Raw genomic sequence first — 280943 nt, forward strand, 5'->3', positions numbered from 1 at the left:
AAAGTAAGAGGTTGTCTGGAAAAGATTTTCAAAAAGATTTTTGGATGGCAGCTATTATGCTCTGCAGCTTCTCAGCATATGTACAGCACTTGTCGTTTTCCCCCCAATAATATTCTTTTAGTGTAAGATATGCCATCACATGTAAGAGCAGTAAGAAGCTATTTTCTAGGCAGAAATGTGTCTGTGAGTGGTGGGCAGAAGGCGGTGTCTCAAAAGGGATGTGCTGGTCTGTGAGTTCGTGATGGCTGCTCCCTTGAGCCTGGTGTCCTGGGACTTTGCACTTCTCTTCGGAAGGTGACTTTAACATATGGCTATGGGTTGGGGTAGGGATGCTGCTCTTTGGGAAGTTGGGGTGGATGTAATTTCTATCCCTCCCACCACCCTTGGACCCTCTCCTTTTCTGCCCCAATGGGTGATGTTATTTCTTTGAGATGGAGGGGGGTGGAGGTAGCCAAACATCTGGGGAAGCCAGGCTGGAAAGCAGCATAGCTTCTCCCAGGAGTTTGTCAGCCATAAACATGTCAGCCATAAATAGACTCTTTACTTTTTTTTTTTTTTCCTGTTTGTTTTTCATCTTTGGCTGTCAGATGAGAGCATCACAACTCTGAATTCTGGAAGGGACCTTGGCACTGAGTCAATGCAACCTCATTCATTCTCTCTCTCTCTCTCTCTCTCTCTCTCTCTCTGTCTCTTTCTCTCTCACACACACTTCTGCCCATTCAAAAGGCACTGGAGTCCTTGGAATCATATGCCAGTAGTCTCCTCGAGATCCTATTCCCACATCCACCCTCATTTTACAAAGTGGAAATTGAGATCCCAAAAGAGAATTGTGCAGTTCAAGGTTACACAGCAAATTAGTGGCAGAACCAGGCCTAGAAACCACATCTACAGATGCCCCCAGTCTTGTGCTCTGGGCACGCCGCAGGCTTTCTGATGGGCAGTGAGGTGCAAGGGGGAATCTTATCCAGCTTTCTTAACCAGTCCCTGGACTTTTCACACTCCCATACCGCTCCCTCAAAACCCCAGGGCGGTGAAAATGCTTCCATTTCTGCCTCCTCTGAAGTGGGACCAGCAAAGGTCGGCGGCCCCAGAGGTGGGGCTGCGTGGCTCAGTGTGTGTGACTCTCAACTCCCTCCCCCGCCCCGCGGGACCCCTCAGCTGGCGGACTGAGGGGGGCCTTCCAGGCGCCCGGGATTCCTCAGGGCCTGGAAGGTCTCAGCCCCCTGCCCTGGGTTGCAGGCATTTACAATGAAATATAAACAATCAAACCACGCGCAGAGGACAGAAACGTGGGGCGCGGGGCCGGGGCCAGGGCCGGGTCGCCCGCCGGTGGGGAGGGGCGCGGGCGGGCTCTAGTAGGCGTTCTCCAGCTCAGCCTGATTGGCTTTGGCCCCCCGGGCGCGGGGCCGCGGCTTCCGGCCCTTCTGCGGCCGAGCGGCCTCGGGACCGAAGTCCTTGAGCTCCGACTGGTTGTGGAAGCGGGTGAGGCGCTTGCACTTGCACGAGGCCACCAGGCGCACCTTGCGCGCGCGCGGCGCGGCACCACCGGGACACAGCAGCTGCACACGCTGCGCGCGGTAGCGGTCGGGGATGCAGCGAAAGTCGGGCCCACTCGGGCGCCACCACTTGCCGCGGCCGATGGCGTTGGGCAGCAGGCGTGCCGGGCCGCACTGGCCGGAGCACACCAACTCGGTGACTGGCTTGGCGCTGCGGCACTGCCCGTCGGTCACGTAGCGGGTGAAGTGCAGCTCTCGGCAGCTGTACTCGGACACGTCTGAGGAGAGAGGCGCGCGTGAGGGTGGCCGCCCGCCTGGCCACCCCTGCCCTGGCCCGGCCCGACTCCCTCCACCCCAGCCCTGCTTTTGCCAAGCCTGTCTCCAGAGGCTTTTTCCCCTGAACACCTATTGCAGGAAGGTCCCAGATGCTCTAGAGCTCGTGGAAAGCTCTCCTGCGCACCCTGTCCCCTCGGAGCCAAATGACTGTTGGGGTTCAAACACCAGGGCTCCATCGCTCACTGCTGGTGTCATCTTGGGCAAGTTCCTTAATCTCTCTCTTCTTCCAGTCTGTAAAATGGGCCGCCCCAAGCACTGTGAGTTAATCCATTCCACACGCAATGCAGAGAATACCATTTGGCAGATATAGCTGAAAGCGTCGGCTGTTATATATTACTATTATCATTTCTCTCCTGGGGTCCTCTTATGATTTAAGCCACACTTGTGCCACAGGGTCCCTGGCCTGGGCAGGGTAAGTGCTCGGCACACCTTCTGCCTGGCTCTGGCTTCTCCCAAATTCCTTTTCCAGCCACTTGGGAGGGGTGAACAGGAGATGGAGAAAGGAGTAGAGGTTAATTGAAGGTAATAAATCAGGGCAGCTGCTGTGGTGGCGAGGGACTGAAGGGGAGGTGATCAGGACAGGAATTCATTAGACTTGAAAGGAATCAAAGGCAGTGTGTCCAACCCCCTCATTATCAATGAGAATACTGAGGCCCCGCCAGAGAAAAGAACTTGCCCAAAAGACTGGGCTGCATCTCCAGACTCCACTTCCCTGGGGTCCCAGCACCTTTTGGCTCCCACAAGAGTGGAGGCTCTGTGTTCGAGCACCCATGGGAGGCTGGGCTGGGGGATGGAGCCGAGGGCTGTTTTTCACTCTAGTTACTTTCCTACCATAGGGGGACTGAGCTCTGACCCAAAATCTACAGGTTCAGCTGCCACAAACATTTACCTGGCTCTCTGCTGGGCACATTTCTTGTTCTGTGTTATCTGAATGGGCACCTCGTGGTGATACTCCCTGGGCAGGCAGAGATGGGGCTCCCAGGCCTGGCCTGATCCCCTGCACACACCTTGACCATGTCTCCTATGGTGGACTTAGATGGGTGGGAGCTTTTTAAATAGATGGTCGTGTGAGTACCAGTCCACCCCGCAAAGGTTTCATGGGGATAGTTCCAATGTGACACGAAAGAATGAAAAATAGTCTTAAGACCAAACCAGAGAGGGGACAGTGAAGGCTGCTCCCCACCCCCACTCTGGAGAGCAAGCACAGCAGGAGAGATGTGGCCACTGCCATTGTCTGGGGCTGCTTTCTGGTTTGTGGTCTGGTTTGCATCCTCACCTCTGCAGAGCTGGGGTGTGTGTGTGGTCGGGGGGACATTTGCCCAGGGAAGGGGGCATTTTGGGGCTTTCCAAGAATAGTGCCCCAAGTCAGGCACTTCCTCTGCAGACTGTGACTTTGTTTTGAGCACGTGGCTTCCTTGGGGGCTGTGGCCTCTCATGGGAGTCCAGCAGGGTGGACATTTTGTGTTTGGGTTCCTTACAGCCCTTCAGGAGGTCACGGGAGCCCAGCTGACCTTGCCTAGAAGGGGAGCTGTGGGAGGAGGCACCCTTGTCCTCCATTTGGAAGACACAGGGTCCTGGCTGGCCTCCCATACAGTTGCCCTTTTTAGCACCCCATAGCCCCAACAGGTTATGAGGCAGGGAGGGCTGGGGTCCAGGAGCCTGGGCAGTGGACTTCTCTGCCACCTGGATAATGGCCAGAGGGCAGGGAAGCCCTCAGTCTGAAGTGTCATTCCAGCCCCCACCCACGGCCTCGTGATTCCTGCCAACCATACAGCCAGATGCACACTGTCACCTGGGCTTCTCTGTGCAGGCCTGACCAGGAACCCAGGGTCCCTCTTCCTTCTCCCTCCCCTGGAATGAGGCAAGGCTGGGAATGGGGTGGCCACTGAGGACGGATGTGCCTACTCCTGCGCAGAGGATGCTGTCTTCCCCTCCAGGGCCTGAACTCAGCTGCACCCATGTCAGGGGCTAAAACTGCGGAAAACTCTCATTCCTTCAAGTGCCAGCTCCCTGGGCAGGCCATGGGCAATGCACACTGCAGGGGTGCCTCTCTGGCCTTCCTCTCCCACTACTTTGTGGAGATCTATCCCCAACACCCCCCCCCACACACCAGGGCTATCTTGCAGTTGATCAAACCAGATTCAAACCTCAGCTCTTCTCCTCACTACCAAGTTACTGAGTGCGTGGAGCCTGTTTCTTCCCCTTCAAGCTGGGGGTTCACCTCCTGGGGCTTCCATGACATGGGTCTGTGTCATGGAGACAGCCACCGCCAGCATAGAGTGTCTGGCACCCTGCAGGTGCTGTTCTGTGGATGGGAGGCTCCCTTACCTTGTTCCCTCCCCAATGGTACCAGCAGCTGGACGTGGCTCCTATGTTCCCAGCAGGAGATTCTTTGAAACCTTTTCTTTTCTGAGCCCCGGAGCCTGTTCTGATAACCTGATGCCATACCCTCACCACCCCAGCCTCCTCCCTGCCCTGGGCTCTCACCAGTGTCTGTTGCCTCATGCCCCTGCACCTGAATTAGAAGGCTGCACCAGTGAGCCATCCTTCCCCCATCTCCAGGCAAGACTGTTCCTTGACCAGTGCTGGCAGAGGCCAACAATCTTCACTGGGTCTACCCAGTCTTCCCAAAGCCTCCCAAAGAGAAGTTTCTAAAACCTCCCCAGGACCTTTTACTGAGAATTCTCTCCACCACCCCATACCTTTGGTCTCAAAGGGGTGGTGGGGAGGCCGCCCTCCGTTCTCCGCCCGGTTCATGGTCTTGTTGTTCTCCAGCTCCGGTGGAGGCTCGGGGTACTCTCCGAGCTCAGGGATGATTTCCGTGGCATCATTCTTGAAGGCCTGCCACCCCTGGCCCTCCACTACACGGAAGGCTGCGTGTACCAGCAGGCAGACAAGACACAGGGCTAGTGGGAGCTGCATGGTGCCAGCCAGAGGAGGGCACGCAGCCTTCCAGTAGCACAGGCTCTGGTCTCCAGCGGACACGGTCGCCTTTTTAAAGCCCCCCTCTGCCTCATGCCAGCCAATGAGGACAGGCTGGGGCAGGGCTGGTCCCATGTTTCCCTCAGCCCCCCCGGGGGGGAGGGAAAGGGGTGTGCTCAGAGCAAACCCTCGCCAAAGACTTCTCCTCTAGCTCAGCAAACTTCCAAATTGCTGCTGGCACTCCCAGGTGACCCAGAGAGAGGGGGCGTGTGAGGCAGGGCCCAAGCCTGCTCTCCGGCACCTCCCACGTGCTGGCGGCTGTGGTTTTCAGATATCAAAATGAGCTCCGGCTTTTAATTGTCTGTCTCCCTGGGCCCTCAGGCATTCTCAAAACAAACTGTGGACCCGCTCAACAAAGAGAATGTGCAGTTCCGAGTGCTTCGTGGGGCTGAGCCCAGCCTACTCCATTTCTCAGGCCAAGTTCATTTGTCACCCCACCAACAAATGGCCCAAGGGGTGTCTGACCTCCATAGACCCAGCTAGAGGCAAAATGATGCTTTTAAAGAAATCCCATCCGTCCTAACTTCACAAGTCTCAGCATTGATTGACCTAAGAAAGCCTCTCTTGGCATTCTCCGGAAGGCAAGAGAGAGAACTAGAGGGCCAGAGCAAGGGTGCCCACTTGGGAGATGGGGCAGGATTCTGGTTACAAACCGAGGATGCGCTGGTCACTCAGGCTCCTGTGATGGAGAGCACAGAGGAAATCCCAGCTCATGCTCCTCGGGGATCCTGTGCACCGTGACAGGCACTTCCGAGCCAGGGCACTCACTGTGGCTCGCAGGGTGATATACTGAAGACAGTCATTTCCCCAACCAGGCTGTGCGTGCAAGCAGACAACACCAAATTCCTTTCCTTAGCAAAAGCCACAGCCAGCGTTTTTAGTGCTGACATTTTATTTTCTTGTCTTCCAGCTGGTTACATTTTTCAAAAACATTTTTGAGTCCTGTATGGAGAGCTTCATTGGTGCACACCACAGGATGTGTTCCATGAAGCCATCCCAGGACCGACTGGTCACAAAGAAGCTAGAAGAAATTGCCTTATTGGCCCTGCATATAATAAGCGGCACAGGGCCGGGGCGGCAGGGAGGGGAGGGCCGGTAGAGGCATGGGGGAGAAAGGTTCACACCTGAGGTGCCAGAAGAGAAAGGAGGGCCAGAGGAAGCTTTCATTGAAGACAGATTGTTTGAGGACAAGCAGCTCCTGCGAACAGGCTGCCCATATCTTCCTGGTATTTTAACTGGGTAATGAATCAGTATGCCCCACCTGCAGAGCCTCTGCAAGCCCTTTGCCACCTGCCTCAACTTGCAAGTCGCTGTGTCCATCTGCAGCCCACTGTCCTCCTTTCTATCATCCATCATCTGACACATGAATGCAGCTGCTCTGACAGTTTTACAAGCCAGACAGAAGCCCCCTCAGGAAGGGCCCTCTCTGATACCTGCTTCCTAAGTCAGTTTCCTTCAGGGCAGATGAAAACAGCTGTGGCCATTGTTGGGGGTGATCTATCTCTCCCAGCAGAGCCGGTAGTGTTGTGAGAAGCTGGCCCTCCGCGCCCCCTCCCCTTGTCTATGACCCTCCAGCCTCCTTTTCCCTCGATCTGGAATGTGGACTGTTAACCCTCTCATGGCCAGACGACTGCCTTCTCACAGTGGACTTGGGAGAGAGCAGTTCTGATGCCTGGGTTCCTTGAGCAGGTAGGATGGATGCTTATAGCCCCACCTGCTGTTGGGAGCAGCTGGACCATCTGCATTGAAGAGGCAGCAGGGTTCATCCCTGGAACACGTCTGCCACCTGCGGGTGACTGCAGGAAGGCAAGGCTCAGGACCAGACGTGATTTCCTGTCCTTTCCTTATTTGGAAGTGAAGTAATATTAAATGGAAAAAGAAGAATCCAGTGGACTTGAACCTCTAAATGATCTCCACCCCTCCCAATGGCTCAGTGAGAACCTGCTGTGACATCTGCCATTTCATTTAATGTTAAGTCATTGAAAGCTCTTTATTTTTACTCAGTCCACAAACTTGTCATTGTTCACAGTATTCCCTGGAATTAAACCCCCAGGGTTTTAGCTGACTCCTATTGTGAGTAGTTTAGGTTATTTCCAGTTTTTTTCCTATTTTCAGCGAGGCTGCTATGAACATCCTTGTACGACTGAATTTTTTTTTTTTTTTTTTTTTTTCAGAGTCTCTCTGTGGCCCAGGCTAGAGTGCAGTGGCACAATCTTGGCTCAATACAATCTCCACCTCCCAGGTTCAAGTAATTCTCCTGCCTCAGCCTCCTGAGTAGCTGGGATTACAGGCATGCACCACCACACCCGGCTAATTTTGTATTTTTAGTAGAGACGGGTTTCTCCATGTTAGTCAGGCTGGTCTCAAACTTCTGACCTCAGGTGATCTGCCCAACTCAGCCTCCCAAGGTGCTGGGATTAGAGGCTTGAGCCACCACACCTGGCCTCAGAGTAATTTTTTAAATTAAAATTTTTAAATTAGGATATAATTATAAATTTAAATATACTTATAAGAAATAAATAAAAGCCTGGGCAACATGATGAGACCTAGTCTCTATAAAAAATTTAAAAATTAGCTGGGCATATGGTGTCGCACGCCTGTGGTCTCAGCTACTCGGGAGGCTAAGGTGGGAGGATCACTTGAGGTTGAGGTTGAGGCTGCAGTGAGCCATACTTGTGCCACTGCACTCCAGCCTGGATGACGGAGTGAGACCCTGTCTCAAAAAATTAAAAAAAAAAAAAAAATACAGACTCCATGTATCCTTTATCCAGTTTCCCCCAACAGTAATACCTTGAGAAACTATAAGACAATAGCACAACTAGGATATTGATATTGGCACAATTTACCAATCTTACCCACATCTCCCGTGGTTTAACCTGTACTCTCTGTGGGCACACACATTCACGTGTGTGTATACTTAGTTCTGTGCAATCTTGTCACGTGTAAATTTGGGGATCCACCACAGTCAAGATAAAGCACAGCTCTGTGATCACAAGTCTTTCTCCTGTTGCCCACCTCCTTCCCTCCTTTGCCCTCCCTCCCACAACTAACCCCTGGCAACTACTCATCTAATCTCCATTTCTGTCTTTCTTTTTTTTTTCACTTCAAAATTGTCACATAAATGCAGCCAGGTGCAGTGACTCACTCATGTAATCCCAGCACTTTGGGAGGCCGAGGCAGGCAGATCACTTGAGGTTAGGAGTTCGAGACCAGCCTGACCAACATGGCAAAACCCTGTCTCTACTAAAAATACAAAAATTAGCTGGGCATGGTGGCACACACCTGTAATCCCAGCTACTTGGGAAGCTAAGGCAAGAGAATCGCTTGAACCCAGGAGGTGGAAGTTGCAATGAGCCGAGATCGCACCACTGTGCTCCAGCCTGGGTGACAGAGTGAGACTGTCTCAAAAAAAAAAAAAAAGTTATATAAATGGAATCAATTAGTTTTTAGCCTTTGGGGATTTTTCTTTTTTCACTCAGCATTATTTCCATTATCAAAGTTGTACGTATCAGTAACGTGTTCCTTTTTTTCTTTTTTTTTTTTTTGGCTGAGTAGTATTCTACAAAGTTAAAAAAAAAAAAAAAAAAACAGAGTTATTTCTGGAAGTGAATGCTGTGTCTGAGGGAGTGTGAAGAGTTTGGTGGGTCTGATGAGGATATTACACGGCTGTTTTCCAGAAAACCCAGCCTGGTCCCTGCCCTCACCCACAAAATAGAGGCTCTCATAGACGGCACTTTGCTGAGGCTGCCGTAACTGAGTACCACAAACTGGGTGGCATAAACAACAGAAGTCGTCTCACAGCGCTGGAGGTTAGGAGTGCAAGTTCAAGACGCTGGCAAAGTTGGTTCCTTCGAGGACAGTGACAAAGGCCTTTTACCTGCCTTCTGCTGACTGCTGACAAGCTTTGGCATTCACTGGCTTGCAGAAGCGTCACCCCCAATCCCTGCCTTTATCTTCACATGATGTTCTCTCTGTGTTCGAGTTTTCCCCTTTTCCTGAGGATGTCAGGCATATTAGATTAGGCCCTGCCTAATGATCTCATCTTAACGAATTGCATCTGTAATAGCCCTATTTCCAAATAAGGTCACATTCTCAGGTACTGCAACTTTGGACTTCAATATACGCATTTGGGAGAAATGCAGTTCAACCCATAAACAAGATCGTCGACACTGGGTTTGGGCTGTTGATTTTTTCTTTTTTTTAGACAGAGTCTTGCTCTGTTGCCCAGGTGGGAGTGCAGTGGCGCGATCTCAGCTCATGTAACCTCCATCTCCTGGGTTCAAGCAATTCTCCTGCCTCAGCCTCCCAAGTAGCTGGGACTACAGGCTCCAGCCACCACACCCAGCTAATTTTTTTGTTTTGTTTTTGTTTTTTTGGTAGAGATGGGGTTTCGCCATGTTGGCCAGGCCGGTCTTGAACTCCTGACCTCAGGTGTTCCCACAATCCCACTAAGTGCTGGGATTGCAGGCGGGAGCCACCAGTGGCACCCAGCCGATTTTTTAAAAAATTGAATTTAATAGTTGAACCTTAATTTCTAGAAAAACTGTTTTTCCATGTGATGATTTACTAGCTTTTGTTTCTGTCGAGTTGCTTCTTCCAATGTTCACTTGCCAAACGTTTAATAAAGCAAGGAGGACATGCACTCCCTCTCCAGGAGCTTGCATACCATGGAAGAAATAATTTCTGCATCCAGACAACTCCACCACCAGATGGAAGGTGGTCAGTGCCACTGAAAAAAAGTTTGGGTGCTTTTTTCTAAAAAAAAGACTTTATTTTTTTTTCTGGAGCAGTTTTAGGTTCACAGCAAAACTGAGTGGATGGCACAGAGATTTATCACGTGCCTCCTGTGCCCACACATGTACAGCCGCCCCCGTTATCAACATCCCGCCACCAGAGTAGTGCATTTGCTATGATTGATGAGCCTACATGACACATCATTATTACCTGAAGTCTATGGTTTACATCACAGCATTAGTGTTGTACATCCTGCGGCTTTGGACAAATGTATAATGACATACATCTACCATTATAATATCACATAGATTAGCAGTATTTTCATCGTCCAAAAAAACTATGTGCTCTGCCTATTCATCCCTCCCCAACTTTCCCCAACCCCTGGCAATGACTGATCTTTTTACTGTACCTTTATTTTTGCCTTTTCCAGGATGTCCTGTAGAGTTGGAATATACCCATACATAGTCTTTTCAGATTGGCTTCTTTCACTTATTTCACAAATATTCATTTGGGGTTCCTCCATGTTTTGTTTTGTTTTGTTTTGTTTTTGCCCAGGCTAGAGTGCAATGACACGATCTCAGCTCACCACAACCTCCACCTCCCAGGTTCAAGCAATTCTCCTGCCTCAGCCTCCCGAGTAGCTGGGATTACAGGCATGCATCACCATGCCTGGCTAATTTTTTTTTTTTTTTTTTTTTTCTTTTAGTGGAGACGGGGTTTCTTCATGTTGGTCAGGCTGGGCACAAACTCCTGACCTCAGGTGATCCACCCACCTCGGCCTCCCAAAGTGCTGGGATTACAGGCATGAGCCACCGCACCCGGCCCTCCATGTCTTTCCATGGCATGAACAGCTTATTTCTTTTTAGCACTGAGTAATACTCCATCGTCTTGATTTACCACGGTTTATCTAGTCTCCTATTGTCACCTACTGAAGGACATCTTGGTTGCTTTCAAGTTCTGGCAATTATTAATAAAGGTGGTATTAATATTTTGTACAGGTTTTTTGTTTTAAGACGGAGTCTCACTCTGTCTCCCAGGCTGGAGGACAGTGCCGTGATCTCAGCTCACTGCAATCTCCGCCTCCTGAGTTCAAGTGATTCTCCTGCCTCAGCCTCCCGAGTAGGTGGGATTACAGGTGAGCACCACCGCACCTGGCTAATTTTTGTATTTTTAGTAGAGAAGGGGTTTCCCCACGTTGGCCTGAGTGTTCTCAAACTCCTAACCTCAAGTAATCTGCCACCTCAGCCTCCCAAAGTGCTGGGATTACAGGCATGAGCCACCACATGCAGCTGTGTGCAGGTTTTTATATGAACATAAGTTTTCAAATCATTTGAATAAATACCAAGGAGCATGACTGCTGGATTGTGCAATAAAAGTATGTGTAGTTTTGCAGGAAACTAAACTGCAAACCGTCCTCCAAAGTGGCTGTACCATTTTGCATTCCCCATTGAAACAAAGAGTTCCTGTTGCTTCACATCCTCACCAGATGCATTTTTTTAAAAGGACAATTTTCTTATGGGCCTTCAAAGGAGAGAACAATCTCTTTCCCCTGGGGAGGGTCTGGGATACTTATGGTAAGATGTGACATTTGGGCCGGGCGTGGTGGCTCAAGCCTGTAATCCCAGCACTTTGGGAGGCCGAGACGGGCGGATCACGAGGTCAGGAGATTGAGACCATCCTGGCTAACCCGGTGAAACCCTGTCTCTACTAAAAAATACAAAAAACTAGCCAGGTGAGGTGGTGGGCACCTGTAGTCCCAGCTACTCAGGAGACTGAGGCAGGAGAATGGCGTAAACCCCGGAGGCAGAGCTTGCAGTGAGCTGAGATCCGGCCACTGCACTCCAGCCTGGGCGACAGAGCGAGACTCCGTCTAAAAAAAAAAAAAAAAAAAAAAAAAAAATTGTGACATTTGGACCAGACTTTGAATGACAGGCCAAATTTGGAAAGTATATTACGTTCCTTTGACTCCTTGGGATCATAGAATCTTTGATCTGGAAGGAATCTCAAAGGTCATCTTGTTTAATTCTCTACTTGGTTCTGGAGGAGGCCCCTATCTCTAATTAATAGAAACTGAGGATTCTCCTTATCGGCTGCATTTTAAGACAGATTTTGCTCCCACTGGTAGGTGGTAAAAAGGAAGTATCTGGATTGGGAGGGAAAACTTCTGCCTTTAGGCAGTAGCCTGCATTGAGGGATGTCCAGATCACCTTGTCTTTATTTGCACATCCATACACAATGGAGGCCATGTAGCTGTTAAGATGAATGGGGTAGAACGATAAAAACAATAACTAAAATGTAAGCTAAGCAAAACAAACAACAAAGCAGAGATATCTCTGTATATACACATGTGTGCACATGTGTGTGCTTATATATGCTTGAGATTTTCCTGTAAGGATATGCTTATGGGGAGAGAAATTGAAGGAGCAAGTGACTCACTTTTCCACATAAGCCTTTTGCATTGTTTAAGTGTATTACTATATACATATCATATTATTTTTAATGAAAAATTTTTAAAATTATACTTAAAAACACTTTTACCTGTTTTATATTTTAGTGCTCTGCCTTTAGATTTTGTGTAGAACCATAAAGATTATGTTGTCAGAGTTTTGACAAATAGTGAACGAGTCCAATTGCTTCATATGATAGAGGCAACAGGAACCTCAAGGGGCTTTCTCTGCCCAGACTTCTGTCTGGGAGAAAAGGCACCCACTTTCTCTAAGGTTTTTTATTCAAAGGAACATAACACCAATAGTGGAATTTAAGGCATCTGGGGGAAGGGGATATGTTTAGGGACTGTTCATTTGCAGGATCACTCAAATCCCAAAATGCCACCCAGTCATCACGTGAGGCTACCTTGAGATGAACACCCTAGTCCCCTACTGTCTTAGGAGTACAAATCTTACCTCCTTCATCCAGGTGGGCCATTCTACCTAAGAATATTCCTAACAGAACATTTCTGGTACTGGAGAGATGTTCATCAATATCTACTGCATAAACAGGACCATCATGGAACCTATAACTAGCTCAGAACAGCTATGTTTTAAAGATGATTATTTTTAAAAAGTTAGAAAAAGCAAATATAAAAGCTAAGCCCTCATGAAAAAAGCTAAGCATAAAAACATAAAAGAAAATCAACTGTGATAAGAAGGACAAAAAAAAAAACAATACCTTTGTAATGTAAGACATTTATTTTGGCTACAGTTTTGGTGTTTTAACACTGATTTGTGATACAATGGACATTAAACTTCCTTTAAAAAATAAAAAAACAATTTGGTAGCTCTCCCTTTTCTGTCCAGAAAATTCACTCTTTCACAATCAAATTACCCTAAAATCTGGCGGAGTTAAGAGGCAACAAAATTTAAGCTTCCAACCAATCTGTTCTCTCAACCTGAAATGTCTTCTATTTCCAATCAGGTTAAAACCTTGACTTGGAAGGACCATCACTGTTAGCCCTTCAGTGATTCCTGACACCAGTTCTGTGAAAAAGAAAATTTCCTGCGAGAAAAGCTCATGTCTTCAAATTGAAGATCAGTGCTTTATTTATTTTTATTAAAACAGTAGCATCTTAACTTGTGGCACAAAAGGCCCCAACATTCCCTTTCCGAACCATCCATCACCATGGGTGGAAGGCAGCGCCACCTGCTGGCCATCACATTATGACTCACATACCCATAATTTCCTTGCGGTGCTTAATTCCAAGTGGGGATTATTAGAGACCCCTCAGAGCCAAAAGGGACCTTAGAGGTCTTCTAGATGAGTCCCCTCATTTGTAGGTGGTGGTTTCTGGATAACTCAGAGTGGCAGGGACACAGACCAGCCTGTGGAACGGTATACTGCTTTAAGATTGAGAAGAAAACCATTTGGCGCTCTAATTTTGCCTGGATGGTGCTCTGTCAAAGAAAGGGATCAGGTCTGGGGAGGGGGTAAGGGCACCCTGAGTTCCTGTTCCAACACTTCCCAGGCGGTAGAAGGCTGTCCAGGAACAGCTCCCATCCACAACTGGGCATGTGTTGGCTCTTACACAAGAGACTTTTATTTTACTTGAAGAACTAGGAGCTAAATCTCGTTAAGTAAATACGGGGTTTTGGGGGTGAAGGACTATCAAGAAATCCCAAGTTATCAGCATAAAAGTAGTTCCAAAGTAAAGGCAGTGATTCTCCCAGTGGCCTTTTCTCCCTCATGCCCCCACAGAGGCTTTCGAGAGGTCCTAGTTAGCCAGCCACACCAACCTGCTGTGTTCACGTAAGTAGCTGTGCCTGTCCCATGGGGTGACCACTTCCTGGGCATGGGAGGGGAGCCCCAGCCCCAGCTCCCTAGCCTCTTCCAGGAGCAGAGCAGAAAGCTCTACTTAGGGGTACTACATCCCACCTGGAGAAAGAGCTGCACATTCTAGCCTATGAGGGACCCACCCTTTTTACTTGCTTCTCCGGAGCTGGATCAAGGGCATGTGCAGTACACCTGGAAATCCCAGGGAGCCCTTTTCTTGCAAAAGAGTATCATATGAAAGAATCCAGCTTCAGGGAGCAGCAAACCCAAAATCTTACCCAGCTCCACCTTATAGAGCTGGACAACCCTGGGGGCCATGCCCTTAATCATTCTGAACCTCAATTCCTTTTTTAATAAAGGCCACAATACAAGAACAAGCTCTACTAACTTTACAGGGTTATTGTGAGGCTCAAGTTAGATTAAGTTGGAAGGCTACCTGGAAGCTGTGCAGTGAGGTACCCAGTTTAGAGGATGGCCATTTCACTTAGGTGGGTTTATCTGGACACCTTTTTCACTATCTGGAGAAGAAGACACATCCTAGTTGTTCAGGGCTGCTGTGGTCACAGAGAAAAGTGGACAGCAAATGACCAGGCTGGGCAGGACTGCTCCTGTGTGATCAGAGACCTTCATAGCCGGGAGTGAGGCCTTACACCACACCTGCTTCTCCGTGTCCCAGCCAGGAGCTCCTGGCCAACTCTGAAAAAGGCACATTCCCCACCTTGGCATATTAACACTGCCTGAATTTAAATGTAAAACTGAGTTGTAAATAGTCAACAAAAGTCCCTGATATTTCATTTTAGGTAAGATACCTTCACAAGGCCTTGCAAGTGATCCTACCATGAATTCAGGCTTCTGGGAGCGTGAAACACCCACCAGAACAATGCCCTATGTATATTTGGTGCTCAAAAAGCATTTAATTTCTTAAACTTTTATCAGACAACTATGTGCAAGGTGCTGGGGGCATGGCTGAGGACCTTCTCTTTGCCCAGAGTGACCCTGAAGATAAATAGCATCACAATCACTTTCCATAATAATAATAATGTAAAATCCTAACAAGACTGTGTTTAAAACAAAACTCTTATATTCTGGCAAATGTGCATACACATGTGAGGGGTAGTGCATTCCAATATCATCCTTAGAAAGTCTTTTGAAAGGCTGACTGCGTTTGGGTTTTTTTGCTCTACCACCAGTAAAGGATCCATTTGGATACTCCGCCATGTCTTGTGTCTGCCTGGCTGAGTCACTTCAGGAATCCCATGCTGGCACCAGAGAGCTCTAAGAGCCACCTGCAATGGGCAGGGTGTGTGCCTGGGACTTTTCACTTCCCTGCTGTCTTCTGGCCGCATTTCTGAGAGGCACCCCCCACACACACCCATGCACACATGCTGTAATTGGCCAACTTCCTCCTTCTGTTCTTGGAATAGCAACCAAGACAAAAAGCAGTTAGCACGAGTGGCTTGGGCTTGCCAGCGCTGTAATTCAGGACAAAACCCTTGTAATTCTCCAAATGGTGGGGTTTTTAAATAGGTTGGACTTCAACACCCTGTTTTCTAAAAGAGAGAGAAAAAAAAAGAAAGCATGCCCAAGGCATCGCTCTTCTCAAAAATGAAGTGACTGAGATAAGGTCAAAGCGAAATATTCCAGAGCAGCAGATTCTGAACTCAAGGCTTCCAAAGATTCACATTTTGAAAACTCTATGGATTTAGGAGGGTTCTCCAGGTTTGCCCACACAAGGCCTCTTTGTGTAGGGACCATTCTTCCTAAGGAAATCATTCAATGCAGCCTTGCTATGGGAATCTCCATCCACTAATGACTGACAGACACCCCTGCCCCAGCTCCGGACCTCAAGACGTGAGAGCTCTGCCTATGTACAGGGTGTGGAAGGCTGTGGGGACAGTGGGGGGCACAGACGTGGCGGGGAGAGTGGCCTGCATTTGCATAGTTCCTTTACTAGAGCTCAAGGTGTTGAGGTCCCCACTCAAGAGAGGATTTGGGAGTAGGGGAAGGGAGGTCATGAGGGACCTCTATGAGCATCCTAGGCCTTACGCTTCCACACACCTCCTGCCCTGGGCCATCGGGAAGCATGCAGGCCACAGGCCTTCCCCCTCTGAGCCCCCATCCTAGGGAAAAGACATCGAAAGTTACAGAAACAGGACAACTGGGGAGCGAGGACGCCCCCCTTGGCAAGCTTCTTTGTGTACTCCCCAGGGTGGGGAAAGTGGCCCAGGACTGTGTTGAGACAGACTTGTAGACAAGTGCCTTGTGATGTTGGGAGCAGGGTACAGTGTGTTTCCTAAACATGGCAGCTCGGGACATCGTTGCCCACGGCCTCCCCCGTAGACCTCTAAGCAGAGGCAGCGGGGATGCCCTAGGGTTTCAACTTCCCCTCCTTGGCTAGTCTGTCATTGAGCTGGCACAGCTGGGCCAGGAAGCCATCGTTGGGGCCAATCTCACGGTTCTGCCTCACGATGCTCAGGGCAGACTTGACATCCATCTTCTGCCGCATCATGAGGTAGGCAATAACTAGCGTTGGAGAGCGGCTGTAACCTTCCCGGCAGTGGACGAGCACCCGGCCTGTAAGAAACAGGGGAGACGCGGTGAGCTGGGGGCGTCCCATCACACCATGGCATCGGTCAAGACTCTTCCGTGAAGTGCCACTTAAAACCACAATGTCACGCCACTGTGTGCCCGCCAGAATGGCTAAAATGAAAAGGATGGAAAACCCAAAGTGCTGGTGAAGATACGGGGCAACTGGAGCTCTTCTGCATGGCTGGGGGAGGTGGGGTGTGAATTGGAACAACCACTTTGGAAAGTTGTGTGGCAAGGCGGCATCTCCTCAAACTGAACACGTGCATCCCCTCTGGCCCAGCAATCCCACTCCCAGGCCCAGGTCCAATAGAGATATGCATTCACTTTCACAAACATGGGTCAGAATGTTCATAGGCAGCACTGTACATCATGGACCCCAGCTAGAAACCCCCAAAGGCCCATCCACAGTAGAAAGATAAATACAAAGAATGACCAGCCCACCACTTAGCAGAAGCAACATGGAGGCAGCACACAGATATGAGGTGGACGAGCCCACAGAGTAGGAAAGTGGGTGAAACCCATCTGTGCTGTCAGAAGCCTGCAAGGGGCCGGGTGCGGTGGCTTATGCCTGTAATCCCAGCACTTTGGGAGGCCGAGGCAAGTGGATCACGAGGTCAGGAGTTCGAGACCAACCTGGCCAACATAGCGAAACCCCATCTCTACTAAAGATACAAAAAAATTAGCCAGGCATGGTGGCGTGCGCCTGTAATCCCAGCTACTCGGAAGGATGAGGCAGGATAATTGCTTGAACCCAGGAGGCGGAGGTTGCAGTGAACTCAGATTGAGCCATTGCACTCCAGCCTGGGTGACAGGGCGAGACTCCGTCTCAAAAAAAAAAAAAAAAAAGGCCAGGCGTGGTGGCTCACGCCTGTAATCCCAACACTTTGGGAGGCTGAGGCAGGCGGATTGCCTGAACTCAGGAGTTCACGACCAGCCTAGGCAACACGGTGAAACCCCATCTTTACTGAAATACAAAAAATTGGCCAGGCATGGCAGCGTGCGCCTGTAGTCCCAGCTACTTGGGAGGCTGAGGCAGGAGAATTGCTTTAACCCAGGAGGCGGAGGTTGAGGTGAGCCGAGATCGCACCACTGCACTCCAGCCTGGGCAACAGAGTGAGACTCTGTCTCAAAAAAAAAAAAAGAAAAAAGAAAAAAACCCCACATTGTTGAAGCCATATGAACCCAGGTTTAAATTTGACTGACTGATTGTAATGGTAAAATGCATCCATTTGGCTAATGCACAATGCCCAGTCACTTGATCAAACACTCATCTAGATATTGCTGTGAAGGTATTCTGTAGCTGTAATTAGCATCTACAGACAGTTGACTTTAAGTAAAAGGGGACCACCCTTGATAATGTGGGTGGGCCTCATCAAAACAGTTGAAGACCTAATGGACAAAGATTGAGGTTTCCTGGAGAAGACATATTACACCTCGACTGTTACACAGAAATCCTGCCAAAGTTTCCAGCCTGCTAGCTTGCCTCACTTCAGACTTCCCAGCTCTGAGAAGCATATGAGTCAATCCCTTAAAATAAATCATATATGTATATATAAATCAATATAATAAATATATATAAAATAATATATGGCCAGGTGCGGTGGCTCACACCTGTAATCCCAATGCTTTGGGAGGCAGAGGCTGGAGAATCACTTGAGGCCAGGAGTTCAAGACAAACCTGGTCAACATAGTAAGATGCCATCTCTCAAAAAAAAAAAAAAAAGAAATAGCCAGGGTGGTGACGCATGCTTGTAGTCCCAGCTACCTGGAGGCCAAGGCAGGAGGATCCCTTGAGCCTGGGAGGTCAAGGCTGCAGTGAGCCAAGATTGCGCCACTACATTCCAGCCTGGGTGACAGAGCAAGACTCTGTCTTAAAAAAAATATATTAATATACATATAAACTATATATTATGTAAATATATGTAATATATAGAGACTACATATAACATATATCTTATATGTAAATATAAAACACATAACTATATAATATAATTATATAATTATATATTATATTATATAAAATTATGAATGATAAAATTATATCATATATTAGATATAATTATATTAAATAAAATATTTAATATAATTATATATTTATATTATATAAAATATATTAATATTATATACAATTAAATTTAAATTTAAAACATAATTATGTAAAATAGATTACATATAATTATGTATTTATATATTTATAATATATATTATATATTATGTATTTATATACAGGTTTATTTTTATTAAAAAATATATATAACATATTTTAATATTGTGTGTGTGTGTGTGTGTGTGTGTATATATATATATATATATATATATATATATATATAAAAAATAGACACCATCTGTCAATATCCACAGGGGAGATTGGTTCCAGGACCTCCTGCAGATATCCAAATCCACAGATGCTCAAGTTCCTGATTATAAAATGACATCATATATGCAAATAACCTCTGCACATCCTCCCCTATACTTTAAATCATCTCCAGATGACTTATGATACCCAAGACAATGTAAACAGTTATTAGACTATATCATCTAGAGAATAACAAGGAAAAAAGTCTGTACATGTTCAGTACAGACATAACTTTTTTTATGTTGTTTTTAATATTTTCAGTCTGCGGTTGGTTGAATCCACAGATGTGGAACCCACATACACTGTGCACATACACTGCAAGTGTGTGTGTGCCCTTTTACCTGTTCTTTGTTTTGTGGTGTGTGTGTGGTGTAAGCGTGGTGTTTTGTCTCGAAGAAGCATGGGTCAGGCACAAATAAGCCCACCCTGCTAGGAACTATGTTGAAAATTTTCAAGACAGGATTTAAGGGAGACTATGGAGTACTCTGACGCCAGGAAAACTTAAAACTTTGTGTAAAATAGACTGGCCAGCATTAAGGGTGGGTTGGCCATCAGAAGGCCCTTGTTTCACACGTATGGCACAAGGTAACCTGTAAAGCCACAGCACCCAGACCAGTTCCCATACATAGATGCGGAGGACCACTGTATATTCTATTGGTCCTGTTTTTTCTAGAGAATCCTGACCAATACACTGGTTATTAACTCATGATCTACCTACCTCAAGGTGCCTCGGTTTTCTTATCTGGCCAATAGTACCCATTGCACAAGGTGGTTAGAAGATTAAAGGAGATGACACATGAATCCTCTAGGTTAGCACCTGGCATCCATGAGCACTCAATAAATGTTACCCAATACTGGGCATCCTCTGGTGGCACCTGGTACACCCTCAGCTACAGCAGCCCTGGTCCCGTGTCATTGCCAGACATGCGCAGATCGACTTTCTCTCCCAGAGGACGAATTCCTTAACAGCAAGAAATGGCTGGGTACGGTGGCTCACACCTGTAATCCCAGCACTTTGGGAGGCCGAGGTGGGTGGATCACCTGAGGTCAGGAGTTCGAGACCATCCTGGCCAACAAGGCAAAACCCCGTCTCTACTAAAAATACAAAAATTAGCTGGGCGTGGTGGCACATGCCTGTAATCCCAGTCACTCAGGAGGCTGAGGCAGGAGAATCACTTGAACCTGGGAGGTGGAGGTTGCAGTGAGCTTAGATTGCGCCACTGCACTCCAGCCTGGGTGACAAGAGCCAGACTCCATCTCAAAAAAAAAAAAAAAAAAAACAAAGGCAAGAAATGTGGGGCATTGATTTTTGGATGTGTTACAATCTCTAGCATACACCTTATGCTCAATAAATATTTCCTGACTAGCTGAGTGAATTATTACCTACTAACACCTCTATAAGGGCATTGTTTGGCAAGGAATCTGCTAGCCCAGAGTCCAACAGAGTCTCTTCTGCTCCCATCACCCTACCTGCAAAACACCACTCTATTTTCTCAATGCCTTCCAAATCAGGAAGCAGGAGTCCTCCACTTTCTTGCCCATTCACCCTCTGGCCTGTATGCCCAAAATATTCAGAATGGGGCTTCCCCTGCCCCACCCTAGGAATGAGACCCTCTGCAGAGCAGCCACCTCACCATCTAGAACATACTTTGCATGCCCAGTGCACACAGAGCCTACTGGAAAAGGGGCCAGTTCAACCTCCCATTCCTCTAAGCCCAGCCCAGATGCCACCTCCTCCATGAAGCCTCCCTTGGTTTTCCCAGCTGGAAGTGACTGCTCCCTCTTGAGCATCCTCAGCCATCCCACCTAGCTCTCAGTGATGGGTCCCTGGACCCCACTCCCTGTCGGAGGCCAGCATGTTTCTGTTGACTCACTTAGCCACTCATTCTTGGAAGCATTTATACTTGGCATTAGAGCCCATGGAATTCTTCATCACTTGCTCATTAATCATTTGTGGTGTACCTACTATGTGCTAAGGAGACGGACAAGGAACAAAGTGGACCCAGCCTGTGGGCAGGCTTCATGGAAGAGAGGACACCATGCCAAGGACGAGGTGGAGTTTGCCAGAGGACCGGGTAGGGAGAGGCATAGAGAACTTTTCAGACTGAAGACCCAGCACACCTGGACTGAGACAGGAGGTCAAAAAAAGAGAATGTTCCTAGGTTTTGGGAAGTGGAAACAAAGTCAGAGAGCTTGAAATTCCCTGAATGAATGACCAATTGATATTACATGAGAACAACAAAATCCTTCCCCTTCACTCAGCCTATGTCTACACAGGGTGAGGAGCTCAGTACAGCTGGAGTGGAGGGCGTGGGCAGGGTGGGGGGTGACAGTGACCGGCAAGGACCATGAGGGGCCTGTCAGCAAAGTCTGCAGATACTCCCACAGTAAAGCTTCTCTCTGAGCCCTGAGCGTGCACTGTCCAGTGGTCTAGAAAATTGTGTTTACTGGAAATAATTCAGACGGTGAGGTTGCTGGGCCCAAGAATCATCAGAGTAGTAGAGCCAAGGCTGATCACACCTCATGGGGGTCCCCTCCGCTGGGAGGGTTTGGGGTGGGGAGGGAGGAAGAGGCTAAGGGAGGAGCTGAGAGAAATAGCTAAAAGCAGAAAGGGAGAAAGGGCGAGTGGCCCAGCCTGCTCAGCTGATGTCTGCTTTGTGGCCTTCTAGGGTTTCTTGCTGTAACGCCTTGGTGACTGCCAGCACCTTGGTAGTTCTCCTTCAGTCTTACCTTACCTTTGGGGGCTGCAGAAAGTGTTTTTTAAGTGGCTGGAAGATTTGGCTGGGGGGGCTGTGGTTTGCTGACTGCCAACCTAAGCCGACCACAGCTACCCCTTTTCCCCTTGCCAGGCAGTCACATGAATCTCTAGCCAATGAGATGTGAGGGGAATTTCTGGGAAATGTTTTACTTGTTCTTAAAAAAAGAGAGAGACCAGGCATGGTGGCATGGGCTTGTAGTCCCAGCTATTCAGGAGGCTGAGGTGAGAGGATTGCTTGAGGCCAGGAGTTGGAGACCAGTCTAGAAAATGTAGCAAGACCCTGTCTCTTTAAAAAAGAGAGAGTGGCTGGGTGCGGTGGCTCATGCCTGTAATCCCAGCACTTTGGGAGGCCGAGGCCGAGGTGGGCGGATCATCTGAGGTCAGGAGTTCGAGACCAGCCTGATCAACATGGTGAAACCCAATCTCTACTACAAATACAAAATTAGCCAGGCGTGGTGGCACATGCCTGTAATCCCAGCTACTCAAGAGGCTGAGGCAGGAGAATCACTTGAACCCAGGAGGTGGAGGTTGCGGTGAGCCGAGATCGCGCCATTGCACTCCAGCCTGGGCAACAAGAGTGTGACTCCGTCTCAGAAAAAAGAGAGAGAGAGAGAGAGAGAAAAGGTGGGAAGAGATAGCTGCAGTGTCTCATCTGCTGTACTTTGTCCTGCTTGGATGTGGTGACCGGATCCCATCTTGGGACCAGGACGGGAGCACCCAACACTGAGGTGGCAGAAGAGAGAAAGGGAAAGGGCCTGGTCCAGATGCTACCACGGAACTGCTGAATCAACCAGCCCCTATGCTCTTTCACCTCAGGACTTCCTGCCATGCACATGAACACATGAACACGTCTTCCTCATCGTTACAGCTGTTCGAATGGGGGATGTGTAAGCAACTGGAAACCAACCTCCAGCCAAAGTGCAATCAAATGCAAGGACCCTGGGGCTGCCACGGTGTGAATGAGTTGCACATCCTGTGACACATGGGGCCACTTGACAGGCAGCCAGGTGAGCAGAGAGAGACCTACAGCTCTGTCATTCACCCCAGAAGATGGGAAACAAGGAGGTTTCCAAGAAGACACCTGTTGTGGGCCTGTTTTCCAGAGGGATAGTCTAGTCAAAGCTGCCTCCCATCTTTTCCTGGCGGGAGGTCGCTTACCATTCTTTTGAGCCAAAGCCTGGTCGATGAAGTCAGCAGCCCTTTCAAAGTAAGCGCTGAGGTTGAACTCCTGTGTGTCATTGGCCTTGATGCCCAGGTAGGTGATGCCGGAGTCCTTGTAGAAGTTGGCATTGGTGTTGACGTGCATGAAGGACCTGCCCTCAGCCGCGTTCAGAACATGGGTGATGCCTAGTTTCTGCAGCTTGGGGATATCCTGAGCCACAGACCTGGACGGGAGACAATGGTGGGGATGATTAACCAACCAAATGGCAGCCCCAGGGGGAGGAAGATGAAGGAGGATTTAAACCTCTTGGCAAAGCAAGGAACCCCTCCATGCTCTGGCCCCTGCCGGCTTCTCCTGCCTCAACTTATGACCTCCTCCCTGACTCTGGCCATATCGAATTGCCAGCAGCTTCCCCAAATAGACTGGTGGTTTCATAGCCATGCTGTTCCCTCTGGAATGCTCTTTCCCACCTTTTCTGGAGAAATGCGCCCTCTCATCTTTCACACCCTCTGCAGTGTTTGTCTCCCCTCCATTCCATTTGGCCCCATGCTCCCTAAGCTGTGGTGGGGGTGTACATAGCCAACTGGTTACAAATGGGCTCTGGAACCAGACTAACTGGGTCTGCACCCAGCCCAGGTACTAGCCAGGCAACCTTAAGAAGCCATTTAACCTTTCTGTGCCTCAGTTTCCCTCTCTGTAAAATGGGGATAACAGTGCCTTCTCCCTGAGGTTCTTATGAGCATTAAATGGGCTATTCCGTTGACAGAGCCGGACATGGTAGTGAGCACTACAATTCTAATGCTTGATTGTGCTTCTGTGTTTAGACATCCAGGCTTTGAGCTCCTTGAGAGAGGAACCATGTCTGCTTTAAGTCTGTTTCCCCACCACCTGCTATAGTACCTGCCACATAGTAGGTGCTGAATAAATAAGTGGTGAATGAGTGTAGAAAAATAAATTTGTCACGCGCCAGGCAGCCCCCTCCCTGCCCCCTAGAGGGATCCTACCTACCACCTTCCACTAGCTACATTTCCAAAGCTCTTTTGGGTGATTTAGTACTTGGGGAGTAAGTGGCCCCAACAGAACTATGGGAGGTTACAAAATAATTGATCTAAGGCTGGGTGCAGTGGCTCACACTTGTAATCCCAGCACTCTGGGAGGCCGAGGCATGTGGATCACCTGAGGTCGGGAGTTCGGGACCAGCCTGGCCAACATGGTGAAACCCCGTTTCTACTAAAAATACACAAATTAGCCAGGTGTGGTGGTACAGGCCTGTAATCCCAGCTACTCGGGAGGCTGAGACAAGAGAATCACTTGAACCCGGGAGTTGGAGGTTGCAGTGAGCCGAGATTATGCTATTGCACTCTAGCCTGGGTGACAGAGTAAGACTCTGTCTTGAAAAATAAAATAAAATAAAATAAAATAAAAATAAAAATCATAATTGGTTTGAATGGTGAAAAGGCCCTTTTATTTCATCTCACAAAACATCCCAGCCCAAATGGCAGTTTATACTTTATAAAATGTTACCTCCTATGTGATCTTGTTTGCTTACTGCGAGCAGCCCTGTGAGGAACAAGGATGGCAATATCCCCGCTTAACAGAGCTTGAACTCAGGGCCAACAGGATGAGCAGAGGGATAAGCACAGGCCCCATGTGCTGCCGGTGGCAGAGCTGGGGGAAGATCTCCTTTCTCCCGACATCCAGCCCTGCTCTATCTTACACCTCACTCTGCCTCTCATGCCCACATCTGCTGCAAAACCCCCAAGGCCTGGCAAATGTGGCTCACACAGGCTCTGTCTCTGCCTTGTGAGGACATGGCTGCAGCCCTGATTTTGTTAAGGGGATGGAGCCCAAGTCCTCTTGGTGCTTGGTGCTCACTGATCCTTCCTGTTGAGGAACCTCCACACCCCTGGCCAAGTCAAAGTCAGATGTGCTTAGAGGGCAAGGGATGTATTTTCTACAGGGGCCATCAGCAATTGCCACTCTGGCTACACCAGACGTGCACAACCTTGGTTTCCACTTGGGAAGTGATGACAGCTGAATGGCCAAGCTGCCCAAGCAAGCGGCGTTCCTGAGGCTAACAAGGCCTGCTTGCTGCTTGGGGCAAGAGGAAGGGTGTCTCTAGAGCTTTGCAATTCCTGAAGCCTTTGGCTGACACTGTGGGACTCTGTTTATTCCTGCTTAGGACACTGCACAAGACTGTAAAGCAGTGGCTGATAGAAAAAAATCCTTTGAAGAGTCACTCCCATTCATCTAATACTTTTTTTTTTTTAGATGGAGTTTCACTCTTGTTGCCCGGCTGGAGTGCAATGGCACGATCTCGGCTCACTGCAACCTCACCTCCCGGGTTCAAACGATTCTCCTGCCTCAGCCTCCCAAGTAGCTGGGACTACAGGCGTCGGCCACCACGCCCAGCTAATTTTTGTATTTTCAGTAGAGACAGGGTTTCACCATGTTGGTCAGGCTGGTCTTGAACTGCTGACCTCAGGTGATCCGCCTGCCTCAGCCTCCCAAAGTGCTGGGATCACAGGTGTGAGCCACCGCGCCAGGCCTCTAATACTATTAATAATTCAATATTCAAAAAATTTACCATTATCATTATTACTATCTCTACTATGAATGAACATTGTACAGTGCCTGACATAAAGTAGGCGCTCAGACTGGTGAATGAATGATGGAATGGATGAGAACTGTCCCCATGAGGCTAGGGCCTGATGGACCCCTTCTAGTTCCACGATGAACCCCATTTCTGTGGCAGTCCTTGGCAGGCTGAACAGCAGGTCCTAGCAGAGGTCAGGAAATACATACATGAACAAGACATTGACCCTGTCCTTGTAGTCCCTCACACACTCTGAGCCACCATTTCCTCCTCTGTAAAATGGGAGGAGGGTTAGTTTTGAATTTTCAACATGCCATCCTTGGGCTGAGCCATGGAGCTTAGGATTTTGGTAACTGGGTCCTCAGAGTCTCATGAAAATCCAACCTGAGCCTTTCCAAGGCTGTACAGGCATGCTAATCTATTCTTTCTTGTGGCTCCTATTTCACATCTCAGAATTCTAACACTGGTTCTCTTCTGCTGATTAGACATTCTTACTATAAAAAATTTTAAAATTTAAATTAAAAAAAAAATTCTTACTGGCCAGGCGCAGTGGCTAACGCCTGTAATCCCAGCACTTTTGGAGGCCGACGCGGGCAGGAGTTTGAGACCAGCCTGGCCAAGAGACCAGCCTGACCAATATGGCAAAACCCCATCTCTACTAAAAATACAAAAATTAGCCAGGCATGGTGGTGGGCACCTGTAATCCCAGCTACTCGGGAGGCTGAGGCAGGAGAATTGCTTGAACCCAGGAGGCAGAGGTTGCAGTGAGCCGAGATCGCGCCCTCCAGCCAGGGTGACAGAGCCTGGGAGTGAAAGGTCAAGAGCCTTTTCTAGGTAATGGCTCAGGTCCTTAGGGGGATTATCAGTGGACCGTTCTAGAATCTCCTGTAAATCAAACCACATCTGGAAGGTGGGGGCCTGGAAATCCCGGCCCAGCTCCCCGGACTCGCTCGTTTGGGGTGTTTAGGTTCCCTGATCCGGGACTGCCGGGCCAGGAAAATTCCATGCCCGAATTGTGACGTCGGCCCGTTGCCATGGCGGCGAAGGCAGACATTCCGCGGTGACCTCACTGCAGAACCAGGCAGCTGTCACATGACGCGCTGGCAGGAGACCGGCCGGGCGACCGAGGGCCACCTGTTAAGTGAACATGGTAGCCCCGACCCCGCCCAAGGCCAAGCCCCAAGGGGGTGGCGGCTGAGGACCCAGGCAGGCGCCCCCCGGGCTCCGTGCACCCCGCGACGGGGAATGGCCGCGCCCGGCCAGGCAGGGTTCCAGTTCCTTGGCCCCACGCGCTGGGGTAGGCGTCGACTCCAGCCACCTCCCAAGCCCCCGCTGTGGCTCCCGGAGGGGCGATCGCGCCCGGGCTCCCCCAACCCAAGACTCGCGACACCCCGACCCCGGCCTCGAGTGGGCGGGGCGTCCCGAGAGGGACGGCGGGGCCGGGCTCACTGGGGGGACTCACGCGTTGCCCACGTAGATCCGCGGGGTGACCTCGTTGCAGGGTTGGCTCGGGAGGCTGTAGCAGCCGCTGCCGTCCGAGAGCAGGTCGTTGAGATCCTGCACCGAGAGCTCGAACGAGCCGGACATGGCGGCGGCGGGGCCCAGCACGCCCGGCAGGAGCAAGCGAGGCGGAGAGCGGCGGGTCAGCTGGGCGGGGGCTCGCTCCGGGAGCCGCCCAGTCCCGCCCCAGGGGCGGGCCCGCAGGGCTCCGGGAGCTGAGGAGCGCGGGCGCCGTGACGCGGGGGCCCAGCGCGCCACTCCTGGGCGCGTCCCCGGGGGGAGACGCCACCGCCCTCGAGTCTCGGGAATCCTCGCCCCATCCCGGTCCAGGCCGTTTGTGTATCTTTGTGTATCTTTGTAAACTGGGAAGCGCGGTAACTTCCTTCCCTGAATTAAATGCAGGGCCCAATAAACGTTTCTGTGGCGGGGGTACACCTAGAGGTTCCTTCAGTCTTTCAGGATTACAGGGACCGCGGGGTTCGGCTCGTGAGCGGCTCCCTGCTGTGGAGGCATCACCCGGGCGCTTGACAGAATCAAGCGCCCAGGTGATTGCTGGAAGAGTTAAATGTGACATTCAAGGAAGGCACCCAGCACTGCATGGCGAGCACTCAATAAGTGTTGGTCCTTCCTCAACAAATGCGTTGAGCACCCAGTGGGTGCTACACCCTGTGCTGGGGTGGAGATCAATCAGACTCCTGCAGCCCTTCCTGGAGCAGATGCCAGCCCACCATAAGCCACTCAGCATTTCCTGAACTCCCACTAAGTACAAAAGATAGTCTGTACTGGAGGAAAGCCGCCCTCCCCTACTGCCATGAAAGACTGGCAGTTCCCTTCCTGCAAAGAGCAAATTTGGCCTTGAATTCAGGAACCCCACATCCTGAGCCCAGCCCTGCCACTAATTTGGTTCTTTTTTTTTTTTTTTTTTTTTTTTGAGACGGAGTCTCGCTCTGTCGCCCAGGCTGGAGTGCAGTGGCCTGATCTCAGCTCACTGCAAGCTCCGCCTCCCGGGTTCACGCCATTCTCCTGCCTCAGCCTCCCGAGTAGCTGGGACCACAGGCGCCCGCCAGCTCGCCCGGCTAGTTTTTTGTATTTTTTAGTAGAGACGGGGTTTCACTGTGTTAGCCAGGATGGTCTCGATCTCCTGACTTTGTGATCCACCCGTCTCGGCCTCCCAAAGTGCTGGGATTACAGGCTTGAGCCACCGCGCCCGGCCTAATTTGGTTCTTGAGTAACATTGCTGCTGCTGTGGTCTTCAGTTTCCTCATTTGCAAAAGGAATTGGATCAGATTATCATTAGGGTCAACTTTCTCCTCCCCCAAAACTTGTGGTCTTGCACCTTCAGGCAAGCTATTGCAGTGGAGACTACTTAGCTGATAGCCCAAGATGTGTAACCAAGGCTGGAATTTCTGTACCCCTCACCCCACCCCATCCCTGGCCACCCCTCCCAGCACACCACTCCTTTCCTTCTGGTGTTGGCTGGTAGCATCTGCATTCTAAGCAGGGGAGAACGCTTTCGAGTTCCTTGACTTGAGCCTAGGTTAGCATTAAAAACACAAGCCCAGAGGCAGCCAGCCATGCTCCGCTGCTCCTACTCCCTTCCCGGGACCTGTCCCTGATGTCATAACTGGGTAACTATGACAGCTTGTCATGGGGACAGCTAGGCACCTCACAGAGGAGCCTGGGTACCTCATTTCTGAAGTGAGACTAGGAAGAGAAGATGAACAATTCCCTGGATTATCTGGCCTACCCTGTTATCGTCTCTAATCACAGGCAAAGCACAACCTTCAGAAAGAAACTGGACTTTGGCCACTACATATCTCACAAGAATAGAATACAAATAGGTATGTGGGCACTTTGGGCTGGACACCGCTATCAGGGATTTGGGAATGGTAACCCATAAAGAGATCGACAGTAAACCAGACCAGGTCACAGCTTTGGGATGATATGGCCTTATCTGCTGAATTTGGGCAAGAGGGCATTAGCACCAATAACAAAATGTATCTTCCACAAGGGAGTTCACTGGATGGAAATACTCCCTTCAACTCTTTAAAGCCAAAGTACGTTAGAAAGAGGATAGGACTTCAGAAGCCAATAGACAGGCTAAAAATATTGGAAAAGGATTGGAAGAGAGGCTTTTTCATTGGATTAAAAGGATATTTATCTCTGTAAATTTTACTTTCACTATTCTTTTGTTTCTGCTCAAAAGTCTCCAGAGATGTCCATTTGATAAATTAAACCAAACCAAACTTCCTGAGTCGCATTAAGGTCCTAATTCAAAAGTGTTCATTAGTCAAGGACACTGTCTAGTGCTGGTTTTCTGAGGCCGCTACTGGAATTCCTGTGATGTAACATTGTTCCCTTTTATCCCCCTTCTCTAGTGAAGCCTACTGTTGATACCAAACCTCCAGTGGCGCACACACATCACATTTTAAAATTGAGCAAACTACAGGTATTTGTTCTCGCTGCTTGCAGATGTGCAGATGTATTTTATGGACTTCCAGTCCATTTCCTAAAGAGGTTCAATTTCTCAGAGCCTTCTAAATACCCATCTACTCAAAGATTTGTTAACACTCCTTCCCACACACGTCACCCCTAGTCTTTCCCGCCCCACCCCCCAGGCGGAGTCTCGCTCTATCGCCCAGTCTGGAGTGCAGAGGCATGATTTCAGCTCACTGTAACCTTCGCCTCCCAGATTCCAGCGTTTCTCCTGCCTCAGCCTCCCGAGTAGCTGGGATTACAGGCGCATGCCACCATACCCAGCTAATTTTTCGTATTTTTAGTGGAGACAGGGTTTCACCATGTTGGCCAGGATGGTCTTAGTCTTCTGACCTCGTGATCCGCCTGCCTCGGCCTCCCAAAGTGCTGGGATTACAGGAGTGAGCCACCGCGCCCAGCGTCCCAGTCTTTTAAGTTCTGCTCCCAGTCTCCCCTGTGGCCCTCAATGCACCCCTTTCCCATGATCTCAGAGGAGGGGGACACTAAGTCATTGTGTGTGGGAGCAGTGTACTGATGGTGTCACTACGGTGAGGTGTGGTTTCTTACCAGGGTGAACAAAAGAAAATCAACAAAATCGAGTATGAAAACAAGCAACTGTGTCAGAAAATCGCAAATGCCCATCGTGGCCCTGCCAAGGTGGATTGCTGGAATGAATATTTTTCCAAGAGGTAATGTTCTTTGTCTTCATTTCAGTTTTGAAAAGTCAAAATTGACTTTCCTCTTGGGTTTTAGTGTGAGCTTTTCCCAAGCCACAGGAGTACGTAAGGAAAGTTATCTTGAGGGAGAACCAAACAGACCATGTTACACAGAATGAAAACTTTAAAAATGGGGACCTTTCTCCAGCATTAAAGAGCTTTTATTTCATCTAAGAGACTTTTCAGAGTCCTATTCAGTTTGTCACAAGAATGCACTGCCCACTTTTATAAGATGGTGGCCATGTGTCTTAGTCCATTATAGGGTGTTATAGCAAAATGGTATAAACTGGTGGCTTATAAACAACAAAAATTTATTTCTCATAGTTCTAGAGGCAAGGAAGTCCAAAGATCAAGGTGCCAGTAAATTCGGCATCTGATGAGGGCCTGCTTCACAGACAGCCATCTTTTCACTGTAACCTCATGTGGCAGAAGGAGCAAGGGGTTTCTCTCAGGCGTCTTTCATAAGGACACTAATTCCATTAGGGTGACCTAATCATCTCTCAAAGGCGCACCCCCTAACCATCACCTTAGTGGTTAGGATTTGAACATAAGAATTTTGGGGACACAGACATCTGGACCATAGCACCATGGCTGGGGCTATGATGTGATATTCTTAAAATTGGTTCCAGAAATCTTTCCTAAGCAACTACTATGTGCTAGGCACCAGGAATAACAGAGATGAAATGAGATGTATATTTCCTAACCTCAAAGAACTCAAGGTCTTGTAGGGGAGATATTTATGGAAATAATGACAATGCAGTGTGATTAGGATACAAAAGAAGCACATGCAAGAGAAAGAATTTGGTGTAGGGGGAGGAGATGGTCAAGATGCCATTCCTATATCCTGCTATATTCTGGTATAAGTTGAAAGCTGAGAGGAGCGAGGTGACCCAAAACTTGTCGCCAGGGATTTATCCACAGGGAGACCTTCCCCCAACCAGAAGTTCTCAATCCTGGTTTTACATTATAATCCTTGGGGAATTTTAACAAAATGCCAGTGTGCGTGGTTCACCTCAGATCAATGAAGTAGAATCTTCTCATGGGCAACAGGGTTGGGGACCACTGATATAAACCTCCAAATGCTGTGTACATTTCCCAGAGTGCAGTGCGGATCAACAGGCTGCCCCAGTGGCCTGTGGGCTCAGCAGGACAGGTTACTCCCTGCACTTAGACAGCCTGGCATTTATGATCTCATGACTTCATCTCCCCCACTTGTTAAGATGAGCATTTTCTTCTTCACCCATCTCGGGGTTTTGTGTTTTTCAGCTTAAACAGAGAAACGAGGAACCGCGAGCTAGTGAGAATCACCATGGAAAACCAGGGCATTCTGAAGAGGCTTGTTGATCGCAAACCCCACTATGACCGCAGGGCATCTGAGATAGACTGGCAGGCACGTGGGCACTTATGTTATACTCCCAGACACACACAAGAGTTTGTCCCTGTTCAGCCTAGAGAGAGTCTCAGAAAGATCCCTAAACAGCTAGAGTCAGATCACCTGAAATGTAACAATCATTAAAGGAAAAACCATCCAAAGCAAACAAAACTAACAGGCACAAACCATCAAACAAACAGCTAAAACATCTTGGTAACAAAGCTATTATGTATCAGTTTCATAACATAACAATTATGTGTCAGTTCCAGAAAAATAATCTAGTAGCATCTTCCCTCATCCCTTAATTCATTAAGAAAGGCTGAATGTACAGGGATTAGGGTATAAGAATCAGTCAGTATGTGGTTGGTTTGCTTCATTTGGGAATGACCCTTAAAAAGGTCAGGGGAGGGGAAGCCATCTGTGGTGTTTTAAAAAACCTCCACTTACTGACTTTGGTCTTTAAATCTTTTCTAAGTCATCCCTAGGATTTAGAACTTCAGTAATAGCACCAATGCCCTGGCATTGACATAAACCAATTTTTTTCCTTCAAGAATTCAAGGCGCTATATCAGAAATACTACGAGATATCTTCTCTCCCAAAATGAATAGGTATGTCTCTCTCACTATCAAACATTGTGACCAGAGCTGATACCAAAGCACTGAGAACCCCATAAATGGCGAATGAGGGGCCCAGTTAAGGAGACGGATTTTGCTCTTCTCATATAATATTGACTAGTCATCCATTCAGGAAACATGGGGCTCTCTGACTTTATTTCTTCTCTCCATACAAGAAGGAAATGATATTGCTTTTTGTCATCATCTTTGAGGCTTTGTGGGAGTCTAAGGGGAAGTGATTTGTTCCAATAAGACATAAACTGGAGCACTTGTGGCTTTGAAGTTGTGCCAAAGTTACATTCCAGGTCTCTCAGTATTCAAAAGTACCTGCATGTTGTCATTTTGTATTATTTAACATTATTAGTAATGACTAAATGGACACTCAGGTGTTCCAAAGAATAGTTCTGTGTAATTGATGTGTCTCCTCTCTTCTCCACTGAATACAAGGTTATTCACCATGGAAAAGGTACAAGAGAAGGCCCTGGGATTTCCTGGCTGCTTAGAATCGTAAGACACTCCTGAGTGGCTGAATGCTCAATCTTCAGACGCTTCAATAAAGCTTGGAACATAAAATGTGTAAGTTACATTTAGGGGACCCAAAGGCTTTACGTTCTCATTCCAAAATGGGGCAGGCAGAAGGAAAGATGCAATGAGCATTTTTATTTGGGGCTATGAAAAGAAGTTTTAACGAGAGAAAGAGAGAGAGAAATCAGAGAACTCTTTAAAACATACACCATCATCACCATCCCACGGAAGAAGAAAAGCTGGGGTGAGATCATCCAGCCACAAGTACAGCACTGTCAAAATGGAAAACAAAATCACATGACAACATCAAGGTTCAGAAAACACAAGGAACAAGTGCCGTTAGTTCCTCTGTGAATATACACAATTGGAAAAGAATGCCTCATTGAAGTTTCCATGGACTCTGTTCATTTATAGGGAGCAGCAGCAGTGAAAATGTCTCAAAACATATGGTGTGACAATGTTGCAGGCCTGCTATGACTGGTCGTGCTAGTTTTTAGCCCAATTATATTAGTCAGCATTTTCCAAAGAGACAGACTCAATAGGAGAGGGGGAGAGAGAGAGAGACAGAGAGAGGATTTATTTGGGGAATTGGCTCACAAGATCATGGAAGCTGAAGAAATCCCACCAGAGGCCATCTGCAAGCTGCAGACCCTGATGCAGCAGGGCAGATAACCCCCAAAGTGGGACTTAGCCTGCAAGGGTTCTTGGCTTCACCCAAGAAAGAATTTAGGGGTGAACCAGTGGTAGGGTAGAAGAAGACAGTTTTATTGAAGCAGCAGTGTTACAGCTCCATGACTGCTCCTGCAGAACAGGGCTACCCCATAGGCAGAGAGCTTTGCAGTCATAGTTATACTTACTTTTAATTACATGTAGATTAAGGGGCAGTTTGTGCAGAAATTCTAGGAAAAGGGTAGTTTTTGTTTGTTTGTTTGTTTTTTTGAGATGGAGACTCACTCTGTCGCCTAGGCTGGAGTGCAATGGCACGATCTCAGCTCACTGCAACCTCCACCTCCCGGCTTCAAGCGATTTTCCTGCCTCAGCCTCCCAAGTAGCTGGAACTACAATCACATGCCACCACACCCAGCTAATTTTTGTATTTTTAGTCGAGATGGGGTTTCACCATATTGGTCAGGCTGGTCTCGAACTCCTGACCTCAGGTGATCCACCCCCCCCCCCGCCGGCCTCCCAAAGTGCTGGGATTACAGGCGTAAGCCACCGTGTCCGGCCTATAGGAAGGGGTAGTAATTTTTGGGTCCTTAGATCATTGCCGTGGAAAGAGGTGGCAACTCCTAGGTGTTGCCATGGTAATGGTAAACTGACATGGACACACTAATGGGAGTGTCTTATGGAAAGCTGCTTCCACCCCTTCCCTGTTTTAGCTAGTCCTCAATTGGATCCTGTGTCCAAGCCCCGCCTCTGGAGTCAAGTTCTGCCTCCCACCTCACTGGGATGCTGGTAGCAAGGCTTGGTCCAAGCCGAAAGCCTCAGAACCAAGAAGAAGGTGGTGTAACTTTCAGTTCAAGGTCAAAGGCCTGAGAACCCACCAGGGGGGACAAGGGTACCGGTATGTGTCTTGGAGTCCAAAGGCCAAGGAGCCTGGAGTTGTTGTCCCAGGACAGGAGCGGAAGAGTGTATTCTAGTTCCAGCAGATAGATTGACATATTCACCTCTTGTCTGTTTTTGTTCTCTCTGAACCCACAGCAAGTTGACTGATGCCTCTCCACATTGAGAGTGGATCTTCCCACATAGTTCACTCAGACTTACATGCTAATCTCCCCTGGAAACACTCTCACAGACACACCCAGAAATAATGCTTTACCAGCTTTCTATTCAGTCAAGTTGGCACCTAAAATTAACCATCGCACTGACTTTTTAAACTTTCTATTTTGAAATAATGAAAATTCACAGGTAGTTGAAAATAAAGGAACAGGGAGGCCTCCTGCAACCTTCACCCAGTCTCCACCAATGTTAGCATCTTGCATAACTGGTGTACAATATCAAAACCAGGAAACTGACATTGGGATGATGCACAGAACCTACGCAGGCTTCATCAGTTATACATGCACTCATTTTTGTACATATGTGTATAGCTCTATGCAGTTTTTCTCACATGTATAGCTTTGTGTAACCACAACCACATTTGAGATACTTAAAAGCACTATTATCAAAAGACACTCTTGTGCTACCCTTTAGCCACAGTCACCTCAGACCCTCAAGCCTAACTCTTGGCAATCAGAATCTGTTTTCCACCTCTCTGTTAGTTCATGGTATTACATAAATGGCATCATGCAGTATATGTCCATCCTTTTGAGACTGGCTTTTTTCACTCAGGATAATTTCCTGGATGTTCATCCAAGTTGTGTGTGCCTTTTTATTGCTGAGTAGTTTTCCATGGTATGGACGTACTACAATTTATTTAACCACACATCCATCAAAGGACATTGGGGTAGTTTCTAGATTTTCAAACATCATTATTATTATTATTATTATTATTATTATTATTTTGAGATGGAGTCTCGTTCTGTCGCCCAGGCTGGAGTACAGTGGTGCGATCTCGGCTCACTGCAACCTCCACCACCCAGGCTGAAGCAATTCTCCTGTCTCAGCCTCCCAAGTAGCTGGGACTACAGGCACATGCCACCACACCTGGCTAATTTTTGTATTTTTAGTAGAGAAGGGGTGTCACCATATTTGACAGGCTGGTCTTGAACTCCTGACCTCGTGATCCACCTGTCTCAGCCTCCTAAAGTGCTGGAATTACAGGCGTGAACCACTGTGCCCGGCCTGAATATTATATGTGAAACTGCTGTGAACATTTGTGTGCAAGTTTCTGCACAAAAATATATTTTCTCTGGAATAAATGCCCAAGAGTACAATTGCTGGGTTGTATGGCAAGTCCAATTTTAGTTTTAAAAGGAACTACAAAACAATTTTCCAGAGCAGCTATGATACCATTTTATATTCCCACCAACAATGGATGAGTGATCCAGTTTCTCCACATCCTCATCAACATTTGATGTTATCACTTTTTTTACTTTAGCCATTCTGTGTGTAGTGAAATCTCATCTGTATATCCTCTTCAGTGAAATGTCTGTGCATGTCTTTTGCTCATTTCCTAATCTGATTTTTAAATTTTTTTTTATTTTTTATTTATTTTTTTCGAGACAGAGTCTCGCTCTGTCACCTAGGCTGGAGTGCAGTGGCACGATCTTGGCTCACTGCAACCTCCGCCTCCCGGGTTCAAGCAATTGTCCTGCCTCAGCCTCCTGAGTAGCTGGGATTACAAGCATGTACCACCAAGCCCGGCTAATTTTTATATTTTTGGTAGAGATAGGGTTTCACCATGTTGGCCAGGCTGGTCTCAAATTCCTGACCTCAGGTGATCCACCTGCCTCGGCCTCCCAAAGTGCTGGGATTACAGGCATGAGCCACCACACCTGGCCTGATTTTTTAAATAGCAAATTTTGAAAGTTATTTACATATTCTAGATATAAGTCCTTTGCCTGCTATGCACTTTGCATGTATTTTTCTCCCAGTCTATAATTTGTCTTTTCATCCTCAAGGTCTTTTGATGACATCCAATATATCAGTGATGAAACTGTTCTATATCTTGACTGTATCAATGTCAATATCCTTGTTGTGATACTGTACCATATAGTTTTGCAATATGCTACCACTGGGGGAATCTGGTAAGGAGTTTACAGGATCTCTCTGTATTATTTCCTACATGCATGTGAATCTACAGTTATCTCAAAATAAAAAGCTTTAAAAAAACAACATGTCTAAATACAAATTCATTATTAACTAACAACCATTCTTCTAGACACCCAGGGTAGAAACCTGAGGTCATCTTTTACTTCATTCCTTCTCTTTCCTCCTATCCCCCTCCCTACATATCTTTTCTTTTTTCTTTCTTTTTTTTTTTTTAAGACAGAGTCACTCTGTTGCCCAGGCTATGGTCTAAAAGCTACGAGGCTTATGTCTCAATCTCTATATGAGCTACTGCCCATATTTCAGGCATTTGTGATTTATAACTTGTATTACTAATGCAAAAATATGCCCATATTACTTTCTAGCTTAATGGCTTCAGTGATTTGCCATTCTTGCATAATGGGCTGGAACTTTAAATAGAGTATACAAGGCTTTTCATGATCCAGCCCATTAACTGCTCAGGTTATATTAGTTATAGTTTCAAAGGTTTGGAGATTTTCTGGTTATCTTTCTGTTATTAATTTTTAATTTGATCCCATTATGTCCAGAGAACATACTTCATCATTTCAATTCTTTTAAACTTGTTAAGGTGTTTTGTTTTTTTTTTATCAAGGTGAATATTTTATGGACATTTGAAAAGAATGTGTATTGTGCTGTTAATGGGCGAAGTGTTCTATAAATATCAGTTAGGTCCCGTTGGTTGATGGTGTTCAGTTCTTCTACATCCTGATGATTTTCTATCTAGTAGTTCTATCAGTTGCTAAGGGTAGGTGTTGAAATCCCCAACTGTAATTGTGGATTTGTCTATTTCTGTTTTTAACTCTGTTTTTGCTTCATATATTTCGAAACTCTGGTGTTTGGCACATACACATTAAAGACTGATGTATATTTTTGGTGGATTGAGTTATTGATTTTTTTTTTTTTTTTTTTGGAGACAGGGTCTCACTCTGTCACCCAAGCTGAAGTTCCCAGCGGTGTGATCTCAGTTCACTGCAACTTCCACCTCCTAGGCTCAAGCAATCCTCCCACCTCAGTCTCCTGAGTGGCTGGGACTACAGGCATGCACCACCGTGCCCAGCTCATTTTTGTGTTTTTTGTTAGTAGAGATGGGGTTTCATCATATTGCCAAGGCTGGTCTCGAACTCCTGGGCTCAAGTGATCTGCCCACACTGGCCTCCCAAAGTGCTGAGAGTATAGACATGAGATCTCTTTATTATTATATAATGTCCCTCTTTGTCCCTAGTAATTTTCTTTCTCTGAACTTACTTTATCTGATATTAACATACTCAGTACTGCATTCTTAAAATCAGTGTTTGCATGATATATTACCTTTTATCATTTAACTTTCAGCCTACTTGTGTCATTATGTTTGAAGGAACATATACTTGCAGACAGCAGATACCGACGGTCCCTGACTTACAATGGTTTGACTTAAAATTTTTTATTTTATTTTATTTTTTTTTTTTTTGAGACGGAGTCTCGCTCTGTCGCCCAGGTTGGAGTGCAGTGGCGCGATCTTGGCTCACTGCAACCTCCGCCTCCTGGGTTCATGCCATTCTCCTGCCTCAGCCTCCTGAGTAGCTGGGACTACAGCTGCCCGCCACCACGCTGGCTAATTTTTTGTATTTTCAGTAGAGACGGGGTTTCACCATGTTAGCCAGGATGGTCTTGGTCTCCTGACCTCGTGATCCACCTGCCTCGGCCTCCCAAAGTGCTGGGATTACAGGCGTGAGCCACTGCGCCCAGCATGATTTTTTTTTTTTTAACCTTGTAATGGTTCAAAAGCAATACACATTCAGTAGAAATCATACTTTAAGTACCCATACAACTACTTCTGTTTTTCACTTTCAGTACCGTATTCAACAGATAACATGACATATTCAATATTTCATTATAAAATAGGCTTTATATTAGGGTAATTTTGCCCAACTATAGGCTAATGTAAGTGTTCTGAGCACATTTAAGTTAGGCCTGGCTAAGCTATAATGTTTGACAGGTTAGGTGTATTAAGTGTATTTTCGACTTCAAATGTTTTTCAACTTACCATGGATTTATTGGGAACGTAACCCCATCATAAGTCAAGGAGCATCTGTACTTCTATTTTTATGTATTGTGTTGTTTCTTTCTTTTCCCTCCCTCCTTCTTCCCTTCCCTTCCCTCCCCTCCTCTCCTCCTCCCCCCTCTGTCCCCTCTTCTCCTCTCCCCCCCGCTCCCCTCCACTCCCCTTCCCTTCCTTCTACCTTCTTTCTCTTTCTTAGGTCCCAGCCTCTTTCTGTTAATTTATTTCTGTTTGGAGAGCTTCCTTTAGCCATTTTTAAAGGGTAGGTCTCAACAAACTGTTTCTCTTCATCTGAGAATGTCTTCATTTTTCCCTTTATTCCTGAAGGTTAGTTTCACCTGACACAGGATTCAAGGTTGACGGTTTTGTTTTCAGCACTTGATAAGTGTTGGACCACTTCTAGATGGCCTCTATCATTTCTTTTATAGGTACTGCAAAAATAGTTTGAATTAGCATTCCTTCCTGGTTGTTTCTCTCTGACTGTTTTAAAGATTTCTTTTTTCTTAATCTCCAGTTTTTAGAAGATTAGTTATGATGTGTCAGTATGGCTTTGGACTGTTTTCTCTATTTGGAGCTCAATCAACTTCTTGAATCTGTGTTTGTCTTTCACCAGATTTGGGAAGTTTTCAGCCATTATTTCTCTGAATACTTTTCAGTCTCACACTTTCTCCTTTCCTGCAAAGACTCTGATGATACAAATGTTAGTAGCTCTATCACGGGATCCTTAGGGTGTCACTTCGCCAGCCAGAAACCTCTGTGGCTAGTGGCACCTTCTGCCTGAGTATTGCTTGTGCCCACTGGGCTTGTTCCACCCACTCAGCCCAGCAGGCTGCGCTCGGCTCACACTACAGGCCCAGATCCCACACCTGCCAGGCTGAGCCAGGCATGGAGTGGCAAGGCGTGTGTGGGCAAGTGAGTTCAGGGTCTGGCCACTATGCACAGCCAGGCATGCTGGCTGCTGTGGTGGGGTGGGGAGCTCAGGTGCTGGCACAGGTGCCAGCTCCATGTGAGGCTGTACTGCACACGGCTTCCACTGCAGGCATCCACGTCTGGATGAGGGGAATGCAGTGGCACTCGGAAGATTGGAGATGCCAGAAATTGCAGAGCCCCAAAGAGGGTGTCACAGCCCTAGCTCAGGGAGCTGCAGCCCTTCTCTCCTTCTCATCACCCACAACATGGAGAGCAGGGGTGGTGACGGGGCGGTGTTTCAGCCCTATTTGGGTTACGGCTCTTTTAGCCCTGCCATTTGGCAGACCCCCAAGTTCTTGTCCTGCATCCAGGAAAAACAAGGTACATGCAAGGACAACTGAAAGATGAACAAGACAAAGAGGTGCTTTATTGAGTGGCAGTATAGCTCGCAGGAGACCCGAAGTGGGTAGCTTCTATCTGCAGGCAGGTCGTCCCAATGCCTGCAGCCCTCAGTGGAGAGGAGACCTGGAGTGGGCAGCTCCTATCCATAGGCAGGTCATCCTGCCATATCTATGAGTCTGGCTGAGTCTGGAGATTTTATAGGCTTCAAAAGGGAGGAAGTATGTGCTGATTGGTCCATGGGCAGCCATAGGTGAGCCTGGAAAAAGCACCGTAAGTTCTCACTCTGTGCTGTGGACTCCACCTGGAACTAACAGCCCAGTCCCCATGTTTCAGGCTGTCCCTGGTCTTCAGTGCCCAAGGTCTGGAGGGGGCCAAGGTGGCAGGGGGCTGGCATGTCAGCGCTGCCCCAAGTGTGCTCACACCTGGCTGGGTCACAACACCCAGGCTCAGTCACAACTTTGCTGCAAAATCAGAGCAGGCACTGGAAGTGGGGAGAGGCCAGGCAGTGGGACTCAGCACTTCCAAGCCTGAAGGGGCAGGGGGACCCCGGGCCCCTGAGAGCACAGGGATGCCCGGGTCTGCAGTTGCAGCTGGGCAGCTGGAAAAGCGACACCCTAGGAGCCTGAGACAGATATTTCGTTACTGTCTCACAGGTCTCTGAGGCTCTTTTTAAAAAATCAGTAAGATTGAGTAAATTATATTGATCTGTCCTCAAGTACACCGATTTTACCTTTTATTATCTTCACTCTACTACTGAGTTCATTTGAGCTTTTTCTTTTGCTTATTGTATTTTTCATTCCCATAATTTCCATTTGGTTCTTTTTCATATCTTCTATTTAATTGCTAAGATTTTCCATTTTTAAATTTGTTTCAAAAGAAGTTACAATTAATCATTGAAGCATTGTTATTACAACTACTTTAAAATCCTTGACAGATAAATTCCAGCATCTGAATCACATTGGTATTGCCACCAGCTGACTGTCTTTTCTTGTTTAGACTGTGGTTCTCTATCGCTTCTTGGCCTTTTGCCTTAGATCATGTGTAGACTGTGATTCTTCTGGTTTTTGATATAGTGATTTCCTATTGCATTCCAAATATTTGAGTTATGATGTTATTTTTCCTATTTAAATCTTCTATTTTAGCAAGCAGTAGTCCTGTTAAGGTGCAGTGTGGAGGTTCTTGCCTTTTGTTGTTTTTAGTTCCAATGAAAGTTATTTTCAAAGCCCTCGCAATGCTATTTTGGTCTGCTTTGTTCTTGGGGAGCTGCTGGGACTCCCACCCAATCCCTGCTGATGTCTTCTGCTGATTCAGAAGGTGCTTCCTTGGGGTGCATGGTGTCACTTGGCCACCTTCTGCTGAACCTGGGTCTCCTTTTGCCACTGGGTTGGAGGGTAGAGAGACACAGGATCCCACTGCTGCTACTAATGAATTGAGAAACCTGCTAGTGACCCAGTATGGAGGTAGGGTTGGGAATCCCTATGTGGGTCTCCATTGGGCTTCCTCCTTCCCACCCTTTGGCCAGAGAAAGCAAGCTTGTTTTTTTGCTTTGTTTTGTATGTTGTTTGTTTTTTCTGTCTAGGCCTGTTGGCAGAACCCCCTCCATTGTCCAGTCTGGGGTATACAGAGATAAAGAAAACCCAGCGAACTCACGACATTGCTTTTCCTCAAGTCCTGAGGTCCCCAGTCAGCTCATCATCTTCTTTCCAGCTTTCAGAGTCCTTTTATCATTGTCTGTCGAATAGTTTCCAAGTATTTTGTTGTATTTAGAGGAGAAGAGGAGGAAAAAGTGGTTCTATACCATCTTGTTCTGAAACCATAAGCCTGGCTTTTAAAGGAAGCAGTGGTTGGTGACTGTATTCAAAAGGCAGGAAAAATGGAGTAAGAAACTGATCAGTGGCTAGGCGCGGTGGCCCACACCTGTAATCCCAGCACTTTGGGAGGCCAAAGCAGGTGGATTGCTTGAGGTTAGTGTTCAAGACCAGCCTGACCAACATGGTGAAACCCTGTCTCCACTAAAAATAAAAAAAATTAGCCAGGCATGGTGGCAGGTGCCTGTAATCCTACTGTAGTCCTAGCTACTCAGGAGGCTGAGGCAGGAGAATTGCTTGAACCTGGGAGGCGGAGGTTGCAGTCAGCCGAGATCACGCCATTGCACTCCAGCCTGGGCGACAGACACTCTGTCTCAAAAAAAAAAAAAAAAGAAGAAAGAAATCGATCAATATTAACTCCACTAAATAGAGAAATGCTGCTTATTGGTTCTTAACTATCTGATTAAAAATGGGCTTTGTGCATAATGCTGAACTCTGCAGTTATTAAAGAAATCATCAAGTGTTATTGTCTGGATGCACGGTCCTGTGATTGGTAGCATAAATGATATGATACTGGATAAGTGGATACACAATTTGATTTGCCACATGTTTTAAAGCACGTATTTCAACATACAATTGGGTAATATATCTGAGCACTGCCTGTAAATGACAGATGGTTCTAACTTTCTCAAACCCATTCACAGGGAATGAAGTGGATAGCAGGGAAGGTTACAAATCAGTGGATTGAGAATGGCAAACAGGAATAACTCACTAATTCTGCCCAACTGATACTGAACACTGTCCTGAAAGAGCCAAAGACATTACTAATTGACCACAGCACTCTCCTGTTGAATTAAATTCAACAGGAGAGTGCTGTGATCACAATAGGAGAGTGCTGTGATCAATTAGTAATGTTTTCCACAGGTGCAGGAATGGGCACTGGCTGCACATATGCCACCTATTTAACACTTCTGACCTAGAAAATTCCTCTAGAGAGCACATCCTCTCTGGCTGTAGATACAGGCAGCCAACTTATCTGTTTGAAGACCCAAGGATTAAAAAAGGTCCATCTTGAGGGGTTTGTAATAAGGAGATTTATTAGTGTTGGGCCCAGAGTGATGGACTTTTTCCAAAATTTTGCCCAGGGGCTCAGAACATATGGACTGCTAGTTGAAATGGGGCTTGGAATTACATTTACACACATTCCACCAATAAATATTTGAACACAGGTGCATTTTTTAACAACAGTTTTCCGCATGAACTGCAAAAATGCCTTCCAAATGACCTCTGTCTCTGGGGCCCTACCCTTCCTACTCCCATAAATCTGGTAGCCAACAAACAGCTGTAGACACAGCTTGTCTTGGGGATTAGGGGCTGCCTTGACAGGAAATAAAGCAAGGATCACTTTTTTTTTTTTTTTTTTTTTTTCTTGAGACAAGGTCTCACTTTGTTGCTCAGGCTGGAGTGCAGTGGTGCAATCAGAGCTCACTGAAGCCTCCATTTCCTGGGCTCAAGCAATTCTCCCACCTCAGCTTCCCGAGTAGCTGGGACCACAGGGGCATGGCACCATGCCCAGCTAATTTTTTTTCTTTTTTTAAGTTCCAGGGTACATGTGCACAACATGCAGGTTTGTTACATATGAGTACATGTGCCATGTTGGTATGCTGCACCCGTTAACTCGTCATTTACATTAGGTTTATCTCCTAATGCTATCCCTCCTCCCTCCCCCCACCCCATGACAGGCCCCAGTGTGTGATGTTCCCCACCCTGTGTCCAAGTGTTCTCATTGTTCAGTTCCCACCTATGAGTGAGAACATGCAGTGTTTGGTTTTCTGTCCTTGCGATAGTTTGCTCAGAATGATGATTTCCAGCTTCATCCATGTCTCTACAAAGGACATGAACTCATCCTTTTTTATGGCTGCATAGTATTCCATGGTGTATATGTGCCATATTTTCTTAATCCAGTCTATCATTGATGGACACCTGGGTTGGTTCCAAGTCTCTGCTATTGTGAATAAGTGCCACAATAAACATATGTGTGCATGTGTCTTTATAGCAGCATGATTTATAATCCTTTGGGTATATGCCCAGTAATGGGATGGCTAGGTCAAATGGTATTTCTAGTTCTAGATCCTTGAGGAATCGTCACACTGTCTTCCACAATGGTTGAACTAGTTTACAGTCCCATCAACTGTGTAAATTGTTCCTATTTCTCCACATCCTCTCCAGCACCTGTTGTTTTGTGACTTTTTAATGATCGCCATTCTAACTGGTATGAGATGGTATCTCATTGTGGTTTTGATTTGCATTTCTCTGATGGCCAGTGATGATGAGCATTTTTTCATGTGTCTGTTGGCTGCATAAATGTCTTATTTTGAGAAGTGTCTGTTCATATCCTTTGCCCAGTTTTTGATGTGGTTGTTTGATTTTTTTCTTGTAAATTTGTTTAAGTTCTTTGTAGATTCTGGATATTAGCCCTTTGTCAGATGGGTAGATTGCAAAAATTTTCTCCCATTCTGTAGGTTGCCCATTCACTCCTATGGTAGTTTCCTTTGCTGTGCTCTTTAGTTTAATTAGATCCCATTTGTCAATTTTGGCTTTTGTTGCCAAAACACCACTGCTTTTGGTGTTTTAGTCATGAAGTCCTTGCCCATGCCTATGACCTGAATAGTATTGCCTAGGTTTTCTTCTAGGGTTTGTATGGTTTAAGGTCTAACATTTAAGTCTTTAATCCATCTTGAATTAATTTTTGTATAAGATATAAGGAAGGGATCTAGTTTCAGTTTTCTACATATGGCTAGCCAGTTTTCCCAGCACCATTTATTAAATAGGGAATCCTTTCCCCAATTTTTATTTTTGTCAGGTTTGTCAAGGATCAGATGGTTGTAGGTGTGTGATATTATTTCTGGGGGCTCTATTCTGTTTCATTGGTCTATATCTCTGTTTTGGTACCAGTACCATGCTGTTTTGGTTACTATAGCCTTGTAGTATAGTTCAAAGTCAGGTAGTGTGATGCCTCCAGCTTTGTTCTTTTGGCTTAGGATTGTCTTGGCAATGCGGGCTCTTTTTTGGTTCCATATGAACTTTAAAGTAGCTTTTTCCAATTCTGTGAGGAAAGTCATTGGTAGCTTGATGGGGATGGCATTGAATCTATAAATTACCTTGGGCATTGTGGCCATTTTCACAATATTGATTCTTCCTATCCATGAGCATGGAATGTTTTTCCATTTGTTTGTGTCCTCTTTTATTTCGCTGAGCAGTGGTTTGTAGTTCTCCTTGAAGAGGTCCTTCACATCCCTTGTAAGTTGGATTCCTAGGTATTTTATTCTCTTTGAAGCAATTGTGAATGGGAGTTCACTCATGATTTGGCTCTCTGTCTGTTATTGGTGTATAGGAATGCTTTGTGATTTTTGCACATTGATTTTGTATCCTGAGACTTTGCTGAAGTTGCTTATCAGCTTAAGGAGATTTTGGGCTGAGACAGTGGGGTTTTCTAAATATACAATCATGTCATCTGCAAATGGGGACAATTTGACTTCCTCTTTTCCTAATTGAATACCCTTTATTTCTTTCTCTTGCCTGATTGCCCTGGCCAGAACTTCCAACACCATGTTGAATAGGAGTGGTGAGAGAGGGCATCCTTGTCTTGTTTCAGTTTTCAGAGGGAATGCTTCCAGTTTTTGCCCATTCAGTATGATACTGGCTGTGGGTTTCTCATAAATAGCTCTTATTATTTTGAGATATGCTGCATCAATACCTAATTTATTGAGAGTTTTTGGCATGAAGGGCTGAATTTTGTCAAAGGTCTTTCCTGCATCTATTGAGATAATCATGTGGTTTTTGTCTTTGGTTCTGTTTATATGATGGATTATGTTTATTGATTTGCATATGTTGAATCAGTCTTGCGTCCCAGGGATGAAGCCAACTTGATCGTGGTGGATAAGCTTTTTGATGTGCTGCTGGATTCAGTTTGCCAGTATTTTATTGAGGATTTTTGCATCAATGTTCATCAGGGATACTGATCTAAAATTCTCTTTTTTGTGTGTGTCTCTGTCAGGCTTTGGTATCAGGATGATGTTGGCCTCATAAAATGAATTAGGGAGGATTCCCTCTTTTTCTTTTCTTTTTTTTTTTTTTGAGACGGAGTCTCACTCTGTCACCCAGGCTGGAGTGCAGTGGCCGGATCTCAGCTCACTGCAAGCTCTGACTCCCAGGTTTACGCCATTCTCCTGTCTCAGCCTCCCGAGTAGCTGGGACTACAGGCGCCCGCCACCTCGCCCGGCTAGTTTTTTGTATTTTTTAGTAGAGACGGGGTTTCACCGTGTTAGCCAGGATGGTCTCGATCTCCTGACCTCGTGATCCGCCCGTCTCGGCCTCCCAAAGTGCTGGGATTACAGGCTTGAGCCACCGCGCCCAGCCCCTCTTTTTCTATTGACTGGAATAGTTTCAGAAGGAATGGTACCAGCTCCTCTTTGTACCTCTGGTAGAATTCGGCTATGAATCCGTCTGGTCCTGGATTTTTTTTTGGTTGGTAGGCTATTAATTATTGCCTCAATTTCAGAACCTGTTATTGGTCTATTCAGGGATTCAACTTCCTGGTTTAGTCTTGGGAGGGTGTGTGTCCAGGATTTTATCCATTTCTTCTAGATTTTCTAGTTTATTTGCGTAGAGGTCTTTACAGTATTCTCTGATGGTAGTTTGTATTTCTGTGGGATCGGTGGTGATATCCCCTTTATCATTTTTTATTGCATCTATTTGATTCTTCTCTCTTTTCTTCTTTATTAGTCTTGCTAGCAGTCTATCAATTTTGTTGATCTTTTCAAAGAACCAGCTCCTGGATTCACTGATTTTTTGAATGGTTTTTTGTGTCTCCATCTTCTTCAGTTCTGCTCTGATCTTAGTTATTTCTTGCCTTCTGCTAGCTTTTGAATGTGTTTGCTCTTGCTTCTCTAGTTCTTTTAATTGTGATGTTAGGGTGTCAATTTTAGATCTTTCCTGCTTTCTCTTGTGGGCATTTAGTGCTATAAATTTCCCTCTACACACTGCTTTAAATGTGTCCCAGAGATTCTGGTATGTTGTGTCTTTGTTCTCATTGGTTTCGAAGAACATCTTTATTTCTGCCTTCATTTCATTATGTACCCGGTAGTCATTCAGGAGCAGGTTGTTCAGTTTCCATGTAGTTGAGCGGTTTTGAGTGAGTTTCTTAATCCTGAGTTCTAGTTTGATTGCACTGTGGTTTGAGAGACAGTTTGTTATAATTTCTGTTCTTTTACATTTGCTGAAGAGTGCTTTACTTCCAACTATGTGGTCAATTTTGGAATAAGTGTGATGTGGTGCTGAGAAGAATGTATATTCTGTTGATTTGGGGTGGAGAGTTCTGTAGATGTCTATTAGGTCTGCTTGGTGCAGAGCTGAGTTCAATTCCTGGATATACTTGTTAACTTTTTGTCTTGTTGATCTGTCTAATGTTGACAGTGGGGTGTTAAAGTCTCCCATTATTATTGTGTGGGAGTCTAAGTCTCTTGGTAGGTCTCTAAGGACTTGCTTTATGAATCTGAGTGCTCCTGTATTGGGTGCATATATATTTAGGACAGTTAGCTCTTCTTGTTGAATTGATCCCTTTACCACTATGTAATGGCCTTCTTTGTCTCTTTTGATCTTTGTTGGTTTAAAGTCTGTTTTATCAGAGATGAGAATTGCAACCCCTGCATTTTTTTGTTTTCCATTTGCTTGGTAGATCTTCCTCCATCCCTTTATTTTGAGCCTATGTGTGTCTCTGCATGTGAGATGGGTCTCCTGAATACAGCACACTGATGGGTCTTGACTCTTTATCCAATTTGCCAGTCTGTGTCTTTTAATTGGAGCATTTAGCCTATTTACATTTAAGGTTAATATTGTTATGTGTGAATTTGATCCTGTCATTATGATGTTAGCTGGTTATTTTGCTCGTTAGTTGATGCAGTTTCTTCCTAGCATTGATGGTCTTTACAATTTGGCATGTTTTTGCAGTGGCTAGTACCAGTTGTTCCTTTCCATGTTTAGTGCTTCCTTCCAGAGCTCTTGTAAGGCAGGCCTGGTGGTGACAAAATCTCTCAGCATTTGTTTGTCTGTAAAGGATTTTATTTCTCCTCCATTTATGAAGCTTAGTTTGGCTAGATATGAAATTCTGGTTTAAAAATTCTTTTCTTTAAGAATGTTGAATATTGGCCCCCACTCTCTTCTGGCTTGTAGAGTTTCTGCCAAGAGATCGGCTCTTAGTCTGATGGGCTTCCCTTTGTGGGTAACCTGGCCTTTCTCTCTGGCTGCCCTTAACATTTTTTCCTTCATTTCAACTTTGGTGAATTTGACAATTACGTGTCTTGGAGTTGCTCTTCTCGAGGAGTATCTTTGTGGCGTTCTCTGTATTTCCTGAATTTGAACATTGGCCTGCCTGGCTAGGTTGGGGAAGTTCTCCTGGATAATATCCTGAAGAGTGTTTTCCAACTTGGTTCCATTCTCCCTGTCACTTTCAGGTACACCAATCAGACATAGATTTGGTCTTTTCACATAGTCCCATATTTCTTGGAGGCTTTGTTCATTTCTTTTCACTCTTTTTTCTCTAAACTTCTCTTCTCACTTCATTGCATTCATTTGATCTTCAGTCACTGATACCCTTTCTTCCACTTGATCAAATCGGCTACTGAAGCTTGTGCATGCATCACGTAGTTCTCATGCCATGGTTTTCAGCTCCATCAGTTCATTTAAGAACTTCTCTACACTGTTTATTCTAGTTAGCCATTCATCTAATCTTTTTTCAAGGTTTTTAGCTTCTTTGCAATGGGTTCGAACATCCTCCTTTAGCTCGGAGAAGTTTGTTATTACTGATCGTCTGAAGCCTTCTTTTCTCAACTCGTCAAAGTCATTCTCCATCCAGCTTTGTTCCGTTGCTGGCGAGGAACTGCGTTCCTTTGGAGGAGAAGAGGTGCTCTGATTTTTAGAATTTTCAGCTTTTCTGCTCTGGTTTCTCCCCATCTTTGTGGTTTTATCTACCTTTGATCTTTGATGATGGTGACATACAAATGTGGTTTTGGTGTGGGTGTCCTTTCTGTTCGTTAGTTTTCCTTCTAACAGTCAGGACCGTCAGCTGCAGGTCTGTTGGAGTTTGCTGGAGGTCCATTCCAGACGTTGTTTGCCTGGGTATCACCAGCAGAGGCTGCAGAACAGCAAATATTGCAGAACGGCAAATGTTGCTGTCTGGTCCTTCTTCTGGAAGCCTCTCTCAGAGGGGCACCCGGCTGAGAGGTGTCAGTCGGCCCCTATTGGGAGGTGTCTTCCAGTTAGGCTACTTGGGGGTCAGGGACCCACTTGAGGAGGCAGTCTGTCCGTTCTCAGATCTCAAACTCTGTGCTGGGAAAAGCACTACTCTCTTCAAAGCTGTCAGACAAGGACGTTTAAGTCTGCAGAAGTTTCTGCTGCCTTTTGTTCAGCCATGCTCTGCCCCCAGAGGTGGAGTCTACAGAGGCAGGCAGGCCTCCTTGAGCTGTGGTGGGCTCCACCCGGTTCGAGCTTCCAGGCCGCTTTGTTTACCTACTCAAGCCTCAGCAATGGTGGACGCCCCTCCGCCAGCCTCGCTGCCACCTTGCAGTTCAATCTCAGACTGCTGTGCTACCAGTGAGTGAGGCTCCATGGGCATTGGACCCTCCAAGCCAGGCATGGGATATAAACTTCTGGTGTGCCATTTGCTAAGGCCTTGGAAAAGCGCAGTATTAGGGTGGGAGTGTCTGATTTTCCAGGTACCGTCTGTCACAGCTTCCCTTTGCTAGGAAAGGGAATTCCCTGACCCCTTGTGCTTCCCAGGTGAGGTGATGCCCTGCCCTGCTCCATGGGATGCACCCACTGTCTGACAAGCCCCAGTGAGATGAAGCCAGTACCTCAGTTCGAAATGCAGAAATCACCCATCTTCTGTGTCGCTTATACTGGGAGCTGCAGACTGGAGCTCTTCCTATTCAGCCATCTTGGAACCTCCCCTCTGAGCTAATTTTTAAATTTTTATTTTTATTTTTATTTATTTATTTATTTAAGACAGTCTTGCTCTGTTGCCCAGGTTGGAGTGTAACGGCATGATCTTGGCTCACTGCAACCTCTGTCTCTGAGGTTCAAGCGATTCTTGTGCCTCAGCCTCTTAAGTAGCTGGGATTATAGGCACGTGCCACCATGCCTGGCTAATGTTTGTATTTTTAGTAGAAACAGGGTTTCACCATATTGGCCAGACTGGTCTCAAACTCCTGGCCTCAAGTGATCCACCTGCTTTAGCCTCCCAAAGTGCTGGGATTACAGGCGTGAGCCAATGTTGAGTCAATGCTGCTGGCCCTAATTTTATGTTTAATAGAGACAAGGTCTTGCTATGTTGCCCAGGCTGGTCTTGAACTCCTGAGCCCAAGTGATCCTCCTGCCTCAGCCTCCCAAAGTGCTGGGATTACAGGCATGAGTCACCACACTTGGCTAAGGATCACTTTTTAATACTCTGCTTCATAATACATATAAAGAGAATTACTATCATTTCATCTGACAATTGTGTAAAAATATTATGTAAGCAGCAGAAAACGCCTGTGGAGTGGTATAAAATGCAGAAAGAATGTCATCGGGTGCCCAACCACTGTGTTCCCACACTGGAGGGAAAACCGCCTACATGGGACTTTGAGACTTGATTAGGATCTCCACCATAGTGCCTCCCAAAGGGATCTTCAAAAGTAATTTTTAACGTATGTGGGTTTGTTTTGTTTTTGCCTGTGAGCAGACTTCAGATCTCAGCTCTCCTGCATAACTTTTTTTTTGAGACAGAGTCTCACTTGTCGCCCAGGCTGGAGTGCAGTGGCATGATCTCAGCTCACTGCAACCTCTGCCTCCCAGGTTTAGGTGATTCTCCTGCCTCAGCCTCCCAAGTAGCTGGGATTACAGGTGCCTGCCACCATGCCCAGCTACTTTTTTTTTTTTTAGTAGAGATGGGGTTTCACCATTTTGGCCAGGCTGATCTCGAACTCCTGACCTCAAGTGATACACCCACCTCAGCCTCCCAAAGTGCTAGGATTACAGGCATTATCCTGTATAACAACTTTGCATGTGCTAGTCACACTTCAGGGACAGCTGCCCTCCCTGGCCTAGCTCTCTGTGGATCAGCTCAAGACCAATTTCACTTGATAAGAATCCAATACTCTCTAAGTGCAAAGAAGTCTCCATCTTTTTGCTAGAAAGTTCTGAAGAATGTGATCCTGTTACGTGGACCTACCAGGTTCATGAGCTAGAGAGCTGCAAAGGTATCCTTGTGTAGAAGGTAAAATGGACATTTTTAAATGGGTGGCAAACCTTCTCCCTGGTGTTTCACCTTCAACCTGGCCTCCTTTTCCTTTCATGAGTAACAAAACTTGAAAATGTACACGTGTGTATGTAGCCTTTTCAGTCTTAGAAGTTATGGTCACACTTCATATTATAAATTCTAGCTGTGAACACATTCATCACTTATAAGTGAATTATATTAGTAGCCTCGATTATGGGTCCACAAAAGAATGAGGCAGTATAGTATACGGTTAACAATCATCTCTGGTATTTGGGATATTTAGGCTCAAATACCATAGCTCTGCATTTTTTTATTTTTTATTTTTAAATTTTTTTTGAGGTGGGGTCTCACTCTGTCACCCAGGCTGGAGTGCAGTGGCACAATCATGGCTCACTGCAGCCTTGACCTCGTTCCTCGGCCTCCTGAGTAGCTGGGACTGCAGGCACACATCACCACACCCGGCTAGTTTTTGTATTTTTTTGTAGAAATGGGGTTTCGACACATTGCCCAGACTGATCTCGAACTCCTGAGCTCAAGCAATCCACCCAACTTGGCCTCCCGAAGTGCTAGGATTACAGGCATGCACTACACTGCCTGGCCTGCAATTTTTTTTTTTTTTAAATCTGTGCAAACTTGGGCACATTATTTAAACTGTCTAAGCTTTATTTTTTTTTTCTCATTTGTACAATGAGATAAGAATCCTACCTTATTGGGTTGGTGTATTTATCAGGGTAATGTATGTAAAGGCCTTAGCATAGCATCCAGCACAGAATAAAGACTGTTGTTGGCTATTAATAATAATAAAAAAATTCTCTGAGCGGCTAAGATATATCATGAATCAATCACTTTTGCTCAGAGACAACCCATTAGGCCCACACTCTGGGTCTACATACTTTTATTCTTGACAGAAATGGTTTACAGCGGCATAGCCATAGTTTTGACAGGGAGAGTCATTTGGTTTCCCAAGATCTAGCACAACAGGAACCCCTATGATCTCATGGCAGGGACTGGCTAGGACCAAGGCAACTGTCAGTAACAAAAGGAACAATGGATGGAATAGAACAAATCAAACAAAGCAAGGGCTCGATGTTAGGAATCCGAGGGTATTTAGAAACGGGAAAGGCAACCTTACATTCCTCGAGTCCCTGAAGGCACCACTGTAGTACAGAATAGTACAGTAATTCATGTTGATGGTGAAGTGTGCCTCAGCCTTCCAGAGACAATTTACGTATATTCACTATTTTAAAATAGGCAGAGAACCAATTTTCTATTACCAGGCAAGCACTTCAAAAAAAGGTTAAGATCAACATTTTAGTGCTTGAAGACAGGGGAATTTCAGTTACATGTAAAATCCCCTTGGATAAAACAAGTTAGCTTCCAAAAAAACTACTAAGCGTCACTATGTTTAAAATGCTTAGGCCGGGCGCGGTGGCTCACGCCTGTAATCCCAGCACTTTGGGAGGCCGAGACGGGCGGATCACGAGGTCAGGAGATCGAGACCATCCTGGCTAACACGGTGAAACCCCGTCTCTACTAAAAAATACAAAAAACTAGCCGGGCGAGGTGGCGGGCGCCTGTAGTCCCAGCTACTCGGGAGGCTGAGGCAGGAGAATGGCGTGAACCCGGGAGGTGGAGCTGGCAGTGAGCTGAGATCCGGCCACCACACTCCAGCCTGGGTGACAGAGCGAGACTCCGTCTCAAAAAAAATAAAAAAATAAAAAAAAAAATAAAAAAATAAAAAAAAAATAAAATGCTTAAATTAATTCTGCAAATCAGTACTGTATAAATTAACCACTATCACCTGCAAAAGACAGTGGCTACTTAACTTTGGTACCAAGAATCAGGGTCAGCTTGCCTGTGATACTGTAACGAATGAAATGTGTTGTTTTCTGATATGCCCCTTTCAAATCATGATCCAAAGAGGTGCAGTGAAAAACAACAGACAAAAACCAACAACAAACAAGACTTCCCACTTATACTCTTCTCGACGATGCAGTTTGTGGAGAATTCTCCCCGTCTCTGCGCTCAAGATTCCTTGATGGTAAAATGAGGGAGTCTGGACTAGTTGATCTTCAAGGTCCCATCCAGCTTGGATGTTCTGGGATAAAGTCACCTGACCCAACTAACAGGTACCCAGTGAGTGTCCTTGCTCAGCTTCTCTAAGACCACTTTGAGCTGGCTGTAGGCACCCTGGAGATCCTCCTTCACCAGCACGGCGTCTACCAGGTGCCCGTAATGCTGGTCTATGAAGGCGGCGGAAGCGGCCATCTCTTGCTGCTGCTCATCCTGCAAGGAAAGGGATGGTAAAAGGAGCAACTGGGTTGTTCTCCTATAACAAACCTATAACCTTTGTCTTGAGCAATGTTCCAACCTTTAAGCGATGAGTGGATGACTAGGTCTCACTGATAAACCAACCGTGTACACAAGAACAGAGCGTAGGGACAACATCACGTCAAACTTCAAAGAAAGTTAATGGGCAGTAGACACAATCACTGTTCAGTCACTCACTCACAGGATACCTCCTGAGGACCTATGACCTCAAAGCCATGATAGGAAGTGCATTGGGAATGCTGATTCTATATCCGTGTATATATGTCAATATCACACTTCCTGCCTCAGAAGTACTTCCAAAGAAGTAGTAATATTGTGCTGCATGGCATTTGGTACACAGGTTAAATAATTATAAGAAAGAACTATAAATAATAACTATATAAAAACAGAGCAAACATTTCTGCAATCAACTAGTGGAAGAAGAAATCATTCTAATGCCCTCCTGAAGACTCCTAAATTCATAGTGTAGAACTAAATTCTTTTCATTTCCTCACACCAGAGCCAAACACTAGCACAGCAAAGTGGAGTTATTTAAGAAAGCACTGGACAATTCTAATCAAATTCCCCATGTCCTTAGGGCAGCTGATCTCTTTAATCAGATTGCCTTCCTGACACCTAACATTAAGGTATAGGCAACGACTCCATCTTACCCAATGTGGGCACTGTTTGCATCTCCATTCAAAAGAACCTCTAATAAGTACCAGTTTGGGTGAGTAGTTGTCTGACAAACTGCCTGGTTCTGGAAAACAGGAAAGTGGCAGGCCCTTTCTAAGTAAAACTATAAAATGAAATTTGTTGCTGGCATTCACTCATTCCCCTTTTTAGTCCTCTGTTGCCATCTCCCCTCTGTTTCTAGGGGCTCAGTGTTTTCATGCTGCCACAGGGAAAGGGTGAGTTCTGTTCTCTCCCAAAGAGACGTACATTCCAAAATATTCCCCCGTCTTCTCTCTGCCACCAGTCAAAAGCCAATTCCTACTTTAGTGAGAGCATCTGAAATTTCAGGATTCGAGTCCTCAAGATCTAGGAAAAGGGTGTGGCGTGCTACTTCAAAGACAGTTGAAATGTGCTATCTAAGAAGGCTGAGATAATTTCTTCTCCTTTTCTCCTCCAGGAGGGAAAAAACTGGATTAAATTGGGAGACATTTCTCAATTCTATATTCCATATAGAATATTCTCGCAGGGCTACTTTCATACTCAGAAGCACTTCGCACTATCCCATAACTGCCCCCTGGCTCTTCAACCCCTCCTTCCCCACTCCCTGACACACATCCATCCTATAGACCTGTCTGCTGCTTCCAGTTTCCCCTCCTCCAGGCACCCACATGGTTCATCCTGGAAGCATTTGGCTAGTTAAGAAATTAAAGCAGAAAAAATTTTGCCACAAAGAACCACAATCTTCCTAATAAATATCTGCATCCGGAAAGAACTTAAGTAAATCTCTAATGGAGTAAAAACACGTGATATTTGCTTTGCAATCATAAATCCCCTGAACCCCTTTCCTGGCCTGTAAAGATGGAACTCGCCACCTGTGTCTTCAGCAAGAGTCACAGTCCCGAAGATCACATAGGAAAGATTCCCCCATGCTGTCCATCACCCCCAGGCTGGATTAGCTTTGCTGGGTCAGAAGCCAGAAGCCTCATTAACTTGTGGTCAGCAAGGAAACAGACAGAGGATGTTTTGGGTCCCCTGCCAGGAACTCAGGTGCCAGACAATGGACAGATATTTAACGTTACACAAAACCCATGCCTTTGTGAGGAATTTTTCCAAATGTCATCTGGGGTCTGCCAACATACATCAAAACCACATGAAAGGCTGAGTGTTAAAAACGGAGTGCCTGGGCCCCACTCCAAATCCCCTAGGTCGGAATCTCTGGGAGTAGAACCGGGGACTCTGTGTTGAACAGCCTCACTGTGACCTTGCTGCCTACTCACAGCTGCAGGGTGGTGGAGCACGAACGGACCAGCTGCATTTCATCATCAGCCCACCTGCTTGGAATGCAGTATTCTGGTGGGCAATAAAAGAGATGGGATAGACGACAAAACCGGCCAGGCTGGAAGGACACTGGGAATAGAGTGCAGCTGCTTCTCTTGAAATAACCACCATGGGCCAGGGAGGGTTCTGACTCCTAGAAAGCTGGCACTGCCTGTGGACCTGATTATTTGGCAGAGCTTTCCTTGAGTCCTAGGAAGCTCCCTCTTACTCTCCTAATGAATTCTTGACTCTTGGAAAAATGAGCCATTTCCCCCCGCTTATTCAATCCTGAAATATTTGCAAAACAAAACAAAGCCAATACAGTAAAACGAATGGGCAGATTGATCCTAAAATTCATATGGCAATGCAAAGGACCCAGAATAGCCAAAACAAGCTTGAAAAACCTGACTTCAAAACGTACTACAAAGCTAGTAATCGAAGCAAGACGGTGTGGTGCTGGCCTAACAATAGACATGTAGACCAGTTGAAAGGGACTGAGACTCTGGAAAGAAACCCTTACTTTTCTTGCCAATTGATTCTAGACAAGGGTGTCAAAATAATTAAATGAGAAAATAGTTTTTTCAACCAGTGATGCTGGGGTAACTGGCTATCCACATGCAAAGAATGAAGCTGGACCCCTACTTCACACAATCCACAGAAAATAACACAAAATAGATGACAGATCCAAATGTAACTGCTACAACTATAAATAATTTAAAAGAAAACAAAGGAGTAAATCTTTATGACCTTGGATTCAACAATGATTTATTAGATACGATACCAAAAATATAAGCAACAAAAGAAAAAATACATTGGACTTTATCACATTTAAAAATGTTATGCCTCAAAGGACGCTATCAAGAAAGTAAGGGCCAGGCATGGTGCCTCCCAGCACTTTGGGAGGCCGAGGCAGGCAGATCACCCAAGGTCAGGAGTTTGAGACCAGCCTGGCCAACATGGTGAAACCCCATCTCTACTAAAAATACAAAAAAAAATTAGCCGGGCGTGATGGCATGCGCCTGTAATCCCAGCTACTTGGGGGTTGAGGCAGGAGAATCACTTGAACCTGGGAGGCGGAGGTTTCAGTGAGCCAACACCGCACCATTGCACTCCAGCCTGGGCAACAAGAGCAAAACTCTGTCTCACAAAAAAAAAAAGAAAGTGAAAAGACAACTCACAGAATGGGAAAAAATATTCGCAAATCATGCATCTGACAAAGGACTTGTATCCAAAATAGATAAATTCTTACAACTCAATAATAAGAAATGGACATTTAAAAATGGACAAAGTATTTGAATAGACATTTCTCCAAGAAAGATATAAAAATGGCCAATAAACACATGAAAAGATGTTCAGCTTCACTGATGATTAGAGAAATGCAAATCAAAAGCACAATGAGATACCACTTCACACCTACTAGTAGTGCTATGATTAAAAAGACAGACAATAACAAGGGCTGGTGAGGATGTGGAGAAATGGGAACTCTTGAACGCTGCTGCTGGGAATGTAAAATGGTACAGCTGCCATGGTAGAGTCTGGCAGTTCCCCCAAATGTTAAACATAGAGCTGCCCTATGACCCAGCAATTCCATACCAAGGTATACACCCAAGAGAAATGAAAACATACGTTCACACAAAAACTTGTATATGAATATTCATAACATGATTCATAATAGCTGAAAATCCATAAATGTCCATTAATTGATAAATGGGTAAACAAAATGTGGTACTCTATACAATGGAATATTATTCAGCCATAAAAAAAAAAAGAATGAATTACTGATACATGAATGAACCTTAAAAACATTATACTAAGTGAAAAAAGCCAGATACAAAAGGTCTTATATTGCATGAATCCATTTATATGAAATGTTTAGAATAGACAAATTTATAGTGACCGTAGATTAGCAGTTGCCTGTGGCTAGGAAGGGACTGGAGGAAAACAGATAATGGGAAATTCTAACGGGCTCAAGGTTTCTTTCTGAGGTGATGAAAATGCTCTTAAATTGACTGTGGTAGTTGCAACAACTCTGTGAATACATCATTGAATTGTATGCTTTAAATGGGTGAATTGTACAGTACGTAAATTTTATCTCAATAAAGCTGTTAACTCCCCTTCCAAAAAACACACAGTAAATACACAAAACAAAAATTAGTTAAGAGCCTCAGGGAGAATTGCCTTTAGCATTTTAGTGTATTTTGTGTGTAACACAAAATTAGAATCCTGATTTTTTTATTTTCTGATTTTTTCTTGTATTTAGCTATGTCATCAAATATTCCTCCAACACATGGCTTTTATGTATTTAGTTAGTTAGTTATTATTTTTTTTGAGACAGAGTCTTGCTTTGTTGCCCAGGCTGGAGAATAGTGGCGCGATCTCAGTTCACTGAAAACTCTGCCTCCCAGGTTCAAGTGATTGTCCTGCCTCAGCCTCCCAAGTAGCTGGAATTACAGACGCCTGCCACCACGCCCAGCTAATTTTTGTATTTTTAGTAGAGACGGGGTTTCACCATGTTGGCCAGGCTGATCTCAAACTCCTGACCTCTGGTGATCCACCCACCTAGGCCTCCCAAAGTGCTGGGATTACAGGCGTGAGCCACCACATCCGGCCCCAACATATGGCTTTTAACTGGCTACAATAATATTTCAATACATCCCGTAAGTGTCATGTAATGGAGTATATCGAACTGAGTCCTGATAGTGAACATTTAGGTTGTCTCTGATTTTTTTGTTATGTGATAGGCATACTGTACGTTTCTGTTTTTTGTTTTTGAGATGGAGTTTCACTCTTGTTGCCCAGGCTGGAGTGCAGTGGCGCAATCTTGGCTCATTGCAACCTCTGCCTCCAAGTTCAAGCAATTCTCCTGCCTCAGGCTCGCAAATAGCTGGGATTACAGGCATGTGCCACCATGCCCAGCTAATTTTTTGTATTTAGTAGAGATGGGGTTTCACCGTGTTGGTCAGGTTGGTCTCAAACTCCTGACCTCAGGTGATCCACCCGCCTTGGCCCTCCAAAGTGTTGGGATTACAGGTGTGAGCCATTGCACCCAGTCAATACTGTATGTTTCTAAATGATTCTAAACTTAAGCTGATACTCCCCTTAGAGTTCCTTGTGTGTGTGTTTTTTTTTTTAGACAGAGTCTTGCTCTCTTGCCCAGGCTAGAGTGTGCAGTGGCGTGATTTCGGCTCACTGCAGTCTCTGCCTCCTGGGTTCAAGTGTTTCTCCTGTCTCATCCTCCCGAATAGCTGGGATTACAGGCATGCGCCACCATACCTGGTGTAATATACAAAATAATTTTTGTATTTTTAGTATGAGACGGGGTTTCGCCATTTTGGCCAGGCTGCTCTCAAACTCCTGACCTTAGATAATCCGCCTGCTTTGGCCTCCCAAAGTGCTGGGATTATAGGCGTGAGCCACCATGCCAGCCTCCCCCTTAGAGTTTCTAAAGGAGAAAATTTCTTTTCCTTTTTTTTCTTTTTTGGAGACAGTCTCACTCTGTCATGCAGGCTGAAATGCAGTGGCATGGTCATGGCTCACTGCAGCCTTGACCTATTAGGCTCAAGTGATCCTCCCACTCCCATCTCAGTCTCCTGAGTGGCTAGGACTATAGGTGTGTGCCACCACACCTGGCTAATTTTTGTAATGTTTTTGTAGAGACAGGGTTTCACCAAGTTGCCCACGCTGGTTTTGAATTCCTGGGCTCAAGCAATCTGCCCACCTCAGCCTCCCAAATTGCTGAGATACAGGTGTGAGCCACCGTACCAGGCCAAGGAGAGAATTTCTAATGTTCCTTGTATGTATGCCATTCTAAATAATTTATTGAGACCAGGTATGGTCAGACTTTGGGAAGCTGAGGCAGGAGGATCACTTGAGGCCAGGAGTTTGAGACCACCCTGGGCAGCACAAGACACCCTGTCTCTGTAATTTTTTTTTTTAATTGGCTGGGTGTTGGTGGTACATGCCTGTAGTCCCAGCTACTTAGGAAGCTGAGGAAGGAAGACTGCTTGAGCCCAGGAGTTCAAGGCTGCAGTGAGCCATGATTATACCTCTGCACTCCAGTCTGGGCAATACAGCAAGATCCTGTCCTAAAAAAAATAAAAGGCCAGGCACAGTGGCTTATACCTGTAATCCCAGCACTTTGGGAGGCCAAGGTGGAAGGATCACTCGAGCCCAGGAGTTCAAGACCAGCCTGGACAACATAGTGAGTCCCTGTCTTTAAAAATAAAAAATAAAATAAAAAATCTATCAATGTGGACAGTTAAAACTGAGAATCAGTATGAACTAGGATTGCATCAAAATCTTGACTTGGAGGGAGCTTCCTGACCAAGGGGAAGGATCCGAGAAGGCCTCCTTCAGATGAAACCAGCTATATAGGACAGCAAACAAAGTCTATTCTGGGACTGAGTTGCTTCTGACTGCCCCCACCACCCATAATAACTTCCAGCTCATTCTGCTGACTGACCCTGTTAAGAACCAAAAAAGATGAGTCATCAAGTCCATACCGCCTAGAAGAACTCTGTCAAATATTTAGGTTTGGGTGAGGGTTTCGCCATCCTGACATAGACTGGGCTGAACAAAGAATCTATGACAGTGAAACAGAGGTTCATTTAGGATACATCAGATGAACTCATCCACGAGTTTTAGAAATCCCTTCACTCACTGATGATTCAAACTGGTTTGAAAGCAGTGATAGGCCGGGCGCGGTGGCTCAAGCCTGTAATCCCAGCACTTTGGGAGGCCGAGACGGGTGGATCACGAGGTCAGGAGATCGAGACCATCCTGGCTAACACGGTGAAACCCCGTCTCTACTAAAAAAAAAATACAAAAAACTAGCCGGGCGCGGTGGCGGGCGCCTGTAGTCCCAGCTACTTGGGAGGCTGAGGCAGGAGAATGGCGTGAACCCGGGAGGCGGAGCTTGCAGTGAGCTGAGATCCGGCCACTGCACTCCAGCCTGGGCGGCAGAGCGAGACTCCGTCTCAAAAAAAAAAAAAAAAAAAAAGAAAGCAGGGATAATGACCTTGTTAGTTGGGATTTCAATTAAAAATACTTGGCCGGGCGCGGTGGCTCAAGCCTGTAATCCCAGCACTTTGGGAGGCCGAGACGGGCGGATCACAAGGTCAGGAGATCAAGACCATCCTGGCTAACATGGTGAAACCCCGTCTCTACTAAAAATACAAAAAAACTAGCCTGGCGAGGTGGCGGGCGCCTGTAGTCCCAGCTACTGGGGAGGCTGAGGCAGGAGAATGGCGTAAACCCGGGAGGCGGAGCTTGCAGTGAGCTGAGATCCGGCCACTGCACTCCAGCCTGGGTGACAGAGCGAGACTCTGTCTCAAAAAAAAAAAAAAAAAAAAAAAAAAAAAAAAAAAAATACTTGGGTTTGGCCTAGGAATGTACTTTGATGAGTGTAGTCTGTCACACTCACATGAGGTCCCTGACAGGTGTCATATTTTGGGGGAGGGTGCTTATGTGAGGGAGTGGAGGGGTGTGAGCCCGGGAAAAGCCACCTGCCTGGTTCGGGAGGCACTTCCAGCTGTTCACCTTGAGCCTTCTGGCCATGCAATCATCTTCTCTTAAGTTTTTCAATAGGCAAAATGGAAAGACAATCACGTGCAGAAGGTGCATCCCGCATCCCTCTTCAGCTGCAAGCACCCTGATGCAGCTAGAAGCATTCCTGTAACAGCCTCCCTTAGGCCTTCAGAAAAGAAACAATCCACTTTAAACTTACAAATGGGGCTGCCGTGTCCTCACAAGCTGGGGACATAGGTGGTGTCTTTCTTTTTTCCTGAATTGCAGGCTTTACAAATATAATATAGGGTTTAAATTCTGAGGTCCTCAGTTGTTTCAGTGCCTGAGAAAGAAAGTTCAGGAATATTATATACTTTTGAAGTTTTTTATTGTGAAATATACTTTTGAAAACTCAACGTGCGCTTCAGTCCCATAACCCCAACAGCAAAGGTCCTGGTTACATGGGTCCCATGACAATGGACTTCAATGGGGCAGACCAACTGCTCCTTTTCTCGTCCTTCACTTCGACATTGAACTCAGCGGGGCCCTGAAGTCACACTCACTGCAAATAGAAGGTTCCTAAGCCTCAGCTCAGAGAGAGTTGCTGTCTCTCTTAGCTCTGACCCTTCTGGCTATAATTAACCTTCTTAGGCTCCTCTCCACCTTCCATTTCTGATGGGTGAGGATGCAGGAGTCAGTGTGTATCTATTTAGTCAAATGTCATCAATTGGACTACACTATTACCAAATTTGTGCTATTACATCTCCTCTTGGTATTCAAAGAAGAAACCGTTCGCAAAGCAAATGAGATTACCGAACAGATCACTTAAACTGTAGACTGTAGAAACTGTACTCTTAATTAATGCATTTTATCTAGAATGTAAGGGCTCCACTTGGAAACACTAAATATTAAACTGCTATATGCATTATCTGCACCCTTGATCAATAAAGTGATCAATAAAATTACTTTTCAAAGAAATTTTTGAAACTCAGACTTCTAATTTTGATTACTAACTCCCTGTAAGTCCAAATGAGTGAGCGTTTTCCTTTGTAGGCATAACGTGCTTTTTGGAATATGTTTCAAGCAAACTTCTTTAAAATAAAGCCTACAGTTTATATCATAAAATCAGAGATCTGTTTCTATAGAGGGGAAAAAAATCCCAGATTGAGTTCAAAGCTTGGAAGTTTTTCTAAAAGACAAGGTTAAAGAGATGGTTAAGCCCCTGCTGAGCCCACAGCATGCTGGGTGTGCAGGAGTGGAAATGTTTTTGAAGCACTTCACAGGGCCACGTCTCCCTCCCTCTTTTTCCCCTTTAAACTGCTCTCCTCACTGCCTCCCTGAGTGGTTCTCTAAGCCACTGACTCCACCTGCCTTGGTTGGGGAGAGGGAGGCCTGGCACCGAGAGCTCAGCCCCAGCTTCACCTGGGTACTGACATCCCTAATTCTCTGGCACATTGCAATGGCCAGTCAGCACCACCAACTACAGCATGATCTGTTCCATGCAGGGGTTACTAGCCTGGGTCTGTGGGCCACCAGAGTGTCCACGAGCTCCCTACAATTAATGCAGCATTTGTGGATAGAGGGGCATGTTTTGGGGTACAAGGCTTTCATTTGATTTTCAAAGGAAGACCCAAAGAAATTGAACAGTTAGTGTTCCAGACTAAAAATTCCTTAGGCTGAGGTTAAGTGTTGTATAAAACGTACAATCCCCTAGTTATAAATTCCATTAACCAGAAATGGCCAGCAGGCCCAGGAACTCACTTCCGGCTCCACATCCACCAAACAAACTTTGTTTTTGGCCATAACAGCCTGAATGGCCTCCAGGCTGGTTCCATAGAAATTTTCCTTATATTCACCATGTTCCAGGAACCTAAAACACCACCAAAGGGGAAAAGACCTTTAGTTCCTCAGCTTTCCTAAATTAGCAAAGGAAAGGGGACCTCCCAACATGACTTCTCTCCCGCTTCCCCCATCCTTTCTGGGAGCCCTCCCGGGAGCTCCAGTGGAATACAGGTAGATATAAAAAGATGCAGCTGCCTAGAAGGCCAACTGGCCCATCAAGCAACGTACTTGTTGTGATGTAAGTCGGCCTCAAATGCTTGCTTAGACACAAAGTGATATTCCACTCCTTCCTTCTCATGGCTCTTTCGGGGCCTGGTGGTATCTTTTAAAGAAAGAAGGAAAGCTGGGCAAAGAGATGTCACATCACAGCACGTGGGGATAGCAGCAGGCTTAGGCACTCATTTGGGAGTTGGCTGCTGCTGTGTCTAAACCAAGCACTTCTACCTCATTGCATGTCCCTGTATCAGGCACTGTGCCTTTCCAGGCAGGTGTATCACTGATTCACACAACAACTCTTCCATGTAGGCAAAAGGAGGCTTTTCCTTTTGCAGCTGAGAAAACTGAGGCACAGAGAGGCTCGGTGCTGTGCACAGTGACACACAACCAGTAGAGCACGCAGCCAGAATCGGTCTCTCTGCCAAATGCCCAGCTTAAACCCTTAACCACTCTGCTAACTGACTCCCTGATGCTGTGGCTTTTTTTGTTTTTTTTTTTTGAGACAGAGTTTTGCTCGTTCCCCAGGCTGCAGCGCAATGGCATGATCTCAGCTCACTGCAACCTCTGCCTCCCCAATTCAAGTGATTCTCCTGCCTCAGCCTCCCGAGTAGCTAGGATTACAGACATGCACCACCACACCCGGCTAATTTTGTATTTTTAGTAGAGACGGGGTTTCTCCACGTTGGTCAGGCTGGTCTCAACTCCCAACCTCAGGTGATCCACCCGCCTCGGCCTCCCAAAGTGCTGGGATTATAGGCGTGAGCCACTGTGCCCAGCAGATGCTGTGGCTTTTGAAGAATCACTTAAGAGACCCCTAGGTCCTAACTTTTAATTCTTCAATGTTTTTTCTTTTTTGAGAGCAAAGGAGCCACATATACATTTGACCCTGATGTATGCTTTTAATTCTTTAGTCAATTAGTTCTCATCTCCAGAAGGAGACAGGAAGACAGACCGTCCCTATATGGATTGGATGTGTTTCAGCAAGGCTGGCTCTCAAACAAAAATGTTAAAACACATGGTGTTTTCTCATTGATTTCCATAACAGAATTGGGATGCACACTTCTGAGGAAAATCAGGTCTTCCACAGAACAAGGGCACACACAAAGCCACACACACGGCATTTTCCAAAAGATAAAATGGGATCTTGGGGCGCTGTGTCTTCTGGCCCATGGGAACCATCCAGGGGATGCCCTGTGTTCTATCTGTGGCATCTTAGTCCAACCTCCGGTAGAGCTGCTAGGGTCACTTTTCCAACCACGTCATCCCCCTGCTTAAAAACTTTTATTTATCTGTGCATTACATTCTAAACACCCTAGCTGAATATATGAGACCTGCATGATCTGCACAACCTCTCAGCTCCATTTTCCAGCACATCATCCACACTAATCTCCCCAGTCCCTAACACTGCTCTGTCCCTTCACACATGTTGTTTCCTCAGTACGGAAAACTATTCCTTTCTCTTCTGCCTGGAAAACTCCTATTTACACTTCAAAACCCAGCATAAAAGTCACTGCCTCTGGGAAGGCTTCCTTGACTCCTCCAGTTTCTAAAACCAAGGAGGAAAATCTCCTATCTGTGGAGTGCCTAGAAGCAGGTGGGCCTGACCATCCAGGTACCTCTTCCCCAGGGGATGGATCCAGGGGGTTGGGAACAATCAGTGTGTTAGCAACCTCTGCATGTCCTGTTTCAGTTCCCCTGAAACTTGGAAGGCTGTGGCTCCCTGAAGCCCTCCAGGTTCATCACAGCTGTCCTGCCAGAATGGCCTCCCCAGTGCCATCACCTCCCCCACATCCCTGCCACTTCAGACTGGGCTCTGGAAGACAGCTCTGACAACCCACAGACTAGGTGCTGGGCCCAGGGAGAGCAGTGTGATCAAAGTAAGGCTTCGTGGCTGCTCTGCCCCAGAACACTCTGAGGAGGCCCCACTACCACCACCACAGCACCCCTCTCAGTAGCCACCAGGCATTCATACTGCATCCCTCTGAGGCCAGGGGGACTGAGAGTGAGTCCCAGAAAGGAAAGGGGCAGCCAAGGGCATGAAGTGGCAGGCAGCAGGTGAGAGGCCATTGTGCACCCTCATTAAGAACATGACTGGGGCAGGCTGCCTGGGTTTGAATCTTGGTTCCACCACTTACCAACTGTGTGACATTGGACAGGTTAGTTAACCTCTCTGACCCTCACTGTCTTCCTCTGCCATACAAGATGATGATAATCTCTCTTCTCAGGGGTACTGGGAGGGCTGACCCAGGGGACTGCACATAAAAGCTCTTGGCATATTACCTGGCACCTTCATTCTCCTCCTCCTCATCCTCCTTATCACATTCAGAACCAGGATCCTCTACCCACTGGAGCTTGACATCCCAGGGTGCCCCTAGCAGCAGCAAGCCCCAGGAATTGGCAGGGGAGGCATCACCCAGGAATGTACCCAGCCACCCTGACAAACTGGAATCTGACTATGAGGGAGTGCCAAGAAATACCACTCACAGGGTTCTGTGGCTTCTCTGACCTGCCCTCTCATCCAAGCAGAGGGCAGGGGCCATCGGAGTCAAAATTCACTGTGATGAGGAGGAATGCCCCCTACTGTGGAGGCCCTTTGGTGTCAGGTTGAGGCTGCCACTTTGCCTACAATGTGCTCTGGACTCACCTCCCACCCCAGGCAGGAACCACGCAAGTGGTCCTCCAGCTTCTGCCTCAGAGGGTCTCAGAGGACCACTGAGAGTGGATTTCTTCCCATCAGGCCTTTGTCCCATGATTTGCCAATAGCAGGCAGTGCCTGGTGATCCTTTAAACCCAAAGTAAGGATTTGGATGAATCTGGGAAGTTAAGTCCCCATGAAGTATTTGTGTGTGTGCAGAAAAACACACACCCCCACATGGGCCCTCTTACGTGGAACAGCGACACCAAAGTGCTGTGGGTTCTCGGCCACCACCTTTTGCTTCAGCTCGTGCAGTCGGGCTCCCAGAGACCCTGGGAAACAAGAGGAAGGCTGACCAGGGTCCCTGCTGAGCTCCCTCCCCACCTGCTCCAGGGAGGAAACCAGATCACTTCCTGGAAACCCAGGATGGCACCTACCGATCAGAACCACCAGGCGGGGCCGCTCTCCGGGCTGGTGTTGGTACCTGGCCACCTCCTCGTAAGTCAGCAGCTCTGGAGACTCAGCTCCGGAGGACATCTTCCCTTCCTGGGAGCCCCCCAGTCTCTCCCTACAGCCCAGCCGGAAACTCCTCCGAAGACCAGCTTGGAAGGAGGGGCAGAGGGACACCATGGCATTTGTCTCAGAATCTCCCAGAAGAGACTTTTTCCACCTGGCCAGAGCTGGAGATGGGACTGAGTCCCACTGACCTCTCCCAACCTCCTCCTGCTACTGGAAGAGGTTGTTCGGGAAACACAATGGTAAGATGAAAGGGTGACCCTGCATTCACAAACTAGCGCTCAAGGTCACTGTTTTACTTGGCATGTGACTGACCTTGGACAAGTCCCTTCATCTCTCTGAGCCTCAATTTCCTTATCTGTGAAATTAGGATATGAATCTACAAATACCATGTGTGGTCCTAGATCGGATCCTGGACCAAGGGAAAATGCCATAAAGGACATGATGGGGACAACTGATAACATTTAAATAACAGCATATAATAGATTTGGATGCATTTTAAATTCTCAGAATTTGATCATTGCCCTGAGGAAGTCCTTGGCCTTGGGAAATACATGCTGAGAGATTTAATGGGAAAGCGACATGATGTCTACAACTAAGTCTCATATGACTCAGGAAAAAAAATGCAGAGATGTGGGAAAGGAAATTGAGCAAACATGGCAAAGGAGCAACAACTGGTGAATCTGGCTGTGGAGTATATGGGAGTTCTTTATATAATTCTTACACCTTTCCAGTAAGTTTGAAATTACTTCAAAATAAAAGCTAAGGGGCTGGGTGCAGTGGCTCATGCCTGTATCCCAGCACTTTGGGAGGCCGAGGCAGGTAGGTCACTTGATCCCAGGGGTTCACGACTAGCTGGGCAACATGGTGAAACCCTGTCTCTACAAAAAATACAAAAATTAGCCAGGTGTAGTGGCATGCACCTGTAGTCCCAGCTACTAGGGAGGCTGAGATGGAAGGATCGCTTGAGCCTGGGAGGCTGAGGCTGCAGTGATTTGTGGTCACACCACTGCACTCCAGTGTGGGTAACACAGCAAGACCATTTCTCAAAAAATAATTTAAAAAAAAGTTTAAAAACTTTTTGGAAAGGAGGACTGCTTGAAGCTAGGAGCTTGAAACCAGCTTGGGTAACACAGCGAGACCCCACCTCTACAAAAAAAATATATTTTTAATCAGCTGGGCATGGTGTCAGGTGCCTGCAGTCCCAGCTACTCAGGAGGCTGAGGTGGGAGGATTGTTTGAGTCTAGGATGTTGAGGCTGCTACAAGCTGCAATGTCACTACTGTACTCCAGCGTGAGTGACAGAGCAAGGCCCTGTCTCTAAAAAATAACCAAAAAACAAAAAAAACTTTTTGCCTATCTCTAAGACGTTTGACAAAACTGACGAAAGTAAAAGAAGTGAAAAGGGGCTCTGGAGAGCAGTAAACACCCTCACTGTGTGGTGGTGGTGTTAACACTGAATAAACTCCAATTGCGATGATGGTGATAACAGAATTGGTATTAATGTAGGGGTGTGTGTACCTTTCCCGCCAGGGCATGTGCCCCATGGCTGGGTAAAAGCTGGGTGGGGACTCAATGCCTGGGCAGGCTCAGCTCCTGCTCAGGCTGAGAGAACTGAGGAGAGACGGGGGTCCCACAGGCTCTGCTGCTCCAGAAGGACTCCTGGGGCTCACATCAGCCTGCTTTGACCTCTCCCTGCCTCTGGAGCCTGGGGTGGGGCAGGTTGTGCATGTGGGTGTCAGGGGGAGCTACTTACCCACATACTGCCCTTTGAGGTAGCCCTCACAGTCACAGGCCTCTGGGAAGCAAAAGAGGGAAGGAAGCCAGTGAGTCCCGCCAGACACATCTGGCCCAGGGGACCCAGCCCCTGGATGGCCGGGCAGGAAGAGCCCCCTGGGATGGTGTCTCATGGGGAGCTCAGGGGAAATCCCATGTCCTGGATACCCCAAGAAAGCAAGGTCTTCTGTTTTGCTCAGTTCTCCACGCTTAGGCCCCTAACAGCCTTTCCAGGCCCTGAGGGGGATTCTAGGCCAGCAGGCCTCCCCAGTCCCTGAGTGTGAGCAGCGTGAATAAGGAGGGATTCACTCCTGCCTGCCCTGCCCTCCCACCCCTTGTCTCCTACCCAGCCCCATCACAGCACGGCTGAGTCCTGGAAAGGCTGGGCCCCGCATGTCAGGAGAGCAGGGAAGGGCCCCAAGGCCTTGAACCCTGTCCCCACCAACTCTGCCTGCCTCAAGAAACAGCCCAGTCTGGCTGGCAGAGCAGGAAGAGGTGTGCAGACAGCGGGAGGGGCACAGCTGCCCACATGGGGAAAGAATACGAGTCCCTCAGGCCCCAAACGTTCCATGGAAAAGGGGCCGTGCCTGTGCACAGCGGACAGATACTGGGCCTACCTTTGTCACAAGGCTGATCATCTGCGGTTTGCACAAAAGACAGATGGAACAGCGTTAGTGGAGGGAAGCGGGGACCCTGCGGCTGAGGGCAGCCACGGCCCGGGTGCCTGAGGAGCCCGCCATCTGGCCTCTCTCCCTTTCCTCCAGTGAACCTGTGATCTGAGCTGTGGTACATTATTAAACCCCAAGACCTGCTCTAATTAGTCTTCTTGTGTGTGTCTCATTAGCAGCCCAGAGAAAGCCAGCTCGTCAGTGGCGCAGCAGCCTCAAGGCCACTGCACTCAGTGGCCCTTCTAACCTGACAGCAAGTCTGGAAAAGTGGCCATTGTCAGGGGCCCAGGGAGCAGCTTACTCCAGGATCCTGTAGTGGGAATAGGACCCACTCTCTCTTTTCTGGGGTTGGAGTCTGGCCCTGGAAAACGCAGATGCCTGAGGGTGGAGCGGGGTGGAGCAGAGCCGCAGGCCATCTGTGTTCTGGTCACCTGGCACCTGCTCAGGCCACTCACTCGGTTACAAGTCTGCCCTCTAGTACCGGTGAGACCATGCCCTGGAAAAGCTTCCTCTCTACACGGGGCCCTACCCTGGGGCTCTGATCACAGGCCTTCAGAAAATGTGACCCCACCTCTGCTCACTTCACCTTGTGACCCTACATATTCCCAGCTTAGAAAAGATACCTGACTCTACTGACTTCATAGCGTTCCAAGAAGTAGGTGGACGTGTTTTCTAAAGTGTAAAGGGCTACACGGTGTAGAGTTGCCAGATAAAGTGCAGGATACCCACTTAAACTTGAATTTCAAATAAACAAGAAGTAACTTCTCAGTGTAAGTATGTCCCAAATATTGCACAGGACATACTTCTACTATAATAAAAACTAAATAAAAACATACCTATGCTATAAACCAATCTGTCATCTATCTGAAATTCAAGCTTCAACTGGGCATCCTTTATTTGTATTTGCCCAGTCTGGCAGCCCTACCAGAGGCACCGGGTCACACACGGCCTTCTCCATTCCCTTCCAACGCCACTGCTTCTTCCATTTTCAGGGTCAGAGAGTCCTTGGGAATCTAACGAAAGCTGTAGATCCTCACACGCACATGCATACGTGCGTGAACACACACACATGTCTGCACATCAGTTTGGGAAAGTTGTTAATATATTCCCCAGCATCATCTATGGACTCCAAATATACAAGCTCCTCTCCAGTGACTCCAGCCACCTCCTACTTCCCACTCCCTCCTTCCTCTGGAGTCCATGAGCTCAGACAAGACCCCTGATGCCCCCTCCAGCCCACTGCCTGCTTCTTCCCAGCCTGAATCCTTCCTCATCCTAACCCCGGGCCCTCCCCGGAGTGCCATCCCTGACAATCTACTCACAGGGGGGCTTCTTGAGGCTCTGGGGGCTCGGCAGGGTGCCCGCGGCTCTCCGGTAGCTTAGTCGTCTGCAGGGACACAAGGGGATGGGTGGGCCCGTGAGCTGGGCCAGAGAATCATTTGAAAGGAACTTTCTGGAAAACTTGGGAAACCAAGGCCTGGATCCCACAGGTGGGCACACACTGGACACTCTGAGGGCCTCCTGCTTCGCACTAAGTTCCAACGAAGGGAACACTTTCACAGGGCTCACTGGTTCGCCAGGAGGAAGAAACCGAGTCTCTAAGTCCAGAAATAGCTCATCCAGCTCAAGATGGCCACACAGGGATCCAGCCCAGTGTACGATCCTCAGCTGGTCATTACTCCCCTATGGCCAATTTCCAAGCAGAGGCGGCCCCTTCTCTACTCTCCAGCCTCCCCATCTCTGAGGGAGCTGGGAAATAGCAGAATGACTCCCAGGAGAGGCTGAGGACAGAAGTGACCCTAATTTAACACCCTCCCCTCAGTGGAAGGCTCAGCCCGGGTAGACTGTCCAATGTGGCTGTCAGTGGAGAGGTGAGGCTCTCAGAGGTGTCCAGATTCCCACATTGAAATGCAGCCGAAGGGTTGGGTGTGGCGGCTCACACCTGTAATCTCAGCACTTTGGGAGGCCGAGGTGGCAGGATCACTTGAGGTCAGGAGTTCAAGATCAGCCTGGCCAACATGGTGAAAAAATACAAAAAGTAGCCGGGCATGATGGTGCACGTCTGTAATCCCAGCTCCTCGGGAGGCTAAGGCAGGAGAATCACTTGAACCCAGGAGGCGGAGGTTGCAGTGACCTGAGATCGCACCATTGCACTCCAGCCAAGGGGATAGAGTGAAACTATGCCTCTCAAAAAAAAAAAAAAAAAAAAAAAAAAATTGCAGCTGAAGAGCCCTCCCCCACATCCTCTGGTAAGATGTTGCCAAGACCTGTGAACCCTAAAATGGAGATGGGTCTGGGGTTCCCGAGGGGACAGAGCTTCGTTCTCAGACTTTGGCACCTCAGAATCAGCTGGAACATTTGTTAGAATGTGGGGTTTCTGGGTGGGACCCACGGATTTGCATTTCTAACAAGTTCCCAGGTGATGCTGAAGCCCCTGGCCAGGGGGCCACACCTTGAGGGCCACTAAAATGGGTGAACCCTGAGGTTCTGTCCTTACCACAGTCCACACACCAAAAGATGTGAGGGCTACAACCCACAGAGGAAGTCACAACTGCCACCCTCTGACCCAAGACTGAACTTCTTGGAAGTCTAAAGAAATAATTTGAAATATGAGGAACAGTCTATGTGCAAGGTAAGTATACTGAAGCCTTTTAACAGTGAAGAATTGGGAACAACCTAATAAAAGTGCAGCCACAGGAAAGCAGTGAAATCACTTAGCTAGTTCCTCCGAGAAGCCTTCCCTGCATTCCTGGATGAGGACGCAGCCTCCTAATATGAACTCACAGAGCACCAGGTCCTCCTCCCTTGCACCCATCACATTTGCATAAACTGCTTGTTTGAAGAGTGTCTGACTTTTCCACTGAACTATAAGCTCCTCCAGGGCAGAAACCCCAGGTTCACAGCAGCCTGCAGGATGCTCAGCACAAGGCCAGCTCAATTCATCCTAAGTACCTGCCGCCTAGGAATGAATGGCACAGCTCCTGATGAGTTAGTATATAGCCACTAAAATCACACCACAAAAACGATGTTATAATATGGAAAATACTCATGCCAAAAATGTTAAAAAGAAAAAAAAAAAGGCAAGACCCCAAATTCTGTATGCAACACTCACATAAAAAGCACAGTAAGGAAATAAACTGCTGTTTAGATAGGGGTGAGACGTGGGGAATTTTCTTCCATAGTCTTCCTCTTCTGTATTTTTTTTTTTTTTTTTTTTGAGTCAGGGTCTCACCCTGTTACTCAGGCTGGAGTGCAGTGGTGTTGTAACAGCTCACTGCAGCCTTGACCTTCTTGGACTCAAGCGATGCTCCTACCCCAGCCTCCCAAGGAGCTGGGACTACAGGTGTGTGCCACCATGCCCAGTTAGGTTTTTATTTTTTGTTTAGAGAGAGACAAGGTCTTACCATGTTGCCTAGGCTGGTCTCGAACTCCTGGGCCCAAGGGAACCTTCTGCCTCGGCTTCCCAAAGTGCTGGGATTACAGGCGTGAGCCACCACCATGCCCAGCCTCTCTTCTGTATTTTTATATTTTATTTCTCAGCATTCTCTAAGCATGCATTATAAAATATACATTAACTTAGGCTGGGCCCAGGGGTTCATGCCTGTAATTCCAGCACTTTGGCAGGTCAAGGCAGGTGGATCACTTGAGGCCAGGAGTTTGAGACCAGCCTGGCCAACATGGCAAAACCGTCTCTATTAAAAATACAAAATTAGCCAGGCATGGTGGTGCACGCCTGTAATCTCAGCTACTCAGGAGACTGAGGCAGGAGAATCGCTTGAACCCGGCAGGTGGAGGTTGCAGTGAGCTAAGATTCACCACTGCACTCCAGCCTGGGTGACAGAGTGAGACTCTGTCTCAAAAAAAAAAAAAAAGTGTGTGTGTGTGTATATATATTTGTGTATATACATGTATTTTGTGTGTGTGTGTGTATATATACAGATACACACACACACAATAGATTCCTTTAAATCTCAAATAGCCATCACCACTAGTTATGGGAAAAGACCAAACACAAGTGCAACTGGTACTTACCTTGGGGAAACAACGCTCAGCAGGCCCCTCTGGCTGTGAGGACACAGAGACTTGGGGGCCTGTCATGTACCTGCACCTCTGCCACTTTGGAACCAGCCCTTCACGACACACCCCAGACCCACCTCTCCTGGAACCGCTTGGAGGGGATGAGGCCGGCTCGAAGGTTGGTGTCCCCGACTCGCTTGGCCTGCCACCACGTGGGGTCGTCCTGGCTCACCACTTCCAGGACCTGCCTGCGCTGGAAGGGCAGGCCCGCCTCCTGACAAGGGATGGCCCGGTCCTCGCGAGGGTTGTAGTGGAAGAGGGCGCGCATGAACACCTGCACAAGGAGGGCTCTGGTGAGGCGGCCCTTCCCCATGTGAGCACCGACAGGTCATTGCCACATCAAAGGCCACATGATAACGACCACCCACACTTAGGAGGGCCAAGCGGCCTTTCGAATAGAAAGCTACTTGGAAACACTGCACATACGTTCTTAACTGTTCTTCAACCATTTGGGATGCTATGGTCAGGAATTCCATCAAGAATCAGAAAGTTAATAGACCCCATGACTGAATATCTCTTTCTCACCTAAATATTTCCTTATTTACTTGACCAGCTGTCCTCATAACAGCCTCTTAGCATACACACAGCAACAACTAATCCTGGGAACAAAAAGTAAAGGCAAGCACAATTTCTAACTCAAGTGTTATTTTTGACACGCCAACTGAGCTGACGGAAGGCAGCAGCCATCTGTTATATAAGTAATCTAGATGTTTGGGTAAGAACACAAATATCAACAAAACTACTGTTACTGACTCCTCACCACTTTTCAGTGGGTAATTGACACCCACAGCTCTTACAGCTCAATCCTGCCTCATCTGCCATAGACTCGGCCAAGCCCCAATTCCCCCCTCTACTCTAGAGTCACCCTCTCTGGAGAAGATGGTGTGAGTACACAGCATTTTTCACACTTCCTTATTCTCTTCTATAATTTGGTGGCATGGATTAATTTTATTTATTTCTATTTTCAGACCATTAGGGCCCAATCACTTCAGTGGCAAACAGAAAAAAAAAAAAAAAGGAATCAGGGGTCTTCCTCAGACAGATACAAACTGTATTCCTTTATATGCCAACCAGAAAAGATTCCATCGGACAACAGTAAGAACTTTCTGGCATATGTTGTGGGGACAGATACCCTTAACCAGCCACAGATGTTACCAGGGTCCTAAGCACTCAGAAGAGTGTGATCTTAAGTGGCCAGCCCAAATCAAGCATCTGGATCAAGAAGAAATATTCAAGAAGGATGGGCTGGGGGACAGGCTACTCATTTTGTCCTTTAGGAAAACCAAGTTCTCTTCCTCAAAGAGGGTTCCTCAAGTCAGAACCCTCAAAGTTGCATATGGGGACCACATTCGCTTGCCCTAAAAAGAATCACTTTCCACCAGGTAACAGGAAATATTATGCCCTGGGATTTAACCAAAGAGCACAAATAAGAAACAGCTATATAAAGATTATTTCTTCACTTGCTGCAAAAAACTGTCATTGAAGACATAGTCCATTACAAATCCACATTCTTCGAAGTATCGACTGACATTCCCTCTCTGCCAGATGCTGTAACATCTCTTCTTTCATGCTTTAAGTACTGACAGGCAGGTATGGGAATCAATCTTGAAAAACTGGCATGCTTCCTTCCATTCTCTGCTCAACAGTATGTAATTCATTATGCTATCCTTTTTGCCTTGGCTGCCAGGAAACTCAGATCCAAATGTACTGTGAAATCAAAGTGATGCCCTCCTCTCTATCTCATCAACCACCATCTCACAGTTCAGGTCTTAATAATGTCTCTCCTGGGCTTTTACAAGCGCCTTCTACCAGACCTCCCTGCCTCCAACCTCTACCTCTACCCACTCCACCCTCTCCCTGTGGCTGCCTCAGGGAGCTTTCTAAAACACAAATATAACTATACCACTCCCATCCTAAAAACAAAACAAAACAAAACAAAAAAAACCACACACACACACACACACACACACACACACACACAAACACCTTTAAGAGCTTATTAGAACCTATGGGACTATCTCTTGGGCTGTGGGATGGCTTCCCATATGCCCCAGGGCTGGACCATTCAGTGCAGCCTGGGCTGACTTCCAGCCAGCTGCCAGCACCTGCATCTCTTTGCCTAAGGACTTACTTTCTCTGGCCACTGGAGCCTGCTCTTCTCTAATCCAGCAGGCAGAAGTTGCTAGGAATTAATACCCCAGGTGCAGCCTGGCAGGAGTTGGTGTACAGATCGCCCAGCTCCCAGGGCCCCTGGGTGGGATGATAGAGGCATGTGTTCCACAGGGGAGGAAGTAGTTCCCCAAGTTCCCAGCAGGACTAAGCTCCAGCTGCCCATAGTGGCAACCTGCTTGATAACACACCCTTGGTCAGATCAGCTGTCTTCCCTTTCCCAGTCCCGTACTGGTGTTTCCTGGGGTCACTTCCCAAATAAATCATTTGCATTAAAATCCTTGTCTCAGGGGCAGCTTCTAAGAGGCCCCAAACTAAGCAAGGATTATGCCAAAACCCTTAACAAGGCATTGAGGCCATTCAGAACACAGGCTTAACCCACCTCCCCAGCAAAACCCACCACCATCCTCCCCGCAAAGCCCCAGCACATCGCCCTTAACGTGCTCCTCTCCAGAATGCCAGGGAGCCTCTGTATGGGCAGACCCCGCCAAGGTCCCACTCTTCTTTACCTTCTTCAGGCCTCAGTTCCAACACCCCCACTCTGACACCCTCAAGGGTGACTGTAACTCTTTGTACAGAATCTTGACAAAGCACTTATTACATAGCAAGGAAAGGTTTGCTGCCCTTCTGCACCAGGAACCCTTGAAGCTACCAAGAGTCCTGTCTCCAGCATCTGGCAGAGTGCCTGGCACAGAGGACGTGACCAAATAAGGCAGGCTCAGCAACAATTAAACAAATGGCAGTTACTTAATTGGTTCAGAATTCAGCACACTTGGTACCTTCTCCTCCTCTTCATGGCCCTGAGTTTCTATTTCAATTAAAATAACCTCGTCTTTTATTATTAGTAAGCCACGTCAAATCCTGTTTAGAAAGAGGCAGGGTACAAACAAATGAATCACTTTGTGACGGAATTAAAGTCCTTCAATGGGCACAGATTACTAGGACCAGATCTATGATCTGTTCCCGAATGACTGTTTCAAGAGGCTGGACTGGATCCAGCCCCCAGCCAGCGAGCTGCATCTCTCAAGCTGAGAGAGGGTGCCGCAGGCCCACCTCCCCATACCTTGCTCTCCTTTAAGCGATCTTCCTCCTGGGTGGCTGGGATGATTTTTAGGGTGATGGATCCCTGGGACTGGGCCTGAAACGAGAGAGAACAGAAGCTTCTCGCCTACCAGGTCTAACCCTCCAAGAGCTCAACTTCTACTTCTCAGGCCTAAAAACTGATGTTCAGAAAGTCAGACTTGCAGCCTTCCAAGGCCCACCCTTCTAGGATGGTGCCCTGGTTGAATGAACTAAAGCAAAACTCAGTAACCAAGTAACTGTACCTTTTTGTATTTTTTTGTATTTTTATTATTTTAAAGGCAGTTCAAATTTAGCAGTGGAGGGTTGGTAACTGTATTTTCAAAAGACAAAGGGACGGAAGACTTTCCATGAGAACCCAAGGACTACGTGTTGAATTCCAATCCTCCATCCCTGCTGACCGCTAGGGCCCCAGAGGGCTCCCTTCCTTGCTTTCCTCTTGGGTCATCTGAACAACCCATTTCAGCTTCCTTTGCCTCTTTCCTGACTGATTTGGGGCTGGTCTCTGATTAATACTTCCCTCTTTGCTTCCATCTCCCCAATCTCAGGTCATGCCCAGCTTTCCAGGAGCTCCCTTCACCCTCATCTACAGAGACCCTGCAGCCCAATGCCAGGGGCCCAACAAGGAAGAATGCTCTCGGACCAGGACAGCAGGGCCCAACAGACCACCTCCTGGCCTCTCCACTACCCAGACAGCCCACACCCTTGCTCTGCAGCACAAGGAAGTTGGCACCCAAAGCCACAAAAAAGCAAGCTTGGGCAAAAGGACTGAAGGGCCTGCCTGCGATCTGCATCCTCTACAGAGGGGGCTTTATTTTGTTGGGTTTTTGTTTTGTTTTGTTTTTTGAGATAGAGTTTTGCTCTCATTGCCCAGATTGGAGTGCACTGGCATGATCTCGACTGCCTGCAACCTCCGCCTCCCAGGTTCAAGCTATTCTCCTGCCTCAGCCTCCCAAGCACCTGGGATTACAGGGGCCCACAACCATGCCCAGCTAATTTTTTGTATCTTTAGTAGAGATGGGGTTTCACCATGTTGCCCAGGCTGGTCTCGAACTCCTGACCTCAGGTGATCCACCTGTCTCAGCCTCCCAAAGTGCTGGGATTACAGGTGTGAGCCACTGGGCCCAGCCCAGAGAGGGCTTTAAACAGTGGGCCTCCTCTCTTCCGATCTTATCCTGTTTCTGCCCCCAAAACTATCAGAAGTTAGCAAAGAGTATCAGGTTGGGGGAGGAATCCTGAGGATAAAGGGGACCAAGCTATGATTGGGGCTTTTCACAATTTCAGTTTTGACTTCAACTCCCCAGAATGGACCACGGAGATTTTCAGCCAAGCATTTAATACCTTGAAATCCCCTTACACTTCTGAAGGGCTTTACCCTTTTCCAGATGTTGGCATCCCAATGATAACCACACATTGGTTGAGAAAGAATCCCTATCCCAACGTTAAAGGAAAGGAAATGGAAACTCAGATGATCTGATGGCTTGTCCAAGGTTGCACAGTTGGAAGGAGGCAGAGCCAGGATTCATACCCAGGACCCAGGACCCAGGAGGGACCTTGTGAAAGGGAGCCAGGGGAAGGAAGGAAGGCTGTGCTGAGAAGAGGGTCTAAGAGAGGCAGATGGAAGGGAAGATCCCCTCCTCCTGCCGCCACCCCATACCCCAAGCACACCGTTAGGGGCACACCATAAGGCCACTTTGCCTGCCACCTCCTCAGGACAACAGCAAGGCTAAGCCAGAATCTGCCTTGGCTCCAGAAAGCGCCCCGCTCTGGGTGTCTGAAGACCCAGCACATCCCTAGCAGGCATGTAGCACGGACCAGAATCTGGCTGATCTCGTCGGGCCGCTTGTGCAGGACTGCGATCCCGTTCACTTCTCGGAGCTCGTCTCCAACGTGGACCAGGCCTAGGAGACACAGGGACTGACCATCAGCACAGGAGGAGAGCCTGAGCACCAATCACTTAGAGCTCCAAGCACCACAGGGGCCTGCCTGAGGAGCCCACTGCAGGGCCAACTCGAGGTTTAAAGTTGATGGGTGGGACTCGGGCGAACTAAGCCCCTGAGTGCTGGGCACCTCACTTGGCATGGAGGGCTCAAATCACCCAGTAAAATCTCCATTTTACAAATTGGCACCTGAGACCCAGGAAGATTAAGCAGCTTGCATAAGGCCACATTGCTATGAAATAATGAAGCCAGTATTCAAACACAGTTATTCTGATGTAGAAAGCCTGTGTTCTTTTTGCTATAACCTCTGCTTCTTTAAAATGATCATTAACTCTTCACCTTCCTAGGTTTACAGATATACTCCTAGAATGGCGTCCTTAAGTCTTAACAAGGAAAGACAAAAGCGCCAGTGAAGACATCATTAAGACTGTAAACACAATATGAGCCTCTGCCTGAATGACAAATGTCTTGGCATATTAGGGCCCTATTTGCTACTCAAAGTGGACACTGGCCTGGCTGCATCAGCATCACCTGGAGGCAGGTTAAAAGTGCAGAATCTTCAGCCTAGCTCAGACCTGCTGAATCAGTCTGCATTTTAACAAGATGCTCAGGGAATTTGTGTACTCGTTAATGTTTGCAAAGTGCTGGTCTAGGATTCTCTGCAACAGTGACCCCCCAGACTTTGGGGGTAACATCCCCCTATATCAGGAGGTTTGTCTCCCAGCTTAGTAGCTCTTCCACACACCGGTGATTCTCAACCTTTCTACCCAAATGAATCTGGGGCACAAACACTCTCTTTGTAATAGTGGTTTGACAAGACCTGGAGTGGTGGGGAAGGGTGTCATCCCTGCCCCAGTTAGTAATCCCCCAAGCCCATGCTATATTCTTAACTGTCACAGTCCTTGGACTAAACCAACGCATGAGCTTTTTCTCAATCACCCCAAAGTACTCCATGACTATTTTTTATATATATACGTATATATAAAATACGTATATATAAAATATATACATATATATGTATATATAATTTTTTCTTTTTTTTTTTTTAGAGACAGTCTCACTGCGTCACCTATGCTAGAGTGTAGTGGTGTAATCACAGCCCACTGCAACCTGAAACTCCTGGGCTCAATCTTCCCACCTGGGCCTCCCGAATAGCTAGGACTACAGGTGGGGGCCCCCATGCATGGCCTATATTTTCTTTTTCTCTTTTTTTTTTGAGACGGAGTTTTGCTCTTGTTGCCCAGGCTGGAGTGCAATGGTGTGATCTCGGCTCACCACAACCTCCACCTCCCAGGTTCAAGTGATTCTCCTACCTCAGCCTTCCCAAGTAGCTGTGATTACAGGCATGCGCCACCAATCCTGGCTAATTCTGTATTTTTAGTAGAGACGGGGTTTCTCCGTGTGAGCCAGGCTGGTCTCGAACTCCCGACCTCAGGTGATCTGCCCACTTTGGCCTCCCAAAATGCTGGGATTATAGGTGTCAGCCACAGTGCCCGGTTTTTTTGTTTGTTTGTTTGTTTTGAGACAGAGTCTCACTCTGTTGCCCAGGCTGGAGTGCAGTGGCATGATCTCGGCTCACTGCAACCTCCACCTCCCAGGTTTGTGTGTTTAGTAGAGATGGGGTTTCGCCATGTTGGCTAGGCTGGTCTCCAACTCCTGACCTCAAGTGATCCGCCCACCTCAGCCGCCTAAAGTGCTGGGATTACAGGTGTGAGCCACCACGCCCAGCTGGCCTATATTTTCTATTAAAATTTCTACTGACTTGGGAAGGAGATGAGAATTCCAGCCACAACCCCAGAAAGCAAACCACATCCCAAACAGGTGGTCTGATAGGAGAGAAGTAAGGGGAGCTATGAGCAAAAGTGGAGGGCTCTGGAACAATGGCCATGATCAGGGGTGGGCCAGCTTTGCACGCCGCCACTCACCGCTCCTGTCTGCTGCGCCTCCTCGCATGATCCTGGCCACCACGACAGCCCCTGAGTGCTCGTCCCGCCGGATGGTGGCGCCCTGAACCCGAGACAGAAGAGGCAGGTTCTTAAGCAGCAGCTCCAAATCTCAGACCCCTACTCTCTGGACCCAACACAGCCTCCCCAGTCCCTCCCTCTGACAGTCCTGAGGGCAGATCAGTGGGGACCTTCCCAATGCTGAAGACAAAACAAAACCAACATCTCCCATTAGTACAGCCCTGCACTTTACAGTTTACAAGGCACAATAATGCTGCAACATTTTAGATGAGGGACTGGGGCTCAGAGAAGTTAAATATCCTCAAGGTCACCCAGCTGGTAAAGGGGAAAGCTTTTTGTGATGCCAAATCCAGTACGTTCTCCATCACATCTCTGTCATATCACAGTTCCTACCACTTGCAAAGACATTTAATAATGAGGATGATACGTGCCAGCTAATTCTCACCCTGCCTCTACCCAATCACAGGGTTACCAGGCCTTCTGCTGCTGCTGAGGGAAACCAATTATGCACCCCAGCCAGAGCTTCGGGACCAGGACTTGGCCCATGAAGCACAGCAGAGATGACACTTAGGATGAGAAAGGAACTAACGAGCCCTCGATTTCCTGCACCACAGAGGCTGGACTGCAGCAGGACAGCAGAAAGCTTAAGAGCTAAGCTCTAGGGCTGGACAGCCCTGGGTGTGAACACAGTTCCACCATTTACAAAAAGCATGTGGCCTTAGCAAGGAAATCTCTTATCCTCTTCAAGCCTGTTTCCTGTGAGATGTGGGATAGCATTTAACTCACAGTGTTGTTGCAAGGATTCCATGCAATGCACTTAGTACACAGTAAGCACTCAACATATGTTAACCACTTATTAGTGGCTGTAACTGCAAACACATTTGCACAGTTATTGTTAACATCATCCGTGCCATCTATTTGAAGTACAAAAAATAATTATTACTAGAGAGGCCATCAACTAAGAACCCCAGGACTTCTAGCCTCCCCAGACCTGAGAACTTTCCAGCATTGCTATCTATCATTTACTCAGCTCTGAACTGCCAGCACCCAATACCGCCTGGATAGGAGGGCTCACAACGTGTTTGCTAAATCAATGGATGGCTGCTCCATTTTACAGGTGAGGAAACAGAGGGAGAGGAGAGATCCTCGTCTGCTTGCAGAAGAGGCTCATTGGAGGTCATTTGGGGAAAGCTGGAAATAGAGAATGACAGCTGTGGGATCTTCTGGAGCCAATCTCAATTCTCTGGGCTTCCACCACTTCTGTGCATCTCATAAACAACACTGTCCCTTTGGTCGGTAAATCAATGCTGAACCAGGACCAAAGTGATAGCAATCAGTCTACTGGGGAGAGGAATGCCCCGTGCTTCCTCAATATTCAGAGCAGGCATTCTCACACGTTTTCTGTAAGAGGCCACACGTAAATATTTTAGGCCAGCTACACAGTCTCTGTCACAATGACTCAACTCTGCCATCGCACTATAAAGGCAGTCACAGCCTATCTGTAAGTGAATGGGCCTGGTTGTGCTCCAAAAAAGCTTTATTTTAAAAAATAAGCTGTGGGCTGGGTTTGGCCCTTGGGCTGTAGTTTGTCCATTTCTGGCTTAAAGGATGATCAGGGTCACCCTATACAATTGTGCAGGTTATTTACTGCACAAAGCGGGTTGGCCACAGTTGAGAGGGGCTGTATCCACCCAGAGGAAGGGGTGCCCTGCACACAGAGGCGCCACAGGGACGAGCAGCAGCCCCGGCAAAGCTGCTGTCACTCACTCTGAAGACTTCGGGGAGGGTCTTGTCCCAGTGTTCTGGGTGGGGGTGAGAGGCAGGGGAAGAGTGGGTTAGAGAGAAGCAGGCAGCAGCACCTACCAGGGGTTCCTTGTTCTTCACCAAGCGGACGATCTTCACAGATTCCTCATCAAAATCCTCATCGATATTGTCAGGCAGAGGCGGGAGAACGGGGTCAAAATTCTTCTGGGCAACCGTGTCGTGTACCATGAGCACAGCCTGTCGGGAAAGCAAGAGAAAAGGAGGGCTGGCCCGCCACTCACAGGGTCAGCAGGCCGTGGCTAGGTGGTGGTCTGGAGGGTGGCAGATGCCATGCCAGAGAGACAACTGCCCAGACACTAGTGCTGAGGATCGCTCCCTCAGAAGTCTCCACTCCTCAGCCTCACGAGGAGAGCTCCCTCCACCCCCATCCCAGGAGACACAGAGGCATGGGTGGGCAGGGGCTCTGCGCGACTACCCTCAGGTGCGGGGTGGACAGCAGCTGGAGCAGCTCCTTCTCATCACTGTGCACGGAGGCGGCCTGCAACTCCTCCATCACCTGCAGAGAATGAGACAGGCGCCACCGATGGCTAGAGGTGCCCCTGCCCCACATCTGCTGGGTCCTTCTTCTTTGGGCCACAGACCCAAGGGCCCACCCAGCTGCAGCCCCCAGGGGCTGAGGGGCAGACCCTCAGCCACCCCAGGACGATGATCCCGGGAACATCACACCAGGGGTCAGGAGCAGCTCGACGGGGCCATCCTCCAAGGAGCCACCATTTTAAGCCCTATGTGCTTTCTGCTTTATGTGGATCTTCTCACTGAACCCTGCAACCAACTCGATGCAGAGGGTCTTGTTACTTTGCCATTTTACAGATGAGAATCCTGAGACTCAGAGATTAAACATCTTGCCCGAAGTCACAGAGCTCATATACAGCACAGCTAGGATTTGAACCTGGGCTTACCTGGCTCTCAGATGCTATTTTATGAATGAGGAAATGGGAGCTCAGAGAGGTTGAGTGGCCTACTTAACATCACAGAGCCAGTGGGACAGGCAGCGCTGAGCCTGGGACGGGCAATCTAATGTGCCCCTAATCACATTCCACAGTGGAGAAGGGCCCAGGGCTCTGCATCCACAGGCTGCACCCATCCCTCCCCAGGCCATCTCCTGGGGTTAGGAGAGTTTATTCAGGAGCTGATCTTAGTAATCAACCAGAATGGCTTTTCCCCAACCATACAACACAGACGACTAGGTCCACAAGAAATTAAGAAGCGTTCCTTTAAAAAATGAGAAGCCTGAGCCAGTATGCGGGGACACACTCTAGGTCCCTTGACTTCAGGAAAGCACAGATACAATGTCTAATTGACCTATTCAAATCATCCGTCTTCAGAGCAGTTTGGGAACTGCTCAGCCAATCCAGTGCTCTCATTTACAGCAGAGGAAACAGACTTGCTCCAGAACACACAGAGAGTGGGCAGCCCCATGTCAGTGTCTCCCAACCCAGTCCAAGGCTCACCGGTTCCTCCCTGCCTTTCGGGGAACCCAGAGAGAGGAAGAGAAAGAGGAGGACAAGGGAAGAAAACACCTCTTCACCTTTGGGCTCCTGATTCCTGGTGTCCCCAGACTAAGCAAACGAGGCAAGATGAAGGAACTCTACAGGGTAGGGAGTGGGGCAGACGCTCTAAGGAGAAACCTGGGGCTTACGTCCTCAGCGAGGGCCACAGCGCTGTGCAGAACTGGGGTTGGACTTTGCCTTTCATAATAGCGAAGCTTCTCATGAATCTGCAAAGACAGAGTATTTCAGATGCACCCTGGACACCACACATCCCACCCATGGCTGTGGGGACAACTGAGGCAGCAGACTGGGCCACTGATGGGGCACCGTAAGAGAAAGTCCTGTGCAGTGGGCAAGTGAAGGCCTTCCTGGGGCAGGGAGATGACTAGGATGACCTCAGACAGCCCCAGACAGCTAGAAAGACCTCTAGACACCCTTCCAGGCAGGATGACGTGGGACTTCACCTTCATTAAGTAACTGAGGCTTTTTTCACTGAAAACATCCCTCAGGAAGCCCATCTCCTCCTTGTGGTTGGAGTCAGGTCTCAGCTGGGAGGTCAGCAGGGCCAGGGTTTCATGCAAACCTGGGGAGAGGTGAGAAAAACAAAGGATAGCAAACGCAGTGGGTGCTCCCTGCCCCCAAGGAGCCCGAGTGGGGCCTCAAACAGCACTTCGGTCCTGCCGTGAGGACATTCTCTCCCCAGGTTCTCACTGCCAGGGCCTGGAGGCTGCCAGGCAGGCTCTTGTCTTCAGCCCGGGGGAGGTACTTACCAGAGTCCTCCGACAGCACTGGCATGCTGGTGTTGTCACGTCCTGACCTCTCCCTGCAGATTCTGGGAGAAGGGGGTGGGGGTGGGTATTGAAGCTCCATCAAGCATATTTATTCAACAAACTGACTACACCTCTACTGTGTTCTCTGAGACCAAGCTGTGGACAGAGAAGATGGGAACAAATAACTCTGCTCACTTTTTTCAGAGAGGAAGGAAATAAAGCTAAGATGTGCTGAGTGTTCTCAATGTGCCAAGCATTGTGTGGGGTGATTTCTATGATAAATTTTTTGTCTGCACAAAGTCCTGAGAAAAGACTGTGAATGTTCCCATTTTCTTGATGAAGAAACAGCGGCGTGGAAGGGTTCAGAAAGTTGTGGGTCAAAATCCACATTCAAGCAGGCTCTTCCAGGCTGGCCTTGGAGGTGCCAAGTGACCCTGCCTGACAGTGTCTGCTGTCCTCCGCAGCGCACCCCCTCCACTAGAACCTTGTAAGAGCCCTGGCTCAAGCCCCCGCTGGGACCCACCTTCCACAACTACCTGGCTGGGCCTACAAGCCCCCTCTCCCCGACCCCCCAAGACCCAACCCAAAGGGAGTCTCCAGACTGGAGTGCAGAGAGGAGGGGGAGAAATGGGAGTCGGGCTTCCACTATGCGGGGGGGACCCCTATCTCAGGAGGCCCCCCAAGGTGCTCTGCAGCACGTGGACCTCAAAAAGTCCTCCTTAGGAAGAGGAGAAGGAGAGTCATGATTGATTCATTCCACAAACATGGAGCCAGCCCGCGGCGCCGAGCCCCGGTGCCACTAAGAGGCATAAGAACCGCCCCGGGCCCTCCAGCCCCCGCCTCGCCCCGCCACGCCGGACTCACCCTTGGGCTGCTCCCCGCAGGAGGCCGAGCACCGACTCCCGCTCGCTCTCCGAAGGAACCTGTGGGACGAACAAGGAGCGCGCTGGGCGCAGAAGCGGCGACCCCAGGGGACCTCGGAGGGCGGTCCCGGAGGACGCAGAGCGGCAGGGAGCTGGGGGCGCGCGGCAGGGCGGGCGCGGGAAGAGGGAGGCGGGGGCCGAGGGGCGGGGCTGAGACCCCCGCGGTGGGCTCGGTGGGCCGCGAGGCTGCCTGGGAGCACGAGAGGAGGGTCTCGGCCCGGTCTCCCGCCCCTCCCGCCGCGGCGCCCAGCTCCCTCGTCCGTTGCCCGCGCCGCCTTCTACCTCGTCGCGCCGGGATGTGTGCTCCGCGAACGGGAGCCGCGCGGCTGCTCCGAGCCTGGGCCGCCGCTGGCTCCGCCTTCCTGGGCCCCTCCCTGCGGCTGCCGCGCAGGGCGGGGGTGGCGGAGCCTAAGGAGGCGCGGCGCGGGGAGGAGGCGGGGGAGGAGCAGAGGCCGCCCTCCGCGTCTGGCACCGCCGCCCCCCCGGGCCGGGCTCCGCTAGCCGGCGTCGTACCCCCTCCCGCTCTCCCGCTCTCCCGCTCCCTGAGCCCCCTGCCTGTGTCCCCCCCGCCCTGGCACACAGCCAGCCTTCCCTTCCGGCCGCACAACCCACCCTCCTCGAGTGGAGGGGTGGACACCTGCTCAACAGAGAATTCGATTTTGCAAACATTTATTGAGCACCCTCCAGGTGCCAGGCGCTGTGCCAGGGGCCAGGGCTTCAAAGACGACCAAGGCAGAGATTCTGGGTTTGAAGATCTCCCGAGCTGGGGCTGGGGGCCGGTCGGATGCGAGGGCAACTCGCTGTAACAATGCAACGCGCTGGGAAAGATTTATCAGTGCACGCTGCCCTGAGGGCGCGGAGCAGGGGAGGAGAAGTCAGGCTGGAGAGAAGGGGGACTCCATTCTGCCCGGCTGCAGGGGGGTGAGGCTACATACCAGAGGCCACCAGCATCCAAGGGCTTTACTGGAAAAAGAGCTCTGAAATGGCCATGACAATAACTGACCTCCATTGTGCTGTCTCTACGCCCAGGTACTCCTCAGATCACTGCCCTTCACAGTAGTTCCTGATAGCAAGACCATTATTATTTTGGTTCTGCAATTGAGAAAACTGAGGTTCCAGGTGGAAGAATGTGTATAGGGGAGAGCATAGGAACTGCTGGGCGAGTGAACAGGTGGTTGTGGGTATTAGAAAGTGAGGAGTGGGTGAGTGAGTGGGCCCCCTTCCCTCAATCCCAGCAGCAAAGAACAGCACAGCACATGTCAGGAGAGGTGGACCCAGAGGTCAAGTCTGGAAGTAAATCCTTCCCAGGAACCAGGGAAAATGGGTTGGCAGGCCCCACAGGCTGTAGTGCATGGGGAGGCTGTGAGAGGCAGCAAATGTCATGATGACGTTTCCCCTCATTCCTCAAAAATTATCCTCATTCCTCAAAAAATATCCACACTATTGCCGCTCAAAATGTAACTTGCCTGAGACTCACTAGGGGGTTGTGTAATGCTGGGGTGGTGCCAGATTCTGAATTTCTAACAAGCTCCCAGGTGATGTGATGCTGCTGGTCTGCAGACCACACTTTTTGAGTGGAGAGAGACTGCATGAGACACATTTTTAGCTGCAATGCTTAGTGTTGGAAAGATAACGAGAACCATCTGATATGGGGTCAAATGATTTAGGACAAGAACACCAGGAAGTGATGTTGGAACAAGTAGATATTTATGTGCCTGAAGGGACCCAATCCCTACCTCACACCATATTCAAAACACGATTTAAGAGAGATCACTTGCCTAAATATAAAGCAAATTGATAAAGCTACTAGAAGAAAACAGGAGGGTATCTTTTAAATCTTGGGGTATGGAAAGATTTCCTAGAAAGGATGCAAAAAAGCCAGGCATGGTGGCATGAGCCTGTATCCCACATACTCAGGAGGCTGAGGCAGGAGAATTGCTTGAGCCCAGGAGTTCAAGGCTGCAGTGAACTATGATTGGTCCACTGCACTTCAGCTTGGGTGACAAAGAGACACCATCTCTTAAAAAGGAAAAACTAAAAAAAAAAAAGCATGGACCCTGAAAACAATTGATAAACGGACCTCATCAAAATTTAAAACTCCTGCTCATCAAAAAACACTTGGCCTGGCACAGTGGCTCATGTCTGTAATCCCAGCACTTTGGGAGGCTGAGGAGGGTGGATCACCTGAGGTCAGGAAATTGAGACCATCCTGGCTAACACAGTGAAACCCCATCTCTACTAAAAATACAAAAAATTAGCCAGGCGTGGTGGCACACGCCTGTAGTTCCAGCTACTCAGGAGGCTGAGGCAGGAGAATTGCTTGAACCCTGGAGGTTGCAGTGAGCCAAGATCAGGCCACTGCACTCCAGCCTGGGTGGCAGAGTGAGACTCCATCTCAAAAAAAAAAAAAAGACCGGGCGCTGTGGCTCACGCCTGTAATCCCAGCACTTTGGGAGGCCCAGGCGGGCAGATCACAAGGTCAGGAGATGGAGACCATTCTGGCTAACATGGTTAAACTCCTTCTCTACTAAAAATACAAAAAATTAGCTGGGCATGGTGGCAGATGTTGCAGGGAGTGGAGATCACACCACTGCACTCCAGCCTGGGTGACAGGGTGAGACTCCGTCTCAAAAAAAAAAAAAAAACCTATTAAGAAAATAGGACCAGGGACCAGGTGCAGCGGCCCACACCTGTAATCCCTTCAAGCACTTTAAGAGTTCAAGGCGGGTAAATGGCTTGAGCCCAGGAGTTCCAGACTAGCATGGGCAACACGGCAAAACCCAGCCAGTATCTACTAAAATTACAAAAACTAACAAGGTGTGTTGGCTTGTGCCAGTAGTCCCAGCTGCTCAGGAGACTGAGGCAGGAGGATCACTTGAGCCTGGGAAGCAGAGGTTATAGTGAGCCATGATTGTGCCACTGCACTCCAGGCTGGGCGGCAGAGTAAGACCCTGTCTCAAAAAGAAAAGAAAAGAAAAGAGAAAAGAAAGAAGGAAAGGGAAGGGAGGGGAGGGAAGGGGAGGGGAAGCAAGGGAAGTAAGCCACAGACTGGGAGACTAGGAAGAAATATATCTGACAAAGAAATTGTATCCAGAATAAAGAACTCCTGTAACTCAATAAAAAGACAAACAACCCAATCAAAAAAACAGGCAAAAGAGATGAACACTCACTTCATAAAAGAAGATATACAAATAACCAATAAGCATATGAGAAAGCACTCATCCAACATCATCTGTCATCAAGGAAATGCAAATTAAAACCTGTCATAGTCAGTTTCTGCTGCTATAACAAAATACCACAGTAATTTATAAGTAATACAAATTTATTGCTTACAGTTCTAGAGGCAGGAAAGTCCAAAATCAAGGGGCCAGCCTGTTCAGTGTCTGGTGAGGGCCTGTTCCTCTCTGATGATGGCATTGGATAAGTATCCTCACATGGTGGAAGAGAAAGACGGGCATAAAGGGATGAACACTGTGTCCTCATGTGGCATAAGGGGCCAAAGGGGTTAGGGTGCTCCCTTCAAGTTCTCTTATAAGGGCATTAATCCCATTCAAGTGTCCATCAACAAGTAAATGGATAAATATCCATTCACTTGTGGTATATCCATACAATGGTATATTTACTCACCAATAAAAAGAAACAAACTACAACTCAAAGACTATCCCTACCATGCAACAACATGGATAAACGTCAAAATAGATTGGGCCAGGCACAGTGGCTCACACCTGTAATCCCAGCACTTTGGGAGACTGAGTCAGGCAGATCACTTGAGGTCAGAAGTTCAAGACGAGCCTGGCCTGGCCAACATGGTGAAACCCCATTTCTAGTAAAAAAAAAAAAAAAAAAAAAAAAAATAGCCAGATGTGGTGGTAGGCACCTTTAATTCCAGCTACTCGGGAAGCTGAGACACGAGAATCACTTGAACCTGGGAGGCAGAGGTTGCAATGAGCCAAGATCACACCACTGCACTCCAGCCTGGGCGACAGAACAAGACTCCATCTCAAAAATTAGATAGATAGATAGACTGAATGCAAGAAGGCAAACACAAAAGAAGTACATACTGTATGATTACTGGTGTGTTGTCATCTTGGTGCCATGACTGAGGTCAGAGGCCTTCATTAGGTCAGAAACCCACTTTATTATTTTTAAAAATTACCAAAGCTACCTCAAAAGAAAGATAAAATATTAATAGATCAATGTTACTAGAGTAGAGCTGTCAAGTGCTCCCTCAAAAATCACTAGGTCCTGCTAGTTCTGCAGGATAACTTCACCAAACATTTAAGGAAGAAACACATTTTAATTATTCTAGAAGGTAGAAATAGAGGGAAATCTTCAAAATTCTTTTTGTAATAGCATTGATACTAAAACCTGTCAAAAAAGGCCAAAAAAAAAAACTTGCAAATGAGTCACATTTATAAATATTGGTGCAAAAGTCCTAAAAACTGTGTCAGCTAACAAATTCACCAGAGCATAAAAAGAATAACACCCCATGAGGAAGTAGAGTGTATTCTAAAAATGATTTAATATTTGGAAATTAAATTTTTTAATATTTGGAAAGCTATTACTCTCACTCCATGTAAGACAATCTATCAATAGGATAAAAAGTTAGACAGGGCATAATGACTCACGCCCATACTCCCAACTCTTTGGGAGGCCGAGGCAGGCGGATCACTTGAGGTCAGGAGTTTGAGACCAGCCTGGCCAACATGGTGAAACCCCATCTGTACTAAAAATACAAAAATTAGCTGGGCATGGTGGCACATGCCACCAGAGTTACTTGGGAGGCTGAGGCAAAAGAACTGCTTGAACCCAGGAGGTGAAGGTTGCAGTAAGTAGAGATCATGCCACTGCACTCCAGTCTGGGTGACAGAGCAAGACTCTGTCTCAAAAAAATAATTAAAACAAAAAAGTTGTTCTTATTAAAAGTAAATGGTCTAGGCCAGGTGCAGTGACTCACACGTGTAGGTGAGGCCAAGGCGGGAGGATCACCTGAGATCAGGAGTTCCAGCCTGGGCAATATCATGAGACCTCATCTCTAAAAAAATAATAATAATAAACAAAACTAGCCAGGTGTGGTGGCACTCATCTGTGGTTCCAGCCACTCAGGAGGCTGAGGTGGGAAGATTGCTTGAGCCCTGAGATGGAGGCTGCAATAAGCCATGATCATGCCACTGCACTCCAGCCTGGGCATCGGAGTGAGGCCTCATCTCTAAAAAACAAAAACAAAACAAAAGAAAAAGTAAATGGTCTAAATCCTCCAATTAAAAGGCAAGGATTGTCAGACTACATTAAAAAGCAAGACTTAATGTGCTTTCTAGAATAAACTCACTTGAAAAATAAAGACACAGATATCCTAAAAGAAAATGAATTTTAAAAAGATTTACCATGGAAACACTAATTAATAAGCTGGAATGACTACATGAATATAAGGCAAAGTGAGCCAGGCACAGTGGCTAATGCCTGTAATTTCAGCACTTTCGGAGGCCGAGGCAGGCGGATCAGAAGGTCAGGAGTTTGAGACCAGCCTGACCAATGTGGCGAAACCTCGCCTTTACTAAAGATACAAAAATTAGCTGGGCATGGTGGCGTGCGCCTGTACTCCCAGCTACTTGGGAGGCTGAGGCAGGAGAATCGCTTGAACCTGGGAGGCGGAGGTTGCAGTGAGCCAAGGTTGCGCCATTGCAGTCCAGCCTGGGCGACAGAGCAAGACTCCATCCCCTCCCCCCAAAAAAAAGAAAAGAAAAAGGAAAAAATATATATATATGGCAAAGTAGACCTCAAAACAAGGAATATTACCAGGGATAAAGGGGGATATTTCATGATGATAAGCAATCAGTTGATCAAGAGGACGTATCTTATGTGTATGAATCCTATGAATCTCTAATAATCAAGCCTCAAAGTGCCTACCAATATGAATCATTTAATATCACTCTGAATGTCGGCCAATATCAGCAGATGAGAAAAAGAAACAACAGACATAGATATTAGAAAAAGGTGATAAAAAGGTATACCTTGAAACCCAAAGAAATTGACTGAAAAGCTAGTAGAAATGATGACAAAAATTTAAGATGGCAGAGTATACAATTGATATTAAAAATTTATGACTTTCCAGCCAGGGGCGATGGCTCACGCCTGTAATCCCAACACTTTGGGAGGCTGAGGTGGGCGGATCAAGAGGTCAGGAGATCGAGACCATCCTGGCCAACATAGTGAAACTCCATCTCTACTAAAAATACAAAAATTAGCTGGCTTGGTGGCACGTGCCTGTAATCCCAGCTACTCAGAAGGCTGAGGCAGGAGAATAGCTTGAACCAGGGAGTCAGAGGTTGCAGTGAGCCGAGATTGCACCACTGCACTCCACCCTGGTGACAGAGCAAGACTCTGTCAAAAAAAAAAAATAAAAATTATGACTTTCCTATGAATAAAAATAATTATAAAGTATAATGAAAGAAAAAATCCAAACTAAAATATCAAGAGTAAGATTAAATTCCAAGTTATAAACTTAATAGGAAAAATGAAAGACCTATTGATATTTGAGGGAAAAAACTGGAAAATTCTAGTGAAGGACATAAAAGACAAAATATACCTCAAATGGCTAGGGAAAGAACAGTTCAATAGTGCAATTATATTAATTCATTCTGAAATAATCTTTATACCCAATCCAATTCCAATTAAAATATAAGAATGATTTTTCAAAGGGAATTTATTAAATGCTACCACAATTCATCAGGAAAAATAAACATTGGTGAATAATAGGAAAGTTCCGGGAAAAAAAAGAGTTTTGGGACCAGGGGAGATGGGATGTAAAAATATGAAAACAATTTTTAAAGTTTAGTACTGAGTCTGTAGTCCCAGGACTCTGGGAGGCGAAGCAGGTAGATCATTTGAGCCCAGGAGTTCAAGACCAGCCTGGGCAACATGGCAAAACTCCATCTCTACAAAAAATGCAAAAATTAACTGGGTGTAGTGGTGCTCACCTGTAGTCCCAGATGCTCAGGAGGCTGAAGCAGAATTGCTTGAACCCGGGAGGTTGAGGCTGCAGTGAGCCATGATCGCGCCACTGCACTTAAGCCTGGGTGACACAGCAAGACCCTGTCTCAAAAAAAAAAAAAAATTAATTAATAAAGTTTAGTACTAAAGAGGCAATCAACAGCTAGACAAATAGAACAGAACTGAAAGAACAGAAATAGTCCTCATGTATATTGTGTTTTAATATTTGAGAAAGGTGACATTTAAGTGGAAGGAGAGGAATTTTTTTCTTTTTTTTTAATGTGGGGACAGGCCAGGGAAGTGGCTCACACCTGTAATCACAGCACTTTGGGAGGCTGAGGCGGGAGGATCTCTTGAGCTCAGGAATTCAAGACTAGCTTGGGCAACATAGCAAGACCTAGTCTCTACTAAAAATTAAAAAATTTTAAAAAGATTGATGCATGTGCAAGTAGACTCAGCTGCTCAGGAGGCTGAGGTGGGAGGATCGCTTGAGCCCAGGAGATAAGAGGCTGCAGTGAGCCGTGATCATGCCACTGCACTCCAGCCTGGGCATCAGAGCAAGACCCTGTCTCAAAATAAAATAAAGTATGGCGACAATTACAACCAGCTACTCTTTATGAAAAAAAGAGAGAGAGAGAGAGAGAGAAAAGGCTGGGTGCAGTGGTTCATGCCTGTAATCCCAGCACTTTGGGAGGCGGAGGCGGGCAGATCACCTTCCGTCCTCCGCAAGATTATAAAAATAAATCTACCGAGAAAGTATTTTTATGTGAGAAGTGAGGTAGGGATCCAGCTTTGCTTCGCTTTTGTTTTGAGACGGAGTCTCGCTCTGATGCCAGGCTGGAGTGCAGTGGCGCGCGCTCTGTTCACTGAAAGCTCCGCCTCCCAATTCACGGCATTCTCTTGCCTCAGCCTCCGGAGTAGCTGGGACTACAGGCGCCCGCCACCACGCCCAGCTAATTTTTTGTATTGAGATGGGGTTCCACCGTGTTAGCCAGGATGGTCTCGATCTCCTGACCTCGTGATCCGCCCCCCTCAGCCTCCCAAAGTGCTGGGATTACAGGTGTGAGCTACTGTGCCCAGCCTAATTTTTGTATTTTTAGTAGAGAAGGGGTTTCACCAAGTTGACCAGGATGGTCTCGATCTCTTGACCTCGTGATCCGTCAGCTTCGGCCTCCCAAAGTGCTGGAATTACAGGTGTGAGCCACCACGCCCCGCCGCAGTGAGGGAAACATTTCTAAGTAAATTCCAAGTCCAAATCTATAAAGAAAAATGTGGATATGTCTGACTAAAAAAAGGGTAAACATTTTATAGGTAAAAATATTATTTGCAACATATGATATCATATGCAATATGATAAATTCCTCAATTTAAAAGAGTTTACACAAATAAATGAGAAAAGATGAAAAAATTTAAGTCAAAGAAAATAGTCTAATACCAAAAAAATATAGCCAATAAACACAAAACTGATGCTTGATCTCCCATTTTTTAAAAAGAGGAAAAAAACATCCAAAAGATGCACAACCTCAGTCATAATCAAATAATTCTAAGCCAAAATAGGAAGTGATGTCCCTTGTCACCTATTAAGACAAAAATGTTTATGTCTGTTGACATCCAGTGCTGTCAGGGATGTGGTGAATAAAAAACATTTACACATTTGGAAGGAATATTATTTGGTGCGAACTTTCTGGGACATGATCTGGTAACGTTTGTTAAAATATTATTTGTACATGTCCTTTAGTCCAGAGGATATTTGGGCAAGCAGAATGGAAGAAAAGATAAGCAGAGAGAGATGTCTGAGTGAATGAGAGCTTGGAGCGGGAGTGCTGGGAGATGCTGCATCCTAGGACAGGGCAGGTGCAGCGTGGGCAGAGTTGGACCAGATGGCCGGAAGCCCACGGCAGAAGTCGCCTCACCCAGCCAGGGCTCGGTCAAGGTGCTCGTTTAGAGCAGCTGCAGAGGGAACAGCAAGATGAGCTCAATGCCAGAGGAATGAATGACTTCGGGTCCATCTGGACAGGGAGAAGAGAGTTTACCAAGCATGCTCTGGAAAAAAAAAAAAAGAATGCCAACGATCCTTGAAGAGGTGACAGAGAGAATCTGCTTCAGGCTACAGGTGTGCATTGTCATTGCATTTGGCTTTCAGCCCAGACACCATAGGAAACCAGAAATAATTCCAAGAGGAGCAATGGGCTGGGGCCCAGGCATGAAGCAAGAGGGCAAGTCAGAAGAGAGTGGAGAAAGGGCAGGCTCAGCTCCATTTACTTCTCAATGAGAAGGGAAATTACTGTACTGGGGTTTTGGGGTTTTTTTGTTTTGTTTTGTTTTTTGAGATTTTTTATAACTTTTCCTGCTGTTCGTGGCTTTTGTTACCTATTTCTCTTATTTTTATTTTTATTTTTTGAGACAGAGTCTTGCTCTGTCACCCAGGCTGGAGTGCAATGGTGTGATCTCGGCTCATTGCAACCTCCGCCTCCTGAGTTCAAGCTATCTTCCAGCCTCAGTCTCCCAAGTTGCTGGGACTACAGGCATGCGCCACCATTCCCAGCCAGTCCTAGAATTCTTATGTTGTTCTTTTTTCAAATCTGCTGTCACTTTTTATTCTTTCCAGTTCCCTGCCAAAAATGTCAAGCTTGACTTTTACTTCCTTGAGCACAGTAAGAATAGTTGTGTTAAGGCTGATCCTGCTTTTTACAGTATATGGAGTCCCCACGGGTCTGTTTCGTTGTCTCTGCATATTATTGCTTATTGAGTCTTCTCATAGATTTGGTTATCTTTGATTACATATTAGATGGTATTTGAAAAAACTGTTTGTAAAAATGATCAGCTTAGGCTGATGCTATTTTCCTCCAGAAAGGATTTTTCGCTGTGATACCTTTAAGGTACCCGAGGGTAGGGATGGGGAAGGTGCTGCCAGACAAGAACCACTTTTAATTCAAGTTCAGAGCTTGAAGTTTCCGGGGGCACCTAAATGACAGAAAGTTGGGTGGAAGTCCACGGTGGTCTGGTTTGTATAGCCTTTTGGGGTCCCAGCCTAATGTGACCAAAAATATGCCAGATTCCATTCACCGCCCCCAGAGGGCCCTAGACTCCTAGTTCCTCCTCTCAGCTGCTACTGAGTTTATCTTTCTGGCTTCCTGTCCACTTGCATGCACACTTACGCCTGGGAACCCCCATGCTCTTTTTAGCTTTTTTTTTTTTTTTTTTATAGCTTTTCACTGCTTTTTTTCTTTTTCTTCTTCTTTTTTCTTTCTTTCTTTCTTTTTCTTTTCCTTTTCTTTTCTTTCTTTTTTTTTTTTTTTTGAGACAGTCTTGCTCTGTTACCCAGGCTGGAGTGCAGTGACATGCTTACGGCTGACTGCAGCCTCGGCCTCTCAGGCTCAAGTGATCCTCCCACCTCAGTCTCCCCGGTATACTTTCTTTTTTCTTAACAAACTTTATATTTTAGAATAATTTTAGATTTGCATAAAAGTTGCAAAGATAGTACAGAGAGTTTCTGAACACCTTTCCCCCTGTTTTCTCTAATGTTAACATCCTACATAATCATGATACATTTGTCAAAACTAAGACATGGACACTGGTACGTTATTATTAGGGAAATTCCAGACTTTATTAATCTTTCACTAGTTTTTCCATGAATATCCTTTCTCTGTTCTGGGATCCAGTCCAGGATAATACATTGCAGTTAGCCTTCAAAGTTTCTGAGAAGATTTGAAATTTACCTATCAGTAAATGTGGGAATTTACTGATTCAGCTTCCAAGGCATTACCAGTCTCCCATTACTGCCCTCCTCCATCATATTCCCTGCCATTCCCAGAAGTAATTGGTCAACATAAAAAATTTGAAAGGGGCCGGGTGCGGTGGCTCACACCTGTAATCCCAGCACTTTGGGAGACCGAAGCAGGCAGAACATTTGAGGTCAGGAGTTTGAGACCAGCTTGGTCAACGTGGTGAAGCCCTGTCTCTACTAAAAATACAAGAAAATAAGCTGGCATGGTGGTGCATGCCTGTAATCCCAGCTACTCAAGAAGCTGAGGCACAAGAATCCCTTGGACCCAGGAGGTGGAGGTTGCAGTGAGCCGAGATCGCGCCATTGCACTCCAGCCTAGGTGACAGAGTGAGATCCTGCTGTCTCAAAAAAAAAAAAAAAGAAAAAGAAAAAGAAAAAAAGAAAAAAAAAAAAGAAAGGGAGTTTTCAGATTTGTTTGACAGAGAAAGTTGAAAAATCGAGTTTGCAACCAGCTAGGGTAGGGAAGCTGAGGGGAGACTAGAGGATGAATGTGTGACAGAAAACAGAAAGCATGGTGGTGGTCTACACTGTGCTACAGCAACAAGCAAACTGCAAGATCTCAGTGGCTAAACACAGAAAAGTCTGTCGCTTGCTCACTCCAAGTCTGCCGCACGCTTGGTGGCTGTCCAGGGCAGTTGTCTTCCAAGTGGTAGCTCAGGAATCCAAATTTTCCCATCTTGTGGCTCATTTATCTTTGCTGGGACACATCTTCCCCACTGCTGATGTTTCCTTCCACGAGCAGAGAACCCCACTGGCCCAAAACTCTAGGACTCTCTCCACGCCTCTCTCTATGCCTCTCCATGCCTTTCTCCATGCCTCTGCTGATTTGATTGATGAATGTTGAAGGAGGAACAAGGCATGTGTAACCCAGCCCTCTGATTCCTTTTCTCTGGGGAGCTGGCCCACCTGCAAAAAGTATGTATTCTAAATTGCTACACCACACCTCACCCTGAGTATTACAGGCATGGCCCCAGCTCCACCGAGGGAAGAGGGATGCAGTTTTACCTAATTCTGGGGTTCAGCATTAGGTTCTGCCCACTGTCCTGTTTCCAAAACCTTGTTACTACGCCTACATCAAGCTTATCCCCCCGCGGCCCACGGGCTGCATGCAGCGCAGGATGGCTTTAAATGCTGCCCAAAACAATCATTAGTGTTTCTGTATTTCATGTGTGGTCCAAGACAATTCTTCTTCCATTGTGGCCCAGGGAAGCCAAAAGATGGAACACCCCGACCTACATAAACAATAAACATAACTTATGCAAAAGTACACTTACTTGTCCATAGACTTATTCAACATCTAAGACAGCAGTTCTAACCCAGGATATTTTTACCTCCCAGTGGAATGTTTGACAATGCCCAGAGGCTTTTTTTTTTTTTTTTTTTTTGAGACAAGGTCTCACTCCCATCGCCCAGGCTGGGGTGCAGTGGTGGGATCTTGACTCCCTGCAGCCTTGACCTCCCAGGCCCAGGTGATTCTGTCACCTCAGCCTCCTGAGTAGCTGGGACCACAGGTGCACACTGCCATGCCTGGCTAATTTTCTGTATTTTTTGCAGAGATGGGGTTTTGTCATGTTGCCCAGGCTGGTCTCAAACTCCTGGGCTCAAGCGATCCACTCACCTTGGCCTCCCAAAGTGCTGGGATTATAAGCGTGAGCCACCTCACCCAGCCTGGAGACATTTTTGATCATCACAACTGGGGAGGGACTACTGGCATCTAGGGGGTACAGCTGGAGATGCTGCTAAACATCCTATAATTCACAGGACAGCCTCCCACAACAAAGAATTATCTAACCCAAGATGTCAATAGTACTGAGGTTGGGGAAACCTTGATCTAAGAGAAGCAAGTGACCCTCCTGAAGCAGCTGAAGTGATTTAGCCCAAGTCCAAACTGAAAGGAATTGGACCAGGGTGGCCATCGAAGATCAAGCAGCTCAGTCCCCTCATCCCTGCAATTGCACCTCTTCGGCACACAGAGCCCTTCCTGAGGATGCGATGAGGCTGCCACGAGCCCAGTGATCTGTCCAGGAGCCCTTGTGCCCCGTTGCCTCTCCCAGATGCAGTGATGGTGGGGCACCTCCCCGTGCTTCTGGTGGGAAGCAGGACGAAAGTGTCCTCTCTCCTCAGATCCCCAGCCCACCACGGCGGTCTGCCTGTCGGCCCCTTCTACCCCAGAGTGTGGCCTAAGGGTAGAACTAGGTGCAAGGCTCATGCCAGCACCTCACTTTCACCCTTCTCCCCAGCCCTTGCTCCACTTCCCAGCCTGGTGAATCTGTTTCTAATGGAGTTCTTGAGCCAGCCTCCTGAGCTAGGTGTGGGGCTGGGAAGTGGAGGGGTAGGACCTTCAAATATGCAGGAAGAGGGTAGGGACCCACTCAACACCCTCTTTATATAGATAAACATTTGGTAACACCTCACTTACTCTCTTAAAATGACAATCGTAAATAATATGCCTTCTCATGCACTTACTTTTTTAAAATCACACTCTAGTGCCTGAGCTATACTAGGGAGAAAAAAATAAAAGGAAAGTGATTTATAACCAAATGACATATATTTCAATCTGTCAGTGCTCAGGTCCCATGACACTAGAAAGTGTAATGAAGTGTCAGATACTTATCTTGCATATAATAAATAAGTCTGAATTTAAGAAACGTAGAGGATCAGAAATTATTCTGTGTAAGGACAAAAATAAATAAATAAAGGAGCAAAGATATGCTATCAAATGTTAGAATAAATATTATTTTAAGGCCAGGCATGGTGGCTCGTGCCTGTAATCCCAGCACTTTGGGAGGCCAACGTGGGAGGATTGCTTGAAACCAGGAGTTTGAGACAAGCCTGGACAACCTAACAAGACCCTGTCTCTACTAAAAATAAAAAAATTAGCCAGGCATGGTGGTGTACGCCTGTAGTGCCAGCTACCTGGGAGGCTGAGGTGGGAGCACCACTTGAGTCTGGGAGTTTGAGGCTGCAGTGAGCTGTGATGATGCCACCGCACTCCAGTTTGGGCAACAAGAGTGAGACCCATCTTAAAATAAGTAAATAAATAAACAAATAATTTTTTTTCTTTTTTTAGACAGAGTTTCACTCTTGTTGTCCATGCTGGAGTACAATGGCGTGATCTCAGTTCACTGCAAGCTCCACCTTCTGAGTTCAAGCGATTCTCCTGCCTCAGCCTCCCTGAGTAGCTGAGATTATAGGCATGTGCCACCACGCCTGGCTAATTTTATATTTTTATTGGAGACTGGGTTTCTCCACGTTGGTCAGGCTGGTCTCGAACTCCCGACTTCAGATGATCCGTCCACCTCGGCCTCCCAAAGTGCTGGGATGACAGGCGTGAGCCACCGTGCTGGGCCATAATTTTTTTTTTTTAATTTATTTTTTTGAGACGGAGTCTTACTCTGTAGCCCAGGCTGGAGAGCAGTGGCACCATCTTGACTCACTGCAACCTCTGCCTTCTGGGTCCCGGTTCAAGCAATTCTCCTGCCTCAGTCTCCAGAGTAGCTGGGATTACAGGCACGTGCCACCATGCCCAGCTAATTTTTGTATTTTTTTAAGTAGAGACCGGGTTTCTCCATGTTGGCCAGGATGGTCTTGAACTACTGATCTCGTGATCCACCCGCCTTGGCCTCCCAAAGTGCTGGGATTACAGGCGTGAGCCGCGGCACCCGGCCAAATATTTTTTAATATGTATTTTTTTTTAAACTGCAAAAACAGATCACATTTTGTAGCCTGTACATGTAAAAGGGAGGCAGGGGCTGAGATCATGGTAACAGAGTTTTTACCAACGTGAACAGCTGTCCCTGCCCAGAAATGGCAGCAGTGCTTCGCAGTCATTGTGAAATTAAAACACTTCTCCCCACATTACTAGACTCACACACACACACAATCTCCCCTTCCAGAACCACTGAATTAATGCTTCAAATATTAACCTGACAAGTGAGTAAAATTCCAACTGAACATTTGGAATGATATATGCCAAAATATTAATGATGCTTTTCTAAAGCAGAAGGGGAATTACAAGAAACACTCCTTTTTTTCTTTCTTTCCTTTTTACGTTCTGTATTGTGTAAAATTTTGCTTACAATCTGTATGAACTTTGCAAACAGACCAAAAAAAAAAAAAAGTCATTTTTCAAGCCAGTGTGTCTGGGCTCCCAGTAGTTTGCATGTTTGTTTTGGTCCTTTTAAGGAGGATCCAAGTCCGCGATGGAGAAACCATCAATTCACTTTTTCAAACGCCAAAACAACTCCGCAGGCGTGGGGGAGACCTATCTTGCAGCCCTGCCGGCCCAAGGCTCGGCTCCAGTGAATTCGGCTCACCGCAGCCCTACGGCTTTGCTCAGCCCCGTCTGCACCGCCGCCCCGTGGCCAAGGGCAGTACTGCGCCCTCCAAAAGGCGATGGCGGAGGAGGGGCCCGGGGCCTTGCCCCAGGGACAAGCTTCTTTCTGTACCACTGACCACATGGTAGTCTGCTGAAGTTTATGGACCCCTCTCTCAGTATAATGGCGCGTAAATATATAAATAAAATATATATGTTGAAAAGAAAACTAATACTGGTGAGATGATTCTCAAAACTCTTTATAAATGTGTAATATAATAATAGCCGTTTCATTATGGTTAATAACCAGCTCTAGAGGCAGGTCTCGGAACTCATTATTTTCTAAGCAGTGAGGAGTACACACGAGGTTTCAAGATATCCACAACCTGATGTGCCAGTGTCTGTGATTGTAATTGGTAACAAAGTTACAGGTACTGCTAACAGTACACTGTTAATACGAGGAAAAGCTAAATATTAGAAGTTGATGAAAGTCCATATGTAACTTTTTCCCATGCGAATTCGACTTACAGGCCCCTTAGGGCGCACGGACCACAGGTTAAGGCCCCCTTGAAGGGGCAAGAGTTTGGGAGAAGCGCCAGTGTGGGTTTTCAGTCCTGGGAGGTGAGCCGAGGGGTAGGCACGCATGGGCGCTCAGAAAAGGGAAGGCAGAGGCGCCTCTCCGGCTGGGCCTGCGGAGGGGTGACCCACACGCCCCTCCCCTCGCTTCCTCGGCCTGGTTTCACGCGACTGGAGGAAGTTAAAGACCCGCGTGGCTGAAGAGCAGCTCACAGTTCCCAGCGTCTGCTCCGGCGGTGTCCAGCGCCCAGAATGCGGCTTCTGGTCCTGATATGGGGTTGCCTGGTGCTCCCAGGTGAGATGGGGAGGGGGTCTTGGGAGGGATGTGGGGCTCACCCTTGGGGTCTGCAGGAGAAGGACCTCCTGACTGCCTGATAGCCCACCCCACCTATCCTCAGCCTCCTCAACCCTAGGGGAGCCGGGCGGGGTGGGGGTGGGGTGAGGTGGGGACGGCGCCGGGCCCCACTTGCTGTTTCTGGAACCTAGAGCCAGGTTTTCTCTCAGACCTGTGGGTTTCCCCTCATGGCAATGTGGCTGTGAGAGTTGCTTTGCCTCTCTAATCTTAATTTTTCTACCCTGTGCCAATCCTGGAGGCAGAGAAGACACCCCGTCTGGTTGCTCTGTTAAACTCAGCATATATTTGTTGAATCTCGGCTGTGCCTCTCCCCACAACCCTGAGAGATGAAGAATTACCATGTTTCGTCAATTCTTTTTTTTTTTTTTTTTTTTTTTTGAGACAGAGTCTCGCTCTGTCGCCCAGGCTGGAGTGCAGTGGCGCAATCTCGGCTCACTGCAAGCTCCGCCTCCCGGGTTCACGCCATTCTCCTGCCTCAGCCTCCTGAGTAGCTGGGACTACAGGCGCCCGCCACCGCGCCCGGCTAATTTTTTTTTTTTGTATTTTTAGTAGAAACGGGGTTTCACCGTGGTCTCGATCTCCTGACCTTGTGATCCGCCCGCCTCGGCCTCCCAAAGTGCTGGGATTACAGGCGTGAGCCACCGCGCCCGGCATGTTTCGTCAATTCTTTTGCTTTCTTTTTCTTTACCTTCTAACACAAAATCAGGATGCATCCTACAACTGATGTCAGTTGTTCATTTGGCAATGGTGAGACCCCATCTCTACAAACAAACAAACAAATTAGCCAGGCATGGTGGTGCACACCTGCAGTCCTAGCTAGTGGGAGGCTAAGGTGGGAGGATCGCTTGAGCCCCAGAAGTCAAGGCTACAGTGAGCCATGAGCACCAGTGCCCTCCAGCCTGAGCAACAGAGTGAGATCCTGTCTAAAAACAAAACAAGGCCAGGCGCGGTGGCTCATGCTTGTAATCCCAGCTCTTTGGGAGGCTGAGGCAGGCGAATCACTAGGTCAGGAGATCAAGACCATCCTGGCCAACACAGTGAAACCCTGTCTCTACTAAAAATACAAAAAATTACCCGGGCATGGTAGCACATGGCTGTAGTCCCAGCTACTCAGGAGGCTGAGGCAGGAGAATCGCTTGAACCCGGGAGGTAGAGGTTTCAGTGAGCAGACATCATGCCACTGCACTCCAGCCTGGGCAACAGAGCGAGACTCCATCTCAAAAACAAACAAAACAAAACAAAACAAAACACCCAGAAACCCTGCTGGCTATCTGACTGTCAAATTCCATCTGAACCTAGAACACTCCCCCAGCCCCAATTTCTCAATGGGCCAGGGTTAGGGAAACAGCAACAGCCCTGCCCCAAGTTCGCCCAGAGTAGCAAGGAAGTAATGGCTCTTCCAAGGCTGTCCCCAGAAGGGATGACTGAGAAAAGCCTTCCTTCCTCCTCCTAAAATGGAAGCTCTGGCCTTGACCTTGGTACATGGAGCCTGGTTATTCCAACCTCCACTCCTGCTCTGATTTTAGGTTATGAAGCCCTGGAGGGCCCGAAGGAAATCAGTAGGTTCGAAGGGGACACTGTGTCCCTGCGGTGCACCTATAGGGAAGAGCTGAGGGACCACCGGAAGTACTGGTGCAGGAAGGGTGGGCTCCTCTTCCCTCGCTGCTCTGGCACCATCTATGCGGGAAAAGAAGGCCAGGAGACGACAGAGGGCAGGGTGTCCATCCATGACAACCGCCAGGAGCTCTCGCTAATTGTGACACTGTGGAACCTCACCCTACAAGACGCTGGGAAGTACTGGTGTGGGGTCGAAAAACGGGGCCCCGATGAGTCTTTACTGATATCTCTGTTCGTCTTTCCAGGTAACAAATATCTCTCCTTTCCCAGGCTAGGGACAGGAGCTGCAGAGGGAAGCGGGAGGGGCGGTGGGGCATAATCCTGGTGCAAACCTTAGGGGCACTGAGTCCTTAGGGAGATCATGCAGGTCAAGCGCTGAGCAAGGCTTGGGGTACAGAGGGAGCTGCATGAGTCTTGGCCATTCTTTCACTCTTGCTGCCCACGGTCACACCACTAGTAGATGTCAGAGCAGGACTGGACCCAGATCTGTCCAGGGCTGGACTCGGTGCCTTTCCTTTCTGCCCAGATGTGCTGGAAGGAGATTTCCATAGGCTGGGTACAAGATAGACATATCAGGGGATAAAGAAGACTCCTCGCCTGGTGTCAGAGATATTCCTGAGGCCTCCCGAGGCTGGGCCAACAATTGCTGCATTCCAGACCCAGCCCACAGTGTCACCTCAGCCCTGGTCATGCTGGCCTCACCCTGCATGTGCCCTCACCTCTGCCCTCCTGGCCTCCACCTCCCCAGATATTGAAGTCTAGCCACAGGTGCTAGAGTGCCTGGGAACCAGCCTCTGGGTAGTGTGCCTGAAGGAGAGATTGTTAAATGCAGGGAAACTAGAGGACCAAGGCTGGAGCTGTGGGAACTGGTAGAGGATAGAACACCTCTCTGGGAGCCCAGATCCCCACCTAGACCTGATGAACTAAGGAGAAAGAAGCCAGAGAGGGCCCAGGGGAGTGGGAGCCTTGGTCTGCTGGCCAGTGAGGGCGAAGTATGTCTTTGTATCCCCATTTCACAGATGAGGGACTGAGAGTCCAAGAGACTAAGTGATTTGCCCAAGATCTCACAGCAGGAAGTGGTGGAACCAGGATTAAAACACAAGTCATTTCCAGCTTTGATGTCTGCTTTATTCCTCTTCTAGCCCCATAGCTGGGACCTATCCCAATCCCAGGCCCATCCCTACCACCATATCCCCTAATTTTTTTTTATTCCCTTATCCATGGATCTTTAATTTGGGGAAATAAAAGTAAACTTGCCAAAAAGCAGCAGCATCAAACTACGTTGAATCTGTTCTTCATTATTTACAAGATTCTCTTATCTCTTCCAATTCTTATCAGTGTTCATATGTCATTTCTGCAAGTTATGAGCAAGTTCACCTGTGTTTTAGACTTACCCTCATTTGTAATTCTTTATTTGCGTATGATATGTGTATTGCTATATTATCCTCCTGTATCAGACTTTGTTGGCCTCTCTCTGATGGCAGTTGGGATATTGAAAATGAAGAAGACTCACGACAGTGGTGTGCTGGTAAATGTTGAGCAGGCTGGGGATGCAGATGCTCTCATTTTGTGGTGTTTTCCAATTTCTGTGGTGTCCATTTCTGTGGTCCAATTCCCATGGCCAATTTCCAGCCATCGACAGTTTAACAACGGTCTCACCAATTCCTGAAAAGTTGACAATGAGCTCTTGTGAGCCAGTGCGAGCCATCTCCAGCACACCATTGAATATGGTGAACCATGGGAAGAATTTCTAAGAAAGTCAGAAAAAGACAGATGTACCCACTATCATTTCTTTTCTTTTTATTTATTTATTTATTATTCATTCATTCATTCATTCATTCATTCATTTTTCTGAAATGGGGTCTCACTCTGTCATCCAGACTGGAGTGCAGTGACACAATCTTGGCTCATTACAACCTCTGCCTCCCAGGCTCAAGTAATCCTCCCACCTCAGCCTCCAGAGTAGCTGGGGCCACAGGCACAAGCCACTGTGCCTAGCTACATTTTGTTTTTTGTTTTTTTTAAGATGTGGTTTTGCCATATTGGCCTGTCTGGTCTCAAACTCCTGGACTCAAGCCATCTGCCCACCTCGGCCTCTGAAAGTACTGAGATTGCTGGTATGAGCCACTGCACCTGACCAGCCTACTATCATTTTCTTTTATTCATCTTTGTCTGAAGACCCTAGGCAATGAAATATGCAAGATTAAGAAGTATAAGGCCAGATGTGGTGGCTCACGCCTGTAATCCCACCACTTTGGGAGATCAAGGTGGGTGGATCATGAGATCAAGAGTTCAAGACCAGCCTGGCCAAAATGGTGAAACCCCGTCTCTACTAAAAATACAAAAATTAGCCAGGTATAGTGGCAGGCGCCTGTAATCCCAGCTACTCAGGAGGCTGAGGCAGAGAATTGCTTGAACCCGGGAGGCAGAGGTTGCAGTGAGCCGAGATCACGCCACTGCACTCGCTGGTAGACAGCAAGACTTAGTCTCAAAAAAAAAGGAAGAAGTATAAATGTTGGAAAGGAAAAGATAAATACTCTGCATTTGCAAAAGATTTTATTATCTACTTAGAAAAATCCAAGAATAAACTGACCTAGTGTTACATATTGAGTATCCCTAATCCAAAAATGCAAAATACTCCAAAGTCTGAAACTTTTTGTGTGCCAGCATCACACACACAACGGAAATGCTCATTGGGGCATTTTGGATTTCAGATTTCCAGATTAGGGATGCTGAATCAGCAGATATAATGCAAATATTCCGAAATCTGAAACACTTCTGCTCCCAAGCATTTTGGATAGGGGATACTCAATCCGAAGAAGAGAAGGTGGTGGACAAAGAGGGAGAGTCCAGGATGGCACACAGTCAGCAAGGACTGGGGAGGTGACAGACAGACTTGGGAAAGTGGGGACTGGAGTAGCTCCTGGGGGGTTGGTTGTATCAGGCTTCTGCCCACTGTGCTGGGCACAGAGGATAGGCATTTTGCCCTTAAGGAGTCTCAGCCCAGCAGGGAGACCCAGTACACAAGAAATTGCAGTGTAAGTGAGCATTAGCACCACTGGAGGCATGCACAGGGGACTGTGAGTGCACAAAGGAAAAAAGATTCGCTGCTTCTGGGGAAGACATTTCAGAGGAGTTGACCTTGAGCTTGTGCTGAAGGACAGAACGAAGTGCTTCAGGCAGAGATGGAAACGAAAGCCATCGTACACAGAGGAACAGCATGTCCAAGGCACGGAGGTGGGCGGGAGGCTGGCTTAGTCGGGACTAGAGGACAACTCTATGGCTGGAGCACTGAACAGGGAAAGAGGCGAGGTTGACAAGGTGGTTCAAAGCCTGAGTTTTGTTCTTTGCTTTTTTTTCTTTTTTTTCTTGGAGACAAAATTTTGTTCTTATTGCCCAAGTGTGAGCTGCCACGCCCAGCCTGAAGCCTGAGTTTAAGAGGCCTCAAAAGGCATACTAAAAAGTTGGAACTTCGGCTCACACCTGTAATCTCAGCACTTTGGGAGGCCGATTCGGGCAGATCACCAGGTCAGGAGATCGAGACCATCCTGGCTAACACGGTGAAACCCCGTCTCTACTAAAAATACAAAAAATTAGCCGGGCGTGGCGGCGGGCGCCTGTCGTCCCAGCTACTTGGGAGGCTGAGGCAGGAGAATGGCGTGAGCCCAGGAGGTGGAGCTTGCAGTGGGCTGAGATCCCGCTACTGCACTCCAGCCTGGGCGACGGAGCGAGACTCTGTCTCAAAAAAAAAAAAAGTTTGACCTTCGGCTTATAGGCAATGGAGAGCCACTCACTGTTCTAAGGCAGAGAGGGATGGGATCCAACACAGACTTTTGAGACAAAACTGGCATAATGTGAAGGGTGGCAGGGAAGAAGCAGGCTGAGAGGCAGGTGGGGACAGGGGAAACTGAGGGTCTGAGCTAGGTGAGAGGCCAGAGGGCTGCAGAAGGAGAAGACCAGGGATCTGCTGGAACCCGCCACGTGGCTCCTGGTTGGCTGAGGCGAAAGACAGCAGTGCTCTGTGCTGAGGTTGGGGGTAGGAAAGCTGCCAGCCCCTCCCAAGGAAGGAAAAGGGGTTCAGAGCGGTGCCGCCCCTGAGAGCAGCCTCTCCCTTTCCTCTAGGACCCTGCTGTCCTCCCTCCCCTTCTCCCACCTTCCAGCTTCTGGCTACAACACGCCTGCAGCCCAAGGCAAAAACTCAGCAAACCCAGCCCCCAGGATTGAGTGAGTGAATGGCGATTCCGCCCCATCCCTTGCCACCCTTCTTACAGAAGCAGCCAGTGAGTGCCTGCCTGGTACCAGACACAATACTTTATGACCACTTAGGTGTCCCCACAAGCCTGGGAACTGGGTCGTCCAGCTGTGGAAGTACAGGCTCAGCAGGGTTAGGTCACTCGCTTAGGGTCACACAGGAAGCGCCAGAGCCTGGAAGTGGTCACAGCCTGACCCCAAAGCTCGTGTTCTGTCTGTGCCATCCAGAGTCTCGGGGGCAAGCCAGAAAGGCCGGGCGTTGGGCCCTGACCTCTGGACTCATCCCTGCCACCCTGCCCTTCTTGGTCTCATGGCTGCAGAAGGAAGTCAAGACCTTACTGAGGCACGGGTGGTGGGGAGGGGGCACATGATGGTGAGGCGAGGACCTGCCCTTCTGGTGAGGAAGGAGGTGACAATTGACTGTGACTGTAGAGGGAGGGCAGGAAAGTGGCCACTGAATGGTCACTGGAAAGGGTCATGGAAGCGAGGAAGGGGAGTGCTTATACCTCCCCACAGAGGGAACAGGCTGTGGGCACAGAAAGAGACTAAACATCACACACAGCTGTGGGGTGTGTCTGATCTACGGTCTGCTTCCTCAGAATGGCTTCATCTACATCTGTTTGCTTACTGGGGTATCCTTTAGCTGGGGATGTTCTGAGAAATGGGTCCCAGAGAGGCTAGGGTTCAGGGGTCAAGGGTCAGAGGTCTGGGATGCTGGGATGCAAGGGTCAGGAAGGATGCTGAGGCATTGCTTTTGGACTTGTAGCTTCTCCTGGGCTCTACCCAGCAGGAACCACAGCCAAGCAGGGGAAGACAGGGGCTGAGGCCACTCCATTCCCAGGGACTTCCCGGTACGGGCACAAAAGAACTTCTCAGTACGCAGCAACCTCTCCTCATGCAGCGACCTCTCCTCCTGCAGGGAGCTCCCGCCCCCCAAAGCAGCTGGACTCCACCTCAGCAGAGGATGCCAGTCCAGCTCTCAGCAGCGGCAGCTCTAAGCCCAGGTGAGCCCCAGGTGACCAACATCACCTTTCAGGCCATCACTAAACCATAAGCTGCCTTTGAGCAAATAGGAACCCAGTGGTCTTTCCTCTAAGCAGACACATCCTCGTGTCATGGCCACAGCCTGCAGCACAGAGGGTCCCTCACAGGGACCCTTGAGCAGTAGACAGCTTGCACTATAGGAGCCAGCAGCTCTGCTGCCTGTCCAAGGCGAAGGGTCCACCAGGGTCGCAGTCCCCACCTCTCTCCCTGCCCCAGCCTCAGGGATGGCCCCCCCAGTTCGGGGGCTTTTGCCTATATACTTTGCACTAAGCCCTGTGCCAAGCATGAAAACTCAGAATCCAAAACAAAACAATTTTTTTCCTTACAACTGGAGTCCCAGCCTGAAGGATTGGTTCTTGGGGGTTGTAAATGCACTTGGCTACCGACATCCAGGCAGCTGCTGGCAGGTTCAGATCCTGCTGAAAGTGAATCCTGGGGTTGGCAACGGGAGCAGGGATCCCTCCCACGCCAGACAGGGCTGATGGGACATCGTGGTCCCTAGTGCCCTCTGATCTCCTTGGGAGAGATAAAGGACATGGCTTGACTCACAGTAAGAATGCCAGGATGCCCCACTTGCCTGTGCCAGTGACACCAGCCCAGATAAAGGCCACTGAGAACTTCCCCGCACACCACTGCGTGACCTGGCAAGTCGCTCATTGCTTCAGGTGTCAGTTTCTCCAGTGTGAAATTGAGCCACTCCTACCTAGTTACACAGGGATTGTGGAATTTAACAACTAACACTGACATGGTACCTGGCATGTGTCTGGCACTGAACTATGTGCTTTTCACATCCTGACCCATTTGATCCTCACCACAGCCATTTTACAAAAGAGGAAATTGACACCCTGGGCGGTTCAGTCACTTACCCAAGGTATAGGAAGGTGGTGGAGCTAGAGTTTGAATCCAGACAGCCTGGCTTCAGGGTCTGCACTAATTAAATAATGATTGTCAAGAGCCAATAGCACTAAATATCGCCCTCCCGCACCACACCCCCCACAAGTCTTTGCTGCATTGAATTGAATTCCACACTAGGGATTGGCTTTCTCAGCCTGTACTTGGGACCCCCAAAGGACATAGACTCTGGCTTATCTGGTAACAGCCACTTAGGCTCCTTGTGTCTCATCTCCAGGGTGTCCATCCCAATGGTCCGCATACTGGCCCCAGTCCTGGTGCTGCTGAGCCTTCTGTCAGCCGCAGGCCTGATCGCCTTCAGCAGCCACCTGCTCCTGTGGAGAAAGGAAGGTGAGCAAAGGTGGGTGGCAGGAAGGTGGGAGGCTCACTGGACCAGGGACCTCGCTGAGACCTGCAGCTCCCCGTCTAGCCCCGGAAAGACCCTGTGGGTCTCAGCGTGTCTGTCTGAAATGTGGGCATCAGGAGCTATGGCCTCCCTTCTGAAGGAGCCACAAGGTAATCAACATTAGGAAAGCAATTCACAAGGGGAAATGGGAGAACGAAGGGTTCTCAGCTTCTTGCCTGTCCGAACTGATCAAACACTTCTCTACCTGTTGATCCCAGGGAATTCATGGCCAGCTCCTTGTGTGGGAACCAACTGCCAGGGGCAATGCAGGACCAAGCACTTGAACTTGAGCAGGACAGACACTGTAACCCCACTCCTGCCACTGGGTCTCTAGAGCTGCTCAGTCCCTTCCATAGACTGGGGCTCAAATCCCAGCTCTGCCACTTTTCAGCTGTGTGAGCTCAGGCAAGTCATCTAACTGCCCTAAGCCTCATTTATCTCAAATCACAGATATACATCAAACAGAAATAGAATACAAGTCACAAATGTCATTTAAAACTTTTGAATAGCCACATGAAAAAGAGTAAAAAGAAATGAGTGCAGTTAAGTGTATTTTATTTTATTTTAATTACTTATTTTTTTAGAGATAGGGTCACACTCTGTCGCCCAGGCTGGAGTGCAGTGGTGTGATCATGGCTCACTGCAGCCTTGAACTCCAGGGCTCAAGCGATCCTCCTGCCTCAGCCTCCCGAGTAACTAGAACTACAGGCATGAGCCACTACGCCCAATCTAGTGAAGTTGATTTTAATAATGTACTTTATTTAACCCAATATGTCCAAAACATTCTCATTTTGATACGGAATCAATATGAAAATATCAATGATACATATTCTACTTTCATGTTTTTCATATTGAGCCATCAAAACCCAGTCTAATGTAAAATAGTCACATTTCAGTGCCTGATGGCCATGTGTGGCTTCTGGCTGCTGTGCTGGATGGCAAAGACTAAAAGGATTAACCAAAATCTCAGTAATAAGAGCTACCATGTGCCAGACACTATCCCCAGCTTATCTTGCTTATCCTCTTTAATCTCCTCCACACTGTGGAGTACACCTATTTTCCAGAGGGAGAAACTGAGGCACAGAGTGGTTAAGCAGCTTGCCCTTTGTTTGCATAGCTAGGAAGTGGTGAAGCCAGGAAGATAATCACAATGTCATCCCCGTGGAGGTGGCCATGGGGGAATCCTGGGCCCGCTTTCCATCTCTTCCATGTGGCTCCTAGGAGGAAATGTGGGCTTTGTCCAGGTCCCCTCTGAGGAATCCAGGGTGGGAGCATTCCTGGTCACAACCTCAGAGCCACTTAGCACCTTGCCTCCCAAACTTTGATTGCCAGCTAGCAGCGGTGGCAACCCTTGGTAGCCTGTTAGAAATACAGACCCTGAGACTCTCACCTCAGCCTACTGAATTAAACTCTGCACTGTATGAAAATGTCCAGGGTGTCCTATGTGCACACTAAGGCTTAAGTAGCAGTGACCTTAGCACACAGATTTATTTTCCCAACCAGTTTCTGACCCTCATGAGATCATCTCCATGCACTGATCTCAGAAGACTGGGTCATTCCCAAGGGGCTGAACTGGAAGGGGCTCTTCTGCCCATCTGGCTGCCTCCTGCCTCTGGGAGGCCCCTGCTCCCTTATGCAAGGGGGCCAGTACGCCTTTCTGGGCCGAGCTCCAGGCCATTCCCGGCTACACCTGGCTTCAAGGAGCTCCTGCTTCTACATCTCTTTCAGCTCGACAGGACATGGAGACACAGAGGAATGAGAAGGTCTACCTCTCACACTTGGTAAGGACAGAGGCGTAGGGAAGCCCAAGCTCAGATCCCCTTGGGGCTGCAAGTCAAGATTTCTGGGCTCTGCTTCTGTAACTTCCTACCTGGGCCTGCATGCCTGACCTGGAGGCAGCACTTGCTCCCCACCTTGGAGGAACCTCTGTGAGCCCGAAGACCAGTCCTTCAGGGTGTGAGCCGGACAGAGTGCCCGTGGGGGACTCACAGGTGGGAACCTGATTTCCCGCCAGGTGCCAGGCAGGGTGGGCACCAGGAGCCATGTGAGCATCTTCTCCAGGCGCCTTCTTTCCATGCCTCCTTTTATAATTACAGAACATCGGAGCTAGATCCAGAGGAAGCCTTTGAGATCTCTAGCCCAACCTTTCTCTCGGATTAAAGCAAATCCCCTTTCAGAATGCCCAGGGGTCAGGGAGCTGTTAGAGATGCACTCTCCAGGGCCCCAGCCCCCGCTGAACCCTCCAGGGGTGTGGTCCAGGGACTCTGGCAGTGCTACAGACTCTAGTGTGCTTTTACAAAAGATGAAACTGAGGCCCAGAGAGGGTAAAGGTCTTGCCCATGGTCACACAGCAGGTGGTGGCCCAAATAGAAAACAGGACCCAGATTTCTTGACTCCCTGCCCTTCTCTTTCCAGAACTCCCTGATGTTTTCTCTGAGCCTTCCTTGGATCTGAGACCAAGGTGACATGGCTGCCCTAGGACCCAGGCTGAGGGTGGTGCTCTGGGGACCAGGGGCAAGAGAATAAGGGTCCCTGTGCCCATTATCTGGAGCAGGGAACCTGCCCCAAGGCTACTGCTGCAAGAAGAGACTGTGCCCTCCGAGGCCAGCACTCCAATGGAGGGGGCTGCAGCATTGCACTTCAGGAAACAGAAGCCTCTGGCCCCTCCTCCCTCCGCTGTTTACTGAGATGCCTCCACTCCATTCCTTTAAACACAAGGGCAGGAAAGCAGGGCTACCACTGCCTTCTTTCCTGGCGCCAGTGAGGACAAAAGACTCAGGCCTGATCCCCCAAGGATGGTCTGGGGTGGAAATGGGACTTTGGGCTGTGGCTTAGGAAGCAGCTGTTGCTGTGTCAGGAAGCTCAACAGGGCCAAAGGTAGCGGAGGGGAGTAAGGGAAAAGTCATGGAGACACATGGATGGACGGATGGTGGGTGCCACTGGCCGCCTCCACGTCCGGCCTCCTGGCTCTGTGGCCTGGGGCCTGGGTCTCACCCCACCTAGCTCCAGAAGAGGGGTTGGGGTCCAAGGATGCTGAGAGCACCTGTACCAGCCACAGCCCCCATGCTACTGCCTTCTGGCAACCCTGGGAAGGGCTGCTTTGGGCTTTTTCCTGCCTGAGGCACCTGACCCTGGCTCTGCTGAAGAGGGAGGGGACAGGAAGGGGCACAGGGCCAGCAGGTAGAGGGTCTCTAGGGGCAGCCCCTTGTTGAGGGAAAGATGGAACAGGGCCTCCCAAGAGGGTCAGAGGCAAGAACCTTGTAAATACGATCAGGTGGGAGCTTCTGCTTTTTCTTGATTATTTCCCTTGTGGCTTCTCCATAAGTTTTAGCAGAGTCTGGAGATGGAATTGAAGGGCTTTGGGGTTTTCTTTGCCCACATTCAGGTCAAAGAGGGAGGGGATGCATTACTCATACTCTAAGAGAACCTCACAGGGGTGTGAAAACCCTGAGGGAAGTGTTAGGGGTCAGACCAGCATTTTCTTTCCCAAAGAGATCTTGCTAGAAGGATTGCCATCCATCCATTCATGTCAGGGGCTTTATATATGCCATTGAATCCTCATCATTCCCACACGAGGTAGATTATTATCCGCCTCATTTTGCAGATGAAGAAATACAGGCTCGGCTTTGCAGACGCTGCCGCCGAGGAAAGTCCTGTACTACTAGCCATGATCAACCCTACCGTGTTCTTCGACATTGCCGTCGACGGCGAGCCCTTGGGCCGCGTCTCCTTCGAGCTGTTTGCAGACAAGGTTCCAAAGACAGCAGAAAATTTTCGTGCTCTGAGCACTGGAGAGAAAGGATTTGGTTATAAGGGTTCCTGCTTTCACAGAATTATTCCAGGGTTTATGGGTCAGGGTGGTGACTTCACACGCCATAATGGCACTGGTGGCAAGTCCATCTATGGGGAGAAATTTGAAGATGAGAACTTCATCCTAAAGCATACAGGTCCTGGCATCTTGTCCATGGCAAATGCTGGACCCAACACAAATGGTTCCCAGTTTTTCATCTGCACTGCCAAGACTGAGTGGTTGGATGGCAAGCATGTGGTCTTTGGCAAAGTGAAAGAAGGCATGAATATTGTGGAGGCCATGGAGCGCTTTGGGTCCAGGAATGGCAAGACCAGCAAGAAGATCACCATTGCTGACTGTGGACAACTTGAATAAGTTTGACTTGTGTTTTATCTTAACCACCAGACCATTCCTTCTGTAGCTCAGGAGAGCACCCCTCCACCCCATTTGCTCACAGTATCCTAGAATCTTTGTGCTCTCGTTGCAGTTCCCTTTGGGTTCCATGTTTTCCTTGTTCTCTCCCATGCCTAGCTGGATTGCAGAGTTAAGTTTATGATTATGAAATAAAAACTAAGTAACAAAAAAAAGAAAGAAAAGAAATACAGGCTCAGAGAGAAAAGGGAACTTGCCCACAGTGACCCAGCCTGAAAGAGGCAGAACTGGGGAAACTGACAGGTCTATGGGGCCAGCTGCAGAGCCCTCTGTGTCCTCCACCCTGCTGCACTGAAGTACAAGGGGTTTGAGGAATGAAGCCAAGCTCACAACCCAAGATTCCTCCCCCAGACTCAGGAGAAAGACCCTGGGACAGCTGCAGACCCTCGCTCCTGGAAATGAATAGCCTGCTAAGCTCCCATCAGAACTCAACCCGGCTTCCCAAGACTTCCCTCTTTCTTTACTATGTTTATTACTAGTACCTAGAAACAGGGGCTCTGATCTATATCTTGCATATTTAGCAACCCAGAAAATGCCTCTGTGCTTGCTGGAACAGGGTCGATCGTCCACAGTGGAGGCAGAGGGACAGGGGAGAGATGGAATCACACCAGACTTACAGTAGTGGGCCTGGCTGCTGCCTACTACTGTGTGTGGTTTGGCCTCTGTACTGAGAGGCTCTTTCCTCAAACTCGGTCACCCAGGAACAGGTGACACTTCTGTAGCTGCTGGTGGTCCAGGGTCAGCAGTGGCTGGGTTATAACCAGACTGCAAAGCTGTAAATATGGACTCATGGGTGTGATGTCAGGAGTCCTCTGGAGTAGCCCCAGGTCTGCCCTGCACCAAGGCCTCCTCTGTCTTCACCATGGGCAGGGCTAGGAGGGACAAGAGCCCTGAGTGGCAGCATTTGGGAGTTGCCTTACCCCTCCCAGTGCCCCCATCACCACCCACATTTCCCCCAAGGAACTCAGCTCTAATCCTTGTCTCCAGAAGGCTGAAGATGTCATCCTGTGTTTCTTTCTTTTCTTTAGTTTCTGTTTGTTTGTTTGTTTGTTTGTTTGTTTTCTGTTTTCTGTTTTTGAGACAGAGTCTCGCTCTGTCGCCCAGGCTGGAGTGCAGTGGCGTGATCTCAGCTCACTGCAAGCTCTGCCTCCCATGTTCACGCCATTCTCCTGCCTCAGCCTCCTGAGTAGCTGGGACTACAGGCGCCCGCCACTAAGCCCAGCTAATTTTTTGTATTTTTTAGTAGAGACGGGGTTTCACTGTGTTAGCCAGGTTGGTCTCAATCTCCTGACCTCATGATCTGCCTGCCTTGGCCTCCCAGAGTGTCTTTAGTATATTTTTATCTTTTTAATTTAAATTTTAGAGAAACAGGGTCTCACTATGTTGCCCAGGTTGGTCTCAAATTGCTGGGCTCAAACAGTCCTCCAGCCTCAGCCTCCTAAAGTGCTGGGATTACAGGCGAGAGCCACCACACCCAGCCTTCATCTAGACATTTCTAACAAGAGATGGCTCAAACATCTACCTCTGCCCCCATCCCCAGAAGCTAGGTATTGAGTGAAGCTGGGGCCTGGTTAGTATACCACGAACACCAAGCCCAAGAGAAATGTGTCACACACCCTGCCAGGATGGCAGCAGGGTATAGGGAAAGAGCTTGGGTCTGCAGTCAGACAGTCTCCGGTATGAGTTCCAGCTCAGCCATTTGCCAGCTGTGTGATGTCAAGCAGGTTGCATTACCTTTCTGAGCCCCTATTGCCATAGCTCACATGGTTGTAAATAGAAAAGAGTGAGATGACATACCCCATAGATACCCAAAAAATGGGAGCTTCTTTCTCTAGCATCAGTGCCCATTTGACCATGGGATTCACTGTCCAGGAAACCTCAGGGCAGCCTGTGGCCTTGGGAGTCTTGGCTGGGGACCTTGGCCGGCTCCAGCCTCTGCTCTGCCCACCTGCTAGGGCAAGGGCCGAGATGGATGGGCCTGGCGTTCCTGATCTGAGGACCCATGGGAACAGCCAGGCCCGGGTCAGAATATGGGCCTCCCCACTGATCTTGGACTACCTCTCTCTTCCCTGGGCCGTGGTCTCCTCATCTGATAGATAATGGATTGCTCAGACCCATTATCTCATGTGCCCCTTGTTATTCAATGCATCTTTGGCATGTTCAACTTTGCTTTCTCCTGGCCTGTTACAAAGAACCTGCAGCCTGCATGATCTTTCTGCTTTAAAGGATAGAAAATAATGAAAACAAATCAGTCATTCCAGAAGTTCTCACTGGTTGAGTGGTAGGATGCTATTATGAATATTATAATCCCAAAGGACAAATTCTTACCTAGTTTTACAGCTGAGGAAACTGAGCTTCAGAGAGGTGAGACAGCTCGTCCTTCTTTGGACAAGGCACAAAGGAAGGAAGTGGCAGAGGCACGCAGGAGCTTAATATTCTCCCCTCCCAGCACCTCCCTGCCTTGCCCACCCCTCCCATGTTTCCCTCCTCTTGCTTGGGCTTGGCTGGGCTCGTAGACCATCCCTGCTGCCAAGAACAGGCTGTTCTGACCAAGTCTCTGTTACAGCCACTGGGGAATGGCCGGGACACAGAGGACGCCGTGATCAACATTGCAGGGTCCATGGGGCCTCTCACCATCCCTGAGCCCTCTCCCGGCCTCCACACAGAGATCCAGTATCTAAGCCAGGTATGGACAGAAGGGCCCTGGGAAGGGAGGGGCTGCAGAGCCACCTTGCCTGCCTCCACTCTGACAATTGGAGGAAGTGGAAGAAGGCCTTTTCCTCAGCATCTGCTCCCCAAACCCCACACCCCCGCATTCACCCACCTTCCCCATCACAGCCACAGCCCTAGCCCATTTCACCAGGGAAGCCAGGGCTTTTGACCTCACATCCTCTTTTTTCCGGTCCAGAAAATTCCTGAATAGCTTGTTGGGAGTCACAGCTGACAGTCCTGTGGGCTGGCAGGAGGCCACAACTGTGCCAGAACCCAGCCTGGAGCCTTGAGGGCACCCCGGGGGAGGGATGGATTGGGGTCATGAGAGGCCATGAATCAAAGCCTGGGAGTTCTGGGGAGGAGAAGTTGTTAGGTCGTGTGCCCCTGCAGGTGGATGGAGGGCTGGAATTTGTGGAAAAGGCTGGGTGGACACAGCAGCTACCTGGGGACCACTCCTCACACCCCCTACCCCTTCATTTGGGTTCTGCTCTCCAAACCCCACTGTTGTCTTTACAGACTACAGAGGAAGAGGAAGCCCCTTCCCAGGCCCCCGAGGGGGACGTGATCTCGATGCCTCCCCTCCACACATCTGAGGAGGAGCTGGGTTTCTCGAAGTTTGTCTCAGTGTAGGGCAGGAGGCCCTCCTGGCCAGGCCAGCCGTGAAGCAGTGTGGCTGGCTGGATCAGCACTGATTCGCGAAAGCTTTCCACCTCAGCCTCAGAGTCCAGCTGCCTGGACTCCAGGCTCTCCCAACCCTCCCCAGGCTCTCCTCCTGCATGCTCCAGCCTGACCTAGAAGTGTTTGTCAGCCCCGAAGCCCAGAGCGGTGGCCTTGCCCTTCCAGCTGGAGACTGGGACATCCCTGATAGGTTCACATCCCTAGGCAGGGCACCAGGCTGCTGACCCTCAGCAGGGCCAGGCAAGGCTCAGTGGATCTGTCCTGAGTTTCTATCTGCCACAAACTCTCCTGGGCCTCATGCCCAGTGTCGGACCTGCCTTCCTCCCGCTCCAGACCCCACCTTGTCCTCCCTCCCTGGCGTCCTCAGACTTAGTCCCACGGTCTCCTGCATCAGCTGGTGATGACGAGGAGCATGCTGGGGTGAGACTGGGATTCTGGCTCCTCTTTGAACCCCCTGCATCCCAGCCCTTCAGGAAGCCTGTGAAAAATGTGATTCCTGGGCCAACCAAGACCCACCAAAACCATCTCTGGGACTTGGTGCAGGACTCTGAATTTCTAACAATGCCCAGTGACTGTCGCACTTGAGTTTGAGGACCAGCGGGCCTGATGAACGCTCAGACCCCTCCAGCTTAGAGTCTGCATTTGGGCTGTGATGTCTCCCACCTGCCCCCATAAGATCTGCTCTGTCTGTGACACCATGACCCAGCTGGGCACTCCCCTGAGGCCTGCCTAAGTCCAAGCCTGGATCAGGTCAGGTGCACATTGCAGGGATAAGCCCAGGACCAGCCGAGAGTGGTTGCTTTCCATTCACCCTCCCTGGCCATGCCTTCTTGCCTTTGGAAAAATGATGAAGAAAACCTTGGCTCCTTCCTTGTCTAGAAAGGGCTACTTGCCTATGGGCTCTGGTGGCTAGAGAGAAGAGTAGGAAACCAGAGTGCATGTGGGTGTCTAATACGGAGGAGAGTAGGAACAGAGCGGATACCTGAAGGTGACTCCGAGTCCAGCCCCCTGGAGGAGGGGTCAGGGAGTAGGGGTAAAGTAGCACAACTACTGTTTTTTTTTCTTTTTCTATTATTATTGTTTTTTAAGACAGAATCTCGCTCTGCCACCCAGGCTGGAGTGCAGTGGCACGATCTGCAACTTCCGCCTCCCACGTTCAAGCGATTCTCCTGCCTCAGCCTCCCGAGTAGCTGGGATTACAGGCACGCACCACCACACCTGGCTAATTTTTGTATTTTTAGTAGAGACAGGGTTTCACCATGTTGGCCAGGCTGGTCTCGAACTCCTGACCTCATATGATCCTCCTGCTTCAGTCTCCCAAATTACTGGGATTACAGGCGTGAGCCACCGCGCCTGGCCTTATTTCTTTAAAAAGTGAAATTAAGAGTTGTTCGGTATGCAAAACTTGCAAAGATGGAGAGGAAAAAGAAAAGGAAGAAAACATGTCACCCATTGTCTCACCAGAGACTATCATTATTTCATTTTGTTGTATTTCCTTCCACTCTTTTCTTCTCCACATAATTTGCCGGTGTTCTTTTTACAGAGCAATTATCTTGTATATACAACTTTGTATCCTGCCTTTTCCACTTTATTGTTCCATCACTTTATTCCAGCACTTCTCTGTGTTTTACAGAACTTTTTATAAATAAAATGTTCATCAGCTGCGTATTCCATCCTATCAGTGTGTCTCAGTTTATTTAACCAATTCTTTATCACTCGATATTTTAATTTGCTTCCATTTTCACTATTGTAGATAAGTGTGGGTGAATATTTGCCTGGGGCTTTATCTGCATTGGGAGATTTCTTTCTCTTTTTCTTTCCCTTTTTTTTTTTTTTTTTTGAGACAGAGTGTTGCTCTGTCGCCCAGGCTGGAGTTGAGTGACGCGATCTCAGCTCACTGCAACCTTCATCTCCCTGGCTCAAGCCATTCTCCTGCCTCAACCTCCCAAGTACCTGGGACTACAGGCATCTACCGCCATGCCCCGCTAATTTTTGAATTTTTAGTAGAGACGGGATTTCACCATGTTGGCCAGGTCTTGAACTCCTGACCTCAAGTGATCCGCCTGCCTCGGCCTCCCAAAGTGCTGGAATTACAGGCATGAGCCATTGCACCCGGCCGGGAGATTTCTTAAAAGGATTTGCATGCGTGGTAGTGCCAGGTCATAGGGAGTGAACATTTTTGAAGTGACTGACACCTCTTGCTAAACAGCTTTCTGGAGTGGCAGCACCAATGTCACTCCCGCCAGACCCTTGCAATCAATGTTTCTTGAAGTCCTCTGCACCTGTCCCTGCTGGAAAGGCAGGAGAAACAGTTCAATAATGGCCCTGTGGTCAGAACTTCAAGGGCCTGGGGTACTGGGTGGAGGTGGAACTGGTCTGATGAAGCAAGAACAGCTCACCAGAAGGTGCCAGCCTGTGCCCGAGGCCCCTGCACTGGGGTTGCACCAAATACCTTCTCCTGGTGGAGAGTGAGCTCCCAGGCCCGAGCTCTGTGTGCTGCACCCAGGCTCCAGGCACCGTGTGTACCTACCAAGGTGTTTGGGATATAGGGAGCAGCAAGTTTCAGATGGTCCCAAATCTTCTGCTGGGACCTGGGCACACACACTGTCAGAATGCACCTTAGAAGGGCATCAAAAGCAGGCTTCGCCCATGAAAAATCCCTTGGCTGGGGTTTCCCTGGAAGGAAAGAATCCTCCTGTCCTCTGAATCTCTCCACTGGAGCCAGGGCTTCCTGGGAACCAGAAGGCGGTCAGCTGGGCCATCCCACTCCCATCCCTTGCCCATTCGCAGACTAGGCTAAATAAATTGACATCGTCTGAGAGGCAGAGTTCTCTCCCGGACAACCTAAGATTGCCATCCGTGGAATTCCAAGTTTCAGTGGATTTATGAGACATGCAAATATTACTCAGAGACACTGTCTTATTCTCAAAGTACCACCAAGAGGTCCCAGCTCCCTCCTGACAGGTAGGGGAGAAAGACCACTCCCTTACCAGTTGCCACTTTGAATCCCCCATTTTGATACACCTTGGTTTTATGTTTGTACTCGAAGACTCAGAGCTGCAGTCTTTGGTATTTACGTGAGATTCTATTCATTCCCCCTTAAACAAAAAGAAGCAAAAAGTCACCGCTCACCTATCCTGAGAATGAGAGTTTCCAGTTTGGAGACTTTTCCTGGGAGGTGAAACTTCAGAAAAAAATGGAGGAACATTGAAGAATTGCAAACATTTAGTTTTGCCAAATTAGGACAGTAAATATAACAAAAATAATAAACTATCATTTACCAGTCCAGCTATTTCCTTAAAAGAAACTTTTTTTTTTTTTTTTGAGATGGAGTTTTTGCTGTGTCGCCCAGGCTGGGGTACAATGGCACAATCTCGCTCACTGCAACTTCCACCTCCTGGGTTCAAGCTATTCTCCTGCCTCCCAAGTAGCTGGGACTACAGGTGTGCACCACCATGCCCGGGTAATTTTTGTATTTTTAGTAGAGACAAGGTTTCACCATGTTGACCACGCTGGTCTCAAACTCCTGACATCAGGTGATCTACCCACCTCGGCCTCCCAGAGTTCTGGGATTACAGGTGTGAGCCACCGTACCCGGCCAAAAAGAAACATTTTAACACCAAAATGGATTATTTAAGGCCTCTTTCCCCCTCCCTACTCTTAACAAATAATTGGATCTTATGATTCTAATCGCTTGAGGTCTATTAAGGAGAAATTTGTAAATTCATCCAGGAAGTAGGCAAGGGAGGTGCATCTAGGGGGAAAGAAAACAGAAACAGAGAAGGTGGAAAGCGCCTAAGACATGCAAGGGGCTGTGATGTGCTTTGGGGGAATCTTCCCAGGAGCAGGGAAGAGCTCTCTGCCAGTATCACTTCAAGGTGTGGCAAGCAAGCACCTCAGGCTGACAGCTGGGATGGCACCATGGGGCTGGATGTGAGTGCCGAGGCCCTGAGTCTGATGCAGAGCAGCAGATCTGCCCATCTGCAATGACACACAGGCTGGGACAGAAGAGACAAAGCCAGTGGCCCTTTCCTTATTGTCTTTTTTGCCTTTTTCTGGATTAAGTTCTATTTTTGTTTTCTTATGCCATTCTTTCTCCTTCTACAGTTTGGAGGGTATAGCCTCTATTTTGAATCTTGAACTTTGTATTATACATAGATTTTCAACAAAGACTACAGTTAATATCCTCACAATCCTTAATTTTTCCTTGAATAATATAGGAGTCCCAAACCCTTTAACTCCCATCACTCCCTCCTATCTTGCAGACCATTGTCTTCCAGTTTTTAATTCTGTCCTTTCTCTTTCTTTTTTTTCCCAACAAACTGGACATCATTGTTAATTACTATTTTTAACAGCTTTATTAAGGTATAACTGGGGATGGGCACATTAGGTCATGCCTGTAATCCCAGCACTTTGGGAGACTGAGGCGGGCAGATCACCTGAGGTCAGGAGTTTGAGAGCAGCCTGGCCAACATGGTGAAATCCCGTCTCCACTAAAAATAAAAAATTAGCAGGGCATGGTGGTTCATGCCGGTAATCCCAGTTATTCAGGAGGCTGAGGCAGGAGAATCGCTTGAAACCGGGAAGTGGAGGTTGCAGTGAGCCAAGACCGCACCACTGCACTCCAGCCTGGACAACAAGAGTAAAACTGTCTCAAAAAAAAAAAAAAAAAAAAAGCATAATTGGCATTCAATAAATTGCACGTGTTTAGATTATACTATTGGATAAGTTTTGTATTATGTATATACCTGTGAAACAGTCACCACAATCAAGATAATGAATATATCCATCACCCCTAAAAGTTTTCTTCTGCCCCTTTGTAATCCTGCCTCACTCCCATCCTCATTCACCAGTCGATGGGCATTTGGGTTCTCTCCAGTCTGGGGCTATTACAAATTGAGCTGCTATGAATACTCATGTACAAGTCTCTTTGCGTGCTATCACTTCTCTTGGGTAAATACCTCGGAGTGGAACATCTGGGCCATGTGGTAGGTATCTGCTCATGCTTTCCAAAGTGGTCATAACATTTTGCATTGCCACCAGCCATGTAGGAGAATTCCAGTTCCTCCACTGACACTCGCTACTATCAGCCTTTTTCATTTTAACCATTCTAATAATTGTATAAACTGCACCAAAATTAGAGCTTTAATTTGTATCTCCCTGATAACTAATGACTTTGAGTATCTTTTTGTGTGCTAATTTGCCATCCATTTATCTTCTTTGGTGAAATTTCTGTTCAAATATTTCGTCTATTTTTATTGAGTTTTGAGAGCTCTTCATATATTCTAGAAATAAATCCTTCGTCAACTATGTGATTTACAGATATCTTCTCCCAGTGTGTGACTTGTCTTTTCATTCTCTTAAAAAGGTCTTCTTAGCTTACTGCACTGAAAAAGGGGAAAAAACAATGTCTTTCACAGAGCAGAAGTTTGACATTTTGATGAAGTTCAGTGTGTCAATTTTTTCTTTTATGTATCATGCTTTTTGGTGTTGTATCTAAAAAATCTTTGCCTAACCCAAGGTCACAAAGATTTTCTCCTATGTTTTCTTCTAGAAGTGTTATAGCTTTAGGTTTTACGTTTAGACTTGTGATTGAACTTGAGTTAATTTTCACATATGTGTGAGTATGAGTTAAACAACTTCTTCTTCTTCTTCTTCTTCTTCTTCTTCTTCTTCTTCTTCTCCTTTTCCTTCTCCTCCTCCTCCCCCTCCCCTTCCCCTCCCCTTCCCCCTCCCCCTCCCTCTCTTCCCCCTCCCCCTCCCCCTCTTCCTCCCCCCCCTCCTTCTTCTTCTTCTTTTTCTTCTTCTCTCCTCCTCCTCCTCCTCCTTCTCCTCCTCCTCCTTTCTTCCTTCATCTTCTTCCTTTTTTTGTGTATGGCTATATCCAACTATTCCAGCACCATTTGTTAAAAAGATTACCTTAGGCCGGGCACGGTGGCTCAAGCCTGTAATCCCACCACTTTGGGAGGCCGAGACGGGCAGATCACAAGGTCAGGAGATCGAGACCATCCTGGCTAACATGGTGAAACCCCGTCTCTACTACAAAATACAAAAAACTAGCTGGGCGAGGTGGTGGGCGCCTGTAGTCCCAACTACTCGGGAGGCTGAGGCAGGAGAATGGCGTAAACCCGGGAGGCGGAGCTTGCAGTGAGCTGAGATCCGGCCACTGCACTCCAGCCTGGGCCACAGAGCGAGAGAGACTCCGTCTCAAAAAAAAAAAAAAAAAAAAGACTACCTTGTCCTTCCTTTACTGAATTGATATTGCACTACTTTGAAATCAGTTAAACATATTTGTGTGGGTCTGTTTCTGGCCTTTTCTGTTCTATTGACCTATTTATCTATCTTTATGCCAATAACACATTGTCTTGATTGCTGTAGCTTTATAATATGTCTCAAAATCAAGTAGTATAAATCTTCCAGCTTCGTTCTTTGTCAAAATTGTTTTTGCTCTTTTAGATTTCTAGTATTTCCATGTGGATTTTAGCATCAGCTTATCAATTGGTACCAAAAAAAGCTTGCTAGGATTTTGATTGGGATTACATTGATTACATAGATCAGTTTGGGGAGAATTGACATCTGAACAACATTGATTCCAACCCATGAATATAGTATAACTCTATTTATTTAGGTCTTTATCTTAATTTGGGCTGCTATAACAAAGTGCTATAGTTTTGGTGGCTTCTAACAACAGAAATCTATTTCTCACATTTCTGTAGGCTGTAGGTCCAAGATCAGGGCGCCAGCATGACCAGGCTTTGGTGAAAGCCCTCTTTTGGTGCATTGAATTCTTATGATTTTATGTTGCCTTGGCATCCATTTTACATATAAACTGGACTTTCTCATATCAGAAACAGGGCTTAGTCATCCTTGCCACAGTTTTCAGGTATCTGCCCTCTCGCAGTTCCTCAACATGGTCGATCCCAGTTCCTGCTTTATACAACCACTTCCTGGTGACCACCTCTCTATGAGACAGCTAGATACGACCTATCTGACTTGTACTACTGACCCTCTTACCCCACATGGACTGTGAAAATATGCCACAGTGACTACCTCACAGTCACAGCATGACTCCACGGAACTCGTGCCTGCTTGTTCTAAACCCGTCAATTAGAACTCCCTACGGGAAACTTACTTGAGTAAACTCCTGGACTCCAATAAAGGCTTTGGCCCAAGGTCCGTCACCCTCTCTCTCCTGCTCCCACCCACTGGTTGAGCTCCTTGCCACCTCCAGACTTCCCACTGGGAACCAGTAGACGCCCCTAATGTCTCTGGGAAACTGTAAGTAATAAATTTCTTCTGTTTCATGCATTTGGGTTTAACTTTCTCATTGTGTCTCATCTGACCTACACACTGTAACTTAACTTTCCCCTGATTGGGGCTCTCCTAGAAAATTGCTATCTCAGACTGTGCGCAGTAGCTCACACCTGTGATGCCAGCACTTTGGGAGGCTGAGTCCAATGGATCACTTGAGGCCAGGAGTTTGAGACTAGCCTGACCAATATGGTGACCCGATCTCTACTAAACATATAAAATTAGCCGGGCATGGTGGTGCGTGCCTGTAATCCCAGCTATTCGGGAGGCTGAGGCAGGAGAATCACTTGAACCCAGGAGGTGGCTGCTGCAGTGAGTCAAGATCACGCCACTGCACTCTAGCCTGGGTGACAGCGAGAGACTTGGTCTCAAAAAAAAAAAAAAAAAAGAAAGAAAGAAAAGAAAGAAAGAAAATTGCTGTCTCAGCTTATGGCCACTGTCAAGAGAGACCTCAAGACCAAATTAAAAGAAACCATGGGCCAGCCATGATGGCTGATGCCTGTAATCCCAGAACTTTGGGAGGCCAAGGCGGGAGAGCTGTTTGAGCTCAGGAGTTCAAAACCAGCCTGGGAAGCAAAGCAAGACCCCATCTCAACAAAAAATAAAAAAATTAGCCAGACGCAGTGGCACTTACCCATAGTCCCAACTACTCAAGTAGCTGAGGCAGGAGGTTCGCTTGAGTCAGGAAGGTTGAGGCTGCAGTGAGCCATGATTATACCACTGAATTCCAGCCTAGGTGACAGAGCAAAGACTCTATCTCAGGAAAAAAAAAAAAAAGGACTATTTTCCTCTTCAATGACGTCTATGGAGTCCACTCATTAAAGATAGTGTTGGCTGGGTGCAGTGGCTCACGCTTGTAATCCCAGCACTTTGAGCACTTTGGGAGGCTGAGGTGGGCAGAGCACGAGGTCAGGAGTTTGAGACCAGCCTGGCCAGCATGGTGAAACTCCGTCTCTACTAAAAATACAAAAAATTAGTCAGGCATGGTGGTGCACGCCTATAGTCCCAGCTACTTGGGAGGCTGAGGCAGCAGAATTGCTTGAACCCGGCAGGCGGAGGTTGCAGTGAGCTAAGATTGCACCACTGCACTCCATCCTGGGCAACAGACTCCAACTCAAAAAAAAAAAAAAAGATGAAGTCACAAGATAGAAAGAGGCTAGATCCCTGAATCAATGCTAGTAGCACCACTCAATATACATGAGATGTCATGTGATCAAGAAATGAGTAACAAAGGTATTAAGTTGCTGAGATGTGGTGGTTGTTACAAGGGTTGGCCCCTCCTGAACTTCTGATCTAATTGATGTGGAGAAGGGCCTGGGCAATTGTTTTTTAGCCCCCCAGGTGATCCTAACAGGCAGCGAGAATTGAGAACCACTGGATTGGGACAGAAATACAAGTGCAGAGTTGCTTAGTAGAGAAATACTGAGTTTCCAGGAATGCCCCTAGGAAATGGGAAGAAAGTTGTCCAGAAACGAGAGGAAAAAAAGAGAGGACAGAGAGGACCTAGCAACATGGTGGAGGCAAGTGACCAAAAGAGAAGTTGATCAGAAAGACAGTCTTTGTGCTAGGAACGGTCAGGGGCTCTTTGGAATAGAGGTGTTTAACAATCAATGCCAAATTCCCATCAGAACTATGAGGTGATATGAACCCCCATGGATGCTTTGGGGAAATCATTGCACTTCCCCAAAGGGTGGTTGCTCATCTGGCCATTGCAAGGAGAAGGGAACCGCCAAAGCTCCTGAGAATCCTCAATGATCCCAAAGGAGTGGCACGCAGTTCCGCTGAATAACTCAGGTAGAAAGAAAGCTGACCTCTTAACCCTGAAGGATTTGCCAAATATCGCCCCTGGGTGGTCTTTTGATGTCACCTATGTCCCCTGTTTTTGAGCACCTGGAAGCAATCCTAGTGTTACCACTGGAAGAGTCCATGACACTGTTACAGAAGATGAACCTGAAGCCCAGAGAGGTAAAGGGACCTGCTGGAGGCCGCACAAGTTCCAGGTGGAGCTGAGTGGATTAGCCACAGTGTGTCTGGGTCCTCTAGCCCCATGAATGCTCGCAGACACCCGGGTGCAGGCATTTTTTTTTAAATTTCAGATTTAGGGGGTACATGTACAGGTTTGTTACATAGGCATATTGTGTGATGCTGAGGTTTGGGTTTCTATTGAACCTGTCACCCAAATAGTGTACAGAGAACCCAATATGTCGTCAATATGTCGTTTTTCTTTTTTTCTCTCTTTTTTCTTTTCTTTTTTTTTTTTTTTTTTTTGAGACAGAGTTTTGCTCTGTCCCCTAGGTGGGAGTGCAATGTCACAATCTTGGCTCACTGCAATCTCTGCCTCCTAGGTTCAAGAGATTGTCCTGTCTCAGTCTCCCAAGTAGCTGGGGTTACAAGTGTGTGTCACCACACCTGGCTAATTTTTGTATATTTAGTAGAGGTGGGTTTTCATGTTGGCCAGGCTGGTCTTGAACTCCTGACCTCAGGAGATCCGCCCGCCTCGGCCTCCCAAAATGCTGGGATTACAGGCATGAGCCACTGTGCCCGGCCAATATGTCATTTTTCAACCCTTATCTCCCTCCCTCCCTCCCTCCTCTCATCATCCCCAGTGTCTATTGTTGCCGTCTTTATGTCCATGTGTACCTATAATGTTTAGCTCCCACTCAGAAGTGAGGGCATATGGTATTTGATTTTCTGTTTCTATGTTAATTTGCTTCAGATAATGGCCTCCAGCTGTATTCATGTTACTGCAAAGGACATGATTTCTTTTTTTTTTTTTTTTTTGAGACGGAGTCTCACTCTGTCGCCCAGGCTGGAGTGCAGTGGCATGATCTTGGCTCACTGTGACCTCTGCCTCCCAGATTGCAATACAAGCAATCCTCCTGCCTCAGCCTCCTGAGTGGCTGGGACTACAGGTGTGCACCACCACACCCAGCTAATTTTTGTATTTTTGGCAGCCACAGGGTTTCACTATGTTGGCCAGCCTGGTCTTGAACTCCTGACCTCAGGTGATCCACCTGCCTTTGCCTCCCAAAGTGCTGGGAGTATAGGAGTGAGCCACTACACCCAGCCAATTTCATTATTTTTATGGCTACACTGTATCCCATGGTGTATATGTACCACATTTTCTTTATCCAATCCACCACTGATGGGCACCTAAATTGATTCATTGTCTTTGCTATGGTGAATAGTGCTACGATAAGCATACAAGTGTGTTGGAGGCCGAAAGAATGAGGGTCGTGATCAACTCAGTATACCACTGAAGGCTATATGAGCAAACAGCAAACTGTTCTCATAAATGCAGAATGTTGGCAAAAAACTGACAAACTGCGTCTGCCGCCCAGAAGGAATGCTGAGGGCAGTCACGCCCCAGGCACAGTGTTTGTGATTATCTACAGGCATACCTGAAGCCTGTTAGCAATCATGTGAACCTGTGATAAATCAAGCAGCTGACCAATGGTTACCTGCTCCTCCCTGCTCTTTCTGCCCAATAAATATGGAGGGCTGTGGAAGCTCAGGGCCCTTGCTCACTAGAGGCAAGGAGCCCCCTGACCCCTTCTTTAAAACAGATTCTTTTGTCTTAAGTTTTAATTTCTGCGTTCGTCCTCTTTTGTTCAGTCCCGTAGTAACTGTCACAAGTGGCACCCAAACAGGGATGGACAGGGACAGACAGGGACAGATAGAGACTAGCAGGGACTTGCAGAGATTAGCAGAGACAGACAGGGACATGAACGAGGAACGTCTGCTGGAGCAGAGAAAGTGAAACTGACCAGATGAACGAGAAACCCCAGGACGAGTCTGCCGGCAGTGGATATAAGGTCAGTGACCTAAAGAGGTACTGGGAGTGGGAAGTTTCTGAATCAGGGTAACATGGGCAGAATTTGTTCATTATTTCTGTTTTTTCTGTTTGGAGTTTGGTCTGTACTGTCCTTTTGTCATTATTTCAAAATTTGAAATAATTTTGTGCCCCACCCACAGCACCTATCGAGGGTGGTGAACAGGAGAGGGAGGGTGAAGATTGGCCTGTACCATCTTCTTCTGTGGCTGCAGCAATACTAACTTTAACTTTGGCTTTGAGAAGGCAAACGTGGATTGCAAACATGCACTGGCACCTGTGAGATGTACAAGACGCTTAGGAAATTTTCTCAGAGCTTGTCAAGATGTGGGAAATTGAGCTTCATCGCTCTACAATGTTGGCTCAAGCAGTGGCTAATTTAGTAGCTGATAAACCTAAAAGGAGCCAAGGGTCAAACCCTAAAGTGGAAAAATGTTATAATTGTGGAAAAATTGAACATTTCAAAAAAGAATGCCGTCAGATCTCCAGAAAGAAGGGATCTCATAACACAGTTCCCTCCCCCGCAATAGCAAAAACACCAGGACTTTGCCCTTGTTGCAATAAAGGAAATCATTGGGCTAATCAATGCCATTCAAATTTTCATCAAAACAGCACCCCCCTGTGGGGAAATGACAAGGGGGCCTGAACCCGGGCACCTCAAACAATGAGGGCATCCCCAGTCCAGGACACAACTCCGTTTCAGGGGTGGGTTTCGGAAGGCACACTGATTCCCCCTCCCCAGGAACACCTGGAAGCACAGGATTGGCTCTCCCAGTCAGAGAATGCGTTACGTTAGTTGGAGGAGACAAACCCACCAAGATTCCCACTGGTATTTGTGGACCTTTGCCAACAGAATACATGGGATTAATTTTAGGCAAAAGCTGTCTTAACTTACAGGGCATTACTGTAGTCCCAGGAGTTGTTGATTCAGATTATGAAGAAGAAATTCAAGTAGTGGTAATGTTACAAGATCTTTGGGTTTTCGAACTGGGAGAACATATTGCTCATCTGTTGCTTATCCCCTGCAAATTACACCCTTCTTGACGAAAGAAGAAACAAGGGAATCAAGGATTTGGAAGTATAACTAGGAGGGAAATTTATTCATCACAACCAATAGCATCTAGTAGACCCACTTGTGCAGTGCAAATTAAAGAAAAGAAGTTGTGTGGGCTTATGGATACAGGAACAAGAGACTGGCCTCTTGCAGTAATGGATCTTGGAGATTTTTTTTTCTATACCTTACATGAGAAGGATAAGCCTCAAGTTGTTTTCTGTGCCTTCTGTTGGAGAAAGCCTGTTTTTCATTATCAATGGAAAGTTTTACCCCAAGGCGTGCTCAGCAGTCCTAACGTTATGTCAGCATTTTGTAGGAAAAGAATTAAGGAACCTCAGAATATGTTTCCCACTGCCTATAGATTTATCAACGTGGAGACAAGGGTATGCTTGTGTTTTTACAGGAGATGGACAAACCATGTGGGTGCCCTCAAGGTGTGTGCAGCCATGGAACAGGAGACTGGAGGGAACCATGGATCCCAACCATGGGCCTGGTTCCCCTGGTACGAGCCATGAGTCAGTTGAATCTGAATGTGAAGATGGAATGAGGACTGACCAGAGTCACACTGACATCAACCCCCATAACATGAGGACAGATTTTGTTCAATTAATGTAAAAACAAAAAGGGGGAGATGTTGGAGGCCAAAAGAAGGAGGGTCGTGATCAACTCAGTATACCACTGAAGGCTATATGAGCAAACAGCAAACTGTTCTCATAAATGCAGAATACTGGCAAACTGTGTCTGCTGTCCAGAAGGAATGCTGAGGGCAGTCACGCCCCAGGTGCAGTGTTTGTGATTATCTACAGGCATACCTGAAGCCTGTTAGCAATTATGTGAACCTGTGATAAATCAAGCAGCTGACCAATGGTTACCTGCTCCTCCCTGCTCTTTCTGCCCAATAAATATAGAGGGCTGTGGAAGCTCAGGGCCCTTGCTCACTAGAAGCAAAAGCAATGACTCCTTCTTTAAAGCAGATTCTTTTGTGTTAAGTTTTCATTTCTGTGTTCATCCTCTTTTGTTCAGTCCCATGGTAACTGTCACAAGTGGCGTTCGTCCTACGTTCAGTCCCGTAGTGACAATCACACCAGTGCAGGTATCTTTTTGGTGAAATGATTTCTTCTCCTTTGGGTAGATGCCCAGTGATGGGATTGCTGGAATGAATGGTAGTGCTATGAAAAATCTCCAAACTGCTTTCCACAGGGGCTGAACTAATTTACATTCTCACCAATAGGGTATAAGCACTCCCTCTTGTCTGCAACTTCACCAGCATCTTATTTTTTGACCTTTTAATAATAGCCATTCTGACTGGTGTGAGATGGTAACTCATCATGGTTTTGGTTTGCATTTCTCTGATGATCAGTGACATTAAGCACTTTTTCATACATTGTCACTTGTATGTCTTGTTTTGAGAAATGTCTGTTCATGTCCTTGGGTACGAGCACTTAGAAGGAGCATCTTGGGGAAGGGGAGTGTGCAGGGGCAAGACAGGAAAGGAAGACATTGCAGAAAACAAGACATGTCACTCTGACTTCCATTCTAGAGTCATCTGTGCTGTGCTCCCCAGCTCTCACTTTCTCCCAAAGCCATCCACCAACCCCAACCAAAGACAAGCAGAGCCAGAAGCCTTTGCTTTCACATTTAATCCAAGGAAAAGAAAAAACCAGTGAGAAAACTCAAGAATTGGATGGCTGAGGGAGGGGACAGAGGAAGGGCACTGGGGCTGGGACTGAACATGGACAGTGGATGGTAGGGTCCTCACTCTCCTGAGGTCCCTCAAATATAAGAGTCCACAATGGCAGGGAGGGAGAAGAGTCACAGAGCTAATGTGGTGGGCACACACACCTGTTCCAACCCAGCCCCAGCCCTGTCCCAGGTGAGCCAAGGACTGACAGCCTCTGCTCCCACTTGATAGGTACCTGGGAGGGCTGTGGAGTGGGGCTCAGGCAGGGGAGGTAGGAGGCTGTTCAGAGAGGAAGGACTGAGAAGAGACAGGAGGGAAGGGCTCCAGGCCTGCCCCTTGGCATCACTAGCAGTGAGGGTGCCATGAGGGCCAGGTACCCAACCCATCTCCATCAGAGATGATGGTCATTTGGACCAAGGGGGCAGAGGCAGCTGCAACAACAAATCTTCCCCTGCCTCTACCCTCAAGTCGCCTCTACCCTCAAGTCCCCCAGGGAAGGTAGGAAGTGGCAAGTGACCCCATAGCCTCAAGTCAGCAGGAAAACACCCCATTTCCTTCCCACTCTCTTAGGCTGAGGGTGATGCAAGGGACAGCTGAACTAGGATGAAAGGACACTGATCAAGGGAAAAGAGGAGCAGGAAGATGAGTGCGTAGTATATGCAGAGGCACACCAACGAGATGGGGGCAGGCCTGGCCTTTCCACCCCATGTGTATACTCTATGCAAATGCAAATGAGATTCCTAGTATAAGAAATATATTCTAACATTTGTAATAAATATTCTGTTTATTCTCCTTCCCCTTCCCTAGGAAATGGGCACACAGTGGTTCAGGGGCCAGCTTTGGCTGACGCTGCAGAGAAGACTAGTTAGACACTTGGAAGAACTGGGAGGCACAGGGGTTTGGACTTGGGGTGTCCCAGGTTGTCTCCTCTGAGGACAGGCTCACCCCGGAAGGAATGCAGAGAACAATGAAGGATGAGATGCCCAAATACATCTAGGACAGCATTCTTAAAGGGAGTCTCCTATTTTACAAAACTGCCCTCCCCAAGTTACGGCAGGAGGGCATTTAGGGTAGAGGGACAATAGGACAAGGGAGAAAACATCAGGAAAGGACCAGGGCTTCGGAGTCTGGGATCAGGGTATTATAAGAAATGAGGGCTGATGGGGAACCCCCAGAAAGGGGCCCCAAAGAGAGACCTCCAAAACAAAACAATCCTTTGCTTCCTCGCCAAACTAAACCTGACACACACACACACACACACACACACACACACACGCACGCACATACATATACACACACCCCAGTGCCAGAGGCACAGACAGGCGCCAAGCATGCACATGGAACCACAGGCTGTGCAGACTACAGTGTAAATGGCGCCCCCTGGAGTTGTGTGTGAGGAACCTCCTGGTGGGCAACTGTCCTTCAAGCCCAGGCTCCCAAGGTCCCCTCTGAACTCCTCCTCAGCCCCTCCAACCCGGCAGCCCTGACGCAAGTGGGTTACCTGGACCTGGCTAGAGAAAAAACCAAAATGGACCAAGGTCAAGGACACAGAACCCAGACCTGTGCCTGCTGTGGGCCATGGAGAGCTTGGGGCTCTTCAGTTGGTAGCAGCAGGTTGTCACAGGGCTCAGCCCTCCATCCCGCGCCTACCTGGGCTGAGCCCACTGACCCCTGCCAGCTTGGCCCTGTGGGGAGCAGGGCTGACATGTCAGGACACATTGGAAAAATCTGGAAAAACTTCGGCAGTGAGAAGCTGTGGATGAGGGAGGGACCGAGCAGCATCTGCCCTGTGACCCTGCCCCTTTCTGAGGGAGCTGGGAGCTACAGTGCTCTGCAGCTGTGGCCACTGGCTCTCACTCTGACTCCTCCAGCCTTCAAGATGGCACCAGGCTGGCACCACCACCCAGGCCTGTCTGGCTGCCAGTGGGACATGCATTCCCCTGGCCACATGGAAACAGCCCAAGGCCTGCTCCTGCGACACAGAGGTAAGAGGTGGAAGGAGTCCAGGAATGGGGTGGGTGTGGCCAGTCCAGAGGAGTGTGACTGGGGAGGGGTGGCAAGGGGCAGTGTACCTACTGACCATGTGGTCCCAAAGCAGCTTTTATCTTCTCTGTACTGACCATTATGGAGGTGACTCTGACACATTCTTGGGCATGGCTCGGCCCTCAGAGATATCTGGTGGCCAATGGGCATTGGGAGTGGGCAGCACCTGGGCACAGGGTACCCCATGAATGCCCACCTCCCTGGCAGTGCACGCCTCTGCGCTGAAGCCAGACTTAGGGCCTGCTGGGAGCCATTACCCAAGGAGAGCCAGATATAGGGGCTAAGGATTGTGGCAGGGGGTCACAGGTCAGGAATGGGATGGATTCAGGTTCTGGGTTTCAACACAGAGTGGGCTGAGGACCAGGTGAACAGGCTCAGTACACCCAGCTGACAGGCACCCACTGGGGCTCTGTCCGTAGCTTCTCCATGGCCGCCTGGAGCTCGCGGAAGGTCCTCTCCAGGTTGCTATTGACCAGGCAGAGGTCAAAGTAGTGCCCGTAGCCCCTCTGGATGCGGCTGCTCTCCTCCACTGTCCGTCTCAGGTCCGCCTCCTGCCCAGGCACAAGGGGACCTCCCTACAGTCAGTTCCTACAACTCACCCCCACTGTCAGAAGGAGCTACAGCTCCCCCACACCCCCTCCCCAAAGCCCAACCCTGGTGTGGACTCCCTGGCTAGGGAGGGAGGGGCCCCTCTCTGTTTGCCTCAAAGTGGCTCACCATCGACCACAAACAGATGATGAGTGAAAGGGAGGAAATAAGCTTTAGTAACTGCCAATCACACCCCTAAATGCTTTGCATGCCACATAATCTTCACTACAGCTTTGCAAAGTAGGATTAATTCTTCCCCATTTATAACAGAAAATTAAGGTACAAAAAGGTCACACAGACAGTGGCTAAACAGGGTCTGCCTGACTCTCAAGCCAGTGCTCCCTCAAGTCTGACTAGGCTGCCTTACCTATGCAGCATGACAGGCTGGTACCAGGGCAATCCACAAGTACCCAGGACAACCCCACCCTCGACCCAGTGGAAGCTGGCTGGGCAGAGGTGGGGAAGGGTACTTGACAACTGACTTAAATAAGCTGAAGCTAGCTATATCCCAGCAGCTCCGGTTGGCCACACCTTTTGCCAAGGAGGAGGTGCCCAGAATGGGAATCAGGCAAGGGTCCAGAGCTCCTAAGGGGGTCACTGGCAGAAGGGTGCCAGCCTAGACAGCCTCTTCTGGGCCCCAGCCATGCTAGAGGGTGGGGTTGTCCTGGGTACTTGTGGATTGCCCTGGTACCAGCCTGTCATGCTGCATAGGTAAGGCAGCCTAGTCAGACTTGAGGGAGCACTGACTTGAGAGTCAGGCAGACCCTGTTTAGCCACTGACTGACTGTGTGACCTTTTTGTACCTTTTGTACCCGGGGCCTGAGTGCAGCAGCACCAGGCATGGCCAGCAGAGGGACCCCTGCGCTCAGAGCTCTGCAAACCCTCCACCTCCTGGGAAGGCGCAGCAAGACACAGGGTGGAAGGAGGAAGAGGCCAGAGTCCTGCAATGCAGGCTTGAAGCCTCTCCTCCAGGCACTGCCTGCTCTCTTACACTGACTCACCCCTCCAGCCAGCCTTCCCGCCTCTGCCTTTCTCCTACCTTTCAGCTTCCCCCCAGCTATAAGCAACCCAAGCTCACCTGGCCCACCTCCTGCCCACCTCTTCCACTGGCCCTCTGGAACTCTCTCTGGCCAGCTTTCTGCCCCTGCAGAGTGGGCTGAGCTGGGGGCCTGGAGTCAGAAACACATGTGTCCCAGGCTAGCTGTGTGCCTGGCTCACTCTGAGACTTTGGACTTCCTCTCTCAGACCTCCCGTTCCACATCTACGCAGTAGGGGACCACGTCCTGCCTCACCGATAACTGGAGCAGGCCCCTGTCCCTCCCCAACACCACCTCCTTCTCTCTCTCTGTCAGCTCAGGCCTGTCCCCCACCACCCTAGGCAGCCATTGGACGCCTCCCCCACACCTCAGAGCCCTCACCGTGAGCTGCTTGGTGGACACTCCACTCTCCAGCGCGGCCCTGTTCATGGCCCGCAGGGTCTCGAAGTCTGGGGCCTCGATGAACACCACGTAAGGGACAAACTCGGCCGTTCGTAGCACCTTCACCGCCTGCAGAAGGAGAAGGTAGGGTAGGGAGCATATCCCCATGTCTGTCCTGGGAACCAGAGAAAGGCTGTGAGGGTGACTGGGGTTGGGGTGGGCACTTGGGAGTGGGTGGAAAAGGGTGCCTAGGGGTCTGGGACATGAGTCCTGGGACAAATGACATATAGCTGGCAGGTGACTGGAGGAGACTAGAGGAGGAGTGGGGGCTCTGGAACGCTGAGAAAGGTTCCAGGTAGGCTGGGTTTCAGCAGTAGTTGAGGGCAGAGGGGGTACACGGGTGTGCTCAGGTGACAGGTACCTGGAACTATGGGGGAGCACTGAGGCAGCAGAGAGGACATTAGGCAGGCTGGGAAGGAGCAGAGTGGCAGTACCTGAGGGTTGACATCCAGCACGCACACCTTCCCAGCAGCGACCACGCCCCGGATGGAGTCAATACGTGTGCCATACAGGTTGCCCTCGTATTCGCCATGTTCCAGGTAGCGCCCAGCACGGATGTCAGCCTCCATCTCCCCACGGGACACAAAGCTGTAACCCTGACCTTCCCGCTCTGAGTCTTTGGGCCGCCGGGAGGTGTCTAGGGGGATGGGGGTAGGTTGGGCCGAATGGGCACGGGCAGGTCACAGTGCCTCAGACACATATACGCACACTTACCCAAGCCCCCATTTCCCAGTCTTGGGGGTGCAGTCTGCCCCTCATCTTGCCAGCACTGCTGCCTTTGCACACACCTGCCCCCCACCCTCCCCACTGGCACACACAGAGACATGAGGTGGTAACCTTGGTCTAACCCAGAGCCCACAGATGAGAGGCTGAGGTACAGAAAGGGCAATGTACAGCCCAAAGCCACACAGCAAGAGCCAAGCAGACCAGGGCAGCGCTCTTAGTCCTGCCTCTGGCAGCCAGGAGCTTCCCCCACCCCCCCGCTGGTTCTGCCACTAAGAAGCCCTGTCTTCCACAAGGCTACACATACACAGCTCATAGCCGGTTTCACCCGGGTGCACAGCTGGGCACTCACTTTCTTCACGGCTTTTAGCAAGTGAAACAAGAGAAGGAAAGGGGACGCCAGCCCAGCCCACTAGGCCACCTGTTGGCAGGACACCTCCCTCATCCTTCCTGAGCCTGAAGTTCCCCTACCTACCCACAGAGGGCGTGCACCCCAACCCGTACACCCAAAGGTACCACCTGGCCTGGCGCCCATGAAGATGCCCATTCGGTAGGCTCAGCCCTGGCCCCCAGGGGAGCCCCTGCTCCCTGTCCCCGACTCAGCAGGGCCCAGCTCCCACTCACAGGGCACCGTGGTGCCATAGCGATCTGGATCCCACATGATGAGCTTGTTCTTCAGGCTGCGCCGTCCCACGCCCTGAGCCCCAATCAGCACCAGGGTTTTCCGGCGGAACGGGGGCATGCGGGCCACCTCCTCATAAATGAGCAGCTCATGACGGTCAAACTCTGGACACAGGGAGATGGTGCTGCTCACCAGGCTGCATGGTGAGGGAGGGGCGGAGCTCTCAGGGAGGCTGAGGGCAAGAGGGCTTAGAACAGGGGAGCAAGGGGGAGTCGAGCAGGGCCTAGGGACACGGCTGGCAGCATCTGAGCCAGGCACACATCTTCACGGGTGATGCGTGGGGACAGGGAAAGGCAAGCCATGTTAGAGGAGGACAAAGGGGGGGACACTCTGATACCCACCTGCATTCTTGGTGGTCAAATACATCATTCGCTTCTTTTTCTTTCCTGAAAGGCTGCCGCATAGGGTCCCTGGCCATAGGGAGATGGGTGAGTGAGGCAGACAGGGCCCTGTCGGATCCCAGATTGGAGATGTGGGGTAGGGGGGAACCTCCTACCTGAGTTTGGTGTCAGCTCCAGGTCCCTCTTGACAAATGCTTTCCGCTTCTCCTCCAGCAGCTGGCTGGGGATGAGCCCAGCACTGCCCCCTTCAACATGGCATGCCTGAAACGGACATGAGACCAAGATCTGCCTGAGCAAGAGGACCCCTCCCTGTGCCCTTGCCCTCCCATGTACCACACCTGGAGAGATGCAGGGGTGCCCGGGGCTCACCTGCCACCAGTTGGCATCGTCCTGGTTTACGATCTGGAGCAAGTCCCCAGCGTTGAAGCGCAGGCCTGCTTCCTTGCAGGGGATGAGGCTGTCTCGGGCCGGGTCATAGTCAAAGTGACATTTCACAAATACCTGGGCCCAGGAATCAGCAAAGGGTCGGGGGAAGGGGCAGTAGAAGGCTGCAGGTGGAGGTCTACCCCATGCCCCCTCTTTTCACAAAGACACAAGGGGAAATGGAACTGTCCCCCTGCAGGAGTGATGCCTCCAGGCCTGCCCATGTGCCTCCCTGGTGCCAACCTCCCTTCACATCTAGTACTACAGGATTCAGATCTTAGGACCAAGGATGTGGGACCACCAAGTAGGGGACAGGACCCTGGCATCTAATCCTGGATCCCTCCCTCCACTCACCCTCTACCCTTGGAGAAGGGCTCTGGCAGAGGGCGAGAGAGCCAATAGGAGAGGTAGATAGAGCAGCCAGACCCCCAGAATCCACCAACTAGGAGACAGTTGTCCAGGACATACGACAACGCCACCCACCCTGCGCATGCGCACAAACATGTGAAGAACGCAGACCACGATACAGGCGCTCTCTCATACACTCTGGTACCCCAGGCTGTGGCTGCATGCATAATGCCGGCCAATGCGGGAGCACGTGCAGGTGCAGCAGAGGCAGAGGCCTGTCAGCGGCTGCAGTCAGCTGCCCCTGGGCTGCAGGTCCCACCCTCATCTCCCCTGGAGGAAACCAGTAGGAGAGGAGGGCCTCAGTGAGACTTGCAACCCTGACAGCCAGGAGGCTCGGCCATCCCTTGGGCCTTCTGCTGAGAGAGGGGCTGGTGGAGGGGCCCACCTGGCGGGGCAGATGGGGCTCCTGGTAGCTGGGCAGGATCTTGAGGATGACGCTGCCACTGGCATTGCGCAGGAGCTCCTGCAGTGCACGGGGGTCACTGCCCACTGGCTGCCCGTTCACCTCCTTGATGATGTCACCCACATGCAGCAGGCCTTGCTGAGCCACCATGCCCCCATGCAGAATGCGTGCGATCACCAGCTCGCCGCCCTCCACGCGGAACGTTACACCCTGGAGGTCAGAGGGAGAGTGTAAGATGAGGACCCGATTGCTCCAAGTCAGAATCTTCAAATACTCTTCTAATAGCACCTCCATTCCTGTCCCCACCCACCCACCCCCGCACTCACAAAGTCGTCCTCCATCCTTCTGCCTAAATTCTTCACTTAGAGCAGGTACTAATGGCGGGCGGAAGCGGGCAGACTGGAGAGATGCGGACACAGGTGAGTGTGCAGTGTCTATGGTCTCCTGGGTCTGCATGGGCCCTTCCCTGCACAAAGCTGGCCCCATCTTCATCTTCAGACCACGCTTGGCCTTTTTTTGTCCCCTCATTGGTTATTCTCAATCCCCCACCCTCACCAGCCCCGCCTCTGGCCCTGCCCAGTCCTCACCAGATGTTCTCCGGCTGTCTTTCGGATGCCCACCATGCGCACGGCGTCGGGAGGTACGGGCTGGTTGCTGAATGTAGGGTCCAGGCCAGGGCTGGGGGGTGGTGTCTCATAGGTCTTTGAGGCCACAGAGTCATGCGTCTCCAGGAGGGACTAGGGGGTGGTAGGAAAAGAAGGGACAATGGGGCAGTGCCCCAGGTCTCTTCCCATCCCAGCTCCAACTTCCTGCCGGCCCCTCCAACAGCAGCATGCCCCGGTCCACCCGCCTCCTGCTCCCTCACCCCAGCCCCAGCGGCCAGGAACCTGGAAGTGGGGCTCCTGGAGGATGTGGGCCAGCTCGGCAGCAGTGCTGCTCTGCTCAGCCAGCTGTGCCAGGTCCCGCAGGATCTCCTGCACCAGCTCCAGGTTGTTGTCTCTCACAGCCTCCAGCTTCGTCTCCTCCAGCCTCTCATGGGCCTGGGGATGGAAGCAGAACAGGTGTGGCTAGGAGCTTCCCCAGGAGCCCTGAGACACCAAGCAGGGTCCTCCTCAGTCCCCAGGCATTTTCCCCACCCCACCCCCAGCCCCCAGCTTCAGCTCCTCACTCACTGACACACAATAATACCCACACGTGCACATTCTTTCCTTGCTATCTCCTTTCTTCCCCAAAATGACTCAGACCTACTTTAGGGAAGGAAGAAACCAAAGGACAAACTTTCCTTTCCATCCCCTTGCCACAGAGGGTCATTAGAAGTTACCAAATTGTCCCCAGCTCCCAGGACCCTATATGCATTGGCATTCAAAAATAGCTGCTTCCACCGGACATCATGGTTGGGTGGGGTCTTGAAGACCCTGAAGCCCCGGATGAGGAAGTTAGGGAGGTGGAATAACTTTCCCAGGGTCACTAGGACTTGAACTTGCATCTCCAGGCTCTCAACTCAGTGTTCCCAGTGAATGAGGGGACATGAAATCAGCACATGGTGCCAGAAGCAGGCCCCACACCTATTTGTCGCTCTGCTGGCTCCGGGTTCCATACCAAGGTGCGCTGAAAACGGAAAAGGAATCCTTTGCCAGTGACCAGCCCGGGGGGAGTGTTAGGTTAGGTGGGTCAGGAAGAAAGGAATTCCATTTCAAGAGTATATATGAAGACCTTTTTTTCCCCTCTGAATCTTTGAAAGATCATTGCAGACAACACAAGCCACTTTATCCCAAAGTATTTCAGCATGTATTTCATAGGAACAAAGACATTCTGCTGCATAAACCACAATACCATTATCACCTGCAAGAAATTGCACATTGATTCATTAATATATAAGACAGTCCATATTCAAATGTCTACTCTTGTCCCAAAAGTATCCTTTATAGTTCTATTTTTTTCTGATTCAGGATCCAATTGATGATCATATGTTGTATTTGGTTGACACATCTTTTTATTCTCCTCTAATCTAGAACAGATCCCAAAAACTTTTAGACTTTCAGGACATTTGTTGTTTTGTTTTTTTGTTTCTGTTTTTGTTTTGTAGGGACAGGGTCTCACTATGTTGCCTAGGCTGGTCTCAGACTCTGGGCTTCAAGCGATCCTCCCGCCTCAGGCTCCCAAAGCCTGGGATTACAGGCGTGAGCCACTGCACCCAGCCTAGACATTTTTAGACTCCAGGCCAGTAGTTTTTAGGATGCTTTAGCACTAGATTTAGTTGATTGTTTCCTCATGATTAGACTTACGTTAATCCTTTTGACAAGAGTTCTACGTAGGTGATCTTGTGTCTTTGTGTCTTTCCCATACTTTGAGACTATGTGACTATTCTGTTCCCCCAAAATCCTTCACCAATGGATTCAGCGTCAATTTATGACCCTTGCCTAAATGAATTATTATACTGGAGGTTGCAAAATAGTGATTACCTAATTCCTATCATTCCTTCTACATTTATTGGCACTCTACTATAAGAATGATCTTTTCAGCCAGGCACAGTGGGTCACGCCTGTAATCCCTGCACTTTGGGAGGCCAAGGCAGGTGGATCACCTGAAGTCAGGAGTTTGCAAAACAGCCTGGCCAACATGGTGAAACCCCGTTTCTACTACAAATACAAAAAATTAGCCGGGGGTAGTGCTGGGCACCTGTAATGCCAGCTACTCAGGAGGCTGAGGCAGGAGAATCGCTTGAACCTGGGAGGCGGAGGTTGCAGTGAGCCGAGATCATGCCATTGCACTCCAGCCTGGGCAACAAGAGCAAAACTCTGTCTCAAAAAAAAAAAAAAAAAAATCTCTTCTTTTCTCTCTACCACCCTACTCCTCTTTCTCTCCTTCTCTCTCTCATGATATCACTATGAATTTTTTTTTTATTTCATGTGTTCTAATCCATTACGATCACTATCTTCATTGATGCAGTTTATCCCAAATTTGTTCAGTGGGAGCCCCATTCACACCTCTGTCCTGCTGACATGTTCCCATCAGTCCTTGAGCATCTCCTTCCCTTCTGGCACAGGCTCATTTGATATCTTCCCTACCCCAGGTCTGGAATCAGCAATTTCTCCAAGGAACCCTGATTCCTTTTAGCAGGGGATAGTATTTAGAAACCAAGATGTGGGCACTCAGTACCCACTGTTTCTGGGCATCATTTCTTTGGCAGTCATTAGTAGATACTGATAGCTCCAAATAAAATCAAACTCTAAAGGATTTTTCTCATCTTCCCCCATTCCATATTTGTGTCTCCCTTCTCCTTCAGTGAGAACTTATTTCCCAATAACATCAATATATTTACTTATTTGTTCTGTCCTTCAATATTCAAAGCAGTTTCAGAATTGCTATACAACTGCTACTACCTATCACAAATCTATTAAGTAAAAATCAGCGGAGGTGGGTAGTAGGGGCATAAGGGATAAAAGACAACACACTGAGTACGGTGTACACTACTTGGGTGATGGGTGCATCAAAATCTCAGGAATCACCACTAAAGGCCAAGCAAGGTGGCTCACGCCTGTAATCCCAGTACTTTGCGAGGCCGAGGTAGGAGGATCACCTGAGGTCAGAAGTTCGAGACCAGCCTGACCAACATGGTAAAACCCCATCTCTACCAAAAATACAAAATTAGCCAGGCATGGTGGCACACGCCTGTAATCCCAGCTACTCAGGTGGCTGAGGCACAAGAATCACTTTGACCTGGGAGGCAAAGGTTGCAGGGAGCTGAGATTGCGCCACTGCACTCCAGCCTGGGCAACAGAGCAAGACTCTGTTTCTAAATAAATAAATTGCCCTTTCTTACATAAAACATAGAACACTGTATATACCCTTTGACACCCTGGGGCTTTTGTTTATTTAACTAATTTGGTTTTCTGGCTTTTTATTTAAAAATATGCCATAGAAATCACTCCATGAAACTGCGTAGAGATCTTCCTTTATTATTATTTTTAGTTTGTTTGAGACAGAGTCTTACTTTGTCACCCAGGATGGAGTGCAGTGTCATGGTCTCAGCTCACTGCATCCTCTGCCTCCCGGGTTGGGATTACAGGCGTGAACCACCGTGCCCATCTTATTATTTTAATTACTGCATTTGACTCCATTGCATGACTGGATTCCTGTAATTTATTCAACCAGTCTCCATGGGTATTTAGGTTGTTTCTAATACTTTGCTATTGCAAATAATGTTGCAGTAAATGACTCTGGCATAGTATTCTATATCTGTGGAGATCTTCCATGTAAATTCCTAGAAGTCTTGCTGGGTCAAGTAATATATACATACGTAATTTTCTTAGATATTGACAAATTCCCCTCCATGGGACTTGGGCCAGTTTGCCCTCCTGCTAGCACTGTATGAGGGATATTCTTGAAGCTCACCACCAGAGTGTTGATCAAACATTTGCATGTCTGCCAATCACATGGAGGAGAAATGATCTCTCAGTGGGGCTTACTTTGCATTTTGCTTATTATGAGTGAAGTCAAACATCTCTCCATATGTTTAAGAGCCATCTGTATATACTTTTCTGTGAACTGTCTACTCATGTCTTTCCCAATTTTTCTGTCAGGTCTTGGTTTTTATTCTTTTCCCTATTTTAAAAAATGTTTTCTCTCTATTGGGAAAATTAGTCCTTTGTGATATCTCTTGCAAATCACTTCCCCCAGTTTGCCACTTGTCTTTTGACTCTGCTTGTGGTGTTTTTACAGGCAAAAAAAAAAAAAAAAAATTAGGTCAGGTGCGGTGGTTCACACCTGCAATCCCAGCACTTTGGGAGGTCGAGGAGGGAGGACTGCTTGAACCCAGGAGTTCAAGACCAGCCTGGGTAAGACAGCGAGCCTCTGTTGCTACAAAATATTTTTTAAATGCACCTGAGCATTTTTAATGCTCATTTTAATGCATGGTGGCATGTACCTGAGGTCCCTGCTACTCTTACTTGGGAGGCTGAGGTGGAAGGATCACTTGAACCCAGGAGATTGAGGCTGCAGTGAGCACTGTCTGCACCACTGCACTCCAGCCTGAGTGACAGAGCAAGACCTTGGCTCAAAAAAAAAATTGTTTTTTAATGTGGGTGAATGTAATAATCTTGCATGCATCTGAATTTTTAGGCATAGTTTTTTGTTTTCTTTTTTTGTTTTGTTTTAAGGGAGGGCTTTTCCCATATACAGAGCCTTGTTTTCTTCTAGGATGTGTATGATTTATATTTTCACATAGAGATCTCTGATCTGCTTGGAGTTTATTCTGATATATGATGTGAGGAATAAATATACTTTGATATCTTTCAAAATTGCTATCCAGATGTTCTAATACCATTTATTAAAAATTCATGGCCGGGCACAATGGCTCATACCTGTAATCCCAGCACTTTGGGAGGCCAAGGCAGGAGGATCACTGGAGCCCAGGAATTCAAGACAGTAAGACCCCATCTCTATTTTTAAAAATTTGTTTAATTTAAAAAATTCATAAGAAAACTATTGTTTGATTTTTTTAAGGTGTAAGAATAGTAGTATAACTTTTTAAAAGAATCCTTTTCAGTTGAGCCCAGTAGTTTATGTACACAATGAAACACTTACAGATGCAATCTATTATGGCTGAGATGTACTCCAAAACAATGGAGGAGAGAGGGAAGTGGATGAAGGTATGGATGAAATAAGATTATGCATGACTTATTAAATGTTGAAGTGGGGTGCTAGGTGATAGAGGTTCAGGATATATTTTTAAATTTTTTCATAATAGAACATTTGTTTAGCCATGAGATGGTAAGATTTGAATAGCACCTCACAGGACTGCTGTGAGAATTTGGTGAGATGGACACAGTGCCTGGCACACCACACAGCAGGTGCTCAATAAAGGTTAGATCCTTTCTGCTTTCTCCTTCCCCAAACAGGCCAGGGAACAGCACCCCACATGGCCCCATAGCCTCCTAAACTATCCTCTGGCAGGTGGGCAGCATTTTAGACTGACACCCACAACCTACTGGGGAAACAGACAACTAATGGGGCAAAGGAGTAGCATTTGGGGACAGGAAAAAGCCCCAGAGGGTTGGTCTTCCACAGAACCCTATGTGATTTTCAGTCATTTAGCTGGGCCCAGCCCATGGAGTCCCAGAGTGAGGGAGGCATCCCAGCTCTGGCTCTATCAGCCCGTGCCTAGGACAATGTTGGGAATCAAAGCCCCAACAACTGAGTGTCAAGAATAAACAAAGGCACTCAGGCAGCAACAATCTCACCATGGCAACCCTTGCATGGCTCTTTTGGGTTAACAGGAGCCAGCTCTGGCACAGGTGTCCTGATGTGACCATTAGAGAGGTCGCTCATTTTGACTTTAGCACCGTCTGGTCCATGGATGGAGGACAAGTTTTCCGAGGAGATGTGTTTGATCAAGGGGGAAGCCAGGGTGCCTCCTAAGCTGCTTACCTCTTATCTTTGACTGAATGACATTCCCACCATGGGCTAATCCATTCCTCCTCCTGTGGCCACTCCTGGACATTTTATACCCACAGATATGAAAGCACAGCTCTCCAAGCTCAACCTCACAGCCCTGAGGAAACTTTAAACATTTAATCATTCAAATACAAAACCAACACCTCAGTGGGCTGAATTAAACAATTAATTTTTTTTTTTTTAGACGGAGTCTCACTCTGTAGCCCAAATTGGAGTGCAGTGGCACAATCCTGGCTCACTGCAACCTCTGCTTACCAGGCTCAAGCAATTCTTGTGCTTCAGTCTCCTGAGTAGCTGGGACTACAGGCACACACCACCACCCCCAGCTAATTTTTTATATTTTAGTAGAGATGGGGTTTCACCATGTTGCCCAGGATGGTCACAAACTCCTGAGCTCAGGCAATCTGCCTGTGTCGGCCTCCCAAAGTGCTGGGATTACAGGCATGAGCCACCACACCTGGCCTAAATTAGATTTTTTAAATGATATAACAAGGATCTAAGAAAACCCACCACCCCAACTAAAAAAAAAAGCTCTTGACAATATCGTACATCTAACCACATGCCCCACTCACCCCTCCCACTTGCAGAAAGCACCATCCTTTTTTTTTTTTTTTTTTTTTTTGAGACGGAGTTTTGCTCGTTGCCCAGGCTGGAGTGCAATGATGCAATCTCGGCTCACTGCAACCTCCGCCTCCCGGGTTCAAGCGATTCTCCTGCCTCAGCCTCTCAAGTAGCTGGGATTACAGCATGCTCCAACACACCCACCTAATTTTGTATTTTTAGTAGAGATGGGGTTTCTCCTTGTTGGTCAGGCTGGCCTTGAACTCCTGACCTCAGGTGATTCACCCAGCTCAGCCTCCCAAAGTGCTGGGATTACAGGTGTGAGCCACCGCGCCCAGCTGAAAGCACTATCTTGATTTAGTGTGTTTGTCATTCCTTGGCTTCCCAATTAAAGAGTTTTAATGTGTCTGTATGTATTCTACATACTTCTGAAATGAATATAGTTAATAAAAAGGGAATACTGTCTGTCCAAATGCATTTTCTATGACATAACAAAAGGGGGGAATCATGATTTTATCCATCCCTGGGGCCTGATTTTTTTTCACTTAATATTATTAAGTGAACAATTATTTCCCTTACTACTTTTTTGCTCACTATTATTTTGCTAAGACTTATTCTTCTTTTCCATGTTAGGTGACACATGGCCCAGAACTAGAAGAGTGATTTGAATTTCTGTGGTAGCCATTCATTTCATTCTGCTCTGAAAATCATCCTCAGCAAAGCAGGGGCTCAAGCTCATGGTAGACCAGAAGCTTGGGTGGGAGACACAGCTAGCTCGTGTGGAGCCAGCCTGCATTCTGCTCTGTTTGCTCCCAATCCAGAGCTGTAGCAGGCTGCAGATGCAAACACTACACAGTCATTTCAATCAAAAGTTTTCCCTCTGCCCTCTACTCCAACCCCCCTGATCATAGTAAAAGACAGGGAATTCCTATTTGAAGCCCTGGTTCATAATTAAATAGTGAAACAAAAAGCTGAAAGATGTCACAGAGAGTAGTGTGTCAGAAAGTAAAGGAACTCTTTAATGTGAGTTTGACAGATGTGACTTGCTTTAGCCAATGGACCATTATCAAATGTGAGCAGAGGCTTAGAAAGTGCTTGTGACTAAGGGCTTGTCCTTCCTTGCTTGTGAGACCACCATGTGAAGGTGGCTGAGGATGAGAGACCCTCCTAGAAGATGAGAGACCAGATGGAAAGGGGCCTGGCCATCCCAGACATTGCAGTTTTCCCAGCTAAGACACCAGATATGTGAGTGAGGCCATCCTGGACCACCCAGCCCCAGTTAAGCAAGCCCAGACCAGGAGAACCACCCAACCAACCCACAAAATCAGGGGAATTAAATCACAGTTGTTTTAAGCCACTACACAGCAGGATGGTTTGTTACACAGCAAAAGCAAACTGATACACTGGCCTCACCACTACACCCTCTGCTTGTCATGTCCCCTTGTCAGAGCCCCTATCTTAGTGACCTCCCTAGACCTCTATTCTTCTAGGGCCATGTCTTGCTTTCCCAGCTCTTCCACCCTAGCCTCCCCACAGAAAAAGAGGCCTCCCTGTGAACTCCAGTCTAAAGCTAAGATTATAACAACTCTTTCTGACTCAAAAAGTACTTCTAGCCGGGCACGGTGGCTCATGCCTGTAATCCCTGCACTTTGGGAGGCCAAGGCAGGCAGATCACCTGAGGTCAGGAGTTCGAGGCCAGCCTGGCCAACATGGTGAAATCCCGTCTCTACTAAAAATACACAAATTAGCCGGGGATGGTGGGCCTGTAATCCCAGTTACTCGGGAGGCTGAGGCAGGAGAATCACTTGAACCTGGGAGGCAGAGGTTGCAGTGAGCCAAGATTATGCCATTACACTCCAGCCTGGGCAGGAGAGCAAGACTCTGTCTCAAAAAAAAAAAAAAAAGTACTTCCACTTCCATAACCTCCACCTAGCCCCACCACAACTCTGAGGGATAGGTATCATTCTCCCCACTTCTCAAAAGAAATAACTAAGCTGGGCATGGTGGCTCATGCCTGTAATCCTAGCACTTTGGGAAGCCAAGGTGGGAGGATCACTTGAGCTCAGAAGTTCAAGACCAGCCTGGGCAACAGAGTGAGACCTCATCTTTCTTTTAAAATAAATAAATACATGAATAATTAATTTTTTAAAAATTCCTCCATAAGAAATAACAAGTTCAGAGAGGTTGACAGATATACAAAACTCACAAAGCCGGTCAGTGGAATCTTCTGACTCCAAGCCCTGTGTTCTTTCTTCTTCATCTCATGTGAATTAGTTTACACCAGCCTTCACATGCCTCTCACCTGGCAGATGTCCCCATTAGTAACAATTTTTCTGAATTTCTGAATGTTCCCTGCCTTGGATTCTTCACCTTGGCCTTGTCTGCAGCTGGAACACCTGCTACCGGATCCATGTCAGCCCTCTCAGATGCCAGCCACCTGCCAGGGCCGCCACCTGCTGTGTGCAGTCAACCACCTGGACTTCTGATCTCTCTGCCAGACTTGACTTCCCTTAGGGCCTTTAACCCTCCAGATTTTTACCCTCAGGCCCTGCCCCTCCCTGGTCCCAGATCTACCCAGCCTGGACCCTCCCACACTGCCTGCCACACCCCCAGAGAGAGTCAAGCCCAGCTCCACAGGGTAAGGGAGGGAGGCCAACAGCTACCACATGTGGCTCCAATCTGACTTCATTCCTCTGGGTTTCTGGGCCACTTCACCAAGTTTTTGCAGTAGGATCTTTGATCACAGTGCTTTGTCTATTAGGTTAGAAATTTGTCTATGTACACAAAATCATTAAAATTGGTGAGAAGGAAGTAGGTCCCATTGTCCAATGCAGGGAGCTCTGAGAGACAGTCTTTGATGAGAGGAGTGGCAAATTTACATTGCAAAGGATCACCTATACAAGGACAGAAGAAATGTATCTTCAACGAGCTCAGGTAGGCTCCTTTACGGAGATTCACTTCCTGTTTGTTTCACAACCACAGGGAGAGAGAAGTCACTGGATTGCCTTAGCCCATTAGTCTCGTTTTGGGGGTCTCAGAGGGGAAGAAATGTCCATAATCTCTTCTATTGTGCTCTATGACTCCGGAACCGTACCAGAAATTTCTTGGAAAAAATCCTGACCAACTTCTCCCCAGAAATGTTTCTAGAGAAGGGAGTTTACTTACAATGTGACATAGCACAATGGTTCATTCTCAATTAGGCTTTACTGTGAGGTCCCAGGACTGGGGCATTGTGGGGTCCAGTGAAAGGAAGACAGACTTGGGCTTCATCAGGAAAACAAACTATCTGGCAGTTCACTGTCATAACCCCAGCACTGTGCCTGGTATGTGGCAAGTGCAAAATAGGTATTCGTTGGATGGATGGATGGATGGATGGATGAATGGATGGATGGACGGACGGACGGACGGATGAGTGAATGACATAGCCAGCCAGCAAACCCATCATTAGAGAGCTGTCGAGCAGACTGTCAAGTGGACTGGACCAGAGAGTAATGCTATCAAGGGGGATCCTACTTTGAAGGGTATTGTCGAGAGGGCTGTCTCACTCTGAGACTCTGCCATCCCAAAGCAAAGTCTCACTGTCTCACTGTGGAGACAATAGCTAAAGTACCCAGAGGTGATGTGGTCTCATAAACCCAACTCTGAAATCCACTTTGGAAAGTTACAGATGTTGAGGTTCAAAACTGCACACATTCATCAATTTCATTGCCAAGTGTCCATTCTAGAGAAACCCTCACGAGTGCAGAAGCAGATGGATATAAGGATGCTGCAGCACTGTTTTTCAGAGAGGAAAATCACCAGTGACATACACATCTCTCGGGGGGGAACCAATAAACAAACAGCTCTATTCATATATTAGAACAGGGGTCCCCAATCCCCAGGCCAGGGACCAGTACTGATCCGTGGCCTGTTAGGAACTAGGTGAACAGCAGGAGGTGAGCAAGCATTACTGCCTGAGCTCCACCTCCTGTCAGATCAGTGGTGGCATTAGAGTCTCATGGGGCGCCAACCCTACTGTGAACTGCACGTGCCAGGGATCTAGGTTGTGTGCTCCTTATGAGAGTCTAACGAATGCCTGATGATCTGAGTGGAACAGCTGCATCCCGAAACCACCCCCCTCACCCTGATCTGTGGAAAAATTGTCTTCCACAAAACTGGTGCCTGGTGCCAAAAAGGGGACTGCTGTATCAGAACACCATACAACAATTCAAATGAATCTCCCTATCTCTATCTATACTTAGGTCGACAGCTGTACTACTTATATGAAATAGAAATCTCAAAAACAGAAGCACCTTACACTATCATTTCATTTATATAAATTTTTAAAGCACACGTAATGGCCGGGCATGGTGGATCACACCTGTAATCCCAGGACTTTGGGAGACTGAGGCAGGAGAATTATGAGGTCAGGAGTTCTAGACTAGCCTGGCCAATATGGTGAAACCCTGTCTCTACTAAAAAGAAATAAAAAATGGCCGGGTACGGTGGCTCACGCCTAAAATCCCAGCACTTTGGGAGGCCGAGGCAGGCAGATCGCGAGGTCAAAAGATCAAGACCATCCTGGCCAACATGGTAAAACCCCATCTCTACTAAAAATACAAAAATTAACTGGGCGTGGTAGCACGTGCCTGTAGTCCTAGCTACTCGGGAGGCTGAGGCAGGAGAATCACTTGAACCCAGGAGGTAGAAGTTGCAGTGAGCCGCGATCGTGCCACTGTACTCCAGCCTGGTGACAGCGTGAGACTCTGTCTCAAAAAAAAAAAAAAAATTAGCCAAGCATGGTGGCACGTGCCTGTAGTCCCAGCTACTTGGAAGGCTGAGGCAGAAGAATCGCTTGAACCTGGGAGGCAGAGGTTGTAGTGAGCCGAGATTGCACCACTGCACTCTAGCCTGGGCGACAGAGTGAGACTCCAGGAAAAAAAAAAAAAAAAAGCACACCTAACAAAGGTAGAACCAGGCATGGTGGCTCATGCCTATAATCCCAGTGCTTTGAGAGGCTGGGAGGATCACTTGAGGCCAGGAGTTTGAGACTAGCCTGGACAACACAGCAAGACTCTGCCTCTACAAAAAAATTTAAAAATTAGCCAGGCATGGTGGTACATATTTGTAGTCCCAGTTACTCAGGAGGCTAAGGCAGGAGCATCATTTGAGCCCAGGAGTTCCAGGCTGCAGTAAGCTATAATTGTTTCACTATAGAACAGGGGTCCACTGTACTCCAACCTGGGAGACGGAATAAGACCTTGTCTTAAAAAAAAAAAAAAAATCACACCAAGGTATATTGTTTACAGCTAAACACATATGCAGGCAAGATAAGCCAACATTCAGTGAAATGACATCAATCTCTAGCCAGTGGTTACCTGTGGGAAGGGAATGCAGTGAAAATGAAGAAGGGGAGAGGCATTAACTGTGTCAAACTTTTTCTTTCTTTTTTTTTTTTTTTTGAGACAGTGTCTCACTCTGTCACTCAGGCTGGAGTGCAGTGGCATGATCATGGCTCACTGCAGCCTCAACCTACCCAGCTCAAGCAATTGTCCCCGCTCAGCCTCTTGAGTAGTTGGGACTACAGGTGAATGCTACCATGCTTGGCTAATTTTATTTTTTTTTATAGAGACAAGGTTTCACCATGTTGATCAGGCTAGTCTTGAATTCCTGAGCTCAAGTGATCCACCAACCACGGTCTTCCAAAGTGCTGGGACTAAAGCTGTAAGCCACACCGTGCCGTGCGCCTCATACTTTTTATTTCTTAAGAAATGGCAAGAGTCAAAACAAACATTATTAACATTTTGGAGATGGGTACTCAGGAGTTTATTATGTTATTTTTTATACTCTGTTGTATTTATTCATTCAACAAATACTCAGTGAGCACCTACTACGTGTCAGGCATTTTGTAGGCTCTGGGGATACAGCAGTGAATCAAAGAAACAAACATTCCTGCCTTCATGGAACGTCTCTATGTTTGAAATGTGTATAATTCCTTGTTTTTTGTTTTTTTTTTTGAGACGCTCTGTCGCCCAGGCTGGAGTGCAGTGGCCGGATCTCAGCTCACTGCAAGCTCCACCTCCCAGGTTTATGCCATTCTCCTGCCTCAGCCTCCCGAGTAGCCGGGACTACAGGCGCCCGCCACCTCGCCCGGCTAGTTTTTTGTATTTTTTAGTAGAGATGGGGTTTCACCGTGTTAGCCAGGATGGCCTCGATCTCCTGACCTCGTGATCCGCCCGTCTTGGCCTCCCAAAGTGCTGGGATTACAGGCTTGAGCCACCGCGCCCGGCCTAATTCCTTGTTTTTATTTGTTTATTTATTTATTTAATTTTTTTTTTTTTTTTTTTTTTTTTTTTTTTTTTTTGAGACAGAGTCTTGCTCTGTCGCCCAGGCTGGAGTGCAGTGGCTAGATTTCAGCTCACTGCAAGCTCCGCCTCCCAGGTTTACGCCATTCTCCTGCCTCAGCCTTCAGAGTAGCTGGGACTAGGGGCGCCCGCCACCTCGCCCAGCTAGTTTTTTGTATTTTTTTTTAAGTAGAGACGGGGTTTCACCGTGTTAGCCAGGATGGTCTCGATCTCCTGACCTCGTGATCCGCCCATCTCAGCCTCCCAAAGTGATGGGATTACAGGCTTGAGCCACCGTGCCCGGCCTGTTTTTATTTATTTACTTATTTATTGAAGACAAGCTCTCACTATGTTACACAAACTGCACTTGAGCTTCTTGGCCTCACGCAATGCTCTCACCTTAGCCTCCAGAGTAGCTGGGACTATAGGTGCCTGCCCCTACTCCCAGCTTCTTGTCTTTATTTTTAGTAAATGAGTAGGATCTTCATTTGCTGAATGAAAAGCACCCTGCCTTTCTCCAATCTCCTCCAATCTGCTCAGTTTTCTCTTCCCCAGAACTTCCTACTACTAAACATCTGCAACTTATCATCTTTTGCTGTTAACAATCTTCCCAAATCTTCAACCACTCCACAGATAACGTGAATAGGCTACGTCCTAGGGACACGGTGTCCCCTGCAGCAATCCCCACTCCAGTGGGATGTGTCCAGCCAGCCTGTGACAGAGTCCCCACTCTATAGAAAACCCACCACCTGGCTGTACCTTCTTTCTCCCCACCCTTGCTGTTATTGCTGACTTCCTGGTCACCTCCACCACCATGCACTGAAAACCCTGCGGACTGCCTCAGTCTTCTCCCTACCCTGATGCCTGCCATAGCCCTACATGTCAATGGCTGTGTGGACAAGCCCATCCCACTCCTGAGCCTTCCATTTATGGACGTCTTCAACACTGATGACCTACCTGTCCACTGCAGCCCCGCCCTACATTATCATGGCATCCCTAGAGCTGTCCTCCTTGGAAAACTTTCACCTACTACCTCTCTTCCTCTGACCTTAGTCTTTTTCTCTTCCATCTATATCCCCACCATTACCCCTTAAATACTCTGTGACCTCAGAGAGCCACCGAGCCTTCACCTCCGTTTTCTCTCTGTTCTACCTCTTTCCAGCCTGGGCCTCTTTTCTCTGAGCCTCTCTCACCAGCTCCCTTCACAATTCCTTGCATCCGACTTCCACAGCCCCAGGCCAGCACATGCCCTGGACGAAAGCCCCCTGTCCTTTCCCTTCCTCCCTGGATGGAGTTACCCCCACCCTGGGAAATCGGGCACCTGACATGGACAGTCGAGGTCCCCATCCATTTAATTCCTTCTCCCCTTCAGTGACCAGTCAGACCTTCCCTTCTGAATCTTCCTGCTCCATCTCTGATCCTTAATTCGCAGGAGAGGACTGCTCCACCTTTACCAAGAAATCCGAGAAATTAGGTCTGATTTCCCACAGCTCCCAGCCTTGCCTCCAATGCAGCCATGGGCACCATCCCCACCTCCCCTCCTCAGGAGAGGGGGCATCCTTCCACACTCCCTGGGGCAGGATCCCAGGTGCCTTGCTGTCCCCTAGCCCTCACTGCCAAACACCAAGTTCCACCAGTTTACCCTAAGGTCTGGGACCACAGCTCCAGTTCAGGCTCTCAGCATCTTATACTTAACCCACTAAAGAGCCACTAACTGGCTTCTCCAACTCCAGATATGACTCCCCAACAGTTCTCCATGTGGGTGCCTAAAACACCCACATTTGGCCATCACATCCCTGCTTAAATACCGTAAAGCCTGCCAAGCGCGGTGGCTCACGCCTGTAATCCCAGCACTTTGGGAGGCCGAGGCAGGCAGATCACCTGAGGTCAGGAATTCAAGACCAGCCTGACTAACATGGAGAAACCCCGTCTCTACTAAAACTACAAAATTAGCTGGGCATGGTGGCGCATGCCTGTAATCCCAGCTACTCGGGAGGCTGAGGCAGAAGAATCACTTGAACTCAGGAGATGGAGGTTGCAGTGAGTCAAGACCATGCCATTGTACTCCAGCCTGTGCAACAAGAGCAAAATTCTGTCTCAAAAAAAAACAAAAAAAAACAAAAACACACACACGTAAAGCCTCCCTGATACTCACGACACTCATAGAAGGATGCCCAAGCACCCACACACAGCCCCCAACCTTTGCACAGCTCGCATTGTCTCACGCTTGAGGCTCAGCCTCGCACCAGCACTTCCAATCCCCTGCACACTCCTGACTTTTTCTTACCTCTGTGCTTCTGCTCAAGCTCTTCTGTGGCCCAGAATGCCCTCCCCCTCTTCCTCATTCTTCCACTCAGCTCAAGTGTTCCTTCCTCCAGGAAGGCCTCCTTGCCCACCCCAGGCTGGGTTAGGCATCTGTACTTTATGCTCCCAAAATGCCTAGTGTATCCACCTCTATCACTGTCATTACCAAATTGTCCTATAATTTTCTCTTTCAGTGAATCTCTCCCCAACCTGACACATAGCAGGTGACCTTAGAAAGACATGCACACAAAATGCCCAAAGGCAGAAGGACAAGCAAGATGAATTCTAGAGGTTCTCCAACATGTGCATGCTGGCCCACACCAATCATACACTCCACAAGCTGGCGGTCACCAAACATCCACCCACGCACTCACCAGACAGGTGCCAGGGCAGCCCCGTCTACCTGCAGCCACTCAGGTCACCACCTGGGCATGATTTTCTTCTACAGTCCCCTTCAGGGGGGCCTCTTGTGCCACATGCCCCATTCCCAGGGCCCTCTGTAGCTAATACCCCATCCCCTACTGTGCCTCCCCAGGCACAGTGCCCTTGTGCCCACCTCCCTGGAGCACTGTACCTTGGCCAGGGATCTTACTATGGGACTTTCCATAATGCCTCGAAGGAAGATCAGGTCCAGCTCTGCAGCCCCCGTGGCATTCGGGAGGGATCCCAAGTTGTCCAGGACTTGCTGCATGGCTGGGGGAAGGTATGGGCAGTGAGATACACAGGTATCAGCTGGGTACAGTAGACTAAAACACACCACAATACCTGCCACTCCCCCACCCCCATGTCCCACAGAAGACAGCCCCTCCCCGACAACATTCCCCTCCCTGCCCAGCACAGGCACCCCAGGCCCTTGAATGCCTGGGACAGGGGTCCTTGAGGAAGGGGACAGTTTCCTTGGCCTGTTCTCTCCACCCTAGGTAACACCAGCCTGAGTAGGTGGGAGGCTCCAGGCAGCTGGAAGGGACTCTGAGGTGGGGGGAAGGGAGAAAGGGAAGCAGGTGTCAGGTTCCAGGTCCTGCCCTGCACCAGAAAACCACAAGCTGTTGGGTGGATCACCTGAGGCCAGGAGTTCGAGACCAGCCTGGGCAACAAGGCAAAACCCCATCTCTATTAAAAATACCAAAATTAGCCAGGCATAGTGGTGTAGGTCTGTAATTCTAGCTACTCAGGAGGCTGAGGCAGAGATTGCAGTGAGCTGAGATCACGCCACTGCACTCCAACCTGGGTGGCAGAGCAAGACTGTCTCTGGCTGGGAGCAGTGGCTCACGCCTATAATCCCAGAACTTTGGGACACCAAGGTAGGTGGATCACGAGGTCAGGAGATCGAGACCATCTGGACCAACACAGTGAAACCCCGTCTCTACTAAAAATACAAAAAAATTAGCCGGGCATGGTGGTGGGCGCCTGTAGTCCCAGCTACTCAGGAAGCTGAGGCAGGAGAATGGCGTGAACCTGGGAGGCGGAGCTTGCAGTGAGCCAAGATTGCACCATTGCACTCCAGCCTGGGCGACAGAGTGCGACTCTGTCTCGAAAAACAAACAAATAAATAAAATAAAAATTAAAAAATAAGACTGTCTTAAAAAACAAAAAAAAAAAAGAAAAAGGAAAGAAAACCAGAAGTTCCTCACTCAATCTCCAGATGGGCTGAAGCCCAGGACTCAGCCACCTGCACCTGGCAGGCTTAAGGATGAGACAGACAGTACTTGGAGCAAGTCCCTGAGTACAGGCCCAAAGTCAAGCGGGCAGCCACACAGGAGCCAGGGCCTGCAGAGCCTCCAGTCTAAGCATCACTAATTCAGTGTGACATTGTACAAGTCACTGTCCCTCACTGGCCTCAGTCTTTCCTGCTTGTAAAATGGATGGGTTGGGCGAGATGATGACTACAGGCCCTTCAGCTCTGAGTGGCAATAATCTATAACTGAGAAATTAACATGGATGATAGGAAGTCAGAGCTGAAGCCTGGAACGCTGGCAGGAGCTAGGGAAACAGGCACTGGAGGCCTGGAATGACTGTGGGCACCCAAAGGCCAAGGTCACACCAAGTCATCACAGGGATAAGCAAACTCTCAGCCCGGAATGGGGCATAACAGAGGACATGATAACACCTGCAGCTGGGCCGCAACAACGCCCCGGAGATCGGAGGTGGAGGCTGCCCTCACTCACTGGCAGAGGTGGGAGTTCCAGGCTGTGGCAAGTTCCCGGGAAAGGAAGTGAGAAGCAGAATGTGCCCAGCTGGGGGCAGAGATGGGCAGGGGGTATCATTACTCTGCCACCATGCCACCTATGCGTACATCTGCATAACAGAACCCAAGCCATGGAGGACGGGGGAGGATGCACCCCTGGCGCCTCTCAATGCTCCTGTCAGCGCTCCCCTCCTCCAGGAAGGAACAGGAGTGGAGAGGAGGGGGCACTAGAACTGGAGCTGTCAGAGATGGTTCAGGGACTCCTGGACTCCCATCTCCTTCCTCCTCCTGCTCCCTGCCTTCTCCAGAAAAAAAGTCCAAGCTTGCCCTTCAGACCCCTCTTGCCCAGGCCAGGGCTTGGCATTGGTCAGAGACCTGCGAAGCCCCCAGTGGGCTCTGAAAGAGGCCAGGGCAGGGACCCTTCCCTCCCTGCCAGGGTATGCCAGATTCCCTCTGTCAGTTATCCAGGGGAGGACTGAGCCAAGGGAGTTGGTGCCCTCTGCCCAGGACAGCTCTCCTGAAGGTGCCCTCAGATGACCTCTCCCAGGCCACCCTCCCCAGATGCCCCGACTCTGCTGGAGGAAGGTAGGCTAAGGGGCCAGCTGCCCCGCCCCCATCTGGCCCACCCTTCCCTACCTTCCCTCTGGAGCTCCGCTTCCTCAGAAGAGCCCAGGGATATACCCTCCAAGGAGACCCCGCTGCCTGGGCTGCCTGCCATGGCAGCCCCCAGCCCCGGGGACTCCCGGAGTATCCTCCACACCGCCGTCTGCCGCCTCCCGAGCCAGAGCCTGGCGGGGCTACAGAAGGCGGGAGTCGGGGAGCACCCTCTGAGGAACCAGCCAATAGCAAGGCTCAGCTGCCGTGATCGCCTTGCTGATTGGCTAAAGCCCCCGACTGGCGCTGCGCGATGCAGAGCAGGCGGCAACCCGGGTGGGAGAAAGGTGGTGGGAGGGAGCCCTAGTCCCACAGATGGCCCGATCCCCAGCATGTCAGTGTCGGTGGGGATGGGGAGGAGGCGTCTAACAGGAGGTTTTGGGGAGGGGGTAGGCATGCTGCACCTTCAAGACTGGCGCGGTACCCCGAGACCCTCCCCTCACAGCCAGCTTCAGGAGACCCGAGGGAGAAAAGTCTTGACCCATCTTGTCCCTGCACCCTCTTTTCTAGAAGTCCCTCCTCTGATACACCCCATACCACCTCCTGCCTATGCCCTCTGACCTCTGCTCTCAGTCCCCTCTCCAGGCCCTGCTTCCTTTACAATGGTCCCTCAATCGAAGGAAGTCCCCAAGAACGACTCAGCCCTCCACCGGGAGGCAGCCTCACTCGGGCATGGGGCAAATACCTCAAGCCCCAAACGCCTCCCCCCACCAGCCCGCGGCCAGCCACTGGGAGGCAGGATACAGGGGGCGGGGGGTGACATCGCTGTGGGTAGGGACGGTGCCCCAGCCCTGCTTACCCCTCGCCTCACAGCAGCTTCTTCCCCTCCCCCATCTCCCATGAGTTCTTCCCCTTGATGTAGGGGGTGATGCCCAGGAAGCAAGTCAGGCATCTTGGAACTCAGTGCCCCAGAAAGGAAAAGTGAGGACACATTTGCACACAGGGAAAAGTGTGGGCAGAAGGGAGGGATTCAGCTCCACCCCGGTGACCCCATTCCTCTGAGATCTTGTGCCCAAGAGGCCACCACCAGGGTATGGCAGCCTCCATTCAGCCATTCCCCAAGGAGTGACACCAGGTCGCATTGCACCCCTGGGGTTTCCATGGCAGCAGAATTACACACCAGGACAGTAACCTAGGGATGGAGGAGAGATTTAAAGGGACAGCTCCACCTGAAAGCAGCCACAGATCCCAGTCTTGATCCAAAGAAGGAAGGGAATCTGGTGACAGCGGAAGAGGGAGCAAGGCTGCAGATCAGGAGATGCCAGGTTCAGGATCTCTAAGCTCTCAGCCCAGTGCCATTGCCCATTTATCTCCCAACTCTCAGGAAAAGGGCCCCTGACTTTACCCAAAGTAGATATGGGGTCTCTCTGCAAGAAGAATACACCTATACCTTTTCCCTCCCTTCCAACAACCACACTGACCCATGGAGAAGGGCGGAAAAAGGACCTTGTTAGCTTTGCCCTTCACAGAGTCCAAGACAGGGATCTCCCAGGGAAGGAGGGAAGGGGAGCCTGAACTCAGAGGCAGGGACACAGCTGTCTCTCTGTCCTGTGGGAAGTATAATGACCACCAGATAATAAGGGGAAGAACCCAGCATTAGATTTTTGAAGCTGGGAGCTAATGTAGCTCGGGATAGGACAGAGGCTGCCTGAAGGAAGAGAAATACTTTGTACTTCTTCCTTTGAATATGAGAAGCCAGAAGCAGCCCCTCGAACAACATGAAGGGGAGCAGGAGCCCCAGGAGTCCTTTGAAGAAGCAAAACCCACTGCCACACCCCAAGGCTCCACTCCCTGTCCCCCATCCTCCCCACCACGCCCCCATCAAGTGGTCTGCAACAAGGAAGCCAAATTGCTGGGCTTGCTCCTCCTCCTACACCCCAGTCAGGCACCATTGATGGGTTTACTAGGCAGCCCCGATGGACAGGCCATTAAGCACGGGCTCAGGGGTGGGTTTAATTAACCCCTAAGCAGCTTACAGTGGGGCCTAGGCAGGCTGAAAGAGGCGGGGAGACCCCAGGGAGCCCAGCAGGCTGGACAGGAGATGGGGAACTGAGCCCTCCAATGCTGCAGAAGCTGGAGACATTGGTGCCATCCCTCCACTGCAAGGAGAAGAGGCCTTTCCTGGACAAGTGTGCCACAGTTTAGACCCTGGCTCACTCCTTTCACGTTCTTGGAGAGGAGGGACACAGGAATCATTCTACCCAAAGTGGCAGCCCTGGAACCTCTAGCAGAGGCAGTAGCGGGGCCTCGAGCAAGGGAAGGAGCTGCATGGGAGGGAGGCATCCAGGCAGGGGGAAGTTCAGACAACTCAAGAGCAGAACCATAGCAATTCCCAGCTGCCCAGGACTCAGAGAGCCTCTATCACAGGGAACTCAACCTTCTGGGGTCCTGCGTGCACTACAGGAATCCATGAGCTCTTAGAGTGGCATGTACCTTTTGTGCATGGATGCATATGTCTACAATGAGGGCTCACTGCTGTCACCAGATTCTAAGTGACTCAGGACCAATAAAAGTTAAGAACAGGCCAGGTGCGGTGGCTCACACCTGTAATCCCAGCACTTTGGGAGGCCAAGGTGGGTGGATCACCTGAGGTCAGGGGATTGAGACAGCCTAGCCAACATGGTAAAACCCCATCTCTACAAAAATACAAAAATCAGCTGGGCATTATGATGGGTGCCTGTAATCCCAGCTACTCGGGAGGCTGAGGGAGGAGAATCACTTGAACCTGGGATGCGAAGGTTGCAGTGAGCCAAGATCCCACCACTGCCCTCCAGCCTGAGCAACAGAGCAAGACTCTGTCTCAAAAAAAAAAAAAAAAAAAAAAAAGTTAAGAACACTGATCTTGTCCCATCATCTCATCTTAGGGAATTCTCAGGTCTTCAAAGAGAGGTGACTGTTTCAAGGACACAGGGTTAATGCCAAAATAACAACTCAGGCCAGGCACAGTGGCTCACACCTGAATTCCCAGTACTTTGGGAGGTTGAGGCAGGTGGAGCACTTGAGCTCAGGAGTTTGAGACCAGCCTGGGCAACATTTTTGTCTTTACAAAAAATACAAAAATTAGCTCAGCAGGGTGGTGCGCACGTATAGTCCCAGCTACTCGGGAGGCTGAGGTAGAAGAATGGCTTGAGGCTGGTAGGTAGAGGTTGCAGTGAGCCAAGCTGGCACCACTGCACTCCAGCCTAAGCTAAAGAGCCAGACCTTGTCTTTTTTTTTTTTTTTTTTTTTTGAGACGGAGTCTCGCTCTGTCGCCCAGGCTGGAGTGCAGTGGCCGGATCTCGGCTCACTACAAGCTCCGCCTCCCGGGTTTACGCCATTCTCCTGCCTCAGCCTCCCGAGTAGCTGGGACTACAGGCGCCCGCCACCTCACCCGGCTAGTTTTTTGTATTTTTTCAGTAGAGATGGGGTTTCACCGTGTTAGCCAGGATGGTCTCGATCTCCTGACCTTGTGATCCGCCCGTCTCGGCCTCCCAAAGTGCTGGGATTACAGGCTTGAGCCACCGCGCCCGGCCCAGACCTTGTCTTAAAAACAATAACAACTTGGTGGCAGTGGCAGCAACAGCAGTATAATAAGTATGACTATTCCTAAAAGTAATGTGCTCTCCCATCACAGCCTTTGCGTCTCACAGCAGCCTCTTCATAGAAGAGGAAATGTGAGCTCCAAGAGGTTAAGCAGTTTGCTACTGAGGCTTTGCTAGTTTATCTGAGTGGCCCATTCCCTTGTCCTAATGCCTCCTACAGAGCCACGCCCAGGTATCCTGACCTGGTATTCTCGTTCCTTCACTCAGAGCTTCCTGGCCCCCAGTACCACCTGTCCACCTGTGGCACATGCTGGCCTAGTGGGCAGTGATTATGGACTTCTCAGTCCCAGGCTGTATTGCTGTAATCCCTCCATCCCCAAGCCATTCTCCAAGGCCCAGCTCCCAGGCCACCTCCTGAAGCCCTGGTCCCATGCCACTGCCCTCCAGCAATAGTACGGGTCACCTCTGGAGCATGCATCCCCTGCCCTCCACAGAAGTGAGTTGTGCCCCAGCCCTACACTGGAGCAGGGGAGCAGGTACAGGTCTTATTCCTTCTCTTCTCCGTTCCAGCACAGGAACCCACACAGAGGAGATGGCCACAGCAGCTGCCAGAAGGAATGGCTGAGTGGTAGGATGGAAGAGCAGTGGAGCCAGTTGGTCCTTATCTGGACCTGTGCAAGTGCCCACCCCTAAGTCCTCGCCTGGCACCCTCTGAACCACTGAAATAAGCTAACATCCTCACCCACTTCTTACCAGACTCAGAGTTGGTGGCGGCAACCGGCATGGTGAAGGAGGCAAGGACTCTGAAACGTCTCTCCTGGAGAGGGGAGAGAGGAGGATGAGTGGATACAAGGGCAAAGCAATGGGGAAGGGAATAGGAAGAGCCTCCCCTTCAGGACCAGTCAGCAAGGTAGGGGAGAAGGTGCTGCCCAGAAAGTGGGGGTTGGAGAACAACAATGATTCCAACAGTCCTGGGAAGCAGGAAGAGCAGGTATTACAAGCCTATTTCTCTGAGGAGGAGGAGACCATGGAGGATAAAGGAGGTTAACTGATTTTCCCAAGATCACAAAGCTAATAAGGAGAGCTAGAATGAAAATCCAGGTTTTATGACTCAAAAATAAGTATATAAATAAAGTGTTTCTTCCTGCTGTCTTTTTTGTTTGTTTGTTTGAAGAAGGAACAAGTAGAATTTTTAGAGGGTAAGAACATAATTTGGCTGAGCAAGGTGGCTCACGCCTATAATCCCAGCACTTTAGGAGGCTGAGGCACGAGAATCACCTGAGCCCAGGAGTTTGAGACCCACCTGGGCAACATGGCAAGACCACCATCTCTACAAAAAATTTAAAAATTATCCAGGTGTGGCAGTGCGTGCCTATGATCCCAGCTACTTGTGGGACTGAGGCAGGGGGATCTCTTGAGCCCAGGAGGTCGAGGCTGTGGTGAACCATGATTGCACCACTGTACTCCAGCCTGGGCAACAGAGCAAGAACTTGTCTTTTAAAAAAATAATGGAAGAGTCCAGAATTTGAGTCAAAGTAGAAAACACGAGTACTCCCAGACTGTAGGTTCCCTGAGAGCCAGAACCACATTGATTTTATTTGCTTCTGGAACCTAGGCCTACCAAAGCGTCGATGTTTCACAGACATTTATCTGGGGGGCTGACAGAAGTTACATGTACCTCTCCATGGCCCCTCTGGCTGGCTCGCTCTCCTCTCTCCCTTTCTTAGCTCAGAGCTGGCACAAGGAGACCAAGTGCTCTGGGCAGAACCAGGCATGGAGTCTACAGCCCCAGTTTCCATTCCAGGGCCTCCCCAGGCTAGGATGGGCTCCCTCGTTCTCCCAGGAGAGGGCAGGGGGTTACCCCCCACCCTTCTTCCCTTTGCCTTCCTGGGCATGTGCTGCTGGATAAAACCCTAATTCCTAGTTGCCATGACAACAGGAGGCAGTGGCTCACAGCAGGGGTGGGGAGTGGGGGGAAGCATCTGGCAGTGCCCACTTTAGGACTGAATGCCTGCTGAGTCCTGGGGATGTGGGAACCACAGCAACTCCACCTGCCCCCAAAGAGGATTCTTCCCAGAGGACTCGTACCTGATTTCAATAAAACCCTCTCTGCTCCCATTCCCCTCTCAGGCCTGAGCTGGTCACCTGAGCTCAGGTGACAGAAATTACAAAAGTGAGGGGGATGGTTCCCTTTCCTCCCGGCTCTGCCCCTGAGGACATGGAAGAAAGGTGCTTTCAGCGAGGGGAAGGGCACCCCTATTCAGGCCACACCCAGGCTGGAAGAAATGCCCAGGATCCACTGTGCTGGCCCGTGCCTCTGGTGCCAATCTCTACTTCTAGAGAGCAGGGAGGAGGGATCCCTTCCCTCACTGCCCCAGGCCTTGATGACCTGGAGCCTTCTGGCTGCTGCTGCTCTCCCTCAGAAGGTCAGAGACTCTTGACTCCAGAAGTCCTCCTTCCCTAGAGCGAGGAGGGTGGGAAAAGGCAGGGAGAATCATGTATGAAATCCCTGCGCTCAGAAGTCTTGCCCAGCCTGCCTGGGCTTTCTCCCGGGGAGTCGGTTCCCACAGCATCGGCTGGCTTTGCTCCCCCAAGCCTGTCCAAGCCGCTGAGAGGGCGGGGCCTGGCTGTGCCCACAAGAGAACGGCAGTGCCAGGCAAGCTAGCCTGGCTCCGTGCCAAGGTCCTGCACCCAGGCATCTGGGAACCTGCACCTCGGCTTCCAAAAGCCTGGGCCCAGATGCCCTCTCAGCTCTGCCTCCGAGATATCCCCATCACCCAAAGTGTCCGTAGGCGAGGGGACCAGCAGTAAAAGGGAGAGGTTTCTTCCAACCTCCCACCCATCCCTCCATCCGTACACATACAAAGAGGTGCGAAGAAGAAAGGTCTGACAAAGGCGCTTTGAAGAGCAAGAGGTCGCGGGGAGGGTTGGACAGAACTGAGGGTCAGAGGATGGGGTCGAAAGGCCAGGCGGACGTGCACGCTTGGACAATCGGATCACTCCTGCCCCAGCGGACCCAGCCCTAACACACTGGGCGCTAGGACCTGGGGGAGGGGGGCGTGTTGCGAGCCATCAAAGAAGGCTCTCTCTGCATGCGCGCCCGCCGGAGACCAGGGATGAGGTCACTAAATGACTGCCCCAGCCACCAACCCCCAACCCGTCCTTATCCCCCCCACACACACCCCCGCTTAATTGACCTAACTTTCTAACACTGGCTCTTCGCTTCTGGCACTGGTCCCCTCCCAAGTCTCCAGACCCTAACCCTGGCTCCCGACCCGCCCTGCTACATACAGCCTGGGAAGCGGGAGAAGCAGCGCGCCCCTTCTGGGGACCCCCTCCCAGTGAAGATTGTGGTGTTAGCCGCCTAGGGGGACCGGGGGCCACCGGGACAAAGAGCAACCTCTGTTTCTCTCCCCAACCCCCGGAAGCGCTAACAGCACGGTTCTTACGTAATGCCGGGCTTCCAAGTCCCCCCAGCCCGCACAGACCCCGGGGAGGCCGCGCGGATACCCGGGCCCCTCACAGCTCACCACCTTGGTGCCTGAAGCCACTTTGGAGCCCCTACCGCAGGGGCGCGGACCAATGTCAATGGGCAGCGGGCCTTGGTTCTCCCAACTAGCACCCCAGAAAGAGGGCCCAGGGGCGGGGGCGGGTGGAGAGGGAGGGAACGGGCCTGGGTGAAAGGGGCCTGTGGAGTTTAAACCCAGTGAATAGGGTCCTAAGTGCCGTGCCAGGACGAAAAGGAGGCTGAGGTCTTGGGGTGGGTGGTGGCCAGGGGGCCGGGGGACGCCTACCTGCGCCCCGGGGAGCCCCTAGCTCCGCGCAGCTCCAGCGCAGCCGGGCGCTCACCGTTTATTGCTTGTCAATCGCTAGCCCGGCTCTTAAAGCGGCAAGGCCTCTCCGCGAGGGGGCGGAGGCCCGGCGAGAGGGGACGGGAGAAGAACGCGGAGGCCGGCACAACTCGGAGGAAGTAGTCTTTCCCAGCAGCTGGTACGCGGACAGCCAGGTAGTGGTTTGGAAGACACCGCACAGACCACGACGCCGTCCCACTGGGACGGGTTAGGGAGGCAGGACTGGTACCGGTACCCGCTGGTGTCCCTCGGCTCCCCCTTAAAAGGGCGATGGTTAAAGTGCCGAATGAGACCGGCTTGATTACTCCGCCCACCCCTCTTGGCTTAGACCCGCGTTCTAGTTCCAGACGTGCCTCACCTTTCCTGGTTATCCTGCTTCCATATTGAGAAAATGAACAGGAAGACTATCTCCCAGGAAGCAGGATACCAGCCCCAGAAGGCCTCGGGATCAGGGACAGCTTTTTAAGGACTCGGAGGGTGGGTATCTGGATTCCAGACTTTCCAGAAAATTTGCAAAAAAGAGGAAATGTCTTCGTGAAAGGATTCGAGAGCCTATTTTAGGTCTGGGTGAGGGAGGCCTGTTCTATTTCCCTGTCTATGGAATAAAGAAGTAACTGGCTAGCCTTCCTCAGAATCCCAGCCCCAAGAAGTAAATAAAGGGTTAAACCCACTGGCCCGCCTTCGCCCAGCCTCCGGCTCCACCCCAGATCTGCTCGTAAAAGATACTGGGCCTCCAAATACGGGAGGCTCTGTGCAGTGCGCCTGGCATTTGGGGTCAGCTACGCTACTTATCCGACCTCGGCGTTCCGCCACCCCGTCCAGTTACCCTCAGCAAGATGTGGGAGTCATCCCTCTTCCTTGCTAACTGGATTCCTAAGATCATAAATGAACTGCATCTTTGGCCGGGCGCGGTGGCTCACTCCTGTAATCCCAACACTTTGGGAGTCGGAGGCGGGAGCATCGGTTGAGCCTAGGAGTTCGAGGCTAGCCTAAGCAACCTAGTGAAACCCCATCGCTACAAAAGATAAAATAAACAAAATTAGCTGGGCGTGGCAGCGCGCGCCTGTAGTCCCAGCTACTTGGGAAGCTGAGGCTGCAGTGAGCCGAGATTGCAACACCGCACTCCAGCCTGGGCAACAGTGTGAGATCCTGTCTCAAAAGAAACAAAAAGAAAAGAAATGGATTACATCCTGGAAGCTTGCTTGGAAATCTCAAATATGGGAATCTATCCCGAAAGCAGGGAACTAGTCCCTAGGTCCCAAGACTCAGCTCTCCCCTGAATTCCAAGGGTATAAGTTTGGATATAGGGAAAAGCCACAGAGGCGGCCAAACTTCTGAAAACCACATTGTTTAGGTGCCCCCGGCTTTTACTGAGAGAAGAAAGTTATCGACCCCAGATAGCTTTGACAGGAATTACAGGCCTTGGTCTCTAAACAAAGAGGGTTCCTGGAGCACATTGCTTGCAGCTCTCTCCTCTACCTGCAAGCTAGAAAATCCTTCTTTTTTTTTTTCTTTTTTTTTTTTTTTTTTTTTTGAGACAGAGTTCCACTCTTGTTGCCCAGGCTGGGGTACAATGGCACGATCTCAGCTCACCGCAAACTCTGCCTCCCGGATTCAAGCGATTCTCCTGCCTCAACTTCCCAAGTAGCTGGGATTACAGGCATGCGCCACCACGCCTGGCTAATTTTGTATTTTTAGTTGAGACAGGGTTTCTCCATGTTGGTCAGGCTGGTCTCGAACTCCTGACCTCAGGTGATCTGCCTGCCTCAGCCTCCCAAAGTGCTGGGATTGTAGGCATGAGCCACTACACCCAGCCTAGAAAATCCTTCTAATTGAATTCAGGAAGAATTCCCCTTTCCATTATAAAGGCTACCCTCCACTCTCACCTGTCCACCTCTGGGCTGGAAATCACGCAGCTATTTGTATTTGGGAAGAGAAAGGATTTGAATCTCTACAAGATATTAATTAGTTCTCAATCAGTAACCCACAGCAAACCTTCCATTCTATTTAGGATACTGAGGACAGGCTGGGATCTCAGATTCTGGCCCACCTGGGGAGGTGGAGCCCAACTCATTATTCTTAGCGGCTGCCCTGCTGCATTTGTCAGTCAACAAGTATCTCTCTAATAAAGGTCTTGCAGAATGCCAGCCTCTCACATCTGTTCAGGACCTTACAATTGACAAATTGTTTCATTCTCACAACAGCCTTGTGCAGTTACAGAAAGAGAAGAAACATTTCTTGATGCAGAATAAGATGCTCCTCTTCTGTGCCAGGCAAGGTACCATTTTCTGTGATACTGAGATAGATACAGGCCATGACCTCCTAGAGTTCACAGTCTGGGGTTGAAGTCAGGAAGGGCTGTGTTACATAGATACAAAAAGCGCTTCTTGGTAGCACAGCTGAATGCCATAATAAAGGTGCAGTGTGTCCTAAGCTGTTCCCCAAAGGAATAGAGGTGCTAATGGTTGGCAATGGAGTAGCTGGGAAGGGAAGCAGGTTTGCGGTTGGGCAATGCATCCCCTAGCAGTTAAGGGCTGCCCACTACCTCAAGAGGGGAATGAGTCCTCCTTCTCTGGGGTCTGTAATTAGCTCTGCTTTCCTCCTTGCCTCAGCCTCAGAGGTCAAAAGGGTGCAGGTAGTATCTCTCCTTCCCCCAAAATCAAGATTTTTCTATGGTGGTGTTCAGCCCAGAGTTTTGGGAGTCAAGCACAGAGAAAAGTAAAACTCAAGAGTGTTACAAATTTTCAGCAGATAAGGCTTTGCACTGAGTGATGTTGCACTTCCTATAATGACCAGCAGGGGCCACCAACAGCTATCCCTAGTCTATCTACACCTACCCTCTGCCGTGGTTCGCCTCCACACCTGCGACTCGCGGCTGCTTAGTTCTGGAAACCTTATTTATGGACTATACTTCTCAGTAAGGAAAAGAGAAAAATTTGGGTGGGGTGCCGTGGCTCATGCCTGTAATCCCAACACTTTGGGAGGCCGAGGCAGGCAGATCATGTGAGTTCAGAAGTTCAAGACCAGCCTGGCCAATATGATGAAACCGTCTCTACTAAAAATGCAAAAATTAGCCGGGTGTGGTGGCAGGCACCTGTAATTCCAGCTACTCTGGAGGCTGAGGCAGGAGAATCGCCTGAACCTGGGAGGCCCAGGTTGCAGTAAGCCATGATTGTGCCACTGCACTCCAGCCTGGGCGACAGACTCTGTCACACACACACACACAAAAAAAAGTAAATGTAGAGCCCTTAATGGACTACATAAAATTATATAAATATTTGTCTATAAACTATATTTGTTAGTCAATTAATTAGTATGAATATTAGAAATCACACACGTAGGGATTTTTATTTATTTATAAATAAATAAATATATTTTGAGACACGGTCTTACTTTGTTGCCCAGGCTGGAGTGCAGTAGCGTGATCATAGCTCACTGCAGCCTGGACCTCCCAGGCTCAAACGATCCTCCTGCCTCAGCCTCCAGAGTAGCTGGGACCATAGCTGCGTGCCACCACACCTGGATAATTTTTTTAAATTTTTTTATAGAGATAGAGTCTTGCCATGTTGCCCAGGCTGGCCTTAAACTCCTGGGCTCAAGTGATCCACTTGCTTCAGCCTCCCAACGTGTTGGGATTACAGGTGTGAGTCACTGCACCAAGCCAGGATTAATTTTTTAACTATAAATAGAAATTCCAATTTTGTCTTCCCATACCAAAAGGACCATCTTGCACACCCCTAGGTGCACACCCACTTTGGAAACCACTGTTCTAAAGGAAAAGCTGTGCCGCCCTCCCTAGTCCCTGCCTCAACAGGGCATCCAAACAGGAATGGATCCAGACAGCTTTGCCTTCCCACCAGGACTAAACCGAGGCCTCCGGGAAGGACCAAATTTCCTGGCCTCTTGCTCATCACGCAACCTCAAGACAGAAATTGAAGCCCCCTCCACCACTACCACTACCACTACCACTACCACCAGCCTGGCCCGCATTCATGTCAGATTGCCTTTCTAGAGAGCAGAGCCCCAGAACCTCTCTTGGAAGCAGCATCTGTTCCTCCACCTGGCCCAACAATTACACTTTGCCTTGCCTCTTGATTTTAGTCTGGCCACTTCCCTATTGGGGTGGGAAGTTCTGGAACCAGGCAATTTTGTGTTGAAATCCTGGCTCAACCCCATCGTATGTGTGTCTTAGGCCAGTTAAATAACCTTTCCAAGCCTCAATTTCCTCATTTGTATAATGGGGATAACAACTTTGGGAGAGGATGGAGGTAGAGGGGCTGCCACGTGCCAGGCACACAGAAGGTGTTCCATAAATGCAGTTCCATTCTGGGAGTAGGTCTAGGCAGGCTCTAGCTAGGTGCCAGCGGGCTGTGGGTGGTTAGTCCTTATCTCTGGCTGTCTGATGTGTCTTGGCTGACCTCAGGTTCTCCTGCAGAAGGCAGGATCCACCCCAGGGCTTCTGGAGCTCCAGGTATCTGTTACAGACAGCATGTCCTCTTCTCGCTGCCCACACACTCTTTACTGGCACCTTGCCCACATCTATCTGTGCCACCCACTTCTCTTTTCCTCCTCTCCCTCCAGTGCCTCCACTGAAGTGCCAAGGGCTTTGATATGGGCACCACGTGAGGGACCAGTAACAGGTGGCCCATTGCCAAAGTGGAGAAGAGCTTGCAAAAGTCGGTGCATCGGGGTGTGGGGTGCATGCCTGTAGTCCCAGCTACTCAGGAGACTGAGGCAGGAGGACCCCTTAAGCTCAGGAGCTCAAGACCAGCCTGGGCAACATAGGGATACCCCAATATCTCAGTAAGAGTAATAGTAATAGTAGTAATAATAATTTTTAAAAGTCAGTGCAAACTCGGAGTAGAGGGAGTCCTGCTAACCACCCCAATGACCCAATGTCTATTGCTGAAGCCCCCCTACAAACCAACCACAATTTGAAGTGTCCCTATAGACCCTGGACAGGGCAGAGATTGATGAAGGAGTGGGTGAGGGAGTGCAGGAAGCTTCTGGACAGCAGGAGTTGAAGAGGGGATCAAAGCACAAAGCAGACCCAGTTAGACGCCCTGGGGACCACATGAGGCACTTGAGTTGCTCTTTGGAGACAGATTAGAGGAGTGTCCCCGCTTGAACTAGTGACCTGGAGGAGAACTGTACATATACATACACATTGCATGCGTGCACACACTCACATATACAGACACACACACATACACACCCACTCTCACATATACACACACACACCCTACACACACTCACATACGCACACACACTCAAATACACACATTCTCATATACACACACATACACACTCATATACCTACATACACATGCACACTCAGACACACACACATATATAGACACACTCATACACACACACTCACATATACACACACCCCTACACACACTCTCACACACACTCAAATACACACACCACCCTCACACACTCACATATACACACACATACATATCCCTACATACACTCACATACACAGAGACAGGCACTCACACTCAAATACACACATACACACACTCTCACACTCATATATACACACTACACACTCAGACACACGTACATATACAGACACACACACACATATACACATACACACATACACCTACACACTCACATACACACTCAGACACACACACTCAAGTGCACACATATATAACACTCATACACTCACATTTACCCATTCATGTACACACACACAGATACACACATACACCACACACACACTTATATGTACACACATACACGCATACACATACACACATATACACTCACAGACACTCTTGGACACACACTCTTGGACACACACATACACTCACAAACACAGACACACTCAAATACACACACACTCGTACACACTCTCACATACACATACACGTACATGTATGCACACATCCTATGCTGCTTCCCTCCCCACTTGTCCTGGACCAACGCAGTGCTTACAGAGTAGATTGGAGCCCAGACAGAAGGGGGGTCGGGGCTGTGGAGAACACTGGGTGGCCTCAGGCAAGCCACTTGTCCTGGGCTTTCCCTGCTGTTAAATGGGCAGGATAATATCCATCTTGCAGGCTCTACGACCACTGGCACTGCCTGGGCTGATAAAAATGCTTTGTGAGCCATGATGGGGGAGCCCTGGGCACCCAGGCCGTGCCCTGGCCAGGAAAGAAATGCGGGACAGCCCATCCCAGAGCTATTCTCTGCTCCTCCCCTGCCTTGACCACCCAGCGACTCTGTCCCCAGCCCTGCTTGGCACCAACTGCCCAGGTCCAGCCTCCCCCATGTCCCACAGGGATCTTCTTGTTGTCCTCCTCATTGGGGTTCAGCCACCCTGGGCTCACCCTGTGCACCTCTCCTCTCTGAGGTGCCTGGGGACAGAGCAGGGGACCTCCTGCCCATTCCCTGCCACCCCATAGGGGTTTCAAGCCCTCTGGCACCTCCACTTCCAGCTCCCTTCCCTGAGGTACTGGTGTGGGGAGATGTGGAACCCTGGGAAGGGGAGAAGCCACCATCCACTCCTCCCCAAAAATTGCCTTTTTCCGGGCCAGAGCCATTGTGGGGGGCTGTCCCCACCCTCACCAGTACAGACTGTAGGGGCACCCACCATCACCCAAGGCAGACTGGGAATCTGCAGTTCTTGGCAGCAGACCTCAGATAAAGAAACAAGCAAAGAGGTCAAGTAATTTGTCCAAAGGCATCACACTGGTCAGTGTAGAGCTGGGGCTTGACCCCAGGCAGTTGGCCTCAGGCTCCGCTGCAGATACTGCACCTCGCTTTGCAGGTACTACCATTACCTTCATTTTATAGATGAAGAAGCTGAAGGTCAGAAGAGTTCAATGACTTGCCCAGGATCACACAGCAAGCGAGTAGTGGAGCCACACTTAGCAGGTAAACTTAGTAAAAAGCTTAGTAAAGAGATTGACTTAGTTTTCCATCAATTATTTTTCAATTGACAAAACTGTGATAACTCACAAAAACAGCTGAACATAAACAACATGTTAATTTGACTTAAGACTATATATATATATAATCAGTGTTTAAAGAAATAAATTCCTGGAAACAATTTGTAATCTTTCTTGTTAATCCTTAGCTGCTCATCATGACTGAATCTAATCTCGAAGGCATCTAGACTTAAGATACCTTTACTAATGCACCCTAAATCTTTTATTAGCTTGACATCAGACACAGGACTTGAGGACAGCTTAGCAGCTCTTGACAGCAACCGGCAGGAATGCTGTAATGTGAGAGTCTTCTGGCTTTCAGAGGCCACTTTCCTCCTCCAGGGCAAAAAACTTAGCTGTTTGGCCTTGGTTTTTGCATCTGTAAAATGGGAGGTTGGGGGATAGGAACTAGATTACTAAATTCCCTTCCAAATCCATCCATCTAAAGAGACAACTTTGCACTCTGCTCATCAAAAAGATAAAAATTTTCTTCCCAACAGGGATTTCCAAGAAGTGGCCTGTTGGTAGATATTTCTTGAAATATTATTCCATTCAATAAATACCTATTCCCACCTGACTGAAGTTCTTCGAGGACAAAAATTATATCTTAATGATCACTGTAACTCCAGTACCTTATTCAATGCTGGCCATCAAGTAGGTGCTCAGTATTTTTTAATTAATTAATTTTGAGCTGAGGTCTCAATAGGTTCCCCAGGCTTAATCTTGAACTCCTGGTCTCAAGGGATCCTCCCACCTCAGCTTCCTGAGTAGCTGGGACTACAGGTGTGCGTCACCACACCTGGCTCTAGGTGCTCAGTTAATACAAGGTGCGGAATCTCTGGGGGGCAGGACAACACAACAGTGGTTTGTAATGTTCCCCAGGTGATTCACATGTACAGCCAGGTGAGGCCTGCCAGGCAGCTACATGCAGAGAGGACCCCTGAGGCCTCTTTCCTCAGAAGGTAGCTGTGGTCATGGAGGGCACTCAGGGTGGCAAGGCCTGCTCCTGAAAAAGCCATGGAAACCCAGAGATGGAAGAGGCCATCAACGAGGGATGGCCCCAACAGTGCTTCCCAGGGCCCACCTTGCAAAAGGGGCTTCTGTTTAGTACTAAAGACATGGAGTTCAGAGAGGCTGATAACTGGCCCCTGACCACACCCAGCCAGCAGCTCCAGAGCCTCTGGTCCTCACAGTTCCTGGCATTGTATCTGAGAGTAGGGGCAGAGCTAATGCCATCACTAGGAGTCACTTTTGTCCCCTAACTTAGGGGAGACTGCCCTGTCCTTACAAAGGAATGTGTAAGCACAGCTGTTCAACATCTGCATAAGGAAAGATGTTTCTTTATGCATTTCTGGCTCCACCCAGACTTGTGACTTAACCAGTCCCGTGGCCCCCACCCAGAAGCAGACTCAGCAGTCAAGGACCATTTTGCCTACCCCTATGTCTGCATGCCCAACCAATCAGGAGCACCTGTATACCTAGACCCTAGACCCTGCTCACCAAACTATCTTTGAAAAATTAATCTTCAAGTTTTGGAGGAGACTAATTTGAGTAATAACTGTTTCCTGTGTGGCCGGCCTTGTGTCAATTACTCTTTCTTTACTGCAATGCCATGGTCTCAGTGGATTGGTTTTGTCTGTGCAGCAGGCAGGAAGAACCCATCAGGTGATTACAGTACCGGCACCCCCAACCGGCTTTGGGAAGAATCCAGCCAAAAAGCTTGAGGCCTGCAGCCTCAGGGTGAGAACAAGACAAAAGGGGGATGGAGGGAGATAGACTCGGTCTGTCTCAGCTCCAGAGCAGCCCCCCAAGCTTCCCAAAGGTTTGAATCCTTCCAAGCGTTTACGCAAATCATCAAAGGGATTCCTTGAGGCAAAAGGTTTGAGTCTGCAGTTCTGAGACCCCCAAGGATGTGAGGAGAGACCCAGGCCTATCTCCTTTGGGAGGGGCCCCAAACTTGGGGGAAGGGGTACTGGATGCCAGCTGAAACCCAAACATAAAATTCTAAGCTCACCCAACCATCTGAATGGACTCCTCCTCTCCTCTCAGCAAAGGGCATTCCAAAGTTAACCTGAAAACTAGTTCAGGCCATGATGGGAAGGGGGGCCCAGCCACGCCTAATTATACCATCCCTCCTTTTGGACTTACTGATAGAACAGACTCCTTAAGTCTGATAAGAAACATTTACAGTCTATTCTCTCTGAAGCCTGTCACCTGGAGGCTTCACCTGCATGATAAAACCTTGGTCTCAACAATCCCTTATCTTAACCCAAACATTCCTTTCTGTTGATTTTAAATCTTTAGACAATAATTTAACTCTTTCCACAATTGCCAATCAGAAAATCTTTGGATCTACTTATGACCTGGAAGTCCTCCGCTTCCCCAACCCCATTACAGTTGTCCAGCCTTTCCAGACCAAACCACTCTACATGTCACATATATTATTGATGTCCTATGTTTCCCTGAAACATGTAAAACTAAGTTGTGGCCTGATCACCTTGGACACATGTTCTCAGGATCGCCTGAAGGCTGTCATGGGCCATTGGTCATGCATAGTTGGCTCAAAATAAATCCCTTCAAATATTTTACAGAGTTTGACTCTTTTGGTTGACACACCAAGCTCAAGCAGGAAGAACCGGGCTCAAGAACTGTCTCTCTCCTTTCTCTCTGTTAGGCATGGGTGGGGAAGGGAGTGTGGTGTTAGGCATGGGGGGAAGGGAGTGTGGTGTTAGGCATGGGGGAAGGGAGTGTTGTGTTAGGCATGGGGGGAAGGGAGTGGGGCTGTGTGCAGAGGAAGACGTGCTTCTTACCTTGTCAGGGTCCCTGACCTGATGGCGACCTGTGGCGGGGTCTTCATAGTGACAGACACCACTGCAAGGGCAGACCGAGTGTGCAACCCCCAAAGCAGGGCTCCTCATGGGATAGATAGACTATTGGCCCCATGCCTCATCCCTACGTGCACCCACCACTTGCCATGGTTTCCTTGTGGGTGGAGGGTACTTTCCCGCCCCCTGGCTTCAGGCTTGCCCACGTGGCTTGCACTAGCCATGGAATGAAGCAGAAACGAAAGCCTGCCAATTCCAAGCCCACGCCTGAAGATGCCTTAGGCCGTTCCGCGGGCCCCGTGCGCTTCCACCTTCACCCAGAAGGCCTTTCTGGTGCAGTCGCTGCTTCTTCAGCCTCGGCCCAGAAAGAACGCAGACCCCTGGCCGATCCGCAGGCCTTCAGGGAGCCGCAGAGCACAGCTGCCGGCCCGGCGTTGAAGCCCAAGCCTGCGAAAACCTTATTACAGCCGCCGTTTGGGATGGTTGATTAGGACGCGCGTTGCTGTGGCGGTAGCTCACCAACCCAATGCGTGCACCCGCTCCTTTATTAGGCTATAGGGCCAGTGGCTGCGACAGGGACCTGATACAACAGTGCGTTAAATAAGGAGATATTGAGCTCTCATGTCGTAAGTCGGTGGAGAAGTCCAGGGCTAGTGTTGGGGCTCCGGCGGGGGCTGTGGCCCCATCCGCGTGGAACCTCCTCGCGGTTCGCAGGTCGCGGTCTTCGGAGCCTTCAGCCCTGCGAGACGGAACGGTCCACAGGGCGGCGCCAGACCCTCTTCCCAACGCCATTCTTTAAAACCTCGGCTCCAACCGGTTCCACTTCTGCTTCAGGCTCAGGATTTTCACTCTTCTGGAATGGGAGTGGCTCTGGGTAGCAACAGCATCTCCCTTCCTCCAGGATCTCAGAGCCAGAGCTGGGCGAGAGGTCCTGACCTCCGGGATAGGGGTGGCAGTGTCCCTGTGAAGGTGCGGTCCTGCCTCCCATCCCCAGGCTCCCGGCCTCTCCCACCCTCAGCGCCCTGCTCACCTCCAGCTGAAGACGCCGGGGCACCTCTGCTTCCTCCCTGCCCTCTCTGCAGTACCGCAGAGTGAGCATAAAAGGGCTTAATATAGGCTTCACCTGTCGTGGTGGCTCGCGCCTGTAATCTCAGTAACTTGGGAGGCCAAGGCCAGAGGATCACTTGAGGCCAGGAGTTCAAAACCAGCCTGGGCAACAAGGTGAGACCCATCTCTACAAAAGAAAATAAATAAAATAGGTCCCTTTTTCTGGGAGATTGATGTAGGGAAGCAAGCGTGTGAGTTGGAAGGGAGGCACTGAGGATCAGCCATTTAAAGCAGCATACAAGGATGTTCAAGGCTAGAGATCCACAGGTGTATTTTCAGAAACTGAATTTCCTGGCCAGGTGTGGTGGCTCAAGCCTGTAATCCCAACACTTTGGGAGGCCAAGGCGGGAGGATCACTTGAGGTCAGGAGTTCAAGACCAGCCTGGCCAACATGGTGAAATCCTGTTTCTACAAAAAAATAAAATAAAAATCAGCGGGGTATGGTGGTGGGTGCCTGTAATCCAAGCTACTTGGGAGGCTGAGGCAGGAGAATCACTTGAACCTGGAAGGTGAAGGTTGAGATCACACTACTGCCTGAGGCGACAGAGTGAGACTGTCTCCAATAAAAAACCCCAAAACAAACAAAGAAAACCCCTGAATTTTCCTGTGGACACCTTTTCTCTGGCAACCTTTGTCAATGAGGGCTATGTTTTCCCCAATACTATATGGCCTACAGACAGCTCAGCTTTCATTCCAGTGAAAACATTCTAGAAAAAACTCCCAGTCAATCCCAGGTGTTTCTCCAATCAACTCGGGATGATTGTGTGTCACCTGCCACCCAGCTAGAGTGACACCTCTCCAGGCCTCTGACTTAGTTAGGTCTCCACCATGTGACTCCACCGTAGACTCCCTGCCTTCTTCTTTTGCAAACCCTTTGACACCCAAACACCTACCAATTTCACCCCTTTCTGTGCAGCTGCCGGAAGCCCAGGAAGCACACATCAAGGCTCCCTTGCCAGCGGGGTGCTGCCAATAAAATGGAGTCACGTGGGATTTGGAATGTGGAAAGGAGGTAGAAGTCATCCTTTCCTCCCCCGTAGCAGCACATGTGCAGGCTCTGGTCAGCTGGACTCCATACTCCCCCACCAGTCACCAGCCTGGGGACCATGGGGCTGCAAGGACCTCAGCAGCGGTTTCCCGAGTTTCCTGACTTCTTCCACCCTCTGGAAATCAGCTGTGGTAAAGCAGCCTGAAAGCCAGTGATGCAACCTCCTCCTCCCCAACCTTCACCACCTCTAGCCCCTCCAGTGATAAGGACTAATTGCCTATATACAACCCCTTTTTGTTTGAAATAGCTAGAGTAATTTCTGTTTTCCTATCTGGGGTAGTGTAACATAAGAAGAAATATATATTGGTCTGTGCCCCCAGTTCCTAACACAAAGCTTCTAAAACCCTTGGAAATTCCTGAATGATGGGGGTGCAAGGAGCATTGTCTTCTTTTTTTTTTTTTAATTTATCATTTTTCTTTTTTTCCAGATTGTTTCCTTTTTTTTTTTTTTTTTTTAATTTAAGGGATACGTTGCACATTTAACTTTTTTTTTTTTTTTTTTTTTGAGACAGTCTTGCTGTGTGTCCAGGCTGGAGTGCAGTGGCGCAATCTCAGCTCACTGCAAGTTCTGCCTCCCAGGTTCACGCCATTCTCCTGCCTCAGCCTCCCGAGTAACTGGGATTACATATGCCTGCCACCACATCCGGCTAATTTTTTTTTTTTTTTTGTATTTTTTTAGTATAGATGAAGTTTCACCGTGTTAGTCAGGATGGTCTCAATCTCCTGACCTTGTGATCCACCCGCCTTGGCCTCCCAAAGTGCTGGGATTACAGGTGTGAGCCACGGCGCCCGGCCTAACTTTTTTTTTTTAACTTATGGGATACATGTGCATGTATGTTATATAGGTACACTTGTGTCACAGGTGTTTGTTGTACAGATTATTTCATCACTACCAGGTACTAAGTCTAGTACCCAGTAGTTTTTTCTGCTCCTCTCCCTCCTCCCACCCTCTAGTCTCAGGTAGGCCTCAGTGTCTGTTGTTCCTTCTCTGTGATCATGAGTTCTCATCTTTTAGCTCCCACTTACGTGAGAACATACTGTATGTGGTTTCCTGCTCCTGTGTTAGTTTGCTGAAGATGATGGCCTCTAGCTCCATCCATGCTCCAGCAAAAGACGGGTCATTGTCCATATTCTAACAACAGTTAGATGTACCTGTTCAGGGGAGGAAATGATACGGAAGGGCGTGGTCCCTTTAAATGATACGGAATTGGGGAAGGAGAGTGCTGGTAGAGGAGGGTGTGGTCTCAGGCTAGGGCTCCACCCTCAGGCCTGTGCCCATGGACCTAAGTGAGGACAGGCATTTTCATTTTCCAGCCCAAATGTTGCATTTCCCAAGACCTCCCCTGGCCTGTCACGCCCCCATCCTGTGCCTATAAAAACCCTGAGACACTTGCAGGCACACATACAAGGACATGGACAGGAGCAGATCAGCGGAAGAAGACACAAGCAGCTGGACATTGAGAGGGCGTTGAGGGGAGCACGCTGGGCAGGCCACCAACCGCCAGAACGAGGCAAAGTTTGGCTGGGGCAGTGGGAGGACAGCCCGGGCTGCTCAGCAGCCTGGCTCCAGGGGAAAACCTTCCCACTCCACCCCCTTCTGGCTTTCCCCATCTGCTGAGAGCTACCTTCACTCAATAAAATCTTGCACTCATTCTGCAAGCCCAGGTGTGATCCAATTCTTCCGGTACACCAAGGCAAGAACCTGGGATACAGAAAGCCCTCTGTCCTGGCGACAAGGTAAAGGGTCCAGTTGAGCTGGTTAACACAAGCCGCCTATAGACGGCAAAACTAAAAGAGCACACGGTAACACATGCCCACTGGGGCTTCAGGAGCTGTAAGCATTCACCCCTAGACACTGCCATGGGATCGGAGCCCCACATCCTGCCTGTCTGTATGCTCCCCTAAAGGTTTGAGCAGCAGGGCACTGAAGAACCAAGTCACGCTCCCTGTCCCATGCCCTGCAAGGGGCACAAAGGAACGTTTCTCGTTTCAATATGGTGTCCAAGAAATGGTGACACATCTCACACAGGGCCTAGGCTCAGGAGGGCTGGAGGATGAGACATTCCCCCTCCCCTGCGAACTTAAAAATGTGGCCAACAATTTTTTTAAAAGATGGCTACTCTGTAGTGCTTTCACTGGACCTATTTAGACAACGCCTTGCACACTGGAGAAGGACGATACTGTGTGAACCTAATAAGTCTACAAGACAATACTTCTCTCTTTTGGCTGCCTCCTTCCTCTCCAGGGTGATGACAACTCGGTGAGGGTGGAGATTATACGTCTCTCATCATTTCAGCAACAAGGAAATAAATTAATGATCCCAGAAGCCCCCAGTGTGCCCCTTTCCAATCATAACCCTCTCTCTAACCCTTATAGGTAACCACTATCCTGACTTTTGTAATAATATTCTTGCTTTTAAAATGAAGCTCTGGCCGGGTGCAGTGGCTCACGCCTGTAATCCCAGCACTTTGGGAGGCTGAGGCGGGTGGATCACCTGAGGTCAGGAGTTTAAGGCCAGCCTGGCCAACATGGTGAAACCCCGTCTCTACTAAAAATACAAAAATTACCCAGGCGGTAGTGGCGTGTGCCTGTAATCCCAGCTACTCAGAGGAGGCGGAGGCAGGAGAATCACTTAAACCTGGGAAACAGAGGTTGCAGTGAGCCAAGATAGCACCACTGCACTCCAGCCTGGGTAACAGAGTGAGACTCTGTCTCAAAAAAATAAATAAATAAAAATAAAAATAAATAAATAAATAAATAAATAAATAAAATAGTTCTGCTGGGCACGGTGGCTCACACTTGTAATCACAGCATTTTGGGAGGCCAAGGCAGGAGGACTGCTTGAGCCCAGGAGTTCAAGACCAGTCTGAGCAATACAGCAGGACCTTGTCTCTAGAAAAATTTAAATATTAGCTGGGCATGTTGGTGTGCACCTGTAGTCCCAGCTACTGGAGAGGCTGAGATGCGGGGATTGCTTTAGCATGGGAGGTCCAGGCTGCAGTGAGCCGTGTTTGCACCACCGCAGACCCTTTCTCAAAAATAAATAAAATAAAATGTAATTTTACCTATTATATATCAGTCATAAATAACATAGTTTAGTTTTGCCACATTGAACATTATATAACATTATATAAATGAAATCATATTATACATACTATTTTCTGTATCACTTCTTTCACTCAATAATTTGTTTGTACATTTAAGATGTATGTTGCTGAGCAATCACAAGCAAAAGATTGGAGAAGGGGCCTAACATTAAAGGAGAATGAGGAGAAGGAAGAGTTGACAAGAAAAGTGAAAGCAGAGTCAGTTGTCAGTATGGCTTGGGGAGATAAAGGCGGCCCAGGAAGGCGCCCAGGAAAAGGCTGCCATGTGAGGCAGGACACAGAAGACAATTGAGGAAAGGTGATTCTTACAAGATGGTGAAGGTGCCATTGTAGGTGTTGGGCTCTGGCACAGGCACTTGGCAGAGCCTCTGCTTTGGGCTGAGATCAATATACGACAGTGTCTCATCTCCGCAGGTACAGAGCTCACATATGTTGGTGCTTGTGGAGGCCTTCTGTTCCTCTGGTGCAGTTAAAGCCTTATTTTGGGCGTGACTTTCAGGCTGCACCAATGAATCCTGAGTAGGTTCTAGCTCAGTATGTGGATCTCTGACTTCAGTCAGGCTTCGATGCAGAGTCTGAACCTGGTCTGGATGAGGAGCTGTAGTCTTCTCCAGGGCTGTGGAATGTCCAATCTCTATAGTGGGTTCTGAAGTGATGGCAAGCCCCGGGTCTGGAGGCTGAGTTGAGGTCTCCTCCACGGTTGGAAACGGTTTAACCTCTGTAGTAGGTTCTGTAGTTATGGTAAGCTCCAGGGCCAGAGGTTGAACTGTGACTTGAGTCAGGTGTGAATGCTGGTTCTGAACCTGGTCTGGATGTGGAAGTGTCACCTTAGGATGCTTTGGAGGAACTAGAGTCTTCTTCAGGGGTGTAGAATGTCCAACCTCCGTAGTGGGTTCTGGAGTGAGGGTAAGTCCCAGGTCCAAAGGTTGAACTGTAACGCTGGGTGACATTGGATGCTGAGCTTGATCCTGACCTGGTGTTGGAATTGTTACCTCTTGATATACTAGAAGTTGGGGTACAACTTTCTTAGGAGGCTGAGTTGGGGTCTCCTGTATGGTTGGAGAAAGTTCAACCTCCATAGTGGGTTCTGGAATGATGGTAAGCCCCAGGTCCAAAGGTTGAACTGTGACACTGGGCAATATTGAATGCTGAGCTTGATCCTGGCCTGGTGTTGGAACTGTCACCTCATAATGAGCTGGAGGTTGAGCTGCAACCTCCTTAGGTGGCTCTGGAAGCTGAGCTGGGACCATTTGCTGCCTTGAAGATTCTACCTCCTTAGGGAGCTCTGGAGTCTGAACCGTAGCCTCCTGCTGGGTCAGAGAAGGTTCTGCCTCCATAGTGGTCTCTGGAATCTGAGCTGGAACCTCCTGCTGAGTTAGAGATGGTTCCACCTCCTGAGGGAACTCTGGAGATAAAGACGGGGCTATCTGCTGGGTCAGAGAGGGTTCTATCACCATGGGGGGGTCTGAAGACTGAGCATAGATTGCCTGCTAGACTGGAGAGGATTCTACCTCTTTAGGTGGCTCTAAAAGCCGAGTTGGGGCCTGCTGTAGGACTGGAGATAGCTCGACCGTCTCAGGTGGCTCTGATGGCTGAGCTGCTATCTCCCATTGCAGTGGAGGACTGATCTCTTCAGTGCACTTTGTGGGATGACCTGAGGCTTCCTGCTGGGTTGCAGATGGTTCAGCCTCCTTAGGGGGCTCTGGTGGCTCAGCTGGGAACTCTTGCTGGACTGGAGAAGGCTCTACCTCCTTAGGGAAATCTGAAGTCTGAGCTGTGGCCTCTTGCTGGACTGGAGATTCAGTCTTTTCAGGGGAATGCAGAGGTGGGGAAGGGAGGTCAGGCTGGGCTAGAGAAAAGTCAGCCTCTTCAATAGGAATAGGAGGGTTGTCCTGCTGGACTGGAGAAGGTTCAACCTCCATAGTGACTGCTGTAAGTAGGGTAAGCTCCATATCCACATTTTTAACAGTGGTATTAGGCAAAGTTGAATTACTTCTGAATATTGAAGATAGATTTAGAGGTGAAAATATCATCTCATCATTCAATGAACTTTCAAAGTCTGAGGAGAGCTGAGTTGGAGGCTGAGTTGTGGGCTCTTGATGGATTGAACTAAGTTCATCATTTTCAGGGTTATTTAGCTGCTGAATTATAATCTCTTGCTGGTGTTTCAAATGTTGAAACTGCTCAGGGGACATTAAGGGCTCAGCTGGAGCCCCCTGTTGGGTTAACATTGCAACCTGATTAGTGAAATCTGGAGTCATGGTAACCACATGATCCACAGGTTTAACAGTGACATTGTGAAATGTTGGAGGTCGAACTTGATCACAATTTAGAGGGGAAACTGTTACCTCCTGATGCTCTGGAGGTTGAGCTACAACTACATTAGGGAGCTCTGGAGTCTGAGCTGGGGCCTCTTGCTGGATTAGAGAAGACTCAACCTCCTCAGGGGTCTGTGGATGCTCAACTGCAGCCTTCTGCTGGGTTGGAGAGGGGTTCTCATTATTAATAGGTTCTGAAGATTGAACTGAAGTCTCCTGTTGAATTGCTGAAGGTTCAGCCTCTTCCAATGACTCTGGAAGCAGAGGTGGGCCCCCGTACTGGATGGTGGGAGGTTCTACATCATTACCTGGCCCTGAGAGCTGAGCTGTAGCCTCCTGGTGGACTGGAGAAGTTTCCACCTCTGCAGTAGGCTCTGTTGCTATGGTGAGCTGCACATCTGGAGGCTTCACAGTGACATTGGGCAAATCTGAATGCTGAGCTTGATGGTGACCTGGAGGTGAAACTGTGACTTCATGATGTTCTGAGGGCTGAGCTGGGGCCTCCTGCTGGGCTGGAGAAGATTCAACCTCCCCAGAAGACTCAGAAGGCTGAGCTGGCTGCTCCTGCTCACTGGGGGAAAGTTCACACTCCATAGGAGGACCTGGAGGCCCAGTTGCGGCCTCCTGTTGGCTTGCAGAAGGTTTCACCTTTTCTGGAGGCTGAGTTGGGGCCTCCTGCTGGGATTCGGTAGATTCTGCCTCCTTGGTAGGCTCTGAAGTTATGGTAACCTCCATATCTGCAGGTTTAGCTGTAATGTTGGGGAAGTTATAATGAGCTTGATCCTCACCTGGAGGTTGAAGTATACCTCATGATTCAGTAGAGTTTGAGCTAGACTCTCCATAGAGGACTCTGGAGGCTGAGCTGGGGCCTCCTGCTGGGTCTGAGAAGGTTCAACCCCCCCCAGGAAACTCAGAAGGCTGAGCTGGCTGCTTCTGCTCACTGGGGGAAGGTTCAGCCTCTACAGGAGGACCTGGAGGCTCAGCTGGGGTCCCTTGCTGGGTTACAGAGGGTTTCGTCTCCTCAGGGTACTCTAGTGTCTGAGCTAGGGCCTCTAATTGGGTTGAGGAAAAGTCCACCTCCTCGGGGTGCTCTGGAGGCTGAGCAGCGGCCTGTTCCTGGCTTGATGTAAGTTCCTTACCTGGCTCTGGAGTTACCACAAGCTCCACATCCACAGGTTTCACTGTGACACTGGGCAAGCATGAGTGCTGAGTTTCACTCTAACTTTTCAATGGAACATTTACCTCATGATGTATCAATGGCAGAGCTACAGTCTCTTCAGAGGCAGGTTGCTGCTGTGCTGGGGTCTCCTGCTCTGTTGAAGAAGAGTGGACCCCCTGAAGCGACTGTGAAGGCAGAGCTGGGGCCTCCTGATGGGTTAGAGAAGGTTCTACCTCCTCAGAGAGCCATGGAATCTTCGCTGGGGCTTCTTGATGGAGTGAAGAGGACTGGATGTCTTCAAGGGTCTCTGCAGTTTGAGTTTTGGGTTCTAGACAGAATTGACAAAGTCCAACTTGCTCAGGGAGTCCTGGAGGCTCATCTGGGTTCACCCAGATTTCTGGGCAGGCAGCCGGGATACAGTATATCCACACGTGAATATTCATTCTGCTGAGGTTTTGATATAAATCGGTGTGGAGTTCCAACAATGTTAGCAAGCTTCCGACGCTGAGCTAGATCTTTCTTCGTGTTCTTGGGAGAAACAATAAACTTGTCTGCTTTTGAATCCTTACTGTCTAGAGGTGGAGCAAGTATTTCATCTGCCTGATCTAGATCTGCAGTTTGAACCTTACTTTTGAGGTGAGGAGGCTGAACTAGGGTCTGGTTCTGATCCCAGTCCAGCATTGCAACCACCTCCATAGTGGGTTCTGGAGTGATGGTAAGTCACAGGTCCAAAGGTTCAACTGTAACGCTGGGTGACATTGGATGCTGAGCATTGGAACCACCTTTGGGAGCCTTTCTTGTCCAGTCTGTCTATCATTTAGATTCTGGTGTGCAGCCAAGAACTGCTCTGGCTGGGGGGCGGGGCAGCTCTCCAGCTGAATCCATGTCCAGGAACCGAACCAAATTCTCAGTCAATTTCTGGGGTGGGGCTGACATCTGCGAGGAAGCAGAGGGCCCCAGGTAATCAAAGCCCCCGGTTCTGCCAGGGGAGTAAGTGCATGGGGAGATTCCCATGGGAGATAGGATGAGCCGGAAGACCAGGGCTCAGTCGGCTGCAGGGGGTTAGAGGTCCTTGATCCACTCCAGAGGCTAAGCCTCCTTGACTAGTAGCCACAATAGTTGCCATGTGAAGAGGGGCCATGGGCCCCAGAAACGCAGCTGGGACATGACACTCCTGCACTGAGCGGGAGCCTTTCTGGCAGCCCTGAGACAAACCTGACAAACGCGCGCCCCGCCCCATCCTTTATGACACCTTTATTTACACCACCTTTACTAGGCTCGGTCCAGATCTCTCCATGTCACCAGGGCGATCTTATGTCACAATCCCGCCCAACGTCCCCTTCCCACCCTGGCCCCACCGGAACACCCCTCCCCTTCCCTTAGCGAGGAAGGATTTGGGCCGAAGACCTGGGTGGTCCCAGGACTCCAGCAGCCTGTGGTGGTGGGGTGGGGTCGGGTGGGGTGGGGTGGGGTGGGGTGGGGTGGGGTGGGGTCGAGGCTGAGCTTCCCAAGGAAGTCACAGGACCTCCCCTCAGGATCTTCAGAAGTGCTAGTCCGGCTCTGGCAGCCTGAACTCTTCCTCCTCCAAGGTGAAATCCGAGAATACTCTTCCTTCCAGGGAGAGCAACTGACCTGCAAAATGGGCGCCAGTTCGGGTGGCAGGCACCACGCACATTACAGTCATTTATTCCAAAATGTTGCTGTTTTCGCTAAACTTTCGTTATCTCTGGTTGCATGTTTTGCATGTTTGATAATGAATTCACCACCCTACTAGGTAGGGCTGCCAGGGAATAAGCAAGGACTCCACATTTTCTGTAGGAGGGGTGTTGGGGGTGGGCAATTCAGTCTGGGAGAGAAGGCTTTAATCCGAGTGAAGAGCCCTTTGCACTAGCCTGGGAGGAGGCTGAACTGTCATCCTGCCTTGACTCAACACAGCCATTACCCTAGAAGTTACAGCGCCACCCTTCAGAGATCTACCCTGTGTGCACACATGGAGAAGAGGCTTAGGCTGTTAAAGTCAACATGTTAAATAATGTCCTGAAATGCGACTGTAATTAGAACACAGCTGACTTCCCCCACAGCCATTCTTACGTATTTTATTACTGTCTGGCACAATTACCAGCATGTAAACTCCAAGAAGGTGCTTCATCTTACTCCAGTGCCTAGCAGAGGCATAAGGTGCATAGTAATGGTTTTAAAGTGGAAGGGATTCCAAGATTCACTTCATTTAGGGATGGATCTATTGTTATAATCAGATTTCTGAAATCAGTGCTGACTTCCTCTCACATTTCACAGGAAGCGAGACTTCTTAAAGCTTGAGGTTTTCTTGGTGGGTTTTATTTAAATTGAATTAAAATATTTATTTTACAGGGAAAACCTTCAAAATAAAACACTTTGCAACTTTGGGGTGAAAGTTAAATAAAACACTCTAGCTCCAGATTAAGTTATCACTGAAATGAAACACTTTTGCTCCTTTTTTTTTTTAAAAAAAAAAAAGAACATTTCATATGTAGTAAATAACGATTGTTTTCTTTTGAGATTAATTTAGAAACTTAATCCCTATTTAAGAGCTTTCATATGCAGTTATGCGTTGCCTGCCATGTGAGGAGCTTGAGAAAAGTGTCATTAGGTGATTTTACCATTGTGCTAACATCATAGCGTATACTTACACAAACCTAGGTGGTGTAGCCTACAGCACACCTAGGCTATATGGGATGGCCTAGGACTCCTAGGCTACAAACCTGTACCATATGTTACTGTTGTTAGGTTTTGAAGAAAAAGCAAGGGTTAAAGAAAGACACACACACAGAGGTCAGCTCAACAGCAAATGCAGGTTTTACGTCCAGCATAAACCCTACAGAAGTGGGAGACTAGCTTAATGCCAGAGCCCACCACTACTTACAGGCTGGGGCAATGGATAGGTAAGGGGCAGAGGGGTCTGGGCAGTAGGGCTTGCTGCCTGGCAGGACACCGATGAGATGTTCCCATCATGAGGTGGTTCTGGCCCTTGTTCCAGCAGGATGTCATCATGGTGTTCCTTGGATCTTTGTCCAGCAAGATATGACAAGGATGTTTCTTTTTTTTTTTTTTTTTTTTTTTTTTTTTGAGATGGAGTCTCACTCTGTCACCCAGGCTGGAGTGCAGTGGCGTGATCTCGGCCCACTGCAACCTCCACCTCCCAGGTCCAAGCGATTCTCCTACCTCAGCCTCCTGAGTAGCTGGGATTACAGGCGCACACCACCATACCCAGCTAATTTTTGTGTTTTCAGTAGAGATGGGGTTTCGCCATGTTGGCCAGGCTGATCTCGAACTCCTGACCTCAAGTGATCTGCCCGCCTCAGCCTCCGGCAATGCTGGGATTACAGGTGTGAGCCGCCGTGCCAGGCCAGGGATGTTTCTTTAGTTGGGCTTTGTCTGCCCTGTGGTCAGGTGGTTAGGTAGGATGTTTCTCACCGCCTGAACCTCTGTGAAATGTTTCACTTTGAGCGAGGTCTGCAAATAGCAGGGAGCTTACAACATGGTACAGTTTGGACTAACATTTTTGCCTTTTACTTTAATATAAAAGGAAGAGGGGTGTTGCTGATTGGCTGCTTCCTTCTGAATAGGGGCGCTGTACTCAGCATTTGGGTTTCGAAGCAGTGGGCATTCCACTTCAGAGCTGTTTTCCTTGAGGTGCGGATACTGGACTTGGTGGAGGAGAATGATAGTATTCATGTGTTTCTGGGTGGTTGCCTGAACAACGGAGTTCAGCCTTTGGGAGATAAAGCAGGATATGAAGGTGAGTACACATGGGTCAACTGTTAGAATTAGGAGGCAGAAAATTAGGGGTCCTCCAACCGGCTAGCCTGGTACCAAGTGTAGCAGAGATGTTTAGTCCTGCTAACGAGAATGAAGCGTACAGCCCGCTTGCTGTGTGGGGTGGGGGGAGGAAATAGGCATTACTAAAGGAACCTGAATCTGAATAGTTTGGTTGTTAGGCAAAATGTTAATGTTTGGAGATTGAAACACTAGGGTGCATGTTCCTGACCAAGTGCAGCCTAGGGAATTCTGGCACTCTCTAGATGTCAGAGGTCATAATCAAGGATGACGCCTTTAGTTAGACAAACCAACTTTGAGCCTCCACTCTATACTATAGGGGAGTCCCAGACAAGAACACAGCTTGAGCTGGGCGTGGTGGCTCACACCTATAATCCCAACACTCTGGGAGGCTGAGGTGGGTGGACATTTGAGGTCAGGAGTTCGAGACCAGCCTGGCCAACATCGTGAAACCCTGTCTCTACTAAAAATACAAATATTAGCCAGGCATGGTGGCCCGCACCTGTAGTCCCAGCTACTCAGGAGGCTGAGGCAGAAGAATTGCTTGAACCTGGGAGGCAGAGGTTACAGTGAGCAGAGATCGTGACACTGCACTCCAGCCTGGACCACACAGTGAGGCTCTGTCTCAAAAACAAGTAGTAATAATAATAATGTGTTATATATCATATCATATGACATATAATGTAGCTATGATGATATAACAATCATAGCTATTATTCTTGGCCGGGCGCGGTGGCTCAAGCCTGTAATCCCAGCACTTTGGGAGGCCGAGACGGGTGGATCACGAGGTCAGGAGATCGAGACTATCCTGGCTAACATGGTGAAACCCCGTCTCTACTAAAAAATACAAAAAACTAGCCAGGCGAGGTGGTGGGCGCCTGTAGTCCCAGCTACTCGGGAGGCTGAGGCAGGAGAATGGCGTGAACCCGGGAGGCGGAGCTTGCAGTGAGCTGAGATCCGGCCACTGCACTCCAGCCTGGGCGACAGAGCGAGACTCCGTCTCAAAAAAAAAAAAAAAACAAACAAAAAAAACCAATCATAGCTATTATTCTTAAAACGGCATTTGAGGCAGGTCTTGAAGGATATAAAGCTTCATTGGCCAAAATTTCCATCACTCCCTGCTTGTTCTCCCCTCTGTCAATCAGCTGCCACCAGGGAGGTCCAATTTCTGAAACACAGGAATTGTGTGAGCAGAAGTCACCGTTCACACCAGCCCTCAGTGTGAGGAGGAAGACATTTGAGGGCAAGGTAGCTGCAGCCCCCAAGCTGCCCTCCACACTGGAAGCCAGTCAAGGCGTGGCCTCTTCAGCTACAGTTGACATCCAGTTCTGCTCTGGACCTGCGAAGGCTCTGAGGGCTTCCTGCCAGGCTGCAGGGAGGGGTTTGGGTGTAGACCTGGTGGACTGGAAAATTACCCATTTGCCCCCAGATTAATGATTAACGGGTCCCTGCCCTCACCCTGTCTGGGAGAGGAGCCCAGGGCCAGGCTGGCCAGGGGGAGCCCGATAGCATCTGTCTCTGCTCAGAGGTTTCGGAGATATGCTCCATGGTGGGCTGACTGCACCTGATGAGTGTGGAATCTATGGGTGATTTCTGAGGGCACCTGGGGCCTGGCCAGGCCACATACCCTCCAGTGAGGCTTCTAACTTCTGGGGCATACAGAGAGGGCGTGGCATCCAGTCAGATGTCCTGATTAAGGCAGGTGGCTCCAAACAGGAGAGCTGTGCCCTTGGCTCAGAGGAACGTGGGCTTCTCTGACCACTCCTGGCTTGACCACAGGACTTACCTTGACCAGTGACACATCAGCAACATAAGTGCCACATCTAAGCAGGATGTGGCACCTTAAGAGCTACTGCAGCCAGGCGCGGTGGCTCACACCTGTAATCCCAGCAATTTGGGAGGCCAAGGCAGGTGGATGACAAGGTCAGATTGAGACCATCCTGGCCAACATGGTGAAATCCCATCTCTACTAAAAATACAAAAATTAACCAGGCGTGGTGGCACGCACCTGTAGTCCCAGCTACTCGGGAGACTGAGGGAGGAGAATCACTTGAACCTAAGGTTCAAGTGGAGGCAGAGGTTGCAGTTAGTGGAGATCGAGCCACTGAACTCCAGCCTGGCAACAGAGCAAGAGTCCGTCTCAAATGAACAAACAAACAAACAAAAGGAGCCATTGCCTGGTTCTACCTTTGATTTTCTTTTCTGTTTTTTTTTTTTTTTTTTGAGACAGGGTTTCACTCGGTTGCTTAGGCTAGAGTTCAGCCACATAATCTCTGCTCACTGCAGCCTCCACCTCCTGGGCTCAAACTATCCTCCTGCCTCAGCCTCCCAAGTAGCTGGGACTACAGGTTTGTGCCACCATGCCTGGCTAATTTTCGTATTTTTAGTAGAGATGGGGTTTCGCTATGTTGTCTAGGCTGGTCTCAAACTCCTGGACTCAAGCAATCATCCTGCCTTGGCCTCCCAAAGTGCTGGGATTACAGGCGTGAGCCACCACACCCAGCCTACCTTAGCTCTTTTACCCTGGCTATGAGGCCAGGATGTCCCAGAACAAGGTTACTTCTTTTGGGGTGGGCCCTGGAATGACGTATATTCCACCCACACTGGGGGCACCCAAGGAGGCCCCATTCCCTTCACCTGCCCCTCACCACCATCCCCAAGGCTCACCCGTCTCCCTCCTCTCGCCCTCTCCTGCCTGACCAGGCGGGAGGTCCTGATGCCCTTCCCAGGACTGGGCACTGCGGCGGCCCCGGCACAGGGCAGGGCCCACCTGAAGCAGTGTGACCTGCTGAAGTTGTCCTGGCGGCAGAAGTAACTCTGTGGGAGGAAGCCTAGCCTGGCTGAGACCCTGTGGGACGCCGTGCACCTCAGCCTGGAGTGCCAGTTCCAGTTCCGGCAGGAGCGCTGGAACTACAGCTTGGAGGGCAGCACGGGCCTGCTCAAGTAAGGTGGGGAGGTGGGCTATGGGAGGAGGAGGGCTGGTGGGGGCAGGGGAAGAAGGCTTCTGGGAGAAGGAGGCTGGGAGAGGCCGCCTTTTCCTCTCCCCTGGCACCTGTGCCCAGACCACACTGCCCTTGCTACCCTAGCACAGTTCCAAATGAGAAGAGTCCTGGGAGTTAATGAGAGACAGTTGAAGACCAGGTGTGGCCCAGCCTCAGGTTTCGGGGAGGAGAGGAGCAAGAAAGATCCAAGAGAGAAGGAGACAGCCCATTCCTGGAGGAGCCCACAGATGAGATGGGGGTCCCCCAGTTACCTTCCTCTGCTTCTTCACACACACACGCAAAACAAGGCACATGAAGACATGAGGACAGGCAGCAGCTGGTTCCAGGCCCGACGACATGAGCCAGGCCATGCATTTGTTCGCTCCTTTATCTGTCCCTTTGTTCATCACATCCATTGATCCATCAGTCCCTCCCTCCCTTCCACTCTCGTTTTACCTCTCTCCCTTCTTCCTGCCTCCCTCCCACTTCCACCCACCCACTAAGCATCCATGGAGGCCCACAGTGAGCCAGGCACTGTGCTAGATGCTGGAGGTTCAGAGCTGAACAAGACCTCAGCTGCCCTCAGGAAGCATGCAGTCTAGAAGGGAGAACACAGGTCACCAAGGAGAAAGGGCTTTGATGGGACATTAAAAAAAAAAAATGCAGTGATGCTGTACAGGGCAGCCATGCCCCTCCTAGGCCAGCTGCTCTCCACGGTCAGCATCCGAGCTAATGGCCTCTCTCTGTGTCTCTTATGGGACGTCACCAGCACCCAGATGCACTGGAGGGCAGGTAGGAAGTAGTGAGCTGGTGGGAGGCCAGCTTTGGGCCACACCCAGCAGAGAGGAGAGCAGTGGTCCCGGAGTGGGTGGGATGGTCAGTCTGGGGCAAGTCAGCCAGGAGACTCAAGGTCACTCTGTCATTGGGTCCATTCCACAGTGGGTAGCAGAGAATGATATTTGAGAACCATCATGCCTCACAGGAAGCCCATGGGGCTTATCTCAGGGGCCTCAGAAATAGGCTGGTCCAAATGGTCACACACTGACTTGGAGTCAAAATGGCGAGTTTAGCCCCAGCTGTGCCGGCACCAGGTGTCTGAGTAGCTTCTCTTTGCATCAGTGTTCTTCTCTGAAAAGTGGAGGCCATAGCCCCTGGCCTGCTGCACTCTGGGAATTTGGGCACATACTCCACAGTGAATTTGGAAGTTCCATTTAAGTGGGAACTTGCAGTCAGAGTTTAAGAGGCAGTTGACAGGGAGACCCACCCGGAGCTGTGTCCTCAAGCCACATTCACTCATCCTGCCCATTGCAGGGCTGCCACCTCCTGCCCTCAGAGAGCAGCAGGCAGCCTCTGAGCTGCTTCCTTTCCTCTCTTCCCCCTTTCCTCCCTCCCCGTATCCCTCTACAGTTCCTGGAATGAGTAAGGGAGTCTGGAAGAGCTAGGGCCTGAGAGCCTCCAGTGCCTGCAGAAGAGTCTGGGTTTGTATGGGCAGCCAAGGCTGCAAGGGACACATGGTTTGAGCTCTTGGGGGAGGGGAGCTCTTGAGCTCTTCAGCACTGGGCTGTGACTAATGGGGATAAGGAATAGCCTGTGTGCTGGTATTTAGGGTACACTGATCCCCAGATATCTCCTCCCACCTGTACTATGGAAATTTATCACGGGACTCTCATTTCTTTTTCTAGGGATTCTTGCCTCCATAGAAATGCGGTCCTGGTCTCACTTGGCTACTGAGTCATCCCATAAACTTCAGTGACATTGACATTGAATTTCTCACCCCCACTCAGAGCAGGGTTGGTTTGTATATTTGTTTGCTGTTGTTTTCAGACAGGGTCTTGCTCTGTCACCCAGGCTGGAGTGCAGTGGCACAATCCTGGCTCACTGCAGCCTAAATTTCCCAGGATCAAGCAATCCTCCCACCTCAGCCTCCCCAATACCTGGGACCACAGGCATACTCAAACTTTTGGGTTCAAGTGATCCTCCCACCTCAGCCTCCCAAAGTTCTGGAATTACAGGCATGAGCCACCATGCCTGGCCAAGGGCAAGTTTTAATAAGAAGAGGCCAGAAGATGAGACACTCTTGGGACAAGTAGAGATGGGAGGAAGGGGTTCTTTTAGGGCCAGGTATGGTGGCTCACACCTGTAATCCCAGCACTTTGGGAGGCCGAGGTGGGTGGATCACGAGGTCAGGAGTTCAAGACCAGCCTGGCCAAGATGGTGAAATCCCATCTCTACTAAAAATACAAAAATTAGTAGGGCATGGTGGCAGGCACCTGTAATCCCAGCTACTCAGGAGGCTGAGGCAGGAGAATCGCTTGAACCTGCGTGGCAGGGGCTGCAGTGAGCCGAGATCGCACTATTGCACTCCAGTCTGGGCAATAGGGTAAGACTCCATCTCCAAAAAAAAAGGTTGGAGGGGGTTCTTCTATGAGTGGAGGGGCTCAAGCCTGTTAATCACCTAGCATGTGCTGGGAGCTGCCCAGAGGCTAAGCTACATCACCCAACTTCATCTTCACAACAGTCCTATGCCAGGATGCAACCAGCTCCATTTCACAGATGAGGATGTGGAGGCTCAGGGGAGATAATGTCCCCTAATCAAGGTCACACAGTCAGGAGGGAGTGAAGTCAGGATTCTCATCCAGAAGTCCCTGCTCTTCCTACTGTGCCCCTTCTGGGGTTGGGGTAGGCACGAAGAATTGGCACACATTTTACAACTTGCCCCAGAAAAGCAGCAATATTGAGGAGGTAGAGGGTTCCTGACAGGCCACACAGCTGAGGCTCTGTGGCCTGAGGCAGCCAAGGCCTAAGCCCATTATCCAAGCAGCCAAGACCCACCGCCCTCCAGAAGGCTCAGCAGGTCATGCCTCAGGGGCTCCAAAATGGTCAGGCAGGCTGAGAAAATCTCCAGGCTGTGCAGCGGGGCCTGCAATCCTGAAACCAGAAACTGCAACTCCACCCCCTCCCCATGGCAGCAGGCCTAGGGGCAGGGAATAGGGATGCTGGGACCCCAAAGCAGCCCTGCAGGGGAAGGAGGCAAAGGTACCTTGGATCTAGCCAGATGGGGAGGGGTATCTGGTCTCAGAATAACCCCCTTCCAAACTCTGACAGTAACCCCTGGGAAAAGCACAGTCCCCTCTCAACCCCAGAGCAAAAAGTTACCTGACACCCCAGGCCTCCCTGCCTCTGCCACCCACACTTCTGGGCCCCCGGCAGGGACTGTGACCTGGTCAGAACAGCTGGTAGCCCATGTGCTTCCACCCCCACCTTCTCTCTGTTCTGGACTTTCAGGTCATGACACAGGGAGGAAAAGAAGACTATGCTGGGAGTGGAGCCTCAGAGGAAAAGGGGGCATGGATGCTTAGGAATATAAAGGGCCTCAGGTCCGGGCCAGTGACGCTCTGCTGAGCTCCTCTGCAGCTGCCCAGCACCATGGTAATGTCTGGTGGCCAAGTCTGGGCCCGCATCAGCTGTATTCTCTAGGAGCTTGGGGATGGGGCCTGGCACCAAGGGCCCCTCCTCAGGCCCACTAAGGGCATGAAGGAGATAGGCCAAGGCAGCCTCGTCTGCCATTCTGAGGGCCAGGATAGCTACTACGGCTTCTTATTCCTGCTTGGGGTGATGGTGATGAGGGGAGTTCCTGGTTAAAAGAGGGCTGAGGGGCTTAGGAGCTCTGGGGGTGTGCATCATGTTTATGGGCACCATAGTCTGTGAATCATTGTGTGTTGCAGGCACAAAATTCTCTGTGCATTGGGTGTGTGAATCCTCAGACTGGCTTTCCTCTGTGTAACTGTTAGTCATTCATTTAATATGTACTATTGAGTATCTACTAAGTGCCAGGCACTGTTCTAGGTGCTTGTAATCCATCAATAGACAAAATAGGCGAAGAGCCCAGCTGTAATTAATGATGCTTACATTGAGGGAGGATATGCTGCTGGGAAGGGACTCAGACAACAAATATAGTAAGTACAGAATATAGTAAGTTAGAAAGTGCAGGCCGGATGTGGCAGCTCATACCTGTAATCCCAGAACTCTGGGAGGTGAGGCGGGAGGATCTCATGAGGCCAGGAGTTTGAGATCAGCCTGAGCTACATAGCAAGACTCCATCTCTACAAAAAATTAAAATTTAGTTGGGCATGATTGTATGCACCTGTAGACCCAGCTACTTGGGAGGCCAAAGCAAAAGGATGGCCTGAGCCCAGGAGTTTGATGCTGTAGTGAGCTATGATCCCGACACTGTATTCCAGCCTGGAAAGCAAAAGGAGGCCTTGTCTTAAAAAAAAAAAAAAAAAAGAAAGAAAGAAAGAAAAGAAAAGAAAAAGAAAAGAAAAAACAGTGCAAAAATAAAGCAAGAAAAAGATACAGAAAGATGAGGGGTTGGGTTGCAATATTATGTTATTTATTTACTTTTTAAATTGTAGAGACAGGCTGTCTGTCTTTTGCCCAAGCTAGTCTCGAACTCATGGGCTCAAGCAGTCCTCCCACCTTGGCCTCCCAAAGTGCTGGGATTACAGGCATGTAATCCCACTGCGCCCGACTGGGTTGCAATTTTAAATAAGTGTGCAGGGTAGGACCCATTTAAAAGGTGGATTTTGAGCTAATGCTTACAAGGGGAGACAGAGCTGGCCCATGAGGATGTCTGGAGGAAGAGTCTTCCAGGCAGAGAACAGAGTGACTGTCATTTTGCAGGAACAGCAGGGAGAAAAGAGGGGGACAAGCAAGGAGTTTGTGTGAGAGAGGTCGGTGAGGATAGGGAGCTGACCAATGGCTTTATGCCATCCTCATGTGTCCACCTTAGGGTGTGTCTCCCCGTTCATTTTTTTTTTTTTTTTCTTTTTCTTTTCTGGGTTTTTTTGTTTGTTTGTTTGTTTTTTAGAGGAAGTCTGGCTCTGTTGGGCAGACTGGAGTACAGTGGCCTAATCTCAGCTCACTAAAACCTCCACCTCCCGGGTTTCAGCAATTCTCCTGCCTCAGCCCCCCGAGTAGCTGGGATTACAGGCGCCCACCACCACGCCTGGCTAATTTTTGCATTTTTAGTAAAGACAGGATTTCGCCATGTTGGCCAGGCTGGTCTTGAACTCCTGATCTCAGGTGATCCGCCCGCCTCGGCTTCCCAAAGTGCTGGGATTCCAGGCGTGAGCCACAGCACCTTGATGCTCTGCCTGCATCACAGGGCATGTCCAGGTGTGCATCATTGCTCCGGGCACCAGGATGTTCCTTATGGCGTCTGTGCACTGGTGTGTGTCCCAGAAATAGACACGTCCTTCGGTCTGAGCACCCCTGCACCCCAGCCTGCCCACCGCGCGGCACACCTGCAAGCTCCGGTCGGGGCGCCGCGCTGACCCCAGTCCCCGCATCACCTGACCGCCCGCGGCTCTGTCTGCCCCGCCCCCTCCAGACGCCGGCTCTGCGTTGCGTATTCGCTCTGGCCATAGTGGGCCTTGTGTTGCTGCTGCTGCAGCCCGAGGGTGCCCTGGGCGAGGAGTTGCAAGTGCCACAGCCCAGGGCCGCCAGTTGGCTGAACTTAGGCTCCTTCAAGAAGTACATAGGGAAGCTCTTCAACAGCAGGTGGGCCGGCGGAAGGCGTGAGGTAGGGAGGAAAGCGGGAGGCGGAGGGGTGGGGGGGGCGCGGAGGGGGGGACACGGACCCCACCAGGCACCCCCACGCACATCGCAGCCCGAGCTGGGCTGGGGGAGCAGCCTCATGACTGCAAAGACTTGTTCCCAGCCCGAAGAAATCTAAAAACCACAAGAAAACTGCGAACGCCACGAACGCCTCCCCATCGAAAGGCACGAAATACCCTCCATGGACCACCACGAACCCCCAGTTGCTGAATACCTCGGAACCCCGACCACCGACCTCCTCCCGGGGCCCCAGGTAGGACAGCCTGGACGCTTGGCACCGAGCCAGGGGCCTCGGGACTGGGGGAAGCTTGGGTGATAGAGAGAGGAAGCTCCTGGGGGCGGGCATTCGGGGAGACACAGCGCCCAGGCGGGGGAGCTTCGTTCTCCAGGCTGGGCCTTGGCCTCCAGACGCCTCTCTCCCACCAACCCCTTTATATTGAGAGGGGCCTCAACCCGTCCTCATCCCCTCAGTGGAAACAATAAAGACAAATTTCTGTTGCTTCAGTGACTTCTGTGGGCCTGGGGTCAGGGAGGGACCAGTCCATTGGAGGTGAAGGGGGCCTCTGGAGTTTCTGCTGTGGGAGAAAAAGACCTCAGCTGTTGGGGGTCCTCCTCTGGTAACCCATCCACCTTCCTCCACGTCACCCATACATGGCCTTGTGGGTCTGGCCCTCCACCCCGTGATAGAGACACAGATGCAGGTCCTGGAGAACACACTTACTGCCTTGGTAGTCCTGCACAGATGGCACCAGTGTGGGGGCTCTAACCCGGAGGGAGAGCAGAGGTGAGAGAAGAAACCTCAAAGGAGGGGCTTCAGCTAGACACACCCCAACTCCCACCTGGCTCAAGTTTCTACCAAACAGCCCAGCTTGGGCTGTCAGAGTTGGCACAGTAACAAGAAGAGGTGCCTTTGCCCCTCAGCATGCAGAGTATAGGGGGCCGCCTTCGCCTCCTGGACTTCAGAGCAGGAGAAAGGGTGGAGCCTGGCCAGGGCCTGTCCCTGAGAAGCTGGGTGTGAGGGTGGCTCTCTCTTCTGGGGGCTCCCATGGCCATCAGAGAGACCTGGTGGGGGAAGAGCCCCCTGCCCTGATCCTACCCTCACATCCAGGTATGTCTCCAGGGTGTGAACCCCTGGCCCTAAGAAGTATCCACTCCTCTCCCCATTCACCACCCATCCCCTTAAGCTGCCAGAGAAAATGCTGGGACTTCAGACTCCCTCTCCCAGACCCAAACCGTTCTCTTGCAAAACCCTCTCTCTATCCAGACATCCCTTATATTTAAGAATCAACCAGAGGCCGGGCACAGTGGCTCACACCTGCAATCCCAGCATTTTGGGAGGCCGAGGTGAGCAGATCGCTTGAACCCAGGAGTTTGAGACCACACTGGGCAACATAGCAAGACCCTGTCTCTACAAAAATAAAATTAGCTAGGTGTGGTGGCATGTGCCTATAGTTCCAGCTACTTGGGAGGCTGAGACAGAAGGATCGCTTGAGGCCAGGAGGTCAGGGCTATGGTGAGCTGTGATCAGGCCACTATACTCCAGCCTGGGTGACAGAGCAAGACCCTATCTCCAAAAACAAAAAATTAATCTGAGCCAAGCAGCTGCATCCTCTAGAAGTTCTTTGTCTTTTAGGATCTGGTTCTACTTCCAGGTCATTTGCACACACCAGATGGAGTAGGACTTGAGGAGAAACACAATTGTGGTGCTATTTCCATTTCTGTGCAAGGTGCTAAGCCCAGAAAAGCGGACCCCTCATCCTCCAAACCCATAACCCCATCCCTTCAGGCCAAGCGTGTGGGGGAGGCAGGAGAAGCCATTCTAGGAACCGGACACATCTAGTTCCCTCACTTCTCCCCTTTACACACACACATGTACACACGCATGCATGCGCGCGCTGTCCCCACCTATTCAGGGTGCCTGAGAAGGGCCAGGAAGAGATGGGTGCTCTGGGACTCTGGGCAGTCCTCCCTGGGGCAGGATCCAGGTCCTTGCCCTCACAGGGCTGGAGTGTGCAATCTACAGATTCGATTCAATTGGCTGGAACTCTCAGTTAATCTAGCCTCCTCCCCTTCCACAGCAGCTTGAATACCTCCTGTGCCCAGGACTTCACTACCTCGCGGGGCAGCCCATTCTCTCCAAACTTCTGGATGGCAGCTCAGGGCCCTGGATGCAGCCAAGACTGCTGTAGCACCAGAATCGTTCTTCCAGGCTGGGCTGTGCGCCTGCCCCCATGCCAAGGATGCTTTAGTATAATTTTTGGTGCTTCTGCTGCCTAGGCTGCAGTAAGGCACTGGTGAGGGGCGCACTTGGGGAAGGGCTGTCATCGGGCCATGTCGGGAAGATCTATGGGTGCTGAACTGGGAAGATTCAAGACTACCAGTTCATAGACTTGCCGAAGGACCATGCAGGACCATCTGCTCAGTGGAGTCCCTGCCTTCCTCTGGCCACCACTTGTCCCTCTGTGAAAGGGAGAGGATGAGCTGAGCGACTCTGATGACCCCACCAATGTTCTGGATGATCCCCTTTTCCACTGCCCTGCCCTCCTCTTTCTCTCCCATGCATTTGGCGCTTCCTGCTGCCCCCACCAGGGGTCCACAGAGACACAGGACAGGCTGTGGCTTTGACTTGCTTTATTGAGCCTGTGCGGGAGCAGGGAGCAAGCTTTGACCAGAGCCAAGGGTGCAGAAGGGAGAGCTGGGCTGGCACTGCTCATGGAGTCGTAGGAGACAGAAGGTAGCATTACAAGTCCAGCGGGCTGAGCTCCCTGTGAGGACAGGGCAGAACATGGCAGTGTAGGCGGCAGGCCTCGTGTCCTCAGGAGGCCTCAGGCTGGCTCTGGGCTCCTGTTCTCCCTCTTCCACCCCCCACTACACCTTTTCAAACTCTGATTCGGTCCCACCACCCCTATTTCAGCCCCAGGGAGTTGGACAGACAGGGCAGGGAGTCAAACTCACCTGGGGGCAGCAGCATGCGGGGACCCCCACTCCGAGAAGGCCAGCGTGTCCTCTTTGTGTCTTTTCCCATACCTGGGAGGGAAGAGGCAGCAGGGGCAAGCACTGTGCCCAGGTGCCAGCCCACCCGTTTCATATCTGCCTGTAGGCACCATGTCTCCCAGGGCACATTGGCCTAGGCCTGTTCAGCACAGATGCCCTGTTTTCCCAAGAGCAGGCCTGGAAGGGGCTGGGGCTGGGGATAGGGTGTGGCCAGGAATGTAGAGTGGGCTCAGGGTCCCAGGGGCTGGATCTCTCTCCCCGACTGTGGCACACACCTAGGTCTGGTCAGCATGTTGATGTATCTACGGAGATCAGCCGCATACTGGGCCATCTGCTCTGGCGTGGCATTGTCCCCTGGGTACACTGGCTCCAGCGGGGCTCCCTGGGCACCCAGCAGTGGCTGTAGTAACAGAGCCACACAGGTGGACAGGAGCAGCAGGGAAAGGCAGAGGCGTGTGGCAGCCATCTGAGGAGCAAGCAGAGGGGAGGTGGAGAGCCCGGGCTGCAGATTTCCCATGCCCAGGAAGCAGGGTCCATCTACCCAGCCTCTTAGCCCATCATCCATTTCTCCAAGCCTGGGGACAAGGGGGCAGAGCAAAGGGCCACTCCAAGCTGACCACTCCACCTCCTAGACACTGCTCTGAAGGTGCGGACAGCCTGTCCTGTGAGCAGCCCAGCAAGCCAGCGCCTTGCAAGTTAGAAAAGCATAGCAGAGAAAATGGGGACATGAGTCCTGGACACATGGGACTCATGACATCCAGGGCCTCATGGCTCCAAGGAGGCAGCAGCTAGTGGGAATAAGGCCATGCCAGGTCACCCACAGGGTGGGGGACACAGAATGAACTCGGGAAGCCAAGGACAGAAATCCATGACCTTGTGGGTCTGGCCCTCCAACCTGCAATAGAGACACAGATATGGGTCCTGGAGAAGATGCTATTGCCCATGTCGTCCTGCACAGACCGGCAAAGGCACTCACACAGGGACCCCTGTCACTCACAAGGTCACAGTCACACATTCCGGTTCATGGCCATGCACACGAGTGTGCACATATACGTGCTGTCTTCTAGCGTGACAGGTCTGTCCAGATGCAGAAAGCAAGACCCAAGCAGGACCTTAGGCCTCCCAAGGCCCCTGGCCCTGCGAAGCACCAACTCCTCTCCATCCGAGGCCCCAGCCTGGGGGAGGCCCCCAGAGCCCCAGGCAGGCTGAGCCCGCTTACCTGGAGTCCAGAGTAAATGGGTACTAGACCAAACAAGCACCTGCCTCAGGCCGGATGGGCCCCTGCCCTCAGCTGGACCGCTTTATAGCCCTCAGCCCCCCAGAGTCCCCGCCTCCTGTCAGCTTCTCTCGCTCCACAGCCCTCGCCCCTCCTCCAACTGTCTCCCGATATTGTCAGTATCTGAGGCCAGAGACAGGAGGAGGACAGGGCAGTGCTGTGGGTGCCAGACCAGCAGCATAACAGACAAAACTGGACCACAGGAAAAGTCTCCTGTGGGCCTCCATCCCTGACACTCCTTCCCTTTGGGCACCAGAGCAGGCTTGGTTCAAGAAAGATGGGGTTCCGGAACTTCAGAGTGACTGAAAGGTTTTGGTCACAGGCCTTGGAACTAGCTCTCCTGCCTCCCAAGGATCAACCCAAATCATCCAACATATTCCCTCTGGGCAGAAGATTGAAGCTGCAGCTGGAAGATTGAGGCTGCAGCTAGAGCCTCCAGGATGAAGAATGGAAACTCAGGCCATCCTCTGAAGCTTGCAACTAGAACAAGGTGGGAAGAGGGAAGGCGCCTCAGGTCCTCAGGCAAGGTGGAAAGGAGTGGGGTACCAAGCTTGGAGAAACCCATTTGGTGGGTGCATAGGATGCAGAATGAGAACTCATGTGCTTGGGTTCAGGGGAAAGGTTGAGGGGGTGCCAGTTTCCCGTAGCCATTTCCCTCCCCATCTCAGAGCCCCCATTCCAGGAAAGTGCTAAAAACCAGCATCATTTGTAAAGCCTCACATTTTCCAAAGTGCTTCCAGTTCAGTCACCTCACTAAATCCCCACAACAACCTATTTTACAGATTCAGGATCTGAAATCTGCTCAGAGATGTCAAATCGCTGGCACCAAACCACACAGCCAGTCAGACAAAGTATTGGTAGAATTTCCCACTTTTTGGCTGAGAAACCTGAGGCTCACAGACGTAGAGATGCTTGCTCAAGATCTCATAGCTACCGAGGTCCCAAATTCTGGCTTAGATTCTCAACCCCACTAATCCATCCCCACCAGAAGCCCCTGAATCTCCCCTGCCCAGCACCTCCCAACCCCCAGTCTCCTTCCCCAGCTTAGGCCAAGGAGTGGTAACTGGCTGTGTCTGAATGACACGGTGACACGGAGTACGGAGCTAAGGACTTATGACTGCTGATGTTCTGCTGTCCCAGATTAGTACACCAAGAAGTTGGGGGGTGGGGGGACTGTTGGGGAACAGGGAACTGGAGGTGAAACTCCAGGGATCTGGCAGGGTGGGGTTAGAGTCAGACAGAACTGGGACCAAATCCTGGCTCTGCCATTGGCTGGCTGTGTGAGCCTGGGAAAGTAATTGATTTAACCTCTCTACAGTAATTGATTTAATCTCTCTACAGAAGGAAAAGCTTCACTTTTCCTCTCTGTAAAATGAGCTCATCACACCCATCTCAAGATAGGGAGAATAAAGGAAGGCCCAGCAAACATCAGTGTTCTGCCTTAACCCTCCCAATTTTGATTTTTGTTAACAAGAAGAGCAATATTGCTTCACCAGACAACTTACATTCCGCAAGGCAAATATGAAAGTCGCTCTGTCTCAGCAAGCCAGGGCCTTTCTCTGGACGGAGGTTTTCTGCTTGCAAAACAAGGGTGTGAACTGGTGACTGGTCTCAGGCTGGCCTTGGGTTTGGCAGGGAGAGGTTGCAGCTATTGCCGCCAGAGGGCGCCAGGCTCCAACCCTAGTTAAAAGGGTCTGAGCTCCCACAGGACCGTGGCCTTGGAGGGACCTGTTCTGGCTGCTACTCATGTGGGAACCCAGCCCCACTCGACAGACAGTGGATCTAGGGATTGACTCAGATGCCAGGGCCACTTGTAGTTCTGTCCTGTCGCAGAGGTAAACCTAAGTGCCTAACAAATAACAGGTACTCCACAAATGTCAACCAAACTGTAGCTTTCCTTTTTCTCCTGTGCAAACAACAGATTCCTCTTCTGGGTCCTCTCAGGGATGTGGTGACAATCCAGGAGGAAGTGGTAGTAGATGTGCTTTCTACACTGCACGGCCATGTGTGTTCATTTTCATACCGCTTTGAAAAGAACTGTCTGAGGTCAGGCGCAGTGGCCCACACCTGTAATCCCAGCACTTTGGGAGGCTGAGGTGGGCGGATCACCTGAGGTCAGGAGTTCAAGACCAGCCTGGCCAACATGCTGAAATCCCATCACTACTAAAAACACAAAAATTAGCCAGGCGTGGTGGCGCATACCTGTAATTCCAGCTACTTGGGAGGCTGAGGCAGGAGAATCACTTGAACCGGGGAGGCGGAAGTTGCAGTGAACCGAGATGATGCCACTACACTCCAGCCTGGGCAACAGAGTAAGGCTCCATCTCAAAAAACACACAAAAAACAAAAAGAACTACCCGAGATTGGGTAATTTATAAAAAAAAGAGGTTTAATTGACTCACAGTTCAGCATGGCGGGGGAGGCCTCAGGAAACTTACAATCATGGCAGAAGGCGTAGGGGAAGCAAGGCATCTTTCTCACAAGGCAGCAGGAAGGAGAAGTGCTGATCAAAGGGGAGAAGAGCAACTTATAAAATCATCAGCTCTCGTGACGACTCACTCACTATCACGAGAACAGCATGGGGAAAACTGCCCGCGTGATTCAATGACCTCCACCTGGTCTCTCCCTTGACACATGAGGACTATGGGGATTACAATTTAAGATGAGATTTGGTGGGGACGCAAAGTCTAACTACATCACTATGTCTAGAACACAGCAATGGTTCTCACTCATCTTCATGTGTTCCTGTCAGAGGCGTTTGAACCAGAGCGACTCCATCTTGAACAGGGGTGGGTAAAATGAGGCTGCGACCTGCTGGGCTGCATTCCCAGGAGGTTAGGCATTTTTAGTCACAGGACAAGATAGGAGGCCGGCACAACATACAGGTCACAAGACCCTGCTGATAGAATGAGGTAAAGAAGTTGGTAAGAACACGCAAAAACCAAGAGAGTGATCAAAGTGACCGCTGATTGCCCTCACTGATTTTTCTTTTTTTCTTTTTCAGCAGAGATGGGCTTTCACCATGTTGGTGAGGCTGGTCTCGAACTCCTGACCTCAAATGATCTGCCCCCATCAGCCTCCCGAAGTGCTGGGATTACAGGTGTGAGCCACTGCACCTGGCCTCACTGATCGTTATACACTAATTATAATACATTAGCATGCTAAGAGATGCTCCCACCAGCGCCAGACAGTTTAGAAATGCCATGGCAACATCTGAAAGTTACCCTCCATGGTCTAAAAGGAGGTGGAACCCTCAGTTCTGGGAAATCCCCACTTCTCTGGAAAACTCATGAATAATCCACCCCTTGTTTATTAGTATATGATCAAGACATAACCATAAAAATAGCCAGACAGCAGCCGTGGGGGTGCTCTGCCTGTGGAGTAGCCATTCTTTGTTTCTTTACTTTCCTTTTATTTATTGATTGATTTTGTAGAGATGGGGGCTCACTTTTTTGACCAAGCTCAAACGATCCTCCTGCCTCGACCTCCCAAAGTGCTGGGATTACAGGCATGAGCCACTGCACCTGGCCCTTGTTTCCTTATCTAATAAACTTACTTTCATTCTACTCTGCGGAATCACCCTGAATTCTTTCTTGCGTGAGCCCCAAGAACCCTCTTTTGGGGTCTGGGTCAGGACCTCTTTTTGGTAACGTTCCCATAGTGCTTGCCACAGAGCCCTGCTTAAAGAAAGCACCAATTCACCGGGCACGGTGGCTCACGCCTGTAATCCCAGCACTTTGGGAGGCCGAGGTGGGCGGATCACAAGGTCAGTAGATCAAGACCATCCTGGCTAACATGGTGAAACCCCGTCTCTACTAAAAATTTAAAAAATCAGCCGGGTGTGGTGGCGGGCGCCTGTAGTCCCAGCTACCCGGGAGGGCGAGACAGGAGAATTGCTTGAATCTGGGAGTCGAAGGTTTCAGTGAGCCAAGATCGCGCCACTGCACTCCAGCCTGGGCGACAGAGTGAGGCTAGGTCTCAAAAAAAAAAAAAAAAAGAAAAGAAAAGAAATAAAGAAAGCACCAATTCCTGGTTTGCAGACCCACCAAATGAAGATGATAGTGGTACCTCTTCCTCTGCCCAACACCACGCCCTCTGGCACAAGGCAGATGGCCACTGGCGGTGACGGGGATGGAGTAAGTGCTATGAGACTAGGAGGGGAACACCCCAGAAACACCTGAGGTCACAGAGTGAATGAAGGCAGGTAAAGGAGCAAAGGGAATGGGGGCCCCTACATACTCGACCCCAGGGCAGCAGCTTGGCCCTCACCGAGTCCTCTATCACACACATTCCCCTGCCCCGCCCCCATCCTGGCTGTCTAACCTCAATCCCTGCTGCTTTCAGTTAATCAACCAATGAGTGGTCATTTATCGCACATCTGTTCTGGGCCTCATGGGGGCAGCAGGAGGTGATGAAGAAGCAAGGGTTCTACAAAGAGGTCAAAGCTGCGTGAGAAGCTGGGGGAAGGCTTGCTTTTTTTTTGTTTGTTTTGTTTTCAGATGGGCTCTCACTCTGTCACTAGGGCTGGGGTGCAGTGGCAGGATCATCGCTCACTACAGCGATGTCTCCTGGGCTCTGTCTCCTGGACTCAAGGGATCCTCCCATCTCAGCTTCCCAAGTAGCTGGGACCACAAGTGCTTGCCACCATGGCCTGCTATTTTTTTTTTTTTTTTTTTTTTTTTTTGAGAGATGGGCTCAAGTATCTACCCAGCTCAGCCTCCCAAAGTGCTGGGATTATAGCCGTGAGCCATTGCCTCTGGCCAGGATGGCTTTTTTTGAAAGTGAGGACGTGAAAGTTCAGAAAGGGGAAGAAACTGGCTGTGGCCCTCCAGCAAGCTGGCAGCCATCCCTCAGCTAGCCCTGTGCTTCAGAACCTTACTCACAGGTCATCTTACAAATGCCTCTTTGCTACCTTGTGAGAGAGGCAGGAATTACTCTTCACCCTTATCGGATAAGAAAACCGAGGTCCAGTGAGGTAGCTGAGGCTGTCTAAGGTCACATGGGAGTCAGGAAGGGTCAAAACTAAACCCAGGTCCACATGGTTCCAGCCTGGCTTTATCCCTGTTTGCAGACCCCCCCAATCCCAACCCGCCACTGGCTAGAGCCTGGCCCGGCTCTTAAGCCAATGTCTTATTCCAAAATTAAATGGCAACAGCAGAGGAAGAGATAGAGTGGGGGGCAGCTGCCCCCAGATGCCAGGACCTATGCCCTGGAGAAGCCTTTGGGCTCGGGATAGCTGTGACATGCACACACGTACCTTACGCCCCTTCTCTCACCCACTCTGAGCCAACTCAGGACCCAGTGGGGGCTCACTCCACTAATTTGGAGTCTGGGCTCTGCCTCCACTTCTCTCTGCCCTAGGAACTCCATCTGCCTCCAGGGCCTCCTGAAGACACACAGGGAGAGTTCAATATTTCTCCCTTCCTGTCTCCAGTGTCTGCAATAGCAAATCCTGTCATTACTGCTCCAAATTTTTCTCAAAGAGGAAGGCTTCTTTCTTGCTAAAATAGAAACTAAACTAAGCTACATAATACAGTTTGAGAACAGCCTGGCCAACATGATGAAACCCCATCTCTACAAAAAATACAAAAAAGTAGCCAGGCATGGTGGTGGGTGCCTGTAATCCCAGCTACTCGGGAGGCTGAGGCAGGAGAATTGCTTGAACCTGGGAGGCAGATGTTGCAGTGAGCTGAGATAGCACCACTGCACTCCAGCCTGGGCGACAAGAGCAAGACGCCATCTCAAAAAAAACAAGCCGGGCGTGGTGGCTCATGCCTGTATTCCCAGCACTTTGGGAGGCCGAGGCAGGCAGATCACGAGGTCAGGAGATCAAGACCATCCTGGCTAACACGGTGAAACCCCTTCTCTACTAAAAACACAAAAATTAGCTGGGTGTGGTGGCAGGCGCCTGGAGTCCTAGCTACTCAGGAGGCTGAGGCAGGAGAATGGCGTGAACCCGGGAGGTGGAGCTGGCAGTGAGCCGAGATCGCGTCACTGCACTCTAGCCTGGGCAACAGAGCAAGACTCCATCTCATTTAAAAAAAAAAAAAAAGACAGTGTTGGGGAGGTAAACAGGGAGGCCAGGGCAGTAAGGTTCCTGGAGGAAATGAGACCTGAAGTGGCCTTGAAGGCTGGAGGCAGGGGGAAATGCTATTTCACAGAAGCAGGGGTCTGTGGCAATGGGGTTGAGCACTTTAGGGGCACACACTGAGAAATTGCAGGAAGTGCCACTGAAGGAGGAAAGGGTGTTATGAAAAGCCTGAGTTTCTGGCAGAGAGTTTAGATTTCATGTTTAGTAGAAACAGAACTGCTTCGGGATGAGATCTCTTACCTCTGTCCCTTATTCTACGGCTTCCTGCAAGCCTCTTCCTCTCCGCCTTGGGATTCCCATTGGTTCAATGAAGAGATAGGCCCAAATGATTTCTAGATGACATTCAAAGGACATCATGTTCCTAGTAGATAATGTTAGGTGCCCAAATATCCACATTCTCCTTTCATCATCAAAAACCTCGAGATGGTACATATGTAGGTTTGTTATATAACAAAAAGATAATCCGGCTGGGCACGGTGGCTCACACCTGTAATCCCAGCACTTTGGGAGGACAAAGCGGGTGGATCACCTGAGGTCAGGAGTTCAAGACCAGCCTGTCCAACATGGTGAAACCCTGTCTCTACTAAAAATACAAAATTAGCTGGGCCGTGGTGGTGCATGCCTATGATCCAACCTCCTCAGGAGGCTGAGGCAGGAGAATCGCTTGAACCAGGAAGGGGAGGCTGCAGTGAGCTGAGATCGTGCCATTACACTCCAGCCTGGGCAACAAGAGCAAAACTCAGTCTCAAAAAAAAAAAAAGATAATCCATTTATAAATTTAAAAAATTTGTAAAAACAAAGAGCTTGAGATGGGCACACAGCCACTCAGCAAAGACACAGGTTGCCTTTGCAGCTAAGTGGGGCCATGAGACTAGGCTTTAGCCAATGGGCTGAGAGTTAAAGTGGTTTTTGCCATTCTGTTTTTAGGAATGGATGTGCCTGCCTATGGCAGATTATATTTTTCAAAGACGACACAAAAATACCTCCTATCTCATGTGTGATTCTACAGTGGGTCTGTGTCCCCTCTTCTTGAATGTGAGTGCACTTGTGACTGCTTTGACCAACAGAATATGGGATATGGTGCTATGTGACTTCTGAGGCTGGGTCACAAAAAATGGTTGTCGTGAGTTAAATTGTGTTCCTCCTGAAATTCATATGTTGAAGTCCTAACTCCCAGTACTTCAGAATGTGACCTTATTTAGAAAAGGGGTCATTGCAGATATAATCAGTTAAGATGAGGTTGCCAGGCGCGCGGTGGCTCACGCCTGAAATCCCAGCACTTTGGGAGGCCAAGGCGGGTGGATCACAAGGTCAGGAGTTTGAGACCACCCTGGCTGACATAGTGAAAGCCCATCTCTACTAAAAATACAAAAATTAGCTGAGTGTGGTGGCGCATGTCTGTAGTCTCAGCTACTCCGGAGCCTGAGGCAGGAGAATCGCTTGAACCTGCGAGGCGGAGGTTGTGGTGAGCCTAGATCACGCCACTGCACTCCGGCCTGGGCAACAGAGTGAGACTCCATCTCAAAAAAAAAAAAAAAAAAAAAAAGATGAGGTCATACTATAGTGTGTGAGCCCCTAATCCTGTAGGACTGTTCTCCTTTGAAAAGGGGAAATTTGGACACAGAAACAGACATGCAAAGAGGGAAGATGAGGTGAAGAGGCACAGCTCAGACACCCATCTTCAAGACAACGAGAGGGGCCTGGAACAGATCAGAAGGAATTAACCTGCCAACGCCTTCATTTCAGACTGCTAGCCACAAAAACTGTTGCTTAAACCACCCAGTCTGTGATTCTTTGGTATGGCAGCCCTAGCAAACTAAACAGCAATGCCACCTTCATCTGATTCTCTTGAAATACTCTAAGCAGGAGACCAGTTACCATGTAAGTCCAACTACCCCAAGAATATCAGGCTGGAGAGGCCACATGTAGGTACAATGGTCAACATCCCCAGCTGAACTCAACAGCCAGCACCAGCATGCGAATGAGCCTTCTCAGGCATCACCCCGGTGGATCCTTAACTGCAACCCTGCCAACCTCTGGTAGTATCCGCATGTGAAACTCAAAGCAAGAACTGCCAGGAGGAGCACTTCCTGACCCTGACCCACAAAATCCTCAGTGATGTACAATGGTTGTTTGAAGCTGCCAAGTTTTAGGGTAACTTATTATACAACGTAGTAACCAGAGTGCCTATCTTGCCCTTCCCTCCCTTGCCACTGGCTAGAACACAGATGAGGCCATGGTGGGCTGTCTGCAGTCCTGTAAATGACATAGATGAGGGCATGGGGAAGCCACAAATGGGGAGCCCGGGCTCTTGGATGCCCTCATGGAGTACAACTGCCAACTCCCCAGATGTCACTCACATTTCATGCAAGAGAAATAAATTTCCATCTTGTTTAAGCCACTGTTAATTCCACCTGTTTTTTTTAAGCCAAATCAATATCCTAGTAATATGATATATGTAAAACAAACAGCTCAGTGTCTAGCACATAAATAAGTGTTTTTTTGGGAAAGGTAATTATTGCTATTCTCATTATTATTATACTAATAATAATTATTAGTAATATTATTACCCTAAACTGCTCAACACTCCTCAAAATGAACATGAGGTGGACCCATGTGACTGATGGTCAAGCTGGACAGAAATTGTCTGTAGTCATGCCTAATTCATACCAGGTTTCTCTTCCATCCGCCTTAAACTGACTATAGCTCTCCCAGCAGACCAATAGACAGGGGATCAAGGACACCAACACACAGACACATTCTCCCGCTCCCCACCCACACAATGAACCAAAGCTCTGGGCAGCCACTGTGTGCTCCCATCCCACCTGTCCTGTTGCAGGAGAGAAGACAGGAGGCAAAATGGGATGGAAAGTGGGTCCAAGATAATGAGTGGGGAGAGGGAGTCAAAGAAACTAACTTCATCCCCAAGAAATCAGGCAAGGCTTCCGGGAGGAGGTGACTACTATCCTGAGAGTATCTTTCAGGCTGAAGAGAGGGAAAGGGCTCTGCAAGCAGGGAGAGTGGCCTGGGCAAAGGCGCAGAGCATCAGAATCCACATAGCTGGTGACCTCCACCTGCCTCCTCTGCCTCACCCTTTCAGCTCTACCTCCAGGGAGGCTGGAGGACAGCACAGGGGAGGGTGGGTGTCAGAGCCCTCTGGCCCCCAACGGACCTGTGTGCAAGCAGGGACCTTCTCTGCAGCTATGGCACAGTCAGCTTTAGAGTCTTCTCTCCTTCCAGAACCATTGAACTGCAAATAGTCCTTAAAAACCCTGATCCGTTGGCCGGGCGCGGTGGCTCAAGCCTGTAATCCCAGCACTTTGGGAGGCCGAGGCGGGCGGATCACGAGGTCAGGAGATCGAGACCATCCTGGCTAACACGGTGAAACCCCGTCTCTACTAAAAATACAAAAAGAAATTAGCCGGGCGTGGTGGCGGGCGCCTGTAGTCCCAGCTACTCCGGAGGCTGAGGCAGGAGAATGGCGTGAACCCGGGAGGCGGAGCTTGCAGTGAGCCGAGATGGCGCCACTGCACTCCAGTCTGGGCAACAGAGCAAGACTCCGTCTCAAAAAAAAAAAAAAAAAAAAAAAAACCCTGATCCGGGCCAGGCGCAGTGTCTTACGCCTGTAATCCCAGCACTTTGGGAGGCCAAGACAGGCAGATCACGAGGTCAGGAGATCAAGACCATCCTGGCCAACATGGTGAAACCCTGTCTCTACTAAAAATACAAAAATTAGCCGGGTATGGTGGCAGGCACCTGTAGTCCCAGCTACTCAGGAGGCTGAGGCAGGAGAATCACTTGGACCCAGGAGGTGGAGTTTGCAGTGAGCCGAGATGGCACCACTGCACTCCAGCCTGGGCAACAAAAGCAAAAACTCTGTCTCAAAACAAAAAGCAAAAACAAAACAAAACCAAAAAACCCTGATCTGCTGCAAGGATGCCCCAGCCTTCCTGTTGTTTTTTCACTCTCTGGGTAACAGGCTTTGATTTCCTCCCTCATCTCCTAGCGCCTTGCTTCAGATTTGGGCAGGTCTTGCTGACCTAGAGTCCCAGGACAGAGCCCACAGCTACAGGAGGCTGTGTCCCAGGAAGAAGACATAGGCCCTTCCTTCCTGAGGCCCCAGGAGGGACACAGGATACAGAGACATAGACAGAACTCTTAGTGAACAGAGCGGAGGCCTTGAGAGCCGGGCAGCCAGAGAAGGCAGGAAGAGTGCAATTGGGCAATCAAGGCAAGCTTCTTGGAGGAAAGGGGCAGGGAAGGATGGATGTCAGGGGAGATCGGTCTGCAGGCAGAGGCTCTGGAATAGGTGCAGAGTGGTGAGGGGTTCGAGTTGGATTCCAGTTTAAACATCTACAGAGCCTTTAGGCTTCAGTAGCTAGTCCAGGGGAGGGGGGGTACATGGAGGGTGTCCCTATGGCCTTGTCACTGGGAAAGAACGGTTCATGACATCCACTGAGTGTGAATTCAGCGATATGGGGGAGGGCAGTTTCTTAGGGATAGGGCAGCCTCCACACTCCCATTGCTCATCTACTCAGTGAAAGGGGGACGGTAGAAATGGCCTGCCTCTTCCTCCAGCACACATACAGCCATCTCACCCCCACACAGCTCGTCCTCCACAGCCCCATTTTGGATCACACTTCACCTCCAGCCACTCCAGCCCTGGGCGCTAGTAATACAGCTCCTGGGGAAGTTCCCCAGTGTGTTGGTGCCCGACTCGTCCCCCAGCCATCTTTGGCTTCACGGGGTGGGGGAGGGACAGCCCTGACCCCATCTGCTCTCCTAGGCTGCCTAGCAGGCTCCCGTCCACGCTCCCCGCCCTTCTTCCAGAGCTCCATCCACCCCTGCCCCAACTCGACCAGAGTTCCTTCACAGCAATTCCTGGTCTGGGCGCTGTCCAGCTCCAGGCTGGGTGGTCGAGTCTTCCCTGGGCTCCGAGAAGAGGGAACCCCGCCGCCCGCCCCAGCCTTGTCCTGGGGCGCCTCTGTCCAAGTCGGTTTTCTCTTCCCTGACCCCCACGCCTCTACTCTCCACTTCCACTGGACGCCACCTCCACGAAGGAGAAAGGAAAGGAAGTACAAAGGCACACATTCCGTTTCTGTGGAATTTGCTCTTTATTTTGGGACCACGGAAGGACCACACACAGCCCTCCAGCCCAGGGGGCGGGGGCACCGAGATGCGGGCGGAGGGCCGCACCCGAACCCTGCCCAGACGCCGCCGTCGGGAGGCAGAATCCGGGTTTGTGGGGTAGGGAGTGCTATGCAAATGAGATGGGCGTGGTTGGCAGATCTCCCAGGAGGCCTCAGGGGTCCTCACCACAGGTCTGGGACCTCCGACCTGCGGAAGCGAAGGGGAAGGAATTGGATCTCGGGTAGGCGAGCCTGGGAGACGTCGTAAGTGATGTTGCCAGGGTGGGGCCAGGCCGCGCTCTCGGAGGCAGGATGTGTGGTGACGGGGGCGCTTTTACCGCGACCTGATGGGGCGGTTCTCGCCGTCGGGGAAGAACGTTTTGGAAAGGAGCGCGTCCGGGCCGTCTCTTTTCCCATACCTGGGGGCGGGGCGGGAAGAGCGTGGTCAGATCTGGCCACGCCCCCAGGTGGAGCGGGGCCACAAAGTGAGAGCCCCAGGGGTCCCGCTCCGCGACCACGCTCACCGCTGCCGGGTGACCAGGTTGAGGTAGTGGCGCAGGGAGGCGTAGTAGCGGCTCAGCTCCTCCGGGGAGGCGTCTTCGCCAGGAGCCTCGGGTTTGATGGGGTAGGCGTCGACCAGAGCCCCCAGGCAGACGAGCAGGGCCAGAATCACTGTGGCCAAGGCGGGCCACGGCCTGCGCACGAGCACCATCTGGGAAGGCGATACTGGGGGATGGGTCATTCCAAGCCTCGACCCTCCAGGGCGGGAGGCTGCGGCTGCCGTCGGGGCCGCGCTCCGACGCTCTTCCTGGGGCTGGTACCGGACCAAGGCTCAGCCACTGGCTTGCTGTGTGTTCTCGGGCACTGCACCGTCTCCTGACTCAGTTTCCTCATCTGTGAGAGGGGCATAAGCCCTGCCTGCCTCCCCACCCCCACTCCCGCTGCTGCCCAGAGAGTTAGTTGCTGGCAACGGGACTCCCAGGCCTCCTTCCCACCTCCAATGGCCCCCTCCAATCCAGTTTCCTACCACTCACCCCCAGCTTCCACCACCCATCCTCAGTTTCCCCACAAAACACCCTGGGTTTCCTGGTAGCAGACCATGTTTGAGCCCCCAGCCACTCACAGCGATAGCTTGTGAAGCAGATGAGCAGGAGGTGGAAGGCGAGGAAGTCCCAAGGGCTGCACTGCAGCAGGTCAAGCTGAGGCCTCCTCTGCTCAGCGCTTTCCTTGTGGGGCTTATATCCCCGCCTAGAAAGGGAGGGGGAGTCCTGGGGGAGGGGGAGCCAGTAGGGGGTGGGCCCTTCTTCCTCCCTCCTTCCACCCTCGCCAGATCACTGAGCTTATACGCAGCCAGTGTGTGATGTCTCCACCTCGCAGGAGCTGAGGGGGCAGCTGCCATGCTCAGATTCGGGGTCTCACTGGATGGGGTACCCAGCCTGAACCCCATATTCACCCCACAGCCCCCCAGTGGCAGGTCTAGTCTCCTGAGGAAGTGAAGCGGTTGGGTCTAGACTCCTGGGGCAGCCGCTAAGACCAGAGTTGAGATTCTGTCTTCCCTAGCCTGTCCGTGGGTGGGAGTTGGGGGTGGGAGGGTGGACACATTCCCTCCAGTCTGTGGGATCTACGACCACTCTTTCCAAAAGACGACCCTTTTCAGCCTCTGCTCAAAGGGTTTGGAGAAGGGCTGAGGAGTGACAGGACCTCTTGGGGAAAGTGTCCTGGAGACAGGGTGGGAGCACCTGACCTTGGCTCCTGACCTGCAGTTTATGGTGTCTTGGGGGAAAGGCCTCTCTGAACACTCCATTATGTCCTCTCTCTATTAAAGAGTTGGAAGAGAGGCAGGCGGAGGCAGAAGCCAATCCCCCCACCAGAAGCAGCTGAGTTGGCCACCTATGTATCCAGACTGGCACACACAGACCCCGGTCCAGCCATGTGTGGCATAGAGCCCCCTCCCAAGGCAGAGTGTCTCCACCCCTATGCAGGTGTCATTCGGGGCACTGGTGTCTTCTGGGCCTGAGTGATGCCAAGGCTTCCCAGGCACATGCCACTGTCCCCGGCCCATGGCAGTTTCCACTGGGCTCTAAGCCCAGATCCTTTGAAGGAAAGGACTCATGTTTATTAAGCACCTACTGTGCACCAGGTAGTGCGTAATTTCAGGCATCACAAGACGATGAACTGAGTGTATCTCCATTTTCCAGATGAGCAAACTGAAGTCCTGGGAGGTGATGGAGCAGCCAAGGTCACCCACGATTCAAACAGGAAAAGGAGGGTGAGGCAGACCCCAGGAAGAGGACCTCTCAATTGTGAGGGGCAGAAAGGCTCAGCACCTGGAGTAGCCATTGGGGCGCCAGAGGCAGGCCTGGGAGCAGGGACCCGAAGACTAAGCCTGGGGCCCACCACCCACTCTGAGAGGCCAAGTAGGGGAAGGGCCTCCGGACTGCCAACCCCCTCAAACCCACCTGCCCAGGAGGAGAAAGGGCTGTGGGAAGGTCTCCCCATAAAGTCCTTCCAGCTTCCTCTCCCTGGCCCATGGGGGCTGACAGGGCCAACTTGTCCAGGCCCTTGGTGCTGAGCCAGCCCCTCCAGCCCCAGGACAGATGGCTGTTGGCGCTATTTTTAGAGCTCTCCTGAGATGGGGAGTTCAGGGCTCTCTGTCACCCTTTTATGGGTTCAATCACCTGCATTCTCCGGAAATGGCTCCTTATCAGCCAGTCAGGCCCCGTGGGACTCCACATCCCAGGAAACACCAGGGTGCCCTGCTGAGCATGGGGGTGGAAGAGGACACCAGGACAAGGGGACACAGATCCTGCCCTTGGAGGGAGGAGAAAAATCATTCCTTTTAGGAAGCCCTCATCCAGGGGGCAAGGCACACCCCTGTCCTTTAAGAACCCCAGTCTCAAAGGAGAGACATGGTCATGTCATAGGGGAGCCCTAGTCTGAGGGGTTCCCAGAACATAGATACAGAGACACAGCCTTTGTCCTGTTTGGAGGGGAGACAGCGGAAATCAAAGAATTCCATTCCTCCATGGAAAGACAAAAGACAGGCGCTCACCCTAGGATGGAGGGGGCAGTGGGGGCTGGTTAGGACATCTGTGATCCCAGGGGTCAGGGCCTAGAGAAGGACCCTGCAGGCTAACAGGGGCAAGGATACCAGAGAGTAGGTATTTGCTCTTCTGATCCTGCAGCACTAACCCTGGTGGTTGTAGGGGGTTTCTAGTGCACCGATCCCAGGCAGAGAGAAGAAGGAACCTGTGAGATGGCCACAGGGAATCTGACATCCCTGGAACCCTGTTATGTCTTGGGGAGCGTGGAGTCCAAGGACAGATGGGAAGAGAGGACAGACACTGTAGAAGCTAGAGGGCATGGGGTGGCCTAAATTCAGGCTACAACCTCTGAAGAAGTCACTTCCTCATTTATAGCCAAAGTAAATGGGCCCCTAGGTGGTCTCAGTGTGGACCAGGAGCCAGCCGCACATCCCTGCAAACCGTCTCTATCCATCATACCCCCACCCTCCAATCTTAGTCCCCAATTACAGGGCAAGCTGATTGGTTCATTAATCACCGCCTCCTCATTGAAGAGCTTATTAACTTGTTGATTAGCGGGGAAGATGTCTCAGCCCTCGATCAATGGGCTCAGCCACCCCCCATCCACACACCCACACCCATCATTGCTGCATGACTCAGTGGCCATGAGACATGTCTGCGGTGTGAGGGGGGAAACTTCAGAAACAATCGTTTTTGTAGAAGTGATCCCAGGTCCCAAGTGAGACCAGGACCTGCCTCCAGTTTGTCTTTGAAGGGTAGGGGACAGAATCAAAGGGGGAGGGGACAGAATCAAAGGGTTCCTTTGGTCCCCATTCTGAGACCACCTGGCAAGGCCACCCCAAGTCAGGGAGACCATGGACCTGGACCCCAGCCAACAATTCTCCTTGTCCAGTGGGCTCAAGGGCCACTCATCAAGATGGTGTAGCCTCTGCCATTCATCCCCAGAGGCTTAGAATTCTGTACCCCATCACCCACCTGCCTGTACCCACTCCGCACACAAGGCCTCTCTTTGATCACCATGCACTGTGCAGCACTGCTCCACTGCTTTCCACCCTCAGGCATTTCCTTATGCCCAGGGTCCTGCAGACAGCAGGTTGTCATACAGCAAGTGTAATTCAGGCCAAGTGTGGTGGCTCAGCACTTTGGGAGGCCCAGGCGAGTGAATCACGAGGTCAGGAGTTCCAGACCAGCCTGGCCAACATGGTGAAACCCCATCTCTACTAAAAATACAAAAATTAGCCAGGTGTCATGGCGCGTGCCTGTAGTCCCAGCTACTTGGGAAGCTGAAGCAGGAGAATTGCTTGAATCCGAGAGGCAGAGGTTGCAGTGAGCCAAGGTCGCGCCACTGCACTCCAGCCTGGGTGACAGAGCGAGACTCTATCTCAGAAAGAAAATAAAAAGAGTAATTCAATCCTCACACAATAAGCACTTATTAAGTCCCTGCTGTGTGCCAGGCACTGATCTAGGCACTGGGATAGAGCAGTGAACAAACAGGCAAAATCCTTGCTCTCATAGAGCTCACATTCTAGCGACAGGAAATAGAAAATAAATAAGCATGGAGGCTGGGTGCGGTGGCTCACGCCTGTAATCCCAGCACTTTGGGAGGCCGAGGCAGGTGGATCATCTGAGGTTAGGAGTTCAAGACCAGCCTGGTCAACATGGTGAAACCCTGTCTCTACTAAAACTACAAAAAGTAGCCAGGCGCGGTCGCGGGCACCTGTAATCCAGCTACTCGGGAGACTGAGGCACAAGGATCACTTGAACCCAAGGAGCGGAGATTGCAGTGAGCCGAGATGGTGCGACTGCACTCCAGCCTTGGTGACAGAGTGAGAATCTGTCTCACATAAATGAATAAATACATAAATAAATAAGCATGAAATATGTCTGGTAAGTGCTATAGAGAAAAATGAGAGCTGGCTGTAGGGGCTCACATCTGTAATCCCAGTGTGCTGGGAGATCAAGGTGGGAGGATCACTTGAGCCCAGGAAGGAAGTGAGGAAGCAAACCATGAAGCTACCTTGGGAAGAGTGGGGCGTGGGTTTAGGAAACAGCAATGCCAAGAAGGAAGGGATTTTCACTTTTGATGGTAGGAGCTCCCCTAGGAGCCCTCCCTCTTACCTGAAGCTTCTGCAAAACAGTAACAGATACCTATGGTGTGGTGCGTGCTCAAGGCTCAGGCTTCGCTCTAGAACAGAGGTAGGCAAACTCTGTAAAGGACCAGATAGCAAATATTTTAGGCTTTGTGGTCCATACAGTTTCTATTGACACCGTTAGGTTCATCCACTGTAGCTTGAAAGCAGCCATGGAATACACCAAAAAAAAAAAAAAAAAAAAAAAAGGGCATGGTAGTGCTTCAGTAAATCTTTACTTACAGATGTTGAAGTTTGAATTTTATGTAATTTTCATGTCATAAAATTTTTTTTAGTTTATTTTAACCGCTTACAGATTCAACCACTTTAAAAGCCATTCTTTTCATTATTATTGAACTCAAGGGATCCTCGGGCCTCAGCCACCCCAAATGCTGAGATTATAGGCATGAGTCACTGTGCCTGGCCTAAAAGGCTTTTTTTTTTTTTAATTTGAGACAGAGTCTTGCTGTGTCACCCAGACTGGAGTGCAGCAGCATAATCTCAGCTCACTGCAACCTCTGCCTCCCGGGTTCAAGAGATTCTCCTGCCTCAACCTCCTGAGTAGCTGGGATTACAGGCACATGCCACCACGCCTGGCTAATTTTTGTATTTTTAGTAGAGACGGGGTTTCACCATGTTGGCCGGGCTGGTCTCCAACTCCCAGCCTCAAGTGATCTGCCTGCCTTGGCCTCTCAAAGCGCTGGGATTACGGGTGTGAGCCACCACACCTGGCCCCTAAAAGGCATTTTAACCCATAGAATGTACAAAAACAGGCCCACAGAGCTATAGTTTGCTGACTCCTGGTCTAGAAAAGCAAGAACTCAACTACCTCTGGGTTGAGTTGTCTGTTGGTTGGATGTGTCCCTAGCCTGTTTATGCCAGGTGTATTCGTCATTGTAATCATATAATTGAATTAAATATTATATAAACTGATGAAATATGAGTGCATAAAGAATTGTTTCCTTGCAAACTACGTTAAGTGCTTTGGAAGTAATACACAAAGAGATTTGCTGACATGTTGAATTAGGTGTGAAAGATAAACTATTAAGGGAAAATCCTAAAAATCTAGACGTGTGCTACATCAGATTGCTTCACAAGTGTCTTTAAGTTTAAATAAATTGGAAATAATAGGTGACAAATTATAGGATTGTGGGTGTGATTTATGCAAGAAAGTCAAAGGCGGATTTGAGTCAAGATACCCAAAGAAAAATTTGTGCCTGAATGTGTATTTTGTGTTTGAAGTCAAAACAAAGTGACTAAGACCTGTATGTGTTTTTATGACTGCCTACTTAAACTGACTTTTTCAAAACACTGGTCAATGACTCAGACCTGTTTATACCAAAACAAGGGCTTCTCCAGTACTTTATATATTTCCAATATAGTTTGAATGTTTAAAGGGTATTTCTATTTAATGGCTTAAATAGCAACCAAAGAATTTTTTAAAACCCATAAAAATAGGCTGGTTGCAGTGGCTCATGCCTATAATCCCCGCACTTTGGGAGATCAAGGCAGGCGGATCACCTGAAGCCAGGAGTTTGAGACCATCCTGGCCATGTCGAAACCCTGTCTGTACTAAAAATACAAAAGTTAGCCGGGTATGGTGGTAGCACGTGCCTATAATCCCAGCTACTTAGGAGACTGAGGCAGAAGAATCACTTGACCCTGGGAGGCGGAGATTGCAATGAGCCAAGATCGCTCCGCAGCACTCCAGCCTGAGTGACAGAGCGAAATTCCATCTCAAAAAAAAAACAAAAACAAAAACGAAAAACAATAAAAATAAAATGCTGGTGTGTGTTGCGAAGCCTGAAATCAGATACTGTGAGGGTCCCTGGGCTCCAGCCCCTGGGAGTTCTGTGCACATCCCCTCCACATGAGTGCTCCTGTTCTCAGATGAGCTCCTGTTTGAATCCAAAACTTTTTCAAGGGCCCAACAGTCTCAAGAGGCCTGTGCTGTAGGTGCAGAAACTCAAGTCCTGAAAGAGGTATGGATTCAAGGAGGAACAGTTCTGACCTATGTCAGACACAGTCGGCTCCCTTATTCACCAGGCCCTTGTGGACTTGTGTCTTCGTGGCTCCTGGCATCTGATGTGATACTGGCACGTGGTGGGCTCCTAGGTTATCGAATCAGTCAACTTGTGAACATATTAGTTAAGATATTCCTGCACCTGCCTTAATAGATACCAAATAGCAATAGCTTAAATATCATAGATGTTTATTTCTCTCTCATGTAAGAGACCAAGCTGGCAGCCAGGAGGTATGGTGCCTCTGATCTACAAGGAGCCCAAGCACCATCTATCTTGTTACTCCAAGATTATGCACCCATCTACATGGTTTAAGAATGTTTGGCCAGGCGCGGTGGCTCACGCCTGTAATACCAGCACTTTGGGAGGCCGAGGTGGGTGGGGCACCTGAGGTCAGGAGTTGGAGACCAGCCTGGCCAACATGGTGAAACCCCATCTCTACTAAAAATACAAAAAAATTAGTCGGGAGTGGTGGCGGGCACCTGTAATCCCAGCTACTCAGGAGACTGAGGCAGCAGAATTGCTTGAACCCGGGAGGTGGAGGTTGCAGTGAGCTGAGATTGAGCCACTGCACTCCAGCCTGGCGTCTCAAAAAAAGAAAAAAAAAAGAAAAGAGAAAAGAAAAGGGTGTTTATTACCCCACATTCACATTCCAGGCCACAGGGATGAGAAACAAGGAAGTAGAGGGCAAGCATTTTGCCCTTTAAGAGTTGGGTATGGTAGAGGTCAGGTTCCTGGCCCACACCTGTAATCTCAGCATTTTGGGAGGCCGAGGCGGGAGGACACTTGAGCCCAGGAATTTGAGACCAGCCTGGGCGACATAGCAGGATCCTGTCTCTACCCAAACAATAAAAAATAAATTAGCCTGGTATGGTGGTGCGTGCCTGTAGTCACAGCTACTTGGGAAGCTGAGGTGGGAGGATTGCTTGAGCCTGAGGGGTCACAGCTGCAGTGAGTTGTGATTGCTCCACTGCACTCCAGCCTGGGCAACAGAGCAAAACCCCATCTCAAAAAAAAAACAAACAAGCCAACCAAAAAAGTGAAGCTGGGGAGGAAGGAGAGTATCAGGAAGAATAGCTAATGGTTGCTGGGCTTAATACCTAGGTGATGGGATGATTCGTGCAGCAGACCACCATGGCACATATTTACCTATGTAACAAACCTGCACATCATGTACATGTACCCCTGAACTTACAAGTTGGAAATAAAGAGTATGATGAGGAAGCTGCATTGCTTCTTGTGCTCCTGTCCCATTGGCCAGAACTTAGTCACGTGGCCATGCCTAGCTAGAAGGCTCTTGGCCTCTGTTTTGCTCTATTTTCTTTTTCTTTTCACTTTTTTTGAGATGGAGTCTCACTCTGTCACCCAAGCTGGAGTGCAGTGGTGCAATCTCAGCTCACTGCAACCTCCGCCTCCTGGGTTCAAGTGATTCTTGTGCCTCAGCCTCCTGAGTAGCTGGGATTACAGGCTCTTGCCACCACACCTGGCTAAGTTTTGTATTTTTAATAGAGACAGGGTTTCACCATGTTGGCCAGGCTGGTCTTGAGCTCCTGACCTCAGCCTCCCAAAGTGCTGGGATTATAGGTGTGAGCCACCGTGCCTGGCCTGTTTTGTTCCATTTTCCCCAACCCTCGTGTCAGCCCAGTTTCTGTCTTCTCTGCCTCCAAACTCACCTGTCTCTTACCACAGTGAAAGTGGCCTTCACCTCAGCATACAGCCTCCTCCTCCCTCAACCCCCTGCCTGGAAGTGGGAACCTGTCACCTTACCTCACCCATCTTTTCCTTTCACTCTTTCCCATCACTCTAAGTAAAGAGACCGTGAGTTGTTCCCCAGTACCTATTTTCCCCTTCTTCCCTTACAATAGAGTTTAGCTGAGCATATGGCTTCCCAGCTAAAAACTACATTTCCCAGTCTCCCTTGAGCCAAGTGACTTCTTGTGACTAAGTTCTGGCCAATGGATGTGAGCAAGAGTGATGTGTGCCACTCCCAAAATGTGCTATTAGAAGGAATGTGGGTATCCTCTCACTCCTCTATTTTTCCCCTTCCGTGACCCTTAATGCAATGTCAAATGGAAATGTGAAAATGAGCCATTTTTCAGCTTTATTGAGGTATCATTAACAATAAAATTGTATATAGTTAAAGTGTACAATGTGATGATTTGATATATGTATACATTGTAAAATTACTGCTATCAAATTAACACATCCATCACCTCACATTGTTACTTTTTCTTATGTGAGAATGCTTAAGATCTACACTCTAAGCAGATTTCAAGTATACAGTAGAGTATTATTAACTATTAACTATAGTCACCATGCTGTACAAAAAATGAGCCATTCTTGACCGTGTGAATGAAGGAATCTTTTAGTCACAGGAGTGCCCTCAGACTGCCAGGACCAATTTGTCTGCATCACGTTGGAAATGCCTGGGGCTTCCCCATTCCCTAGGAGCGGCTTTCACCAATGACTGATAATGTAGGGGCATAAACACTTCATTTTGCCTCTGATTTGTATGACTTGAGATGTAGTCAACAGATGTTACCTGGAACGTGCGATGGGCATTTTTTTTGGGGGGGGGGGCGGCACACAGCTGCTGAAACACCCATCACAATAGCAGACGAGGGCAAGGGCACCAATGCCCTCGTTCCAAGTCTAAAGGGCCTGGAGAAGTTCTTGTCCCCTGAGCTCTCGGCACTGACCTGCCAGGGCTCCCTTATAGTACTGAAGCTGTGGAACTTGCAGCTGAGACCATAAACTCTGGGGCTAGGATGACTGGGTTGGCCACTGACTAGCTGTGTGATCTTAGGAAAATTACTTAACCTCTAGGGACCTCAGTTTTGTCATCGGTCAAATGTAGATAACAATAATATCTACTTCATATGGTTGTGACAGTTTAAAAAGCTATTAGGTTCCAGATGAGATGGAGTAAGCAGTCTCAACAATAAGAAAACCAACACTCCACTTAAAAAAAAAAAAAAAAAAAAAAAAAACATGAACAGACACTGCACCAAGGAGGACATAAAGATAGCAAATAAGCACATGAATAGATATTCAACATCATTAGATGTTTCATTAGACAATAGAAAGATGCAATTTTTTTTTTTTTCAGGACAGAGCCTTGCTCTGTCACCCAGGCTGGAGTGCAGTGGCACAATCTTGGCTCACTGCAACCTACACCTCCTGGGTTCAAGCAATTCTCTTGCCTCAGCCTACTGAGTAGCTGGGATTACAGCCATGCGTCACCATGCCCGGTCAATTTTTGTATTTTTAGTAGAGATGGGGTTTTACCATGTTGGCCAGGCTGGTCTAGAACTCTGGATCTAACGTGATCTGCCCACTTTGGCCTCCCAAAGTCCTGGGATTACAGGTGCAAGCCACCACGCTCGGCCGGAAAATGCAAATTAAAACCATGACGAAGTGCCACTATCCACACATTAGAATGGGTAATATAAAAAATATTGACAATCTGAAGTGCTGAGAGGGTGCAGAGCAATTAGAACTCTGGTCCACTGATGGTGGGAATGCAAAATGGTACAGCCATCCTGGAAAACATTTTGGCACTTTTTCTAACGTTAAGCACACAATTACATATGACCCAGAAAACTCTCTCCAGGGTTTTTTATTCTAGAGAGATGAATATGCCCACATGAATGTTTATAGCCGCTTTATTCATAGTTGATCCAAACTGGAAACAGCCCTAATATCTTTCAATGGGTAACTGAGTAAACCACATTAATATATTGGGATATTTACTACTGAGCAATAAAAAGGAATGGACTATTGATACACAGAACGAATTGGAGTAATCTCAAAGGCATTAGGAGTGGACAAAGCCTGTCTCAAAGAGTTACATACCGTATTATTCCAGTTGTATGACATTCCCTAAGAGATAGAACTATAGTGATGGTAGTGGGTGCAAACATTAGGGCTGAGAGGAGTGACCACACAGGGATAGCACCAGGGGGTCCGTCGGAGTGATACAGTCCTTCTGTGTCCTGACTATGCTGGCAGTTCTAGGAGTCCTTTCTCCATTCAGTTGTCTTTGCACTTTGGTCAAAAATCAATTTGCCATATTTGCATGGGTCTATTTCTGTACGTTCTAGTCTGTTCCATTGGCCTAGCTATCTATCATTTCACCTGTACCACACTCACTGTCTTTTTTTTTTTTTTTTTTTTGAGACAGGGTCTCCTTCTGTCACCTAGGCTGGAGTATAGTGGTGCGATCTCAGCTCACTGCAACCTCTGCCTCCTGGGTTCAAGCAATTCCCATGCCTCAGCCTCTTGAGCAGCTGGGATTACAGGCATGTGCCACCATGCCCAGCAAATTTTGTATTTTTAGTAGAGGTGGGGTTTCTTCATGTTGCCCAGGCTGATCTTGAACTCCTGGCCTCAAGTGATCCTCTAGCCTCAGCCACTGAAAGTGCTGGGATTACAGGCGTGAGCCACCTTCCCTGGCCTTTCTTTCTTCTTTTTCTTTCTTTCTTTTTTTTTTTTAGAGACAGGGTCTCATTTTTTCATCCAGGCAGAGTACAGTGGTGTGATCATGGCTCACAGTAACCTCACACTCCTGGGCTTAAGCAGTTCCCCCGCCTCAGCCTCCCAAGTAGCAGAGACTACAGGCACCACCATGCCCAACTAATTAAAAAAACTTTTGGCTGGGCATGGTGGCTCATGTCTGTATTCCCAGCACTTTGGGAGGCCATGGCAGATGTATCATGAGGTCAGGAGTTCAAGACCAGCCTGGCTAATATGGTGAAATTCTGTCTCTACTAAAAATACAAAAAATTAGCCTGGTGTGGTGGCAGGTGCCTGTAATCCCAGCTACTCAGGAGGCTGAGGCAGAGAATTGCTTGAACCCAGGAGGCAGAGGTTACAGTGAGCTGAGATAGCACCACTGCACTCCAGTTTGTGCAAGAGAGCGAGACTCCATCTTTAAAAAAAAAGAAAAGACAGGTTTTTTTTTGTAGAGACAGGGTCTTACTATGTTGCCCAGGCTGGTCTTGAACTCCGAGCTTCAAGCAATACCTCTTGCTTTAGCCTCCCAAAGCACTGGAATTATAGGCATGAGACACCCAGCCTGGCCTAAGAGTATTGTTTTTTTAATTGCGAGTGGATTTTGAATTTTTGTCAAATGATTTTTCTTTATCAATTAACATGAGCATTTGCTTTTTTTTTTTTTTTTTTTTTTGAGACAGAGTCTTGCTCTGTCGCCCAGGCTGTAGTGCAGTGGTGAGATCTTGGCTCACTGCAATCTCTGCCTCCTGGGTTCAAGAGATTCTTCTGCCTCAGCCTCTGGAGTAGGTGGGATTACAGGTGCCTGCCACCACACCCAGCTAATTTTTGTATTTTTAGTAGAGACGGGGTTTCACCATGTTGACTAGGCTGGTCTAGAACTCCTGACCTGAAGTGATCCCCTCCTGAGGAGGGGGAGGAGGAAGAAGAAGGAAGAAGGAAGAAGGAAGAAGGAAGAAGAAGAAGAAGAAGAAGAAGAAGAAGAAGAAGAAGAAGAAGAAGAAGAAGAAGAAGAAGAAGAAGAAGAAGGAGGAGGAGGAGGAGGAGGAGAAGAGGAAGAAGAGGAAGAAGGAGAAGAAGGAGAAGAGGAGGAGGAGGAGGAGGAGGAGGAGGAGGAGGAGGAGGAAAGCAATTCCCTATCCCTTGACATACCGTGCAGGTTAGAGGGAGTGAGATATCAGTGCCTGTCCACAGCAGGTGAGCCCCATGCCTCACCCCACAGAGCTGTCACTTTCAGCTCCCTCTGAAGCTCCCTGTCTTTCATAGAACAAAAGTTTTTATTTATGATGAAGTCCAATTTATCAGTTGTTTACTTTTGTGACTCACGCTTTTGGGTGTCCAATCTAAGAACTATTTGCCTACACTGAGGTCATGAAGATTTTCCCCTACTTTTCTCTAAAAGTTTTATTATTTTACATTGCTTTTAGATATATGATTCCTTTTGAGCTAATTTTTGTATAAGATATGAGGTTTAGGTTGAAGTTCTCTTTTTGTATATGAATAGCCGGGCGCGGTGGCTCACGCCTGTAATCCCAGCGCTTTGGGAGGCCAAGGCGGGCGGATCACGAGGTCAGGAGATCGAGGGAGGTAGTGGTACACACCTATAGTCCTAGCTACTCAGGAGGCTAAGGCAGGAGAATCACTTGAACCTGGGAGGCAGAGGTTGCAGCAGGCCGAGATCGTGCCACTGCACTCCAGCCTGGGCGACAAAATGGACTCCCTCTCAAAAAACAAATAAATAAAATAAAGTAACATAAAATAAAATTGACCATTTTGTTGGTGTACAGCTTTATGAGCTTTAACACATGTATAGATTCCTAGACCCAACAATGGTGTCTGAACAATGAACATTCAAAGTGCTGGGATTATAGGAATAAGCCACCGCACCCGGCCAAGTGATCAATTTTTGAATATTGAACCAGCCCTGCATTGTCAGGATAAATCCCACCTGATTGTAGCATATACATTTTTTTGTTGTTGTTGTTATATATTCCTGAGTTCAGTTGGCTAATATTTTTTTCTTTTTGAGATGCAGTCTCAACTTGTTGCCCAGACTGGAGTGCACTGGCACGATCTCGGCTCACCGCAGCCTCCGCCTCCCGGGTTTAAGCCATTTTCCTGTCTCAGCCTCCCAAGTAGCTGGGACTACAGGCACACGCCCCCATGCCCGACTAATTTTTGTATTTTTAGTAGAGACAGGGTTTCACCATGTTGGTCAGGCTGGTCTCGAACTCCTGACCTCAGGCGATCCAACCGCCGTGGCCTCCCAAAGTGCTGGGATTACAGGTTTGAGCCACTGAGCTCGGCTTATTTATTTATTTATTTATTTATTTTTAATTTTTTTTTTTTTTTGAGACGGAATCTCACTCTGCCGTCCAGGCTGGAGTGCAGTGGCCAGATCTCGGCTCACTGCAAGCTCCGCCTCCCGGGTTCACGCCATTCTACTGCCTCAGCCTCCCGAGTAGCTGGGACTACAGGCGCCCGCCACTTCGCCTGGCTAGTTTTTTGTATTTTTTAGTAGAGACGGGGTTTCACCGTGTCAGCCAGGATGGTCTCGATCTCCTGACTTCGTGATCTGCTCGTCTCGGCCTCCCAAAGTGCTGGGATTACAGGCTTGAGCCACCGCGCCCGGCTGGCTTATTTATTTATTTAGAGATGGAGTCACACTCTGCTGCCCAGGCTGGAGTGCAGTGGCACGATTTTAGCTCACTGCAACATCTGCCTCCTGGGTTCAAGCGATTATCCTGCCTCAGCCACCCAAGTAGCTGGGACCACAGGCACACACCACCATGCCTGGCTAATTTTGTATTTTTAGTAGAGACAGAGTTTCACCACATTGTCCAGGCTGGTCTCGAACTCCTGACCTCAAGTGATCCATCTGCCTTGGCCTCCCAAAGTGCTGGGATTACAGGTGTGAGCCACTGCGCCCGGCCAGCTAACATTTTGTTGAAGATTTTTACGTATATGTTCATGAAAGATATTGATCTGTAGGTTTTTTTTTTCTTACAATATCTTTGTTTAGTTTTGGTCTCAGGGTAATGTTGCCCTCATAAAATGAACTGAGGAGTATTTTCTCTTGTTCTATTTTCTGGAAGAGATGGCGTAAAATCAGTGTTATTTCTTCTTCTTTTTTTTTTTTTAGACGGAGTCTCGCTCTGTCGCCCAGGTTGGAGTGCAGTGGCACGATCTCAGCTCACTGCAAGCTCTGCCTCCCAGGTTCACGCCATTCTCCTGCCTCAGCCTCCCGAGTAGCTGGGACTATAGGCGCCCGCCACCATGCCCAGCTAATTTTGTATTTTTTTTAGTAGAGAGGGGATTTCACCATGTTGGGCCAGGCTGGTCTCAAACTCCTGACCTCAGGTGATCTGCCCGCCTCGGCCTCCCAAAGCACTGGGATTACAGGCATGAGCTGCCACACCCAGCCAACTTTATGTTACTTTAAAAAACATTTTTTTTTTTTTTTTTTTGGAGGCAGGATCTCAATCACCGAGGCTGGAATGCAGTGGCACAGTCATAGCTCACTGTACCCTTGAAATCCTGAGCTCAAACGATCATCCCAACTCAGCCTTCCTAGTTGCTAGGAAAACAGGCATGCACCACTATATCCGGCTAATTTGTATTAGTATTTATTTTTTGTTTTGTTTTGTTTTGTTTCTTTGAGACGGAGTCTCACTCTATCGCTAGGCTGGAGTGCAATGGCGCGATCTCGGCTCACTGCAACCTCCACCTCCTGGGTTCAAGTGATTCTCCTGCCTCAGCCTCCTGAGTAGCTGGGACTACAGGCACGCCACCAAGCCCACCTAATTTTTGTATTTTTAGTAGAGACGGGGTTTCACCATGTTGGCCAGGATAGTCTCAATCTCTTGACCTCGTGATCCGCCCGCCTCGGCCTCCCAAAGTGCTGGGATTACAGGCGTGAACCACCGCGCCCAGCCTATTTTTGTTGAGACAGGATCTCACTGTGTTGCCCAGGCTGGTCTCAAACTCCTGGCCTCAAGTGATCTTCCTGCTTCAGCCTCCCAAAGTGCTGGATTACAGACATGGGCCACAGCACTCTGCCAAAAAAAGTCATTTAAAAAAAAAAAGTTTTTTCTAAAGTGCTTAGAACAGAACCTGAAAAATAGTAAGTTTTCAAAAAGTGTTTGTCACTTAAAGATAAATTCCTGGCTTCCTAGGCAAGCCATCCTCCTACTGTAAAATAAGCACCCATGGGTGGCTACTGACAGATCAGGAGAGTCTCTGGGGTTTGTGCCTGGTATGGGATCACATCCTAGGTCATTGTGGAGGAAAAGTTAAATATTAAATTTGAACTCAGCTGAACATGGACACAAACAATGGTCACCAAGTACCAGAAGGGGCTATGTGAGCCCCTTGAGGCATTCATCCAATGCTGTTTTGGAGAAATCTCTATTTCAATCTATTCCTATAAGTTAGTGAAAAACAAGGCTGGGCGCGGTTGCTCACGTCTGTAATCCCAGCACTTTGGGAGGCCAAGGTGGGTGGATCACCTGAAGTCAGGAGTTCGAGATCAGCCTGGCCAACTTGGTGAAACCCCATCTCTACTAAAAATACAAAAATTAGCCAGGCATGGTGGCACACACCTGTAATCCCAGCTATTCAGGAGGCTGGGGCAGGAGAATCACTTGAACCAGGAAGGCAGAGATTGCAGTGAGCCGAGATCGTGCCACTGCACTCCAGCCTGGGTGACAAAGCAAGACTCCATCTCAAAAAATAAAAAAAAATTATATATATATACACACACACACACACACATATATATATAAGAAAAACAACAGACAATCCCAAAAACAAATTGACCTTTTTGTGTTCCTTGAGCCTGGTCATGAAGGGTCTTCATGCCTGGACCTCATGCCAAACAACTCATTACAAAAGAGTTAGGGTCCCAGACTGCGCCGAAGCTTCACGAGACCGCTCCTCGTCTGTGCACGGACAAGTGGCCGACTCTGGAGCCCAGGCTGTTGCTGTTGCTTCCCAGTCTGGTGGTGAATCCTCCATTGTTGAGTGTAAATATCTTTTCCCTTCTCCCTTTCTCATTGCAATTTGCTTATTATATCAATTTGCTTATTATTATGTCATTTGCTTATTATATCTGCATTGCCATTTACATGGGATAAAGGTATTGTGTGTGTGTCTTTTCTTCTCCCCTCGCGTGTTTCCTGCACATAACATTCGTGTCCCCAGATGCTACTGTGCAAGCAGAAGAAAAGCAACAGGGAGACTCAGACCATCCTGCACAAATAGCCCCCTTTACTAGTAGAGGGCGGGGTGGAAGGGCAGGCGGTGGGGGATGGGTCCAGGTGAACATGCGGGCACCTTTGGAGGGAGGGGTCCCATGATCGCTCAAAATCCCACTCTAGAATCCGACAAAATCTGCTACAAACCCTGCCTCAATTGTTCACCCAGTCTCTGTGGCCTGAGCAAATCATTTCATCTCTGAGCTTTGGTTTTGTCATCTGTGAAAAACAGGTCATAAAAGTGCCCGTAAAGGGTTAGGAGGATTGAATGAAATAATGGCTGTCAGAAGCTCAGGACTGTTGCCAGCTCACTGTAAGCAGCCCATAACGTGCTACATTTTCTTGCTATTGTTTGCAATAAAGAGACTGGCAGGATGCGCCCTCAGTGTGAACAGTGGGTTATCTTTTGGTGTGGGAATTCTGGTCCCAACATTGTATTCTAAAAATGTTCAAAGTTACAGCAAATTGAAAAAGGCTGTTCAGCAAGTGGTGCTGGTGAGAATTAGGATGTTTTTTCTTTCTTTTGGCTTAGCTATAGTTTATATTTTTCTACAGCAGACATATATTACTTCAATAATTAGAAATAAATATGGGGGAGAGGATAAGGAAAAAAAGAGTTCAACAGAGCAGGACCAAGGACAGAGCCCTGTGGTGCAGAGCCGCCACCTCCCACTTTCAGCCATGGACTGCCTTTAGAAGGAGCCGCTCATCTAATTAGAAATTCTTCCAGCCGGCCGGGCGCGGTGGCTCACGCCTGTAATCCCAGCACTTTGGGAGGCCGAGACGGGCAGATCACGAGGTCAGGAGATCGAGACCATCCTGGCTAACACGGTGAAACCCCGTCTCTACTAAAAAATACAAAAAACTAGCCGGGCGAGGTGGCGGGCGCCTGTAGTCCCAGCTACTCGGGAGGCTGAGGCAGGAGAATGGCGTGAACCCGGGAGGCGGAGCTTGCAGTGAGCTGAGATCCGGCCACTGCACCCCAGCCTGGGCGACAGAGCGAGACTCCGTCTCAAAAAAAAAAAAAAAAAAGAAATTCTTCCAGCCGTTGAGCCATTTCGCCCACACATCACCCCATGTCTGCAGGATGTCAGGAGAGATTTTGCTGTGTGCCTTGCTGAAGTCCAGACACGAGGAGCTTGCGGCACTCCTATCCCCGACCAAATAATTCCATCAACGGGGAAAATCATATCAACCCAGAACCATCTGTTCTTAGTGGTTTCTGATCATGTCTTTCCTTTCCACATACTTACAAACCTAGGGGTGGTGGAAAGGGTATGAATTCTGGAGTCAGATGTTCTGGATTTGAATCCCACTCACATTTCTTAGCTGTGTGACTTTGGGAGAGTTTGCTTGGCCTTTCTGAGCCTCACTGTAAAAAGAGAATAGTAAAGCTCGTGTCACAGGCTTCTTTTGACAATTAAACAGTGGGTAGCCTGGGCAGACTGGCTCATGCCTGTAATCCTAGCACTTTGAGAGGCTGAGCTGGGTGGATTGCTTGAGCCCGGGAGTTCAAGACCAGCCTGGGCAAGATAGCAAAATCTTGTCCTACTAAAAATACAAAAAAAAAAAAAAAAAAAAAAAAAAAAAAAAGCTGAGTATTGTGGCACGCGCCTGTTGTCCCAGCTACTTGGGAGGCTGAGGTGGGAGGATCACCTGAGCCCAAAACGTCGAGGCTGCAGTGAGCTGACGTCACACTACTGCACTCCAACCTGGGTGACAGGAGTAAGACCCGGAAAAAAAACAAGGCCAGGCATGGTGGCTCACGTCTATAATCCCAGCACTTTGGGAGGCTGAGGCGGGTGGATCACCTGAGGTCAGGAGTTCAAGACCAGCCTGGCCAACACGGTGAAACCCCATCGCTACTAAAAATACAAAAATTAGCTGGGCATTGTGGCGCACGCCTGTAGTCCCAGCTACTCAGGAGGCTGAGGCAGGAGAATCGTTTGAACCCGGGAGGTCGAGGTTGCAGTGAGCCAAGATCACGCCACTGCACTCCAGCCTCAGTGACAGAGCAAGACTCCGTCTCAAACCAGAAACATAAGCAAAAACAAAAACCAACCAGTGACTATCTCTGTATGCTTCTCTACCCCCTACCAAACTGTGATTTCCTCAAGGACAAGGCAGGGGCTTCTGATCTTTGTGACCCAGTGCCTGGCACAGAAGGGGACCATCACTCCACCTCACCCCACCCTACCCGATACATATCCCTTCTCCTTCTTGCTCACATCTCTGCCACCGGCCTCTACCCACATTTCTTCACAATTCTCACCAACTCCCTCTCCATATATGCTTCTCCCCAGTGCTTACCTCTGCCCTCTCATGTCCCCCCAGCCTGTCTTCCTGGCCTAGAGTGACAGGCCCCATCCTTCATCCCCCATTCTGTATCTCCAGTGGCCATGAGCTGCTGTGCAGCCTGTGGCCTTCAGCGGGGCAGGGAGAGGGAGGGGGAGAGGGAGGCAGGGGCAGCAATTCATTTACCCAGGCACTTGTTAGCAGCTTCATTAGTTCCGAGGGCTCCGCAGAAAGCCATTAGCTGTGACTCAGTCTGTGCCATCTATCAGAGATGGGGGTAGAAGGTGACAGCAGAGAGAGAAGAAAACAAGAAAATGACCCACTCCTACCTTCCTGCCGCCTCCCAGGGAGAACAAGGCCCAAGTCAGTGACCTGGAAACTAGAGTTCCAGGGCAGCTCCTGGATGCCCCTTGCACCAGGCCTCAAGCAAGGAGTCCTGCCCCAGCTGGGAACACGCTGCAGGTGTTCCGGTGCCTGCCTGCCCGACACTGGCACTGCTGACCTGTAGTTCCTTGGCAGGCGCGCTCCCGACCCTCCCTGCTCCATACCCAAGGAGCATGTCCCTCTGTCCACTTTCTCCTGCTTACCTTCACCCTACTCTGTGTCCTCAGCCCAGTTCTGGGGTCCCTTGAAACGGCAGCACCATCTCAGAGCCACCTATGCCACTGCCACAGGGGTCTTCCCACTTACAGTCCCCACTTCGGAGTTGGGGCCATTCAGGAAAACCTCCTGAAATTGCTGTCCCAGAGGCTGGGGCTCCTAAAACCACCGCTGAGATCCTCTACAAGGATTCTTAAACAGCGTTCCTCAGTGAGCCTCAGGGGTCTGTGAACCCCTTGAGGTTGCATAGTAAAACATGTATCAAAGTGAATCTTGGCCGGGCACAGTGGCTCACACCTGTAATCCCAGCATCTTGGAAGGCTGAGGCAGGCAGATTGCTTGAGCCCAGGAGTTCAAGACCAGCCTGGGCAACAGGGGGAGACCCGTCTCTACAAAAAAATAAATTAGCCAGGCATGGTGGCACACACCTGTAATCTACACTACTTGGGAGGCTGAGGTGGGAGGATCACTTGAGCCCAGGAGGTCAAGGCTGCAGTGAGCCACGATTATGCCACCAGACATAAGGGTGACAGAGCAAGACCCTGAAAGAAAGAAGAAAGAAGAAAGGAAAGGAAAGGAAAGGAAAGGAAAGGAAAGGAAAGGAAAGGAAAGGAAGAAGGAGGGAGGGAGGGAGGAAAGAAGGAAGGAAGGAAGGGAGAGAGAGAGAGAGAAGTGAACTGTATTTTGGCTGGGTATGATAGCTCACACCTGCAACCCCAGCACTTTGGGAGGCTAAGACAGGAGGATCCTTTGAGCCCAGGAGTTCAAGACCAGTCTGGACAACATAGCGAGACTCTGTCTCTAAAAAAAGAAAACAAAGTGCATCTTTCTGGGGAAAAGCATTATTCATGGCTTCCATCAATACTTAAAGACCCCGCTTTCCAGCCTCTCTCCCAGATCACATCTCCTGCAGGCAAGGCTCAGTGTAATTCCCAAAACAGGCTATTACACCCCTACCCCAGTTTGGGTCTGTACCTCAGAAAGAAAAGCAAGGAACTTCTCTATATGATTTGTCACTTGTAAATCACAGTCACATCCATTTTTAAAATGTAACCTTTGCAACAACACGAAAGGTAGACAGGAATTGCTATCTGTAGAGGTCGCCCCCCACTCCTGCCCCCTGGCTGGGTTGAGGCCCCTCCCTGTGTTCCCAGCAGCATAGCCCTCAATACTCTGCCTCAGAAGGGCAAAGGCATTGGTCTGTCTGACCCTTAAACTGTGGGCACCCCCTGTAAAGTGCCCTTTTCCATGAAGGCCTCCTTTTCTTCTGCCCCTTCCTCTTTCCTGTCTGCTGGAATAAATCTCTAATGGCTGGAGCTCAAGCAGTCATTTTGGGCCATGTGATGAGCGTCGCACCTTAAGGAGCAAAAGTAAAAAGCTTGAAGGATCCTCGGTCTCTGCCATACCAGCCCTGAACCACCAAAAGGCCTCTGGGCTTTTTACGTGAAGGAAAAAACTTGATGTGTTTCCAGCAGTTGTTCTCAAAGGGTGGTTTCCAGATTGGCAGCAGCAGCAGCAGCAGCATCACTTGGAGACTAATTAGAAACACTCATTTTCAGGCCCCATCCTGGACCTACTGAGTCAGACTCCCTGGGCATGGGCCCCAGCAGTTGGAGTCTTACTAAGCCCTCCAAGTGATTCTGATGCACATTTTAAATTTGAGAATCCCTGATTTAAATCATTGTTATTTTGAAATTTCTCTTCACTCACAGCCGAACCTAATCTCAAACGGATAAAACATCAGGGAAGGCAGGGCTTCTAGACAAAGGTTATATAACTGCCTATACAGCAGTTTTGTGGGAAAAAAATTTAAAGGACTTCTTTCTCTAACAAAAACACGTTTATGGATGACATAGTGAGACCTCTTGTCTGATAAAGATGAAAAAAAAAAAAAAGCTGTAGTCCCAGCTACTCAGGAGACTGAGACAGGAAGGTCACTTAATGCTGGGAGATGAAGGTTACGGTGAGTATGATGGCACAGCTGCACTCCAGCCTGGGTGACAGCGAGACTCTGTCTCAAAAAAACAGAAAAAAAAAAAAAAAATATATATATATATATATATGTATATAATTGCATATCCTGCGCAATCAGAGGCAGATCAGCGGTGGGGGGAGAAATGCGTGTGTGGGTAGCTAGGTGAGGCCCAGGAACAGAAGAGGGGGAAGAGTAGGGGAGGGAACAACAGGGCCAAGAGAGTTTAATCAGTGACACGCAGCTTCAATTTACCCAAACGGTAGCTCCATAAATGTCAAAACACGTTTTCAACTTTTTATTGAAGACTAGCACACCTAAAGTGCACAGATTGTAAATGTTCAACTCAATGGATTTTCACAAACGAAGCGCATCAGTGCAACCAGCACCCAGCTTAAGAAACAGAACATTACAAGCCCCCAGGAAGTCCTCCCAGTGTCCCCTTCCTTTCCATCCTTTCCCTGCTGAGAATAACCATTTTTCCTGATTTCTAACACATAAGTTATGTGGAATCACAAAGTATTCTTTATTCTTTCTTTTTTTTTTCCTTTTTTTTTTTTTTTTTTTTTTTTTTTTTGAGACGGAGTCTCGCTCTGTCGCCCAGGCTGGAGTGCAGTGGCCAGATCTCAGCTCACTGCAAGCTCCGCCTCCCGGGTTCCCGCCATTCTCCTGCCTCAGCCTCCCGAGTAGCTGGGACCACAGGCGCCCGCCACCTCGCCCGGCTAATTTTTTGTGTTTTTAGTAGAGACGGGGTTTCGCCGTGTTAGCCAGGATGGTCTCGATCTCCTGACCTTGTGATCCGCCCGTCTCGGCCTCCCAAAGTGCTGGGATTACAGGCTTGAGCCACCGCGCCCGGCCTTTTTTTTTTTTTTTTTTTTTTTGAGACAAAACCTCGCTCTGTTGCCCAGGCTGGAGTGCAATGGCGCAGTCTCGGCTCACTGCAACCTCCACCTCCCGAGTTCAAGTGATTCTCCTGCCTCTGCCTCCCGAGTAGCTGGGATGACAGGCATGCATGACCATCCCCAGCTAATTTTTGTATTTTTAGTAGAGACGGAGTTTCACCATGTTGGCCAGGTTGGTCTCGAACTCCTGACCTCAGGTGATCCGCCCACCTCAGCCTCCCAAAGTGCTGGGATTATAGGAGTGAGCCACCATGCCTGGCCTTTTTTCTTTCTTTCTTCCTTTTTTTTTTTTTGAGACAGAGTCTCACTCTGTCACCTAGGCTGGAGTATAATAGCATGATCTCGGCTTACTGCAACCTCCACCTCCCGGGTTCAAGCAATTCTCTGCTTCAGCCTCCCGAGTAACTGTGATTACAGGTGTCTACCACCATGCCTAGCTAATTTTTGTATTTTTAATAGAGATGGGGTTTCACCATGTTGGCCAGGCTGTTCTTGAACTCCTGACCTCGTGATCCACCCTCCTTGGCCTCCCAAAGTGCTGGGATTACAAGTGTGAGCCACCGCGCCTGGCCACATAGTATTCTTTTAGGTTCAGTTTCTTCTGCTCAATATTATGTTTGTGAAATAAATTCATCCATGTTGTGTGTACAGTTTGTTCATTCTTATCTCTATATAATATTATGTTGTGTGAACATATCATTATTTATTTGTTGTAGCATTTACAGGCATTTGGATAGTTTCAGGTTTGGAAATATTATGATTGGCCGGGCGTGGTGGCTCACGCCTGTAATCCCAGCACTTTGGGAGGCCGAGGCGGGCGGATCACAAGGTCAGGAGATCGAGACCACGGTGAAACCCCGTCTCTACTAAAAATACAAAAAATTAGCCGGGCGCAGTAGTGGGCGCCTGTAGTCCCAGCTACTCAGGAGGCTGAGGCAGGAGAATGGCGTGAACCCAGGAGGCGAAGCTTGCAGTGAGCCGAGGTCACGCCACTGCACTCCAGCCTGGGGGACACAGCGAGACTCCGTCTCCAAAAAAAAAAAAAAAAAAAAAAGGAAATATTATGATTACTGTGGCTATGAACATTTTTTTTTTTTTTTTTTTTTTTTGAGACGGAGTCTCGCTCTGTCACCCAGGCTGGAGTGCGGTGGCCGGATCTCAGCTCACTGCAAGCTCCACCTCCCGGGTTCACGCCATTCTCCTGCCTCAGCCTCCCGAGTAGCTGGGACTATAGGCGCCCGCCACCTCGCCCGGCTAGTTTTTTGTATTTTTTAGTAGAGACGGGGTTTCATCGTGTTAGCCAGGATGGTCTCGATCTCCTGACCTCGTGATCCGCCCGCCTCGGCCTCCCAAAGTGCTGGGATTACAGGCGTGAGCCACCGCGCCCGGCCGAACATTTTTTTTTAAGCATGCCCATCTGAGACAGCAGAATTTTTTTATTTTTTGGTAGAGTTAAAGTCTTGCTATTGCTATGTTGCCCAGGCTGGTCTCAGACTCCTGGCCTCAAGCAATCCTCCTGCCTCAGCCTCCAAAAGTGCTGAGATTACAAGCATGAGACCGTGCCTGGCCAAGCAGAACATTCTTGGAAACGTCTTTTGGTGAACATATATACACACGTCTGTTGAGTATATACCCCTAGGCGTTGAATTGCTGGGTTATAGGGTGTGTACGTGTTGCATTTTAGCAGACATGGCCAGTTTCTTGAAGTGGTTGTATCAACATACACTCCCATCAGCACAGTATGAGACTGGTTATACCACAGCCTCACCAATACTTGGCATCATCTGTTTGTCTTTTCATTTTAGTCATTCTGGTGGATGGGTGGTGGTATCTCACTGTGGTTTTAATTTGCATTTTCCTGATATTGATTAAAACAGCATCTTTTCTTTTTTTTCTTTTTTTTTTTTTTTTGAGAGAGTCTCACTCTGTCGCCCAGGCTGGAGTGTAATGGCGTGATCTCAGCTCACTGCAACCTCTGCCTCCCAGGTTCAAGCAATTCTCCTACCTCAGCCTCCCGAGTAGCTGGGATTACAGGTGCGTGCCACCATGCCCAGCTATTTTTTGTATTTTTAGTAGAGACGAGGTTTCACCATGTTGGCCAGGTTGTTCTCGAACTCCTGACCTCGTGATCCGCCCACCTTGGCCTCCCATAGTGCTGGCATTATAGGCGTGAGCCACCATGCCCGGCCCTTTTCATAAGTTTATTAACCATTTGGTTATCCTCTGTTGTGAATTGCCTGATCAAGCCTTTTGCCCTTTTTTCTTTTGAATTGTCCACCTTTTCTTATTGATTTGTAAACATTCTATTTATTTTTTGGAAATAAGTCCCTTTCAAATATCTTCTCCCACCCTGTGGCTTGCCTTTCCATTCTCTTAATGGTATAATCAATATAGTCCAATGTATCACTTTCCATAAACATTTTAAATCAGTACCCAGAACATATGCATCCTCCTAGCAATTAGATCAAACTGCCTTTTCGTGGACAACTTCTTAGCTCTGCCCAGGGGAGCTCTCCAGAGCCCTGTCCACCTGCATATTAGATCTACACTCTCACCCATACACATCATCCCCCAACTCTGAATGACAGGTCAGTACCAGCTAGTAAGCACCCCCATTTCAGAGTGGATGTGTTGGGAATCCCATCTCTGAGAGTGTCGGGCCAGCAGGAGAAGCCACCTCAGAAGTCTGGAGTGAGGCTAGGATGGGGCAAAACCACTTGTATATGTGTCAGTGAGTGTGTTTCCTCATGCATGGCCCTGAATGCCTGTATGCATTTTTGTAAGAGGAGTCTCCCCTACTGATTCAGGAAGGACAGTGCACACTCATGTACACTGCTTAGCGACAATGTGAACCATGCCCCTAGATGCGATGCTCTTGTGCAGTGCACAAACTGAACACTTGTACTTGGCAGTCTTGCTTTCAGGCAGACTGAGGCAAAAGCCAGAGAAGAGTTTAGCCAAGGTTGTAGTAGAAGCAGGGGGACTAGCAGAGGCCGTGGAGAAAGCAGGTTAAGGCACATGGCAGGAACAGGCATGACTGGACAGAGTCCAGCAGGACTGGATAAAGTCTTTCAAGCTCATGAAATGTCAAGACTTGTGCCTGAAGATGGGCCAGGCTGGATTCTGTGCTCAACTCGGTGCCTGAGCCTGATGCCTGTGTTCAGTCTGTGTTCAACGGGCTGCTCCGGACTGGGAGCAGCTGCTCATTTTGTCCTGGATAAGAGGGTTTCTTCTTCAGATGACGTTTGGTAAGGGGTGTTCTAAGGAGAAGTAGGAGATTGGTGGCCCCAAGTCTGTAGCCTCCAGCAGCCAACTGGGATGTTAAAGGCAGCTGGAGGCCAGGCATGGTGGCTCACACCTGTAATCCCAGCACTTTGGGAGGCCAAGGTGGGCGAATCACCTGAGGTTGGGAGTTCGAGACCAGCCTGGCCAGCATGGTGAAACCCAGTCTCTACTAAAAATACAAAAATTAGCCGGATGTGGTGGTGCACGCCTGTAATCCCAGCTACTTGGGAGGCTGAGGCATGAGAATCACTTGAACACAGGAGGCAGAGTTTGCAGTGGGCCGAAATCACGCCACTGCACTCCAGCCTGGGTGACACAGCGAGACGCTGTCTTAAAAAAACAAACAAACAAAACAACAACAACAAAACTGCAACTGGAGTAGGAGACAGGGCCAAGGAGGGTTTTAGGGGGTGGAGCTGATGCCCCGAAATAAGGGAAGCAGTAAAGGGGTGCTGGGTGGCCCTCTAGTGGCTCTCCTACCCCGGGCCCTGCCTGATGGAGCCTCAGCTCTGGGGCCTGCTCAGTGTCCCAAAGACCCAGTCCTGCTGAGAACAGGAAGCTTGAGTCTCTTCTGGGAACTCAGGGATCCGGGTGCCTGTCCCCAAGGGGAGGAGAATGAGAACTGTTAGGGAGCAGCCCGGCTACAGGGGACACTGCAGGGATGAGGACCATGCCCTGGGGGCTCCCTCAAGGCCCCCCAAGCACACACATCATAGGCACAGCCCCTTAGATACCACGAGTTCACCCATTGCTCTCATCCAACAAGCTCAGGCACCCAACGCTCCCCGCTGCCCGGCCTTAGGCGCACATAGGCTCGTGCCCTTGACATACCGGGGGCTGTCACAGCCCCATGCCCCCACCCCGACCCCGCGCGAGTCTGCCCGATGACGTCGCTGTAGCACCCCACCGGCCTCCCAGGGTACTCCCCAGGCGCGCGCAGGGGCCGCGTGTCCGGTGCCGGCCCGGCTGAGTGTCCCGAGGCGAGCGGCTGCTGTTTGCGCAGCTAAGTGGCGTCTGTGTACCGAGCGGGGCGCAGCGGCCGCGCGCTTATCTCCGGCAAACACCGCGCCCGGATCCGCCGGAACCGCGGCCGCGCCGCCCCATTTGCACGCCCCGGCTGCCAGAGGTCCTTATCGCCCGCGTTTATCCGGCCATCGCTGATAAGGACCCGAGGGAGCGGCGGGGCGGCCCCTCCCCTTGGATCCAAGAAGCGATGGGGTCGCTGTTAGGGGGGCGCCAGCCCCGGGGATGCCGGAAGCCTTCTCAGCCTCCGGGTCAGTCCTGCTCCTTTCCCCTCCGCGCGGCCGGGAAGTGGCCTCGGCCTGGCCGACCCCGGTGCCCTGTCGGTCCTGGCCTCCTTTCCCTTGTGGCCCTCTACACAGCCAGGGCCCCACCTCTTGACCTGGATTCACAGCGGGTAGGAGCAGGAGGCTCGTCGGGAATTCCTAAACACAGCTACCATCAACACCACCCATAATAACCACTAATTGTAATAATATCTAACTGAACTGGGTCGCGGGCCTGCCTGAGAAGCATGACTGCCATCTGATTTCATTTTCCCAACTATTCCGTGAGGGACGCACTGTTTCCCCCATTTCGCAGAGGTGGAAACGCTTACTTAGAGAGGCTGAAAATCTTAGGGCTTGCAGCTGGCCAGCGGCCGGGTAGGGATTTGAACCTGGCTCTGTCTGAACCCAGAGTCTGCACTTGCCTCCTAAGACACCAGCATGTTAGTCCGATCTGCTCCTTTACAGGTGAAGAAAGGGGCTCAGCCTGGAAGGCCCATGCCAGGCAGTCCTCTGCACTGCCACATCCATGCCCTGCCCACTGCATCTGGGTGTCGGGCACCAGTCAGCTCTGAGGTTATTGAAATTGATCATCTAAATCTACACCAGGGCTTGAGCAGCTGATTAAATCTCGATTTTGCTCTTAATTAAATCCTGCCTGGTTGCATGAGATCATGGAACTGGGCATGACTTTGTTTCTCTTCTAAAGTTGTAGAAAAGTTGTTATGTGACTTTTATAGTGAAAAAGGAAAGGCTCTTCTAAATATACAAACAAACAAAGGCAATATAAAGAAAAGGTTTATAAATTTGATGACATTAAAATGTAATACTTATCTATATAATAAAAAACTAAATTAAAAGGCAACTCTCAAAATTAAGAAAACATATTCACAACATATGCAACCAAAGAAGCACTAAGATCTGGAATATATGAAGAGTACCTACAAACAATAAGAAAATGACAGAGACTCCCATTTATTTTTATTTTTTATTTATAAATAAATGAAACAAGATCTTGCTCTGTCACCTAAACTGAAGTGCAGTGGTGTGATCGTAGCTCATTACAACCTCAATTTCCCAGGCTCAAGCAATCCTCCTACCTCAGCCTCCTGAGTAGCTGGGACTACAGGTGCACACCATCACACCCAGCTATTTTTTGATTTTTATCGATACCGGGTCTCACTATACTCACAGACCAGGCTGGTCTGGAACTCCTGTCCTCGAGAGATCCTCTGCCTCAGCCTCCCAAAGTGCTGGGATTACAGTCATAAAGATGTTTTTAAATGACAATGCCCAAGGCTGCCTGGGCCATGGTGAGTTCCCTCACAACACAGTAACCCCCTCACTGGTGAGACTGTAACAGGCCTCACAGGAGGCTGGGTTAGGGTAAATGTACTATCCTTCAATCCAGGGCTTCCATGTTTGTGAATGTAACCAATGGATATATCCAGAGATAGTACTAGGCTATTCATCAATGTGATTAACAGTAGCACACACACAAAATAGGAAATAGCACAAATTTCCAAATGTCCATGAAAAAATTATAGTATAAATGAGGTGTAATATTCCAATGGAATCATTAAATATCATGTTTTGGAAAAATGTTAAATGACATGGAAATATTTATGAAATATGGTTTTATGGAGGAAAGCAGAATACAAAAACACCTATATACAATAATTCCAATTTTGTAAAACATATATCTACACACAGGAAGAGAGGTCTGTAGGGGTATTCTATATATGAAAATGTTGGGCAGGGGCTGTGGCTCATGCCTGTAATCCCAGCACTTTGGGAGGCCGAGGTGGGTGGATCACCTGAGGTCAGGAGTTCAAGACTAGCCTGATCAACATGGTGAAACCGCATCTCTACTATAAATACCAAATTAGTCGGATGGGGTGGTGCGTACCTGTAATCCCAGCTACCCAAGAGGCTGAGGCAGGAGAATTGCTTAAACCCTGGAGGCGGAGGTTGCAGTGAGTTAAGATCCCACCACTGCACTCCAGCCTGAGCAACAGAGTGAGACTCTGTCTCCGAAAAAAAAAAAGAGAGAGGGTGAGTGTCTAGGTCTTTCTTTCCTGAAGACGTTGTGCCCGTATGCATGTTCAAGACAGATGGCATAGGGTATGCCTGAGAGGTCAGTGCTCGTTGCTCTCCATGGTTCACCCCAAGACTGGGTCATGTGGCTTCCTGTGCACCCCAAGGTTCTGTAGCCTTGTAGCTTAAAGGAAAGGATAGTTTGAATATTGTGGCACCAGACAAGCCTGGACTGAAATTCCAGCTCTACAGCCCACTGATTTTCAGCAAGCCACTTCGCCTCTCCGAGCCCTGGTTTCCTCACCTGTAAATGGAAAGAACAATAACAGCCTTGCAAGGTCGTGTAAGGACCACAGGCACCGGAGAAAAAACACAGAGCAGGGGTTCATTATACCTTTCCTGGGGCTGCTGTCTGCCTCAGGACTCAGAAACCAGGGGCCACCATCAGGGCAGCCTGCGTGTTCCTGCCCTCTGCCCACATACCTGCTGACACGTGGATTCTCAGCACCAGCTGTCACAAACTATTTTTGGGATCCCAGCTCTATCATCCCAGGTTTGTTGCATGATAAGCACACTGCTAAGCATTTTACATTTAATCCCACAGCAATCCTATGAGGTCCACATTATTAGCTCCACATTACTCATAGGGAAACTGAGGCTCAGAGGGGTTACGCCACCTGCCCAAGTTCCTACAGCAAGTCAACGGCAACACCAGGGCTCAGCTCAGGCTGGTCTGGCCCTGGCCTCATAAAGCCAGATGCTAACACATTCCTCGGTCCCCTGTGTCCACCCCTCCTCTGGTGGTCAGCACAGACGTGGTGACCATGGCCCTGAAGGCATGTCTCTATTACCAATATCACCAGACTGGGCAGAGCTCTCCCCTGCCTTGCCCTTATTAATTGCACCTGGAGACTCCTGAGAAAATGGGGCCTCCCTTCCTCCCCGCCGCTGCTCTCTGACTTAATTACTTCTCCTCCTGGCGGTAATGCATATTTCTGAGCCCCTGAGACTAAGCTTCATCAGAAGCAGCCGCCTCCAGGACTCCAGCCCTGTCTCCCCAGCCCTATTCCTTTGGGCCCAGCCCATTGCCCCTGCCCTAGGACTTCAGCTACAAAAGGCATCTGGGCAGGGAAGACTCCCAGCCTCTCAGCCTCCGTGCTACTGATGAAATTCAGCCCAAAGATCAGACCTTGAGAGGGCGACCCATACTGGGGGTTCTGAATCCTCAGTCCCCCATCCAGCAATCTATCTCCAGGCCTTGGAGCAGACAGTTCAGAATGACCACTCTTCCCAGCTTCCTACAGGCCACACCCCTATGGGGCTGGTGCGAAGAGGCCATTTCTTCCCTTTGTTCATCCAACCAACATTCACTGGGCCCCTCCTCTGTGCCAGTCCTTGCTCCAGGCACTGAGAAGAGGCCAGTGCCCATTGTTCTGAGCAAAACAGACATGGCATGTGCCCTCTAAGAGCTTACAGTCCAGCAGGGAACACAGCCCAAAACAAACAGATGAACAGAGAACTAAAATTAGCAACAGGGAGGGAGGAAGGGGGTCAAGGATGGAGAGTGAGCACTTGGGTAGCAGGGAGGGGCAGAGAGCGATGGGACATACGCCTCCATCCATCCTGACCAGTCCCCATGCCGCAAGTCCTCTCAGCAGTCTGCTCTGCATCCCTCCTACTTCAGACCAATATGGTCTACTGGACCATCGCCTCCAATCACCCAGGGCCACAGCCACACACCCTCTCACTCATCCATCACTGAAACGACCACAGGGAGGGGAGAAGGTGACTGGTGGGAGCCCCAGAGCCACCAAGTCAGGAAGAAGGGCAGCAGAATGAAGATGCTTCCTCCTGTTTCTGCCTCTTCATCCTTCCACCAGGGTCTCATCCCACTGCCAATCATCAAAATGATTTCCAGGTAGATTAAAGAGTTAAATGTAAAAATAAATTGAACTATGGAAAAACAGGAAGAAATGGAATCATCAGACCTCTTGTGGAAAGGGAGCTTTACGAGCGTAAAAGCTCTGGAAGAAATCACAAAGAGAAAGGTCAACAGCCTTGCCCACACAAGCGTTAAACGGTGTGCATATCATAAAAGCGTAACTGAAATCACAGATCGGACCACCTCGCTTTGCCAGGCTAACTTTAATTTATCCTCAATTCAGCTCCCCGGGGAAGCTTCCCCGACCACTCCACCTGCCCTGGGTTGACTGCCACCCCGAGCACTCCAGGGCACTCAATCTTCCCTCAGAGCAGAATTGAAACCGTGTTATGATTTCTTTATATTTCCATCCCCATGGACCATGGGCACTTTTTGACATTTTATTGTTTCAATCATCTCCATGGCCAGCACACAGAGATATTTAACACAAACTAGAACTCAATAACATCTTTTTTCCTTTTTAGTGGATGTTATATTTTCTGGTTATCTCAGCTCATTGCAACCTCCACCTCCTGGGTTCAAGCGATTCTCCCACCTCAGCCTTCGGAGTAGCTGGGATTACAGGCATGCACCACACCACCAGCTAATGTTTGTATTTTTAGTAGAGATGGGGTTTCGCCATGTTGGCCAGGCTGGTCTTGAACTCCTGACCTCAAGTGATCTGCCCGCCTCGGCCTCCCAAAGTGCTGGGATTACAAGTGTGAGCCACCGCACCCAGCCCTAGCATTTTTTTAATTACAAAAAACACATAACAGGCCGGGTGCAGTGGCTCACGCCTGTAATCCCAGCACTTTGGGAAGCTGAGGCAGGTAGATCACCTAAGGTCAGGAGTTCGAGACCACCCTGGCCAACATTGTGAAATCCTGTCTCTGCTAATAATACAAAAAAATTAGCTGGGCGTTATGGCAGGCACCTGTAATCTCAGCTACTTGGGAAGCTGAGGCAAGAGAAACACTTGAACCCAGGAGGCGGAGGTTGCAGCGAGCTGAGATCTTGCCATTGCACTCCAGCCTTGGCAACAAGAGTGAAACTCCATCTCAAATAAATAAATAAATAAGATCTCAACTGAGAAAAAAAATAAGGGTAGTAAGTCTTTATAAAACTATATGGTCAGGCTGGTGGATGCTGCCTCTGGCTGATGGGCTGTAGCAAATGCTTTTTTTCTTCCTTTTGCTTCTCCATGCTTCCTCTCCCCACAGCATACCTCTTCCTGAATGAGTAATGTCATTAAAATATTTTGTGCAGCCTGGGCAACATGGTGAAACTCCATCTCTGCAAAAAATTGGCTGGGCGTGGTGGCCCATGCCTGTAGTCCCAGCTACCCGGGAGGCTGAGGCTGGAGGATCACTGAGCCTGGTGGTCGAGGCTGCAGCGAGCTGTGATTGTGCTACTACACTCTAGCCTGGGTGACACAGTGAGGACCTGTTTCAAAAAAAAAAGGTAAACCTTTACCAGATATACTCTTCTGAATATTTATCCTTCAAAAAAAAAATGTTTCAACAATATAAGGCAACGCTTTACGCACAAAAGTGCTCATTACAGCATCATTTATAACCATATATAAATTGGATGATGGCCGGGCACGGTGGCTCAAGCCTGTAATCCCAGCACTTTGGGAGGCCGAGACGGGGGGATCACAAGGTCAAGAGATAGAGACCATCCTGGCTAACACGGTGAAACCCCGTCTCTACTAAAAAACGCAAAAAAAAACTAGCCGGGCGAGGTGGCGGGCGCCTGTAGTCCCAGCTACTTAGGAGGCTGAGGCAGGAGAATGGCGTAAACCCGGGAGGCGGAGCTTGCAGTGAGCCGAGATCTGGCCACTGCACTCCAGCCTGGTTGACAGAGCGAGACTCTGTCTTAAATAAATAAATAAATAAATAAATAAATAGGATGATAAGTGCTCAATAATAGGAAACTGAGGCCAGGCACGGTGGCTCATGCCTGTAATCTCAGAACTTTGGGAGGCCGAGGCAGATGGATCACTTGAGGTCAGGAGCTCAAGACCAGCTTGGCCAACACGGTGAAACTCTGTCTCTACTAAAAATACAAAATTAGCCGGGCATGGTGGCAGGCGCCTATAATCCCAGCTACTCGGGGGGCTGAGGCATGAGAATCACTTGATGGCCATGTGACCACAGAAGCAGATTGGAGTGATGCAGCCACAAACCAAGGGCTGCCTGCAACAACACAGGCTAGAATAGGGGGAGGATTGCCCCTACAGGTTTCAGAGGAAGCATGTCTGCCTTCCGGACTCCAGACAGTGAGAGGACACACTTCTGTTGTTTAAGCCACCCAATTTGTGGTGCTTTGTTATGGTAGCCTTAGGAAATGAGTACAGAAGTAATATGAAAAATGCTGGGCCAGGCGCCATGACGCACACCTGTAATCCCAGCACTGCAGGAGGCCAAGGGGGGTGGAATGCTTGAGCCCAGGAGTTTGAGACCAGCCTGATCAACATGACAAAACGCTATCTCTACAAAAAAATACAAAAGTAGCCAGGCACGGGCCAGGTGCAGTGGCTCACGCCTGTAATCCCAGCACTTTGGGAGGCCCAGGCGGGCAGATCACGAGGTCAGGAGATGGAGACCAACCTGGTTAACACGGTGAAACCCCTTCTCTACTAAAAATACAAAAAATTCGCGGGGCGTGGTGGCGGCACCTGTAGTCCCAGCTACTCGAGAAGCTGAGGCAGGAGAATGGTGTGAACCCAGAAGGCAGAGCTTGCAGTGAGCCAAGATTGTACCACTGCACTCCAGCCTGGGGGACAGAGTGAAACTTTGTCTCAAAAAAAAAAAAAAAAAAATTAGTCAGGCATGGTGGTGCACACCTGTCGTCCCAGCTACTCAGGAGGCTGAGGCGGAAGGATCATTTGAGCCTGGGAGGCAGAGGCTGCAATGAGCTGAGATCATGCCACTGCACTGCAGCCTGGGCGACAGAGCGAGACTCCGTCTCAAAAAAAAAAAAAAAAAAAAGCCGGGCGCGGTGGCTCAAGCCTGTAATCCCAGCACTTTGGGAGGCCGAGACGGGTGGATCACAAGGTCAGGAGATCGAGACCATCCTGGCTAACATGGTGAGACCCCGTCTCTACTAAAAATACAAAAAACTAGCCGGGCGAGGTGGTGGGCGCCTGTAGTCCCAGCTACTCGGGAGGCTGAGGCAGGAGAATGGCGTAAACCCGGGAGGCGGAGCTTGCAGTGAGCTGAGATCCGGCCACTGCACTCCAGCCTGGGCGACAGAGCGAGACTCCGTCTCAAAAAAAAAAAAAAAAAAAAAAAAAAAAAAAAAAAAAGCTATGACATACTGATAAGTGAAAAATCAGAAAAATTAATTCTATATACACAATAATACAGCCATGTTTTTAAGTGTAAAAAGAGTTTGAAAAGCAATAGACCAAAAGCAAACTGCAACTGTATTTGTGGGCCAGGTGGGTTTTGTTTATCCAATTTTCAACATTTTTGGTAACTTTTCTAAATTACTTTTATTTTTTGAAGTTATTTATTAATTATTATTATTATTTTGAGACAGGGTCCTGCTCTGTTGCCCAGGCTGGGGTGAAGTGGCACAATCTCTGGTCACTGCAGCCGCCACCACCTGGATTCAAGTGATCCTCCCACCTCAGCCTGCCCAGTAGCTGGGACTACAGGCATGCGTCACAGACCTGGCTAATTTTTAAACTACTTGTAGAGATGAGGTCTCCCTACATTACCCGGGCTTGTCTCAGACTCCTGGGCTCAAGCAATCCTCCTGCCTCAGCCTCCCAAAGTGCTGGGATTACAGGCATGAGCCACTACACCCAGCCTGGAAAAAAAAATGTATAAAAAATAATAATAAGTATACTCTGCTGTAAGCATCAGCCCCCTCTGTCTGTTCCCACTGCCAGGCCCCCCCTCTCTCTGCCTGGGAGCTGTTCTTACCTCCCAGCTGCTCAACTGAAATCAAGGCACTCCCTTCCTCAAAATCCTGCACCGCTCCCCAGGTCTCCTAAACCTACACCCCACCCCTGGCCTCAAGCTACCGTCAGCTTTACCCTTCCCCTGCCCCACTCACAGTAACAGTCAAGTCAGCGAGCATTGCCACTTTCCTGGGTTTCTCTATTTGAGCCGCAGCCACCGTGTAAGGTAGGGAGAGCAGCTTTCTCTCTACTGAGAAGATGGAAGATGCCCAGAGTGGGAGTAAAAGTCCTGCACAAAGTCAGGCCGAATCTAGTGATTGAGGCTGGGACTCGAACCTTGCGTTCTGATCCAGGGTGAGGCAAGGGCGCCTCATTAACGTGTCCCGCCCGGGAATGCCTGAGCCCCCTCCCCCATGGCTCAGCCTGAGGGGAGAACTCCCCACCTTCGTCCCAAATAAAACCTCCTGCTCCTCTCAACGCCTTTGCCCCGACTCCCCCGTTAGGCTGCACCCTCACTCCCCCACTCACGAGCTGCGTTTTCCCGGAAGAGGGTTGGGGTCTCGGGATCTAAGACAGAGCCCTGCCTGGGCCCAACGAACGGGAGGGCGCTGGCTGGGGCCGGGGGTGGCCAGGGCCCCGGGGGAAAGGCGGTAAGCCTGAGCACGAGGGGACCAGGAGTCGCCCCAGCCTAGCCACCCCGGGGCGGTTCCCACTAGCCCCGCGGGAAGATCCCTTCTCTCCGCGGGTCCCCGCAGGGCAGGCGGACCCCACGCGGCCAGTCCGGGACAACCTGGGACTACCCGGGACTTCTCATCGCGTGGCCGGGCCGGCATCGCCCCTTGGTGGCAATTGTTTGTCATTACAACCTGGGGCGCAAAGTGGAATCCGAGTCCTCTATCCACTGAGGACCCCGGGGGTATTTTGGCGGATGGACCTGCGCACTAAGTTCTGAGTCCAGGAGGCTCAATATTCATCCTTAGTACATTTTTCTGAACCCCGATACCCCACAATCTCCTATCCACACATTAACTTTACCTTGGGACAGGCAAATATTAAGTAGAACCCTATGAAATTTACATTAGTTAACCGTTTTTGTTGTTTCGTTTTGTTTTATGTTTGAGACAGAGTCTCGCTCTGTCACCCAGTCTGGAGGTGATCTCGGCTCACTGCAACCTCCGCCTGCCGAGTTCAAGCGATTCTCCCGCCTCAGCCTCCCAAGTAGCTGGGACTACTGGCGTGCGCCACCACACCCAGCTAATTTTTTGTATATTTTTGCAGAGACGGGGTTTTGCCATGTTGGCCAGGCTGGTCTCGAACTCCTGAACTCAAGTGATCCACCGGCTTCGGCCTCCCAAAGCCCTGGGATCACAGGCGTGAGCTACCGGGCCTGGACTGTTCTGTTTTTTGAGACAGGATCTCCCTCCCTAACCCAGGCTAGAGTGCAGTGGCCCCCTCATGGCTCATTGCAGCCTCCGTTTCCCAGGCTCAAGCGATCCTCCCACCTCAGCCTTCTGAGAAGCTCAAGCCACAGGCGTGCATCACCAAGCCCAGGGAATTTTTTAATTTTTTGTAGAGATGAGGTCTCTCTATGTTACCCAGACTGGTCTCAAACTCTTGGACTCAAGCGATCCTCCCACCTCAGCCTCCCCAAATGCTGGGATTACAGGTGTAAGCCAACACACCCAGCCGAGTTGACCATTTTTAACACAAAAAAAATACCAAAGACACACAAGAACTCTACCCCACACCTCACTCACACATGCACAGACATGCGACACCTCTACACACTCCTCCCTCCTCCAGGGAACACACAGGCAGATACCCCTCCGGAAGACTTCAGTCATGGGACATGGAAACACCACCTGCCACTACATTATCATCACTGGGAGCTCCATACACCCCAGCCCCGCACAGCCATAAACATTCACACACAACACTCCTCAATTCGCAGCTCCACCCCGGGATTTTCAGTGCCCCCCCGCCCCCACCCCTTGCTCCCTCTGCCTCCAGCTCACCAGGCCAGCATTTCCATATGGAAAGCCTTCCCCGTCTCTAGCAACCAGCGCCCTTCTCTGCCCCACAACTCCTCAGACTGTATCGCATATACCCTAGGGATCTCATTAAAATGTGGATTCTGATTCTGTAGGCTTAGCGTAGGCCCCAGATCCTGCGTTTCTAACCAGCTCCCACGTAACACCATGGCCCACACTTTGCTTTCTTCTCCAGCCAGAATTTCTCCAGGAGTTCCCTGCTATGGTCTCATCCCAGGCCCCTTCCCTCTCTCTGCCATCTGGAACCCACACCCTACCTCCACCACCCCACCCAAATGGAGAAGTCACTGATGAGTGAAGCTGATGGCCTTCTCTGTGCCTGAGACATTTATACGGGTGGGGGATGGGGGTTGCCCCACTCTTCTTGAACCACCTGCACTCATGGATTCTGAGTGTCTCCTGGTGGGACTCCTACCTCCTACTCCTACCTCTCCTCCATTGTGAACCTTTTTCTTTTAGACAGGGTCTCACTCCCATCACCCAGGCTGGAGTGCAGTGGTGTGATCTCGGCTCACTGCAACCTCTGCCTTCTAGGCTAAAGCAATCCTCCCACCTCAGCCTTCCGAGTAGCTGGGACACAGGTGCACACCACCACACCTGGCTAATTTTTTTGCATTTTTGGTAGTGAGGGGATTTCGCTGTGTTGGCCAGGCTAGAACTAACCCCCAGGGAGGCCAGAGAGAAAGTGGCAGAGAATAGAAAGCCCCCTGCTGGACAAGAAGCTCATGGACTACTTGGAACTGAAATTTTTTTTTTTTTTTTTTGGAACAGGGTCTTGCTCTGTACCCCCAGGCCGGAGTTCAGTGGTGCAATCATGGCTCACTGCAATCTTGACCTCTTAGGCTCAAGCGATCCTCTCACCTCAGCCTCCTGAGTAGCTGGGACTACAGGCGCACACCACTATGCCCACTATTTTTTTTTTTTCGGTAGACACAGGGTCTCCCTTTGTTAAGCAGGCTGGTCTCGAACTTCTAGGCTCAAGCTGTCCTCCCGCCTCAGCCTCCTAGTGCTGGAATTACAGGCATGAGCCACTGCACCCAGCCCTCTGTTCTCTCTATTCATTCAATAAATATTTTTTCAGTGTCTCTTGTATGCCAGGCACTATTCTAGAAGTTTGAGATAGATCAATGAGCAGAATAATGATGTCTACCCTTGTGGGGTGCCGCCATATTCTAGTGGGGGCCAGGAGTGAGGAAGATGCACTATAAACAACTATGTTTTAAAAACAAAAAACCAGGCTGGGTGCAGTGGCTCACACCTGTAATCCCAGCATTTTGCGGAGGCCGAGGCAGGTGGATTACCTGAGGCCAGGAGTTCGAGACCAGCCTGGCCAACATGGTGAAACCCCGTCTCTACTAAAAATGCGAAAATTAGCTGAGTGTGGTGGCAGGCGCCTGTAGTCCCAGCTACTTGGGAGGCTGAGGCAAGAGGATCGCTTGAACCCGGGAGGTTGCAGTGAGCTGAGATCCAGTCACTACACTCCAGCCTGGGTGACAGAGTGAGACTCCATCGCAATGAAAAAAAAAAAAAAAGAACGAAAAGAAAAGAAATGCAGGCTGCAACGGTGGCTCACGCCTGTAATCCCAGCACTTTGGGAGGCCAAGGCAGTTGTATCGCTTGAGCTCAGGAGTTCAAAACCAGCCTGGGCAACACAGCAAAACCCTGTCTCTACAAAAAAAAACAAAAGAAAAAAGTGTGTGTGTGTGTGTGTGTGTATATATATATTATATATATATGAAATGCAGCCCATGACCCCTTCCCTTGAGTCTGGTGGGCTCATGACACACTTATAACCAATAGGATGGGGCAGAAGTAACGCTACAGGACGGCTAAGGTTGGACTATAAAAGACAATGCAGCAGCCACCTTTTCTGCTGGACCACGTGGGCTTGAAGCCTCCAGCTGCCCTTTAAGCAGCCCGATTGCCCTGAGGCTGCTCCAAATCAGCCTGCCCAGAGAGACCACTCTCAGACTACGTGGAGAGAGAGATGCTTGTCCAGCCCCCAGCTGCCCCAGGCCCCACCTTTGCTGTCCCAGCTCCAGCCACCATCTGACTGCAACCACACGAGAAACTCTGAACTAGAACCACCAGGTAAGCCCTTCCTGAATTCCTCATGGACAGCATCCATGAGCAAATAAAATGGTTCTTTCAAGTCATGAGGTTTTAGGGTAATTTTTTTTCTTTTTGTGAGACAGGGTCTCACTCTGTCACCCAGGCTGGAGTGCAGTGGAGTAATCTCAGCCCACTGCAACCTCCACCTCCTGGGTTCAGGTGATCCTCCTATCTCAACCTCCCAAGCAGCTGGGACCACAGGTGTCTACCACCAGACCTGGCTAATTTTTTTATTTCTTATTTTTACTTTATGCTGTTTTTTTTGTTTGTTTTTATTGGTTTGTCTATTTGTTTGTTTGTTTTGAGACAGGGTCTTGCTCTGTTGCCCAAGCTGGAGTGCAGTGGTGCAATCTCAGCTCACTGCAACCTCCACCTCCTGGGCTTAGGCCATCCTCCCACCTCAGTCACCCAAGTAGCTGGAACTACAGGCGCACACCACCATGCCCAGCTAATTTTTGTATTTTTTTTATAGAGACAAGGTTTTGCCATGTTGCCCAGGCTGGTCTCAAATTCCTGAGCTCAAGCAATGTGCCTGCCTCAGCCTCCCAAAGTGCTGGGATTACAGGTATGAGCCACTGCACGTAGCCTAATTTTTTTTTTTTTTTTTTTTTTTTTTTTTTTTTGAGACGGAGTCTCGCTCTGCCGCCCAGGCTGGAGTGCAGTGGCCGGATCTCAGCTCACTGCAAGCTCCGCCCCCCGGGTTTACGCCATTCTCCTGCCTCAGCCTCCCGAGTAGCTGGGACTACAGGTGCCCGCCAGCTAGTTTTTTGTATTTTTTAGTAGAGACGGGGTTTCACCGTGTTCGCCAGGATGGTCTCGATCTCCTGACCTAGTGATCCGCCCGTCTTGGCCTCCCAAAGTGCTGGGATTACAGGCTTGAGCCACCGCGCCCGGCCAGCCTAATTTTTTATGGTTTGTTTTTTGGGGTTTTTGTTGTTGTTGTTGTTTGGTTGTGTTTTTGTTTTTTGTTTTTTGTTTTGAGACGGAGTCTGTCTCTGTCACCAGGCTGGAGTGTGGTGTCACGATCTCGACTCACTGCAACCTCTGCCTCCCAGGTTCAAGCAATTCTCCTGCCTCAGCCTCCTGAGTAGCTGGGATTACAGGCATGCACCACCATGCACGGCTAACTTTTTTGTATTTTTCGTAGAGACAGGATTTCACCATATTGGCCAGGCTGGTCTAGAACTCCTGACATTGTGATCCACCCACCTGGCCTCCCAAAGCGTTGGGATTACAAGCATGAGGCACCACCCTGAACCCATAGATGTTTTCTGTTGTTGTTTGTTTGTTTGTTTTTGAGACGGAGTCTCGCTCTGTCACCCAGGCTGGAGTGCAGTGGCGAGATTTCAGTTCACTGCAAGCTCCGCCTCCCGGGTTCCTGCCATTCTCCTGCCTCAGCCTCCCAAGTAGCTGGGACTACAGGCACCTGCCACCACGGCTGGCTAATTTTTTGTATTTTTAATAGAGACAGGGTTTCACCATGTTAGCCAGGATGGTCTCCATCTCCTGACCTCGTGATCCGTCTGCCTCTGCCTCCCGAAGTGCTGGGATTGCAGGCGTGAGCCACTGTACCTGGAAAATGTTTTTTTTTTTTTTTTTTTTTTTTTTTAAGAAACAGCATTTCGGCCAGGCGTGGTGGCTCACACTTGTAATCCTAGCACTTTGGGAGGCCGAGACGGGCAGATTTCATGAGCTCAGGAGTTCAAGACCAGCCTGGGCAACACGGTGAAACACTGTCTACTAAAATGCAAAAAATTAGCCGGGCATGGCAGCATGCACCTGTAGTCCCAGCTACTTGGGAGGTTGAGGCAGGAGAACTGCTTGAACCTGGGAGGCAGAGGTTGCATTGAGCTAAGATCAAGCCACTGCACTCCAGTCTGAGTGACAGAGTGAGACTCTGTCTCAAAAAAAAAAAAAAGAAAAGAAAAGAAAAAAAAAGAAACAGGGTTTCACTGTGTTGTCCAGGCTGCAGTACAGTGTGCATTCATAGCTCACGGCAGCCTCAATCTCCCTGGCTCAAGAGATCCTCCTACCTCAGCCTCCCGAGTAGCCAGGATTACAGGCATGAGTCACCACGCCCAACTGATCATAGATTTTTGGCTCTGAGAAAACAGGAAACTGAGTTGCCATCAACTGAGATGGGAAGATGTGAGTAAAGCAGATTTGGCCGCAGCATGGGGGAATAGCACTCTGATTTAGATGCCTGGAATGTGAGATGCCTACTACATGTCTATTATATTAGGTCCAAGGGGTCGAGTAGGTAGTTAGAGACACAGATCTGCAGTTCAGAAGAATGGTCTGGGCTGAAATTAAAAACATGACAGTCATCAGCTTAGAGATGGTATTTAAGTCATAAAACTACACAGGATCCCGAGAGAAAGAAAGTAGAGAAAAGGACCAAGGCCTGAGCCCTGTGGTTCTCCATCAGGAAGAGAGTAGGAGAAAGAGGAGGACTGGGAAGGGAGTGTGAGGAGGAGCAGCCTGAAGCCAAGCGAAGGGGGTATGGAGGAGAAGGGAGGGAGGCAAAGGTGGCCAATAGGCTTAGGGGGAGGAGGGCTGAGAATTGACCCTTAGATTTAGCAATACAGTGGTCACCGGTGACCTTGACAGTGACCCTGGTAGGGGTGGGGGAGATAGCCTAAGTGGATTGCACCTAAGGGAGAACGAGAGGGACGACCTGGAGACGGCAACTTTGTTCACTTTTTCCAGGAATTTTGAAGGTAAAAGGAGCAAAGACCTGGGGCAACAGTTAGTTGATCCCAGAGTGGAGTTGAGGGGTGGCAGGGGAGGTGAAGTCAGAAGTTTTGTTAGGGGCGGGGCACAGTGGCTCACGCCTGTAATCCCAGCACTCTGGGAGGTTGAGGTGGGCAGATCACCTGAGGTCAGGAGTTCAAGACCAGCCTGGCTAACATGGTGAAACCCCGTTTCTACTAAAAATACAAAAAAATAGCCAGGCATGGTGGCACACACCTGTAATCCCAGCTACTCAGGCAGATGAGGCAGAAGAATTGCTCGAACCCAGGAGGCGGAGGTTGCAGTGAGCTGAGATCGTGCCATTGCACTCCAGCTTGGGCAACAAGAGTGAAACTTCGTCTCAAAAAAAAAAAAAAAAGAAAGAAAGAAACGAAGTTTTGTTAAGATGGAAAATAACTGTTTATATGCTGGTAGGAATTTTGATGATGGAGCAGCAAAGGGAAGACTTCCTGGAGCAATGCTCAGGAGGACAGAAGGGATGGGGCCTGTGCACCAGGGCAGGAACTAGCTTTAGATGACACCTGGGCTGTCCATCTACACTAACAGGTGGAGAGCAGAGACATGGGCACCTATGTTTTCCGAGAGCTTCCCTTTTCTTTTCTTCTCTTTTTTTGAGACACACACACACAAAAGAACAGCCAAGGCCTCACTCTGTTGCCCAGGCTGGAGTGCAGTGGCGTGGTCATAGCTACTGCAGCCTCAACCTCCCAGGCTCAAGCAATCCTCCCACCTCCACCTCCTGAGTAGCTGGGACTACACGTGCAGCTTGTGGTTGTAAATTTAAATTGAGACCAGGTGTCGAGGTTGTATGTCTTTCTCTAGCCATCACACATGTTCAGCTGTGTGGTGCAGGCACAGGATAGATGGAAGGTGGATTTGATCAAGATTTCTGTCACATGAGTGTGACAAAGCCAGAGGACTGCCCTGCATCTGCCTTTGGTTGGGCCGGGGTGTATCTGTGTGCCTTTGTAGATAAGGGCAGATGGCACTGTCAGGAGGTCTGTGCCACCCTGGGTGTGTCAAAGTGTCCTGTATCTGTCAATGGCCACAGCTGGGTGTGTTTTTGTGTGTTCTTGGTGTCTTTCCACGTCTATGTCCATGTATTCCTATATGACACAGTCACTAAGAATGCCTCTCTAAGTGTGCACTTTTTTTTTTTTCTGAGACTGAGTCTTGCTCTGTCACCCAGGCTGGAGTGCAGTGGCGCGATCTTGGCTCACTGCAACCTCCACCTCCCAGGTTCAGTCTCCCAAGTAGCTGGGATTAAAGGTGCCAGCCACCATACCTGGCTAATTTTTGTAATTTTTTTAGCAGAGACAGGACTTCGCTATGTTGGCCAGGCTGGTCTCAAACTCCTGACCTCAAGTGATCCGCCCGCCTCGGCCTCCCAAAGTGCTGGGATTACAGGCATGAACCACCACGCCCGGCCTATGTGAGTGCACAATTCCGTATCCAAACATGTGTGAGTGGATCTGTGTACCTCAGTACACTGTATGGTATACGGAGGCATCTCTCTACATGCAGATGAGTGTCCGTGTGACTGTGGCTGGCGTGGGTCTCCAAGTTTGTGTACTGTGTCTCTGTACACCTGTGTGTCTACACACTGTTTATCTGTTTGCATCTCAATGCTCTGGGGCTCTATATTTGTGTACTGTGCATATTTGTGTGTATGCCTCCCCTCAGGAGCTGTGATATGGTACTGTCAAATGTCAACCCCAGCCCCTTACCCTGACCGATTCCTGTCACATTCACGCCCTGCTGGGCTGAGTTGCGGCCAAGAAGGGCTGTATCGGGAGGGAAAGCCTTGGGCTTAAACCTGGCTCCTGTGCTCAGGGCCCTTCCGGGTAGAAGTTGTGTCTCTGCTCTCAGGATCTCCAAGACCCAAGCCTGGTGAGAAGCTGGGGCCCTGAACCTGGGCACAATGACAACAGGCTCTGCTCTAACAAAATAACACCCAGCTTTAGAGGAAGAAAAATGTGAGCTGGACCCACACATCAACAATGGTCCTGTAGGCCTTCAACTCAGAGGGGTGGGGCTGGGTAGGAGTGCTGACCCCAGATGCTTACACTCTTCTCCTCCAGAAAGCAGGGCCAGTTCCCCAACCAGAGGAGAGGTGGAGGGGACAGAGTGGCCCCAGGGTCAATGGGCCTGGAGTTAATCATCTACTCTGGTATCTCTGGGCCCCATTGGCCGCCTGGGGACACGGCCCTCTGGGATGAAGCCCAAAGGAGTGGGAAGCAGCTTCCCAGCCCGTGTCCACCTCATAGGCTCAGGGGCAATGGAGCTGATTCAGTCAGCAGGGACTGAATTGGGTGGACCCCTAGGAAGCCCCCAGTCTGAGGGTGATACCAGTCCTGCCTTCAGGGAGCCCTAGTCTGAGTCAAAGAGGACAGAGACAAGAAGGAGGAATTCTGAGTGGAGAGGGGTCAGCGGGGGTGGCCTGCTGTGATGAAGAGCTGGCCTTGCAGCCTAGGGAAAGGGAAGCACATTTGGGTTGGAGGAGTTTGGAGAGGAAAACTATTATGCCCCTGGAGGCTAAGACCTCCTCCTCCAGTGGATTCTGAGAAGTGTGTGTGTGGCGGGGCCTGAGAGTAAAGAGAAAAGAGAAAGAAGGCCCTGGAGGTGGCCCCACCAGATAGGGGGTGCAGCCCCTCCACGCCATTGCTTCACGCTTTGCCTTGGAACCCAAGATTTCTAAGTGGGAAAACAAAGAACTCAATGAGGAGGTCCTATGTCAGCCCCTCCTTCCACTACAGAGTCTCCCACCTGGGACAGTATGTGGAGGGGCGGGGCAGGGGATGGGGACTCGGGGAAGATCCCAGAAACAGATGAGTGCACCCACTCAGCCTCCCCTGGAGAATCCTCAGGAGGGAAGCAGCCCAAGCCCTGCTCTCCAAAAGGCAGAGCCCCAGGTGTCAGGACTCCAGCATGGGGAGACAAAACCACGTGCAAGGAAGCAGGGAGGAGCAGGGCTGGGAACTGAGGGTGCTTAGGGTCTGGCCATGCCACTGACAAGTTGTGTGACCTTGGCCAGGTCACCTCCCCTCTACAACAACAGAGGGTCCTCTTTCGCCCTCTATAACAACAGAGGGTTCAACTGGATCAGAGTGTACCCAAGGGCAGGATGTGCGCAGCTGACGGTGCCCAGCACACAGACACAGTATGAAGTAACATTGAATCATATCCTGTGAAAGTTTTCAAGCCTTTCAAGTCCTTTCCAAAATTTGCTTAAGAGCATGGATCTGGAGCAGAACTGCTTCCTAGACCAGCTCCACAGCTTGTGAGCTGAGTGACCCTGACCCTCACATATTTCTGTACCTCTATTTTCTCATCTGTAAAATGGGAATAATGATAATAGCTATCCTGGAGTCATTGAGAGGATTAAATGAATGACTATTTGTGAAGTGCTTTGCATAGTGCCTGGCGTTTGACATGTGTTAGCTATTCCTCTACCACAAGGAAGGCTCTGCTTGGTGCTAGGTATCTTTAACACATGGCACCTGCTAACCTTCCATGTTACCAAGAAAGCAGGCAAGCTATGCAGCTGCAATGTAATGGAATGTAATAACATTGTTTTCCTCTCACTTGATTCTTTTTCTTTCTTTTCTTTCTTTTTTTTTTTTTTTTTTTTTTTTTTTTTTTTTTTTTGAGACAGGGTCTCACTCTGTCACCCAGACTGGAGTACAGTGGCACAATCTCAGTTCACCGCAATCTCCTCCTCCCAGGCTCAAATGATTCTCTGGCCTTAGCCTCCTGAGTAGCTGGGATTACAGGCACATGTCACTACTGCCCGGCTAATTTTTGTATTTTTAGTAGAGATGGGGTTTCACCATGTTGGCCAGGATAGTCTTGAACTTCTGACCTCAAATGACCCACCCACCTCCTCACTTGATTCTTAAGGCATTCTGCTTATGGCAAGTGATACTGGCCTAGTTACAGACCTAATATGGATAAATTTTAAGTTTAAAAAGGTTAAAGAGGTTGAGTGAGGTGGCTCACACCTGTAATCCCAGCACCTTGGGAGGCAGAAGTGGGAGGACTGCTTGAGCTCAGGAGTTCGAGAACAGCCTGGGCAACATGGTGAAAACCCATCTCTTCAAAAAAAAGTATTTTTTTAATTAGCTGGGCATGGTGGTGTGCATTTGTGGTCCCAGCTACTCGGGAGGCTGAGGCAGGAGGATCATTTGAACCTGGGAGGTGGAGGCTGCAGTAAGCTATGATTGTGCCACTGTACTCCAGCCTGGGCAACAGAGTGAGACCCTATCTCAAAAACAAAATGAAAAATTCCATTTTATTTTATTTTTACCAGAGATGATATTTGATAAAGAAAAACTTTAACACTAAAAAAAATTTAACACTATTAAAATACTTTAACACTAAAGTATTATAAGTTTTGAGGGGTGTTTTGAGGATATAATAGAATTCCTCAAGCTGGTACCCAGTGACTGGAGTTTGGCAAACCCTGGTAACCTCATGGTCATTCATGAGGATCTTCTTTGAGCTCAGCAAACAGGACAGACAAGGCCAGCACCACCCGCCCCCCGCCGTCCCACTGTCCCCCTTCTACTCTTTCCAGCTGCCTCCTTCCAGACCCCTGCCGAGCCCTGTGCTCAAAGCCACCTGCAGTCCCTTATTCTCGGGTCAGAATGCCAATCATCCAAGGCCCTGCAGACTCCCAAAGCCGCCCCTGGAACCTACCTTGGCAGCAGATTAAAGACAACCTGCCACATTTAGTCTCGGCCCCATGACCGATAGTGGGTTCAGTTCCTCCAGGGGCGGGGGAGCCTAGTGGCCCCGCCCCCTGACCCATGGCCTGACCCTCCTCAAACGCAACCAGAGGAGACTCCTAGTCCCCTGTCCGGACCCCGCCCTACCAGGTCCAGCCCCGCCCAACGGCAAGTTAAGAGCCCCTCAGTGCCAGACGCTCCAGACAGACTGCCACTCTTGGGCGGGCAAGAGTTGGTTGTCGTCATGGCGACGGCGCTGATGGCCGCGGTTCTGCGGGCAGCTGCTGTGGCCCCGAGGCTGAGCGGCCGGGGAGGCACTGGGGGATCCCGGAGGCTGAGCTGTGGCGCACGGCGACGGGCGGCGAGGGGCACCAGCCCGGGGCGCCGGCTCAGCACCGCCTGGTCGCAGCCCCAGCCCCCGCCGGAGGAGTACGCGGGCGCGGAAGACGTCTCCCAGTCGCCTGTCCCCGAGGAGCCGTCGTGGGTGCCGAGTCCCACGCCCCTGGTGCCCCACGAGCCCCCTGAGCCTCCCTCGGGCCGCTCGCTGGTGCAGCGGGACATCCAGGCCTTCCTGAACCAGTGCGGGGCCAGCCCCGGGGAGGCGCGCCACTGGCTCACGCAGTTCCAAACCTGCCACCACTCCGCTGACAAGCCCTTCGCCGTCATCGAGGTGAGCGGAGCCCGGCGTGGGCCGTGACACAGCGAGGGGATGGGGTTGTGTGGCCACCTGTCTTCAGGCATGGTAGGATAGGCTGCGGGCTCTGCGCAGCGAAAGCGGGAAGGAGCCCGGCAGAGCCCAGACCAGCGCCGCCGGGAATGGGTGAGGCCATAAGCTCCTCCGGAAGCCTCGCGCCCAGCCCGAGTGAGGATCCTGGGGGGCCCCCACCCGCCAGGTGTGATGCTCTGAAGAAGGCCCCCAACAAGGGCGCAGTTAGGGGTTCAGAAGGACCTGGACAGAAGCCGCCTGCATTGCCCCTCCCCCAAAGGTGTCCCGGAGTCCAAGGTCGCAGGGAGAAGGGCGGGAGGTACCCCAGCGTGAGACAAGGGAGTGGCAAGACCCAACGGGGCAAAGGGCGGAGCAGGTGAGCACCAGTGGCAAGAAGTGGGTTCTGACAGCTTCTGGAAGCGTAGGGTCACCGAGCCGGCCCTGCAGGCCAGGCTGTGGGAGCCAGCGGCTCAGGGCCGTGTCACACTCCTTGAAAGCCCACTCCTCCGCAGGTGGACGAGGAGGTACTCAAGTGCCAGCAGGGCGTATCCAGTCTGGCCTTCGCCCTGGCCTTCTTGCAGCGCATGGACATGAAGCCGCTGGTGGTCTTGGGGCTGCCCGCCCCAACGGCGCCCTCGGGCTGTCTTTCCTTCTGGGAGGCCAAGGCGCAGCTGGCTGAGAGCTGCAAGGTGCTGGTGGACGCGCTTCGACACAACGCCGCCACTGCTGTGCCTTTTTTTGGCGGCGGGTCCGTGCTAGGCGCTGCCGAGCCGGCTCCCCATGCCAGGTTAGTGCCCGCCCTGCCCGCCCAGGCGTCCTCAGAGCGCGCTACTCCGCCCGCCCTGCCCCGTCCAGCAGGCCTGGAGGGGGCCCTCTCGAGCACCACGTCTGGCCCACAGCTACGGCGGCATCGTCTCGGTGGAGACAGACCTGCTGCAGTGGTGCCTGGAGTCGGGCAGCATCCCCATCCTGTGCCCCATCGGGGAGACGGCCGCGCGCCGCTCCGTGCTTCTCGACTCCCTGGAGGTGACCGCGTCGCTGGCCAAGGCGCTGCGGCCCACCAAAATCATTTTCCTCAATAACACAGGCGGCCTGCGCGACAGCAGTCAGAAGGTGCGGCCCTTTCTTTCCCCATCGCCCACCCCGGCGATCTGGATCTTCTCTTGCGCCCCTCGCACTTCTCCCCGACGGGCCGCAGACTCACTAGCAAGCCGGGTGGGTAGAAAAGCCTAAGGGAGTATAGGGGAGGAGTTCGGCCCCGGGTGCCTAGATCTGCGCCCTCCCCAGCCAAGGACTCCCAGCGGAAGGATAAAGGGGTAAGAGAAAAGAGAGGTCCGTGGGAGCAGGGGCGCAGTCCGTGCTGGCCGTGGGCCAGGCTCACCCGCTGGCTCCGGACACAGGTCCTGAGTAACGTGAACCTGCCCGCCGACCTGGACCTGGTGAGCAACGCCGAGTGGGTGAGCACAAAAGAACGGCAGCAGATGCGGCTCATCGTGGACGTGCTCAGCCGCCTGCCCCACCACTCCTCAGCCGTCATCACCGCCGCTAGCACTCTGCTCACTGAGCTCTTCAGCAACAAGGGTGAGGGCGGCGGGCGGGCAGGGGACTGGGTCCCGGGAGTGAGCACTGGCCGGGGCTGGGTGTCTGCGGGCAGGAGGAGCGGCTTCTCCTCCTGTACAGGGACCGTAGAGGGGGCGGGGATTGTCACAGCATTGGCTCCTGCTGCTGCCGCCGCCCAGGGGAGGTGAGAGAGGAGGAGACCCAGCTTACTGGAAGGGAACTCCAAAGGAATTAAAGGAATGGGCAGGACTGGCGGGGGCGGGGAGGAAGGGTCCGGTGGGCGGGGCCAGGAGGGGCGGGACCACGAGGGAGGGGTTCGACCATGAGATGGGCGGGGCTTAGGTGGGTGGGCCGGGTCAGCGGCGGGAGACAGACTTCAAGGAGAGAGGGAGGACTAAGGTAAGTGGGTAGGGCTCCAGGCGACAGGAGGAGCTTGGGGCACGATCTCTACCTGAGAAAAGCATCTCCTTTAATGAAAATCACAGAAAAATCTATGCAGACCACTGAAATCATTTCACTGTGGAGGTCTCCCAAAGACAGAAATTGTCCCACCAGCCTGTGTCCTACCTGCGGCCCCCACCAGGCTGCGCAAACGGCTCTCCAGCCAGACGAGCCCCTTCCCATCCTCCTCCAGGGTCCGGGACCCTGTTCAAGAACGCCGAGCGAATGCTACGGGTGCGCAGGCTGGACGAGCTGGACCAGGGCCGTCTAGTGGACCTGGTCAACGCCAGCTTCGGCAAGAAGCTCAGGGACGACTACCTGGCCTCGCTGCGCCCGCGGCTGCACTCCATCTACGTCTCCGAGGGGTGAGCCTGCGGACCCCAGAGGGCAGGGTCTGGAAGGCAGTCGGGCAGCTTCGGACCAAGGAGAGGTCCCAGCCTGCCGCTCTCCCGCTGCGCCAGGTACAACGCTGCCGCCATTCTGACCATGGAGCCCGTCCTGGGGGGCACCCCGTACCTGGACAAATTTGTGGTGAGCTCCAGCCGCCAGGGCCAAGGCTCCGGGCAGATGCTGTGGGAGTGCCTGAGGCGGGACCTGCAGACGCTTTTCTGGCGCTCCCGGGTCACCAACCCCATCAATCCCTGGTAGGTCCCGCCACTCCCAGCTCAGGGCTGGGCCCCTACTTCCCTCTCCTCTCCAGCCCTTGCGAACCATGCCAGGAAGGCTGGGCTTCCTCTTCGTCCACTGGTCTCCCTTTCACTACCTCCCAGGGGCAGACCTCACAGAAAGCCTGAGATTTCCCGAGTTAGAGCACGCTTAACACTCCTTTCCTGGAAGCATGTGACACCTCCTAACCCCCACGCAGCCCGCCTCTCACAGGGGCCTGAGGAATCCTAACCCTTCAGGGTCTATTGGAGGCTTGAGGTGCCTCCAGTGGAACAACCCTCCTCTCTCCTTCAGTAACTACCCCCTCACCCCTACACCCTGCTCTGTGAGCACTAGGAAGTGAGCAAGAACCCTCCTCTTTGCTGAGCAGCCAAGGCAGTGTGGAGAGCAAGGCACCCGCTCCCTTACTGTGTGTGCCTGGCAAGGTACCTAACTTCTCTGAGCCTTAGCTGCTTCTCTGTGAGCTGAAAAATGCCAGGCTCAGGCCTCTGCTGTGAAGATAAAATGAGATAACACATAGCAGGACCTAGCTGGGTGCCCAGCATGCAGTAGGTCCTCAATCAATGTTCTTTGAAGACAACCAGTGAGTAATGAACACTGGCCTTGCCCTAAAAACTTTCCTGCATCACCCTCCCCACACCCAGGTACTTCAAACACAGTGATGGCAGCTTCTCCAACAAGCAGTGGATCTTCTTCTGGTTCGGCCTAGCTGATATCCGGGACTCCTATGAGTTGGTCAACCATGCCAAGGGACTTCCAGACTCCTTTCGCAAGCCAGCTTCTGACCCAGGCAGCTGACCTTCACCATGGACCCTACAGGCCCTGGAATGGCCAGGGTGGACCAAAAGCCATGCCAGCTGGGGATGACCCCAGGCAGCCAGCCACAGGCTGGATGGGGCTTGTTGGCTGAGTGATCTGCAAAGGAGAAAGCTGCCCCAGCTCTGCCCAGAGGAGGCGCTGAAGTGGGACAAGCACAGGAAAGAGGGGGGCCAGTCTAGGACCCCAACTTGACTCGCTCCAAAGCCACAAGCAAATGGCCTTCAATTTTCAACCTGGGGATTAGGGGAGGGGAAGATGCCTTCCCGGGCTCTACTCAGGACTAACCCTAAGGGTGGGCCAGTTTCTGTGCCTCTGTGCTATGTTTTGAGGCTCCCTTACCCAAAATAACACCCCTGCCTGCGTGATATTGTACCATTCATTTTAATTCTTTTGGGTTTTGCAGTTTTTCAGGAGGCCTTGATTAAAATGCAAATACTTGTCTGAGAGTCAGCTCACACTTGAAAGAAAATTAGAAGTGACCCCATGGGAGCAAGATTTTTTTTTTTAAGACAGGGTCTTGCTCTTTTACTAAGGCTGGAGTACAGTGGTGCAATCACAGCTCACTGCAGCCTCGACCTCCCAGGCTCAAGCAGTCCTCCCACGTCAGCCTCCTAAGTAGGCTGGTACCACAGGCACGCACTGCCACACCTGGCTTTTTTGTTGTTGTTGGAGATGAGGTCTCACTATGTTGCCAAGGCTGGTCTCAAACTCCTGGGCTCAAGCAATCCTCCCTCCTTGGTCTCCCAAAGTGCTAGGATTGCAGGCTGGGAGTAAGATCTTGAGGGCTGGGAAATCAGAGGACTCTTGGAGGGAGTAGAGGACTTCTATGATGAATGCTGCCACCGTCTCCCTCCCAGAGGTTAGGAAGCATCTTCTCTTCCACAGACCAGGCCACAGTAGCACCAGCTCCCCTTCCCTGTGGGTGCCTCCACCCATAACTCCCTTTCTAGGCTGTGCTCACAGCCAGAACCAGACATCCGTGGCAGACCATTTACCTGCAAGAGCCCAGAGAACTTAAAAGATGGCTTTGGTGGGCCGGGTGTGGTGGCTCACGCCTGTAATCCCAGCACTTTGGGAGGCTGAGGCAGGCGGATCACGAGGTCAGGAGATCAAGACCATCCTGGCTAATATGGTGAACCCCTGTCTCTACTGAAAATACAAAAAATTACCCGGGCATGGAGGCACGCACCTGTAGTCCCAGCTACTCGGGAGGCTGAGGCAGAAGAATTGCTTGAACCCAGGAGGCAGAGGTTGCAGTGAGCTGAGATCGTGCCACTGCACTCCAGCCTGGTGACAGAGAAAGACTCCATCCTCAAAAAAAAAAACAAAAAACAAAAAGACTTTGGCTTAAAAGCTCAAACTTGGACCTTTTCCCCTAGGCCCTGCTAGCAGTTGTGTCCAGTCTCTACAGGACTAGATGGGCAGAAATCCAAAGCCCAGGGGTTTCACTGGACATTTTTGAAGCTCCATGATGTACCAGGCACCAGACCAGCTACTGCTGGGGTGACTTTCTGGCAGACGCACATAGACCAGAAGGGAGAAGGTCGCCGGGTGCAGTGGCTCGCCCCTGTAATCTCAGCACTTTGGGAGGCCAAGGCGGGAGGATAATGAGGTCAGGACTTTGAAACCAGCCTGGTCAATGTGGTGAAACCCTGTCTCTACTAAAAAATACAAAAATTCGCCAGGCATGGTGGCAGGCACCTATAATCCCAGCTACTTGGGAGACTGAGGCAGGAGAATCACTTGAACCCGAAAGGCGGAGGTTGCAGTAAGCCGAGATCATGCCACCACTGCACTCCAGCTTGGGTAACAGAGCGAGACTATGTCTCAAAAAAAAAAAAAAACCAAACTGTAGTCCAAGCTACTCGGGAGGCTGAGGCAGGAGAATGGCATGAACCCGGAAGGCAGAGCTCGCAGTGAGCAGAGATCACACCACTGCACTCCAGCCTGGGCGACAGAGCAAGACTCCATCTCAAAAACAAACAACAACAAAAAAAAAACAAAGGGAGAAGGTCAACAGAGAGACCATCATGGCACAGTAGGGGCTGGAATAGGGTGGACTCTGTCTCCCCTCAGGAGAGGGGTCACATTGAGTACATATCTGGACCTGGCCATTAGATAGACTTGACCTGGAATCCAGCTCTGTGGGCTGGATTTGCTCTGTGGCTTGACCAAAACTGCTTACCCTCTCTGAGCCTCCATTTCCTTCATGTGTAAAATGTAAAATATTCTACTTCACAGTGGACACTTCACAGTTCTCTCCCTCTAGCAGCTCTCACCAAAGATGTCTTCATAAGAATCGGCTCCAAATGGGGAGAAAAAGACAACCTACAACAAGAGGGATTGAGGTGAGGGATCGAAAGCATATAGTACAGTGAAGATTTTGAGATTCTTGAAAAAGAGCGCCATTGGGCACAGTGGCTCCCGCCTGTAGTCCCAGCACTTTGGGAGGCTGCGGCTGAGGCTGAAGAATCGATTGAGCCAAGGAGTTTGAAACCAGCCTGGACAACAAAAATTGATTGAGCCAAGGAGTCTGAAACCAGCCTGGACACCAAAGTGAGACTTCGTCTCTAAAAAACAAAGAAGTGAAAAATTAAAAAAAAAAAAAAAAAAAAAGAGAGAGAGCCAAAGAACTGTGGGAAATCTTGGAACAGGGGAAAGATCACAGGAGGCCCAAGGTGGGGCTTAACCAGATCTGGTGTTTCAAGAAACCCAAGATCAATCCCAGCCAATGGCAAAGTGCCCTGTTGGGGAGAACAGAAAAAGCAAAACCAAATGTCTATATAAAATGTTTATTTTTGGAGGACTGTGTGGTCTGGTGTTTGGCAGGGAACTCCACCCCCACCAGGCCAACCATGGAGCTAGAAACAGAGACAGCAGGAAGGGCAAAGCTGGTCACTGCCTGTTCCACCCCTGCACAGCCCAGAGCAGACCAGGGCCTGCTCCGCTCGCAAGGTGAGTGACAGAGAGCCGGTACTGTTTCTGCCCCTAACATGCCCTGAGGACCCATGTGACTTCTGTAGTGCTCAGCTCCTGTGCCCCTCCTGGGCCTGATCCACATGTGTCAACACACACTCACTCTCAGTCTCTGAACAGCACTGCAGAGCCTAACTGCATCTGCCAGGTTCAAACAGGAATTTTTCACATTTGCTCACTTCCAATTTACATCTTCCTTCCCCCTATCTCCCACTCTCAGTAGCCGCATCCCAGCCCTGCCATACTCCCTTCTCAGGGACAGGAGATCCAGGGGGCAGCTGGCCTCAGCTCTCCTAACAGGAAAAAAACCTGTACGGCATCAGTGCCAGGGCTCCTGCCCTCCCAAGCGCTAAGCCCAGAAATTTGGACAAATGAGCTGCCTCTTAACTGCAAAAAAACAATTTTAAAAAAGCAAAAGATCAAACGGACCAAAAAGCATAAATAAACAGCAACTGGGCCAGCGAGGAGGAAGGCAGGGTGACCCTCAGTGGCTCCCTGTGCCCATCTCAGCCTCTTGCCATAAAACTCAGCCATCAGTGGCCAGGATGACAGCAGTTCCGAAGATGCCCACACTCTCTCCAAGGAGCTTCATCTGGTTCCAGAACTCAACACGCCGTGTGTTGTGCCAGTAAGCAACATTGCCATCAATGAGCAGCATGACAGGGGGCAGCAGTACAGCCAGGATCTGGGCAGCGAGGGTCACGTAGTAGCCTGACAGAAAGGCCAGGGCCAGGACGCCATACAGCACGAAGAACAGCTGGATCATCAGCTCCCCTCCTGGGAGATGGTTCAGATACGCCAGCCGGTCCTCCTTGCTGTGCTGCAGTGAGTAGGCCTGGAGACATACCATCCTCTAAGACTCTCCAACAGGCTCAGAAGCCTGTCTGGGGAAAACCACCCCTGAGATGGCACCTGAAAATGAGACCCTGCAAATGGGCTTCTGACTCCCCTCTTGGACTGGGGAACCTCTGAAAGCAGGGCCTTTGTCTCCCCCTCAGACTATGGAGCCCAAGGAGGTTAGGGTCTATGTCTCCCCTCACCCTAGGGGCTATGAAGGAAGTGTATTTCCACAGTCAGACCGGAGCTCCCACCTCTGAATATGGGAGCTCACACAGACAGCTGTATATGAGATATACTCAGTAATTAAGATGAGACCAAGTAGCTTGGGGCCTGTCCATGTCCCCATCCATCCTGGCCTCCTCTAGCACCAGGGAGAACCATAAGTGGCTACCCTGGAGCTCTCATCAGCTCTAGGAGGCAGAGTCCCAGCTGGGGCCTGACTCCCACCAAACCTCTCCTTTATCCCCTTCTAGTCCTTTGGGGCCTGGAGCCATGAGAGAATCACACCATCTTGTTCTCCTGGCTCTCAGGGTTGGAATTTAATGGCCAGTCTACCTCATGGCAACACTGTTGGAGGAAGGGCTTCTCAACAGGCATTTGGAGGGCCCTGAGGCCTAGAAGCTGGCCGGGACAATTCTCAGGGAGCCAGGCCGTCAGGAACTGCATACAAGGCCTCGTTCTGTGTCTACCTTCTGGGGTTCTGCCATGCCTGGACTCACAGTTCACTCCTAGCCAGGCACCTCCAACCAACAGTCCCCAACATACCACACAGATGAGGTAGATACCCAGGAACACCTGGCCGGTGGACTGCAGGGAGCGGCTGCGAGGTTTCCGACGGTACAGCTCCCCAGCACCGCTGGCCAACACAAGAAAGCCGCCGATGATGGCAACTGTGCGCGAGTACATACGGACCTAGGCCGGGGCAAGGGGACTCCAGTCAAGAACTGCAGCAGCCACATCTCTCCTGGCTTCCCAGAGTGTAGAACCACCCATCTCTACACATCCCATTCCATCTGATGAACCCTCTTACATTTCCAAGCTTGGTGGGCAGATGCAACAGACAGATCATTCTTTTTATATATATATAGAAGTAGAAACTGAGGCCCAGAGGGTCAAGAAAACTGTCAGGTGTGGCCGGGCGTGGTGGCTCCCGCCTGTAATCCCAGCACTTTGGGAGGCCGAGGCAGGTGGATCACCCTAAGGTCAGGAGTTTGAGACCAGCCTGGCCAACATGAGGAAACCCTGTCTTTACTAAAAATACAAAAATTAGTTGGGTGTGGTGAAGGGCGCCTGTAGTCCCAGCTACTTGGAAGACTGAGGCAGGAGAATCGCTTGAACCTGCGAGGCAGAGGTTGCAGTGAGCCAAAATCGCGCCACTGCACTCCAGCCTGGGCTACGGAGCGAGACTCCATCTCAAAAAACAACAACAAAAAAGAAAACTGGCAGGTCCTACCTGCCAGTAAGTGGCAGAACCCAAACACAATGTGTTTCTCCCTTCCTCACTCTCAGATCTGTAGACTCTAATCTTGGTGTTCTTTATTCTACGTGGCATGGGATCTATCCCACAAAAACATTGATCTTGCTGCCCTGTAGCTGTTCACACATCTGCCTCCCCTAAGGGTCTGACAGTCTCTTCCTCAAAGTGCCTTTGTCCAACCTTATTTCCAAGTCTGCAGGGCCTGGCACAGGTTCTGGCTTAAATGCTATACTAAGAGTAATTACATTTTCATAAAATTATTTTCTGAAAACTAGGTACTCTCCAAGGTCCTTTGTACCCCATGAGTCTGAAATTACTAAACAGTTTAAAAGATTCTGGGAACCAGGTGACTGGGGTTCTGGTCCCACCGGTATCCTAATTGTGGTGTGGCTTTGGGAAAGTCTGGTTCCCATCTCTGGACCTCAGTTTCCACACTTTGAAGAGGAAGTTTGTGTGGTCTCTTAGATCCATTTCTGCGCTCTGTAATCTCCATAAGCCTAGGGGTTCGAACCTCCCAGGCTTCACACTGTGCACCTGGCCAGCACCATTCATCTCCCACCAACAGCCCTGGGCATTGGCCTCTGATTCCCCGTCACCCAGAGGGACGCCCCTTTTGGGGTCGAGGCGCTCACCTTCAGCCATTCCCCGTAGTGGACGTAGCCCCCGATGTAGGCGGCGTAGGTGCTAATGGCCAATTGGAGTGCGGCCCCCAGCGCGAACCAGCGCCGCTTCACGCCAAAAGACATGAAACTAGCGCACAGCACGGCCGCCCCCATGTCGAAATACAGGTAAGGCACTGGGATGTCGGGCTTCCTGCGACCGGGAGTGGGGAAGCAACGAGGACAGAATGAAGGGGTGGGGGAAGAAATTTGAGACCCCTTGAGTTCCCACAGGCTCCACTGCTCCCCCAAACCAGACTCCCCTCCCAAGGACAGGACTGCCCTACCAGATTTGGCCCGACACGCAGACCAGAACCCCTCCCAGGGAGGTCCCAGTTCGTCCCAGTTCCTCCCAATCCAAGGGTCCGGACTTCTAGCCCCCAATTTCTTTCCCACATCACTGCCCCCTGCCGCGTTTAGCGGCTGCGTAGGCCTGCTCACCGGCGTGCCTCAGCCCTCTCAGCGTAGAGCATGAGCTGGCTGAAGCAGCCCCAAAAGGGGCAGCGTGTGAGCAGCACCGAACCCAACTGCATGATCAGCTGCAACATCCACCGTCTCGAACCTATCTTCGACGCCATCTTGGGAAAGGGCAGTCCGCTGCGGCCTCACCCCAGTCAGAGAGGCCAGCGCGGGGATGGGACACGCAGCTTCCGGGTTAAGCGCTTTTTCTTTTTTTTTCCTCCCGGAAACAACGATATCGCTCTGTAGTTCCGGACCTAAGGTGATCTAGTTGCGAAGTCCAACATTTTCGTCTGCTCATGGAGCCTTCAGGGCCCATCTTTGTCCCTGCAAAATTGAAAACTAGGAACAGAAAGCAGAAGTCTTGGACCGTAGTTTGATGTATTAAAGCAAACTGGTCTTTGACTGCAGCCCGATCAGGGCACTAACCCTAATTCCAACCCGGTGTGATTTTGGGCACATCACCTAAACTTTATGAGACGCATCATGAAATGGGGATAATGACACCTACCTCAGAGTTGAACTTCTTTCTTTGTTTTGTTTTGTTTTTGAGACGGAGTCTCTGTCGCCTAGGCTGGAGTGCAATGGTGCGATCCCGGCTCACTGTAATCTCCGCATCCCGGGTTCAAGCGATTCTCCTGCCTCAGCCTCCCGAGTAGCTGGAACTACTCGGCGCGTGCCACCACGCCCCGGCCAATTTTTTGTAGTTTTAGTAGAGATGGAGTTTCACCGTGTTAGCCAGGATGGTCTCAATTTCCTGACCTCGTGATCCGCCCCCCTCGGGGGCGGGGATTACAAAGTGCTGGGATTACAGGCGTGAGCCAGTGCGCTGGCCCAGAGTTGTGAACTTTAAATGTGACAAGGTCGGTCCTAGTACATGGTAGCGGTTCAATAAATGGTACACATAACGCACCAGAGGAAATCCCCGTTTCTGTTAAGTGCAAAGTAGGGTGTCCTCCTGGCTCAAAGTCACCTCTTTGGGTTTTGCCTTTTGCCTGTCGCCTGAGAGAAAAGGGAGATCTGAACATCTGGGACATCTCAAGTCAGTCCATTTCTCCAGCTGCCATGCTCCCACTGTAGCCCAAATTGTCATATTTTGTCAGTTTAATTGCAGTGGACATCCAGGTGGTCTCTGCATTCCCCTTCAGTGTGTTCTCAGCCCCTTCTCCCACCCCCCACCCGTTTATATGTTCTCATAACATCAGCTACCTTCCTTTGAATCACTTGGCACGGTGACAATTATACATATATATATACGCTTTTTTCCATTTTTGCGACAGGGTCTCACTCTGTCACCCAGGCTGGAGTGCAGTGGTGCGATCTTGGCTCACTACAGCCTACACCTCTCAGGTTCAAGTGATTCTCCTGCCTCAGCCTCCCAAGTAGCTGGGATTACTGGCACCCGCAACCACACCTGACTAATTTTTATTTTTAGTGGAGACAGGGTTTCACCATGTTGACCAGGCTGGTCTCGAACTCCTAACCTCAAGCGATCCATCCGCCTCATCCTCCCAAAGTGCTGGGGTTATAGGCGTGAGCCACTGCACCCAGCCAATGTATTTGTGATTCTTTTATTGACAATATTCCCCCACTAGATTGTGAGCTCCATAAGGACAAACACAGTGCCTGGGTTTCTGTTTACTATTTACAGATGCTCCTTGACTTGTGATAGAGTTATATCCTGATAAACCCATCATAGGTTGAAAATACTGTAAGTTGAAAATGTGTGGCTGACTGGAAGCTGTGGCTCGCTGACACTGCCCAGCATTGCAAGAGAAATACAGTTTCCACTGAATGCAGATCTGCTTTCGCACCAATGTAAAGTTGAAAACTCCAATGCTGGGAACCATCTGTACAACCTCAGGGTCTAGTATACAGGATGCCCTCAGGAAATATGTGTTGTACAGATAGATGAAAAGGTGTTGGAATGGGCACGGTGGTTCACGCCTGTGATCCCAGCACTTTAAGAGGCCGAGGCAGGTGGATCACAAGGTCAGGAGTTCAAGACCAGCCTGGCCAAGATAGTGAAACCCTGTCTCTACTAAAAATACAAAAATTAGCCAGACGTGATGGCTGTAATCCCAGCTACTACGGGCGCCTGTAGTCCCAGCTACTCAGGAGGCTGAGGCAGGAGAATGGTGTGAATCCGGGCGGCAGAGCTTGCAGTGAGCTGAGATAGCGCCACTGCACTCCAGCCTGGGAAATAGATCGAAACTCTGTCTCAAAAAAAAAAAATTGCCACCAGGTAGGGTGTGTTGGCTCACGCCTATTATCCCAGCACTTTGGGAGACCTAGGGTACGGTGGATCACCTGAGGTCACGAGTTCGAGACCAGCATGGCCAACATGGTGAAAACCCATCTCTACTAAAGATACAAAAAAATTAGGCCGGGCGCGGTGGCTTACGCCTATAATCCCAGCACTTTGGGAGGTGAGGATCATGAGGTCAGGAGATCGAGACCATCCTGGCTAACATGGTGAAACCCCATCTGTACTAAAAATACAAAAAAATTAGCCGGGCTTGGTGGCAGGTGCCTGTAGTCCCAGCTACTTGGGAGGCTGAGGCAGGTGAATAGGCAGGGAGGCGGAACTTGCAGTGAGCCAAGATCGTGCCACTGCCCTCCAGCCTGGGCAACAGAGCGAGACTCATCTTAAAAAAAAAAAAAAAAAAAAAGCCAGGTGCGGTGGCGCATGCCTGTAATCCCAGCTACTCAGGAGGCTGAGGCAGGAGAATCGCTTGAACCCAGGAGGCAGAGGTTGCAGTGAGCCGAGATTGTGCTACTGCATTCCAGCCTGGGCAACAAGGTGAGACTCTATCTCAAAAAAAAAAAAAAAGCTAGGCATGGTGGGAGGCACGTGTAATCCCAGCTACTTGGGAGGCTGAGAGGCAGGAGAATTGATTGAATCCAGGAGGCGGAGGTTGGAGTGAGCCAAATTCGCGCCATTCCACTCCATTCTGGGCAACAAGAGTGAAACTCTGTCTCAAAAAAAAAAAAAAAAATCCCCAACCAGCCAGGTGGACAATAAAACCTCTTTTCACATTTCATTTTAAATCAGTCACTAGGGTCTGGCATGGTGGCTCACACCTATAATCCCAGAACTTTGGGAGGCAGAGGCACGGGTGGATCACTTGAGGCCAGGAGTTCGAGACAAGCCTGGCCAACATGGGAAAACCCCATCTCTACTAAAAATTAGCTGGGCGTGGTGGCGGGAGCCTGTGATCCCAGCTATTCAGGAGGCTGAGAGGAGGATCGCTTGAGCCCGGGAGAAGGTGGTTGCAGTGAGTCGAGTTCGTACCACTGCACTCCAGCCTGGATGACAGAGCAAGACTCTGTCTCATAAATAAACACAGTCACTAGGATAAGGTCTGGGTAAATCAGAAAGACCATGAGAAGCCAAGCACGGTGGCTCTCATCTGTAATCCAGCTACTCAGGAGGCTGAGGCAAGAGGATTCCTCGAGGAATTTGAGGCTGCAGTGAGCTATGAGTGCACTATTGCACTCCACCCTGGGTGACAAAGCAAGACCCCATCTCTAAAAAGTAAAAGAACACGAGAGAGGAATACATAGATGCAAAGACCTAGGGAATGAGATTGTATACATGTATGTTGGAGGGTGAGGAGGTCTCTAGGCAAGGGGAATGAGAAAAAGTCTGAGTTAAAGGTAATTTTGTCTGTCTCTGCCCACCAGTGACAACCATACAAAACAAATTTCCTTTACCACAATACAGGCACATAGTACAAAATCAACTTTCTAATTGGTTTTATTCTTCCAGTCTCCTCACCTCTCCGTGTTTCAGATGGCCGAGGTGTACAGCCCTAAAGTGTTGAGGAGGACCAGTACAGGATGTGTACAACATGTCCATAAAATAGTCCTAGGAGTCTGCCTGGGTTGTCCCTATAGGCACAATGCCCCACCCTCCCATCATAACCTTAGCAAGCAGTTTCCAATCAAGTCTCCAGCAGCAGTGGCCAGGGATTTGTGTGAGGGGGAGGGGAAGATTGGATTGAGGAAGCTTGCCTTGTTACCCACTGCGCCCCTTCTCTGGGCTGAAGTCCCTCTCTACCTTTTCCTGCTCTTTCCTTTTTCCAGAGGGATACTGAGAAGGGAAGGACCTGGGGCCAAATCCTCATTTCTAGGGCTGGGACAGATGCTGGCATCCTATCAGGCCAGAAGAGGGGGATGGGTGGGTGGCCTGGCCCCTGAGAAATGAACACAGCCATTTGTTCCTGTGGTCCCCCCACCCTCAGTTACTCCTACCCCTGCCTGGTGTTCTGTGCGGGAGACACGTGGGGAGAAGAAAAGGCACACATACAATACCTTTAAGGGTAAAGAAGCTTTATCCCACATAAATGTCAATGCAGATATAGTAAGCAAATGATATAATAAGCAAGTTGCAGTGGGAAGGGGAGAAGGGAAAACAGATATATATATAGTTACACTCACCAGACTATGGAGGATTCGCTACCAGACTGGGAAGTGAATGACCTCGAGTCGGCCACTCATCCGTGCACAGACGAGGAGAGGTCTCATGAAGCTTCAGCACAGTCTAGGACCCTAGCTCTTTTGTAATGAGTTGTTTGGCATGAGGTCCAGGCACGAGGGCCCTTTGTGACCAGGCTCAAGGAACATAAAAAGATCAACTTGTTTTTGTGATTGTCTGTTGTTTTTCAATAACTGACATATCGGAATAGATTGAAATAGAGATTTCTCCGAAACAGCGCTGGATGAATGCCTCGAGGAGCTCACACAACCCGTTCCGGGACTTGGTGACCATTGTTTGTGTCCATGTTCAACTGAGTTCAAATTTAATATTTAACTTTTCCTCCACATTCGGCCTCAATTTGATACTCAATTATAGGAAAATACTCCTAGGGATACATAGGGAAGGCACAGTTGATATAGATTACAGATACAGGGTAAGCACAGGAGAATGAAAAGCATAATTAGCCAGGCGCAGTGGCTTACGCCTGTAATCCCAGCACTTTGGGAGACCGAGGTGGGCAGATCACAACGTCAGGAGATCAAGACCATCCTGGCTAACACGGCAAAACCCCATCTCTACTAAAAGTACAAAAAATTAGCTGGGCGTGGTGGTATGCGCCTGTAGTCCAAACTACTTAGGAAGCTGAGGCAGGAGAATGGCGTAAATCTCGGAGGCAGAGGTTGCAGTGAGCCAAGATCATGCCACTGCACTCCAGCCTGGGTGGCAGAGCGAGATCCCATCTCAAAAAAAAAAAGCATAATAAATAAAAACCACACCCCCCATGGCTTTGCAAGGAGAGTCATATTTTGAGAATTTCAGGGATGTACACGTAACATTCAGTATGCGGTAAGGGGCAAACCTTTCCTTGGGCTGCGGTAAGCAAACCTGATGCCATTTGACTTTGCAACACGACAGTACACAGCTGAGCACATTTATCTGATAACAACATAAGTTCCATGCTACTATCATTAAGAGCTTTTTCTACATGTAAGCTGAATATTTTAATTTGTTGCTGAAGCAGGGTTGTACCGGCGGCAGGGGAGAATACTGTGATAGGGTACCGTCACCACAGAGTCCGGCGCATTCGTAACCAGCAATGTTTGTAAGCATCTAGATTACTGGGGAGGGGAATATTATCCCGGATGGTGAATGGAATTAATGACCACCCACAAGTGTGTTTCCCCATCCAATGTGGGGGCAGGTATCACCACCTGTAGGATTCACATACCTAGAGGGCCCCCCAGGGAACAGGAAGAGTTCTACTATAATTGTATCGCTGTAATGTGTAATTTAAGTAACAAAGGTGCTGTGTTTTGTTTGGGCTTGGGCAAAAATGGACTGTTTGGTTAAAAGAAGTCCAGGTTGGATTACAAGTGTTATCCCGGGCCGGGCGCGGTGGCTCATGCCTACAATCCTAGCACTTTGGGAGGCCGAGGCCGGCGGATCACCTGAGTTCAGGAGTTTGACACCAGCCTGGGCAACACGGTGAAACCCCGTCTGTACTGAAAATACAAAAAGTTAGCTGGGCGTGGCGGTGTGTGCCCATAGTCCCAGCTACTTGGGAGGCTGAGGCAGGAGAATCACTTGAACCCAGGAGGTGGAGGTTGCACTGAGCCAAGATCGTGCCACTGCACTCCAGCCTGGGCGGCAGAGAGAGGCTTCGGCTCAAAAAAGCAAAACAAAACAAAACCAAACCAAGTGTTACCCCACTCCCATTGGTATTGGCATATCCATTCAGAAATGTTAGCAGGGACAATCCTCCAAGGTAGCCCATTCCCAGCAGCCTCTGGCAACCCGACACATAGCCAGCACTGACTGCAGTTGGCTTCTGTTGCGGCAGTGGCTACCCAGTTGATGAACTCATTCTCAGCCTCAGCCATGGTGACCCAGGTGCTGATTACTAGCAGACAGGCTATTCTCTGTAATAACAAAAATGGAGGGGAACATGATATGGTTTTTCATCTTTAGGAAATTGTACTATGCCTTCATATTCGGCTCCAATAGCTACAAGGTCACCAGTCTTAGGGGCAGGATCTGATGGACATTGTACCCATATTTTGGCTCCAGGATTTAAGTTGCCCACTCTGGTGGACCTGAAGTCTCCATTCTATATGTTGTTTCTGTTGGGGCAGAAATTTCCTCGGGGGTTAATTGTTGACAAGGTACCACTAACAATTGAGCAACCTGCATCTGCGGTTTTATAGCAAAAGAATCTGGAGTGGTATTGTATAAAATGACCTTTGACTCTCCCCAGTAATCACTATCAATTATACCACCATACATTACTATGCCTCTCATTGCAAGGCTTGACCGTGCTGTAATCCATTCATCCGCATTCAAGTTTGCAGTTATGGTGGAAATTTTGGCCTATTGATCTGCCTGCTGATTGAATAGTCTGTCAAGAGAAAGCAGAGACGCATGAGCACCAACATGGCAAACAGTGATAATGGTAGTGTGCTCCAGGATTCAGGTATCTTCACAGTATTGTTTTCCCCAAACCTCTTTATTCCCAATTAACCATTTGTTTCGTTGCCATTGGGGCATCCTAGTAGTGAGACTGTTTGCTACTGACCAAAAGTTGGTATACAAGTGACAAATCCCTCTGGCCTCCTCCTGAAGAGCTTCGAGGACGGCTACCAATTCAGCCAGCTGGCTGCTCCCAGCAGAGCTTCCTTCATCAGAACCGGTGAGTTTTGGGAAAACTCATGACCCAAGTCATAATCATAAAGACATCATGGTTGAAGCAGAGGTGCTCCGTTTCCAGCAAAGCCTAACAGCAAGCTAACAATTGCCTCTTGAAAGGGATATAAGCTTTGCTGGCCTCTGGCAGCTTCCGGGTCCAAAACTCCAAAGATACCATCTTCCCATCTTGTTTCTGCCTAAGGCTCCAATTAGCATGTTGATTTAGGACAGTTACTTGCAGTTCTACTGGGCCATCCCGTATGGGCCATAGATCTAGTGCCAGTTTCACTGCTTGTTTAGCTTGTTCTAAAGCCATGGTCTCTTTCTCTCCCCAGGGAAAAGTCATAGCGTTTTCTAAGGACTGCATGCAGAGGTTGTAAAATGTTACCCACATGGGGAATATGACGTTTCCAGAATCCAAACAAGCCAATTTCTGGGCTTCCTTTTTAGTAGTAGGGGTTGCAAATTCTAGTATTCTAGCCTTAGCCTTTGGTAAAATTGATTATTTCCCTTATTCCATAGGATGCCAAGGAATTTTACAGTTTGTGCAGGTCCTTGAATTTTACTAGGATTAATTTTCCATCCTTGAGATAGGAGCTGGGTTTTTACCTGCTCCAAACCCTGGCTGACTGCTTCAGTTTTACACTGACTGGGCCACTCAGACAGATGCTTTTTTCATCAATAGGCTGATAGCTTTGAGCCTGATCAGTGAAGACATAGGCCTGGCATTGGGCCAAGACCAGTCTGGAAGTCAGATTAGCATTTTCCTTTTCCAGCTTACATTTCTCCTGTAGCAGCTAGTCCCTATCTTGGCACATTAACTTATAAGCAGTAAGCAAGCACCATCCACGCAGGGAAATTCCCTCAGCGTCCCTTTTACCAACTGGGATTCCCTGAAGCACTTCACACACAAAGGTTCAAATTGCACTAATTTAGATTCCCAATTTTCACAAAGGCCAATTCCCTTGGACAACTCAATGGCCACAGGGAAGAACTGGGGGAGTTCCCATCCCTGGATATGGGAAGTCTCTGAGCTCCCAGCCTGGTCCTTGCAGTTTCTTTCAGATTCTGTTCGTGACACCAAAAATGTTCCGTGTGAGAGATGTACGAGGGGAGAAGAAAAGGCACACACACACAATACCTTTAAGGGTAAACTAGCTTTATCCGATGTAAATGGCAATGCAGATATAATCAGCGAATGATATAAGCAAATTAATATAATAAGCAAATGATACAATAAGCAAATTGCAATGGGAAGGGGAGAAGGGAAAAGAGATACATACATTTACACTCACCAGACTACGGAGGATTCACCACCAGTCTGGGAAGCAATGGCCTGGGCTCCAGAGTCAGCCACTCGTCCGTGCACAGACGAGGAGAGGTCTCATGAAGATTCGGCACAGTCTGGGACCCTCGCTCTTTTTGTAACGAGTTGTTTGGCATGAGCTCCAGTCACGAGGGCCCTTTGTGACCAGGCTCAAGGAACACAAAAAGGTCAACTCGTTTTTGCGAGTGTCTATTGTTTTTCAATAACTAACATATAGGAATAGATTGAAATAGAGATTTCTCCGAAACAGTGCTGGATGAATGCCTCAAGGGGCTCACACAGCCCATTCCGTGACCATTGTTTGTGTCCATGTTCAACTGAGTTCAAATTTAATATTTAACTTTTCCTCAGACAACTGAGGAAAAGTGTTTCCTCAACTTTTCCACAGACAATTGAGCTCCACAGACTTCTGAGGAACTTCCCTTTTCCTCTCTCACACCTTCCTCTGCTCTCCCTCCTCCAGCTGCCTTGACCTTGCTCTGCAGCACCCCTCACCTCTCCAGAAAGCTCCCCAGCTCCCCGGCTTCTTCCGGGCCCTGCCTGCGCTTGTGCTCAGCCATCAACACAGCCACAGCCACCATGAGCAGCACAGCGCCCGTGATGCCCAGCACAGTGGCAGTCTCAGCCAGGCGCAAAGCTGGGCCTCCACACCACTCAGCACTGCTCCTGACAGCCTTTCAGGCCCAGTGCAGGTCAGGTTGCCCAGGTCTACCACACGCAAGTGCCGCAGGTGACCCAGCTTTCCGAAGGCTCGCTGCAGGTCACAGTCACATGTCCAGGGGTTATCGGCCAACAGCAGCCGCGTGCCTGCTGTCCGGATGCCTGCCACTGCCTTGAACTCCAGGTGCTGCAGTCGGTTCCCCACGAGGGAGAGAAGGCCCAGTGCCCCTAAGGTTGCAAACGCCTCGGCCTCCAGCTCACTGATGTCATTCCCAGCTAGAGATAGGACTTCCAAGCCTGGCATAACCGCCAGGGCAGCACCCTCCACCCGCTGCAGCTGGTTCCCAGCCAGCGAGAGCCAGTGTAGGCGGAAGAGGCCCCCAAAGACCCCTGCGATCAGTTCAGCCAGCTGGTTGTGGCTCAGGTCGAGCTGCTCCAGGCTCCCCAGGCGCCACAGGCTGCTGGGGTCCAGGGAAGTGAGTAGGTTGTGAGAGAGGTCCAGGCGGAGCAGAGAGCCCAGGGTAGCCGAGAAGTCTGGGGGCAGATAGGCCAGCTGGTTGTGGCTGAGGTCCAGCTGCTCCAGGAAACTCAGGCCCCCTAGGGCCCCACCAGACAGATCCCGCAGGATATTGTGAGAAAGCAGCAACACCCGCAGTCCCCAAAGGCCCTGGAAGGTGCCAACCGGCAGATGGCTGAGATTATTGTGGCTCAGCTCCAGGAGCCAGACTCCATCAGGCAGCCTGGAAGGGAGACAGAGCAGGTGGAGGCCCCCACAGTCCACCACGCTGCCTGAGATAGGGCAGGTGCATGGTATTGGGCATGCTGCCGCCAGACTCGTGAGAAACACTGATGCCACCACTATGACTATAGCCATCGTGAGGGAGGTGTGGCCACACCCACCCCGTCCTTGCTCCATGAAGGGCTGGGATGAGGATGGCATCAAGCACTCATGGCTGCTGAGACCTTCAGGCCTCACTCCTCTGCCTGGGACCCTGGCAAGCACAATGATGCTAGGGGAGAAAAACACAAGTAGATGCCATTCAGGGGTCTCACCATTTGCTGGGTGCCCAAACATCGTCTCAAAGACACCCTGTCTCTATCTCCCATGATTTTAAGTGTGACCTAAGCTTCTGGCAAGAGTCCTCTTGGCCTGCGACCCCAGCATTCGGATCCTCCTCCCTTAACCACCTCTCATTCCTTCTTCCTGCTGGATGAGGAGCAATCAGGGAAGATGGCCTGTAATCCTCTGTACCTCCTTCCTCCCATCCCACACTGCAGCTCACTGACTTTCACCCCCACTCAGGCTGTTCTCTCCCAGTTTCCTGAAGGAAGAGGAGCAGGATCATCAGTGGCACACGGCAGCTGCAGCAAAGCCACACCAACAGCCAGAGTCACGGTCAGGAGAGACTGTGCCTCCTCATAGTTACTACTGCTCTGCATGTTTAGAGAAGCTTATCTCGTAACTACAGCAATGATCCCTGAGAGTACAGGCTTCTCACTGACTGTCTAGAGGGACCCAGGAGAAACTCTGCCTTCCCCGGCCCCCAAACATGCATTCAATTGCTCTCAAGCAGCCAACATTTCTGGAGCTCCCGTTCTGCCAGAGGTCAGAGCATCAACAAGATCCTGGCCCTGTCTAGGCACTGAGGATAGGGCCTCAGGCCGTGAAAGTCCAATGCACTCACCTGTGTTCCTGGCAGCACCTGCACCCGAGTGCACCTGAGTGCAGCCCCAGCCCAGAAATGGCAGTGGAAAGAATCTGGGCTCTAGTTGCCTGCCTGTCTGGCCTCCTGCCAAAGTCCTGCCCTTATGAGCAGCAGCAGGACCAGCTCTCAGGGAAGCCACAGTCCCAGGGGTGAGCATGTGGGACAGGCTTAGGAAATCCCCACCTTATGGCCTTGCATCCAGGGAAGCAGGGCTCGCCCCCAGCCTCTTTCCTCACTTCCTTCTGGAGACCCACAACCTGCTCTGTATTGTGAGAATGGCAGCTTGAGGCCCAAGGGCCCTCCCTCAGTTCGGGTAGGAGTCAGGTGTCTCCTCCTTCATTCTATACTGCCTGCCTGAGAAATCTGCCATCATCTATAATTCACCCAGGTCTTGTCTAGGCATAAAGGAAGGGAATGCTTTTTCTTCTCACTAGGCCAAAGGTCAAAACACTTCATCCTGGCATTTGAGTTGTGCCCAGCATCTCCCAGAACACAGTATTTGTGCCTAGTACCTCTGCCTTGCTCTAGGAGCCCAAACCTCCTGTCCAGGTTTCCCAGTGTGCTCACTAGCCCTGCCCAGTGAACTCTTAAGAGAATAGTAATGGCCACACAGAAGGGCCAGGCATCTCATTAAAGGCTTCATTTAATCCTCAACTGAGGAAAGGAACTCTTTTTTTTTTTTTTTTTGAGACAAGATCTCACTCTGTCCCTAGGCTGAAGTGCAGTGGTGCAATCACAGGCCACCACAGTCTCAACCTCCCAGGCTCAGGTGATCCTCCCACCTCAGCCTCCTGAGTAGCTGGGACTACAGGTATGTGCCAGCAAGCCCAGCTAATTTTTGTATTTTTTGTAGAGATGGGGTTTTGCTGTGTTGCCCAGGCTGCTCTTGAATTCCTGGACTCAACTGATCCTCCCACCTCAGCCTCCCAAAGTGCTGGGATTTACAGGCGTGAGCCACTGTGCCCAACCAGGGACTCTAATTTTACTGACGAGGAAACCAATGTGTGACAAAGCCAGTTAAGTTTCCAAGTCATACTGCTAGTTAGGGGCAGAAGTAAAATCTGACGTAACTCAGGCCTGACAGAATCTAGTCATGCTTGGCAGAGCGTGGTGGCTCATGCCTGTAATCCAAGCACCTTGGGAAGCCAAGGTGGGTAGACCACCTGAGGTCAGAAGTTCAAGACCAGCCTGGCTAACATGGTGAAACGCTGTCTCTAAAATACAAATTAGCCAGGTGTGGTGGTGTGCGCCTGTAGTCCCAGCTACTGGGGAGGCTGAGGCAGGAGAATCACCTCAACCCAGGAGGTAGAGGCTGCAGTGAGCTGAGATCATGTCACTGCACTCCAGCCTGGGCGACAGAGCGAGACTCTGTCTCAAAAAAATAATAATTTTTTTTGTAGAAACGAGGTCTCACTAGGTCGCCCAGGCTGGTCGTGAATTCCTGAGCAACATGGTGAAACCCCCCCTCTACATAAAATACCAAAAATTTCCAGGCATGGTGGCTCACACTTGTAATCCCAGCATTTTGGGAGGCCGAGGCGAGCAGATCACAAGATCAGGAGTTCAAGACCAGCCTGACCAACATGGTGAAACCCTGTCTCTACTAAAAATACAAAAAAAAAAATTAGCTGGGCATGGTTGCATGCACCTGTAATCCCGGCTACTCAGGAAGGTGGGGTGGAAGGATTGCTTGAGCCCAAGAGGTTGAGGCTGCAGTAAGCTGTGATCACGCCACAGCACTGCAGCCTGGATGACAGAGGGAGACCTTGTCTTTTAAAAAAAAAAAAAAGTCAAGATCTACTAGACAAGAGCAAAGGGGTGAATAACATAGATTATGCCTATAATGGGAAGAGTAGCAGACCTATTATCAACCTAGGGCATGAGTCTGAGTCTCTGGTTAATCTCAAGCCCCTCGGAATTAGTTCAGATGATCTGGTATAAGCAGATTATACTGGAAAAAACTTGAGGAACCATTGTCAATAATCTGTAAGAAAACATTGCCGGCCGGGCGCGGTGGCTCACGCCTGTAATCCCAGCACTTTGGGAGGCCGAGACGGGCGGATCACGAGGTCAGGAGATCGAGACCATCCTGGCTAACACGGTGAAACCCTGTCTCTACTAAAAAATACAAAAAACTAGCCGGGCGAGGTGGCGGGCGCCTGTAGTCCCAGCTACTCGGGAGGCTGAGGCAGGAGAATGGCGTAAACCCAGGAGGCGGAGCTTGCAGTGAGCTGAGATCCGGCCACTGCACTCCAGCCTGGGCGACAGGGCAAGACTCCGTCTCAAAAAAAAAAAAAAAAAAAAGAAAACATTGCCAACAGACGGTTGCTAGAGCTTTGGGCTCAGCGAAATTTCCAATTTTCTTTTTTTTTTTTTTTTTAGACGGAGTCTCGCTCTGTCGCCCAGGCTGGAGTGCAGTGGCGCCATCTCCGCTCACTGCAAGCTCCACCTCCCAGGTTCACACCATTCTCCTGCCTCAGTCTCCCAAGTAGCTGGTACTACAGGCACCCACCACCACGCCCTGCTAATTTTTTTGTATTTTTAGTAGAGACAAGGTTTCACCGTGTTAGCCAGGATGGTTTTGATCTCATGATCTCGTGATCTGCCTGCCTCGGCCTCCCAAAGTGCTGGGATTACAGGCGTGAGCCACTGCGCCAGGCCAAAATTTCCAATTTTCAAGTCACATAACAGTTCACAAAACTCAAAACAGGCTCATTTAACATATTATGTCTGAGCAATTTCCTAAAACATGAGGACCACTAGGTGCCCACATGAGTTCACTAAAAATAAGTTTTACAGCCAGGAGCGGGAGCGGTGGCTCACGCCTGTAATTCTAGCACTTTAGGAGGCCGAGGCGGGCAGACTGCCTGAGTTCAGGAGTTCAAGACCAGCCTGGGCAACATGGTGAAACCCTGCCTCTACTAAAATACAAAAAAAAAAAAAAAAATTAGCCAGGTGCGGCGGTGTGCACCTGTAGTCCCAGCTACTTGGGAGGCTAAGGCCGCAGAATTGCTTGAACCTGGGAGGCAGAGGTTGCAGTAGGCCGTAATCATGCCACCGCACTGCAGCCTGGTGACAGAGCAAGCCTCTGTCTCAAAAAAAATAAATAAGGCCGGGCACAGTGGCTCATGCCTGAAATCCCAGCACTTTGGGAGGCCGAGGAAGATGGATCACAAGGTCAGGAGATCAAGACCATCCTGGCTAACA

The 280943-nt window shown here is 49.6% G+C and overlaps 13 protein-coding genes, 3 long non-coding RNA genes and 1 pseudogene across 66 annotated transcripts; 5 read left to right on the forward strand and 12 right to left on the reverse strand.

Moving 5' to 3' along the window:
• Window positions 1-993: 993 nt before the first annotated feature.
• SOST (sclerostin) lies at window positions 994-4772 on the reverse strand. Its single transcript, NM_001194608.2, is given in 2 exon segments — window positions 994-1774; window positions 4535-4772. Coding segments are annotated over 2 exon segments (642 nt in total). The 5' UTR covers window positions 4755-4772; the 3' UTR covers window positions 994-1352.
• A 3128-nt stretch (window positions 4773-7900) lies between these two features.
• On the reverse strand, window positions 7901-10070 carry LOC144335756 (uncharacterized). The gene is made up of 2 exons (XR_013406888.1): window positions 9234-10070; window positions 7901-8028 (listed from the first exon to the last, which is right to left on the reverse strand). It is a non-coding gene; the product is annotated as an uncharacterized LOC144335756 (long non-coding RNA).
• A 5970-nt stretch (window positions 10071-16040) lies between these two features.
• On the reverse strand, window positions 16041-26905 carry DUSP3 (dual specificity phosphatase 3). Its single transcript, NM_001266548.1, is given in 3 exon segments — window positions 16041-16388; window positions 22676-22902; window positions 26738-26905. Coding segments are annotated over 3 exon segments (558 nt in total). The 5' UTR covers window positions 26863-26905; the 3' UTR covers window positions 16041-16182.
• Window positions 26906-28464: 1559 nt separating this feature from the next.
• On the forward strand, window positions 28465-32850 carry CFAP97D1 (CFAP97 domain containing 1). 2 transcript variants are annotated; one of them, NM_001194612.2, is given in 6 exon segments: window positions 28465-28616; window positions 29154-29224; window positions 29821-29939; window positions 31233-31356; window positions 31890-31946; window positions 32400-32850. In NM_001194612.2, coding segments are annotated over 5 exon segments (495 nt in total). In that variant the 5' UTR covers window positions 28465-28492; the 3' UTR covers window positions 32400-32850.
• Window positions 32851-51557: 18707 nt separating this feature from the next.
• On the reverse strand, window positions 51558-84909 carry MPP3 (MAGUK p55 scaffold protein 3). Of its 7 annotated transcripts, XM_015119822.3 has the most exons (20): window positions 84659-84909; window positions 84318-84376; window positions 83454-83515; window positions 83148-83266; window positions 82833-82910; window positions 81609-81689; window positions 81233-81370; window positions 79331-79412; window positions 77281-77366; window positions 75449-75523; window positions 72294-72490; window positions 69462-69526; window positions 68089-68109; window positions 67452-67493; window positions 65617-65781; window positions 65431-65511; window positions 62557-62650; window positions 62248-62356; window positions 60707-60829; window positions 51558-52965 (listed from the first exon to the last, which is right to left on the reverse strand). In XM_015119822.3, exons 3-20 carry the CDS (start codon window positions 83476-83478, stop codon window positions 52789-52791), a joined length of 1758 nt encoding a protein of 585 aa, XP_014975308.1. In that variant the 5' UTR covers window positions 83479-83515; window positions 84318-84376; window positions 84659-84909; the 3' UTR covers window positions 51558-52788. The 7 variants fall into 7 exon arrangements, 5 of the variants coding, with proteins under 5 accessions (XP_014975308.1, XP_077828025.1, XP_028692381.1 ...); XM_077971899.1 differs by having other exon boundaries at window positions 84318-84739; XM_077971900.1 differs by lacking the exons at window positions 51558-52965; window positions 60707-60829 and adding an exon at window positions 60861-61048.
• A 15281-nt stretch (window positions 84910-100190) lies between these two features.
• CD300LG (CD300 molecule like family member g) lies at window positions 100191-117896 on the forward strand. 13 transcript variants are annotated; one of them, XM_015119827.3, is made up of 8 exons: window positions 100191-100339; window positions 101926-102261; window positions 106139-106240; window positions 107034-107271; window positions 108441-108553; window positions 110337-110389; window positions 115397-115516; window positions 116059-117896. In XM_015119827.3, exons 1-8 carry the CDS (start codon window positions 100297-100299, stop codon window positions 116170-116172), a joined length of 1119 nt encoding a protein of 372 aa, XP_014975313.1. In that variant the 5' UTR covers window positions 100191-100296; the 3' UTR covers window positions 116173-117896. The 13 variants fall into 13 exon arrangements, with proteins under 13 accessions (XP_014975313.1, XP_077828029.1, XP_077828030.1 ...); XM_077971903.1 differs by having other exon boundaries at window positions 107055-107271; XM_077971904.1 differs by lacking the exon at window positions 115397-115516.
• Window positions 117897-127045: 9149 nt separating this feature from the next.
• On the forward strand, window positions 127046-129390 carry LOC144335761 (uncharacterized). Of its 2 annotated transcripts, none has more exons than XR_013406910.1 (2): window positions 127046-127346; window positions 127507-129390. It is a non-coding gene; the product is annotated as an uncharacterized LOC144335761 (long non-coding RNA). The 2 variants fall into 2 exon arrangements; XR_013406911.1 differs by having other exon boundaries at window positions 128821-129390.
• Window positions 129391-130042: 652 nt separating this feature from the next.
• MPP2 (MAGUK p55 scaffold protein 2) lies at window positions 130043-214298 on the reverse strand. Of its 14 annotated transcripts, XM_077971972.1 has the most exons (14): window positions 162725-163048; window positions 161581-161651; window positions 159945-160008; window positions 153406-153524; window positions 138075-138227; window positions 137775-137924; window positions 137170-137397; window positions 136323-136454; window positions 136109-136214; window positions 135954-136022; window positions 135555-135716; window positions 134642-134844; window positions 134148-134276; window positions 130043-132692 (listed from the first exon to the last, which is right to left on the reverse strand). In XM_077971972.1, the coding sequence occupies exons 3-14, from the start codon at window positions 159973-159975 to the stop codon at window positions 132516-132518; spliced, it is 1659 nt and encodes a 552-aa protein (XP_077828098.1). In that variant the 5' UTR covers window positions 159976-160008; window positions 161581-161651; window positions 162725-163048; the 3' UTR covers window positions 130043-132515. The 14 variants fall into 14 exon arrangements, with proteins under 14 accessions (XP_077828098.1, XP_014975315.2, XP_077828096.1 ...); XM_015119829.3 differs by lacking the exons at window positions 159945-160008; window positions 161581-161651; window positions 162725-163048 and adding exons at window positions 155653-158347; window positions 214221-214298; XM_077971970.1 differs by lacking the exons at window positions 161581-161651; window positions 162725-163048 and adding an exon at window positions 165023-165116 and having other exon boundaries at window positions 159945-160016.
• On the reverse strand, window positions 140019-142237 carry LOC144335773 (uncharacterized). Its single transcript, XR_013406924.1, has 2 exons — window positions 141268-142237; window positions 140019-140718 (listed from the first exon to the last, which is right to left on the reverse strand). It is a non-coding gene; the product is annotated as an uncharacterized LOC144335773 (long non-coding RNA).
• LOC710806 (leucine-rich repeat-containing protein 37B-like) lies at window positions 173367-182504 on the reverse strand. Its single transcript, XM_077971048.1, is given in 9 exon segments — window positions 173367-173553; window positions 174824-175018; window positions 178386-178957; window positions 181031-181197; window positions 181200-181276; window positions 181776-181955; window positions 181957-182243; window positions 182336-182407; window positions 182409-182504. Coding segments are annotated over 9 exon segments (1818 nt in total). The 5' UTR covers window positions 182490-182504.
• On the forward strand, window positions 185203-194467 carry LOC106994062 (uncharacterized). The gene is made up of 8 exons (XM_077972032.1): window positions 185203-185331; window positions 186515-186617; window positions 188073-188312; window positions 189758-189828; window positions 190033-190140; window positions 191636-191779; window positions 193743-193912; window positions 194073-194467. Exons 6-8 carry the CDS (start codon window positions 191777-191779, stop codon window positions 194224-194226), a joined length of 327 nt encoding a protein of 108 aa, XP_077828158.1. The 5' UTR covers window positions 185203-185331; window positions 186515-186617; window positions 188073-188312; window positions 189758-189828; window positions 190033-190140; window positions 191636-191776; the 3' UTR covers window positions 194227-194467.
• On the reverse strand, window positions 196582-199865 carry PPY (pancreatic polypeptide). Of its 4 annotated transcripts, none has more exons than XM_015119756.3 (4): window positions 199745-199865; window positions 197239-197429; window positions 196925-196996; window positions 196586-196734 (listed from the first exon to the last, which is right to left on the reverse strand). In XM_015119756.3, the coding sequence occupies exons 2-4, from the start codon at window positions 197427-197429 to the stop codon at window positions 196710-196712; spliced, it is 288 nt and encodes a 95-aa protein (XP_014975242.1). In that variant the 5' UTR covers window positions 199745-199865; the 3' UTR covers window positions 196586-196709.
• Window positions 209426-210707, reverse strand: PYY (peptide YY). Of its 4 annotated transcripts, none has more exons than XM_028836560.2 (4): window positions 210583-210707; window positions 209984-210171; window positions 209804-209878; window positions 209426-209667 (listed from the first exon to the last, which is right to left on the reverse strand). In XM_028836560.2, the coding sequence occupies exons 2-4, from the start codon at window positions 210169-210171 to the stop codon at window positions 209643-209645; spliced, it is 288 nt and encodes a 95-aa protein (XP_028692393.2). In that variant the 5' UTR covers window positions 210583-210707; the 3' UTR covers window positions 209426-209642. The 4 variants fall into 4 exon arrangements, with proteins under 4 accessions (XP_028692393.2, XP_028692391.2, XP_077828157.1 ...); XM_028836558.2 differs by having other exon boundaries at window positions 209798-209878; XM_077972031.1 differs by having other exon boundaries at window positions 209984-210185; window positions 210583-210703.
• Window positions 214299-251399: 37101 nt separating the features above from the next.
• Window positions 251400-260909, forward strand: NAGS (N-acetylglutamate synthase). 8 transcript variants are annotated; one of them, XM_077971985.1, is made up of 9 exons: window positions 251419-251514; window positions 256426-256945; window positions 257262-257357; window positions 257494-257768; window positions 257881-258094; window positions 258382-258562; window positions 259176-259347; window positions 259444-259626; window positions 260293-260909. In XM_077971985.1, exons 2-9 carry the CDS (start codon window positions 256520-256522, stop codon window positions 260444-260446), a joined length of 1701 nt encoding a protein of 566 aa, XP_077828111.1. In that variant the 5' UTR covers window positions 251419-251514; window positions 256426-256519; the 3' UTR covers window positions 260447-260909. The 8 variants fall into 8 exon arrangements, with proteins under 8 accessions (XP_077828114.1, XP_077828111.1, XP_001114030.1 ...); XM_077971988.1 differs by lacking the exon at window positions 257262-257357 and having other exon boundaries at window positions 251400-251514; window positions 259444-259513; XM_077971989.1 differs by lacking the exon at window positions 251419-251514 and having other exon boundaries at window positions 256381-256945.
• Window positions 260910-263243: 2334 nt separating this feature from the next.
• On the reverse strand, window positions 263244-275515 carry TMEM101 (transmembrane protein 101). 5 transcript variants are annotated; one of them, XM_077969315.1, is made up of 5 exons: window positions 275339-275515; window positions 267029-267205; window positions 266393-266573; window positions 265049-265195; window positions 263244-264278 (listed from the first exon to the last, which is right to left on the reverse strand). In XM_077969315.1, exons 3-5 carry the CDS (start codon window positions 266534-266536, stop codon window positions 263970-263972), a joined length of 600 nt encoding a protein of 199 aa, XP_077825441.1. In that variant the 5' UTR covers window positions 266537-266573; window positions 267029-267205; window positions 275339-275515; the 3' UTR covers window positions 263244-263969.
• On the reverse strand, window positions 275186-277768 carry LOC144335757 (uncharacterized). The gene is made up of 2 exons (XM_077972027.1): window positions 277716-277768; window positions 275186-277040 (listed from the first exon to the last, which is right to left on the reverse strand). The coding sequence occupies exon 2, from the start codon at window positions 276968-276970 to the stop codon at window positions 275930-275932; it is 1041 nt and encodes a 346-aa protein (XP_077828153.1). The 5' UTR covers window positions 276971-277040; window positions 277716-277768; the 3' UTR covers window positions 275186-275929.
• On the reverse strand, window positions 277325-277524 carry LOC114673360 (small nucleolar RNA U3; annotated as a pseudogene).
• Window positions 277769-280943: the final 3175 nt, after the last annotated feature.

This window comes from Macaca mulatta, chromosome 16 (assembly GCF_049350105.2).
Source record: "Macaca mulatta isolate MMU2019108-1 chromosome 16, T2T-MMU8v2.0, whole genome shotgun sequence".
Classification (NCBI taxonomy): domain Eukaryota; kingdom Metazoa; phylum Chordata; class Mammalia; order Primates; family Cercopithecidae; genus Macaca; species Macaca mulatta.

What these genes read in the sequence shown, in the direction of transcription:
- MPP2 (XM_015119829.3), bottom strand. Translation starts at nt 156,067, where the DNA reads ATGCCTACCCCCTCCCCAAAACCTCCTGTTAGACGCCTCCTCCCCATC. An exon ending in GGAGCTGACACCAAACTCAG is followed by an intron (nt 136,023 to 136,108) that starts GTAGGAGGTTCC and finishes CCCTATGGCCAG; the next exon opens with GGACCCTATGCGGCAGCCTT. An exon ending in CTATGGCACCACGGTGCCCT is followed by an intron (nt 134,845 to 135,554) that starts GTGAGTGGGAGC and finishes CCATCCCCCTAG; the next exon opens with ACACCTCCCGGCGGCCCAAA.
- MPP3 (XM_028836548.2), bottom strand. Translation starts at nt 83,553, where the DNA reads ATGGAGCTTCAATACCCACCCCCACCCCCTTCTCCCAGAATCTGCAGG. An exon ending in TGATCAGCCTTGTGACAAAG is followed by an intron (nt 67,494 to 68,088) that starts GTAGGCCCAGTA and finishes TTTGCTTCCCAG; the next exon opens with AGGCCTGTGACTGTGAGGGC. An exon ending in CTTTGGTGTCGCTGTTCCAC is followed by an intron (nt 62,651 to 65,430) that starts GTAAGAGGGCCC and finishes TTTCTTTAAAAG; the next exon opens with ATACCACCAGGCCCCGAAAG.
- NAGS (XM_077971985.1), top strand. Translation starts at nt 256,520, where the DNA reads ATGGCGACGGCGCTGATGGCCGCGGTTCTGCGGGCAGCTGCTGTGGCC. An exon ending in TCCATCTACGTCTCCGAGGG is followed by an intron (nt 259,348 to 259,443) that starts GTGAGCCTGCGG and finishes CCGCTGCGCCAG; the next exon opens with GTACAACGCTGCCGCCATTC. An exon ending in ACCAACCCCATCAATCCCTG is followed by an intron (nt 259,627 to 260,292) that starts GTAGGTCCCGCC and finishes CCCCACACCCAG; the next exon opens with GTACTTCAAACACAGTGATG.
- LOC144335757 (XM_077972027.1), bottom strand. Translation starts at nt 276,970, where the DNA reads ATGCCATCCTCATCCCAGCCCTTCATGGAGCAAGGACGGGGTGGGTGT.
- LOC106994062 (XM_077972032.1), top strand. An exon ending in GGGAAGCTCTTCAACAGCAG is followed by an intron (nt 193,913 to 194,072) that starts GTGGGCCGGCGG and finishes ACTTGTTCCCAG; the next exon opens with CCCGAAGAAATCTAAAAACC.
- PPY (XM_077969310.1), bottom strand. An exon ending in AACATGCTGACCAGACCTAG is followed by an intron (nt 196,997 to 197,238) that starts GTGTGTGCCACA and finishes CTTCCCTCCCAG; the next exon opens with GTATGGGAAAAGACACAAAG. An exon ending in CCGCATGCTGCTGCCCCCAG is followed by an intron (nt 196,735 to 196,924) that starts GTGAGTTTGACT and finishes CTGTCCTCACAG; the next exon opens with GGAGCTCAGCCCGCTGGACT.
- PYY (XM_028836558.2), bottom strand. Translation starts at nt 210,171, where the DNA reads ATGGTGCTCGTGCGCAGGCCGTGGCCCGCCTTGGCCACAGTGATTCTG. An exon ending in AACCTGGTCACCCGGCAGCG is followed by an intron (nt 209,879 to 209,983) that starts GTGAGCGTGGTC and finishes CCCCGCCCCCAG; the next exon opens with GTATGGGAAAAGAGACGGCC. An exon ending in AACCGCCCCATCAGGTCGCG is followed by an intron (nt 209,668 to 209,797) that starts GTAAAAGCGCCC and finishes TCGCTTCCGCAG; the next exon opens with GTCGGAGGTCCCAGACCTGT.
- TMEM101 (XM_077969315.1), bottom strand. Translation starts at nt 266,536, where the DNA reads ATGGGGGCGGCCGTGCTGTGCGCTAGTTTCATGTCTTTTGGCGTGAAG. An exon ending in ACTACGGGGAATGGCTGAAG is followed by an intron (nt 265,196 to 266,392) that starts GTGAGCGCCTCG and finishes GCCCCGGCCTAG; the next exon opens with GTCCGTATGTACTCGCGCAC. An exon ending in GTATCTACCTCATCTGTGTG is followed by an intron (nt 264,279 to 265,048) that starts GTATGTTGGGGA and finishes GTATGTCTCCAG; the next exon opens with GCCTACTCACTGCAGCACAG.
- CFAP97D1 (XM_077969293.1), top strand. Translation starts at nt 28,493, where the DNA reads ATGAACAATTCCCTGGATTATCTGGCCTACCCTGTTATCGTCTCTAAT. An exon ending in TAAAATTGAGCAAACTACAG is followed by an intron (nt 29,225 to 29,820) that starts GTATTTGTTCTC and finishes GTTTCTTACCAG; the next exon opens with GGTGAACAAAAGAAAATCAA. An exon ending in AATGAATATTTTTCCAAGAG is followed by an intron (nt 29,940 to 31,889) that starts GTAATGTTCTTT and finishes TTTTCCTTCAAG; the next exon opens with AATTCAAGGCGCTATATCAG.
- CD300LG (XM_015119823.3), top strand. Translation starts at nt 100,297, where the DNA reads ATGCGGCTTCTGGTCCTGATATGGGGTTGCCTGGTGCTCCCAG. An exon ending in GGGTTGCCTGGTGCTCCCAG is followed by an intron (nt 100,340 to 101,925) that starts GTGAGATGGGGA and finishes CTCTGATTTTAG; the next exon opens with GTTATGAAGCCCTGGAGGGC. An exon ending in AACCCAGCCCCCAGGATTGA is followed by an intron (nt 106,241 to 107,033) that starts GTGAGTGAATGG and finishes TTGGACTTGTAG; the next exon opens with CTTCTCCTGGGCTCTACCCA.